At 44.7% G+C, this 240,597-nt stretch overlaps 5 protein-coding genes and 2 long non-coding RNA genes across 16 annotated transcripts; 3 read left to right on the forward strand and 4 right to left on the reverse strand.

Moving 5' to 3' along the window:
• The first annotated feature begins 20,777 nt into the window (after positions 1-20,777).
• On the forward strand, positions 20,778-31,227 carry CACNG5 (calcium voltage-gated channel auxiliary subunit gamma 5). Its single transcript, XM_054221771.1, has 6 exons — positions 20,778-20,908; positions 27,814-28,046; positions 28,808-28,894; positions 29,657-29,797; positions 30,442-30,587; positions 30,970-31,227. The coding sequence occupies exons 2-6, from the start codon at positions 27,839-27,841 to the stop codon at positions 31,225-31,227; spliced, it is 840 nt and encodes a 279-aa protein (XP_054077746.1). The 5' UTR covers positions 20,778-20,908; positions 27,814-27,838.
• A 35,129-nt stretch (positions 31,228-66,356) lies between these two features.
• Positions 66,357-109,747, forward strand: CACNG4 (calcium voltage-gated channel auxiliary subunit gamma 4). Its single transcript, XM_054221194.1, has 4 exons — positions 66,357-66,611; positions 99,847-99,930; positions 105,427-105,567; positions 106,392-109,747. Exons 1-4 carry the CDS (start codon positions 66,389-66,391, stop codon positions 106,928-106,930), a joined length of 987 nt encoding a protein of 328 aa, XP_054077169.1. The 5' UTR covers positions 66,357-66,388; the 3' UTR covers positions 106,931-109,747.
• Positions 76,136-94,755, reverse strand: LOC128917764 (uncharacterized). Of its 2 annotated transcripts, XR_008469353.1 has the most exons (5): positions 94,243-94,755; positions 84,087-85,430; positions 78,896-79,133; positions 77,409-77,754; positions 76,136-76,960 (listed from the first exon to the last, which is right to left on the reverse strand). It is a non-coding gene; the product is annotated as an uncharacterized LOC128917764 (long non-coding RNA). The 2 variants fall into 2 exon arrangements; XR_008469352.1 differs by having other exon boundaries at positions 77,409-79,133.
• Positions 106,830-116,273, reverse strand: LOC128917765 (uncharacterized). 3 transcript variants are annotated; one of them, XR_008469354.1, is made up of 6 exons: positions 116,132-116,273; positions 114,577-114,682; positions 112,119-113,882; positions 109,673-109,916; positions 107,457-107,603; positions 106,830-106,964 (listed from the first exon to the last, which is right to left on the reverse strand). It is a non-coding gene; the product is annotated as an uncharacterized LOC128917765 (long non-coding RNA). The 3 variants fall into 3 exon arrangements; XR_008469355.1 differs by lacking the exon at positions 106,830-106,964 and adding an exon at positions 107,058-107,193; XR_008469356.1 differs by lacking the exons at positions 106,830-106,964; positions 116,132-116,273 and adding exons at positions 107,058-107,193; positions 115,615-115,745.
• CACNG1 (calcium voltage-gated channel auxiliary subunit gamma 1) lies at positions 115,728-126,128 on the forward strand. The gene is made up of 4 exons (XM_054221195.1): positions 115,728-116,115; positions 122,102-122,176; positions 124,257-124,394; positions 125,131-126,128. Exons 1-4 carry the CDS (start codon positions 115,875-115,877, stop codon positions 125,355-125,357), a joined length of 681 nt encoding a protein of 226 aa, XP_054077170.1. The 5' UTR covers positions 115,728-115,874; the 3' UTR covers positions 125,358-126,128.
• A 7,607-nt stretch (positions 126,129-133,735) lies between these two features.
• HELZ (helicase with zinc finger) lies at positions 133,736-223,896 on the reverse strand. 5 transcript variants are annotated; one of them, XM_054221184.1, is made up of 31 exons: positions 223,554-223,896; positions 206,118-206,345; positions 204,161-204,197; positions 200,678-200,802; positions 198,091-198,147; positions 197,211-197,259; positions 196,719-196,794; positions 193,583-193,781; positions 192,380-192,487; positions 191,754-192,051; positions 187,425-187,692; positions 182,300-182,633; positions 176,851-176,981; positions 174,220-174,399; positions 173,582-173,683; positions 167,222-167,400; positions 165,478-165,596; positions 163,573-163,718; positions 160,952-161,099; positions 158,267-158,450; positions 157,101-157,329; positions 152,853-153,057; positions 148,732-148,783; positions 147,707-147,900; positions 145,084-145,294; positions 144,528-144,604; positions 143,813-144,380; positions 143,203-143,443; positions 141,551-142,064; positions 138,468-138,720; positions 133,736-135,482 (listed from the first exon to the last, which is right to left on the reverse strand). In XM_054221184.1, exons 2-31 carry the CDS (start codon positions 206,325-206,327, stop codon positions 135,151-135,153), a joined length of 5,826 nt encoding a protein of 1,941 aa, XP_054077159.1. In that variant the 5' UTR covers positions 206,328-206,345; positions 223,554-223,896; the 3' UTR covers positions 133,736-135,150. The 5 variants fall into 5 exon arrangements, with proteins under 5 accessions (XP_054077159.1, XP_054077158.1, XP_054077161.1 ...); XM_054221183.1 differs by having other exon boundaries at positions 173,582-173,686; XM_054221186.1 differs by lacking the exon at positions 206,118-206,345 and having other exon boundaries at positions 173,582-173,686.
• Positions 223,897-230,666: 6,770 nt separating this feature from the next.
• Positions 230,667-240,023, reverse strand: PSMD12 (proteasome 26S subunit, non-ATPase 12). Of its 3 annotated transcripts, none has more exons than XM_054221188.1 (11): positions 239,846-240,023; positions 238,017-238,076; positions 237,644-237,772; positions 236,164-236,271; positions 235,147-235,251; positions 234,543-234,692; positions 234,244-234,378; positions 233,575-233,687; positions 233,014-233,188; positions 232,352-232,498; positions 230,667-231,111 (listed from the first exon to the last, which is right to left on the reverse strand). In XM_054221188.1, the coding sequence occupies exons 1-11, from the start codon at positions 239,951-239,953 to the stop codon at positions 230,902-230,904; spliced, it is 1,440 nt and encodes a 479-aa protein (XP_054077163.1). In that variant the 5' UTR covers positions 239,954-240,023; the 3' UTR covers positions 230,667-230,901. The 3 variants fall into 3 exon arrangements, with proteins under 3 accessions (XP_054077163.1, XP_054077164.1, XP_054077165.1); XM_054221189.1 differs by having other exon boundaries at positions 232,421-232,498; positions 239,846-240,021; XM_054221190.1 differs by lacking the exon at positions 230,667-231,111 and having other exon boundaries at positions 232,428-232,553; positions 239,846-240,022.
• Positions 240,024-240,597: the final 574 nt, after the last annotated feature.

The following is a 240,597-nucleotide window of genomic DNA, read 5'->3' on the forward strand; positions in this document are numbered from 1 at the left end:
TTAATGGCTTAGGGTATAATCTCTTTTTTTTAAAGTAGATCTACTTTTAAACGATAATTGCTACCTGCAGGTTTTATACGAGGTTCAATTAGGCTTTCGTTTCACGTCTGCTTATTACTTACAGATAAGGAAATAGACTTTATTTGCAATGATGAACACTGTAATTAATGCAATCTTCTCCTCTCCTATCACTTAGATAAAAAATTTTGATATTTCCTCTTATGACTTACCGGAAGATACTAATTCAAATATCAGTAAATATTTTTTGTGCATATTTTGGTTTTGTTACAGCATGTAAAATAGTAGGCAGTGCATTTTCCTTTTTTTTTCCCTTCTGCCTTGTTAATGTTAGCAGCCGTAGGCACTTTTGTCTGTCAGATGTGCATGACGACGCCAGGAGCATGATGTCTCTGTTGCTGCATGCAGACTGATTACAATTTTTCCAGCATGTAAACATACTCAAAAAGTAAGATATTTGCCATAAAAGACTTAAATTTATACTAGAATATGTAACTGGGGGGGGGGAGGGGAATTTACTTTCTAACCATCTTTTATGACAATAAAACATGGAACCTGTGCCAAAGATTCTGATAGAAGGATGCAGTCCTGCCGATGGGTACCGGGGGGTGCGTTTGACTGTCGGGGGTGACCCATCGGAGCGGGACAGTTTTTGGGTGAAACGCGGTGGGATATGAACGGCCACTGTGTCGTCTGTCTGCGCCCGTGGAGCCCTCCGCGGACGTATTTTTAGGACGCACAGTTTGTGCCACTCCAGGAGTTTGGCTTCTGCCCGGTGGTGGTCCTTCGGCAGCCCCAGTTCGGAGCCAGGAGCATCTCCCCGGGCGAGGGTGAGCCGGCATTAATTGGCGAACCCGGCGGTGCGGGGGCATGGGGAAACACCCGGCTAACGAGGGGCATTGACCAACTGACAGGAACTCAGACTGTTGCCTAAATACACAGAACTCAAAATTTATAAACCATTTTAGGAGTAAAATTTGCAAACCATTCTGTGTCAAATATGTTCTCAACCAACTCTGGGAGTTCATTTTCTTGTTTGTGTATTATGTACTTTAAAAATTACGGTATTCACCATAAAGCATGTGGACTAGTGCAGCATTCATGACTATTTCTGGTTTTCTGACTATTATTAGCCTGCCGTAGTTAAGGAGAATCTGGGTATCATGCTGTAGAAGGTAATAGATTCAACTGATTACTGAGGCTCGGATTTTTGATAAATAAGGGGCTCTCAAGTAAGTAAATCTGCAGAGAGGCGGCGTTACGTGTGTTTTAAGAATGTAAAGTAAAAAAGAGACTTTTGAAAAAGGAAAATGCAGAGAGAAATTCCAGCGCCCAGGTTTTTTCAGGAGGAAAGGCGGTGCAGGGGCAGAACCGAGCCAGGGGCAGGCAGGAGATCCCACGGGCAGACATCCCAAACGGTTCTAGTTTTCCTGACGAAGTACGAATTGTGCAGGGAGGTCCTGTTGCGGGCAGTTGTCGCTGGCACGGCTGTGTCGGCCGGTGCTGGTCGCACCAGAACACGGCGTTAAAGGGCTGCTCCAACACCTGGGCAGAGCTGCTCGTTTTCTTGCTGCTTTTCATAACCAGTTTCTCAGGCCCTTGCATTTGTTCCCCAGATTTTCTGATGTAGAAGCAGAAATTCCTCTTTAACGTTGTTACCTCAAGTCCCTCGGCTTGCGACATCTCACGTCGTCTTCTGCAGGTGTCTGTGCCGCTTACGAAAAGGTACCGTGAACTCCTGGATCCTGCAGGAACAAGACAGGGGTGTATCAGGCAGGGACTGTGTTACTCTGCCTAATGCAGTGTGTGATGCCGGATGCGTGTGAACGCTCACGCTTGGGCCAGCCCGTTAATGAGAACTCCAGGTGGCTTGCTTATCACCAGAAATGTATAATGGCGAGTAAGACCTTGAGCATCCAGCAAGCATTTTCATATCTTTTTAAATACAGATGTTATTTATATATTTTTCACAAGATGTGGGTTTCTAGAGAAAACAGCGGGAGAGGCACTGGAACTGCGTTTCTTTCCCTGGTGTTCAGCAGCAGCCGTAATCCGAACACCCACGTCATCCCAAAGATTTCTAGAAGTCAAATTGAAAGTCACAATATGCTGGAGCTGGGGTGGAAGCTTTGGGAGCCGTGTTTCCCTCCCACGTGCGCTCAAATCCCGAGGGGCTCCGGAGCAGCCCCGTTCCCGCTGGCACAGGTCTGCACGTAAAACTTCCAACCTGTTTCAGGGCTTAGATGGGACATAACTGTCTCCTCGGCAAATTTCTTTGTTAGGTGGGCATCCAGGTGTTTGTATCCACCTTCGAGTCACTTGGGCGGGGTGGTGGGTTCCCAGGACAGCCACTTCGCCGCCGGCCAGTCCTGGGGCTCTTAGAGGATTGCACGTACGTGAGAAGGAGAGAGCACAGTCCCATAACAAAATAGCCCCCTCCATCCAATTTAGAAGAGAAATGCAATTTAGTTTTCTGATCCTTCATTCTTTCCAGAAATACAATTGAATTTCCTTTTACAAGCTGAAGGAAGTTCTTCTGGAAATCAGCTGTTAGTTTAAAAGAAACTCAGCGTATCTAAATGCTGTTGGCCTTTGAAATCTGTCCTGTCTTTCGGGGTGAATTCAGTTGAATAATGCTGGTCTCCTGTAAAATTAATAAGGTCAAGTGAGAGAGGAACTTGTCTTCTAGCCGGAAAGATGACGTGTCCAAGGGCCAGGATTGGGTGGTACCACTTGCAAACTCTGTTTTCTCAGTCGGTGCATCCGGATGCAATCCCAGTTGCGTGCCATGGGAGACGCATGCCATTAGCGGAGGGGGAAGATCCTCCTCGTTAAGCAAAACACGCCATTGGAAATAATAATTTTCCAATACTAAAGCTTTGATATTGAGTAGAAAGCGTATTTACAGTATTGAGTTTACAGTGGGCTTTCGGACCTGCCACGAGACTTCTGGAAACATTTAATGTGATTTTTGGTACTTTTAGTCATAAATTCTTGTACGTAGGTTTTGTCTCTTTGCTAACGTGTCAGCTCTAGGCGACGTGTTCCTTGTGCTGTTCTGTAGGGAAGCGCTCAGCTGCCAAGCAGTAAAAACACAGAGAAGCTAAAGCACTTTTTTCTTCAGCTCTACACTCTTAGATGGGATCTGAAATAGTTCAGTTGAAGAATTAAAGAAGAATTGACTCCATAAACATGTATGATTCCATACCGACCGGTATCCGTGCCAGTAGCGCTTGGTAATTAAATAGCCTTATAATGAATAATCGTCATGCACTACAGCCCTCCTGTTCCTAGGAAACCCTTGAGAGAGAGGGCAAGTTATGGACCTCTCTGCCTCAGTTACCTCATCTGTAAAATGGGGGTAATAATACTTACTTACCTCACAGGGAGGTGTGAGGACTTCTTAGGTAATGTTTCTATTACACTTTTAACCTGAAAAGAGTTGTGTAAGTATTATTATAATTTTTAATATTAAATCAGGTTATTTGAGTCACATGGTATTGCTGGATATACTGTGCTATTTCTACTTTTTTATAGAACTTTAGTAATTCTGCTGAAACCGTTTAAAGAGAAATAAAATCAGATCTGATATGTTTCTTACAGGATCTGGAGTGCGGCTTTTGTTAACTGGAGTCAGGGTGCGGTGGGGAGTGCTGTTGCTGATTGTGTAGGTCAGCTGCACTTACCCCTTTTCCACTTCCTGAGATTTCTATGTGCAATTTAAAAATTCCATGTAAATGGAAGTCTGAGCAGAACTGGTTATTGTAGGGTGGGATTTCCTATGGGTAAATAAAGTCAGCACAGCTGTTTTCTAGTAACGTTTATACTGACTCCTGCTGAAGGAGAAGCAATGTTCTTTCTGCAGCTGGTCCATCCATGGCTGGTTTATTCCGTTGGTATTTAATGTATTCCTGTGCCGTATATCTCCATGCTTTTCTTTTCCTTGCGTGTGACGCCATAGTTCAAATTTAAAAGAAAATTGCCCTAGAAGCTGTGATTTTTCTTCCATTGATATCAGTTGACCAAAAAAAAAAAAAATAATCAGCAGTCTATTAATAATTTTAAATAGTGACATGCAGGAAGGGTAGCAAGAGCACTGATAACTGGCCCCAGCCTGCTTCCATTGGAGCTCGTGTCTCACTACGGGATCCATTGGGAAATTTACGGCTGATCTTACATTTGTTTTGTAATCGTTAAGTTGGTGACAGGAGTATTTTAATAGAAAGCAAAATTCTGTTTCTGATTTTGATAAACCTTTTCCTAAGAACTATTTGAATTGTATTTTCCCTCTGTTTGAACCCTGGGGGGTGACGCTGCCGGTGGCTCCGTCCTTCCAGAGGTTCCTGTGCTCCTCTCTCGGCCTTCCGAGGCCTCCAGCGGAGCCGCTCCGTGTTGGACCTCGCTGTGTGCTTGGTGCTTTTTCGGGGCTGAGTGGGCGGCACCTGGCGCCTGGCAGCACGGAGGGCGGCGCGGAGCCTCTCGGCCTCCCTTCACCCAAAAGGAACCAAGCGCCCGCTGGCGTTGAGCAGAGCGTGGGCGTTGGGCTCACCGTGGAGCAGCGCAGCTCCGCATCCCGGAGAAGGCGGCAGGGCTTGCACACGCGGATGCCTTGCTGACCTGGGGCAGAAAGAAAATGCTCTTGCGGTGATAACGCAAATTTAATCGGTGGCTCGTTCCCCACAAAGCCTTCCATTTATTCCCTAATGTGCTATTAAAACGAACGTAAGGAAAATAATTTCAACAAAACGAAACTCATTGCCTCTTTTAAAAATGTGCGGTTCCCAACACGTGTATGATTTTGCATGACAATAAAGAGCACACCTGAAACTTTTAAAATGCATGTTATTTTATTGTTATCTTTTTTTAAACAAGGAGTAATCCCACCTTGAATTCATTCATATTTTTTGATATTATTTTAAGACCCAAATTTTGTATTTATAAAGAGGAGAACATTATTTATTTTCTTATCATTTATCTGCAAGATGCTACCAGAAAATTTGGAGAGGCCATTCATTTTCAAAAAAAAAAAAAACCCCAAAAAAAATCATTGGAAGTATAGTGGGCAAGACTGATGTATAAACTACAGCATCTTTTTTTTCTTCATTCGCAATATCTTCAATCTTTGTTTGCATGAAATGCTTTTGTTAAATATTAATTGTAGTTTCAAAGCAAGTGTGTATGAATAAAAATACTGATCATTACTTTTGTGAGAGTTTGGTCTGCCTTTATGAAATTTCATTTCAAAATTCCCTCGGCCAAGGTAACGCCAGGACATTGCTCCCCCGGCCCGGAGGCTGCAGAGGTTACGCGTGATCAGACGCAGAGTTCGCCCCGATCCGGACCTTGGTTCTCCATTCACGCATGGAATTTTAACCTGGGCCCTTTTTTAATTCCCGTTAATAAATCAAGAGAAAAAGAGGCTTAGCTGGGAAAAAGGTGTGTCTGTAAGAGGATTGGTGCGTGCTGGGAGGTGAGCTGGCGGCTCTTGGAGCCCATGGGTCCTTGGCCAACCTGCGAGATCTCCGGTTGGAGGGTCTGATCCAAACCTTGATGTGAGACATGCTGGTGGGGGGATGTGCCCTCTTTCTTAGCAGTTAGACCCCAAGAAAACTCAAGCTTTTTGACATCCCTCTGTGTGTGAGCCGTGGGTCGTTCATTCCACCCTCTGCCAGGTCTTCTTGGGAAGGAGTGTTTGACGGTGATTCGTGACCCTCAGGGGCCCACCTTTGCCATGAAATACTTGCTTTAGCCCTCCCGGACGAGAGGACACAACCTCCCTGTCCCACCAGCCACGCTCACCCCGAGTCCAAGCACTTGCCTTGTTTAGGCTGACATCGTTTTATTCTCAAACTTTAAAGCGATGTACAAATACTGTGACAACTTGACAACTTCTTTTTCTGCTTGCTCTCAAATGTATTGAATCTCATGCTAATTCAATAATTGGGTTAATTTGCAGAAAAGTCTGGCTGAGTTTGCCCAAAGGAATGGATGAAATTCATTTTTTTTTCATAGCGACAGTGTTTCCAGGGTGTTATGTGCTGCTCAGCCTCCATCTAATGTGCACGGCTTCTCCTGAAGCCCATGGACACGTCTCTTCTCTGGCCTTGACAGCTTTCTACGGAGCAGAAGAGGGATTTAGGGGAGACATCGTTGCCCTGAGCTGCTGCACGTGCAGAGTCGGTGCAAGAGGAAAGGGGTCCCCAGAGCTCAGCGGTGCCAGACCTGCATCTCCCACCACCTTGGCTGTTTAGACAGGGGCTGGATGGGTTTTCATTCCCAGGCATGGCCTTCAGGGTTGTCCACTCCTCCAGGAGTCGTCCCTGCTGTGGGGGGAACACTCAGCTCCCCAGAAATACAACATTGCGATGGTTGGACCTGTCAAGGCTCCTAATACCCCAAATTATCATTATCAGCCAATACAAACAATGCAGCCTTTAAACCTCTCAGAAATATTGTCCCAGAGGTAAACAAAGTTTGCAGTCTCAATAGCAGATTCCCAAGTAACGGATGATAGGGCGAGAGGAAATGGCCTCGAGTTGTGCCAGGGGAGGTTTAGATTGGTTATTAGGAGAAATTTCTTCACCAAAAGGGTTACCAAGCATTGGGACAGGCTGCCCAGGGCAGTGGTGGAGTCGCCGTCCCTGGAGGTATTTAAACGACATGAAGACGTGGTGCTGAGGGACGTGGTTTAGTGGTAACTTGGCAGTGCTGGGTTAACGGTTGGACTTGATGAGCTTAAAGGTCTCCTCCAACCGAAACGATTCTATGATTCTCTAAGGAAATTGCAGAATTTCATAGCTCATCTGCTCGCCTTGCCACCTCTCCGGCTGTGGTTTAACCAAACCACTGGCGCTACAGCAGCCGTTCACAGGGTCATTGGCGTTTCGGGTGAGACAGAGCTCATTAGAGAAGAGTCTCTAACACCCTCCAGACTCGTCCCTGGGGAAAGGCAGGTCTGGCGGAGGGGTGTGTGGGTGGAAAATTACTCCAGCCGGACACGAGTATCGGTAACAGGCGTTGAGGAGCTGGAGCTTTCAGAACAAACTGTCTGGAGGTGGTCCTGCTCCTCCGCTGCCCCGGCCCGGGGTGGAGATGGACACCTGGGTGGAAGAAAGGAAATGTGTACAAACTACATTATTGTTTGACTTTTGCTAAGCAAGCAAGATTAGGCTGGTGGTCCTTGGGAAGATTAAGAGTTAAAGGCTTCTGCAGGAGAGGCTGAACCTCTCCATGCCGGCTACATCCCATACACGAGGGCATCTCCGTCGGGAATGCTTCCCGCACTCGATAAATCACAGCAATTACTCCTGGCCGCCACCCCCAGCCGAAGGCACGACCTCCCTCTCCCAGCCCCAGCTTCCCTTTAGAGATTTGGGTATTTGACTTAGAAATCTCAGAACATTTTTACAGACCTCGTACGCGAGTTGCAAATTTAACCATCTCCTCTGAGAGCTGCTAGGGTAGCTAAAATGATGACTGCATTAATTACCACCAGGTAATTATAATCCCACTTGCATTGGCAAAGGCAACCTTCGGCGCCTGGCTGAAAACCCCCTGCGTAAGCCCCGTGGTAAAGGAGAGACAAATCAATGAGGGCCCAGATCAGGAAAGCTCGTGCCACATGTGGATGGGTGGTCCTCAAAGGGGTGTTTTCCCCAGCTGCGTCACTTGTCACCTTCCCAAAGTGATGCTAAACCCAAAGAAATGGGGATCTGACCAGGAGAACAGTCGGTGGCAAGTCTGGACCCACAGAGTTACCTGCAAGGGTTTCTTTTTTTGCCTTTTTTTTTTCCTGCTTTCCTCCAAGGAGGAGCATGAAATAAGGCAGATCTCACGGGGAATGAGTCAACGCTGTCTCCTTCTCAAGGGACTTGGCGCATTCGCTGCCAGGGTGACAGTGTCAGACACCAGCTGCCGCTTCCAGCGTACATTACTGGTCCCTGAGTCAGCGCCCGACATCGCACCTTGGGAGATGTTCTTGCACAATCTGATGAAGGAGGGGAAAAAATTCCAAAACCAATTTAAAGCGCAATACCGGAGTGAGAAAAAAAAAAAACAAAAAAACAAAAAAAACCCACAAACCCAAAACAACCCCGCAATGGAAGTTTGCTTGGAAGTGTTTTAAATCTTATTCTCGCCCAACAAGGCTGGCAAAAATCACCCATCTCTGCCTGAGCAGAGCCTGTGATTCACACGCTGGGGATGAATTTCCCAGCCCTCGGAGGGCTCCGACCCCTCCCCATAGCACAAGAGGAGCAAAAATTCCGCTGCTCCTCAAAGGCAATGGCAGCGTGGCCGCTTGCTGGGCCAGTGGGGGGGCTGTCAATGCCATCTCAAGTATTTGGCCCATGTGGCTGGGTGCTGGAGCAGACGCGATGGGGCCTGACGCTGCCTCCCAGGAGCACGGGATGCACGTGCTTTAACTACTGGTGAGTATTTGGATTACTGCAAACTTCCCGTTAAAACTACTTTTGAAAAGAGCTGGGTTTTGGAAGGCTGTGTACAGGTCCCGGTGTTTCCTGAATTGGTTTAATGAAAACGAATTCACTGCTGCTGCCCTGCAGCGAGGCTGAGCCAGAGCCGCCCGGGGGGGTCTGTCTGCAATGCCCAGGGGGTTTGCAATGTCCAGGGGTTTGCAATGCCCAGGGGGTTTGCAATGCCCAGGGGGCGTCTGTCTGCAATGCCCAGGGGGGGTCTGTCTGCAATGCCCAGGGGGTTTGCAATGCCCAGGGGGGTTGTTTGCAATGCTCCTCATTCCCACAAGACCGACAGCTTTGTCCTCATTCCCGTTAGATTTTTCCAGCCCTGCCATCCCGCTCATCCCAGCTGCAGGTGTCCGTGTGTGTTACAAAGCTGCCCCAGACGCAGGCGAGTGGGGATGCTCGGGGCGCTCAGGTGTTCGCAGCAGCGTTTCGGCCGCCGGCTTTGCCCAGTAACGTCTGGTTTTTGGGGACTGGCCTTTCAGCAGCCCCGGGTTTATTCCTTACTTGCCACTCGCGTATGGCTCCGGGACGTGCCGGTGCCTGGGCAGCCGGGACACAAACCAGTTGTTTCTCAGGTTACAAACCAATGTGTGATCCACATCTGTGTTATTTTTCTTTCAGCCCTGGAGACTCGACCCGTCTCCCCGTATCTCACTCCTCTATTCAGAGCACTTAATAAAACTCAGCGCTCGTAAGAGGGAGACTTCCGAATCCACATAAAACACTGCAACAATCTACATAAAACTTCATTAAAGCTTCAACATTTTCAGTGACACCTCCAGAAACACGCTTCTTTTAACAGGATTCATTTGCTTCTCCTACAAGCGTAACCATGTCTGAGACGCTGATTAGGTGTAATTTCAGGAAAAACCCATCAGAAATGGTTATAAAAGCAACCAGCCATGAGTGCAAGGGCAGAAGGAGGGAAAGAGCGCAGGCCAGCAGTGAGAGCATCCCAGAACTCGTTGGATCAGTCCTTGGTCCTTTTGGGTTAAGTCATTTAGCATTCCTGTGCCTGATTGACCCTAACATCATTAAAAGATTGGTAACGAATTTCAGTGCTATATAAATCATATGGAAAACTATTAGCCTTAATACAAGCGTTACGAGGATTTAATAATTAATGTCATCTAAACTGCTTTCCAAAACATGACCTTTTAAATCTGATTGCTGTGGCCAGAGCCATCCCTCATCCTACAAGCCTGTTTTCCAGCCAGCCCGGGTGGCTCCGGTGGGATTGTGCTGGGGAAGCCGGACGGGCCCCAGCCGTGAAAGGGGGTGTATTTCTGGGACTTCCACTCCTTTTGCAGAGGGTTAAAAGGAAACGCCAGCAGCGAGAGCAAACTTACTGCCAGCATCTCTTCTAGCTTTCCTCGCTGAAGGGCACGGTGAAGCGGGGTACGTGGGCACTTCATGCCCTTTCCAACCTCCTTCCCCCTGGCGCGGGGACCACAGGAGCCAGGCAGGCTGGGCCAGCGGTGCCTGCTGGCCACGGGCCACCGCAGGGGCTGAAGGATGCCGAGCTGACGGGGCAAAGCTCCCGAACTGGCACATCCTCAGCTTTTATTAGCTCGATTTAGACCCATATGATTACAGAAGGTATTTTATTTTAAATAAAGTATATAACTTCTGTTCACACGTGCGCCTTTGTTACTGCGTGCGTCAGAGCCTCCCGGGGAGGCTGGCCGCGAAAGGCTCTGCGCTGCTTTTTTTTTTTCTTCAGCTTTTGCACAGCATGTGGGTGCGGAGATAAAAATAATGTTGCACCTCTCCTTGCGCTTCCTCCCGAGCAGCGGCTCCAGGCGGAGGGATGTGCAGGAGCAACAGCAAATGGAGCTTCAGCTCCAGCAGCCCACGGGAGTTAATGCCTTTCATTTAGTCGTGGCACAGGCGGGATGTGAAAACCCTCCCCGGAGAGGGGAGAGCGGCTGGTGGTTGGTGCCATGAGTTCGCCACCTTTTCCTAATTTCAGTGTTTGAAAGCTGCAAAAATATTAAAGTTGCCGATGGGGTAAGAAGCAGGCGTTACACCAGCGTGTGCTGACTCCTGCCACGTAACAGGACCCGGCTGGAGCGGCCCCGTCCCAAGGTCACATCCCGGTTGCACAGGAGCCGCGGGTGCTGCGGCTCTGGATCCCAAACCCAGGCTGCTGACGCCAGTTTTGCCACCCAGAGCCACATCCCTCCTGCGAACACCCTCTCACGGAAAGAGAAAATCTCAAAAGTCTCTCTAGCAAGTGGTTCCCAACCTTTGGAAGCTGCACAGGGATGGCAGTGGGTTCCCCCAGGGCTGTGCTGGGGCTTCTGCGCATCTCCTCCGTGCTCCGGCGTCTCCCCAGGCCTCCCCCCGGCCATCCTGCCCGCCAAACGGCAAAAAATAGCAAGTGCCGAGGCAGCTGGCATGGAGCATCCGTCACCTCCCACACAAGTCACAGCAGCTTCGGCATCGTGTCGCCAGTTCGTTGCATCTACCTGCTCTCTCTCCCCTTTCCTCGGGCGAGCACTGCAGTTTCTGGCTGGTGCAGACTTTCTCTTCCTGCGCCCAAAATGCTTCTCACAGCCCGGTGTACAATTCAAGTTGGTTGATAGCTGCGGTCTGACTCCGGACCAGAGCCACGCATGGACTCGAGGGGTGGCTGCCCATGGTACGGCTCGTCCCCGGCCGTTTGCTGGGCAGATTTGCTGTCTGAATAATTAAGTGTAGAGCAAATTAGAGGGAGTGGGAGGGGAGGCAAACCTGAGGCTGTCAGTTCGTGGCCCAAGTCGACAGGACCAGGCCTTTTATTGTATAATGTCCTGAGTGACTTCAAGGTGACTTCTGCTGGAAGAGAAAAGACGAGGGAGAAGTTCCCTGCAGATGTCACCTGCAGGAATTAAACACTTGTAGCTAAAAGGAGAGGGGCCCCCAGCACCCTGCCGCATCGCTGACGGCCCAGGGAGAGCTGCGGTAAGAATTGCTGTAAAGAATTCATTAATGGTCTGGGCCATTAATGAAGCTTAAATCCCTCCTCACTAATAAGATTTGACCTTGGGTGCATCCTAAAAGCTGCCTGCTCAGGTGTCCATGGAGCTTCATGCTTCCGTGCTGGTTTTGGAGGTGGTGTGAAAGGCTGCTCCACCAGCATGGGGGTCAGCAGAGCTGAGTCAGGCTCCAGCCCTGAAAGACGGGCACAGCTGAATAACATCCTGCAACGTGCAAAATCCCACCTGGCTCCACTCACCCCACATGTGGCTGCGGTGGAGGATCCTCCCTCTGGGGGAGGAGAGAGCTTGGCAGTAAAGAGTGAACAGTGGGGGGGCCAAAGTGATGCTGCTCTGGGAATGCTGAGGTGGTACTGGGTGGTGTTACAGCAAACAGCAAAACAACTGTTGCAGGATTTGGCAAAGTCCTGTCCCACATTTTGGAGGATGCTGAGAAGATACAAAGTGCCAGTTGTCCTGCCTGGGACTGCCACGCTGAGATCCTGGCCGGGAGAAGGGGTTTCCGCTTCATCTTCACCGTCTTTTGCCATCAGTGGGGAGATAGGTGTTACGGGGAAGGACTTACGGAGGGCAGCTGACGAGGTAGGGGAGCCTGGCTGGGCTTCTGGGGCTGCGCGGGGCTCTGGGGAGGTGTTGCCGGTGCCTTCTCCCCACGTGCCGGTGGGAAGTGCTCCTGGTGGGAGTGCTGGCACGGTGCGTGTGCTTTCCCACAGCAGAAGGTGCTGTATGAGACAAGCAGCCATGGAAAATCCATCCGAGTGTTTTAGCCTAAGCACTATTTGTATAGCAGCAGAAGGGGGGGGAAGAGACTGAAGCCCAAAATGTGTATCTCTAATTGATTATATGCATGGCTGCTGGGGGCCTCTTACACTGTAATGGTTAATTATGTCACTGGCTGTGTGTGCTGCAGCCTTTATTCATGTTGTAGTCAAACAGTGCTGCACGGTGCCCAGGCGGCTGATAGAGCAGATTGCCTCTCTGGAGAAAAATGAACGTCTGCTTTGGTTTTGGTGGGTTTTTTTAACAATATAGTGAAAAGAAAAATGATGAACAGCCAATTGCTGTATTAAAATAATGTACCCTGACAGAACATGATGAACATCCAGGCCTAACCTCCCTCTTGTAGCTTTTTGACTTGTTGGTAATTACCTGCTGATTAGCTCCATCCCAGGAAAGCCGCCCCCTCCCTGGGGCTGGGGGTCTGGGAGGGCATTGCCTCTTCGACCGCCTTTTTCCAGTGCAGAATCCGTTTTGCTGCATTAATCCCTGCTCCCTCCTTGCTGTCCATCCCCCGATGGATTTGCTGCCTTCAATTCTTCCTCAAATGCGAATGAGAGGTGTTTGAGAGGTACTAAATCTTCTGGGGGGGTGTTCTGAGAGCTCCAGCTGCAAGGAAGGATGCACTGAAAGGTGCGTTTTTGCAACGGCAGCCAGCTGTTCCTTACGGGCCTGAGAGATGAGCCCAGGAAAGCATGCGGAATCCTCTGTAATTTACGTAGCTCTGTAATTTTGTGTGAAAGAACCCATGTGGAGGTGCACTCCCGCACAAATAACCAGTATGCTCTGGCTGCCAGCTGGGGCCCTACTGGGAGGCAGGTTTCCACCAGCCTGGACCTCGCTGGGGCTCTGCTGTTCTAGGCTCCACCATGTTCTGGTTGGAGAAATCAAAGCTTAAACACCTGCATTGGCTTTGATTATTTCTATAAATCAAAACAGAGCTCAACAAACTAGAGCGCGTGGCTCCATTGACTTCAAACAAGCCACCTAACCAACACCTCCTCCACATCTCATATCTCACTTTATTTTGAATTATTCTATTTAAGATAGTCAACGTTTTTGCTAACTGAGGATGTATCAGGCAGAGGTGCGGCACATTTTAGCCAGAGCACTAGGAATTGGTGACCCAATATTTATTAGAGGCTGAATTTATTAGACTTGTAATTCACAAAATGCTTTTGTTGCTTCCCTGCTGGGAGACCTCAGCGGTGCCTTCCCTGGGAGCCACCCTGTCGTCCTGCGCCGCTGCTGCGGGGACCCGGCTGGAGGGGCGACCCTCTCCTCCGCAAAGCCCTTGCACAGAATAAGCTCTTGCTGCAGGAACTGCCGTACGAAGCCCAGCTTCAGGCGCTGCGGTGGTGGCCACGAGCTGCCCTCGGCCCTGCTGCCTGGGCTGGCAGCTCACGTAGCCGGAGTCACCTGCATGGTGTGTGACCCCCTTCTTGTCCTTCCCGCTGTATCCAAGGAAGTGTCCCATTGCTGGACACCCTGATGGAGCTGTGTCCTTATTCTTGGCTCTGCCACTAATTTTCTGTGTGTTTTGGCTGAATCGCTCAGTCCGGCGGTTGTTTCCACAGCATCTGCCCCTGTGTCCCTCTCTCCTTTAGCCCTGGCTTTCTCCCTGCCCTGATCCAAGCCCTGCCAAGCTGGCTTTCTCCAGCACGCTGGCTTGCTGCCCTCCAATCCTCTCCGTTGTCTGCTGCGTCCTTAGATGTGGATTTGTTTGACAGGGGTGGCCGGAGACAGTTTTCCCTTCCCTGGCTCCCAAACGAGCATCCCAGGGAGTGCAGCTCACCCAGCACTGCCAGTCTCAGCCCAGGGGGGGCTGTTCTTTCCAGGTGGGGGGTGCATGGAAGGGTGGATGCACAGAGGGGCAGGGGCAATGCTGGCTCCCACCCCTGCCCCGGTGGCGAACTGGAGCCACCAGCCCCAGCTGAAGGACTAGGGGACAGATGGAGGGACATGGGGAGAAAGGAAAGGAGGGGACCAGAGGAAAAGAGGGCGGAATAGAGGGGAAATGGGGGAATAAAGGGAAGGGTGAAAGGGGAGGGAAGAATGGGGAAAGGAGGAATAGAGGGAAGTGAAAGGGGGAGCGAGGAAGGAGGGATGGATGGAGGGGGGGAGGGAAGGGGGAGGGAAGAAGGGGAGGATGGAGAAAGGGAAGGAGGGATGAAGGGAGGGAGGGAAAGGGGGTATGGAGGGAGGGGGAGGTGGGCTGTCCCCGCCGGCGCCATGTGATGCCCTCTCCTCTCCGGGCCCTCCCCGGCGCGGAGCGGAGCATCCCCGAGGCCGACGGCCGCGTCCCGCCGCCGGAGCCGCGCCCGCGGGGCCCGTGAGTGCCGGGGACCGGGGGGGTGGACCGGAGCTGGGGGGGGGAAAGGCTGGGGACCCTTCCCGTGTCCGGGGCAGGCTGCCCCCGGGGAGGGGGGAACACAGTCCTGAAGGTGGCTTCGTGGGGGGGTTCCCGCTTTGCATGTGGAAACGTGAAAGTTTAAAGCCCGACCGGGGCTGGGGGGGGGGGGGGGGGGCTGTGGAGCGGCAGGGTTTAGGGTGTATATTTCTATATTTTCCATATCCCCATTGCAGTCGGGGCCGGCCGTGCCCTCGGCAGCTCCCCCGGGGGAGGGCCGTGTGTGGGGCGGGGGGGGGCACCGGCAGCGGGGGGGGCACCGCCCCGGGCAGCGCCGGGGCTACCGGTGGCCGGAGCCGCTCCATTAACGTCCCCAAGGCCCAGCCGAGCGCCCGGCAGGGGCGGCTGGAGACGGGTGACCCTGCCCGTGTCGCCGGCCCCGAGCGGTTTGCGATACCCCCCCCCCCCCGGGTTTGCGATACGCCCCCCCCCCGGTTTGCGATACCCACCCCCGGTTTGCGATACCCGCCCCGGCGGCACCGGCCCCGCTCCAGCGGCAGCGCGCTGCGATGGGAGCTGGGGTTTGCCGGAGCCCCGGCTGGACCTCGGCCCACGGGGAGCTGATCCCGGCTCTTCATCCCAGGGCTTTTCCGCCACCAGCCTGCTCCGAGGCACAAAGCCGTCTCTCGGGCACCGTGAGCATCCCTGGCTTCCCCCGCGACTTTCCGAACGTTGGGCTGAGGAAAGGAAAGTGTATTTTTCACAGGGAATATAAAATCCGCTGCCAGTGGTTTTCAGCGTAGTAAATCCCTTGGAGAGGGGAGTGGGAATTCAAGCGAAGCTATCTGGGAAAAACCTGACCTGGTTGTTGAGTGAAGTAAAGTAGAAAGAAAAAAAAAAAAAAAAATGCTGGATCGTGTGTTACCATATGAACAGGCGAAAGGGGACATGGAGCCTGCCTTCACTGCTCCGTGCGCTACTTATTCACATCCCGGGAAAGGTGGTGAAACGTGAAATGTGGTGCTTCGGCCACCACAGCAGCGAGCAGGGCGGGTTTCTGACACCCCGTTCGGCTGTTGATTAATTGCTTGGCATTTTGTAAAACTTCGTCAGCCCCTGATGAATGATGCTTCTTGCAGCTTTTAGGGCTGGGTCTTCCAGGCACGAAGCAGCAGGAGGTTCCTTGGTGGCGTCCGGAGAGCGGGTCTGACCTGCAGCACTGCTGTCCCCACTGCGTCCCCACCGTGTCCCTCGCGCCCCCTGAACCTCCGTGGGGGAGAGGAGAACGAGGAGGCCTCGCCGGAGCTGGTAGGTGGCCTGCATGGAGCAGGTGAGGTTTGGGAAAGGCAGCAAGGGTGTTGCGTTCACTGAAAATAGCCCTACTTCAGCAAGAATGCTGAAAAGGAGTATTTCAGCTAAAAAGGTGTATTTCCACTGAGTTTTGTGCAGTAGCAGCGGGTGCCAGTGGCGTGACCTGGGCGGGCAGCTTTGGTGGAGGAGCATTCCCACGTTTCCATCGCTGCTGCCCTTCGGTTTCACAGGCGCTGTGCGTTCGGGCTGCCTTCGGAGGCTCATCCGCTGCCGGATTTTAGGGACACCCTTTCGGTCTGTCACATCGTGACCCACGTAAAACGCCAAAGGGCAGGAGGCTGGCTCTCAGCAGCCCGTCCCGCTCCCATTGCGCCTCCTGCTCAGCCGCCATGCGGCTGCTCCACGTGGCGTCCAGGGGACAGAAATGCTTCTGTGTCTTTATTTCTCCAGTCCCTTGCTGTATTATTGTAGCTGTTGAATATATTCATTGAGCTGAACGAATCCCCACCCGGCAGCATCCATACCGCAGCATTTGCAGCTTCAGCTTCATTTATGGAGAGGGAAGGGAATATAAAATACAAAAGAGAAATAATGCACAAGCCCACAGAGGTTTCAACGGTATCGGCAAGCTGTGAGCTGCGCAAGTGCACGGCTGGAGTGAGCGCCGGGAGCTTTTCATAAGCCAGCTGGGAAGATTTCAAGCCTTGGTTTTAAGGTGGCGTTTTTAAAATAACTAGATGATGGAGTCTGGGACAAAAGTTTTCTGGGAGTCTTACTCTCACTGAAATTAAAAGGGTTTTGGGTTCTAGGTGCGCTCTAGAAAGTGGATTTGGAATCAAAGTCACACCGATTTTATCGCTGTGTAGCCACAGACTGATGATGTTTATAGTCAAATATTTACTGGGAAAATGGAATTTGTCAAAGGACCACACTGATGGATCATCAGGCTCGGAAAATGGGCTGCCACAGATGAGTGGGGTTTGTGTCTGGTGCCTTTGGAAGACGGACTTGTGGCTTTTCCTTTAGTACGAGGGAGGTATTGCTCATTGCTCATGGGTGAAAAACCTCATTAGAGCCGTGCTCACAGCTGCACTGGGGGGGGGATTATTTGAGCAGCGCAGCAGATGGCATCCACTGACCCAAGACAACCTGCGGATAATTCTTCTTCCCACTCGGTGCCCGTGCAGCGCTGGGTGACGTCCCCGTCCGCAGGGAGCAGAGGGTCAGCTCTGCCAGGGCAGGACCTCGCTCGGCCTCGAAGCCCTGCAAGTGGGCAACCCACGGCCCTGGCTTCTTCTTGAGAGACGTTGGGCACTGGGTTACAATAGATGACCCTCTTCTGTGTGGCAGCTCCGGCTGGGAGCAGCTCTGCTCGCTCGGAGAGGTGTGGCGGGTCCTGTTTGGCAGAGGTGGCTCGAGCACGGGCTTGCAGAGGGGTCCCTGGGTGCCACGTCCCACACAAAGGCTGAGCCACCTCTTTTGTAAGGTTTAGCACTTCAGGGACTGAGATACAATACATCACAGAAGAAAAAAAATTTAACTCTTTGGGAAATACCTAACTGAGGTGATGCTCAATTCGGACACGGCAGACTGTACCGGAGGCCGGTGAGAGGCACGGATGTGGGGACACACGGCAGGTGCTGGCACAAGGAGGGATGGGAAATCCTGGAGCATCCTCCATCGGCTCACATGGAGGGACGGCCCATGAACACCCGGCTCGCCTCACAGCTGAAAGTGTGACACAAAGAACATTATGGGAGAGCCCTTCCCAGGACTGCGGCAGGGTCTGGGTGAAGCCACGATGGGACCGACGGCTGCTCTGCCTTCGTCTCCTGCTGCCATGCCTTTCACCCGCGTGAGGGTGGGTGCCATCGCTTTGTACAGGAACAGAAAGCTTTGCCTTCGGCATTGCCAAAATACCTCACCCAAGCTGGAGCTCTGCTTTCTTTTCTTGCCATCCCCAGCTTCCCTCATGTCACATTTGCTCTGGTTCCTGTTGCCGTGATGGCTCTTCGGGGGATGCTCAGAGCTGCACTGACTTTATATTCGATAGCAAATGGTCCTCTCCTGGATGCTGTTGGGAGACCCTGGAAGCGGCAGATGGCGAGAAGCAACACAGCAAACCCAACCTAGAAAACTGTGTGATTGGGAAAGTTGTGTTAAATCCTTCTGACGCTGGAGCTGCTGCTTGGGAAGCAGCGCCCCTCTCCTGAAGCACAGGAACGGTGAGCTACGGGCAGGAATGAAACTGGGACAAAACTGCCCTTTTCTGTACCAGGAGTGAAGGCAGGTGAGGACGGATGAAGACAAGGCAATAGCCATGTCACGTATGTCAACTGTTGTTACTGTAAAATGTCTTACAGACCACATGGCGAAGCAAATAGCAGGTCGTGGCAGGAGAGGTGCTGCTGGGTGGGTGCCACGGGAACAAGTACGTGGTGACACAAAGGGACAGTGTGACTAGGACGGGGTGTAGGTAAGAACCAGCTACACGCAGACCGAGCTCCGCCTGGTAATAGGCGCTGGCCTGGGGGAAGGATGGAGAAAGAGACTGAGCCTGTTCCCGCAGACTTTCCCAGGACGCGGATGCACTTCCCGGTGCTGAGCAGGGCAGGCAGCGGATGCCCTCCCGAGGCCGCGCTGGGCTTGGTGCTGAGCCGTGCTCCTCTGGCTGGGCCACACTGCCTGTGCTTGCTCTCAGTCCTGCACGGTCTTTCCCACCCTGTCTGCTGGGACATCTACCATTAAATCCTGGAAATGGCAGTGAATCTTGCTAAAATCTGGGTGGTAGAAAGTTTAGTATCTCCAATACAAATGCTTGTTATGTACTTTAATATTCCTGACTGTTAAACCCAACAAGCTGCACAAAGCAAAGACCTTTCCTACGTGAAGATGGGACCAAACTTCTGCAGCAGCTCAGTGTCAGACCCGGAGAGCTTGTGCACGGAGACACCACCACCGGCATCCGAGGAGCCGTGTCCCAAACTGCTTACGCAAAGCTGGACGGGGCAGCCGTTGTCTTTGGTAACTGGGTTTGATGGCAGCCGTGAATGGCACTCGCGTTATGAAGGCGTTTGCCTGAGGTGTGGATGATACAGCCCTTCTCCGCTTTCTTCATGCTATTGTTTCAGTACTCGGAGGCTTTGCGGTAAAGCTGGTTTCTAAAAGCAGGGAATGCAATCTCCTGGATAACAAGGTGTCTGCTTCGTGCTAGCAATCATGTTTAATCACACCGAGGGGACGGAGGTCTCGGTGGCCGTGGCCGGCACGTGCAGCCTGCCCAACGTGCCACTTGCCTGCAGCCTTCAGCGTGCAGAGACGCCAACGGCACCCGGGGGATTTCTTGCTTTCTCTCATTTATCACATTGAAAGTGTTCATAAAAACACTCCAGCTGCCAGCGCTGGCGAGAAGAGCTGCGGTGGCGGGGGAAGGGCTGCGTGCCTCCATGGCACAGGTACCCTCAGCTCCCCTCTCCCCGCCACCGACGCGGGGGAGGCAGAAGGGTTTTAATTAGCTCTTGATGCTACTTTTTACCTCCCAGCGCTGCTTAATTTAGCTCAAGCTGTCGTGCGCTGATCATTAAGGGGAAAAGAAGGAAGCGGGGGGCGTTGGCCCCTCTCTGCCGAGCAGCCTCATCTCCTGAAAGCCAGGCTGGTGGCTGGGGCTTGTTCCTAGACCCCCTGCAGCAGCAAAACTTTGTAGCCCAGGGAAATTTCATGCGCTGCTGTTCGTAATCCACGGCTCCTGCGGGGCTTACCCTGCATTTGTGGGTTCTGTTTGTACCCACTTCAGGTTAAAACAACATATCTTATGTTTTCCATAAGTACCTGAGATCTTCAGTCACCCTGTGACCTGCCTTGCTGCTGGAAGGACATGGAGACCTTGAAAAGCTGTCGTTGGGCAGGGAATTTAATACACAAGGCCATTGCAGGACTTTGTCCCATCTTAAATGACGCGTGGAAGTGAACAAGAACCAACTGCTAAAGATGTAATATTCCCCTAGACCGTCCCAGCCTTGGTCCCGGTGGGAGGTGGGGGCTCCTCCAGCCACGGCGTACGCAGCGGGGTACGTTGCCTTCGCTTGTCCTCGATGCTGGGTTTGCCTGGGCTCCCTCTGCGCCAGCCAAGGTGAGCGGAGGGACGCACCCCGCCGAAGCCAGAAGAGGGTCACTGGATCGTCGGGTTACTGGAGTTTATGTAGTTGGGATAGAAATACAACCTGTAATTTACAGTGCGCAGAGGTTAATGGGTAAGCACCGCTCCGCACAGCCCATGGCAACGAGATTTCTGCTGCTCTTCTAGCAGAGCCCCCAGCCGGTTTGCTTTGCAGCACTAGGTATTTCCCCTTTTATTCTGCTTTTGTAGCTCTTTGTAGGGATTGAAACCAGGGGTTTGACTCAGGTCCCTGACTGCGAGCTCTCTGACGCACTGCAAGTAGGTGAATATCGTGTGTCAGCTTCCAAGTGCAGAGGGTGAGAGGGCATTGGGAAGGGCTCTGGAAAAGAAAGGGCTCAGCTATTGTTAGTGATGTAAACTTTGAATATATATATATATATATATATATAGTTTAAGCCTGGAGACCTGGACTTGCGTGGGCAATATTGCAAGCTCAGACCTTTAGCTCCTGTTTCCGTCTTGGGAAATGCACTTTGTGTAACGCTTTCCTACAAACCCACAGGGTAGGAGCTGCTGGCGCGCGGATGCGGACCCGTGCCTGCCATCCGCCTGTCCCTGTGTCCGAGCCCCGTGCATCCCTCGTGTGACTCAGTCGGAGGCAGAGAGCCAAGGCTGTGCCCTCTCCTGCAGTCCAGGAGCTCTCCCGTGCCCGCTGCTGAAGCCGCCCCATTCCCAGCTCCTCCCAGAGCCGCCCAGCAGCTGGAGCATCCATCGGGGACCCTCCTCGCTGGAACCTGGGCTTCCCACCTTCACAGCCGACGTCGCAGGTGTTCCACTTGCCAGAGCATCGCTCCAGCTGGGGTTAAAAGAGGTAAGAGCCTTAAACAGCAAGGGGAAAGGAGACACGCGGGCGGGATGTGCTCTATAACAGGTTTTGAGGGGGGGTATTTGTGGATCCAGAAAGCCCATGTGAATGAGCAGTAGCTGTACGCACACGGGCTGTGCCGGCAGTGTGTGAGCCGGGACTGTGGGGGCTGTTCGGTCGATGATTTTATTTGTTGAAAGTTACTGGCATCATCCAAAGCCATTAGTGTGGATTGGCTGGAGCCGAGCCATCGCCCCAGTGAGTGCGGCGGCATGGCAGAGGCGGCCCGTTTGGGAGAGTGTCTGGTTTGAGGGCTGGCGTGGGGAAATAGATTCTCAGTTGCTGCTCCTTTGACCTTGGGAATATCATTGGAGCTCCTTGTATTTGGTGCTGGAGCTAAAGGTGGGCTCCATTCACCAGTAACAACCTTGCAAACCTGACCCAGGCAAAAAGGGCAGGTTTTGAGCGATCTCTAGCCAAAAGGGCAGGTTTTGAAGGGCACGGTAAAGAAGGAGAGGGAAGAGCAGCCGTGGGTCAGCCTTGGATGTTCGTTAAAGCAGGCTGTGGGGTCAGCAGAAAAATATGGTACTATATGCGTTTCTATACAGCATTATGGTACTATACAGCATTTCCTTCACTCTCGCACTGCCATGAAAGGATTTTTGATCAAGCTTAAGAAAAATAACTTGGACAAGAAATAAAGCATGGGAAGTGCTAGGGAAAAGGGGAATTTCTCAGGAAAATTATGGAAGTCAAGCTTAAGAGAAAGATCCCAAGTAATCCCCCCCATAAAATCAGCCAGTGGTGAGCGTTACAGTGTGCGGCAGTCACACGTTGTTTCTTACGATTATTTTTCAGGTGTTCCTTGTGTCTGCTGAGAAGCAAAAAATTAATAGGTTTATGATTGCTGTGGCTCAATCTAGGTTTAAATAACTCATAACCAGCCTCTTTTTTTTTTTTTTTTTTTAAACCCTCCCTGGAGAGCCCGTGAGCCCAGTGCGCTCGATTGATGGGATGCTCTGTCTCTATCCGGCTGTGATGGCAGTGCCGCGCGTGGGGCTGGCCGTGCCGCACCGCTTTTCGCAGCCGAGGGGAAGCTTTCAAGCCCAGTATTGATCCGTTTGAAGTTTATGGCTGCTCGTAGCCGCACTTACTAGCGCTTGTTCAAACTGCCATGAGATGGACTGTTTCATTTCTTAATATCAGGCTAAACCTCTTCCACATCAAAAAGATTTATTTCTGTACTTATTTTTTCCAATACATAATTCCTCTCTCGGAAATGGAGCTGACATTTTTATATGACACTAATGCAGCTCTGTAAAGCTGCCTTGCGTATCTCTGTCTTCCCATGAACCACGTGAGGTGCCGGGTGCCGGCAGCCCAGGACAGGGCTCCTGGGAACCCTGCGGACCAGCTCCAACCCGCATCCCCTTCGGCCGTTCCCTCCCAGCGCACCGGCCCAGGAGATACTGCTTTTCTCTGCAGCCGTCCCTGCTCTCCTTCAGCTATTTTATGGAAGCAGAGTGGTCTCGTGTTTCTCTCCTGCCTGCAGTACACTTTTTCCAAGCTTCAAGGAGGGACCGTTGCTTCCCAAGTGGAAATTCCCAAACACCCGGTTTTCCAGGTGAGGTTTGTGGAGCTGCTTCTCCTGGGTGCCCAGGAGGGCACTGCCCACACCATCTCCTCCTCTTCCCCTCCTCTGCGGAGCTGCACACGCCCGGCTGTGGCTAAAGTCGTCTCGCCGTGTGCTCCTCCCGTGGAGAAAACCCTCTCTGCAAACCGATGGAGCGTCAGTTGGAGCCGGCTGGACACAGGCTGCATCCTGCACACGCTGGTTTAGGAGCGGAACATTTGCACCCTTCGGGTGCTCCGTAAGCGCAGTGGGAGCTGCCGTGCCATTTTGCGACCGCCTTCCTGTTCCATTGTGGTTATTAATCACCAAATTAAGCTTTTCTGGATTTGCTCACAAGGGAGCCAGGGTGACATCGTGCTGCCCGAAGGAGGGTGGCGATGCAGCGGTGGCCTTGCTCGCCCCCCCGGCACGGCCCTTCCTGCCCGGGCACTGCCGCCTCTGAAAAGTTTACTTCTGAAGGAGCCGCTCTCCTTGACCTATTTATTTTTGCCCACGTTTGTGGCCTGCGTTGTGTCCTGAGGAAGGGATCGTGCTGCTTGAAGGCCCTTTATTTTTAGCCAGCCCAATTTTCTTGTCGGAGCTTAGTGGGAGCTGGCCCTTTCAGTTCAGCTCCATCGCAGCTCACGCTCTCCTGCGTTTGCCGGCTCTTACCCAGGTCCCTGATGTTCTTTGTACATCGATCGCTCACTCAGTGGGTTTCCTACCCCCACGTCCACCAAACTTCATTCCTTCTCCTTTATGTTCTGCTCAGCCTCTTCCACTGCTGCAGGTCCATCATTTAACCCCTGATTTCCCTTGCTTGCAGCGGGGACCCGGCTTTCACAACCGCAGAGGCGGGCTGCCAGGCTTGTCCTAGATCCCAGCACCCCTCCACACACAAAACCTTCCCTCCTGTCTGCTCCGATAACCTTGGCTGTGCTTCCCCTCCTCGCAAATGTCAGAAAATTGGCAATGATGCTCTAGCCACATAAAAATCAATAGCTGCCTCTTTGGCCTGGCTCTTGGCTCTGCTGTTTCTGCCTTTACCCAGGGCAGGAAGGAGCGTTGTTTTCTGCTCAACTCGGAGCAGTGATTTATTGATACGACCCATCCTGTCCAGGCAGTTCACCGGCGATATATTTATTTGTCTCAGCCCATCTACATAGCCCAGCGTGGTGGCTTGTGCTCGGCGTTAGGTTACAGACTGGTGGGCTCAGAAATCTGGACCAGGATAATATTTTCTTTGCGTCACCGTGGAGCAACAGGTGAGGACTTCAACTCACTCCTAGATCTGGGTGAACCTCATTAGGAACTACACCAATATTCATTTCATTTTCTGAGGGGGTCGGTCCCAGCGAGGGCCATATGCAGTTCCCATCAGAAACTATGGCTCTGAGACAAAACGAAATTCATTATGAGGACCGCAGATTACTTTTCAGACTGCCCTTATTATTCCTTGGACTACTACCAGAAGGCACAGTGTGATTGAAGGAGCAGGAACAGTTCTAAGGTCCCAGTTCTTGGAAATCTTTGGGGCTATATTCATTTAATTTAAAATACAGCTACTCTTGGAAACCAAACAGCATCCCCTGGTCAGCTGTAGGAAGCAAAACACGATTGGTAAAGGTTACTGGGGACTAAATCCTTGCTGAAAATCAAGCCAGCTCCTGATAGCGTCCTCGAAAAATCTTTCTTTTGGGAGCCCTGCTGATTCTCCAGGCGCTGGATATGGAGGAAGGTTTGTTCCGAGCAGCTGCTCTGCACCATCCCTGACTCCCGTCCCCCACCCCGTCGGCTCGATTTTATGTGCCGGCAAGACAGTAATAGGGATCATTCTCTAATGCATCCGTGATTACATGGAAATTGAAGTGTGAGAGAGAAAAGAAATGAGGCAATTGAGAGGCGTGACTCTGACGCCCGACCCCTCTCCCTGCTGCCAGCGTCACCCCAGTGACCAATATAAATGATGCCAAATGGGTATATGTTCCAGTGCCTGGTGTTGATGGACAACAAATCATTGGAAATACTTAGCTATTTCCTTCTGAATGGCTTTATCTGGACTTTCACGTACTCCCTACTTTGATTTTTGGCCCCTTATTAGCAAAAAATGTGCAGGGAGGATTTTTGTTGATGATACATGAGCCAAGAATACATTCCAGCTCCTTTTACCATTTTGGCACCAAAATGCCAAGAAGGATGAGACACCCTGTAGTACACACTGTTCATTTTGAGGCAGCAACTAGAAAATATGTCTCCGAGTGAGTTAGGGAAAAGAACAGATGAGCCAGAGGATCTGTGCTTTGCGTGGTCACATTGCTGGATCAAATGGGATCTATAAAGAGATGGGAAACGGCATATTCCCTGGGAAATGGCATATTCCCATCCAGTGAAGGGATAAACTCGTGTCCTAACATCTACAGCTTTGTGCCGATCTCTCCCTTTGACAGTACCCCAAGGTGCAGGGCTACCTTTGCAGGACGTGCGTCTCTGCCCCACGGCTACCAGTTTCTTCTTTAGCTGCTGCCTCTGAATTCTTCAGGGAAAAAAAAAAAATCTGGGCGTCTCCTCCGGCCCTCTCACTCCTCACACCCCGAGCAGGGAGGTGTCCCTCCTGGGAACACGTCCTGCTTTTCTTGAGCTGAGGGAAACATTAAATTAGAACACCAAAAATGAGGCTCGTTAGCAAAGCCAAAGGTGGAGCGCTTGCGGTAGCGCGAGCATTTCCTTGGGCTGGCTGTCGGTGACAGCACTCCCCTGCCCGTAGGTCGGTACCTTCTGGGAAACGGCTCAGTGTGAACGTAGGAAGAGCCAAATCCTGAATTTCACATGGAAGGGAATTGTCAGAGCTGTTGCAGCGCTGGAGGGTGCAAGTACATCTGCTCATCTTCTTCCTACCAAGATGTACTTGGCTGCTTTGGACTCAGGGTAGGATGCGATAATAAAAGTCTCTCTCTCCCTTTCTCTCAAGAATTCGCGACTCTTCCGGGAGCGTTCCCTGCTCTTGTCTCTTAGACTGCCCAGAGCAGCAAGCTGGAGGTGCAGACAGGCCTTGGGTGTGTTGGATCTCTTCGGTAAATGCAGTTATTTGGACTCCACAGTAACTACAAGTTTCCTTCACGTCAGTCTGGGATGAAACTTGCTGCAGGAGCGGGCCGTGGGGGAGGCTGGTGCCTCGGTGCTGCAGGTGTGCCGGGGTCGGGCGCTGCAGGAGCGCGGAGCTGCCCAGCCAGCCCGCCTCCAGGCGTCCGGCAGCAAGGAACAACCGTCAGCATCCTCGGCTTCTACTAGTCATGAGGGAGCTGTGGCAGAACATTATCTTTGGAGGCTTTCAAGTGTAAAAGTGCAAGCCGAGAGGACTCTTGGCATCTCTGAGAGTCACTGTAAGCAAGTAAGTATTAATATATTTACATCAGAGGTGCAAGAAATAAAGCCCTCCTCCAGCCCGCTGGGACGTGTCAGAACAGCGAGCCGTCATCTCCTGGCCCAGGCAGGAGCCGTATCTCCCGATTTAATCGCTAAATCCCTCCGGCTTTGCCGCAGCGATAACAGCATCGAGACTTCTCTTCCAAAGAGCCCGTTATCCAACGCATGCCACGATGCCTGTTATCCATGGATATCCATGGATAATAGCACGATGGAGCTATTCCTGTGTCGGTTCAAAAGCTGACACCCAGGGAGACGGACAACATACGCATCCCAGGGCTATTGTTTACCCGTCATTATCCGGGGAACCGGTGTTTCAAACAAAATGTGGGTTTAGGAGGGCTCTGCTCTCCTTCCCAGGCCTGGGACACAGCAGGGAAATGCCGTGCTCTGCCCCCAGCTCTCTCCCATTTGTTGTCCCTTGAAACTTCACGCGGTGCAAAAGAGCCTTGTGCAATTTTAAAGGGAGCCTAAGGAAAACGCGTCCCGCTCCTGCTGTGTTAAATTCGGTAGCTTTTGTTGTCTAGCTGGATTTTTTTTCTTTTCCTTATTGTCCGCCGTGCTGAACAATGGCAAAATGTGCCTTGGAAAATATACATGACGCGACACTTATCTGTGATTCATGCTGCCTTTATAAAAGCAGTCAATAGCGTTATCTGCCTCATTCCTACTCCAAGAGAAGACCATCTCTTGTGTGTGTCTTTTCCTTCTTGCTCTTATTCCTCTAATCCTTTGTTTCTGTGGGTTTTTCCCCCCCATATTAACGGCATTTTTTCTCTCCTGCGTCAAAAACTCTGATTTCTCATGACATTTTATCAGTCTGCAGGGCACCGTGAGAACTGCCAAATTCCACAAATTAGCAAAAATTAAAAAAAAGCCAAATTTTCCATCCACAAGTGACATGGAGGATGCAGGAAGTTTTTTCCCCTCCTTCTGTAATGTTTCCCGGGGCCTGACGGCGTCTCTCTGCCTGCCCCTGAAGCACAGGCCCAGTTTGGGCCAGTTCACTCTCTGCGTTCAGCTGACACCGGCGCTTGCGGCCCTCATCCAGCAAGCACAATAAAAAGCAGAAAAAGGCAGGCTATTGCGTCACGCTGCTCTGCTTCGAGGCATTTGGTGATGTCATTCAGTGGGCATAAATGTAGTGCGGTTTTTGCAAAATCAGGATCTTGATGGTAACTCCAGACATTCAAGGCCAGGCTGGATGAGGCTCTGAGCGACCCGATCGAGTTGCAGATGTCCCTGCTGACTGCAGGGGGTTGGACTAGGTGGCCTTGAGAGGTCCCTTCCAGCCCAACCCAGTCTATGATTCTATGAATTCTACCCTGGAAGAGGAAAAATGGCGATATTGTGGGCAGTGGGGTGGTGACCGGAGCTGCTCAGGAGCAGGTTTTGTTCTGGCAGCCGAAAGTATGTTTGTTGATCCGTTGTGGCGGTGGCCGTGAGCCTCACCCAGCTCCTGTGCCGAGGAGACGCGGCTGGCGCTGCCGCCCTTAGATAAGGCTCTGAGGATGGCAGATGCTGCGGTTTGGCTACACCCCTGGGGAGATGAGCGCCGGGTTCGGCCGGAGCAGCAGGAATTCACCTCCAGCAGATAAAATGGGAGCCAACGAGCTGATCCTGGCCATCCCGCATTGCTCCCGCCCCAGCGCTGGCACCCGGCGTTAGGCACATCCACGAGGCGTGGGGCAGCGGTCGGGTGGGATTTGGTTCAAAGTCTCCATCTGTCGGGGCGCGCCGTGATTGTTTTAACGGCCGATTTCAGCTCGACCCAAATAAGGGCAGTTAAGGGCAGAGGGCGAAGCTTTGGCACATCCATTCCCCCAAAAAGCGGTAGACGGCTCCGTGCTGATGGCCGTGTCCCCTCTCCCGGCAGCCGTCCCCGCCGCCTCGGCCCCCCCATGCTTTTGGGAATGAGTGCCTGTGGCAGGAAGGCGCTGACCCTGCTCAGCAGCGTGTTCGCCGTCTGCGGCCTCGGCCTCCTGGGCATCTCCGTCAGCACCGACTACTGGCTCTACCTGGAGGAGGGCATCGTCCAGCCCCAGAACCAGTCGGCCGAAATCAAACTGTCGCTGCACTCGGGGCTCTGGAGGGTCTGCTTCCTGGCAGGTATGGCCTCCCTCCCAAAAACATCCCTCATAAGGTGACGTTTGCTGCGTGTCAGTGTTGTTCCGGGGGAAAGGGCTGGGGAAAATAGGGTTTTTAGAGGCTGTGCCCATCTTTGCTTCCAAATTTAGGCGCAACCTGAGTAATGCCATCCCTCCGGCTTTAACAGCCAGGTGGATAACTGTGCCTTTGCACATAGGTTTTGGGTGAGTTTGCTGCCGCCGTGCCAGACCCTGCTACCCCCCACCCCGCTCCGTCCCAGCGCTGCAGCCACAGCGCCTTGGGCAGCAGCTCACGACTTTCCTTTTTGTCCCTGCAACATTTAGATTCAGGTCAGCTGGACCGTCCCCTCCATCCGCGCCAGGTTTGATGCAGCGATTTGGCTGCGGGGACGGAGTTGAACAAAACCCAAGGGAACAGGAATCTCAAAGTGACCCATCTGAAATGTCACAAAGTTTCAACTGATGCTTTGAAAAAGTCAGAGTGAGGAGCTCTGATACTGTCCCCGGGGCCCCCTTAGGTCCTCTGCCTTCACGGTTCACATTTTTGCATACAAGAGAATCCTTTTGCACAGGGGAGATGGTAGTTATGAGATGTCTGTCTTCAGCCCCAAACACCGAGACCCGAGATGGAAGCGGCAGTAAAAAGCAAGCTCGTTTTTATGCTTGCATCGAAATTGATTTTAAAGCCACTCTCCCCCCCTCTCCCCCAAAAACAAGCAGCCAAACACACGGCAGGCGTGACTTGGTCTCTGTTTGCTGCAGGGGAAGAGCGCGGCCGGTGCTTCACTATCGAGTACGTCATGCCCATGAACATCCAGCTGACATCTGAATCCACAGTCAACGTCCTGAGTAAGTGGTTCGGTGGGGTCTTACCCTTTGCATCCTGCAAAGCACCAAAGGGTCGCTGGGGATCCCCCCAAGAAATCCACTTTGAGCCCTTGCTGGAGAAGCTCCTGGTTCCCTGGTAGTGCTACCGTGCAAGGAGGAACTACATTTTTTACTGTGTGAGTCATCCAACGTGCTCCTAAGTCTTTGGGGACATCCCTTTCTAATGGCAGGGTGCTCACAGAGGCTCTGAGCTCTACAATTTCCTTTCACTGGCTATTGAGCGCTGATGTTTGTCGAAGTGTTTGGCTTTATAGTCTCCTCTCTGTAATTTGCAGCTGTATTTATTCTGTAGCAATCAATTTTACACTTTACATAGTGGGATGAATTAAGGATGGAGTGTCACAGCTCTCATGATGAATTCTGCAGTCATTTTTGATTTAATAAATCAAAGTGTTCAGCAAACAGTTTTGCAGCGAAGCCAGAGAAAAATGCAGGTTCTGATGGTTTTTTTTCCCCATGTAGCACTTCCCATAAAAACTCCTGGAAATAGAAACATTAACAGACGTTTCTACAGCCAGGCAGAGTCCCCTCGTCACTCACCCTGTTAGCAGAGACACATAAGGGAGGGGAGCCCCTGCCAGGGCCTGGGGAGCAGCGCGGGGGCACCCACGTTAACCAGCCGCGAGGAAGGAGCCGACCTGGTCAGGAGCCACCTCACCCGTTTCTTGTGCTCTGTGGGGAGGATTGACCTGTTCTCGCTTTCCTCTGCCCCTCTCCCCCCAGAGATGATCCGCTCTGCCACCCCCTTCCCTCTGGTCAGCCTCTTCTTCATGTTCATCGGCTTCATCCTGAGCAACATCGGCCACATTCGGCCTCACAGGACCATCCTCGCCTTCGTCTCAGGGATATTCTTCATCCTGTCGGGTGAGTTCTGCTAGCCAGCTTTTCTCCTGAAAATCCTTGAGCATGGAGCACGTTGGCTTTTGTAGCTGCTGGTGCTCTCCTAACCCTCTGTGGTGGCTCCTCTTTGGAGTCATCCATCACCCGTGGGGGCTCCCAGCTCAGCCCCGCAGCCTGCTCGGGCTTTGCAGGATGAAAAATCACCACGTGCAAGACTTGTTTGTGGCAGCGGCGAGGAGACGTGGGGGAAAAGCACCCCCACCCGTGCAGGAGCGGGTGCTGGGGGCAGGACGCCTCTCACGGCACGTCGGTCGCAGGAGAGATCTGAAACTTCAAACTGCTCAGCCGGGATGTCTCTGCATGAGACAAGTGAATGTTTTATTCACGGTGTTGTGCCAGTGTTAAACAAATAGCTGTGACAGCCGAGCTCTGAAGCCAGCCCCTGCCCGCTGCATACGGACTTGCTCGAGCAGGTAACGGCTTGAGTGAAACGAGAGGAGTGCCCTGGGTTAGCTCAACAGGAAAGCACCTTCTTTCCCCCGTTATTTCAAGCACATTTCCCCCATTTTACACTTTCACCCGTAAGTCAGGTCCTAAAGGAAGGTGCTTCTTCAGCAGCTTCATCCCTGAAGCGTTTCCCACCCTCTTTCTCCTTGGTTTCTCCCCAGGTCTGTCCCTGGTGGTGGGGCTGGTCCTCTACATATCCAGCATTAACGACGAGATGCTGAACCGGACCAAGGACTCGGAAACGTTCTTCAATTACAAATATGGGTGGTCATTTGCCTTCTCTGCCATCTCGTTCCTTCTCACAGAGGTACCCGGGAGCTCTCACATCCCTGTAATGAGTGTATCCCGTTCTCAAGGGCTGGGGGGGCACCGGGGCTGTGACCAAAAGGAGGACTGAGATGGGGTTTAAGGATAGGCTATGGGGGCTGATATATAGTATGGTGGGAGACACACACAGTGGGGACAGGCCCCAGGCCTGGAGCACCGATGGGGCGTTTGATCACCATTTGGATGCAGAGATGTTATTTACCGCAGGAACCCGGTGCAGTGAAGTCACTCTCCTCGGGACCCCTTGTGCATCGTCAGCAGAGGGAAAAAAAAGCCATTTACATTTTTGTTCTGTTTTGGTGGTGGTGGAGAAGGCAGCCGTTAGCAGGGTGAGTGTCAGGCCACGTCTCTCTCCCCTGCAGAGCGCCGGGGTGATGTCCGTTTACCTGTTCATGAAGCGATACACGGCCGAGGACATCTACCGACCTCACCCCGGCTTCTACCGTCCCCGGCTGAGCAACTGCTCCGACTACTCGGGGCAGTTCTTGCACCCGGACGCGTGGGTGCGGGGACGCAGCCCTTCGGATATCTCCAGCGAGGCGTCGCTGCAGATGAACAGTAACTACCCGGCTCTGCTCAAGTGCCCCGACTACGACCAGATGTCCTCGTCCCCGTGCTGAGCCCCGCCACCCCCTGCGCCCACTCCTGCCCGAGCACCAACGGTCGCCACGTCCTGACTCCCTTTGTCATTTATTTTTTAGGCCGCTCTTTTGGGGCAAATGTCTATTTATAGGAGCGTAAATATAACCCAGGAGATTGGTTACATAACCAACAATGTAACCTAGAGAATTGGGATATTTCCCTTTCTTTGGTTTGTTTTTTTTTTTTTATTCTTCCCTGCATAACTAAAAATCTCTCCAAAGTCCTCTCCTTTCAGCTCATCCCGCTGAGCAAACAGCAGTTCTGGCTGGGGGATAAATCCAGGGCTGGACTCGAGAGCAGAAAAAAGAAAATAGAGTAGAACTCAGAGAAAAACCTGTGTTTTTCGGTTTAGGTAGACTGCAAAAGTTTGTGCATTTGGCTGTATCATTTAATTATAGATTTACCGGCCTAAGTGTCAGCAGGCGTAAAAGATTTGTGTAAATTTGCAAGAAATAGCCATCATTAGGAAAATATAAATTTTGTCTTGACTCAGCATTTACTGATTGATCTCTCCTGTTGCTGAATACCACTTTTAAGCAGGCTGTAATGGGAAATAGCCATCTTTCTTGACTATACCTCAGCAGGCTTGGGCACAAGCAGGTGGTTGTTTCTCTGTGGCCACTTGCAAACTGTTGCTTAAATATCCGTGTTGTTTGGCTGGAGGCTCTGCGGCCCTGGGGTGTCCGGGCTCTTGGGTGGCTCAGGCACCCACTTTCCCTCCGACATCCCATAGGCCGGGGGTCTGAAGAGCGACTGGGAGTATTTCAGCACTGAGTGGAAAACTAGCTAAAACATTCCCGTCGGAAACATTAGGTGCAGGATTTAGGGGGGAATTATGGCCAGAAGTGCAAGTTATTTTGGTGACAGGCGAGATCCCAAACCGGCATAAAGGGATGTAGCTGAAATCAATGGCAATAGTCCAGCGTAGGAAAGTAGTTAGCATATATTTAATTTTGGCAAGAATATGGTATTTTAGCTGCTTTTTTTTTGTGTCTGTATAGACCTTATTTTGAGGTTTTAAGTTTTAAAATTTCATATGACGCTTTGGCATTCCGGTCTTAGACAGCTGCCAGGGGGAGAGCATCGCTCTGATTGAAAACGAAGGGCAGGGAAGGAAAAGGCTGGCTCCCGCCTGCGCAAGCCGCGAGCTGTCACCTTGCAGGAGAAAGAGCTTTCTCCAAACTTTATTTCCGTCCTTGTTATTTTAAACCTTTCTGAACATTTCCTTTCTGCGGAACAAAACCCTCCAGGGATTCTTGGTATATTTGAGCTTGTTTTGTCTTACTGTAATTAAAACAAATAGAATACACGCACTTTTAACCTCATTTGTAGCATACCTGTAATGAATGTTGCACCTTTTTGTTATTATTTGTTATTTAATATTTAATCCTTATTATTTATTATTTACTATTTATTATTTATAAACTACTCCAAAGTAGGGTCCAAGTCCTGGCGCAGCACCAGGCTTTGCATGGACTCTGGCGCCCGCCCCGTGGGACGTCGCTGCAGGTGCGTATCCAGCCCGCTCTTGGACAGGATCGTTTCCTCTCCAGTTCCTTCAGACAAGCAAGTAACGTATATCTGGTGTATATCTAGTGTCACTGACTCCTATTTACTGAGTTTTATAACCATGGCATCTTTTTGTAGACACCACTGTATTTACCCTTAGATTTTGTATTGCCCTCAAGCATCTGCCCTCTCCTTCTGAAACCCAGTTTGTAAGTGCTACGTGACAGAGTCAGTGCTGGGAAGGTTCAAGCATTAAAGCACACCCAGCCCCACCATCCAGTGACAAAACTTGCTGGTCCTCATCCAGGACCAGATAAACCATCAGTTTTCCACTGGGATCCACAGGCTCCAAGAACACGCGGGAGTTCACAAGCGATGATCTTACATTCCCCAGAGCCCGATCGAGTTTGCTGGGCTTGGCGTTAGGGCTTTCTGGTGGCTCAAAACCAGTTGCCTTTGCATCTTCCCCTTGAGGGATCCTTTATATTCTGAGTCTTTCCTGGGAGGGAGACCTTCGGGCTCACCAAAATCGCTGATGCTCGGAGGAGTGAGGGCTGTCCCACACGGGTGTGTTGTTTAGTGTGGTTAACTCTGTACAGCATCATGAGACGTCCCTGTCCCCGAGCGGAATTTTCCTTTGTACTGATTGAATACAGAATTATTCAGTTTATAAATTAAAATGTCTGCCTATGTAAGCAGAAGACGTGAAAAAAAACTTCGCGCCTCCCTCAAGGCCCCAGCAGGTTTAGCAGAGTCTAGGGGCGAATTAGAAAAGTAATTATTTTAATTCATTGGGGAGATTGTCATCTTGTGGCTGCATTTGTGAGCCTGGGAGTTCGCATGTTCACCCAGTGAGCATAAGCCCTTCGTAAGTGCGGGACTGCCAAAAGAAATCTGTCAAAAGATGTGCTTGCGGTTGGTTCAGTAAACGCTGGTTTGGGGCAGGAAAACGCGGCGCTTGGTGAAGCACGGGCAACGGTGGTTGTGCCACCGGGTGGTGTTGCTGCCCCTCTAACAGCGCCCGGAGTGGCAGCAGCTCTCGGCATGGATGGCTACAGCCTCGAGGTGCAAGTATCACACCTTCACTGGCTGGGAGAAACTTCTCCAGAGCCTCTGCGGCACGGAGACATGAGCGTGGTGGGGCAAGCTGCGGAGCCCAGCCACCCTGCGAGGTCCTTCTCCCCATAGCATCACCCACGGCTGATGTTCTCCACAGCAATAAATGCTCAGTAAATACATGTAGTACCCCCTTAGGACACTTACTCAGCATTTAAACACCTCTCCTAGTCATCTGGCGTGGTTTCACCCCACCTTAATCTCTGTTACACCACATCCTTCCCTCCTCGGATAGCACCGCTGGTGCCTCCTTCGGTCTTTCCCCCACCTCTATTTCGGTGCTGGCCTCCCGCTGTGCTCTTTCCGCATCTGTTGCTTGGATTGCAATAAATTAAAAGTGGAATTTGAGGATAAACTAGCAATTAAATTAGAGGTTTAACCCCTATGAGACTAAAGTCCTTAAACTTACCTGACGGTCGAGTCAAGCCACTCACGGGCCCATAGGAAGGTAATTGCTTGTCTGACACTTTGCAGAAAATTGTTTGCACTTAGAAGCGTAAAAAAAAAAAAATCTCTCGTTTTGCATGAATGACTAATTGGTGTCAGACTCTCTGTGCACGCGGCTGTGTCTGCTTGAACTACAGTGTTAGAGCAAATTACTAGGATTAAGGGTTAAATAAACACCCGGCGCTGCCTGATCCACGCACAGTTCGCTGCTCCCGGCTGCTGCTCAGGACTGCAGCGGGCTGACGCTTTTTCTGTCCCTGCCACAGCCTCCCATGCGGAACACATCCCTCCCAGCAGCCTGGGTGCCGTATGGAGTTCACGGCTCCGGGAGGGATGGGTGGTAACTGCAGAAACCGCATGTGGGAGGCGAGCGAGCCCCCCAACCTGCGCAGCTCAGGGAAGGCTGGTCAGGAAGCCGGGCGCCCTGAGACCTTCTTGGGGAAGTCCTGGGAGCCACCCTTCCCCTGTGTGTTTGGGGTTAAATCAAATAGCCCCCCTGTAAGCCCAGGGAGGGGTTGTCTGGCCTGTATCTCCCAGGACATGAAAGCCCCTCTCTGCCAGCACCCCCCCTCCCGCCCTTAGGACACGCTCTCCTCCTTGCGCCCTCCCACCACGTCGTTCCTGTGGCCCTAGGTGAGACGGGGCCCCAGTGCGAACAAGCTCCATTTGCCCATTAGTTAGGAGCGTCCTGAAAACCCTTGTTGAATCATGAGGTACAGCTGCAAGAGGTTCGTTAGAGACCAATTGTGGGCAGTAATTAAGTAGCTAGGAATAACGAGGCTGTGCTGGGTCGTGTTTTCCCTCACTCAGTTGCTGCTAGAGCAACTTGTGGCTCCAGAGCTTGCTCTTGCCCAGTGGAAAAAAATATCTTTGTATATATAAATCTACATATAGGCACAGCTGAGATGTCCTCCAGTGCTGGTCCCCCTGCACCCATGTTGCTAGTGGACACAAGGAGCCACCGGGAAGGTTAAGGTAAGGCAAGAGCCCTCGCTGGGCAGTAACCCCCTCCCAGCAGGGACCAAGAGCACCACTGAGCTCTCTTGGCTGCTGGTGAAGCTGCTGCTGTGCTGAGGTGAGGTTTGGGCAGGTGTTTTGTGGCAACCTGGTCCTGTCGTGCCCAGGAGGATGGCACGGAGCTGCTGCTTGGGTGGGCTGGGGGAGACTAAATCCCGACGGCTGGGGAAAACCCAGATGGACCTTGCTGTTGCCTCCTCTGGACACAGGACTGAAGACCTGTGCCCTTTCATCGGCTTCGAGCAGACAAGCCCCAAAGGTGTTGTGTGAGGGTGGGTTTCAGCCAAGTATCACCGTGGTGGGGTAAAGACCTGACTCAGGTGCCACGTACGGGATTCGGGGGTTTCTAGCACACAGCACTCTGCTCGCAAGTCTTTGTGTTGCATAATTCATGCTATTTGTTAGAGTTTTGTCTTCGTTTAGCCAAATGTGAGTTAGCCCCATGGGCTATTCAAGGTGTGCTAAGAAATTAAATAGTCTTATTGGTCCCTGCTGACGGCTTGTTAGCTGTGCAGAACTGGCGCGTCCGTGGTGGGGATGCTGTGTGAACAGGCAAAACGCTCACCCAAGTAAATACCCCTCCACTAATGAGAAGTAGCTGAGAGACATTTATTTTCTTTTTCTTTCTTCTTCTTCTTCCTTCCTTATGAGATTTATTTATTTACTCCTAATTTTGTTTTTTCCCACCACAAAAGATTGACATACACGTCTGGCTAGAAAAAAACCCTAGGATTTTCCTCCTCGCTTTTCCCGTCCAGTTTTAGGCCCCCCTGGTGGGGTGTCCTTCTCCCTGCTGCAGCATCCCTTGCTGCACGGGCCGGGTTGCTCCACCATCCCTCCTCCCCTGAGAACCACCTCAGCTCTTTAACTGTTCTTTCTGCAAACCGGCAGCACCACAGCCGTGCTGTGTGTGTTAAAGGGGTGGCTGCTGGGGCAGGGAGCGGGATGTCCCCAACACCCCGGCTGCTCCACGGGTGCCACCCCACGTGCCCCGCCATGGCTGGGGTGCTCCACTGACCTTTTCTCCATCCACCACGGGGTTTCTGCCTATCGCTGTTGTGTAGATAGCAAATTGCAACTGTTCCCATGGATACAGTAGATTATAGAAAGGGAAGAGCTGCCTCTTTGCTCTGTCTTTGTGTATGGTTTTGTATACCTTAGATTTTGGATGGTGGTGACCTCAGCGGGCAGCGGTTATAATGGGCAGGTGATGGCTGCAGCAATTACCCTGTGTATCTTTAATTGCAAACCAGCCCCTGGGTGTAACCCAGGAGAGGAGAGGTGGTTCTGGATGGCATGGGACCCTCCCCGTGGCTGCAAAATATGTGTCCAGATCACATTGATTTTTGGTGAAGGGCACTGCAGTGCTGAGTACGCTGATAAACTGTGCCCACCGTGTCCCTGTGGGTGGCGGAAGGGCCTTTGGCCGGTCAGTCACGCCGGCTTGTGTCACAAATGAATCCAGTGAAAAGAGGGGTGGATGAAGAGGAGATGGCGCTGTCAGCGTTGCCCTGGTGCCCACCTGTCACCCTGGTGCCCCCGCCGCGGCAGCTGTGGTCGGTGTGTAGCATCACCGTGCCAACGTCCTGTCACACCACTTCATCTCTGAGTCTCTGGCCAATTCACTCTTCAGTAGGGGAAAAACTGGGGGGTTTTATTATTACAATTCGCAACGTGGGAAAGCAGTATTTCAACCAGAAGATCAGCCCCACTCGACTGTGTTGCCAGACTCCTCTCCCAAGGGCTGTATTTGAGGAATACATTGGCTCTAACTGGATATTTCCAAGCCCTGAGCAGTTTGTACCACGCTGTTCTGCAGGCGCTGTCTGGCATTTTTAATCAAACCACCTCAGAAATCCCAAGCCTCCCCCTCCCTCTCCGTTTCCAGTGAAAGGAGAAGTATTCACACCCAAATTGTGATTAATATGCCTTGAAAATCTGCAGCACCAGCATTCAAGGTTATTCCCCAATAAGCCATCAGTTTTGTCATCGGCTCCCAGTAAATCTTCTGGCTGTGATGAGATGCAGCTGCTCTTAGTCTTTAACGTTAGGGCAGTGTGAATTCATTTTTCTGAGAGGCAGTCCCGGTGTGAGTGGGGTGCAGAGAAGGTGTTTGGTGGTTTGGACTCATTCGGGTCTGCAGCTGCTTAAACTGCGGCTGCTGGAAGGGCTGCGGCAGCCGGTGCCTTTGGGTTCGGTTTAAATCACTCATTTTGGAACAAAGTCCATATTTGCCCCAACAAGTCCCCGCTACCACCAAGCACCTGTAAATCCGCATGTAGACAAATCCCCAGACCTGGGCTTCAGCTCTCTGTCCCTAATCAGCAAAGCGCGTAGGCACGGGTTGAAACCCCTTGGACTCCAGCAGGATCCATATCAGAGCAAAAATTAAGCCCAAGCGAAGCTCTGCTGAACAGGATCTGTCTGCGTCGGCATGTTTAAAAGCCCCTGGTAGTGGGCTTCTGTGATAGAGGAGCTGGAAGGCACAAAAGAGGAGATAGTAGAGAGGCATGGCCATACGTTTCTCATTTTCCCATAGTGATAACGTCTTTAATGAGGTGCGTGTTGACGAGAATAGACCCCTGAGGGCCTCGCATCTGCCTGGCGTCTTGACACACGCCAGCTTCCCGCTGCAACTTCAGGGGGAAAACCTGCCCAGAAAGCTGAAAGGTGTTATTTAATTAATAACAGCTAATTTGAATAAGTACTGGAATGTCGCTCAGCCTGTCTGGAGGTGAGCTTGGTGAGTTCGCCTCCACGGGGAAACGGGACGTTTCGGAAGCCAGGGGACACCATCGGTGTCACGCACAGGAGCAAGGAGCAGCGGTGTCTCAGCGTGCTGTCGTGTCAGCGCAGGCCAGATCCTGCTCGTTTCTTTGTATGTACTAAGTAAATCTATGATACTTAGATTTAGCATAACTGAGTGCTGTGTGGGCCCCAATGCTGGTTTAATCTGTCTGCGGCTCGGCTCACCAAAGGCTGCGGAGAGTGAGGGGATAAGCGAGGCATCCCGTGGCACTTACGGGGCTGTGTCGTGCCCAGACAACATCTTACGCTGAAATAATACGGCTTTGAAAGCTGCCTTGCGTCAGTGCTGGACAAGTTCAAACATCTGAGTGAAAGCTCTTATTTATCCTTGAAAAGCAAATTGTGTTTTACTTTAGCGGGAATTCCAGGGTCTGTTTCCCGAGAGAGCATCCCCAGTTCCTGCTGTGGCTAACGAACTTCGGAATGACCGTTGTTTGTCCAGGACAATAGGTTTATATATTATTTAGTATTATTATTCATAATTTAGATAAACAGAGAAGGTCTCTCTAGCAGTGCAGAACATGTACATGTAAAATCCCCGTCAAATTATTTATTTCCATATAAATTATGTACTGTCAAAACTGCTCTACTGATCTGAAGGTTAAAGGCTTCATCACAGAAATGTAGCAGCTCCCCGTCATTTCAATCAGAATGTGGTTATATACAGAAAAAAGCAGCCCGGCGGTTGTGGATTTCCTATTGATCTGCTTCAGCAGCTCTGCCTGGCTTAGAACAGTTAAAATAAATGAAATAAAAATACAAACCTACGGTTGTTTTATCTTTCCATAAAAAGTAGGTCATATCCCCAACTGAGCTGTATTTTATTCATACAAATACATTTTTACAATTAAAAATGCAACAAAAAACTACGTTCGTGTCAACAGAGCTGAGCCTCCTGGGTTGGGGCCGATTCCTGGGATTCCCAGGACACGGCCCTGCCACTGGACAGGGGGGTCCCCGCTCCTCTGCCCGGCACCCGGGGCCCAAACCACCGGTCCAGGAGCAGGAAAACCGAGCGAGGCAGGAGAGGAGAGAAAGCGCTTAAAGCTCTTCAGATTGAGCTCTGTACAGGAATAATTACGGCTGCTATTTTAAGAAGTTGTTTAATAACGTTAAACCGATGACAGCCTGAGATTATAACACTGCCACCTCCACACTCCTGGGGGCTTTTTCTTTTCTTCCCCCCCCCCCCCCCCCATCCTCCCCTCTATCAGCTCTGGTATATTTGCATTTTTCCAAGCTTGTGTTACCAATTAACGTTCTCAAAAGGCTCTTGGGCAAGCTGGGAATGGCTTTGCGCGAGGGGAGAAGACGAGGCGTTGAAGTTCGACAGCAAAGCTGTCAGCCCCGCTCCTGGTGTGTGCCTAGAGAGGCCGTGAGTGTGTTCATGAGCAATATCTGCAGCTTCATTTGGTCAAGTAAAATATTTTGGGGCAGATCAGAGCTGCTTCCCATGGGGCTGAGAGGTTGCCCCACAGATGCCACGGCGCGCGTGGGGCTGCCGGAGGGCGGAGAGGAGCTGCATCCCCTGGGAAAACACACCTCTGAGCTAAACCATGGTTTGGCTCTCTCATTTTCCCTATTTATAAAACAGAAACTGTATTATTGATTGGCATCTTGGTGCTTTGGGAACTTTGGATGAAACGTGTTGCCCTTAGTATGCATACAGGTAATTAATAATGTTTTTCTGGAGGTTTAATGGATGGTGATTAGCACTGAGCTCCTCTTGGCAGGGTGCTCCCACCCCAGTGCGGGGCTATTACCACTGCAACAGAAATTGGAGCTGCTTGTACAAACTGCCGTAAGAGGGATGTCAGGGCTGTCCTGGGGACTTGCACCGCTAGAAGAATGAGGAGCCTGAAACAGGGACAGAAAGAATAATGAGCTAGAGAGAATGGGGCTTTCTACCACATTTTCCTGGTTTTATGGTGCTCCATTTGTAATAAGAGGGAAAAAAAATAAAATTAAAAATAGGGTTAGGTCCAGCTGGCCTTGGTTTGGGAAGGTGACGCCCTGCAGCTCCCAGCGGGGGGTGCGAGGAGGGTTCCCAGCCCCAAACCCAGCCCGAGCTGCACCAAGGCTCTGACCGGCGCCTCCTCTGCAAGCAGGTCACTGACGAGGGGTAGTAAACTCTGTTTCCTCTCTCTGACCAGCTCTGTCCCTTCCCAGGTGATGACACTGAGATTCTGTGTACTGGGGTTTGGTTTGGTGGGTTATTTCCTTTTGTTGTTGGGGGTAGAATTGTCCTTTCCATGCACAACACCATTTTCCAGCCAGCGAGGAACGGCTGTCTTCCTTCTCCATGCTGGAGCTCTAAAGGACAAGAGGCTGGGAAGGTTAAAATGAAATTTAAAGTACCGTGAAAATAGCTCTGTCAACCTGTCCTATTTGCTTGAGGGTCTTTGGGTTTTGTTTGGTTGGGTTTTTTAGGATGTCAGGAAAGATGCTTGAAAATAAAGTAGGTTTCGTTTAGCTCAGAGTAACAATTAAAACTTGGAATGGTCAGGGCCTGTTTAGGCAAATCAATTAAAAGATTGGCACATAAATGATGTGTACCTTTGTCTTTCACTGTCCTAGTCAGGCTGGGAAACCTTCAGACTGGGACGTTTGAAGGTGAGTCCGTTAATCCAACACATATTTCCATCAGCCAACCCTATAACTGTCCTTTATGACCTTCTGGCTGGTCTCTAACCTGTGATATTGTGGGCTTCTCCCTGAGGAGGTTTTCTCCATCACTGCCTCTTCCAGCCTATTTCATTTAAAGCAATTTCATTCTGCGTCTCCAAACTCATCCCCAGGAGTTTGAAGGAGCAGGCACATCTCTCCGTCTGCTGACAGCACTCCTACGCGCTGAAGGCATCTGCCCATCCCACCCCAGGGGCAACGGCTTTCCATCAGTGGGGTAACCCATGGGAAGGGTGGAAGGGTAAGAAACCCTTAGGAAGTACAGTCCCTGCTTCATACGCCCTCAGTGACGGAGCTAACATTTGTCACAATTCACAGTGAAACTGAGACAAAGCACCAGCTATTTACAACATCAGAGAGAAGCTGGGGAAACCATGGGTCACAGCAGAGAAGACATCGGACACAAAAGGACCCCTCAGTCCAGCGGACAAAGACACTACCAGGCTGGAGGAGGCTGGAATGGGACAAAATTCAACCAAAACTTACAGCTGTTAAAGAGAAGCTCCTGGTGTCAGCTTTGGCCCTGCAGCAGTGCTGGCGTTACGGCTCTCAGGCTGCTCACCATGTCCTGGGCATGCAGCAGGCGCGGGAAGACCAGTGGCTTCTGCGGCATCCCAGCTGCAGCGCTCATCGCATCAAATATTCATGATCCAAATGGATGCAGAGAGCTCCTCCAGCCCGCCGTCCGCCTCGCCAGCAGGTTGAGCTCCTGACAGCCGGCATCAGACCTGCACTGTGAGCACTTGTCAGGAGGGACTTGAGGGACCTTCATCAACAAGGCTGAGGGAAGCCCCACAGATTGCAATATTTAAGAGGAGCCAGGACGGCTCCCCAGTAACTACCCCAAGGAGACCAGCCGGCACTGGTGGCTCTGTATGTGCTCGCGTCTGCAGCTGCAGGAGCACAGTCTCCTAAAAGCAGCTCAGCAGCTCCAAACGGCGATGGGAAATGCTTGTTCAACTGTTTGCGGCGCGGGTACCAGACAGGTCTGTGTGACAGCACCCGGCATCACCGAACCACTGCCCCTGGGGCCTCCCTCCCTTAGCACCCAAAAGGATTTCTTGCTCCAGATAGGCAAAACCTGGGATAAAACCTACTTCTCCACCGGTTTCAGGGCACAATGTCTCCTTCCTGCCCCTGCCCAGTGCATCTTGCTGCCCATGGGCTCACCAGCGGCTGGGCTGCATGGACAGAAGAGGGTGCCACCATGATCCCTGTGCTCCCTGCCCGGGTTATGCTGCTTTTCAGCACTAAAAATTCATGACATTTGTTTTTCCCTTACAAACTGCACCGGGTACCCAAATACCAAGTGCCCAGCGCGGAGGTGCTGTCACTGCGGGGACAAGGGGGAAGGCACGTCGCCAGCCTGACGGGGCCCTTCTGCCCAACACCGGTATGATAACGCTTCTGCCGGCTCCAGCGCTCGCGTTTGGCCCGGGCAGGGATTGATAATTAAATATCAGGCACAGGAGAATCCTCACCCCTTTTTCCTTCATGTTGTTGTAAAGTTCATCTTTAATCCCAGAGACAGAAAAGCTGAAAAGCAGAGGATTTAAAATGTAGTTTTATGAACGCTTTCATCTTTTCTTTTTTTTTTTTCTTTTTGCTTTTAGTTAAAAATAATTGCAGAATGAGTGTGTGGAGCAGTTGGCACCCTGGACCGCGCATCACTGGGATGCTGAAAGGCTTTGCTACAGCGAGAGCTTTTAACCTTTCCCCCCCGTTAGGAGAGAACGGCAGTTCCTGGGCCGGGGCTGTGCCGGGGGGTCCCGCTCCCCGCAGCATCCCGCAGCCCCCGCCGCTTGTTTCGCAGCTCCCTCTCCTGCTGCTGCGGAGAAACAGCACCCGCTGCCCCGCTTCGAGCCACACGGCATCAACTTCTCTCGCAGTGACCGTACTTTTCAGTAAGGTCTCTTCTAAGGCTAGGGGAAACCGCATGTTTAGAAGACTCTGGGGTCTGAATTTGTGAAAATATTTACTTCAGAGCCAGCAATGGGATGCGGGTTTTTGTGAAAATACTTACTTTAGAGCCAGCAATGGGATGCGGGTTTCAAGGTCTCGATGTTCTCCTCTAGCCAGGGATGAGGAGGAGCGAGACCTGGGCGCTTGACCCAAGCTGGGCAACAGGATTATTTCATGCCACGAACGTCACATTCAATATAAATTAGAAGGTTTGCTGAGGAGTTTCGGTTCTCTTCTATGACGGCTGCCACCCTGAGCACTCCTCGCCCCGGTGCCAGAGCCCTGAGCCCTTCCCTTCCTCCCGAAGCCGCAGCGCTCGGTGTCCCACACCGGCCGTCCCTGCGGGGAGCGCACGGCTCCTGTGATAGAATGGGCTGAGTATAACCCTCGTATGTTTTATATTGGCATCCGGATCAACACTGGCAGCTGAAACTCCTTCTGGAGCAGCAGCGGTGGTGCTGCCCTCTAGAAACTCTGCTCCTTCTGCAGAAAGGAGTTTGTTCAAGTAGTAAAAGCGGAGTTCAAAGTTGTCACTCGGATGTAACTCCCACAGTCGGTTGGGATTTTGACAGAGAAAAAGAAATTTTTTTAAAAAACCTAAAGACTGGGGCAGGCTCAGCTAAAAAATATGTATCTATAATACTGTTTAAGACCAGAAAGGAATTAACCCATTTAACGTCAGGGAAACCTGCTCCCATAGCGGCACACGAGCGTGTGGCTGGAGCAATTAACACAGGCAAAGAAGTGTGAAGTCGCTCAGCCTGTGACGACAAATGTTGCTCTGGGACAAAGCAGTGACCAAAGAGGAAGTAAATCACACCATCACCATCCCTGCGGTGCAGCCGCTTTGGTCCTGCGCGGTCACGGTGCAACCTCTCACGAATGCTCTCGCTCGGATCAAAACCAGCCACACCGCGGAATCGGCAGAAAACCTGGGGCTACTGGAGGGAGGTGAAAAAATTTTTTAGGGAAACTAATACTTTCATAAGCAGTGAAATAATGGCCTGAGCCTGCTTTCTGATGGACCTGTGACTTGTGGTGGATTCTCTGATGTCTGGTGGAGATACATTCCCACAGCAATCCTTCCCCCAGCAGGGGCACGAGCACCCTCACCTTCTTTCACCCAGGTTTTGCAGTGACTTCGCAGCACTCTGGTGGTGTTCCAGCTCGCATCCTGCATCGAAGTGAAGCAGCTCAAAGGTTCAAAAGGTGTGGAGGGAGACAGACAGGTCGACGGTCAAGCGAAGTTACAGACAGACAAACACGCAGACAGCTGGCATTGCAGACTGACCACACAAACCACATTTTCTTAGGAAGGAAGGGTAAAAAAAAAAAAAAAGCTGAAAGTTTTCTGAATTCTTAGCAGACAGGGAAAATGCTGTGAATGGGAATATGATGTGAAAGGGCTTCAGGGCCGAATGAAGGACCTCTAAAGTGCCACTCAAGTAGTATGGTGACAGGGGAAACGCAGCACCTTTGAACAAAGGCCAAACGAGAGCGTGGGTTTGGAAAAAGGACACGGAAAGTGCAGAAGCAAAGGAGCCACTTAAACCAGCATGGAGGGGAGAACAGCCAGTCCTGCGCTGGAGGTGGCAGAGAAGAGGAATCGGGAACTTTCTGGAAAAGAGAGGCAAAAACATAGCTGCAAATATCCAGGTAAAAGCTTTCCTGCCGGCCTGGGAACCCACTGCGTGGCTGGTCTCACCAACTCCAGCGTGTCCCCCCACCCCTCCTGCCCCACACACCATGGAGGGCGTCTTGGAGCTGAATAATTGATTTTGTTCTGTGTTTTCCACTCGTCGGTGGCTCTGGGACTGGGTCTGGCAGGAAACGCACCGACTGCAGGTGTCAGGCTCCAGTTGCCAGATGCTGTCACGTGCGATTACTGAAGAGTTCAGCGTGCCCGGACTTTCTGCTCGGTAGAAATGCCGCTTTCATGACATTCAAGAAAAAGGTATCACTCTCCTGCCTTTGCTCAGACATTGAGGATACTCAGTGTTTGCACTGTTGGATATGGGAGGGCAGCATGGGAGCCAGTGCCCCAAAGGAGAAAGAGCCTGCCGTGGGGAGTATCCTGGCCTTCTCTGGGCCCGTAGCTCCAGGACAGGAACTTTATCATACGATAATGGAGCAGTTTTTATTCTGGCAAAAGAGATGTGTCAATAAACACCTCTTTGGTGCGATTCCTGGCAGCTGAACTTTGATTTGCATGGCCTCTGCCGCTACCTCGGGGATACAGCTACACACAACGCATGGATTTTTGCTGATAAGAATTGAATGCCTCGGTGTGGCCAGAATTGACCCGTTAGTACATAATGCCCTAATAAAAGCTGCCTTGCGTCAGCCAGGCCGCAGCACTGCGCAGCTGAAGGTGGGCTGCTCCCGCTTAGATATAGCCAGCCTGGGACAGGGGGACGGAGGGTCAGCTGGCAACTGCTGGAGGAGGGGAGACGGGACAGAAAATGTCCATCACGGACAAGAGCCGGGTGAGCGTGTCCTCCCGCGTCCCACAGCGGCTCCCTGAGGACCAGAGCGCGGCAGGAGGAGAGAGCTCAAAACTTCCCTTGTACACTCAGGATGTGCCGAGACCAAGAATCCCCCTGAGTCTTCCTGTTATTATTTTGAACAGAAAGCAAATGAAAATGTTTTTTATTATTAAAAGACCCTATCTCAGGAAGCTGAAGACCTCCTCAATATCCGTTTGCATTATTAAAGGGAATGAATCATTAAATGGACCTTGAGATGCAGTCATAGGTATCAGGACAAATCAATCCCCAGGAAAGGGAGGCATCAGCTGAGGGTGTTATTTGCAGCTCCTCTTCCGAGCAATTTCGAGGTGTGCAGGCCCCTCATCCAGAAGGGCACCTGCTTCCTTTAATATCAATAACCGCCACGCAGCGCTTAGCAGCGCACGGACCTCGGGCTATGGGGAAAGCTGCTGTTGTCTGGTCAGAAACCATCGTCCACGGAGGAGCCCGGGGCTGGGTTTGGGAGAAACCCAGCGCTCTCTCTTTGTGACGGCGCTAAAGGTAAAAACCAAGCACCAGCTCTCGGCAATAAGACGCATTAGCATGACAGATGGCTTGCAGAAAACGAAAAACTATCTCGGGTTTTGAGATTTGTGCTGACGGCCTGCGCCACAGAAAGGAACTATTCCAATTAGCATTTGTACAGACTAATTGAGGAGCACTGAGAGTATCAACCCAATTTGCTGCCATTGTCAAGCAGTCATTGTTCTGGATTATTTTTCTCAATTATCCCTTCAGTCACAAGTCTGGGGACAGAAAATGCCACTTTGGTTTTTGCCTTCCTGTGCCTGTAGCCGCTCTCCCGGCAGGGCACGTGGAGCCGTGACAAGCAGCTTTCTGGGATGCAGCTCGCATCCCATCGGCAAAGGTAACGCAGCTTTCCTGGGTACCCAAGGTTATTCCTGCCTGGTTAAGCAAGTCCATCATGAAGCAAACATCATGATTCATCAATATGGCTAAAGGCAACCGAGTTTTTAGCCGTATGGCCATGTGCAGCTGTCATTTCGCATTGCTGTAATGCAAACCCAGCCCAGGCTTTCTCTGGAAGGAAATTCCTACCACCATCGAATGTACCTGGGGGGGAATGCCCCTCGGCACGTGTGCTGGAAGACGCAGCCCTGGCACCCATCATTTTCCTGTCTCCTTCTGTTTGTAAATTAGCCCTGAGATGGAAGTGCTTTTTCTCCTTGCCGTGTTTATGTGCTGTGGCTGTGCCCCAGGCTCCGGCTCAGGGCAGGCAGGAGCCAAAAATCAGCCCCTAACTGCAAAAACGCCTCTCGCCGAGCCTTACCTGCCAGACCTGCCCAAAGAAAAATGGGAAAATACTCTGCCGTGGGAGTTATATCCTTTCAGGAACAGAAGGTGGCAGACGAGTTTGCTGTGAGTGCCTGGCAGAAGTAGCTGTGATATTACTCAAAAGTTGAGAAGCGTTGGATTTCTCGGGGCACGGCGTGGCGGCGGTGCCCACAGCCCCAGCCCGGGGCAGCAGCCCCCCAGCCAGCGGTGAGCTCGGCACCGGCTCTGGCTGGCAACGCTGGGAAGACGCGGCCTTTCCCATGGATGGGCTGACCTTGGAAACAGGGCTGTGGTTGCTAAAGTCTGTGAATTTCTACCCTAAAAATATATATATGTATTTGTTAGCTTTTAGTGTTTAAGCTACAGGCACAGCAAAGAACTGGGCAAATCAGGACATAGTAAAACCTCTTGATTTACGTCATTTTTCAATTTATGTCATTTTTCTCAATCTGTGGGACTTTTTTGTAAGGGGCTCATGTAGACAGCACCTAATACACATCTGAGAAGAGTGTGGTGGAGCTAATCCTGAACATGGCCCATGCAGTGAGTCTCGTTAGAAAGGGCAAAGCGAAGGCAGCCACAGGCAGGTGGGGGCTCAGCCTGCTGCCGCCTCCCAGACCCGCTCCACGCTCCGAGCCCATCTGCGATCCACGCTCCGGGCTGGCAGCCCCGGCTCCTGCGGTCCGTGGGCAGCTGGCCTGGCATTCAGGCTCCCGTGGGCCTTGGCCCCTTTAACTGGTGCCGAAGAGGTGGGAGGTGATGGGGCTGTAAAAGGTCTGCAGTGAGCAGCGAAGCTCCTGGGGGGTTCTGCTCTGGCCGGGCAGCGCTGCAGCCGTCCTGCCTTGCTGGGAGGAGGAGGAGGAGGAGGAGGAGGAGGGGGGCAATAGCTCAAGTAAGAGTTCTATCTGCTCCAGCATCACTGCTTTTCAACCGAAATGTATCTCATCTTATACTTAAACATGATTTTCTCAGGAGCCCCTGTGGGTATCAGCAGAGGTCTCTCGCCGTGCCCGCTGGAGAACCTGCTGGGGCTGCAGCTTGAGCCTCCCCAGGTGAGCCGCTTGCCTAGAAAATTAAGGTTAAGCTGGGGCTCGGAAACCCTGTGTCTTGTGCTGTGAGCTGCGGGGGGGTCCAGGCTCGTTCAGGCAGCTGGGGACCTCTCTGTGCTGGACTGTGGCGTGGGCCCAAGGGGAGGGAAGGGGGTTTGTTGACGTGAAGGGCTTCAAGTGAAAAGAAAGCTGCTATTTGTTAGCTTTAAAAGCCACATTTTTATGGTCCTCTCTTCACCAAAAAAAAAAAAAAGCTCTCCTGCTACGTATATATAGACCATGCGCAGGTGAAAACAGGAGATGTTGCCCCCTAAGCAGGAGCAGGGTAGGGGAGATGAGCCAGAGAAAATAATTACGGTCCTGGTGAGGAATACTTTGATTAAAAATATGAATGAGTTCCTCCAATTCTCAACCAGAGAATACTGTAATTATGTGGTAAACTCCTGAGAGGATAAACCACACTGCTAATTCCTCTCTCCATCTTCCACCGCAGCGAAGCTCCTGCTACAGCTGGGATTTTCAGTTTTCACCTAATCATCAGGCTGCAGCTTGACGTTGCTCATCACCCACTAATAGTAGCTTTAGCAAGAAAAGATGGTAAAAAAAAAAAAAAATTGATGTCTTTACATCTGGAGGGAGCTGTTTCTTCACCTCTGCTCTCTGACAGGGCTAAACTCTCGGTCATTCACTGAAAAATCATATCTGGGGACAAATCCAATTTTCAGGAAGGTTTGGCTCCAGCTGCTGTTTCCCAGAACAGGGAATTCCGTGTGTTCAGGTGATGATGGAAAACTCTGGTTGTGCATTCTTTCTATGCCAGGATGCTTCTTTTTTCCTTTTGTTTATCTACAGCTTTGGGCGAATTCAGATGAAAGCCTTGAGCCTAGGACAGAGCTGGATCCTTTGAGATCCCTGCTGGAGCTTTTTGACCAAAACCCTCAGTTCTTCAACGCTTGATCTTAATAACAGGCATTGACGTTATGAACAAATAAAGGTAAGTAACAAGCCTTTCCTACCCAAGTTAGATTAAATATTGGTAGTTCAAAGCTATAAATGGAAAATAACTTTCCTACCCTGTATCTTCGGAAAACTGGTAGGCCCCGCTCCCCCTAGGACAAACAGGAGAGCAGTAGGGGTGTGTCTTCTACTCTGTTCCTGCTAATAGCCAATTTATAAGGAGCACCTTTAGCTGGGAATTGTTTTCAACTGAAGTGTGTGGGTACCGGCAAAATGAGCTGTATTGCATTAATGTTCTCTTAAAGATTCAAAAATGTTACGCAACAAAAAATTGCCAATTCACGCCACTTCTTTAATAGACTTTCTAATGTATACTTTAAAAAAAAAAAAAGAAAAAGCCTGGATTGTGGAGTTTTCTTTTCGAGCTGTCTAGGCTTGCTGTCAGGAGCAGCTTCAAAGCCATTTTTCTTTTCATATGCTTGTCTGGTGTGTCTAACTGAGCGTGATTACTTTTTCCTAAATGAATAGATAATTTTGCCTTATTTATAAGTAGAACACCAGGACTTTTTGTCTTTGACACTATTGGGCTGAATCTCAGGATGGCTCAGTGTAGCGTGTTCATTATTTAATGAAATTTGTTTTGTGGGCTTTTTTTCCTTCTACCTGAATTTGTTCTCAAGTGATGTATTTTTGCCATAGTGCATTCAAACACACTTGAAATATTAATGAGGCAAGTAATGGCCCATTTCAATTGAAGTCTGCCATAATATGCAAGTAATCCTTCACAGGTCTCCGTTTTAGTAACAATGACGATGGAAATGTCTAATTTTCTCCCCAGCCAAGTATTCCGGTTGTGTTTCAGCGTGTGACAGCCATTAGCTGCGCAGTGGCTGAACTCATTACAGCAACTGCTGGGAAAAGGGCTCTCGCTGGTGCGCGAGTTCCTGACGCAGAACCGCTTTTCAGGCCACACCCCCACTTTTGGTCAAATTTCCAAGGCCCTTGTTAAATAGGCCAGCTGCCAGAAAAGCCAGGCTGACTCTTACGATGGTGACATGCTTTCAGGGCCATAATGATTTCTGGTCCATACCCGGAGGTTTTGCCACCCCAACTTGCGCAGATCTCTCTGGGCTTTTCCCAGGACCAGCGAGGAGCCGGGCGTTGGATGGGAGATGAGGCTTTGACTTGACGTGCCAAAGGGGTGCTGGGGGATGTGCCCGTCCCCCCATCTCCCCGTGCGTTGCCTAGTCCAGCTGCTGCCAGCTTGCCGTTATCACTGGAAGGCCCCTGAGATGAAGTAGCCCTTGGAGGACTTGCCTGAAGGGTCAAGATGGAAAAACCAGAGCACAAAAGCTGCCTGTGGAGTTCAGCGTCACCAGCGGGGACGGCTCTTTGCTGCAGTGGCCAGCTCAGAAACGAGGGCAAGTGCCTGAAAGGAAGATGAATGCACTACAGAGAGCTCAGTCTCCTGGTTTTACAAGCTGTTTGTGGCAGGACCTTTGCTAATGTCACGGCTTTCTTGGAGTCTCAAAGCTGCCTTCCAGGAAACGGAGCCTCCTTTGTGACCCCCAGAGGGGAAAATAGGTTTTGAAGACGTTAAGAAGCTCAGCAGCTTTGGAGTGAATCTGAGAGAGCTTTGCATCACCTACAAACCCATTTTCCTTAGATCACTGACTTCTTTCAGGACTGTCAGGCTGTTTTGTGCTCAAGCTTTATTCAGCCCTTGCAATGAGAGATCCCCGTGTCCAGGTGTGTTGCTGTGGACTTGGAGCAAAAGCCGTTTGCGCTGGGCTGGGCTGGCGATGCCAACATGAGCCCTTTTCTGCAGCCCTGCCCCCAGATTTGGTCTGGCGAGGGCAACAGCGAGGGGCGTCCCAGCCAACGCTGGGTTATCCGTTGGCGCGGCTGAATGAGAAGTAAATCAGATTGACTGTAGGCGGCAAATAAAAATGCCAACAGCCTGGGCCGTTTGGGCTGCTTGAATTAGAGATCAAAGTCATTCTGCATTTTGTGTATCTCTTGTGAAGGCAGCAGCCCCTCTGGGAGGAAGGCGTGCGGTTACGGGGGCGCTGCTCTTCTCTACCTGACGCCCAGCCCCTTCCCCTGCGCTCGGCTGGAAAGCGAAGAGGAGGAAAAGCAAGGCATGGGTATCCCTGCTCCGTCAGGGAAACTGGCTCTGAAAGTAAACAGCTACCCCAGGGAGGCAGGAATAAGTCCAAATCCTGGAAAGACAAATCACTCTGCAGCAAGTGCTTATCTAAGGAGCACGTGAGCCCTGCTGGGGGGAGGCAGGCACCTCTTCTAACTCCCGGCTCTGCTGCTGGTCCGCAGTGGGAGCGTCAGCCTCAAGAAGGTACTCGGAGAGGCACATTTATGGGAGAAGGCCCGGAGCTGAGGGGTCTGCAGGGGACGTGGAAACCTCATACCCTTACACCAGCGACCAGCAGCCATCCTTCCTTCTCCCCAGAGCCAGCAGCCTCTGGGCCAAGAGAGCTGCCACATTTCTTGCTTCTGTTCTCTTTTTTTTTTATTTTCCATTTGTCACTGCTGGCTGGCTATTATGGAAATGGTCACGGTCCTGTTAGTACCCGGGAAGCATGGCACATGCGCCGCTGGGCTTGCGGAATTACCACCGGGATGAGCTGGCAAGTCACTAGGGTGTTTGTCATCTGGTGATGCGGCTCCAGAATTGTTGCCGTTTCTTAAGCTACCGTATAAAAGAGGGTCTGAATGTCCTCACGGCAGATCTGCTGCAAACACCCCACCTCCTTTCTCAGAATACCCTACACACGGACCTGGTGAGGGGTTGATTCTATATTTTTCTTATACAAAGCTGGCTTCATCTTTCTGCTGGTGGGCACGGGTCTTATTCTGGTCTCATTTACACTGCTCTCAACTGGAAGTAACCCCTCTGAAGCCAGAATGTAAAATGGAGCTCCTTGCCGCGTTTACATATTCTGCTCCTTACAGCATAATTTGTCCTAGTTTTGAAGTATTGAATGCCTTCGTAAGAATTTCATTACAGAGTGCAAGTTTTGTCAAGTGCGTTCTGCTAGCTTTGCTGGGGGCTGCTAAGCGTAGTCTATTTTTTCTGAACCCTTTGTACTGATATTTGCCTATGCCACACACAAAAAAATAATAAAAATACAGCATGTAGGAAAATACAGTTCTGTGTCAAATTCCTGGAAAAAAGACAGGTTGTTCTTGTAGGGGAAGGGCTTTCTGTACCAGGAAAACTATCTCCAGTGGCTCTTTGGGATGCAAATATGGACAATCCGAGGGTAATTTGGAGGATCTCAAACTTCTTGCCCAATGGTACAGCAGGCAGTGCTGATAATTGATTTCAACTCATCTGCGAGATGAACACCTGCTGTGCAATATGGCTCTGCTACGATTATTTCTCCCTGCATAGCTGGAATAAAATCTCCATTGACCACAAGATTGGGGGCATGTTTGCTAAAACCTGAACAGCATCCTAGTGCAAAATTAGCAGTTCTGTTGCAGCCTGTTTTGAATACATTGCCGTAACACTTATGCATTTTTGTGGATTTTAATGGGCTGCTTTCTTTCTAAGCAAATGTAATTCCATTACTAAATAATGCATTTGGCCTCCAACCTGACTTGTGCTAATTACTCACGTGCTGAATGGGTTTTAAATCTTGTTTGGAAACACTATACAGTTTATTGTCTTATTAAAAGCACCTAATGTGAGCTTTTCTTTTTTTTTTTTTTTAAGTCTGCAATTGGTCTCTAGTGAAACCAAACAGCGAACGCAATAATTTTTCACTAAACTAATTATCAGAGTGGAAGACGCTAATGTGTTTTGCCAACTGTGTCTCGTGTCTCCTCGGCTAACGTGCAGCGTGGTCACAGCTATTCAGCAAGACTTCACGTCTCCGGAAGCAGGAAAAGGAGGCTGAATTAAGCTCACCCCTTGCTCTCCTTTGCAGCCATGTGAACGTGTTCCAGCTGCACTGCCTCTGCCTGCACTTGCAGTTAATCAAACATTAATTAACATTAATCAAATGTTTTTCTTCCACAGAGGACTTGCAGGGACTTCATTTACCGGGGTTCCGAAGAGTATTGGATATGTGGGTTTCCTGCTTGCGAAGGTCCCAAGTACCCGATCTTCAAAATCTACGCTGCTTCAGCTGTGTTGGAAACTGAGGTACCCAAAGCCAACGACCACTTTTGAAAACATTCATGAAATGTTTCTTCAAACGTTAAAATAGGTGTCTGTGCGCAAAGATGTATGATCCTGACCGTTCATACGGTGTGCTGACATACATCACCAAGAATGACGTCTCATTCTCAACTAACCGTGGCGTGCAATAAGGGTGAGCTTTAAAAACTGACGAGACAAACTAAGAGTCTACAGAAATCGTGCCCCCGGATGTGCAAAGCCTGCAAACAGCGCTGAGTGCTAAGAAAAATGTCCCGTTCCTGGAAAAGAAAAAAAATTAAGAGTGAAAGGAGAAAAGTGAGGTTCCACCTGGAGCAAATGCAGCGCGTGCTTCTGTAGCTCTCCTCGGAGCAGGCTACATTTGGAACCAGAACTGCAGCTTTGGTAAGGACGGGGATTGGCCTGCCTGATGGCTGTTACTTCCCAAAACAGATAAACAAAACGCTGCTGTCTTTGAACGTTATCCAGGCTAATGTGTGGGACTGGCACTGGGGAGTAAAGAGAGTAGAGGAGACCAGGCTAAAACCATTAACTGGTAATGGAGTCTGTGTATTTGTCAACAAGACACTCAGCTTGGAGAGCGGAACAAAAGGAAAGCAAGCTGCAGAAAAACAAATGCATACTAAGCCTTGTCACTGATATTTATCTAACAGCCCGTCACAAGCAGAAAATGTGGATCAAAGGTAGGAAAGGCAAGGAAGGAGCAGCTTGAGTCCAAGGCATCCGCTCCGCGTTGCGTCAGGGTTCACTCCTGGACCAGGGTCCGCTCTGCCACATCGCGTTACACCAGGCGAGTTGCGAAATGATGGAGCCTAAAGCAGAGTGAGCCTTGGGAATGGGAAGTAAAACAACAGCCCGTTGTTTTCTTATTCGTTACTCGCCATGGGTTTGGGGGTTATCCAAGAACAGAGACGCTGTTTTACGTGAGGCGGGGAGTTATTTTGCCAGACTGTGCTTGATAAGAGAGCACTGAAAGTTGCTTATGGGATTTGATGTTGTCCTGCCCTGCCTCCAGAACCGATCACGCTGGTGGGGGTTTGGGTTTTCCTTTTTTAATCATAAAAACAACCTTTACAAAAACACCCTTTACTCTAAATATTTTTTTTTTTATAATTGTATTTTTCCTACATTCTCTTTTTTTAGTCTCAGATAATTCTACCAGGCCGCACCTTCCCTTTATTCAGCTACAGATTGTTCCTGCCCCCTCGGTGTGAACGCCCAGGGTAAGGCTCATTGATTTTGGTGATGGAGATTCCTGCATGTGGCTTGTCCTCCGGGGATGCTGCTGGAGAGATGCACGTTGCCCCTTTGGCTGCTGGAGCAGAGGTGACCGCTGGCCCCAGAGGACCTGCAGCGGCAACTGCCCTCGGATGGGTCTTCTGCCAAGCAATCTGAAAATAAAGCTTAACTGGATAAGGAGAAGAGATGGAAAAAGATGGTGGGGGTAAGAACTGAGGGTGTGGAAGGAGACAAAATGCCAGTTGAAAAATAAGCATTGTTCATTTTGATAAGAACAAAATGAGCTTGAAATTCAACTAATAATTTTCATGTCTTTGCATCAGAAAATTATTTGGGAGGGGAATCGAATTAAATTATTGGAGTTCTTGTCAGAAACAGTAATGGCAAACGCTCCTCTCTCTTCCCAGCCAACCCCAGTGCTAGGAAGACAAATGATCAGTTAGAGAAACTGCAGCAAATAATGGAAACAACTGATTTATGATATTTCTTATTGTACCCTGTGAAACAAAAACACTTTGTGTACTGAGCATCTTCTGAGTATTGTTCCTTAAATTTAGCTCATCTGCATCCGCGGAAGATGCCTGTGTGGGTCTGCGTCTGGCAGCAACGAGCTGGCTTGGTGACTTTCCGCTTCCATCCTCAGCGCCGGTGGAAGCGCTGGCCACCTTTACCACTGAAGTGGGGTTATTAATCATGTCCTGCATCTCCTGGCCGTGCTCGTATGCAGGAGACATCACCTCCAGGATTAATCGGTATTGATGAACTCGCTTAGCAACCACATGCCGACTGGTACTGATCCCTGGGGATGCGCGGCCTCCCCATCCTCGGCCCAAAAGGCCAACCCGGTGGCAGATCAGCGCTCGGGCACAAGAGGCAAATGGGGATGGGCTTGTGCCAGCTCCCCCATGGCTACCCCTGCACACACGAGCCCTCTTTACCCGCCATCTGAGCCTAGACTGGCAGCTCTAACACCCAGCTCTTGGCTAACCAGAGCCAGCACCTTTGGGTTCAAAAATGTTCCTCGTGTTTCATTAAACTGATGGCTCTGGATAGGAGTCGCAGCAGTAGCGTAATCCACGTGTTGACAGTGCCCCTGGAGACTCGGGCTGGGGATAACCACATCGTTCTTATACTGCTAATAATTAACTATTGAAACAATTTACTAATGGATGTAGTGGCTTCTTTAAATGATGAATTGATATGATTTAGCACAGCTATGAGATATGGGCTTGATGAAAATATTACTGAGTGCAAAGCCAGCCTGCATTATAGCCTGTTGAGGTCAGAATCTATTAGCCATAATTCCTCTTAGCCTAAATTCTCTTCATCTATGGAACAAGTTTTTCCCCTACAGAAATTATTCTAAATCCTTCGAAACAGAGCTGCATGTGCTCTACCGTACGGCAACGGCTGGTCTCATTCACTAAGTGGAGGAGAGGGATGTTTATATAAGATCCAGCAAAAAAAATATAGTGGTATTAACAAGCATAGAAAGTTTCTCAGATATTTGAGTTAAAAATGGATGGACTTTGTGTGCACGAATAGATGCAATTATATTTACTGGCATGAATTGAATGGGTCTGATCAGAATAATGGGTGTAACATCTATTAATTGAATATGGAAACTAGCTTTACCTGACACTTTATTTTAATAGTTTGCCAGTATTTACACAACAGAAGTGTCTCAGAAAGTTTAATTAGATATCTGAGATATCCCAGATCTTGTCAAATTAATTTCTGAACTCTTGACATTTCTGCGACAATACTGTCCTAATTCTTCTTGTAGCATTTTCTTAAGACTCTAATAACTAACAGTCATGTCTGACAAAATAAAGATAAGCTGTTATTTCTCTCGAAGAGATGACAGTTCCATTTTTCAATAGTTGCTCGCTGTTCTACTTCCTGCAGCAGCAAAATTTTCAGGCGTGGGACCGGCAAAACAAAGAGGTACTTGCTGTAGGTAAAGGGTTTTTTCTTTGCATCCAACCATTGCGCTTGGATGGAAAGGTCAGGTGTGTCAGCGATGGTTAAGGCTTTGAAGAAGACAGATGTGTGTATGCAGAAAGAACATAAAGGGGATTGGAATAGCTTAAAGGAATAAGCAGAATTGGAAAGATCTGGGCTTTAAACTTCATTCTGCTATTGAAGTCATTGTTAGCACTCTCCCCCACTGAGGAAAAAATGTCTTGGGGGAGAAAAAAGGCAGAAAAAAATGAAATATTAAATATATCTTTCTGGCTATCTCATCTGCTGGAATTACAACAGTGCAAATTACTCCAAGCTTTTAGCAACTGAGTAGAATCCACTTCATTTTTCTTTCCTCCTCTGAAGCAGGATGCTGTTTCTTCTCCAGCCCTGGGCTGGGACTGTGAGAACGAGCGCTGGCCGCGCTACAGAAGCGGGGGGAAAACTGGTACCCTGCAGGCTCCAAGCCCAGAGAAGGTAGGAGTACGTGCGCGCAGCCTGGACCTGGCTGTTCTCTTATTCTCAGCAGGGCAGCTTTCTGTACGATAATTATGCTGGTTTTGCTTAGGCATTTAGTAACCACGATCTCCTGTCCTTAGCCCCCTGCTCACCTGAGGTCTGAGGGAGCCCCTGTGGTCCCCCCAACCTGTCCCCACACGTTGTGGCACCAGGATGCTCTTGCAGGATGGCAAAAGCCGGTGTGTCCCCAGTCTTTTGTGTGCGCGGTATTTTCAGTGGCCTTTAAGGCATCATCTTGGGCCAATGATGTTGGACCGCCCCGTCTAGCCCATGACCAAAACCCAAGAGGTCTGCACGGTATTTCCTGCATTTACAGCCCTCTCACAAGGTGGGCATTGCCCAGTGCTCTCCCGCATCTCGCAGCACCGCGGCTGCCCTCCAGGGAGCCCATGCCCCCTCTCCCACCTCCACGGGGCTGCGTAAGTGCGAAGAACAGTAAATAAAACAGCACCATTTGTCTAAACAGGAAGAAAACCCCCGACACGTAATTAGTTTATTCCGAACGGGAATGGCTTCTGGCACTTTCTTTTGCAAAGCTGCAGTTTGGGGTGTCTGCGGGTGTCTCACATCAGCCAATACTCATTAAATAATCCTTTCCGCCCATGCTGCCCCGTTTGGTTTGTCTGCCTCGGTGATGTTCCATGAGGGACTGATTTTGGAGATTGAAGAGCTTCTGCATCTTCTCATTACCCCCACGATGTCCCCTCTGAGAGGGGATTTGAATTTCTGGTCCCCCGCATGTAATCTTTGGCGTGCCATATTCACCACTTCTATTTATTTTCCATTTTAACGCTTGTAAGACTGGAACGTTCCTTTTTATAGAGGCATTACAGTTATGGGTAAGAAGTCAACACCTGCCAGCTTTTTCAGTAGAGATGCTGTGGGGATTTTTTTCCTTGCTACCTAGAAACCGTTGTATTAATAGAGATCTTATTGGAATGCTTGCCTGTGGAAATTGTAAAAATTCCAGTTAAAAGGCAAAAACATTTTTGCTAGACATATTCACCTAAATAATGCAAAAAAAAAAAAAAAAAAAAATGGGACCTGAAGAAGGATGGGGTGGGGAAGGATCAGATGTTCATATTTTGCATTCCCAAGTTCTCTGTAAGAACATGAACAAATTTCAAGAAAAGCAGGCATTTTCTGCCAAAAAAAAAAAAATCAACAGGACAGTTTTAATGAGCCTAATGAAGAAGTCTGACAGTAGATGTTGACCTTGTAATGGGTCTCTGCTATGAGAAAAGAGGTTATTTACAACTAGAAAAGCTGTTGTTATTTTTCACTCGACTAAGTAAACTACAGTAGAACTACTCATGAGATACCATTGTCGTGGGGAGCTCAGTGGAAAGCTAATTCATTTTGGTTGTTTTTTGGGGTTTTTTTCATGGGGTTGTTTTTTTTTTTAATACCTCAGCCTCATTCTTTAATGGTTTCGTCATAGATAGCTTAAAAAAATAAATTCAGCTGGATCAACATACCTAAACAGATGAACCTAAAACAGAGAACTAGAACCTAAAACAGAGAACTGGAGAATTATCTATTGAATCTCCTAGGCATATATTTACCGGATACATCACAAAATAGCACATTACTTATTTGTTAATTGAGTCGAATAATTATTCAATTGAGTCTATTATGAGAGGAAAATTTTTTCTCCATTAGCAGAGCTAAAAGCACGTGGAAAACCTGTAGGTGTGTTCCAGCCCTTCTCTGCATAGATCCCTCACAAAATAGTGTCTTTTTAATAGTAGTGGCAGTAACTGTCTAATAACCTGAATTAGGAAGGCTCTAGCAATTGGCAAGTGTTCTCTTTTTCTCCGAGTTAAATATTTTGTCAAGGCTTTTCACAACTCTGGCTGCTGCAATTTCTCGTCTTTCTCCAAAAGCCATTTTTCTATCCAGCGGATGAGACTTGAGCTCTCTTGGGCAAAACCTCCTGTTTCCTGAATGCTCTTTAACAGCCCTCGAGAGCAGCCTAGTGCCAGCGCGGCACCGACCTGGTATCGTGGCTTTGATGGGTACAGCCTGGCACTGGCCTTGCGCACATCTGGGAAGGGGAAACTAAAGCAGGAGCTCCAGGGCTGGAAGCACGTGGTTTTGCGTGCTCCACCCCACGGATGCTCGAACCATCCCCATGGACGGGTCTCCGCTGTGCTCTGGCTCCTCAGATAACCCCTAGCTACTCCTGCACTTCCCAAATTGATGACAAGTCGTCAGCCCCTGAGATAAGTGAAGCATTTGGCTGGGTCCTGCCCAGCCCCGGCACACGCCATCCACCGTGGCAGGGATGCTGCTGGCACCAGTGCTGCCCACCTCGGCAGGACCACTGAAGGACTGCGGAGTCCCACCAGACTGTCCAGGATACTGCTCATCTCCTCCGTGTTCTTCTAATCATCCTCCTGAGAAGAGTTTCTAGGTGGGTGAACAGAGAAGGTTGGTTTGTGATCTTATTCTTTCAAGGTGTTTCTGACTTATTTTTTGAGAAGTACAAGGGAGGTTGAGGTTTATCTTTTGCGTTGCTTTTGATTTGGTTCATATTTGCGGGAGACTGGCTGCTCTAGCAAAAGCCCTCTTAGAAATTTTTCAACATTTACAGTTTACTGCTAAATGTCTATTGTAGAGCTATTTGCCCCCCCAAAAAAACGCACGCCACCATGGGAAAAACCTGCAGGTGTTAGCAGCTAGATGTACTTAAGCACCAGGTTGAGTGTAGAAAGTTCAGTTTAAACCGTACCAAGTTCAAACAATTTTATCCATGGCATTAATGGGATGTAAAGCATTACTGGTCCTGCCAGCATTTCCCTCAGAGCTCTGTGTTACACCAGGGTCACCACTGGGTCTCTTTGGAAAAAGAAGGGGGGGAAGGAGAAAAACCTTGGAACCTTACACTGATTAAAGATACTGTCTTTGTCCCGAAGAGTTTACGGTTTAGCTGCGGAATGGGTGTTTGCTGAATAAGTGTGCTGTGACCCGGCCTTGAGCAGACAGGCAGCATTTGAGGTGTGAAGAGAGATAAAAATCAATAAATACACCATTTGCCATTTACTCAGCCCAAACAAAATACTTCATCGAGGCACTGGTGTAGCTTTAAAAAGTGATAGCACAAATTACAGTTCCACTGCAACGTGTATGGCAAGGTTTTATGGCACTCTGCTGGCCGTATTTACAGCTCATTTAAAACACTATGTCAGGGTGTTCTGTTAGTATTGCTTTTCTTCCTCTCCTTCTCACTGCTGCTGTCACATAATAGTCTGTGGAGCGGGGTTTCACGTACACGGTTGCTAAACGGGAAGAGGTGCGTGGGCTCTTCCAGCATTTAGTCCGCCGCGGTCAGCTCGTGCATTGGGAGAGGGCTTAAAGTTCTGCTCCTCTTCTTGTTGAGACAACGGCAAAACTCCCCCTTGGGTTTCCCTGTTTCTCACCTGCCGTCCCCCCTCGCTCGCTGGTCTCTCTATCTGAAAAACTAATGGTATTGAAGGTGGTGAAGAGCAGTGACACGAGAAATCCGTGACAGAGGCTTAAAGCCTCTCAGTTTAGGTAAGCTCAGCCCAGCGGAGCTAGGAGTCCTGCAGTAAAGCTTTGTCTGGCTCAGTATCCATCTCCCAGGTGCAATTCCATAGAAAAAGGGCTCTCTGGACCTGTAAGTGTTACTAGCATCTGATCAAGATCATTTTTTGGGTAACGTGTCCTCAGCACCAGCGACTGCAGCTCCAACTGTTGCAGCAGGCCGATCTAAGAGGATTTCCCAGTCTCTTGTGTAGAAATAAATGAACTGGAGCACAGGGGAGATCAGATAAACCTTGTTTTGGATGCTTGGTCTCTCACTGACCTCTCAGAAGTAATGGCTAGCTTTAATTTTACCTTCCAATTTCCTTTCTTAGTAGACTGAGCGTTTATAAAACTTTTCCAAGTGAGCTGCCAGGGTGTGCTCCTGAAAGACCATCTCTCTGGTGAATAATCGGCTGAAATTCTAATGAGAAAATCCTTTCACTGGGCAACAGCCTTCCTACTCGAATGCTGCGTTGTCAGCTCAAAATTATTCGGACAGATCTGAGGAATTTACTTTAGGCAGCTTAGGAGATAAATTCAGTGCCGCAAGTTATCACGATTGATTTAAGTATTTAAGACTTATCCTAAAAACCTGTTTTGCTCAATCTGCCTCCTAACACGTTCCCACTGAAGCCCTTCTTTTCAGGTTAAAATGCAATCTGCGTGCAGCGAGCAATTTCCCTTTCTCTGGCCGGGGTAAGTCTCCTCCATCCTCTGGGTGTGGGGATGATGTGGTGTTTCAGAGGCAACAAGCTCCCCCACAGATCGTCTCATTTTACACTCCGTGCGACTTCAGCGAGCCCCGCCGTGCCGCTCCGCTACAGCACCTTCTCCCTTAGGTCTGAGAAAGGAGCATTTGCTTGAAAGAGGAGATTTTTTTATTTTTTTTTTAAATGACATTAAAGAGACTAATGTTTCTTTGTGGAGCGATTAGGAGTTGGTGCTGAGGAGTCCTGGCAGCGCGCAGCAGGATGCGCAGGCGCCAGCTTGGAGAGGACCCTCAGAAGCACGATCCGTCACGGTGACACCCGACTCCCCGATTCATCTTTTAGTCTGTCTGAAGCTCGCGTGCGGTTGTGTGGAGTAGCTGCGTGTGCGTGTGTTTGTGTAGCACAAATAGCCTGTTGCTGGGCTGCTTACAGGTGCGTAATTACTCCTTAGGACTGGCTGATGACACGACATGACAAAACCTCACAGACATTTTTTTTTTTCCTTTTTTTCCCCCCTCCCTCATGGCACGGTATTCCCAACGAGAATTTGTATTTCCCTCTGGACGCTGCCCTGAGAACAAACGCAGCTCGTTCCAGTAGTGCCTTGTCTGGATGAACCCTCGGTCGCGCATCTGCTTCTCCCCCGTCAAAAAGATAATGAGTTTTTTCACTCCACTTCCAGCAGGTCTCTTGTGCTCAAACTTCCCGTGGCGTCTCATCAGGATACTGCCTCTCTGAAGCCTTTGAACCGTGATGCAAAATCAAGGCTCCAGTCCCATTAACCCCTTGTTCTTTCTCCTATTCCCTTTTTAACACCATAAACTCGTGCGTAACCCCCGCTCGCACTTTCAACTCATGCTCCAGATAATCTTTGATGTGGCATTTACCAGCGCAATGAATTTCCCAGCTCTTAGGACATGGACAAGAGGTAGGACTTGAGGGATGAGATCGCATGACAGGTAACGGGCACGGTGAACTTTAGATCTGTGAGATGTGCGCAATATTAGTTCATTCTGTAGCTGAATGTGAACGTTATTGATATTTAATATCTTACCAGGAGGGATGAGTATTTGAAGGACAAGCATTCATAATTTGCTTTGACATTTGACATGATCAAGCAGGCAAAGGAATAATATTCCGTTTCTCCATTGTGAAAAAGATAATGAGTTTCATACCTATCGGTATGATGAGAAAAATACAGCCTATGTAGTGTAAAATGCGTGAGAGCTGCTATATATTCTTCTATAAATCGCGTATATCGTGTTGTTTTGATGACCTGTTCAAACACAGCATGCCTATCCTTTTTAATTTTCTGGTTTGCTGTGCAAGTCTCTAGCAAAAGAGACTTTTTTGAGATGAAAAAATGTTTTCTTCAAATCATTTATAGAAAGAGCAGCGCTATCATCGAGTCTGTCTCATCGTATCATTCTTGGGTATCAGTTTCTAGGCTCAGATGACAAACCACAGCAGCTACTTTTCCAATAGCAGCATCTGGCTTCCCGGCAAACCCGAAATGCAGTTATCTGGAATGCTTCAGAATTGCTTCTGAGCACATTTTATTTATTAGAAAGCAGTTGTGTTGCTTTGCTTCCCGTGACTAAGCCAAAGAATATTTAATATATTAAAAGGAATAATAGAATCGAGGCCAAGCTGTTGTCCCTCAAGTGGCGAGAGAATGACGATATTTTTCCTTTAGACGAGCATTTCTTCAGCTCTGGAGGACAATCTGAAACTACTCATGCTGCCTTCAGATGATCTTTTCTAGGACTAAAAAACGAATTCAGTCTTATAACTCCCCAAACAAAATTGAAGTTCACCTTTTTCTAGACTCAGCTCCCTGAAAGGTGATGGTGGCTCCTCTGCCAGCCTGCCCTCGCTGGAGGAAGCAGACCCTCGACGCAGAGTGGGGTGCTTGGAGGTGCCACTACGTCCTTGCAATATACGACGAACGGTAACAGAAGGAACAGGTGGGCCGGTGGGTCAGGTGCTGTACCAATCCTCAGAGGAAGTGAATTCAGCCTTTGTTTTGCTACGGAATTGATGAGCTTGGCAAGTCATTTGGATCCAGCTCCGCAAAGGTCTCCAAATGCACTTCAGTAGGTAGCAGGCTAATCTGCAAGGTCTGATCCAAGGTATATGAAAACAGAGTTCCATGAGCAACTTTAACATTATTCCTTCTCAAATATACCTGTGATAGAACTGATACCTTCTGCCATGTCCTGTGTTCTGCAAGGTTCTTTGCTCGGGCTGGAGGTCTTTGCGAAGCCCTGCTGCTAATCTGGTGAGTTGAATCGAATCCCACCGCTGCCCTGTGTATAAAAGGAGATTATCTGACACGGTACAAAACATCTGAGGCGTTTCTCCAGTTCTTCCTACCTAGCGTAATCTGGAGGAAATTATTAAGGATTATTTTTTCCCTAATATCAGCATCAAATTAGATAGGAGAGATATCGAGACCCACAGGAGATGACAATAGTCAATTATATAGATGTCCTTACAGCTTTAGGACATTCCTAGATGCTAAAATTTATTCTCACGTGCATAGAGATAAAAGCTGAGAAAGGACAAGGGAGGATGAACTCTCTGTCTGTTCCAGGCTTTGATGATGGTTGGACTGTATCTACATCAAAAGCTTTATTTAATTGAAGTGATCGTTTTCATTCTGAGAAAGAACTCTCTTGAGTTTTTCTTGAGCAATTTCCAAAAGTTTCTTTTAGTGAAATTCTACTGTTATTTTTCTAAGGGATAGATTTTATTTTTTTTTAAAAGCCTAATCTACTAAAGTCAACGATTTGACACTTAGCAGCAGAAGCAGTAATGCTACATGGTAACATCTTGCAGTTTTCTTCTGATACCGGTGGTGTCTCTGGGGCAGGATTCTCTTAGTGACAGTTCTCACTAAATTCAGTTAAAGCTGAAGGTTCATCTCCAAAGTAACTGTTACTCAGTTTAGAAATAAAATGATCAGGCACAGGGTTTCATTTAAAGCTTTGAATATCATCATCCACGAATCAAAACAATTCTGTCTCGAGCTTCCGTTTCTCCAGTGTAAAAAATGGGTTTGGGCACTCGCCCTTGCACGGTGCCGTCTGGGGCAGGGGGCTGAACCGCAGGGAGAAGCCGTGGGGCTTTCTCTTCTCTTTGCCCAGAGCTTCTGTCTCTGCTCTGCGCTTGGAACAATGGGCTCTTAATTCCGACTGAGGACGGAGGATGCTGCTGCAGCGCAGAACACCCTGCCAAGGCTGCTTTACACGGCAGGACGATAGGGCTGTGTCGCAGGCAAAGTCTGCACATCAAAGGTTACACGATGGGCAACCTCCGCTACATACAGCGGGTCGGATAGCTTTCACGTTTAAGAAAAGACTACATGCTTTTTCGCTATTGAGGAGCGTAAGCACTTTTGCCTGCCTTCCGCCACGAATGGAGATTATTCAATGGTTGGATTTAATGAATTCAAAATCCTTAGAAAATCACTAGAGCCAGACATCAATGTAAAATACTCCACCAGCTTTCAGTAGTGGAATATAATATTAGCTCTCCCACAATCTACTTCATGCATGCCAAAAGAATAGAGAACATTTTTAAACTAAAGAAGATAGCTTGGGCAGAAAATGATTCTCTGCCTTGGATGCTTCTCCGTAACCCTTTAGGAGCCCGAGTTGTTTTTCACAGGGCAGTAGAAACGGCTGTTTTCTTTGCAAAAATGTGGGGGGAGGAAGAGGAGCGAGAGATTTTATTACTAAATTCCGTTAACGTAGTGTTACCTCGCGCAATCAATGGGACGGGAGGGTTGCCGCAGGGCTGGTGGCTCCCGGCCCACGGAAAACCCTGCAGTTGTGTGTCCCCTTTCTGCTGGTGGAGGCTGCTGAGAACCCACCGAACCCACCGCGACTCACGCTGTCTCGTTGCACGTCTGTGCTGGGAGCACTGGGATATTTCTGTGCCGAGTGGGAACCCGGCCCCGGCTGCCGCCCGTTCAGCCCTTGCCCTGCTCCTCGCCGTGGAGAGCCAGCCATGAGCAGCTCTCACAGGCAATACCGTAATACAAATAAATAATATTAATTAAGGCTCGATAGGTTTAAAAAGCTATGGAAATAGCTTCTCTCCTGGTGTTTCAGTATCTCATTTCCCCACTCTGTCCAAACCCCCAAAGCCCAGAGGTACAAACATATATTTTAAATGAGAAGTTTGTTGAACCTCATTAAACTTAAATGCCTGATCCAGTTTTTCTGAACGAGGCTTCACTCTGCTTTTGAGTTTACCTGACTTCATTCATCCCTGCCCGATGGAGACACTCATTTAGGCGGTGATTTTGGAAAGGCGCTGGTAGAGCCACAAACTACAACTGAAAAGAAAAACATAATTTACGCGCTTGAGCCCAAGCATCTCACTTTGGAGCCCTTCTGTGTTTACAGGCTTCAGTCTGAGCAATTTGCCGAGATCTCTGTGAAATAAAGACCAGCTTTTAACTTGTATTTGTTTTTTGCTTTCCCAGTTGCCACGAAAAGGACGAGCAGCTGAACAGCATCCCTGCGCCGGTATGTGGAGCGGTGGAGTCACACAGGCACCTGCAGCCATCCACGCACCGCTCGGGAAGAGCGCTGTAACTCTCCAGGTTTGTAGCTCTTGTCCTCCCACTCCCTAATTCATGTACATAAAACTGGTGCGCTGCCACGTTCCCTCCACACGGATGCATTAGCTGATCAGGGAGGCTTCCCATTCATCCGGCTTGTCACTCGGATGAGGTGAAGGCAGGACTGACTTGTCAACTCGCAGTGATGAGAGCCAGGGGTGGAAGCCAGGGTAACACGATAATAAATGGTGTAGATAGTTCTCCCCTTGGTTTTCCAAAGGAAAATATTTTCAAGTGCTTGATTCTCTCCATCCCCTTCCAAACAGGAGAAAACCAGCAACCCCAATGGTTGCCCGCAACCTCCTTGCCTAACTGATGGCGGGGTGAGCTGCAGGAGGAAATCGCGGCCGAACCCCCGCGTTGGCTGCGCGGTGGCTCCCTGGCCACGCACGCTCCCCTGGGGGTTGCAGGACTTTGGCCCCACTGCGTTTGGCACCGTTTCTGGGCTGATTTCCAGAGCAGCAGGAGGAAGGTGTGGGCACCCCACCCCGGAGACAGCAGTGGCGGTGCAGAGCTTTGTACCCAGCAGGTGGGCGACACCCTCCCCATCTCCCGACAAATTCTGGCCGGGCTCCGCTCACACCTTCACACCCCCCCGGCAAGTTGCCGCTTCGGACGCGGCCATCGCCCCTCCCGCCGCCGGCACCCAGCGCCAACGAACAAAGCGATGCGGGGGCTGCCGGCGCGTCGGGGGGCGCCCCGCTCCGCGTGTCCCCCCCTCACGGGGGTCCGCCCCGCCCTCCCGCGGCCGGGGCGGTGCGGCGGGGCGCGGCTGGCGGCGGAGCCCGGCCCCGCGGCGGCGGCAGGCGGCTCCCCCCCGCTTCCCGAACCCCCCCCCCCCGGCCGCCGCGCCCCCGCCGCCGCCTCCGCCCCCCGCCCCGTGACTCGGCTGCCTCCCGCGGGCGGCGGCGGCTGCCGGGCGGTGTCGTGCGGCCCCCCGCGCCCGTGCGGGGGACTATGAAGCACCATGGTGTGGTGTGACCGTGGCGTCCAGATGCTGCTGACCACGGTGGGCGCCTTCGCCGCCTTCAGCCTCATGGCCATCGCCATCGGCACCGACTACTGGCTCTACTCCAGCGCCCACATCTGCAACGGCACCAACATCACGGCGGACGAGGCGCAGGGGCCGCCGCGGCGGGCGCGGGGCGATCTCACGCACTCGGGGCTCTGGAGGATCTGCTGCCTCGAAGGTACCGGGGGCGGGGGCGGGGGAAGCAACTTCCCGGGGGAAACCGGCTGCGCGCCCGGAGCCGCCGGGCAGAGCCCAGCCGGAGCCGGAGCCGCGCCGCTGCCTCGGACACGGCCGAGGAGGAGGATGGCGTTACCGTGGCAACCGGCATCTCCGAGATTGCCATGGGAACCGGGCGGCGGGATGCGGAGCTCTGCCCGGGGGAGCTCTGCCCAGGGGGGCGACCTCGCTCCGCGGTGTCCTCCCCCCCGCCCCCGGTGCTTCAGGGCTCTGGGGGCTCCTGGTGGGTTCGGGGCTTTTCGAGGCGCATCCGAGTCCACCAGCGTTGGGGGCTGGGGACCCCCCGGGGCTGTGGCCTCAGGGGCTTTGGGGCTCAGCCGCAGCTCTCGGGCAGGACAGCAGAAACCCACGTTCCTCCCTGTCTACCCTCGGACAGAGACACCGGGAACCTGGTTGAAGATGTTGCCACTGTTCAAGTGCTTCAGTGTGGACTCAGAGTTACTTAATGCAGCCCAAGGGTCGGGCGGAATAATATTAACAATAAAAAGATAGGTGCTTTAGTGGCCGGGATGGGTAGCAGGACACCCCGTTCCGCACGGAGGCCAAACATGTGGCTTCCTCTCTGAAAATGGAGTTGTAGAGAAGGCGCGGCGGGTAACTACCAGGACAAAGAAACACATGGGTGTTTAGAGGATTTGGTATAGCAGATCGGAAAGCCCAGATGGGAAACAACATCTGTCAGCCGAGTGCGCGGAGCTCTGACCGTGGGAAATCAGCACATCGCCAGGAAAGGGACACACACCACGGGCAGGCGCTGGCAGCGGGGGCTGGGGCCATGGGGCTCTGAACCCCCTCACCATGCAGACAGCCAACAGAGCCTCAGCGATGCTGGGTAAAAGGGAGAGCGTAGAGGAAAGCTGTTGACTTTTGCTGAGCTGCTTTGTGGCTCGTGGGGGTACGCTGGAGCACCGTAACGCACTTCGCGTATCGGCTTCAGTGTGCCTAATTCCATCCACACAACTTAGCACACATGGACTTTACAAATCTGGTTTCCTGGTTTATTCTAACTGACAGATAGCTCAGCCCGGACGAGCCCAGCTATAGTTCAGAGGCTAGCAGCTGTATTCGGAGGGGTCTTTTCTCCCCAGGAAAGACTATGGCATGGTAGAAGCACCTCATCCTCACCTCTGTTCGCAGCTTCTGCTAACAATTTAAGGCTCCAGTGTAACATCATTTTTCTCTTGAAATATTGGATTTGCTACCTAGTAGTAGTATATGTACATGGAATAGCTGTAGGACAAGAAAATATTTTTAGGCAATAAAGAGAGAAAGAATTACTGAGATGTGGAGGTTTACGGGTAATAATAATGCTTGGCATTATAACTCCTAAAGGAAATCTAATTCTCGGTACGGGCTTTTATGACACCTGGAAAATGAGGGCTTGCGTCTGAGAGCTCCTGAGTTTGCTTGAGAGATGCTGAGCATCCTCCACTTGGACCGAATCTTGTGATCTTCGCTGAGCTTGTTCTAGTGTCTCCAGTCTCCATTTTCCATGGAAAATAAGTTTGTTTGCGTCTTGCGGGAGTTGCTGAGCTTTCTCTGCTAGACTGGGCCTGTCTAGGAGAAATTCTCCAGGGGAAATCCCTGATTTTCCCCACATCAGGATTTCCGTATGGTCTTCCAGGAATCTCATTGATAGAAATGAAGTGCAGCTTTGACTGAAACTGGTGGAATTTCCCCCTTGATTTAAACTGAGCCTAAGTAAGAACTTTGTTTAAAAAACCGAGAAGTCGGTGAAGTCGTGAGGCACGGGCAGTGTTGCAGACAGTGCCCAGGGATGCGGCTGCTCTCCGCTCTCGTTGCATCACCGGGGCAGCGCCTGTGCCTTCCTGAGCACCTTTTGTTTGCAAAGGTTTTGCTGAGACATTGCACCCCGCAGTTGTGTGCAAGTGAACCTTGAATCCACATCAATTCAGGGGACTAAAAAGCATTTCGTGTGACCCATCTGTCCAACGGCAATTGAGCTGTTCTGCTCAAAATTCAAATGCTCATAATCAAATTACAAAGTTACAAAATGTAAAGTTGTCAAATGTGTGCTAAGAATGGACAAATTGAGAAAGCTGTCATCTGTTCACAGATACGAGGAACAGAGACTACATTCTCTCCTACATTTTCAGTATGTTCTGTCTTTGTAAAATAAAATCTATAGATACATTAAATTATTCATGTTTTAAACCATATCCTCCTGGGACTTTGATTTCAACGTGGAAAGGTTCCTTTGTTTCATAAAATAATAAAACCATTTCTAGAAGCTGATTTAAAACAACACCCCCTTGATTGTTTCAGGGCATCGCTCATTCGGAGTGGATGGGTCTTTTAGTAAAATCAACATAACAGTTGCAGATCTGAGGAGATCACAGAGCAAGAAAATAATTTCAGTTATAGGTCTTTATAGGTGATTAAATATTCTGGCTCAAACCTATTTTTATATCTCTTTTTATGTTTTGGACCAATAATTATAAAAGCCGACTTCATTTATTTTAATGGTCTTAAGCACCATTTCACTCTTATCTCAAAAAGGCAAATCTAAGACATAACTGTGCAAAAGCTAAAAATGCCTCGAACAGCCTCTTAAATTGCTTTTGACACCAATAAAGCATTTTGCAGAGTAAATTTCAGGTCAGTTGACATTTTACATGAAAATGTTTCTCAACCGTATCCATAAAGCAACCTGTGTGCTGGATTTTGAACAGTAACCTGTTCCGTCTCCTCAGTTCCAAGATGTCAAACAAAATTGTTGAAACAGAATGGAAAACCAAATTATTAGGGGTTCCTCAATGTTCTCTTGTTTTTCTTCTTCGGGACAACATTTTACAACAAATTAGCACGGTAACGATAACGGGAGTGACACAGTTTAGGGAGGCAGCATATTATCTTTGTTCGGAGCTGCAGTTGTCTCGGGGATGAAATCATGTTTCAGTTCTAGTAGTCGACACTACTATGGAGCTTAGTCACTCAAGAAGTGGTGTTAATGATACATCAGTCAAACCCTTGCCTGTACAATCCCAATTCTGTTCTTTTAGCATGTTTGTCGAAGGTGGAGGTAGGAGGCTCGTTGAGTGGATTTTAGACAATAGCAGTAGTTCTGTGTGGATTTTTAAAACTTATATCCAAGGTAATTGCCTTCGGTAGGAAACTGTTTAAAATGATTCTCGGTATGAATGTGCGTGTGGCAGAAGCGGATGCTATTCGACTGAGCCTCTGCAGTAAAACGGCCCAGGGGCTCCCTGGCAAAGCTGGTTTTTGGTTTTCCAGGGCCACAGCACCGACGATAACTGCAGCTTTGACAGCTAAAGTTAAACTACCACTGGAGTAACAAGTTTCTGATGACGTCCCCACGCAGCCACCCTGGCCACCCCTGAGATCTGCACCCCAACCCGCAAATTAATAGTAAGAGCAAATCAGCCCCATTTCGAGGGACTGTGTTACGTCCCGCGTCCGCACTTGAGCTACAGCAGTTGTCACAAGCCGTGGGTCCCTGTCAAGACGGTGCAGACCAGAGTCTTGCAAACACAGCAAATGCTGTGTCCTACGTAAAATCCTTTCGTGGAGCTAACCTGAGAGAGAGAGAGATTCAACCACCATCATTTTCCAGCAGCCCCTATTCCTATGGTAAATGTGCAGCACAAGTATGCAAGCGTTGCACTGTCTTAGTCACAAGGAGGATGTGCTATAAAAAAATCGCCTAGAAGAAAAAAAAAAAGGTTTTAAAAACACCACTTCATCCACTGAAACTGCTTATCTTGGTGAACAATCGTGCTGAAGTTAATAGAACGTCTCACAATAGAGAGCTCTACGGGCCCTGTGACATCAAGATATGAAATCAAGTAATGTACTTGTAATTTAAATTTATTCAAAGAGTATTTTATTAAACACTTCAGCATATGAACGTCTTTGAACCCATTGTGTCTACTGCTTTCAGTATTCCCTGTTTGCCGTTTACTTTTCAAGTGGTGCGATTGGTTATTTAATTCACATGGAACCACGTGTCCTTCCTGACTGGGCGGCCGGAACATTTATAATTGGGAGGAAGGATCGAGTAAATCATTTATGACTTGAAAACTTGCACAAATGCACATTTGCACAATTATTTGCAAGTCTTCCGGCTTGGATGAATGCGCACAAACACGGGAACTGCAACAGGCGCATGCGCTGCTTCCATGGAGACTCTTGAAAACAAAATAAAAATGCTTATACAAATGTTTGAGGCAAGCAAATAAAGGAAGGCTGCCATCCATCACTACTGCAAATCCATGGCTCATCCAGAAAGAATGAATATTCCTTAGTATTCTCAAAGCAGTGCGATGAAGTCCTAGCACCACCACTATTTGTAATGAACTAAACACAATGCAGACTTCATATTCAAATGCTATTGCCAAAGTTTTATTTGTCGAAGAGCAAATGTTCTATCACTTCAGTATCAGACATGACCTGCCCTGGAGGTTATATCCCCCGGCACATGAAGAGCTGGCCGGTTTTTACAGGCGTGTGAGCCTATCTGTGGAAGAAGGTGGCTGCAAATGGAGAATCCACAAACGGGTGTCTCGGCTATGAAAAACTTGCTTGTGTATGCCATGCCCCATTTCTTGTGCAATATACACATATTTGTGTGTGCATTCTAGGTCCTGAAGAGTGAACTTGCATCCGTGAATCTTTCAAACGAGATGTGAACGCGTTAGAGAAGGACTTTTCTGAGATTCAGCCCATGGTTTCATTCTGTCTTTCCATACATCCTGCTCATACCATCGCCGTTCCCTTGGTGAAACACGTGCTGTTGAGAGAGCGCCCGTGCTGCACTCATTGTTTTTAAAAGCAATTCTTAGAGCTCTAACATCATCTTTGCAACAGTGTTTGAAGCACTGTGGTTTTGTCAGCAATTGATGGAGTGATTTTTGACAGCCTTTTTAAGTTAATTTTTTTCAAGAGCATTCCATTTGCTAGAGAGAGTGTCTGAATTTGCAGCAGTCTTTAGGGATGCAGAGTTCAATCTCTCCGAAATATTGTCCACAGTACAACCTGTTTTAAAACACTGAGAAATGTTGTGCGGGGGGAACTCTCAGCAGAAGATGGGTTGAGGTGTTATCTTCTCAAATTAAAAAAAAAAGCACAGATCTCCTAAATGCGCCCCTTTGAACGTTTGTAACAGAGGCTCTCGAATGACGGTATTGATGTAACAAAACATCCATTCTTCCGGAGATGCTCTATGAAACAGGGATCTGAAGCTAATTGACTGAATATATGTTGCTTTAATGAATTAATTTGCTTTCTTGAACTCGATCTACTCTATAGCCAGTAGGGAGCTGTCAGGCCACATGAGGGTTTTAGTTTTTCCTCTGTGGCTCCCAGCATGTCAGATAGCCCAACGCAAAACTTAGAGCCCAAAGACTTGCTGTGCATTCGCAATCCTCCCCGAAGGCTCTAAACCAAGGCAAGCACATCTGTAACCCAGCTGTAAAGCTTCTCCGCCTGCACAGGATGTAATCTGGATAATGTTACTCTTACCCAGGTTTCAGAGGTGTTTTGTGAACAGAGTCCAGGCTGCGTTGGGTTATACGAATAGGATACCTGTGGCTGTGTTGTGCGGTGGTTACTTTTTTTATTCTGTATATAATTATACTGCACGTCGTAGGTGGTTGACAGATGGCATTTGTGGTAGTATCTGTTGGAGGCACAGTAAGCCATGTTGGGGTTCGTGGGAACCTTTGCAATGTAATGTAATGTAGTCTTTGGGCTTCTTCCAGCTGCCGTTGCCTTTAACTGACCCTCTGCCGTGGGCTTTTATTACTCTTTTTAGATACTGGCGGGAGCTCGTAGCTGCTGCATCTCGGCAGCGCTTGCCCTGCCTTCTGGCAGCTCTACTAACCCTCGCCACTGCAAACTGGTAAGGCAGGCAAATATGGCGATGTATTTTTTTTTTGTTCCTGTAAGATTTCAACACAGTAATTATTTCTCCAGTGGATCCCGTCCCGTTCGCTGCGTCACTCTGCGCCACTCCTGCCCAAATCCTGCTGTCGAACCCGTAGCTTCGCTCAGAGTCTTGCCAGGTGCGAAACACATGAAACCTCCTTAAACAGCTGGGGGGAAGGGGTGTGTATCTGTATCTCCGTGCTGTAGCCATGTGTATCTTTGCAGAAACAGAGAAAACAAGAAGGTCTGTAGGAGGGGAGGCTAGTGCTTTCATCTCCTTTTTTTAATTCTTCTGAGGCAGTAGGAGTACTTAGGTACTGAGGGTAATTTGGAGCCTGTTATTGATACCTCTCAGCACCCAGAGGCTTAGTTGGCGTCGGTGTGGTTTGTGTGCCAAAGAGCTGAGCGGTAATTTCTGCATCCCCAGACTGGAAGCGGAGAGGGAGGAGGAGGAGGGTGGATGGGCTTGTGGGTCTGGGCTTCGCTAGGTTTCCTGCCGGATTTGGGGCCAGTTTTTTTATATTTCTGCGCCTGACTGGGGCTGTAACTGTGCTTCCTTCCCACCCACTTTCCTCTCGTACTAATAATAAAAGGGAAAAGAGGATGTGGAGAAACTGGGACACGGCGAAAGGGCTGCCCAGCTCAGAGAAGGTGTGTGAACACTACTTTAACTGGGTTTGGAGTATTTTGCTTGCAACTTATGTTTTATACATGCAATATTTTGTGTTTAAGCATGTCTTCCTCGAGGGACAGGATTAAGTGTGATTCTCCACCTACGTAGATTTAACTGCTTTCTAGGAAGGCGGTGGAATTATGCCAATATGAAGCCAATATAAGAGAAGGCATCGTAGATCTGTCCCTTCAATTGGACCTTTTCCTGCTGGTCCCTGTTTTCTGAGCCAAGACTCATCTCGGGAAATAAATCATACTATCAAACCAAAAAACCAGTCCTGCTTCCAAACACTACTTTGTGCTTATCTTCATTTTAGATTTCTGTTTACTGGTATTTATTATGTCGCAGACTTATGGTTCGGCATCCAAATTCTTACCAACAGATGGCAAGGCAGGATGCACAGGAGTAGTAAAATAAACAGGATAAATGCACAACTGCCCATATGTCTGAGAGGCTGATACACATTTCTGCCTTCAGAACAAAAGATGTTTTCAGTAGAGAGCTCCAGTGCTGTGCAGGGCTTCTCGCTATTTTCTGCCTGTCCTAAAGCCTCTCACTTCTTCAGCATATTTTGATCAGTTAAATTACAATATATTTTGTCCTCTCTCTTCTATTCCCAGGTAGTTGTTGCCTTTAGTTATTTGTCTCCACTCCCAAAGTACATCAGTTCATTTTACCTTCAAAATTTTAGAGTGGAAGGTGGCTCTTTCCTGGGCTTCAGCTTGTATTTTTTTCTTCCAGAGTGGTTGTTTTGGCTGTTTTGAGCGGCACACGGAGGTGCTGGGGACCACGGCACCATTTGAGATGGTGACTTTCTCTATATTGAGATTTATTATAATATTAATGATATGTGGCCTCTCTAATCTCTCAAAATAGCAAGCCCCAGGGCGAGCTGCCTGCAGGATGGATGGCCCAGCCCAGGCAGGCGTTAGCTAGATTTCCCTTCGAATCTGGGGGCGTTTTTGCCAGTTGTTGCATGCTGTGGGTCAAATGCAGTGAAAGCGTTGAAGCAGCTCTTGATTCAGCCTGGCAGATAGCCCGGCCCCTCTTTCTCCTCCTTCTTGTGGCATCCTGTCGTCTGAACATCTTTGTTCTCATTCTCTTTTTGCCTCTCCTTGCTGAAATGTTGTAACTTTCCTTCTGATAAAAAGGTGCCTTCTAAATTAGCTTTCCAATGTCAGTGCAAGAGTCTTTCTTTAGAAAACTGCTAGGTACTGACCCAGGTAGAAATTTAGGATTTTTAATTTCCCTCCTTAACTCTTGAGCATCTCTGTGCCCTCCTGCCAAGGGAAAATGTATAACCATATACTTGTCAAAAGGTATGAGGTTTGGGTTCTCTTTTCTCTGCCTGTTTACTTACGTTGTTTCCCATCTGTTTGTCCAGGCTCCTGCTTACCGTACAAATAGCACTGTAAGTTCTTCTTCCATAAATTGAGGCATTTTTTGTCCAGTGTTATATGTGAAGGAATGCTAGGTTATAAACGTGCGGTCGTGGTACGGAGAGGCGGATGAAGGGAGAGTGCGTTGTGGAATGACAGTATTTCCTGTGCAGATTGCCAGACCCTGATACGAATTAACCTCTTTTATTGTTCTTTTTCAAGCATTCCGCCTTTTAATTGCTGTTTTGGAATTGTGCCACTTAGTTATGCCCTTTGAATGCTGCTCACTTAGCCAGTGCCGTTAGCTTGATAATGCCAAATATTTCAAAGATATTCAGAAGCAACAAGCATCCCGTGTCCGAGCGGGAGAGGTACCCAGTTCAGTGAGGAATTGCCGCCCTCGTTTAGCTGCCAGGGCTTTTTTCAGATTCAGTTAATAACCATTTTTAAGTCACTGCCAATTCTCTACCGGAGGTTTCAGATCAGTTTTCTCCCATTTATACATTTTAAATAACGCAATTTTGTGTAGAATATGGATGGCTGAATATTTTCTCCTCTCCAAATATATAGCACTCGGTAACGTTAGGATTGTTATTGTGTCTTACTTGCATCCCAGAGGCATAGTTTATCTATTGTTGCTGCAAGGCATTAAAAAGGAACCATGACATGTCGCAATTATGACTTGAAATAGGATCTTGCCAGAGGTACATTGCCTAAATATAATCAAACCTAAAATACAACTTATTGCATCTACCTCTCTTAGAGCTGTGCATACCTATCTCATGGCTCACGGACTGCCAGCGATGGCTGTTAGCGAGACGATGGATAATTTTGTTGTAAGGATTGCCGTGCTGTTGGGCTTTTCTAAAGCTCAGCCCCCAGCAGTCAGCTGCCCGTGGGCGAACGGAATAGCAAACTCTTAACACTGGAAGACCTTGTGACTATTCCGACTGAGTTTGTCAAAGGTGGCCAGATAAGAAAGTTAGTGATATTCCTTTGTGTATGACTCACTCATGGGCTTTAATCATCTTTGTCCAGTGGATCTTCTGAACTCAGGTAAACCATAGCAATGCTCCTGTACGTGCTTGCATACATTTTAAGGCAAAATCGGCTAGAGTTGGTTTCTTTGTGTGTCAGTTTGTTTTTAGCAAGCTGATGAAACAGCGAGTTGCATTATGTCGCATCACATTTTTATCCACATGGATCATGAACAGGGTTGAAGCCCTCGGATTCACTGAACAGAGCTGTTACTTGAGACAGTGGAGTAAATAGCCCAAAATAGATTGTTACTCTCCAGATACGCCGCTGCTGGTGGTGGGGAGGTTATTTGTTGGCATCTGTGAGCTGCCAAAGCTTCAGGAACTTGGATTCTAGCGCAGGTTGCAGAGGGAGTCCCAGACTCTTCATCTTTTTCCTCCCAAATTTAACCTCCCCTGGCCCCACCCGGCCACCTGACACACACCCGGCTGACAGCGGTTTATTCTGTGCAATTAGAGCACGGCAACGTTATTAACAATTCCAACTGGGCTTTATTAGGGAACTGTTGGAAAACGTCAGTACCAAGCAGAGCTATCCCTGACATGATAAAATACCAATTAGTACATCAGGGAGCTGAGGAACAGTTTGGAAATGGCTTCTTACAACTGGAGTTGCTAACCCTAACCAGTTGGGTGCTTATCCCCATCCTCCTGCCAGGAGAGCATCGTTATTTGCCATTACAGCAGTTTTGGGTTCACCAGCGTGCTCTTTGCAGCCCCGTCTCTTCCAGATGGACTGGTAGGACGCAGACAGCCCCGACCCAGAAGCCCCTCTGCGGTTGTGCTCGTGCTGAGCCCAAGCCAATAGACCTGGCAAGAGGCGGAGTTTCTTGGCTCAGGCTCCGTGCTGCTGGGGTCTGCCCCCCCTGCATCTGGATCAGAGCCCGTCCGCGTCCCCCCAGCTCTGCCCACTGCGAAAACACATTTTTGTCTGTCGACAGAAGATGCCCGGAGCTGACGAACAGTCTTTTCAAAGACTGCAGCTTATGAACTCTAACGATATTTCCAGTGAAGGTTTGTCTTCGAAGCTTACGTCGCCTTGGGAGTCAACAGGATTGCCTTTTTCAGGTTACTTAGGTGTTTCCAAAAATACCTATCCAAGACTATGCTACTATCTGCTAATCACGAGATTCAATATCCTGGGGTTCTCCCCAGTAGGCTGAAGGTTTCTTTCAGAGGTTGGTAAGCGTTTCTCTTTTGCTCGGCACATTTTGCTGCGCTCCTGTCCTTGCCTTTGGCGCTGGCAAGTGCAGACCATATTGGAAGTGCTTTGGGATCCTTAAAGATGCAAGACCTGAAATAAAACATGTAGAATTTAGGAACAATGCTAGGGCTGTGTTCACAGTATCACTTCTAATTATAGCTATTTGAACAATTCATTTGCCATGTCCCGCTATGGTAGTGCTTATTAAAATAGAATCCTCTTTATAGTTTGGTAGCAAATTAAGAGGGGAAAACATAGCTATCCCATTCCATCTGATGTCTTTGAAAGAGGTTTTCCCTCATAACTTGCTTTCTAGGGATATTCCCCTTATTTTCACTTGTACTCCTGGTCTGATTGTTAATGACTTACTTTGTGTCTCTCGGTAGCCAATTCCCAGTGACCTTTTTCCTCACTTTATTTTAATTTCCGTATGTAAATGGCAGCGTTCTAGCTGGAGCCAGTCTTTGGACACAGCAGCAAAACCCCATAGAGAAGGAAAAACAGGCCAGAAATTTTCCACCTGAATTCTAAGTCTTACCCAGGGCTTGGGCCGCGCAGGGAGCCAAGGCGCTCGCCTCTGCGGGATCAGAGGGGTGCTCAGACGCAGAAGCTGGACGAAGGGCAAGTGGTTCGGGATCGGGGCCAGACCTGGGCAGCCAGGACCTCGCTGTCGGCATCTCCAGGCGTCGGCGCAGGATGCGGCTGCTCCCCCAGGTTATCCCTTTTTTCTGGCACGCCTGCTCTGCCCCGGGAGGGCTGAGCAAGTGGTTGCAGCTGGCCAGAATATGGGTAGGCAGTTCCTAATGCTGATTTTACAGCATTAATGTGCACCTGTTTTGGTGGCCAACTGGCACCATGTTCAGCCTAAAATGTGTGTGTAAGCCCTGTATTAAAAGAGGCATAAGAATTAGCATGTATCAAACATGTCATTAGACACGTGCCTGGTAGACATAATGTAGGATAATGAATATGATCACAGGAATAAATTAATAACTGAAAATATTTTTTATACGTATGCACACTTAAAACAGGATAAGAACTAAGTGACACTTGTGTCACCAGTTTATAATTAAAATGCAGTGCTTGAATGAAAATGTAAGCTTCAATTAGCCAGCGCGACCCTGCTTCCGGCTTTACTTCCCACTGAAAAGCAACGATAACAAGCTCACATTTATTATCAGAGTTTTTCCTGGAGCTGTGCACTGAAACATGCTCACATCTGAGCCCTTTCACTGAAGACATTTTTTCGCTTCAGCAGTTTGGCATGCCATACAAAGGCTCTCTGATTTTTGGTGATGTTCACCTCCTCTTACATAAAAATGTTTTCTGTGCATATTATTTGGTTTTAGTTAAAGTCCAGGTGCACGGGTTACTGAAGAACCAAAAGGATGGCTCATCACATAGCACAATGGGTAATTATTGCTGAGCTTTGCTGTATTGCACAGACAAATCCTTTCTTGGAGCTCAGCATTGTAGCTCTGAGAGAGAGGAAATACCTACGATCTAGCCCAAAGTGCTACCGGGGTAAGAATAGATCCTCCGGTGTCTGCTTTGCCCCTTTAATTTTTAACTATTTCGAGGGATAGAGCTTCACAATTTTGTTTAGAGATACTATTTTTCATTTTAATTTCACCAGTGGGAAGTTAATACGTGTATAAATTATGAGGTCTCATGTGTTCCCATTTTCATCCCAAGAGTGTTTCTAGTTGGGCTTTCTGTAAAATGGTTAAATAATTCTCTGGGTTTGGCCCCCATTTAAGCTAAGATTTGTCTTGATTTATGCACCATCCAGACAAAGTCTGGTGCTGCATTGCCTAAGAATTGAGCTCCTGACTTCTGCAAGACGGGGCAGGGTCCTTGGCTGGACAGCTGAGCTCCCTGCGTAGGCGAGGAGAAAACTCAGGTGCCTTCAAAGAGCAATTCTGGAAATGTGTGTGCTGGGGGGGGGACCTGCTTCTGGCAGCTCGCAGGAGGGTTAACGCTGTGCTGCCCCTTGGTTCTTGCCCATCTGTGCGATTTGGGTACCTGGCTCAGCGCTCCACGCAAGGGGCAAGGCCATCCATCCACTTGGGATCCACATCCTTGAGGTGCCTTTTGAGAGCGGCTGACAGCAATGACGTCTTCTCAGGCGCTGATCTTGCCAATGCCAGAAGAAAATAGGAACCTTTCAGTCACGGGCTTATTCAGCCCGTCTTGAGGACATGAAGTAGGTGCTTGGTTGGGCATTTTTGCGCCCTTCAAATTGGTCCATGTGCAGAGAAGGCTACAGGAGTCAAAAAGTCCAAAATAAGAAGGATAGGGAATGCCCTTCTCAACCAGTGCTTAGGACAACTGGTGAAAGGGGTACAAACCCTAACAAGCCCCAAAATGTCAGCATCGAGCAGTTAAGCCTCAGAAAGTGTACTGAGGGAATATGTCTTCTCTGACGGAGATGGGACCAAATGTCCACACGGATATCCTTCGCAATGCCCCCTCCAATATTGTAAGCAATTTCTACGAGCAGAATTCTTGTACTGTAGGAGTGGATGTCAAGCCAGGATATCTCAACTCAGAATAGATCTGTGCTCTTAGCTTTGGGTCAGGCAGTGATGTGTGGTGTAGTTAGAGCCCCCAGGGACTCTTCAAGTTGGAAAAACTACAAACCTCCTGGTTTTTCACTGGTGCTATTCACATGGGACAGCGTGACCTCTCCAGAAAGCCTTTCCAAAGGCTTTCTGCAGCAATCTCTCAATAGCATTTAATAACTACCCATGGAGAAAATTACACTCTATTTAAAAGGCCAGAAAAATCATCTTCAGTTTAACTCTGCTGACTTTGGTAGAATTACACCAAAAATGAGTTTTGTCTGATATCCTTTCCCATACTAATGTTCAGTAGCTGGGCTGAAAAAGCCTTTCGAAGGCAAATTAAACAAGTTCGAATGGTGAAATATTCTTTTAATTTTCCTTCGCACACGTTATTTTAGGTGTAGCTTGGAACGCTGCCCTTACAAGAGGCATCCCTTTAAATATTTATACAGCATCAATATGTAGCCACCTTCATACGTTTTTAATGATATGTTCCTTTCCAAATTAACCATTAGGTAACCCTGTTCTGTAGTGTTCCAGATTTTGCACTGCCTTTACACTACCCTTGGATTTTTATTTCTTTATTTTGCTGTGGAACAATGAAGATGTCAAGGCGAGGCCCAGGGGCACGGTGGAAATCGAATTCTTGGAGCACCACCGCTGTTGCCATGGTGGACACACACTCAATAGCACACTGTGCTGCTCTGCAAGCCAAGGGGATTAAAACCCCGGCTCCGCTGCTGGGCCATGTCAGTTCACCGCTGTTACAGTGGAGGCTCTTCGTTTCCGTAATTGTAGTTCCCAGGATCGGGAGGAAAAAAAAATACCGAAGCAAACCCCAAGCAAAGAGGTGAAGGCGCTGTGAAGGGGCAGGAAGCGGCATCTCCTTTCTGAGGTTCTCCCTGGGAGCCGCAGTTGTGTCTGGCAGGTTTCTGGATTTTCCAGAGGCTTTTCTCTTTCGTCTTCTCATTTTGTGTTAGTTAGTAAGATGCTACGGAGCACTGAGGTAAATGGGACAAAGCCCGACCCCGTCAAATGCGTCAAAGATCTTCACTATTTTGTCAGCCCCGATTCAGGCTAAAAACCCACAGATGAATGAAAGTGTTGGCACAAGCCAGGGGTTTTTATAAATGTGGGATTTTTTTTAAGTCCTGTTTAATCATACCACGTTATCATAGCAAAATGATTTCTGCAGAAGCTGCTGGTGGCTGGTTTCCATCCTGGTTTCCCTCTCTCCACCAGAGATGGCTGCAGATGGCTGCACCCATAGGTCACGGCCACGTGACCCAAAACTTAGCGAAGCCTCGGCAGACTGACACATGGCACGGCCACCCAGGTTTGGTAGGGAGATTGTTCCCCTGACACAAAAAAAACCCCAAAAAACCAGAGAGACATCAGAGCTTGTCCTGTGCCCTGAAAGCAAGAGCAAAATATTCCTGCACGCTACTTCCTAAAGAAGAGTTGCACCCTTCAGAGATGAAACCCAGCCTCTCCTCTTGCCTGCTGCAGGGGCCTTATCCTGCACTCGTTTTGTAAGTAAGAGCTTCAGTTAAGTCAGTAAAGATTTTGTCTGAGGATAATGGGCTCAACGAAATACTGAAATGCAATTTCCCCGAGTTGCAGTGTGCTGAAGGAAGAGATTGGGTCGCAGCAATCCCCTTCCAGCGACGGAGCGCGGCTCCCGCTGTACACATCGCTGAATCAGGCCGAGCGAGGACGTCGCCCTCTCTACTGCTGCCATATAAGATACCTTATAAAAAGCAGCGGGGTATTTTCGTATCTTCCCTCCTATGAACCGAATCTGGTACGTTTTGGCTCCCGCGGTGATTCGGTGTGCTCGGTTTTTAAACGTACTGGTAAAGGGATAGCGTTTGCTCCAAACAAAAGCCGTCTGGGCATGGTGTTCCCGACGTGTGCCTCAGTGTAAGGAGCCAGGCAGCAGCCAAAATACAGGGAACCGCTCTCTTCCACCATGGGAAGGGCAAGGTATGGCCAAGCTTAAATTGTGCCATTATTTGAGGCTCTTCTTTGGGTTGCAGAGGCAATTTTTTCTCAGTGTTTGCTGCAAATATGTTTAAATTCGCTCTGTTTTGGAGGCAAGTAGTCAATGCATCTGAAGTGCATACTTGACATATGTTTCTTTTCACATGCTGTCCTCCATTCGTTTCATGTAGCAGATGCTCAGTTTACGACTTTAAATGTATTCTTATTTACTAGAAATTATTTTAGAAAATAGCTGTTTAGAACTAAACATTCCCAGCCCTTCTTCTGGGTGCGGGGAGCTCCTTTTTGCAGCTGTCCTGTGTGGCTGCATGCAGATGTTGACAGGTTCATTTGCATTTGAAGAGCTGGATGCAGTGAGCTAAGCAAGGGGTTTTTCTTCCCTGTCTCTGAAGGCAGTCGCTTAAACACTCCTTGCCAAATTTAGCCCTGATGCCACTCTTCTTAATTAACTCCAGCAACATCCAAGCAGAGTTTGGCCCATTGTTAGCCGCCCCTTTATTCCAGGGTTGAATTGAGCCCCCTGACCATGGACAAGAAAGGCTCTGATCCTGGACGTGGATTGTACGACAGCGAGATGCGAGGGCAGTCCTGGCTCCCAGCGAGGGGCTATGTACGCGCTGCTTTATCTGACAGCCGCTATATTGTCCCATTCCCTGGAACTGCAGGTCCAAACCTTCCAGCTGAGGGCTCTGGTTTACCCGGCTGCTGCATACTACTGAACTCAAATCTTTTAGTAGAAAGGAAATCCTGCTAGCAAGAAAAAAAGTGCAGCTTGCGCTGCTTGATCCCCCTTCCTGGAGAGTACTCTTCTTTTTTTTTTTATTGTTGCGTGGGTTTTTTTCCCCTTAAAATAAGATTGCGTAAAGAATTTCAGCAGAAAGACCCAAATTTAGACTTCAGTCCATCCCATCGATAAAGGAGAAGGCAGAAGTCTTGGTCCGCAGCCATGCTGTCAGCCGCTAGAAACCGTTGCTCCAGGTCTTTCATGTGCATGATCCATCCACATGGACCCAAAGCACGGTTTAGCAGCGACCAAAAACTTTGATGCTGTGGCAGGGAGAAAAGGTAACATTCAAAGAGCTGGAGCCCTCTCACGATCAAGGCCTGTAGACTTTGCTTCCTCTTCATTTTCTTTTCATTCCTTTAGATGTTACAAAACCGCCAAGGAAAGCTACATCCAGCGGGTATTAGAGCACCCAACTGACCCTGCAGAAGCATGGGAAGGCGTAATTAAGGATGTCCTTTTTTTGCCCTTCATTTCACTGCAATTCTGGGCTTCCCTGCCATGTCCCTGCCACGTCCCTGCCGTGGGCAGATGCTGGTCTTACTTCTCCCCCCTAATCTGGGGGATTTCCGCAATTTTCCGGTTTCCTCGTGCTGGTCTAACACAAATTGCAGCTGCAGCTGAGTTTGCTGCACATCCCTGCGTCAAGGCTGCCGTGAGGACAAAGTTACGCATCTGAACTTCGGCAGTTTTGGTGTCGACACGTAGGCATTAAAATGAACATTAACAACACCTTGGGCTCGGTCTGCATTTTGGAGCATTCGTGGCAAAATTCTTACTGGTGGCAGTCAAGGACAAGCTGATGAATCACCCCAGCAGTGCATGGGTGCACAGTGCGCGTTCTTAAAGAAAAAAGTGTTTACTCCAGTCCGTCATCCGCGTCACGCATGAAGCTTTTCTTGTAGGTACCTTTTTTTATCTGTGTAAAACCTTAAGGGGAGGGGATAGGGCTGGAGAATGTCGCTGTTAGACAGGCACGATTGAGGTACCCATGGCGACATGCGATCGCTCCGCATTGTCGCCAACACAAGAAGATTACCTTACACAAGAATAACTAAGAACAGAATTTTTGACCTTCAAGATTTTCTTATCTGTGAACATTATAACCAGATAGCAGTGCAACCCAACTTGTCAACAGCAAGAAATAAAAGGAAAATAAAACTAATTTAAAAGCCGACAGTGGCAGTGGGATAAATTCTTACATTTATCATTTCAGAGGTTCCCATCGCTCCTGCCTCTTTTCCTGCAAGGTTTAAATTATTAGATTTATTTTTTTTTACATTACGTTTACTCTCCTAAGAATAGAATACAATTTACAGAAGCTCATATGGACGAAAAAGCATTTTCCTTTTGTGCTGTTGCTCACACAAATTAACAGACACAAACCTGCACCTCCCAGCTTTCCAAAAACCTCGACTCATACTGTCAGATAAATTAATTCAATATTTGGAAATTTATTTTGAAATCCTTAAAAGAAGAAGCTTTATTACTTGAACTTTCACTTAAAAAATACAATGTATTTCAGATTCTGGTGCAAGACTTTATCTGGTCCAGTTAAAGGGGTGGATTCTTCACAACACTTACATGTGCGGCTGGTCCTGCCAGTGCTAGAATTGGAGAAATTTGCATGAGAAAAGATCCTTAAAGTGAAGAAATGCAATTTGAGGATCTAAGCTTGCCATAACAGCTGGAAAGAACCCAGTAAAATGGAATTCAATATCTGCTATTGTAGATCTCCCAGGTTTCAAGCTTCCGAGGCAGAGAATGATTTTTAAGCAGTATTTTAACTTGCCCGTGCATGAATTATTTCTAGTGACTTGCTCAAAAATAGCAATTTGAGCCTGACTCGCAGTGTACTTACACCGGACTGGAGCGCGGCCGGGCAGCCTGCCCGCACCGGGGAACACCAACCTTTCTGCGCACACCTGAACCAAACACCCGCCCTGGGTCTGGTGCCGCGGGCTGGGGACGCGCTCGCCCTGTCCCTTGTCCCTCCCCTGGCACGGGTCAGCCGGGAATGGCCAGAGTTCGGGGTCCAGACATCTCGCTAAGGTCCGAGCCAGCGAGGGAGAGCCGAAGTTCGTTGCCAGCAGGGGCTGAGGGCGAAGTGCTGTCCCCCGGGAGCAGGGGAGCATCACGCTGCGTGACTCAGAGGCGCAGCTGAGTCACAGCCTCCCGTGGCTTCCCCTGTGATGGGAACGGGTTAGACACCGCATTCAGGATTGTGCTTGAAGTCACGATCCAAATCATTGTGTTCAGGCTCCTCGTTTGCCTCACAAGGAGAAAGCATGTTGCACTTTTTGGAGAAGAGAAAGGAGTCTGTGGTGCGGGAAAACCAGCTCCTGGATTTCCACTCATGAGAGTGCTGCTAAGGAAAAAAAAATAATCCAGCAAGACCCACCTTTAAAGCACAAGGGGATGACAGTACCTCTGCTGGAGCCCCTCAGAAGTCCATGAAGGTACGCCTGGCAGATCAAGTAGCCGCTGGTTAGCAGGACACATCAGCTCAGGTCGCCTGAGGCGCGTGGCGCTGTTGCGGAAAAGCACTGACATCTCATGAGGGTACGGCTCTCCTACTCGAGAGCATTCAGGAGCAGATCTGCAGAGGGGTTTAGGTGTTGCTGTGTCTAAAACGTAGAAACTCAGCCGACAAACCCCAGGGCTCTGGACAATAAATGACACCAAAGAGCAAAGCTCAGGAGCCGGACCCTAATCGTGAGCGGGCTGGCATCAGGCTCAGCTGTGCAAACCCACGGGGCTGGTGTTTCGGGCTGTGCTCATCCTGGGGGATGGACACCACATTTAGGAGTCATCTGGATGGAGTCATGGCAGAGCAGGCGTCAGGGCATCCCCTCTGGGATGCTGGCGCTTCCCTCGCAGCACCGTTAGAGTTAAATGACACTCGGTTAAAAGATCCTCGCTCCCCAGGGGGTACTTGCTGGCACATAACCCGGTGAATCCAGTCTCTGGAGCATGAGCCATCTAGAGCCACTATGAAAACTTTCTCAAGAGCTTATTTAGGAGAGAAAGACCTGATGCGTCAGTAGCGCTGTGTGCAGGAGAGCTGCTGGAGCCGGTTGATATTTCGACACGACCGAGTATTTTTAGAGCCATCCTATGGTGCAGGAGTTTTAACTTCCATTTCACAGCCCTTGAAGCCGGGCAAACTTTCATTAACATTTGATGCCTTGAAGTCATGCAAGGTCTGGGGGAAAAGGGAGGGGAAGGAGGAAAAAGAAATACACCTTTTTGGAGCCTATAGTTTGCGAAGTTGCTGTGAAGCTTAGAAAAAGCTTCCAATCCCTCCTCTTTGTACCAAGTGCTTTTAAAGTACCCAGACCATTCAGAGAGCATAGCTAGAATCCAAACCATGGCTGTGTGGGAGAGTCTTGCTTAATTAAAAGTTAAGTTAACATGTCAAATACCTGGAGTCTCTCTGGCCCCTGGGGACGTTCAAGCACTTTTTAAACAGAGCTTCCCACCTCAGAAGGGTTATACCTCTTTTCTTCACCCCGATTGGGCAACTTTGCTAATATAGGGCTCTTTGACCCGTAAATCCCCAAACTATTTATAAGCCATCACGACTCCACCCTAGAGAGGAGAAAGAGGGACTCAGAGCAGTTAGATTTGCTCCCAGTTCCCACTGCACACAAAGCCATTTCTGCTCAGTTCAAAGTGAGACTTTTCTACCCAAATTTATACACGGGAAAACAGTGCTTCCCTGGCTACAAGGCAGGGTTTCAACTGGAAAATAAATTAACAGAAACTCTATTTTTCCCCCCGAATACACACACGTATACATACACACACACACACACAGAGTCTCTTTGCACACAACTGAGATTTTTTCATAGGCTGGGGGAATAGGAAGAAGAGACGTATTTTTGTCTCCTTGGCAAAAATAAATTGGCAGCATATCACTGAGTTGTAAAGATTGAGCGAGTACCAGAGCGCGGCCCCGTTAAGAGGAGCGGGTTCTGGAAAGCTGCCCTTTGGCTGCCTGCTCCCGTCTGCCAGGACTGTCGCAGGGGTGCTGTCCCGGGGGGGGCTCAGTGTGGGGGACCCCAAACAGCCCGTACGGGCTCCTGTGGAGGAAGAGGAGTTTGCAAGACCTGGAAACGAGGAGCTGTCAGCTCTGCATCGCTCCAGATGAAGTGTCTGAAGGGGAGAGGAGCTGTAAATCTCCCCCTGTGCATGGCAGCGTTCCCGGGCGGTTGGAGTCGCTGCCTGCCTCCCGAGCTGCGCACCCCTCGGGAGGGCTCGCCAAGGTGGTGACAAACTGGTCCTCTCCTGCTTTCAGAGCTCAGCAGGAAATATGGTCCCCGAGATGCTGTTACTCAAGGGCAGGGAGAGAGATGAAGGACTGATGAGGGAGGGCTGTGAGGGAGTCAACGGCACAACAGCCTGCGGCGCTGAGCATGGGGGCACCTGCCTTGTGTCCAGTCTTCCCAGCAAAAGGAAAACTTCTTGGCTTTCTCCTCCCAGCTATGGAGGGAGGAGAACCTCTGGAACCTCCCCAGACGCTTCCATGCCATCCAGGGACAGCAAAAAGCAATAGGCATTGCTGGTTACAAGGGGAGATATGCCTGATGCCGATAAGGGCTGGGACTCTCAGATACATTATTTAAATCCAAGTCTGAGATCCCAGGTCGACTTGCCCAAAGCTACCACCACCATTATCCTTCCCCAGTGCAGGTAGAGACATCGCGTAGTAAAATGCAATTCTGAAATACTGAAAGTAAACTCAGAAATCTCGGCAATAAAATATTTATGCATCTGTGCTTTAGTGCATTGTAATTTTGCATGATATGCTTTACTTTTCAAGACTGACTAGATTGAAGCACTTCTGATTCATTAAACACATTTTCCCAAATGCTGTTTCTACAAATATTGTTGGGCCATTGTGTTTAGTTGTATTTATTAGCTGGTGTAACAAGGAAGTTACATCTTCCATAACCCTGAGAGGAACCCACTTAAATGTGTTGCTCTGAATCTCAGCAGAGAAGAAAACAGTTCTAATGAATAATTAAAGCTTAAAGAGGTCATGCTGCTTTTGCAGTCTCATTTTTATTTGTCACTGCTTAGTTTGCATTAGGAAATAGAAGGTTTCAGGTGCAGGAGCCAAATGTGTTCATTTAAACAGATCTATTTGGTAGCCCTCTCCATTTTTATGTATTAGGTCATTTGTTAACTGTGATAATTTAAATCGGTCCTGGGAATTGTAAGTTTCAGGCTCTTAATTTTCATCAGGCAGCAGCTTTGTGCATCCCCTCACCTTCTGTCAGCAGCACGGGCACTGGCTCGGGGGCCGGGCGGCGCACGCACCGAGCTGGGCAGGGCTGTGGATGCAGGCAGAGCTGCTCAGGGAGGACCCAGGTCGCCATCTGGTCCCCGGCTCCACAGGCGCCACCGATCTGCCAAGCTCCTGCTCTCCTCCTGGGCCCTCTCCTTGCCTCCGGCCACCCACCGTCTCCGCCTCCTCCTCAGCTCTCTCTCCCTCCCGCTTTCTTCCACGCTTCCTTTCCTCCTTCCCTGCGAACCACCTCCCGTTCCTCCCCACTCTGCCCCAAAGTGCTCCTTTTCCTCCACCCTTCCTACATTGCTCTCAGCCGTCCTCCCGCAGGCCCTTATTCCCCCACGGCTGCTCATCATTTTCCTCCCCTTCTCAAAGACCAGCCTGCCCCATCTCCCGCAGGATGCTGCCCACAGCCTTTCTCCTCCCAGCTATGAACCTCCCCAGACGCTTCCATGCCATCCCAGGACAACAAAAAGCAAGAGGCATTGCTGGTTGCAATGGAAGATATGCCTGATGCCGATAAGGGCTGGGACTCTCAGATACATTATTTAAATCCAAGTCTGAGATCCCAGACTGGCTTGCCCTGGGACACGCCGGGGACACACACACACACCCCCTCCACCACCGAATACCCGAGAGCACCTGGCCTCCATGAGGGTATGGCACGTTATGGGCTGCACATACTGCTGGGAATCGGGACTAACCACATCAGCAATAACTCTAATTCAAGCTAAAGTCCTTCATATTTCCGTTCTGTTTTCTTCCAGGATATATTACTGTTGCAAAACATTTTTGTGCCTTTTGTTTCTTCACACTGGAACCTCGTGTTTCTAACCAGCAGCTCTGTTATTTGTTCCCAAGGTATGAGTTCCCAAGCCATGAGTATTCAACTAGACAGCACGGTCTCTTGGATGCACCACACTAATCTCTCTGAGTGGAGTGTCTTTTCCAGTAATACATCATGCAGATGATTTTTGAAACCTTTGCCTTGCGTGTCCCAAATCCAGCCATCAGCAGGGTTTGGCAGTTAGACCCCTTTCTCCTAACCTTTAGATTCCCCGTTGTCATCTGCCTTGTTTCAGTCCCGCATCGCTGATTGTGCATGATCAATCTCTAGAGGTTTAGTTTCTATGTATAACTCAACAAGCTGGCATAGAAATGAGGAAGACATGCTCCAAAATGAATGCAGATCCAACTCAAGGTCACTGCATTATGAAGACAGACATATTGCAAGCATTCCCTTCAATTAAGATGATTTATGGAGTGAAATTTCCCTATTGCTTCTTCAATATCCAACTATTTTTCTAAATGCCATCGTCTTATAATGAATCACCATGGGCTGAAGAGACATGGAAGAATTACAGGATTCCAGGAGTGTCCAAATATCCTGCACGTTCCTAATCAGTTAATTAGTGAGCTCCTATATCACTGCTTTCCAATGTAACCCTTGCTTTTTTTCATGAAAAAAACTTTCTGTTGCATGAATGAGCCAAAAGAAGGTTTGTAAAGAAAGAGTTCAGTTCTAGATGTCGGCTTACAGACATTCCCTGCTATTAGAGTAGACAACAATTCGTTTTATGCAGCAAGGTAATTACGTGATGCCTTGTAAGCTTCTGCTACACCAAGAGGTCTCACAAGGAGTATCAATAACATGAACCATTTTTCTACCGACTAGATGTGGAGGGTTTTTCCATTGCAGAAGCATCCTGTGCATGCTACCCCAAACATCCCCGAGGATTATCCAGGTTCTCATTCTGAAGAGGTGGTTCTATAATTTTAGACTGCTGTATGACAACTGCAAACCTTACCTGTGCTCAAATGAGGCTGTTTCAGGAACCTGAAAAAACAGTAATTTAAGAGGGTCTAGAAGTAGAAATTGAGAATGAGAAGGCAGCAAGTGTATGAAAGTTGAAGTGACAGAAGACACAGGGGACAAAGCATCACACACTGTACTGGGTATGTCTCATCTAGTTCAAGAACAGTGTTCGTTCCCCAGATGTGACCATGACTGTGTCTCAAATTATAAACTCAGTGGGGACTTTGAAGAGACATGAATGTCCGTTTCCTTAAATTTCCCCCCCCAGGTAGTGACGAGCCATGCTACAGGCTTTATAGACATGCTGCGATCATGAGAGGTGAAACCATCAGGCATTGGTTGATCACCATGTTAATGAGGGAGAACTGATGACTTACTGAAGTAAGAGAAACCAGATGGATAAAACCCAAACTATCCCTTAAGGGAAACTTGATTCCAATTGTGCCAACACAGGAAAAAAGCACAGTTTGACAATGCGAAAATAAACACGATTTGTCATTTTGCAGCATATGAACGCTTCATCAGACAAAATGACTATCTGTTCTCAAAATTGCATCCGGTAAAATTCGGCATTTCGGCCCTCTCATAATGATTGATGGACTGGCAGCAATCTGCCTGAATGAGCAGTCTTTGTACCAGTGAATGTATGTCAGGGTCAAGAACATTGCGGGGGAAAAAAAGTGGATTTTGGTCCAAATGAAGATATATCTGAACCCTCGCTAGCATACAGGCCACCACAGCTTATTTCCCACTGCTCTCTGAGGTGTGGCCTGTGATGGGCACTGTGCAGTTACAGTTGTGAATAACAAGTCAGACTCCGACACATTTTCCCAAAAGTACTGTTGGTTACCAAGTACCTCTTCAAATTAAGGCATTTTGGACCAAAATGTAAGTGAGAGCTGAGAACTCGTTGGCGAATGGCTTTCAGTTCAAAGCTGTGTTGGGTGAAGATGCTCACCTAAGAACCCAACAGCAACTCAAGTGTTAGACCAATTGTAGCTAAGGTGGAAAAGCTGACTACAAAACTCAAATGGAGGTTTCTATCCAAGCTCCAAATTCATTTTAAAAGGGAGAGAACAACTATATCGGCCACCCAGAAACAGCTTTGGCAAAGCAGCAGCAGAGCAAAGTATGGAAATGAGTGGTGAGACAAACTTCTGGGCTGCCGGGATAAAGGACTGTGGCACGAGATGCAGGCCGAGACGAGGTGTGAAGGCAGAACACATAAGCGTGGGCCGTGGTGGTAGTTAGAAAAGCAGGCACAGAAAAGTGAGTTAACAACCCTGTGGCAACCAGAAATGTCGACAGTCCCTTGGGACTGAGCCGAGCATGGGAACGCTCGCTGTGGCGGGGCTAACTTAGCACTGACTTGAAGAAGTTCCTCAAGCAGCATCACCAACGTGGCCCACAAAAAATCGTGTCATACCCAGCCTGAAGAATTGCCCCTCTTTTGCTGTGCAGGTGATTTAGAAAGTGCAAATGGAACATCAGGGCTGGAAGGATGTCAGCGTTTCTTCCTAGAAAACGGAGTCATTCCTTCTATAAGCTCCACAAAAAGGAGCAACAAAAAAGGACTAAGATAAGCCACAGAACCCCCTGGATTTTCCCCCGCTTTGCCAACCAAGAAGCAGCAGAAGAGGACATGGATAATAAGGAGCAAATTGCAAGTGGTAGTAGGAAGACCATCAGCCATGCACAGAGGGGCTCCTGGGGATGCCCGAGCAGCGGTGGTGGAATGACGCCTCATGCTCTTTTGTCTGCTGTTTGGCTGAGGAAAAGCGGCTGGGAAAGGGATAGGAGCATTGCTGAATGACCTCCATCACAACTTCTGCGGCCAGGATGCTGGTTTATGAGAGGAACATTCAAAGAAAATGGAAATGAGGTAGCTCAAAACAACATGTAACATACAATCAACTCTTACGCGCTTTGCTGCTGCCCTACATTTCCCTGGTGCTGTTGGTATTCACTGCTGTAGCACAAGGACACTTAGTACTTTTGGCAGCGGTTTTGTAATGACTGAAGAGGATTCAAAGGACAGCAGCCAGACACTGTGATGTGTTTTATGAGCTCCCAGATGTGCAGGTGAGGTGAATCTTCGGGAAATGAGTTTCGCTGCCACGGATTTTCTAACATCACTCAGGGTCTCAAATAAAATCTTATAATGGAACAAAAGGCTGTCATAGAATTTTAAAGTCGTCTTTGGCAAAGCATCTTTTCCGCACCTGTTCATTTCTTGCACAAGTGCACAACATCTTTGATGGTATTTGCCCAGCTGAACACAGAAGGTCGGCTGCTGAGGCCGTATGTGCCCACCTGAGTTAAAACTGACTGAGCCTCTGTAGGCACCTCCCTGGATGCCTTCTGGTGCAGGCAGTCCAGAATCTGGAGGTGCTTTACCAGGCTGTACAAAATAGCGTTCAGGTGTTACGTTGTGAGTTGCAGCATACTAAAATAATATTGCTCAAAGAGTAACATTTTTCGAGCCACAACTAGAAGCCACCACTCAACAGCAGACTTCTTCACCACCCGAGCGAGATGCGTCTTCTCCTGTGTGGCTACCTTCTTCGGGCAGCGGTGAGCATCCGCAGATCAGCTAAGGCACCGCGCCTGCGCCTCGGGAAACTCAAGAGTGTTAGAAGAGAAAAGGGTGGTCATGACATTAATGTCACACTGCCCGAGCGGGAACCTTGCTGGTCACTATTTATGGCTGTGAAATTGGCACTCAGCTCAGTGGAGATGGCTCTTCAGAAATGTGGAGCATGAGCTCCACTACAGTTTGAGACCACTGGAGAAAAAAACAATGCGAGGAGTAGAGCAACACAACCTTTTTTCTGCGGGGAGACGGCGGGAGGAGCAGCTGTGAGCTGCCTCCAGCTCCAACAGAGAGGGCTTTGGATAGGCTTTGTAGAGGAGCACGGAGGAGAGGCTGCAGACAGCAAAAGGCAACTGGATCAGACACTGCCACAGGGCAGACAAGTCGGTGAAAGGGGATTATAGTATCCTGGAGTAAATACTTGAAAGTATTTACTCGTAGAAAGCGTGTGATAAATACAGGGGGGAGCATTAGCTACAACACGAAGGTAAGAGAAGTGGGGTGAGGTCAATGGTGGGACTGAGCACATCAATGAGAAGATAAACTGAGACCTGTTCCTAGAGAAAACGTGCTTTTGCCAGAGTTCAGGGGAATGGCAAGCGCTAAGAATAAAGGCCGGGGTGAGAGCAAGCACGGTCCCCTGCCAGCATCAGCTCATTTCCAAGCACGTGGGCAGAAGCAGCTGCGAGCTGCTCGGTGCACATCTCCTCCAGCGCCGCCGCCAGGGTGGTCCGAGCCCTCGCGAGGTGTGAAACACACCAGGAAGGTGTTTTGGGTTTGAAAACCTTAAAGAGGAGCGAGATGGAGCAGGCAGCAAAAGCAACCGGCAGTTATTCACGTGGCAGTGAGGGGATGGATGAAAAGCTCTGAGCAGCGGAGGGTCTGTATGCAGCGGAGGGGGAGGACTGGAAAAGGGGGAAATTCATGTCACAGCAGAAGATAAGAAAATAAGAGACTCAAGGAGGAGTTTTGCTTTGCCCACCAGACAATTGAAAATAGATCAAAAGAAGAACCCAAAGGGTTTGTTAGAGCTGACAGCTCCTAAGGAAGAAAGTGGGGCAAATTTCATACATTTGAACATTTTTAAATCATTTTCTTTTTGCCCGGGAAGTAGAGGGGGAGCAAGCAAAGGAGAAGACCAGATTCTGATATCGCTGTTGCTGGATGAGACAGGTTTGAGTCCACTGCACTGAAATCAGAATCTGGCGCCTAAGTGGGCAGTTCAGCTCCATTCAATGAGAAAAAAGTGAATCCTGAGTTATGGGATGAAAGAGAAGGAAAGGACCAGCTGGGCAGGATGCTGGGCCATCTTGTCTAGACCATGCTTTTGCCAAGACAGGCTGGATCTTTGAGGTCCCTTCCAACCTGGTATTCTATGATTTTAGGAGGAAAAATAGAAAATTATGTTTTCACCGTCTCAACATCTGTAGAGAAACATGGTTAACATTCAGGATAATTTCCTGAGTTGTAGACTCAGCTGAGATGAATTTCCTCTGGCCTGACCATGACACGCGCAGACAGCTCGTGCTGCTCAGCTGGTTTATGGTACCGTGCTACCCGCATTTATGGGAATGGACTGCTAATCTTTTTAGATCCTAAGCATCTTCTGAAAACAAGACCTCCCTTGGCAAAAGTATGACAATAAGCCCAGGTACTAGCAGTGCTCTTCATCAAATTCACCTTCAGGATGAAACAAAAATACAAACTGTCATATGGACAAGTATTTCCTGGACTGTCAGGACTCAAGAGGGTGTCAGACAGCATCTGTCTCAAAAACAACCTCTGCTTTGAAGTTTCCAGATTTGCGAGGCTGTCACAACAGCCAAACTTTTCTCAAAGGCAGACACCCAATAAACGGGCATTTAACCTCCCGAGGCTTTTTTCTCTGCTGGCTCCATCCTCAGTGGAGCTGAAGGCGGCATTACAGCAGCAAATTCATATGGGGTGTGTTTTGCACACAACCTGCATCAATACTTCATGATTTCTTTTATAATGACAGCATTAAACATCCTCTGGCAGAGGCTCACAGGATCTGTGCTCATTCAAGTAACTTAAGGACAGGCCTGTGAAATTCTCGGCAAACAGCAGGAGACAAATAATCGAACTCGGGACAATTTAACATGGAAAGTGCCAAGTTACAGAAAAATAGCTAATGCTGTTCCTTGTGGCCTGAGTGGAGAGCTAAGGACCGTAATGGTCCCTGTTTGAGCGTCAGCACCACAAAGCGCGTTTTGAAAGTAAAAGGAGGAGCAGCACCCATTCCTCTTTTCAAGGGTTATTTTATGAGAGGGATGAAGAGAAAGGAAAGTTACCTCGGCAGCTGCATTCGCTGTTGTGTGTCGATCCAGTGAAGCAGGGGGGTTGTACTGGTGGATAATCAAAGAAATGAACACAGGGCACAGACAGATGCCACGCTTTAAATTTTGCGGAGAGGAACATTTTTTGGCATGTCTGCTCTTCTTTGCTCACTATTGCTCAAATCACGCTGCAGAGGGATTCAGAACTTGTCAGCAGAGAAGTCTTCCTAAGGAAAAAAATATAGAACTGTTTCTTTTCTCCCCTGGCAGAGTCCAGCGCTGACACGCTCTCACTCACTATAAATAGAGGTTCTCCACTGTTGTCCAAGGGAAGCGCAAAGCCATGCCGATAAGGAAACCCAGTCCCACATGGCACGCTCAGATGGACACTGTGTTCAGGCAACTTCTGTTACAACAGCCCCGCTCTGCCTGTCACGCTTTTCTTGTTGTCAGTGATGTTATCTGTCAGTCAGCCTTCTCTGTGCTGATATATTCAGAAAACTTGTCATTTAAAGATTCAGATATTCAAGCGTTGCAGGAAATCAGGCTAACGGTTGGCTCTGGAACTGAAGCACAGCATTTAATCACAGAATAGATGCAACAAGCAGAACCACCGGGCCAAATTTCCCATGGCTCCTTACTAATTGCCTTATTTTTAATACACAGTCAGCTCCTTGCAACTTTTATTCCCTGTATCTGCAAGCACTTGCTGTCAAATGATCTTGAAAATCATTTCCTTCCACATCTTCAAACCATCCCAGAAGACCCACATTTGCCAGAAAGAACTCAGCTGGTAAGTGGGATTTTAGGCCGGACAATTACGGGGTGTATTTACCCGCCCGCAGGTAATTGCCGCAGCCATGCGACCCCTTCTGCAGCTGACATTCACAGCGCTCATTCCATCAGTATAACCCCCTGCAGGAGAAACCCTGCTTAATTCTATTAATAGTGTGCACGTGTGCGCACTCAGTATCTTTAGCTGCTCGAGAGCTACAAGAATGTGGCGTGTTGGCAGCAGAGAGCTCAATCCAAGGAGGTCGCAAATGTCTGGTGTCCCATGGGAATGCCAGAAAAGCTGCCTAATCAAGTCCCAAACCCGACGTTTTACTGCATGCTCTCACCAGCGAGAGCAGTCGAGAGGGCTGGAAGATGAAATAGTTAATTGAGCAATAGTTCTGCAGAAGCTGTTGATGGAGAAGGAGGCAGCGGCTCAACCCGTCTATCCTCATGTGTCTCCCACTGCTATCAGATATCGCCTCCCGTAAGCTTGTGCTCAGAGCAAGGAGACAAAAATTGCTATTGACAGAAGTACCCCGCAGACAGGGTCCTCTGCTGCAAAGCTGCTAGCGTCTTGCATGGTGGAAACCTATTTTAAATGACAACAGAACACTAATGTTATGGAAAAATCTTGGTTTATATAGTTTTCAGGATTAGGGGGGAGAAGAAAACAAAAGTACAGTTTGTCTTGACAAATACTGTCAGACATGCAAGTGCTCTGTCTTCCAGCGCTGATTTGTGCAAATGCTTCCAGGGCATCGGGGAATGTTGTCATTGATAAAATACTAACCACGGGAAATGGCCGTTCCAAAGACACGACTGAGGGAACGGCCAACAACGTGATCATGTAATGCATGGCCACAAACAAAGTTAATTAGCATTTGCATCATACAGCATTAACCAGCGCTCTCAGTCATCAAAAAATAAAACCCCAGTGACCAGTTCTGCAGTGGTACAGGCAGGATTATTAAAGCATTATTGGAGAAAGAGCAAGGAGAAGGTAGTACGTCATCAGAATTCGGGATCACGACTTTGATTTACTGTTGAAAACTCCATGTACTTTGAGATCTCAAACCCCAAAACAAAGCTTAATCTTCACTTAGGAACTACAATTCCCTCCCTTATCACATTATCTGAGTACCTCACACTCTGATTATAGTTATCTGAACAACACTTAGAGAGATTGGGAAGAACTAACCTTGTCAGAGAAGCCCTTGAACACAGAGTAAAACCGAGTCACAAACAATTTTTAGTTTTTGAATGCCAGCTAAGTACACTGCAACCAGTGGAAAAAAAATGTTCTTGCACCATCAGCAACACTTCAGAAAATTTGCCTCTTCGTTATCATTAACCCAGATCCTGAAGTCCTGGCTCAAAATTCAGAACAAAGTTATTATTATGAGGAGAAAATGCATTATAATATTTGTATTTCTAAAAGCATCATTTAAAACGTATCAGTAATCATTCAAAGAAAGGAGTAATACTTACAGCATCTCAGTGGGATATTATAGCTTACTCTCAAGAGGTATCCAGAAGTGCTGCTCAATATTTTAGTATCTGTGAGGCAGTGATTGCAGTTTATTTATCTCTCTCTGGTGGGTACAGCAGTAGAAGTTAAATATTCCATCTTCCTCTCCAAAGGATATAAGGGACTGTCTCCACATACTCAAGCAAAGACGAAAATCTCTCTTCCACGTCACATCCTGGCGTGGGAAAGGGCCCCCGTGTGACTTCACTGAGCGTGGACCAGGGGCCACCTTTGTCTACACATTTCTTCAGAGCATCCTCTGTGAAGCCTTTGAGAGGAGCCTCGGGGAGTTCAGACCTGGTGCAGGTGCTGCGGAGTGGTTGTTCCTGAATTTAACTGAGGCGTTTCCTTTTCTGCCACATCTTCCATTTCATAGCTTTCATTCTTTTGCATTGCTTTAAATGCAGTGCACAGAGCTGGGTATTTCATCAGCTCTCAGTTGTGCTGTGTATTTGTTTTCTGTGTTTCAGTACAAGTCAGACTCTGCTGTTGTGCTTTTAAAGCTGACCACTGCTAGAATAGCTGCCACCCAGCTAGTTTTCATTTTTCCCAAATCTGAGTTTCAAAGTCCATCATTGTGAAAAAAAGGTATTGTTACATTTCCTAGCAAGACTTTGTTTCTGATACTTGGTGGATTAGAAGAGGCCTCGGTACCCTGTAGATCGCCAGGGTTCTTGATAGCGACTTCAAGCCTCACTGAGAGTTTAATGAGCTGCTGCTGAGTTATGTGACACCTGTTACGTTTATGGAAAAAATTTATCCAGTCTGCTGCTGTTATTAGCTATCCGGTACCACAGACACTGGAGAGGGCCCTGGACCAATAGCTGTGATCGGAACTACAGCAAAAATATCGGGAAGAATGTTTTGGGTTCCCAGGCGTTGATACAGGTCCAAAATTCACAGTCACTTGCTATGTCTATAAAATTTGTCCAGAATGACCGATCTCAGTACTCGTAAGAACTGGAAATAGAATGGAACTCTCAAGCACATCTAGAATTTTCTGTTTGGGGCTAATTAGCCTCTTTTTTTTCACCTCTGCTAGACTTGCTAATACTCTTTCATGTGAAAGGCTCCAGATATAAGCAGCAGGAAATGAAGGTCTCCAACCATACAAGAGGAAAAGCCCAGACGCTGCCAATACCAGCCCATCCCGCCCTGCTGAGGGGCTTCAGTCCTGCGGTGGAAGGGGTGGCTTCCTGTAAGAGAAACTTCTGCTGAGGGGCCCATTTCATTCAGAAGTTTAATAACATAAGGCCGTTTTACAGAGGCCAAATCCCTCCATCAGTCCATCAGTGCTGCAAACACAAGAGGCTTGGGAAGCAATTCAGTCTTGCAGACTTCTTGTCTCTTAACTGAGTTTCTGGAAGTGGAACATTTATTTGGGCTGGTGCCCAGGTCCATGCTCTGTGAATGCGCGAGTTCACAAGGCAGCCTTCGGTAGACAGAGCTCTCTCCTTCATGCCTCTGCCTCTTCGCAGGAAGTTGTGCGAGCTTGGTTACCTGTGATACTTCCACTTTTATATCAGCTCTGGATAAATTCAACCAACTTACCTTAGAAGGTACTGGAGAAGTACGTAACGGACTGAGAGATGGCCCCACCTCTGTACACACAAGAGCAGAGTTATTGAAACACCTATTTCATAGGAAATTAAGGTGAGAAGATTATTTAGATTTTTCTTCCTTAATTAATAGGAGAGGATAAAAATCAGACTCTGAATGTGTTTCTTCTAAATTGGCACACCATAACGAAGAGGCTCAAAGAAATGACCATCCAGCCTCAGAGGCCCTGTTATGCTGGGAGTGATTTAGTTTCATTGCATGAACTGCTGTAAAAATAAGCACTGGGATCTTTAAAATCTGGATTTTGGATTGCCTTGCTGGAGAGCCATCAGGAGCAACAAGCCAGCTGATGGCAAACAGAGGCATGCATGGGCAAACACGCTTCGCAGGAGCAAGTCCCAGCTGAAGTGCCCTCCTCCGCCTGGCAGGTAGGATGGGTTTGTCACTTCCAGATGTGACGTGAGCCACTTACTTCTTGTTCACAGCCTTTGAAGTGCTGCGCAGAGAAAGCCTGAGCCATTACCGCCATTGGAGTAGATACGTCATTTACTGGAAGAATTAAGTGCGCTGTAGTAGCAAACCTGCAGTTGACACTCACAGGGTGCAATTGAAATCCTCCGGATTAGTAATTCTTTTGAGATCTTTGTAATCATTGGTAATAGGTAGTGAAATAAATCCACATTTATATCCTACAGACTGCAGCTGTGCTTCTGTCAAAGTGGTATTAAGTGATGGTTTTTAAATCCTTCTGCCAGCTCAAGCCGTAAGCACCGAAACTCCTGTGCAGAGGATAACTCAGCCTGCGTGATGTATGCTCCCGAGCACGAAAGGCTGGTTAATGAATAATGAAAGCACCAAGGCAGAATCGCACCTCGGGGCTTGGCTCCCGCAGTAGCTCTCTGGGGAGAGGTCCCTGCGCAGCGGCAGCCCCGGCTACTGCAGCTGGGACGGGATGTGGCTGTGGACAACCGGCACAGAAAATAATGCAAAACGCTAACGTAAAGCTTTACCCAGATGGACAAAGTGCTGAACCTCGTCTTGTTCAGTCGAGCGAAGGGTTCATCTGGACGACGCTGGCGTTGTTCCTTCAGGTATCAGGAGTGCGCGCTCGCGCCCTGACTGGCTGCACCGGCTCCCAGTTAACTAAACAAATACGCCGTTAAAAGCTGAACCAACCTTGGGGGGGACATATGGGTTTCAATTGCAGCAGGCAAAGATTTATGGACTTGTTTTCCGAGCCTAGAGAGTAATTGAAGAGGCGTCAGACAGTTCAGCTCTGATACGGGGAGCCAGCGCTTCCCCGGGGACGAGGCAGGGGGGGTGACGGGTGCTGGGTCGGCACTCGGCTTTGCTGCGGAGCCCCAGCCACGGAGCAGGGACCCAGAGTGACACTCGCTCTAGGAACAAAAAGGGGCTTTGCAAACTCAGTGAGCTTGTAAGATAAGCACGGCGCTGATAAAGCAAAGCACAGAGAGATTAAAAAAACTCAGGAGAGCGATATTAGTGGCAGACTGAAGAAAAGAGCCCAGGCATCCTGGCTCTCCCTTCCTTCAGCTAGGACTCAGCTCAATCTGCCCAAAATTCTTGACCTTAGAGACGGTTTCTTGATGGCATTAAAAAAATCGGTGATCAACGCTACAGGAGAATAATTTACTTGTACAGCCTGGGAGGAAAAGGAAATAAAACAGAGCTGGCAGAAGTGCCTTTAACTGGTTCTATTCCTTATGTTTTACGTTTGCTTTGTTTTCATTTAGGAATCTACAAAGGACATTGCTTCCGAATCAACCACTTCCCTGAAGACAACGACTACGACCATGACAGCTCAGAATACCTTCTCCGTAAGTGGAAAGTAACACCTGGTACACAGGGTTAACAGACGTGGCCAGAGAGGCGTCCCTGGGTTTCTCTTCTGTAGAGTCCGAGTCTTACTCATTGCAAGACACTGGCCCAAACCTGGTCGCACAGAGCAGCGGGGACATGTGTCCAGTTCACGCTGCAGCTGCCACAACCGTGACCCTCGGGGACCCCCCATTTCAAGGGTTTCCTTCACCCAGGGGAACGCACGTGATTGTGGGGCCCATTCTCTAAACATTATATGGAAATTGTTCAAATGAAAACGACAGCTGTCATTCCCAAATTGGCAAGGGTATTTTACAGAGGGAGTATTTCTCTGATTAGTGTATCAAAAGAGGTGTGAGGAGTGGGTTTCAGCTCATGCGAAAGCTTTTGCTAATGCTTAAACCCAACCCCTGTGCAAGCCTGGTCCTTTGCAGCTGCTGAGCGACCTCCCCCTGCAGTGAAATTACTGCATTGTAGGAAGGAAGCTGAAATTTCTGCAGCTAAAAGCGCAATCTTGGCATGAACACAGGCTGTGGGTCCCCTGCATGGACAGCCAGCCATTGCCATTGCCGCTCCGTGCTGGGGCGTAATCCCACACAGAAGTAATTTCATCTGCCAGCCTGGTGCTTGAAATACGGGAAATTGTTTCATCCCTTCGGACGACCGTTTGCTCAGCTGATGGTCTTGGAACCTGAGTGTGAAACTTCATGAATCCTGCAAAGTCGGCGTTAGACTCCCCCCTCCCCCGAGGACGCCTTGCCTGGTTTTCCTTTGGAACAAAAGAGCTGACCCGCCAGGCTGGGGGCGATGCCCTTTACCAGAGGAAGGGGCTGCAGTTCACAAGGTGTTGGGAGAGCTTCAGGGAGCGGTGAGTGACGCTGCTGCCTGATACACCCGGCAAGGCAAAACACCCCTCGATTATATGCTATTAATTACCTGAAACTCCACTTGGAGAGCCACCCTGCCCTTCTGCTCGCCCGTGGGAAACACTTTCTGGTTGCTAAGACAAGAAGAAAAAATAAAAATCTCCGAAAAGTACACTTTACCAGAAAACCCAGATTTTTTTTCATCTTGACTCTTGCCAACTTAGATCAGTCGTGGCGCTTGGGTGACATGATTTCGGCACTCAGGCGAAGGCAGACTATCACTGTGAGCACGGCCGCATTTATCTTTCATACAAAGCTTTGGAACTAATGTTAAATTGATGCAAAGTCAGCTTTAAGGAAAGAAACATCACTAGTAAAAGGACTGTAAAGGAAAGAAGAATTAAGTAGCATCTTGATGAAAATGTACGATGCCTTCATTATTTGGAGAAAAGCTAGAACTGGGAAAAACAGTCTACAGCTCCGCTGTAAGACATGAGATTAGTGAATTGTTTGTAAGTTTACTTGTGACGGGTGTTCCCTAAAAGCTGTTTTCCAAAGTGACTAAGTACAGACCTTAAAAACAAGTCAGTCCAAGCCTTTACGCCTTCTCCAAGATCGGGCCTCAGCTGCTCCCCGGAGCTCGTCCTCGCGTGCTGCGCGCAGGTCACAGGGCTCCTCTGCTTCAACTTTTACGAGAAAAACTGCAGCTCCACTTAAAATGCGTGTGGTTGATTTAGAGATTACTGAAAGGTTATGTAGCTAAATCCAGAAGCAATGAGCTCATACGTATATGTAATAGGGATCAAGTCATTGTCTAACTAGACACAGACGAGGGGATCTTTGCATCCTGTTTCAAAGGAGACGCGAGAGCTTCCGTCCCGTGTTTGCCCTCTGTGAAACACCTTTGCAATCTGCTGTCTCCGTATCATTCACTGTGCTTCGTAGCCGTTTCTTGGCAGAAGTCTCCTGGAGGGCCACGTTGGGGGTAACCCTTATTTCTCCAGTCTGGCTTAGACGAAGGTACCAACGCCGTGTGCATCTTGTGTGCGTGAGGGGTCTCAGCCTGCTCCATGGTGAACAATATAATATAGAATCACAGACTGGTTCGGGTGGGAAGGGACCTTAAAGCCCCCCCAGTGGCACCCCCTGCCCTGGGCAGGGACACCTCCCACCAGCCCAGGTTGCTCCAAGCCCCGGCCAACCTGGCCTTGAACCCCTCCAGGGATGGGGCAGCCACAGCTTCTCTGGGCAACCTGGGCCAGGGGCTCACCCCCCTCACAGTGGAAAATTTCTTCCTGAGATCTAGTCTAAATCCGCCCTCTTTCAGTTTAAAACCATCGCCCCTTGTCCTGTGGCTCCCCTCCCTGATAGAGTCCCTCCCCGGCTTTCCTGGAGCCCCCTTTATAGGTTTGAGATGAATGTAAACATTATGGTTGTAGCAGAATTGTGGCCTGGTCCAAAACCCTATTGAAATCAGTGAAAAAATGACTGATTTTAGGAGACTTTCATCCTGGGTGTGGGTAGGAGCAGGAGTTTGGATTTTGCCCTTCGGCATTCAGGCTGCTCGCTGCAAAAGCAAGTGAACGACAGCCCCAGTGACAACTGACACGTGCACAGGAGCTCAGACAAGACCCCTCCTGTTCAGCCTTCCCTATGACAACACATGCCAGCCTGTCTGCTTAAATAAAAAAAAAAAAGAAAAATCCCCTTCACATGTCTGTGCAGAGCTCCAGCAAGTGGCAGAGGCATCGCTGCCACGCACAGAGAGCCCGAGCGGTCCCCGGGGCTGCTGCGAGCATCCCCCAACCACACACGTGTGCTCCGGCTTCCCTCCTCTCCTGCGTTTCCACAGGCACACGGAAACCAACCTGCTCCCTCCCAGCGCCGCAGGAAGCACCCGCACCTCTCCCTTCGCAGAAGAGGGGGTTTCGGCCATGCTCACCGTCCCCACACGCGTGAAGACACCAGAGCTCTGCGGCCGTGAGGAGGGGGACTGAGGACCCTGCACCAGGGGCATGTCTACGCTTTCACACACTTCTTCCCTGCGTGCTATAGCATCCGCGCTGTATATCCATTCTCTGCATGCTGTAGCATCCCCACTTTATATCCGTTCCCTGCATGCCACAGCATCCCCGCTGCATACCCATTCCCTGCATGCTATAGCACCCATGCATCGCATCCCAATTTTAAAGCCGGTTGCTTGGCTCCTGCCTTTGGGAGCAGAATAAAAGCGCTCCACCGAAGGAGGTGTCACAACACATAGCGGTGAAGAACAGCCGATGCAAACAGACAGGACAGTAAACAAGGAAAAGGAAAAAAAAAAAAAGCAGGGGAGAAAGCAGAAACCAGATTGCCTTAATGTTTTTGGATGTGCTGTCATTTTATTACCCGTATTGGGAGATATATGTAAAATCTGCATGCTACCTATGAGCATTCCTTTAAATTTCAGAGCTAAAAGTACTCGTTGTAGGAAAAAATATTCTGTAGGGCTTTACAGGAAGAAGAACACTGTTTGTTTAGTTTCTCTTCACATTAATTACCTAATATAGAAAAATTATCTCTGGAGATTATTGCTACAAGTAGAACAACCCACCCCCTACATTTGGCATGTCTGGCAAGTTCCTTCTGAGGATGTCACTGAACCATTTTAGGAAAGCTCTTTGATTTAATTGAAATCATTATAAACAGCATGACCATGAAATACAGGAAACAACGACCAGAAAGGGTGGGCCACAGTAGATTTTAAGCCTGTGCTGCCTTTTGCCAAGACAAAACCAGACAGACAGTGATTTGGGGCACCTTCATCTCCTGCAGCAGAGACTGACATTGAATCTTCTTCTAATAACTGACTCTGAAAACTGACCCAAAAGTCGAAGTGCTGTTCCTTCGTATCACACACGTGGGGATACACCCGGGACAACGGAGCGGGCTCTCGGCACTCAACAGGCTTTGATTGGAGACCTTACACCCTCCTTACTTGGATTTGCCAATTATTGCAAGGCACTGTCTGAATAGTAATGCATCCGACTGAACTGGGCTTAGAGCCGGTTAGAAAATAGCCCGTCTGTAAAGGACGCGCGCAGTGGCACTGCTGGTTCTGGTAGGAGACGGACCTTCCTCGCTGTTGTGAGGCATAAGGCGTTGCGATCGATACAGGCATAAGCTTCCCAGGCAGGGACTGTCTTTTTCATTTGATGTTTGCACCACCCTAACGAGGGCTGGGCCCGTAGCTGGGGCTCCTGGGGGCTTTGCGGCGCGCACAAAAGCAATGCTGTTATTAAATGCCCGGCCCTGTCCCTCTTGCAGTCAGCGGGAGTTTTGCCACCAGTTACCAGGGGAATCATTAGGAAGCAATTCACGGAATTGGGAACGCCACGGCCATCAAAAGTAAAATGAGAAAGCATCAGCTGTAACATCTGGCCGTTTCTCCTCGGGAAACGGGCGCCGCTCGCTGTGCGTGTCAGCCAGGAAGATGGCACCCGGGAGAGCCACGTCGCTAACGGCACCGCATCAGCAGAGCGGTCCAGATGGCGGCTTTATCCTCTCCGCGCGCGCAGCCCCGGGGGTCCCCATGTCCTCCCGGTGCGCTGTGGGGCTTCCACCCCTCCGTGACAGCAGCCTCTGACCCCCCAGCCACCGTGGGCATCCCCACACCCCGGTACCTGCCGGGACTCCCCGTGCGCCTTTGCCTTTCCACAGTCCCCACCTTTGGGATGATCCTGTTTTCCACAGCAGTATTCAGCATCTTAACTCCCCTTCTTGCAAAAAATCCTCTCTCTGTAACAACAGAACTCACTCTGCCTTCCAGGAACGCCTACCGGGTTCTGCCCCTTTGGTTTTTACAGTACAGACTTCTCTCTTCTTGTGCCTGTTTATTCTTTCTCATCCCTTTTGTTCCCTGCCTGCCGCTTCCTTTTCAATTGCTGCTTAGTCTTGTAGTGACACGACTTTGAAAGCTGGCTTGTTTTTAATTTTTTTCAGGGACTTTATAGCCCATCCCGGTGAATGGACTGAAGCATATAGAATTTTAAATTACTCTACTTAGCTGTCAGGAAACTAAACACAAACATCTGAGACACACTTGTTAAAGTATCTTCCTTAGAAATCGGAAAGGTTTCAATGTCCTTAATGCTCAACAAAAGAAAAAGGGGCTATTAGCTGTGCTCGCTGGTAACGCGAATGCTGCAGACTTCGAGAGCTGTAATTTTCTCACCTTCTGCGTGTACCAAGGAACAGATCCTGCTCAAGCCATCCCCAAACCTTGTAGGTTCGTAGCCAGCTCATGAATCTTCCAGTGCCGCTCGCTGCGTGGTGCCGGCTCTTACTGTCACTTACCTCGTGCTTTGTCACAAGTGTTCTGTACATGGTGGCATCAGGTAATGGCCATAACGCTGGACTTCCTAGGGGAAAGCTCAGAAGATTTAAGCTACTCAGTTGAGAGTGTCTGTGACACGTTGGCCACCTACCCGTGGCCTCAGCTCCCAAAAAACATGCCCAGAAATGCAGCATCAATGATAATTCCAGCAAAAGCCGGGGGGGGTTGAGACTTTGTAATCTCCACACTCGCACCCGAGGCGGCGTCTGAAATGATTCCTGCCTGTCTTGGCTTTCTACCTGTCTCCCCTCCAGGCATCGTCCGTGCCTCCAGTGTGTTCCCCATCCTCAGCACAATACTGCTGCTGCTGGGAGGACTCTGTGTCGGAGCAGGAAGGATTTACAACAGCAAAAACAACATTATCCTCAGCGCTGGGATTCTCTTTGTTGCAGCAGGTATGTTCTCCTTAAATTGAGTCCTTAAGAAGTGCTGCCTTTTAAAACTGAAAACGACTGTTGGCAGTTGGCAGCTCTCTCCCTGTACCCTTTTCCTGGATCGAGGACACTGGGCCCATTTCTTAAGACAAAAATATGTTTTTGAAGCTCTGCAATAAATATATTCCAGAAAAGCTTTTCGTTTTCCTGGAAAAGGAGGCTGAAGTCAGTAACAAGCAGGTTCTACACTATTTAAAATGTATTAAACGTTAGATGAATCAGGTACCTCTTACATCCAGGGCCTTTTTCTTTTTTTTCTTTTATATGATGGCAGAAAATTTTCACCTGTGAGGGGTGAGACCGTTTTTCAAACTAGAAACATCTGAGAGAGTCAGGCACATTGTTAATAGCTTCCCCTGAAGCTCGGATTAAGCATGCTGCATTTAGATGAAAATTCAGCAAGGTGGAAGAGAACTTATCTTGATCAAGGTGAACAGATGCAGCCCTGAGCTCAAAATGCATTTTTATTATTATTCCGAATGTTAGAATCCCACTAACAATATTAGCGAGCTCCCATAAGCTCCTTCTTTCCCACCGTGACAATGAAGAGATGGGGACAAATCCTGCTGAATATTTTGGGATCCATGCAAGCATATGTGACCCAGATGTGGGTCTCCTCTTTGTTTTTCAAGAACAAATGAAATCTTGAGATAAATGAAAGAGTAAATAAATGTAATAAAATTTCCTGCTCATAATCCTTTAACTGTACAGGTCCCGAAAGTAACGTGGCTTGAATTTTCTCTTCCCAGCCACATAACAGCTGATTTATGTTTTTCTCTCTCTAGGACTAAGTAATATCATAGGGATCATTGTCTACATATCAAGCAATGCGGGTGACCCAAGCGACAAGCGAGATGAGGACAAAAAGAACCATTACAACTATGGTTGGTCTTTTTATTTTGGAGCCTTGTCTTTTATTGTGGCCGAAACCATAGGTGTTCTGGCTGTGAACATTTATATTGAGAAGAACAAAGAGCTGAGGTTTAAGACCAAGAGGGAATTCCTTAAGACTTCTTCCAGTTCTCCTTATGCCAGGATGCCCAGTTATAGGTACAGGAGGCGGAGGTCCAGATCCAGTTCTCGATCTACAGAGCCTTCTCCATCTAGAGACATTTCTCCAGTTGGCATGAAGATAGCAAGCACCATTCCCATGAACGAAATTTCCATGTACACTCTTTCCAGAGAGCCTTTGAAGGTTACAACGGCTGCCAGCTACAACGCAGACCAAGAAGCCAGTTTTCTGCAGGTTCACAACTTCCTTCAGAAGGAGTTTAAGGAAGGACTCCATGTCAACATGGTCAACAGGAGAACAACGCCTGTTTGAAGTACCTTCCTTCCTCGCGCTTTTTGAAGAAATACTGAAACAGAATGGATACTGTCATGAACGAGAAGGAGCGATGTTAAAATACCCTCTCACCTCTTTAATTGTGGCGTGTGTGGAGATCTTCTGGACCAACATAAAGATATTACATGCTCGTAGCTTTTTCTGAAGCTATTTGAAGTTTGTTTCTTTCAGTTCTTGGTGTCATGAGATGAAGGCGGTTCATGTTCCTGCACTTTTGTAGTGTGTACAAAGCCTTGGAGAAACTGCAAAGGAGTTGCCACTGGTGTGTTTTAAAGGATTACAGAAAAAATTGTTGTATGACTTTTTTTTCTCTAAAATTGAGATCCCTTAATACAAACTTGCAAATATAATTTATAACCAAGCCCAAGGATGAATACGAACTACTCTTCAAGTGAGACACTTTCCTTTGACACAGCATAAGCTTTGCCTCTTTCAAAAAAAAAAAAAAAAGAAAAGAAAAAAAAGAAAAAAAGAAAATATTTTTGAAGGCAACACTGAAACTGACCTGTGCTACTGAAACCGTAGAGCACCCACGGACTGAGCATTGCAGACTCCCCGATGGGGTGGTAAGGGGGTCTCCCATCTCTGGGTGTAAGGCGTCCCTCCGGGCAGCGCAGGTCGGGGAGAAGAGGGTGGGTGCATCTTGAAACACCTAGAAAGGGAAGGATTAAAATAGGTGGGACTTGAGCATATTTGCAAATATCATTTCTTGCCTAACATTTAGAAAACTTGAATTCTCATTTCGACTAGCCCTAGTGCCTGATCCGGCGAGGTGCTGAGTGCTGTCTGTCAGGAGCCCCTGTAGACAGAGCAGGAGCGAGAAGCAGAGCTGAGCCGGGGTGGCCCGGGCAGGCGAAGCCGCCGGTTCCCTGCGACTGCATTCCTGTTTTCCTTACTGCTTCACAAGTGCAACACTAACGCTACTGGAAACTAAGATATCTAAGCAATGTGCGTAAGAAAACGAGAAGCTAATACGTTCGGACTAGCAAAACTTCCTGCAGCAATGGGAACTGAGTGTTAACAGAACGGATGACAACTTTGTATTTTTTAAAATAGAACAAAAATAATCACTGTTTATGAGATATTTATTAAACTCTTTTTATTATGAATAAGTAAGTGCCGCATGGTGCAAGGTATAGTTGCTTTTAGATGGAAATGATGGTTCGACCTAATTTAATTTATTTTGTAATGATGAATCTACTTGCGTGCAGAGAGCCCACAGAAAACTCTATGCATCACCTAAGGGGGGAACTAGTTTGTACCCTTTGCTTCTGTATGTTTCTAAAAAAGCCTGAATTATTTTTTTTCTTTTAAATTCCTGCTTTCATTTTTTACTCTTAGGCTTGGAATCTCAACGCTCGAGGGCCTGACTCAAAGGTAGTTTAATTTAATTGTACTCATGTTGATTTTAGCGACCGCTCGACCAAGCCATATGAGAATGAGGTACCCGGTTGCCCTTGGATGAATTAGGTGCAGTGAGAGAGGAGCATCTAATTCGTGTAGGTTCCTTTGAGTATACCTGTCGTCTTTGTCCAGAAAATCTCTGCTACCAGAAGACTAGAGAAGCGGTGAGAAGAAAAAAAAAAATCGTGATTTGGAAATCTTGGCTCACTGGTGGTGGGAGATCTCAACCAAACTGTTAAAACCTCTTTAAGTCTTAATTTATCTTGTGACGGCCACAGCATTGGTGGCTCAGTGGTGGTTTGGACACGAGGCTTTCAGCTAGTGGAACCAAGTTCTCCAGGATAACCCTGGAGGAGCTGCCTTAACATCCCAAAAAGCAAGTTGAACCCCCTCTCCCCCCCCAAGTAGACCCCGCCTACGCCTCTCTCCTTGCAAGAACCAAGACACAATTCTCATTTTTAAGCTAAAGTCTTCCCCTAGTCGCTGTTGAGCTCTGCTTAGCACTCAGCCTGGCAGAGCGACATCGTTATTTTGGCAGAGGTGGGTTGGAGCCTTCATCCCTGCTTATTAAGAGTTTCCATTCAGGTTAAAACTCTGCTGGGATCCTTTTTCAATCTTCTGAACTCTGAGAGCTAAAGCAGGTGGAGTGATGGGAACGCTTTAAAAGTAGAAAATGTTGTGCTACTTTCTGTATCAACACACTATGGAGAAAGATATTACACAAGCTTTTTAAAAAAAAATCAGAGGCAGACAAGAAAACTTTTTTTACCTACTTTTCGGCTAGGACAACATAAAAGTTCTAAAATTATTAAAGTTCTTGATGAAAGCTTTTTTTTACAAGAATCTTTATGCTTTCAAACAATAAATTATTTCCTACTTTTTGAGACTTCGTAATATTAAAATACTTTGATTAGCTATGATAGAAGTAGAAGTTTGCAATGAAAAAAAACCAACCTTCTGTCTCATTAGTGTGTCATACTAAGTGCTAATTAATTTACATCTAATTATAGTCGATGTATTTTTCAAGTGCAATTTCCCAGAACTATTTGTTTCCCACTGTGTTAATAAACTAATAGTTAGAAATAAGTCCTCATCCATGTTTACTGTAATTAAGAATAAAACCGTTCCCTTTAAAACCAGGCGTTAGATATAGGCTGTTTTTCTAAACTCATGTACATTGAACTGGAAGTCGACAGTGTGAGGTTTGCTTCGCGCGTTGGTTTTGTTCTTTTAATCGTGCTTCTCCAGTGAATGTGTTTAAAACCAACCATCTGGTTCCAGCCAAAGTCCAAAGCTTTCCTAGAGCCCAGCTCATACCTGCAGAAGCACGTGCAGTCTTTTTACACCACGTCGGCAAAAAAAAAAAGTCTTGCCAAGCGTTTCGAGATGTTCCTCTTGGCCAGAGCCTCCTCCCCCGGTGCAGGGCTGGGTTCAGCAGCTCTCCGAGCGCGATGCCCTGCTTCGGCCCGAGCCAGAGCATCTGCTCCTTCTCCAGCAGGCACCTCGGGAACGCGGGCCTGCGGCAGGGAAGTATTCACGGGATGCTCACGGGATACGGGGTCTGGACAGGGAACAAAGATACAGGGAGATAAGAGAGACCAGAGCTTTCGTCCTGTAGGAGAATGGGGGCTGTGATTTAACATTCACGCTCTACGTCGAATTTCAGTGGAATCATTTGTTCAACCAAAGCAGGAAAAATGTGGTTTCTTTTGAAAATTTCAGTTTAAAATATCCTCCAAAGATCAGTCATTTCCTGTGAAAAACTTTGATTCTGACAAAACTGAAAAATTCGCGGCATTCCTGCCCATGAACAGTGTCTTGCTCCGTGGCTGATCTATCTGAACAGAATTAGATTGTGCTCGGACTTTGAAACCACTCAGTAATAGCTCAAAAAATAAATAATAAATCATTTGTTCTTCCACATCACCATGGTTTCCCTGGACAGCACTGAACACAAATTAGCCCCCATTTCTCAATAAGGCCTGCAGATATCATCATCATATCATTAACAATAATCGGTCTTTTGGTATTATCCTATAACATACTGTAACAGCAGACCTAAAATAAAAAGGCTATTGGATCAGATTCGATTTTCCGAGAAACAAAGTTTCAGGTATATCGTCAGCACTCTCTTCCTAGTTTCTCATACACAATAGGAGGAAAACGAGAAGTCACTTCATATGTCTGTACATCTAACAATAAACTATTTTTTATATTTCCTTTTTCCTTTCTGTATGGATCACATATCCACAAGGGCTAATATATCATGTCCCTTGAGGTTACATTTCTGTCTGCAGTTCTAAAGTGTTATTTCCACTGTGCTTCAGTTCTACTGGTATAATCACAACCATGTATAATGTACTTAATCCTTACTTTTTAAATAAACGGTTTTAAATGTATTCACTTTTGTGTGGAGAAAGGTATATGGATTTTTAACTTCCCGATTCTCTGAGCTGAGATTTCTGTGTTTTATTTTTACGCATTTCTACCTATTTTGATTGCAGCCGGGGGTGTTACTGGAAGCCAGTACATGAGAGAAAAAAAATATTCTTGTGGCCCTGCAGACCGCGAAATCTCCAAGATAAGCTACCTTCATACCTTCACAACATTTCCAGGCATTTGGGCAGGAAACTAAGAAAAACCTTCTTATCTCCAGCTTGAACTTGGCCCGTATGAGCCACACTCTGGTTTAGGTGCCCGTTTTGAGGCCGGTGTGTTGGCCAGGGGCGCTGCAAATCACCATCAACACAAATAAGCCGGTGTCTTCTGAAGTCCTAGCCCCAAGCCCGTGCTTTGCCTCCACCTTTTGAGGTTTCGTGTGAATGCGCTCCCGAGCATCCTCCTCTCCCTGCTCTTGTCAGTTTTGCCTGAAGAAAGCTTGACCCCGCGTGCCGAAGCTCCACGGAAGCCTTGCGCTGATCACCACCGAGAAACCCCAGCAGCAGGAGCGGCACCGACTGCTCAGCAGCCTCTCGCCGCTCCCAGACGTCCCAAACCATCCCTGGATCAAAGACAATATTCCTCCTTCAAATGCCTCCTTTAACTTTACCTTCCCTTGCCTCCAGATTGTCTGTAAAGATGAAGACTGCCAGCGTATCTCTACCCGCCTGCCTCTCCCCGTACGTACGATCAATTGGCCCGTCCGGAGGGAGGCAGGAGATTCATCTTTTGAAATGCCTCCGACACCCGGCAGCGAAGCCATTTGAAGTTCAAGCCCAAAGCCGGTTCCCTTGAACTAAAATAAATAAAGGCTCTTCCCGCATAGCCGAGCAATTCTGTGGGTAAATAGCCGCAGTGTGTGGCTGCCCTGCTGTGAACAGGGATGTATCAAGAAGTGATGTTGTTTGAGGGGGAAGCAAAGACAGAGTCTTTAAGGCTTTGGAATGTGGGAAAAGAGTCCAGTGAGGAGGGTGTGGCATTTCCTTGGAATGAGAAAGCTCACGAACATGGGAGGTGCCGAAAATAAAAGGAATGAGGAGTGTTCTGCACCTGTCTGCGAAACGGCTCGTCTTACAGCCACCACCGCCTTTCTTCAACGGAGCTGGAGGGATCGCTTACCAAAACGGCACACCCGGTCGGTATTTTAAGAGACCAGAGCCACGGCTCAGACGTGCGGGCAGCGGGGGACGGCCGGCCCCACTGTGCTGCGAGGGCTGCACAGAGGCTGGGCTGTGTCTGGCGGTGCGGGGTCACATCTCCTGCTTCATGCCCATGGGAGTCTATTTAAAAAAAAAATTAAAAAAAACAACCAAAACACACGCACATTTTAGCTCTTGCCTTCAGTGATGGCAGGATTTCAGCCCCAAAGTTATGGAGTTTTTGGAGGGTGCCGTTGGCGGCACTGCCGGGTACCAGCTATGCAGAGCCGGCCGTGCCCCGAGGTCTCACCGCACGGGGCAATGCAGGCTCAGGAGCTCCGGTGGTGTTGCTGAGGGGCTCCCGTTTGAAGAAAGCCGTTTGCTTGGAGCTGGGAGCAGACCAGGCGCCATCTCCTCCGCCCTGGGTTGTTCTCCCCTGGGAAAGGTCTTCTGCAGAACGTCGCTCTGCAAGGAGGGAACTGCAGAATTTGGTTAATCTGGTTGCGGCAAATTCTGAGGCTGGTCTGGAAGAAATACAGAAAAGTGCAAGTGCTGGGGAGCGGAGCCGAGCCAACACCTCAACACCTCTGCTGGGGAACAAGTAAGGCAATAGTTGGTCTTGAGACACCTCCTTTAGCATTTTCTCCAGTAGAGAAACATAATTGTGTCTCTCACTCACTGCTGCTAAAGTGCAACTAATTACAGCCCTCCCTGCTTCCCTACAGGTCCTCATTAATAGTCTGTTTATATTTCATGTGATATTGATTTTTAAATGTGAATTCTTGCCAGCTGACACAGGGACACTGCAGGAACCATTCCTAGAGGATTAGGCATCGTGGTCTTCTGGATGTGCAGAATATTTTGGGGGTTTCCCTTAGCCCATTGCTCCTCCACAAATCAGTTTTTCTTCCGCATGTCAGATGCCCACCTGGCCCACGGAGCCCACCCCCCCCAGGGAGGGCAACGTCTCATCCATGCTGGGACAGGAGTTCCAGGTTGGGGACAGAGGCTCAGCCCATGGGCAGAGGAGCCTTTTGGCTCTCACCAGGGTGGTGGCAGGGGCTGCAAGTGGAGATCAAGGGACTGACCTGGCCAGCAGGTCGAGGGAAGTGATTCTACCCCTCTACTCTGCTCTGGTGAGACGCCCCCTGCAGTACTGCGTCCAGCTCTGGAGCCCTCAGCACAAGAAGGACATGGAGCTGCTGGAGCAGGGCCAGCGGAGACCATGAAGATGGTCAAAGGGCTGGAGCCCCTCTCCTGTGAAGACAGGCTGAGAGAGCTGGGGTCGTTCAGCCTGGAGAAAAGGCTCCGGGGAGACCTTCGAGCCCCTAAAGGGGGCCTACAGGAAAGCTGGGGAGGGGCTCTGGATCAGGGAGTGTAATGATAGGACAAGGGGTAATGGTTTTAAACTGAAGGAGAGGAGATCTAGATTAGATATTAGGAAGAAATTGTTTGCTGTGAGGGCGGTGAGCCCCTGGCCCAGGTTGCCCAGAGAAGCTGTGGCTGCCCCATCCCTGGAGGGGTTCAAGGCCAGGTTGGACGGGGCTTGGAGCAACCTGGGCTGGTGGGAGGTGTCCCTGCCCAGGGCAGGGGGTGCCACTGGGGGGGCTTTAAGGTCCCTTCCCACCCAAACCATTCCGTGAATCTATGATCACTGAATCACTGCCGACAGTCCCCAGACACACACCGAGGCCATGCTGGGAGAAGCAGGCAGCAGTGCCCATGGGATGCACCTACATCATCTCACACGGCAAACCCACAGGGCCCATGGGGAGCAACAACTCCACAAAACAGCTTCTTTCCCAGGGACCGGTGGCTCTAGGTCACTTTTTTTGGGCTGGGGACAACATTTCACCTCAACGGCAGTAATGTGAGCGTTCAGTCTCCGGGGAAGCCGCTGCCACTCACGTTGAAGCTCATCGGAGCTCGTTCACATGCCCAGCTCCGCTCTGCAGGGGAGGGGAGGGAAGGATGAATATTTCGCTTCTGATTTCACTTTGGTTGTTTCCTGGGTATTATTAGGAAACTCCAAACAAAACCAAACCCTGAGGAACCCAGATCAGAGGACCTACATGAGAATAAACAGCGTGTTTCTTGCCAATACTGGAAGAGACACAAAGACCAACACCAACAAAAAAATTAATGAGTTTTCCCACCCCTGCAGTCCTTGTAGGTTGCAATTAGTCTAAAGCATGATCATTAGCACTTGCTTCCTCAGCAACCAGAACCTCGCTTTGTGCCCACATTTGCAAACACATTCACTTTCTTACACAACTTGCGGAGGACCCGTGGAGTTTGTAGCATCAGGGAAGCAAAGTCAGGATGCAGTTCCTAAGATCGACTGATGTCTAGTGAAATTTAACAAGAGGCTACTTCAAAAGAAAAGGCATTACATTTTTAATGCCTTCCTTTTCTGGTTTAAGGTCTGTTCCCTTTAGGCTTTTCCACTTTCATGAGAACTCTGGGTTCTGGTTTAAATTTAAGCCTCTGATATTTCTCCCAGCCCCAACCTGGCACATCGCAGTCCTATGCGGGGCTGTGAGCATCTTCCTACAGACGTGCCCGCGGTCCCTGGTCCCTGCCTTGCCCCACATCCCCAGGGCCCTCTCCCGTCCCCTTCCCCTCTGATTTTGCACCACGTACCTTGGCTCCTTCCCACAGCTCCCACCTCCCCGGCAGGACCGGGGCACCAGAGGCCGTACCGGGTTCAGACATGTCACCCTGCTTCCCGGAGGTGCGTAAGCCAGCCCTGTAGCACATCAAGCAAAGCAATGTTAACACCTTTAAGTCATATTTCAATTGCAGTTATTTAGGGTCAATATTTTTTAACTTATTCTTCATTTTCTCTCCCTTTCCCACAGTCCCGTTTAACCTTAACTCCTTGCTCCAGACTGTCATCATTAATTTAAGCTGAACCCTCTGCACCTTTCTTTTGACATCAAATTTGGGTGTCCATAAAACAGGCCTGGAGTATCTTTGACATTATCTCGACATGATAACAGGATATTTGCAGCTTTCCGCTGGCATTTTTTTAACCATTCTTCTGACATTCAGGTGCTATCACCCTCCTCAGTTTGGCATTGCAATTGTAATGTCACCTCCGTAGTGGCCTCTGCATTGACATTATCATCAAATTAGCTTTACGATCAGCTGAAATACCAAAGGGAACGAGAGAGGTTGCCGCCAGCCCTGGCAATCTGGGTTCAGGGCGACAGAAGTCACTTCCGAAGGAAGGAAAGGACGTGCTGGGCGGCCGCTGGAGTTACCACACACAACAGGGAAAACCTGGGCGATGGGAAAGCGAGCAAGCACTTGAGAGGTTTTGTATTAGAAAAAAGATTACTCAGAATACGTCAGGCTAGTTAAAAATAATTATAATAAAAATAAACAATGTCTGCTCCTTTGCCACTTCCTTTACGCCACAGCGCTCGCTCCGGAGGGAAGCCCAGGTCGGGACTCCTTGCAGAAGCTGCCGCCAGCTGAAGGCGTAGGCGTGCAGGCTCCGGGGCCATTAAACTGTGTAGGATAACGCTGAACTCAGGCCCAACGCTATTATAAACACAGATGTTTTTATAACCTCGCTGAAAAGTTAATCGTCCTATTAATGCCTATTTCTGGGCATGCCGCAAGTCAAGAGATTACAACCCTCGGACGGCGGCCGTAGTGGCTCTGAGCGCCCACCCGCCCGGTCGGCTCGTGGGAATCCAAAACAAACCCGGCGGGACGGGGCGGAAAGCTGAGCTCCTCCGGGCGCTGCTCTTGTTACGTGCATTAATAGCCTCCTCGCTGCGCCGGCTGACACAGCCCAGCAGCTGTCTCGGCCGCCCCGCTCTCCCGGGCAGCGCGGGGCTGACATTTCCAAACGCTCAGATGCGCCAGGATTCCGGGAGACCTCGCGAATCACCCGCCGCGCTCCGCCAGGAGCACTGGGCCGGAGCAGGATGGACGAGAACAAACCCCTGAAGGTCCGGCTGACGTTCTCCGTGATCCTGGTTGGCGTCTCCCTCCTGTTTGCTGCCGTAGTGACTGACCACTGGGCCGTGCTGAGCCCCAAAGTGGAGGAATATAACGCCACCTGCGAAGCGGCTCATTTCGGGCTATGGCGACTCTGTACAAAGCGGATTTTTATGCAGGAGCAAGGTCCCAAAGAGAAGGGCTGTGGGCCGATTACCCTGCCAGGAGGTAGGTGACCACTCACCAACTCATGGGAGGAAGCACCAGGCGGTCGTGCCGGGCTTTGCTTATGAGGTTGCAGGATGTGGCAGAACGAAAATTGGGTCCGTGTTCCCGTGGCACTTAATTCGGCATGGGGCTGCGTGGGGCTGGCTTCATGTTGGTCTGCAAACACACCCCGTTCTCATCCCTCTCGCCGTCAGCGCACGCTCTGCTGCCTTGCCCGTCGGTTTGTGACCATATTTGAGTCTCCTGTGCAGCAACGGCAGCGGCGGGGAGAAGGGGAGGAGGATCGGGCAACGGTGGAAACCACCGAGGGGAATTGGGATGGAGGAAATTTTGCTGATATCAGCCAAGGGTCCCACAGCACCCAGGCACACTGACGGCGGCAGGCAAGAAAGGGGATTTATGGGTCCACCATACGTAGCTGGATCTTTAGGATTTCCAGATCCATACGGCTACAAAGGAACAGCCTTTTCGCGGCTGGCATTAGGTTATCTCCAAGCTATTTCCCTAAGAACAGTTCCTCAGGGCAAGGAGGAACAGGGACCTGCAGTATGTTTTGCCAGCTTCCAAAAACAAGTCATAAACCGAGTTCGAAGCAATTCCTCAACGACTTACTGACCCTCCTCACCTCTCGGCGGAGGCAGCCTGGTCCCACACACGCCTCCATCACAGGCTCCTCCGGCACGATGGATAGGGAGGGCAGCGGGTGAGCGGGCACGGCTGCTTTCCGGGAAGAACGTTACATTCCCATGGTAAAAGGAGCTCATTATGTTTTTGCTGATTGCAAAGTCAGCAACATTCGCGCTGCATGCACTAATACACTCCATCCGTGACCGAGCTACACTGCTTTTTTAGACGGCTCACGGGGTACTGGATGCTTTCCAGAACAGAAATAACAGGATTGCCTTCATGTTAGACTCGCCGCTTGAAATGAAATATATATGTTAGCACATCTTTGAAAATTTCCTGTGAAAAATCTTGCTGCCTGGGCTTACTGTGTACTCCCTGTATTACTGCAATTCTTTATCTCTTTGGCCAAATTGCATGTGCTGAGGAGAGGAGCTCAGCCTCGGCGTTCAGATCTGCCTCTAACCAAATTTGGGAGTGTGTCATCCATATGCTTAATGTCTCTCGCGAAGGTACTTACGTGCCTAGAAACATATTCCTCACTGTACGCGTTTCCTCGCATGCGGAGGAAAACTCCCACAAAAGGAAAAAACAATAGAAATTGGTGCATAAACACCAAAATTGCACAACTGCGGGGTAAATATAAAACTCATAAATATCCAGCTGTCTGCAAAAAGCAGATTCGCAGGCGGCGCAGCACGAAAGCAACTACTGTCTTTGACAGACATCAGCATGTGCTTGCCCGGGCAGTGAATCACGTCCCAGCGCTGCCGTCCCGCCGGGCACAGCGAACGACCCGGCGACGACGGAGGGGCTGAGCCACCCGCCTCACTCCGGAGGCGGTTTTCCAGTTTTTTGAAGATATTTGGGAATTTGGATGACATCCTGTGCCGTAATCAGCATCCGAGGTTTCAAAGGGCGAAATCGGCACCTCAATTATAATATAAATATTTTAATCCCCGCTTTACCGACAGCAGGAAGACAGCTAGGGGAGGAGGGGGAAAGCGCAGCCCCCGCGGCTCTGGGCTGCTAAACGATGCTGCGCCCGCATGGCTCGCGTTAGATTGATTTCACACTTCTGGGAAGAGATGTCGGCAGGGAAACACCGGGGTTGTGAAACCTGCAGCCGTCAGGAAGCCGTGAATGAACAGACGTGCAGTAAAAGAGCAGGTGTGGGCACCGGTTTTCCTGAAAATCACGAGACGTAACCAGACGTTACTGCCAGGACTGGAAAAGAAACATAAGAATTTATCACTGCATTAATAACCATTTACCAGTCACTCCCTGAGGAGGAAATGGATGGCACGATTAACATTATTTATTGGGTTTTGAGCTCAGCACGGTGCAAAATGGGGAGGATGGCTTGGCTTGCGTTCCACAAAGCAGGGCTGTGATCTAGGCAGAGCTTTAAAATTTCACAGCGCTCTTCCGAGGATGCTGACAAATTGGAAGGGGTTCAGCATCCTGCTGTAAGAAATAGAGAGATCAGGGAGATGGCTGTTAAAACCGGGCAAATTCAGATTAATACTGAGACATTTTTAATGGTGGGGAGTGGGCAGCGGGCAGCGGGGGGATTATACCGGCTGTAAACTGAGTTCACCCCCCCTGCCAGTAACCGCAGGGCAGGTGCTGCCCTACAGGGTGGGCTCTCGTGTGCCTGCACGCGGGGCAGCGAGGGTGCTCTGCCGCCTGCCTGTCCGGCCAGCAGCTTAAATAGGTCCTTGTAAGTATGGGAACCCGAGTTCAGGCAACTGGAGAGGAAAAGTGCTGGAGCGAATGGGTTATCAGCAGGGCTGTCTCCTTCCCTGGGTCTACCTGAGAGACTCGCTCTGCAAGACCGGTATTGAAATTAATGAATTTAAACTATTTGGATTTACCATCTCCAAAACTCAGTGTGTGCCGAAGGCCTTCCCCTGGCTTGTCGGCCCAAGGCCTGGCCCCCTCCACTGCTCAGTCCTCACCTTAACACCTCCCCTAATCACAGCAGCAGGACCTGTCCCCCAAACCCGACACAAGCAGAAGCCTCAGATTAAAATCAAAATTTTTCAAACCATCCAGCCTGACACAAACCCCCACATGCTGGTGTCTGTCTCAGGTTCAAGAGCAAGGTGGGCTCCAGCCCCTTCCCACTCCAATGCTCATGGGTGACAGCTGCCACCCGAAACTCCGCGTGTCCCAAACACCTTGTGGCCTCTCTGCCCTTTCTTCCCCCATGAGGTCTCCATATTGCAGACCCCCAAGTTTTATCCACAGTTCAATGCGATTGCATTTTGACCGCGTCCCACGGCTGTGGTAGCTGCCACCCAGCCCCGTGGCGACGAGCAGCAGGAGAGGTTGGTTCTACACGAGCAGAGGAAAGATGAACTGGCCCATTTGCCCCTGCACAGCTGTCACCCAGGAATGGTGGATCGGAGGGGAAGGGCCCAGGAGGGCAGTAAGGGTGGGTGACCTGGAAGGGGAGGACACTGGGTGATAAACCGCACGGTAGAACCCTGAACTTCAGGCGAGCCTTAATGTCCACAGAGCCCCTGGGTTGTTCCCGTCAGCAAACTGAGGTGACCTCACGGCAGAGATAATGCAATTAGGGTGGAGAGAGACAAAGATTGCCACACAGTTTTCATCCATTATAAAACCCATTTTAAATCCTATCCATTATGTAAATGTGGCGTGACACAAATGGGCTTTTCTCTTATTCATGGTGGCACCAGAGAGGCATTGAAGTGCCTCAGTTGTCTCCAATAACAGGGAGCCCTGTTGAAACAGATACTCCCAGCTCAGCAGAGCACCGAAACATCTTTAAACTGAAAGCTATATATTATTTCACCAAAAGCAATCTAGTTATATTTCCTCACAATAAATACATTTTCCAAAAACACCTCCCCTAGAGCTAACCCGCTTCTGCCATAACCTCATTCATCGCACCTTGGCAGAGCTTTGCTGTAAGCCACAAGACGCGGAGGCGGCTCCTTTTCCTGCGGACAAGTCCATCTCTAAAACAAGGTTTTGTGTGCTCCCCCTCTGCGGAGCCTTCACGGACTGGAGGGTGGACCGGGCTGGTTTGGTTCACCTGCAACGGACACAGAGCTGTGCCGTGTCCTCCATCACACCACATCTGGGTGGCTTCACCTTGGGCTTTGCACAGTCAGCACGCCTGGGGACTCCTTCCAGTTCAGCCTTGGAGAATTAATTAAAAGCCAAACCAAACAACCTAAGATGAAGTGTTCCACTTCCATCCCACCTCCCTCCCCTTTAGCACAGGAGCCAAAGTATCCCCAGACTGGACACTCAGCCTCAGCCACCACTCGGTGCCTGGCAGAGGCACACAACCTCCGCTCTGGGGCTACAAATTTGCAATTTCAGTCATAGAGGTCTGAGTTCAAATATGTTTCCTCCAGTCGTTTGCAGGGATAATAAAGAACGGGTCAGGAGATGCCAGAGCTGAACGTTAACCTAGTCTCCAGCAAGGAGAAGCTGCAGATGAAATAAAAGTCAGCTTATAAAATTAAGTAGATAAGAGCGTCTCGAAGGAATCTTCCACTAATGGACCCAAAAATGCTGCTTTACAGTTGCCTATCTCCTGGGAGAGAGAACATAAATCCTCCTTGAATCAGTAACTCCAAAATCTGCCATTCACATGACAGAAAAAACAAGAAGCAGCAACAGGTAACATACAGTACGCTGGTGCCTTCTTGCCACTAGAAATTAATGCTGTAAATAACTGCCTAAATGCAGTATGTGCTCCCGTGTCCTGCACCTGGCCCTGGCTCAGGCTCTGCCCCATGGCCGTGGTCTGTGCTGGAGCAGCCTGTCCCAGCCTGGGTGTCAGAGAGGACCAGAATGTCCTCCCAGACCCTCTCCCAGCATCTCCTGGAAACTGATGCTAACAAGAGCTGCTGGTGTTACGCAAGTGGCCCCTCACTGCAGGCGCTGTCTGTGTTTCATGCCACCTTGGCCCCATTTCCTGGCCCGATGGGATCCCATCCCGGGGCACAGGAGGGGCGATGGGGCAGGCACGGAGCGGGTCCTCTCCAGCAGCTCAGCAGAATAGTGCAATCAGAGCTGGCGCCGCTCAGCGCATCTCCACGATTGCACCCTTCCAGCCAAATTCCTGGCGACCAACTGTTCTCCCGGCTCCGCGCCCCTGCAAACCTTCAATTAAGTCAGTTATAAATAGCGAGAACAGCCTCCACCCTAACCCTGCTGCTGCCAAAGCTTCGAGTCAGCAGGTCCTCACCAGACCCTTCCCCATCCCGCTGGGGCTGAAAGGCCTGGGTGTCCATCGACACCTCTTCGCTGGCTGGCTCTCGCCAGGCTGAGCATGAAGCAATATCGTGGCCACTGAGAGACGCAGCTGCCAACTTCCCTCCTCCCAGTTCACTCCATAACCCCTCTATAAATACCCCACGTACCTGGCAGCGTGCTCGCGTCAAGTCCAGCTAGAGGAACTCCATAAAGTTCCCGTTATCTAACTCTGCTGTCTTATCAAATTAGCTTAGTAGACCGCTCTGATGGCAGTGAGCTTCGGCAAAGCCAGGTGGCACAGGAGCCTCTGTGCCCTCAGCTCGCAGGGCTTTGATCAGCCTTCCCTTCCCTGGACAACCGCTTGCGGCCTCAGACAGCTTTTGTCTTTTTACTGGCGGCCAAAACAAAAGCCCGTAGTGTCCCTGTTGTAGTAAAGCACCGTGTGCTTTGCTGCATTGTACCAGCCTCATCTCTGGGACCCCCATAGTGCGGTGACCCCCCCTGCCATGCAGCAACCCCCCCTGGGCTGCTCCCCCCTGCCAGCTGCTGCGGCGCGGGGGTCTGCACAGGGAAGGAGGGATGAGCCGGGAGGGAGAAGGTGGATGAGGACACTCCATCCTGCCTTTTTGGAGTCCAGGCTCACCACAGGAGCGGTGACCCTCCTACAGCCGATGGGGTGATGCCACTACGGAGCGGGTTGGCCGCGGGAAGGTGAGCCGAGATGCCAGCTCAGCTGCGGGCACAGCAGGTCCCATCACCAGGAAACGCAGCTACACAGAGAGGCGGGAGCATGGGGTGGCCAAAGACAGAATGAGAAAAATTATTTGTAATTCACTTTTTAAATAGATGAGCAATCAGTGTGAAAAGCTCTGGGAGGGAGCCACCGACAAAAGGTATCGGGGGGGCTTCAGCCTTGTCCACGCTGGAGCCGGTGGCCTGGCGTGTGTGTGCCACCCATCTGCTCCCAGATAAAACAGAGCCAACTCCAGGTTCTCTGGGCCACCAAGGATGGGGTACCTTAAAAACATTGCAAGTCTGATACATCAATAAAAAGCAAATTCAGTTTTACTACATATTACCAGAGATTTCCAAGCACACTGTATTTCCTTCCCTCTTTCAGAACACAACTGCTCCTACTTCAAGCACTTCACACCAGGGCAGAGCTCGGAGATATTTGAAGTAACCACCCAGAAAGGTAAGAATTACCCTGAAAAACATTTTCCTAACTGAGGTGAACGCAAGGACTAAAGTAAAGGGGTTCCCAAAATGAGGAGGGTTCAGTCCTGGTTCCGCTGAAAGGAGTACAGGAATTTCTATCAGATACCACCAGCTGAGAAAAATGTAAAGAAAAAATGCTTTGAACAAGGTCAAATGCCAACTTCCTGGGAAGAATAATTTTTACATATGATCACACCCATAAGTGTGATTTTATTCAAAGTTGTCCCACAAATATATAACAATGCCAATACATAAGAAAACTGCAAAAATTCTTTTCAGCATAAAAATGACTTTACAACGTTGGCACTATCTGTGACACTCCGAGCCTTTGCCGTCGAAGGGAGAAGGCATTAATAAAATCTAAATGAATAAATCATACCCCAAGCAGAGTCTTGACCCTGAAAAGAAGTACAGAGACTCTGTGAAGACCATTAGGAATTTTTATGCTTCATATTGATTTTATATGAAATCATGCAAAAAACAGAGCGATCAATGGAAGGAAGGAACAGAGACCCTACAAAGACACCACAGTCAGTGTTTACAGAGCATGGATTTTGTAAACAGTCTCTCGGAGACAAATTTCACATTTCTAATAAGTCCCTGATAAAGCCAAATATTTTTAGCACTCGTCTATTGTGCTCCTCTCCCTTTCTCGCCCTCTCATTAAGGACAAATTCCTTTCTTGCTTGCCACGCGACATATTTTGCTGTGGAGTAAATGAGTTGCTGATTACATTACACATATTAAACAATCTGCTTTGCTTCCAGTGGAAACGATAACGGTGGAAAACCCTGCAGACAGGTTTTCTAAAAAAGCAGTTTCCTAAGAGGGGAAAGGCTGGGAAATTCAAGTGGATAGAAGAGCGTGTCTGTGAGCTACCTGCTTCTGCTCATCCAGCCATCTAATCTTAAAAATGCGCCCGATGCCGCCTTAGTCATTTCGGAAAAAAAATCAGGAAGAACTTTTCTTTGAAGCAAAAGAAAAAGCTTAAGTCCCAGCAAAAAATTTTACATTGAAACAAACTCTTTCAGGCGGTTCCAGCACATAGTAAAGAGAAACATTAAGGAAATTATAATAAAAGAGTGGTGTGAAAAGCAGTGAGAACAAAGAGGGATCCGCTGCTCCCGTTTGCAGAAATAGCTATGATTTGATGGGAGCTAATTAGGAACAGGCAAAAAAAAATTCTTTGTGATTTTGCCTGGGAGATATTTTTTTTTAAATGGCTTGAAAGGCAAATATCATCAGGCACTGTGATGTTCACGCATGGCTACACGTGTTAAATATTAAACTAATCTGAAAACGAATGCAATATGTAAATGAAGGCCTGAATTATTCAATTAGCAATTCTTCCCCTCCATTCGGGCACTGACGTGTGCCTCGGCGGGGGGAAGCGTCCGGCGCACGTCTTGGCTGGCTTAGCGAAAACCAGGACATTTTATGGAGGGTTTAATTCTTTGCCCCAAAGAAGCTGGGTTTTCACGGAGCTGGAAATCATTGTCTTAACAGGGGAAAAAGGGGAAAAAAAAAAAAGGTGCTATGCAAACACTTCACCTCTGGCCTCCTGCCCGCCCGGATTTTGAGGCCTACGGAGCCCAGAGCCGCATTTCTGCGTCAGTACAACACCGGCACCACGCGCGGGGGCCTTGCCGGGGCTCTGCAATACAGACAGGGAATAAAAATAGCCTCGAGCTGTCTATTTACCGTGAGAGCGGAGCGTGGGCCCAGGAAGGCTTCAACAACAACGTCTGTGCAGCAGAGCTAAACCAGCTCCAGCCCAGACCTTCATCAGACCAGCACCGGTGCCACTTGCTCTTTCAGAAGGTGTTTCCCCCTTTTGCTCTGTTTTTATACCCTTCTCATTCAAAAGGTACATGGCCAATACCCGCCCCTGCTTTTCTTTGGGGGAAACACTCAATTCACCAGAGCCACCTCTCCACAGCAGCAGGAGGATACGTGTTTCTCGGACTGACCTACTGCAAAGTCACCAGAGCTGATGGGAGCGTGCTCAAAATTTGCATACATTTGCATTTTTTTGGTGTTTTGTTTTGCTTTGGCAGAGTACAGCATTTCAGCTGCAGCCATTGCCATCTTCAGCGTTGGCTTTGCAATCATCGGAACAATCTGCGTCCTCTTATCCTTCAGGAAGAAGAGGGATTATCTGCTGAAGCCAGCATCCATGTTCTACACCTTCGCAGGTAGGAGGCTCGGTGCTCACGTACCTGCACGCAGTTCACAGTACAACGCAGAGAATCTTAGATAGATCCCGGGAGGATGGAGACACTTCTAAAAATGCCCTGAAAGTGGCATTTTCTTCCTTAACAGTCAGGCTACAAGTCCCCATGTGGTGCTCCAGCTGAGGAGCTCTGAAAATGTCCCCAGCAGCTTCGCTGTATTTTCTCTAACTACCTTTCGAAGGGGCATTTCTAGCATATTCAGTGCTGGCCACAGTGTAAACCAAGGCTATAGACTATTACATCTCATTTGTTACGACTCAAACCAAGGAAACAGCTGATCCAGGCCCAAAATACACAGCTGTCTCCCAAAACCACGAAGACTGCATTTTTACGTGAGCTAATAATACCTTGGCGTGCCACAATGACTGAAAGACAAAGGTGCAAATTCTTACCTCAATAAAAAACTGACTCAACCTTTGGAAGAGCTCCCTAGGGAATGCAATTATTCCTCCACCGCTTTGAGTTTCCCATCCAAGCCTGCCTAAGAGATCACACAAGTCACCGACTGGCTTGGATGGCCTGGGTTATAGCAGAGCTCTCGGCAGTTGTGAGCATTGGTTCCTTCAACGCTTGAAGTCAATGACTCACCTGTGAATCTCACTGCAATGCCGGTACACAAAAAGACAGATGAGGTGGTTAATTAAGGATGAAAAATTGACAGCTGGTTATTCAACCCACTGCTCCTATCTTCCTTCAGGTCTCTGCATCATCATCTCTGTTGAAGTCATGAGACAATCGGTGAAAAGGATGATCGACAGCAAGGAGACGGTCTGGATGGAGTACAGCTACTCCTGGTCCTTCGCCTGTGCCTGCTCCTCCTTCGTCCTGCTCTTCATCTGCGGCATCGCCCTCCTCCTGATTGCGCTGCCTCGCTTCCCCCAGAACCCCTGGGAGACCTGCATGGATGCAGAACCGGAGCACTGATGTTCCCAGCACCCATGACAAAAAAAGCCAGAAAAGTGTTTTGAAATGATTTGTATTTTTTAAAATGTCTGGGTCTCACTATACAATGTGCACTCCATTAACTGAGGCCTTACTGAACCAAGGCATGCTCAATTGTAATTCTTGCTTTGTTTCTTCTTTATTTTTTCTTTTTTCCTTTTTTTTTTTTTAAAAGAAAGCAGAAAGAGCGTTCAGCACCAGCGAGGGCCGCGGGTGAATGTCACCGTTCTGTGCCAGCCTGGGGACGCCTTGGGCTGATGCAGCTGGGGGAAACCCGGGTGTGAGACAGCTCGTGCCTCAGAGAAGACAGCTTTCTTAGGGAGAAGACATTTGGTGTCGCTAGGGCTAAAGAGCAGATCCACGAGGGATATCGGGCTTTTACACCTCACCTGGTCAGAGAGAGACAGTGAGAAATTCAAGTGCGTCTCCCATCCGTGCCGTACTCCTCTACCTCCCCAAGAAGGGCTAGTTCACCCCTCTGAAATAAGCTGGAGATCCTTACGTTATTCTATTAAACTGTTAAAATTTGTCAGGAAAAAAAAAAACAACTCAAAACCCTAAACCCAACTTTGTCTAGCATTGGGATAAAACTTTCTCCTACAAATTTATACTCTGCAGCTCCATTCTTTTTGAATTAAGCACAAAACCCCTGCAAAATAGTTTTTGTTCTGCTTGAACTTTGATAGCAAATCCAAGAAGTGCTGAACATTAAGAGTGCCATTTTCCTTTAATAAAAAGCATAATCTTCCAGTAGCATGATTTTCTGGAAAACGATTTTGATGGATGAATCACTTGGCCCATCAAATTCTGCTGGATCCAGAATGACAGTGTAATTCTGGATGGTATTTACCGCACGGAGCTCTCGTTTGTTCCTCGCGAATGGGCTTTTTAAGAACGCCGTGCTTTGCTCACTGCATGCATATCTAAAACTACGTTTTAGGAAAAATCCTTCAAGGCAGCTGCAAAGAAGAGGAGGATTTGGACTGAAACACCCAGGAGATTCAGGCCCGAAAACACTACAAAAGCGCATCGCTGTTTACGTGTGCTTGAAGAACCGTGCACCCGCGGCACGGCTGATGGGGATGCTGCAGAGGCTGCTTGCATTGCAGACCCCCCCAGTGCCCCACCGCCTGCAGCACTGGGGGACACTGGGGCCCCCCAGCCCCTCCAGCCAAGCCCTTTGCACCGCCACGGTCCCCCAGCGCCAAGAGGTGGGTGGGTTTTTTGCTTGGGTCGGTTGGTTTTTTGTTTTGCTTTTTAGTTTTGGGGGTTTTTTTACAGTTCAATTTTCAGAATCTGCTCAGCATTTCCCCCCCGCCAAGTACAAAAAAGTATGTGTTTCACATTGCTGTTTTTTCACCCGATAATTTAAAAAGCAGGAGAAAAGGAAACTGAAGTGCCCTTCCCTCCACACTTACCTGTCCACAATTCTAAAAAAAAAAAAAACAAACAAACAACAGACAGAACTCGGAACAGAAGATTTTGGACCATTTTGAGGAAGTCAGGACCTGTTCAGTCCTTTAAAGAAATTCCCCAGCAATTTCATGCTGGTGCGAGGGGCTGCCCATGGCCCCGGCCCGGGAGCACCGAGCCCCAGCAGCCCCCAGCCCGACCCCGGCATCTCTCCATTTCCCCATCAGTAGAGTGGCAGCGACAACAGAAGCATTTGTGAAGTTGCATTAGTATTTCTCAAGCTCTTTGAAGTTGAAAAGCAGTACAAATAACACATATATTATAAAGTTTTGGGATAAAGCATTCATTGGAGCTCAGATCGAGTATGAGCTGGGAGCTCTGCCTGTCTCTCATCACGAGAGACAACTGCAAGTCTTCGAGTTGTCACCAAACCACTGTGAAATGCGAAATGGTTTTGAAATCTTATTTTAGGGTACGGAGCTGACATTCTTAATTTGCATTTGCATTCTTTGGGAAAACAGAGGCTAGTTTCTAGGGAGATCCTTTACATGCGACAACAGAAAGGGAAGTAGTTGGTGTGACCCCGACGGTGGCTGGCCCCGGGGTGGGACACCCAAACACCCGCAACACACGTTATTCCAAGCAAAGCAGCTGGCAGGCACAAAGGCATTCCCATCATCATCAAAATGACCTCACCTTGGACGTGCCGTGGGGTGGGATAAGCGAGGTTTGGGGACGTGGGACTAAGACCGTCACCCCGTGAGGACCAATGGCACGTGCCGTGCCCCCGGGCAGCCCTTCGTCCCCACGAAGTGCCATCCCCCTCTTGCAACGCTTCTACGGGGACAAAGTGATTTCTAGGTGGCTTCTTATCCTGATGGGCCAGCCCGTTGCCCAGCCAAGGAGCTGCTTGCTCCCCTTCGCGATATTCTCGAGCAGTGACGTGCGTATTTTGGAAGGTCTCGCCTGTCTCATGCATGCTCCCGCTCCTGCCAGGGCTGAACCGCTTCGCCCGAGCCCCAGTGAGGGCAATGGAAAGATTCCCCGCGAGTGCTGGGGTCTGGCCCGGATCAGAGGTTTTACAGCCTCGCTGGGATCACTTTGCTCATGGGGCAGAGAAAACACACAGCTCACGGCAGCGAGACCCAAACCCCCAGGCAGCAGCTCAGACGCCTCCTAAAGCTCTTCAACTCGTTAAGCTTGATTCCCTCTCTGCCCTAAGATGAGGTTTTTTCATCGTTCACTACTTCGTACGGTCCCTGCAAGACTGAGAAGCACGTGGATGACTTCATTTTCCAGATATTAAGAAATGCTGACGAGGGACTCGTGCATTAAATTGGCCATTGGTATTCACAGTGGGGCGGGCGCTGCTCCTACAGCAGGTTTGTTCAGCTCTATCTAAATCTCTCTGCCAGGGAGCTGATAGTGTGTTTTGAGAGAGTTAATAAAAATGATTGGCCTTCATAAAGGAAAAAGAATATAATGTTGCAGGGGGAGCTGTAACCAGTTGAGTTTTCATTCTCTCAGCTGAGCAAATAGCAGGGAATTGCCACCAAAATTTCAGGAACGTAGCAAGAAAACGTGAATGAAACGTCCTTGCTGGCAGGGAGCCATCAGAGCGAAACAGGGATGGGAACCCAGCTGCTGCGCGGCCAAGAGGAACACAGGTGGGTTTGGGTGATGGCCTGAGAACCGAGTGGGAAACACGCACCAGGGAGAGGAAGGGCAAATCGATCCGCGGAACATGTAACTACCACCAGCCACCCTGAAATCTTGAGCGTTGGTCCTGCCATTACCAGACCCGTGGACACCTTCGGTCACGGGTCTCTTGGGCACATGCCGTTGCCACGCTGTAAACCAACATCACTGCCCATCACCGAGGTGCCCCGGGGCATCGCACGTGGCATGGCACTGCGAGATTTCGGTTGCTGAGGCCTGCCCGCCGCACCGCAAAGCCCAAGTGTTAAATCACAGAGTCGACACAACAGGCGACGCGAAGCTTTTGGTTTATGTAAGAGTACGATTTGCTGTTAGGCAAAAGGCGTGGAGAGAATCTGCTTCCCTTATTTTTAAATGCTGTGTTGTGAGAATTTAATGTGCAGAAAAGGTGCCAGACTAACAACCCTGAAGAACAAAACTGCCTGTTTAGCACGCAGCTGAGCGCTCGGCACAGCCTTCATCTGCAGAGGCACCGCAGCTCCAACAAGCGGCCCCCGGCGCGCCGGGGGGAAGCGCTCACCCCGAGCTCGCCGGTCACACGGTGTAGAGCGTGCGAGGGTGCAGAGATGGGTGCGTGCAGCAAAGGAAAGGCACATTCAGAAATCTTGGTACAAACCCCTACTTTTCCCTCAGTCCGTGTCTGAAAAGAGCCAGCAGATGCCCGAAGCTCAGGTGTTTGACCACCCTGGCATGTAATTTATACAGACACAGGTACGCTTACTTGATTCTTTTTTTCACTGCTCTCTTTCCACTCAGTTGCTTCCTTGTGGCCCATCACCTCTTTTTTCTCCCTGCGTTGACAGCTGTGGAAATTATTTCTAGAAGGTCCGAAAGATTTGAGAGTTTTTGCTCCCCCACAACAATGTCCTTGGCCCCGCTGCAGAGGGGCGCTTTCTCTCCTGGGCTTGAAGCTCTTGAGGAACACACCTGATGCAAGAGGTGACCAACACCAAGAGGCGGCTGTTCATAGTGTTACATCCTGCCAGCCCCAGGGAGGGCCTTGGGGATCAACACCGAGCCCTTGGGCTCCATCCAGCGCGCTCCGAGTCGGGCATCTGCATGCCAGGAACCCGGCCAATGCGCAGAAACGGTTTATAGCATAAACTTCATTTTCAACGTCGCTTAAAATAAGCTTCTGCTTTCACGGTGGGGCAGTGGCTCTTTGAATGCCGTATTACTTTTATAACTTAAATATTAGGCTGTATAACTTAAGTATTAGGCTGCTCTGTACCACAGATTACACCCACAGCAACAGGATCTGTTTTCAAGGCACCTATTTGATTTTTTTTTCCCTTTCCATTATCACCAAGAGGGCAAGAAAAGAGCGTCACGTCTTTGTTTTGACTGAAGTAGAGGATGAGATTGTTCTTGCTTTGTCATACTTGATCGATGTTCTGGCTCCGGTGAAGCTACTGAACGTAAATCCAAGCCATACAGCCATCACGTATGCACGCCCCGCATCCACGCAGACAGTGAGCTGCTCTTCTGCTTTCGAAAAGAAATGCAGAGAAGGGAATAAATTCAGATTTCTGGCCTACTTTCTTTTTAGCAGAACCAGCAGCTCAAGTCTGTTTTGGCAGGGCTGAGCCCCAGGGTTCAGCTTCGTGCCCAGTGCCACTGGTCTCGCTGGGAACACCCTGATGGCTCTGCAGAGGTCTCCTGTGAAAGCACCTGCCCCTCAGGAAGGAGCAAGTCTTACGGAAATCAGACTGACAACATCTTCTAACTAGTCTTGGATCGTTCAGATGACAGAGCATTTTCTGTTAATTTATCAGCAGCATATATTAATCCTTATGAGGTAAAACCTTCTCAACGTTTCTCAACTAAAGCTGAAGTTGCCAAAATCCCCCACACCAAACTGACACTTCCATCGCGTTTGCTGTAAATCCTTTTACTGTTCTTGAATGAAAGAAAAGAACTTGGAATGAGTCAATCCTTGCTCCCTGACACAGCTCTCAAAAAGATACTGGCGCGAGTATTGCTGTACCAACAGAAATAACCCATATTTCATGTCAAGGAACATGACGTGCACATTTTTCCAGGCACCATACATCACCACCATCCGTCTTGACAAGTTAATTGTCTGCGGTGTTTCTAGGAAAACTAGAAACTTAAACTAACAAAACAAATGAAATGAGTTGAACGATGACACGGGCAGAGCAGGACGCGCCATGGGCTTATCGCTCGGGCAACACGCGGGCTCCGACATGCCTGAGTTCACTCTCAAAAGAAAACGTAGAGTGGTCAAACACGCCGCTCCCAGTGCTATTTAGAGCAGAGATATTACATACGTAGCAGAAGAATTGCTTATAGAGCATGATCTCTGCTAAAAAAAAACCAGCTGAACTTGACAAATCTGGGAACAAAACGTTAATTAATCAAAGCAGGGAATGGTACTCACAGGCCTGTAAAGTCAACGGAAGCATTCGCACGCTGCTAAGGGTCAGTAACGCCACAGCCCATACAATTAAGTAAAACAGTGCAAACTCTACTAGATGACAGCTTCCAGGAGAAAATATGGATGCAAGGGCTTTGGTGCTAATTAAGCAGCTTTTATGCATAACGCTACTTATTGGCTGTACTGTGGAAACACTTCAGGCTGCCATCTGAAGAGCAGCTGAGCACTGCGGCGGGTGAGGATTTACGCTGGACGGGGGGGAGGGGAACCGTCCCTGTGACACCTCTCGGTTACGGGGAGCTCAGCGCTGCGGGCAGACCCCGGAAGGTGTCCCCAGGTGGGTCCCCTGCAGTGTCCTAGGGAGAGGGGAGCCGGGCACGCTGCCGTGGGGCACACAGCAGCTGGGAAAGTAAGGAAGGGAGAGGGGAGCGCCAGGAGGGCTCTGCCCGACGCCGGCAGCAGCAGAGCTCTCGCCAGAACCAGGCTGGCGCCCGCCGGCAGCACCAAACCAGGCAAGCACCTTCACACCCCACGCCGTAACAAAGCTCACCCGGGATGCCAAAGGGACGCGCCACGCTGCCAAAAGGTGTAGGTGTGATCTCAGAACCCATTGGCACGTAACCTCTGTGCTCAGGGAAGCGAGCAGCATCGCCTCCCGACCCTTTGTCTGGCTCAGTACGGCCATGTCTAAAGCTTGGAGTTTCGTGAGAATTCAGTCTCCAGACACGCGCAGGGAAACCTTCCGGCTGCGTTCAGTAAGTAGCTATTGAAGGGTAGAAGCTCTATTTGGAAAAAAAAAAAAAAAAATTTATAGTCCAAATACCTTTTAAAAAATCTTTCTCTCAATTCTTTATTAGTTCTTAACACCACACTGACAACCTCCCATGCGATATCCTGATTTTTCTCAAGAAAAATTAGAATTAAAGAGAATAAAACCAGAACTTACTCCCAGTATTAAATACAAGCTTTCTAAATTCAGATTGGGATGACCCTGTCATTTACGTTTTCCCCAGACAACAAGAGGGGTTTATTCCTGGACAAGGGGCACGGGATTTGGCACTAATCGTACTTGCAAGTGTGATGTTTTAGCCAGAAAAAAAAAGTCAAAGAGCCAAATCCTCAGTTGGTGAATACGCCCAGGCCTCCATTCATTTCCTCTGAGTTGAGACAATTTACACAAACCAAGAATCTAAACTCATAATTTTGAATTTTGACCATAACTGCAACAGTTCACATTTACTGTGCAGCCTGAGCCAGTGCCCACTGAGCCACCTGCGAGGCTTAATTTGATTTTAATAAGAGTTCGATTAAAGCCCTAGAAGGGTTTACAATACAGTTTGGGGTTTTTTTTAAACAGCTATGACTTCAATAAACATTGGATAATGCGCTCTAAAAACAAAAGATCTCGCTCAGGGCCATATCCATGACATATGAACGCTAGACAAGACATTTCAAAATAAATAATCTTTTGGGGAAAAAAAATTAACTCTAAGAAATGCAACTGATTCATGCTCATCATCTCCAAAGCCGACAGAAGGTCCCCACTATACCATCCCCGAACTCCTGGCTGAGAGCACTCCGGAGAATTCAGAAGCAAAGCCAGCAGATTTTCATAAAGCTACAGAATTGAAATCGTAAGTCAGGGAGCAAATGCTCCTTTACCCATAATATTTTCAGTGCAGATAAAATGCCAGCGTAAACCAGAATAAAACGTGGTGAGATGCGACCATCTCCCCCTTAACTAAGTGACAGATAGCGGTAAATTAACAAGTGATGTTTATTAGTTTAATATTCAAATATGGTGAACAGAATCAAAAGACTGCTCCATATAAATGAGTGATTTTGAAACCCCTGAAATTACAATGCCGACTCGGCGAAGTGAAGTGCATTTGAACCCTACCTCTCCTCTGCCATGGCCTCGCGCATCCCAGCCAGAACGAACTCTTCCCCGGCTGCAACGCCCAGGCACACGCGTTTCCCTCCTCTCCCTGCGGCGCCAGGCGCTCCGGTGAGGAGAACTGGCCCAGCTCCACTGGAATAAAAAGCCTGAGGATAATTTACACTGAGCACACGGCCGGCCCTTCCAAACGAATTTCCCCTGGAACCTGTTTCTGCAACCGTCAGCTCAGCAAAATCCCATTTCACAGTAGTTTTGCTTGATTCAAGGTTGCAGAATTTGGCCTGTCCTCGGTTTTGGGTCCTCTTGATTTGATGCCATATGCTGAAGTGCTAAGCAGGACTTGGCAGGGGCTCTCCCCTCCCCCAGCATCTTTTGTTTGGTATAGACATTAGGAAATAAATTAACGAGTTACGCGTGCTTTTCTTTACAGCAAAAAAGAAGGAAAAAAGTTTTCCAGTTAAGTTTCTGAATCATGAACCAGCAAAGATTTATAATGAAAAATGTATATGCAAACCTCTGCAGCGTACTGCGTTTAAGTCAACCCCGTTATATAAAGACCCTTGCCTTAAAAGATGAAGCCAAACGCAAAAAAACCCCTGATGGTAACCAGAGCAAAAATCGGACTGAATAAAGCAGCGGCCACTGCTCATTACTAAGGTGTCCCACGGACAGCTGTGAAAATCTGAAATCGCCCCCCCACGGCTCTAAAATTTTAATTCTTGTATGTAGCAAATGGAGGAATACCCCAAATACAGCCAGCTCAGCCCCTGCGAAATATTTCCCGGATTTAAAGTTATTTCTTCAAGTGTAAAAGAAGATCTACTCGATCTGGAGAAACTCTACACCCCCTCCCCACTCCATCCCCCCGCTGCAGAAGCACGAACAGCCTGCGAGACCAGAAATCTTTACCGACAAAGTTTATCTTCTGAGTTTTCAGTCACACTTTTTACTTTAATTTTTAAATATCCCATAACCATATTTTTTTTTCAGTTTGTATTCCTGAAGGGCCAGGTTTGTGAAGAACTTAGAGCAGAACTCATATAGATAAATAACCTGGAAACCATTCTTGTCCCCCAAAGATTTAGATTAATTTGGATACAGCTTTGACAAACATTAAATCTCTTCTTTAATGATGTTCCTCAAACAAAACAGTTAGCAAAATATCTGAATTTCCTTGTATAATGTCACATTTTAATGTAAACATCAAATAATGTACCAAAAGTTTTACCGGAAAAAAAAAAAATTAAAGCGGCACAATTCTTTATACCACTGGAGAAGGGGGGAGGAAAAAGCCAGATTACAAACATTTACACATGCATAGTGGAAAAAAAAATTAAACAAACAAACAAAAAAGTATTTTACTAAATTCACGCATTTTTTTTTAAAATAGTTATTAAATCTACTAAGCACCAACATACCTAAAAATTTATTTTCAGCTTCATGATTCATTTAAAAAACCTATCAAATTAACTTTTCAAACAAGCTTATATTACTAGCTTGTCCAAAAATAAAATGTAGAGGTTTTTTTGTGGGTTTTTTTTTTGTTTGTTTTTTTTTTTTTCTTTTTTATTGTTGTGGGTTTTTTTGGTTTTTTTTGGTTTTTTGTTGTTTTTTTTTTTTTTTTTTTTTAAAGTATACCAATACTTTTTATCTGAATGTTTCCAAACAATGGCATAGGTGTCTGCAAAGAATGCCTTTACTTTACCCTACAGTGGATGGAAAATACAATACCACATCATACAGAATCTAAAACTATAAAAGTCTGAGAATGCAGCATCCCTTCACAAAAAAGCTGATAAAACTGAAAGTATTTAGAAGATGCTGCACCTTTATTTAAAAAAAAAAAATTAAATGAATTTAAGCAGAAATAACATACATTTTTACATTAACTGGCCATTTCTGGTACAGAAACCCAGCATAGTATGCTAATGTTATTGAATAAATGTAAATGCTACTTACAATCTTCTTAAATACAATTTAGACAAACTTTTTTTTTTCTTTTTTTCATTTTTTCTTTTTTTTTTTTCCTTTTTTTAAAGTTGTACAGGTAACCTCTCAGCTGCTAGTTTAACGCAACATATCATTAACATTACACAAATTAAAAAATAATGTGTGTGTGTTTTCCTACAGAAAAGCTTCCAAAAGAACCGACCCACATCAAAAAAATGCAAAATAATGGAATATAATTAAAAAATTAGTTGCAAGTCTAGCAGCAAAGCAATTAAGTGAGGATATATTTACTAATATAAACAAAGGGAATATTTGCAACTACAGGTGAAGCCCCAACTACCTTAGATCTACTGACACAAATAAAAATTAAATTCTCTCTAAAAAAAATAATCTGGTTATTTAAAATAGGAGTAAAAGCCATTGCTACCTGATGAACTACCTAGGCTAAGTTCCTGAAACAAAGACAAAGGGTCGCTATTCTTTTTTGTCTGCTCAGGAGGAGGTTTGGGCTTTGGCGGAGCCCGCAGAGCACTTGCGTAGGACATGACGGGCTTGTTCCCCCCCGCGTTCTGCTGGCTGGTGCTGTTGGACTCCACGATCTGCTTGTTGGGCATGAGAGGTGGGAACTGGCCCAGGTGTTGGAGCACGCTGTAGTTGAAGGAATTGGAGAGCTGGATGTTTTCGGCCTTCAGGTGTTCCTCTGGGGGCTTGACCGTCTTCGGAGGAGCTGCGAAAGGAGGAACCAGACTTTGTCTAAATGAAGAGCTCCGACTAAGGAAATCTATTACAGCAACCCCAAACAAGTACCGAGGGGCACTGAAACCACCTCTCCTGGTAGCCACCACCACCAATTTTCCGTATTTAGTCACTCTGGGTCCTAGGAGATTTCTTATTATTCTACCTAGCTTCACTCCCAGCCATTGGATCTTGCATTACCCTCGTCCGCAATGCCGAGCAGCCTGACATTATTAAACGTCTTCTCCACGTCCGCCTGCCTACAGAGTTCCTAACACCGAACCTGCGATCCTGCCCAGCCGGCTGTAGCGGAGCGCTGAAGGTAAACTGCTTCAGAACGGGATATACTCTAAACACTTTATCCACTGAGACAGCACAAACAGTATTTCACTCTTCTTGCTTTATAGCTTAATAGGCTAAAATTAAAATTTACAGCACCGTATGTAATTCACTCTCAAACAGCAATTCAGAGTCCTGAATGCCAACCAACTCATTATCGATATTTTAGTCTGAATGCATTCCTGCTAATTGATATGTTCTTGCTCCACATTTAACAACTCCTGTAACTGTCAGAAAAAATGGTGCTTTAAACCATGGGTATAAAACTGCTTTCAAGTGAATTTCCTGAATCCTAATGAGGCATCTTACTTTTGGCTGCAGAATTCTGCTCTTACACAGCTAGAGAAACTCGACACTGAAATGCAGGTATACGTTCTATCTAAAATAGCCTAGGACCTGGGCAACAGAAAAATGGAAAGAACATAAGCAAAACAGTTTTGCTAGGGTTGCTACGATTAAAAAAAGAAAACCAGAACACAAGCAAAAAAACGTCCCCAAAATAACCACAGCACTCAACAGAAGGCAAGTAATGACAAGCAGGGCCACAGGTGAAAGCTACATGTGGCAGAAGCGTCTAACAGAAGAAAAAATATGAAATAAACATCTTGAATACGAACTTAAATCGTTTTCTTTCTATCAACATAAAAAGCAATGCAAATCAAGCTCTCAAATTGGAATTTTGGAAAGTGCCTGCATATAACAAGACAATTCACAGCAGCTCTCCCTGCACTCCATAAATCCACGTGGATTTAACCCAATCCTTGTGCCGCAGCCGTTTCTGTACTGGAAACACAAGCCCTTGAACGGTCTGGAGTCGTGATCGCTCACTCTCAGGCAACGAATACACAGGACTAGTTCACAGCATCTCATTCTCATGGGGTTTTATTTCATGGATAAAAATCAATAGTAACCAGAAACGCTGAAGTTACTGGTCATTAACCCTTAGCACTATAAAACACATTTGGGTTTTAAATACGATCATCATGGCCAGCGAGCTGTAAACGCGGAAAAGCACAGCGCCCATAAAGATGGGGATTTGTTTGCACGAACTATTAGATGCAGGGTAACGTTGCATATACATTTATTTACAAAACAGAAACCATGCTTAACTACAATAACAAATATTTTCATAGCAAGTGCAGATACTAGTCAAAACTTGCCCCTTCCGTTTGGGAGTTATTATTTGACAGCAGATGTGTGGATATGGTACTTTTCACACACACACCTTTCCTCTGAGGATTTTACTCACAAAGGTGCTCTCAACCTTTACAATAATGTAAGGAAATGTGGTACCAGCTGATCCCACCGTCGTCTCGCCAGGGTGCTGAGCTCCCGGCAGGTAACGCCCGAGCCCAGAGAGCCACCGCAGAGACGGGTGCCACTCCTGATGACACACTGTCCTGCACTCAGCTCCTTCATTTTCAGTCAAAATATAAAAAGATTGAAGGAGGTGCCCTGAACTCGAAGCTTTGAACTAAGTACAAAAGATGCTGCCATAAATATGGTTTTGTAAAATAACATTTTCACACTTTGGAAATGAAAATGCACATTAGGAACTTAACTCTTGAGCGCTGTCACTGATACAAACAGCTTTTCTTGTATTCAGTCTACACTGCATGTTTCTACTTCACAATCACTATACTATGAAATTACAAGATGTTTTAAGTTTATAAATTTGACCAAAAGCAATTAGATCTTTTAAGGGCAATAAAACCAACTTATAAATATGTTTTCACATTATTAAGTGTTTTTAATACACTGGAAGAGTTTTCATATGTTTATTAATTCTATTTTTAATTATCATTGAAGCCTTTCAAGCAAAATCATGGAGAAGAAACTGTACTATCTCGGTAATTTTAGTTTTTTACAAACATTAAAAATATGGAGAACATAAGAATAGCTGCACTGCTCCAACCCTCTACTTGCAGCTTTTTCTAATCACTGAAAAGCTAATTGAGTTTCTCTCTGCTAAACCAATCAGCACTGCTGCTACCACCAGGGACGCCAGGGTCCAGTGTGATTCCTCCACAGCGAGAGTTTAAACTTCATCATTACTTTGATGAAGTACCAGAATTTACAAGGAAATACACTGAAATTAGTAATTCAAGTTTGTGTCATTCCTCATCCAGACTGTAATATCAACAAGAAACATCACTGACTCTGGAAACAGATAATCTATCTTGCAAATAAATCCCGTTAGTAACCTTAGCTCCTTCTGGCACAAACTCAGTTGCACTTGAAACCACCGTAAGAGTATGCGTGGGTTTACTAGAATTTTTGTGACAAGACTAAGAAGCAGTATTGCTTTTTGTAGATGGAGAATACTCAACAGTTTCTTCTTTAGACATCAGCAATGTTCTGGGATGTTAAAAAGATTGCAAATGAAAATAGGATTACTCTAAGAAAACCTTTAACTACTAAAACAATGAACACTTCAAAAATCTTTGCTTAAATTAGTTGGGATTTGAAGAGATGGCAGGAAACATCTGTGAAAAAAAAAAGAAAAGAAAAAAAAAAAACACAAACAAAAAATGAAAAACCAACCAATCCTTTCATTCAGACTTGCTCACTCCAGCCTAAATAGTCTACTTACCGGAGCAGAGAGAAGCAGAGAAGCAAAGATCAAGTCTGTACGTACCTAACAGCTCCCGGGGTGGAACTGCTCTGGTGGCTCCGTTGCATGGAATGTTTGGGTACGGGGCAGATGAGGAGGAGTTTACCCACAACTCAGGTGATGAATAGTTGAAAGATGACTGGTTACTGTGGTCCTGAAGCTCTTTACACTGACCAAGACTGTCTTGAGGAGTGCTTAATTCTTCAGAACAAGCCTGGACTGAACTAGAGGAAATTCGTCTTTGGTACAACGGCCTGCCTGGTCCTCTTGGTTCATACTGTGAACAGCAAAACAAAACAAAAAAAAGGCCTTTTGCTCCTTTTATTCAACTACATGTATCAAATATCATTTTTCCAGCCAACTTCTTTCCCTGCAATGTCTTACGGAAAAAAAAGAAAAAAATTCCCTTGTATTTAGAAAAAAGATCTAATACATTTCAAGTTATATGTTGTATATTGCAGTCACTGATAATGTATTTTAATCGCACAAAACAGACACAGAATTTTAAAGGAAGTGCAAAGAGCATCAACTGAGATTCCTTAATTCTTATCAGCCTTTACATATCTCACTCCTATGTGGGAGACATATCAAACAGCGAGGAGGAAGATACCCAGCATTTACAAAGGAAGCAAAGGAGGCACAGCACCATAAAAGAGCAAGAGAAAATGTTCAATCACAATAAAGAGAGGAAAAAATGCCTCTCAGTTTCCAAAGGAAAAATGAGTGCCTTGTATTGCAGGACTTGGGGAAGCACGATCCAGTTGTATACTGGATTTTGTGTACGTATGAGGAGTGTGTGCCCTCAGGAGAAATAGTGCACAGAATTTTATCTGAAGCCACAGAAATTACTTGCTTCCATAAACCCTGTAGATCATGCAGATGAAGACGGCAGGAGCTCCATTAATGAACCTGTTGGCTTCAAGAGTTCAGATTTAAGGACTCTCTAAACTTTCTTAAGATTCGAAGCAAGTCTGTTGCGTTACAGTTTATTTTTATAAATCAACACAGTATTGGCTCCCTTCTGCACTGCACTGACTAACAAGAGCACAAATAACAGAAAAGTCATAGATGTAAATCTGTACTTGTTAAAGGGAAAAAGTAAACATCCTAGTGAAATGTCACAAAAATATAGCTAAATAAACATCAAATAACTTGCTTGCAATGCCCCAATATCATTATTATATCATCCACAAAAAACAGACAGGGAAAAAAAGCGCATGAAAGAAAACTGTAATATCTCATTACAGCCGCCACACTACTATGATATATCAAGGGAACAGCACTTAGATATCCTGTCACCCTACTCTCTTGAGGATATTCTTCTGTAACAAAAAAAAACCAAATTCGGAAGTTACTGCCTGAATCACACCCAACAAGTATACTTTATTGAGTTTAACAGGCAATTTGGTATGTAATGAGGAAGTTATCAAAGTTCTGGACACTTGCAAGTACAGGACCAGACAGAAGAACCTACGTATTCCCTTTGATATGCAGTTCAAACCTGGTTTGACTAAACACATGCAAAAGCTTTCAAGTATCAAGTCAATCAACAGTTCTCTAAATATCGATTGAGAAAACAGTTCAGTAAGGATACCAGAAGTCATGACATCCCCCCCGATATCTGTCTTATATGAGGGATCTCTGTTAAAAATACACATAAAAATGAATTTTTATTTCTTTGTGTATTCAGTCCTACCTATCAGCTGAACTAGCAGTCTTGGAAACTTTACAAGCAAGTCTCTGTCTTGTAACACTTCTACTGCATTTGGCATTTCTGTCACACATTTCGAAAGGAAGAAGAAATAAGAACTAAAACGAATTTGCACTAATTACATAAAGGCTCACTCTATTTGTCTTCAGATAGCAGGAGCTGTCACAAACTCTATAGGATTATTTATTAGTTTATTAATGCTGAAAAGTCATTGTTCCTATGTCCCGCTGTACTGACCGCATTAACTGTTGTCACGAAGCGTTAGACTTTATACAAGGTGGTATGTCCTAATGGACCGAGACGTAGAATTTCTAAACGTCTATAAAACCTTACTACAGCTCTAGCTGGGCCTGAGGACGCCATTAACCTCTCTGGATCCGTGTAAGACAGAAATTTGTAAAATGCACTGGAATGCCATTTTAGTTATTGTGCTCGGGCACATAATCAAAATATTTTGAGAAGTCAAAAGACAAAGTATGTATTACGTGGGATAGTGACGAGCAGGGACACCCCCACAGCTTCTGTAAAAACCTTGACAAAAATGCATCCCAGAACGAGCCATTTAAGTACAAATATTGGATTACATGCAGTCAGTGCAAGATTATCCAAGAATATTAAGTCTGACATTCCTGGAATACAACCTGGCTCCAGCATACTCCGCGTCTACGTATCATACACTCCTTAGCGCTCCGGATTCCAACAGGGATTAAAAACTCCTGTTCAGAACGTGACCTGTCCTGGCAGTATGAGCTTGCATAGTCTGCAGCCCATCACTCACCCCTTGGAGCCCAGAACAAAAAGAGATCAAGAGGGACAGAGCCAGCTCTGGGGTGGCAGGGTTTGTGCTGGAGCCAGATCCACAAAGCACAGCTGGACACCTCTGCACTGACTTCCCCCCAAAATACTCAGCATGGCTTTTACACAGAACCAGCTCAGGTCAGGTGGGATTTATTAAATCAGGTTTTGTACCACGTTGAAACAACTGCACTGCTACGGTCTCCAGTTCATATGAAAAGTAACTCAACCGTGTTCACGGTTTAAGACTGAGCCAACTGGCTGGCTGATTCAAGATGACTTTCCAGAGAGACATTTCAAGAGTTTTCACCTGGGGTAGGTAAATGACACGCAGATAACAGAGCAACGATTGCAAAAAAACTATGAGTAACATTCAAATAGCCAAGACCTCCAGTTTAGTAGAGAAAATGTCATACCTGCAGTGATGATACCCACGAATACGCACAGGGCGAACAGAGAAGACGTAGAGAAAATTTCTACCTCACAGAAATTCCCAGTGTGAGCTTTTGATATATGAGGTATTTTTCATTCATTACCACTTTTGAATATAATTTGATATTAAAATGACAGGACAATTGCATACGCAGAGAAAAATGCCTACCTCTTCTAAGCTGTGGAGCGAAGAAGCAGATACTGCTCGAGATGCGAGTGGATGAAATGGCTCCTGACCGACTGCATGCTGATGATTCGGTATTTGTATAAAAGGGTTTTGTTGCGACCTATGGGGCAATGGAGGTATACCGTAATGAAAGCCCTGCCCCATAAGGTGATTCTGCTGTAGGTTAGCATAAGTCCACGATCCATCAGGCTGCAGGTATTTCAAGGGAGATGGGGTTATATGTTCAGATGGCATCGAGAAAGGGGGATTGTATATTTGGGGTAAATGCTGCTGAAATGCTGGGTTACTGGGTATTTCAATGTCTCTGTTGTTTTCAGCGAAGTTAGGAAAGTGACCGCTGTGGTTAGAGTTGCAGGAAGGAGAAGGGAGTGCTGGTGGGCTTCTGGGCTGAACTTGTCTGTATTGCAACAGTCTTGACTGAGGGGGTGGCATTTCAGCTAAGTCCCGACTTTCGCTTTGATCACGGTGTGACAGTTCTCTCAGCAAATCCTGGAACCTGTATTGACAGAACAAATATATCAAGAAAAAGAAAAAATGTTTTGCTGAAATCCCACTCTTTTTGAGGTGGAGAAAACTCAAAGCGCAAAACACTGAATTTAAATATACTCATCTTCGCGCTTACTGACCCTAACTTCAAAGGATATGACTGTGAGCAATCAGAAATCAGGCACAAGAGGATTAACTGGATGAAATACCTACCTGAATTATCTCAAAGTTTTAATAACTCTTGAGATTTCCTTTTCAGTCAAAGAATCAATTTTTTGTTATCTCTTAAGAGACAACTAAGGCAAGGATTTCCTGCTTTATTATACAAAGTAGTTAAAGAAATTTTAACCCCTTAAAAAGCAAAAAACCCAGAACAACCAGGGATTCCCCTCACTTGCACAATATACTTCCAAACTTCTTCAAAAGGTCAAGAACATTCAATTCAGCACTTCCCAGAGTCAGATAAGAGGGCATTTGGATGCTTTACTATGGCTATAACAAACCAGATGGAAAATAAAGCATAGTGGGAGATGACAGTAAACAGAGGCAATTTAAAAATCCAGCCTTTACAATATACATGATTAAAGCTGATGACCGCTGGAACCATTTTTCAGTTTATGTTCAACAGCTTCCTTTCTTGCCCCCTAATGCTCCATCTTAAATATAAGCATTTTTTTTAATCTGCTTTTAAAAGCAAAGGCTTTTTGAAACGGAAGAAAAGTTTAGGTTTTACTGGGGAGCAGTGCTTGGGGAGGGGGTTGGTTTGTTTCTTTTCAAGCACATAAATTTGAGACTGCCAATTCAATTTGAAGAATTTACAACTTAAATAGGCCTTAACTACACTCGGACACCTCTTTTATAAACCCAAGGTTGTTACTCTCTATCCGTTCCTTATTCCGTAAACACAGCACTGAAAAGCTCCATAAAAGTATTTTTTCCACTGCAGCTTTACTACCCAATATACTAACAGAAGAAAGCATAACACATAATAAAAGCATAGTTGTAAGTCAGCCTGCCAACTATTTCACCCTTCATAATAACAGCAGCGAAAAGCAATACCTTAAGTGTCTTGCACTTGATCACCGTGTTACAGACAGGTGCCCACTGCTCAGTTTTATACAAGCTCTGATGACTCAGTAAACAAATACCTTGAATATGTTGCCTCTGTTTCATCTTCTGTATTACTGGCAAGTTTCCAGTTTGCCCTAACTTGCTGCTGCTGATGCAATCCAATTGGTTGCTGAGGAAGATGTGGTAGATGAGGATGGTGATGGTGTTGATATGGAATAGTGCCTTGACTGAGATAGGCATTATGTTCATTCCATTGCTGTAACCTGGCTTGTTGTTGCTGCCTTATTGTTTCCAAAGCTACATTTCCATGCATGCGATCTATAAAAATAGTTTTAAGAAAAAATTTTATCTAATGCCCCTTTTTAAAGATCTTTACGTCAGAAAAAAAAGAATACTTTTTATACAGTATATTCCAGGCCCTATTATACACTAACTGCATTGCAGTGTATAACCTGGTTATTTAAATCATATGGAAAATCATATAAACATGAATCTTCTAATAAAGTGCTGAATATTCAAACATGCCTCAAGCAGCAAATTATGCTCAATGACATTACTTATGGAAACTAACCCAGCAATGACCCAATTCAGAGCAATATGCCTGAAAAGGTAAATACCTCCCTTCATTTTCACTTCAATGTAGTTATAATTGCACACTCTGAATTTAAATGAAGGAAAGTCACCTACCTAAAGTGTCCCCTAAGGGCATTCCTGATGGATTCTCTTCAATGAAGTTGTTCAAGTGGGTTGGCAGAACAGGGTTGTGCTGTGCAATAGGCCTCAAAGGATTATTGACTTCTTGTAACATAGGTGGGGGGTGTTGTTCTGAAATCACAGCATCTACAGCAGGAGAATGCGGTCGGTGGGGAATTGGATTATTAAAAAAAGACTGGCTGGGGCCTGCCGGGTAAGCAGGGGAAAGCTGCGAAGGTGGTGGAGGCTGCTGATTCAAATGGTTATGCTGCTGAACTACCTGGCTTTGCTGGGGTGGCATTTGGTTTTGTTGTTCAGGCAAATGATTTTGTTGTTGACTTAAAAGGTTTTGCTGCTGTTGCAGAGGATATGGCTGCCTTGGTAGCTGTGACAGGTGCTGGAAGTGGCGGTTGGGAACTGCGTACTGGGAGTGGGGTGGGGTGAGATGGAGATTCAGCTGCCTGGGGTTAAGATTATCTTTGCGATGAAATTTAGCGTTAGGATAACCAACGCCGGAACGTGACTCTGGGCTTCTATTCTGAGAATGTGCTTCTAAGTCAACCTAGAAAAAGAAAATGAAAAACTCTGAAAAATCACATAAAAAAACCTACACAAAAAACATGTCAGTAACGAATAAATTCATTAAAAGAGAGAATATTAAAAAACAAACAAAAAAACCCACCCACACACCCAAACAAGACAAACCCACCTGCTTGGATTCCAGAGGTTTCTTCTCAGGTGTTCGAATTTTACTGATTTCAGGTCCAGCAGTGTTTTCACTTTTACCTAAAAGAGGTAATAAGTTTCAATAGAAAAATTATTATTTATTGGGGTTTTTTCCCCCCAAGACGCAGAAAATTTAGACTTAATAGTATAGCACTTACAGCATCATAGACATTTAATATAATTTACCCAGATAACACTTCTCCTTTAAACTCTGCACTTTGTTCATCAATCATCACTAAGTAGTTCTTCCAACTTAATTGCAAATAACATCGGCAGTAGTTACCACTGGATTGCAGAACAGAGACAGACCAATTTTACAACACACACACATCCCAACTTTGTTTACTTTCTCCTCTGAATCTCTCAATATCGTACTTATTCTATCTGTAATGGCAAATGACAGGTTATTTCCCCAGCTCTGTAGATCCCTTGATGTCGCTTAAAAGAGACACAGAAGAAAATTCTTTCCGCAATACCCTATTTAAAGTACACACTCCCTCAAAACAAAATTAATCTGCAATGCAATTTCAACAACTAACCATTTCGACTTTGTTCATGTTGCTCCTTGTCCTGATGCTGAAGCTGCTGCTGCTGTCCTAGGCTAACTGGCGAGTGATGTCCCAGGCCATAAGGAATAGGAGACCCACGCCCATGTGCCTGTAACAGGTTCATATTATATGCCATAGCTGCTTGATGAGTAATGATTCGAGGGTCAACTGCAAACCTACCCTGATACCCCGTCCATGGTACCTACATAATTTAAGAAAAAAAAAAAAAAGGGAAAAAGATGCAATCACATTAAAGGAAGTACAGTAACGAGCACACTGATATTCGGTCAGTAACAAGCAGTTTTCCACGCGTTGGATGACCTGACACGCTAACACACAACTGCCAGTGGTGCTGGGAAGGGAGAGCAATACGGGCAGGCTCAGCAGCAAGGGGCAGAGAGCAGAGATTTTGAAGGACTACCCTGGGGAAAAAAAAAAATTGTATCAAAACCAGTTCTTCTCTCAGTGGTTTAAAAATTCGGAGAGAAAAGACTGATTGACAAAACGTATTTTAATAAACTTTATATTAATCTCTTCTCTAAATAATAGAAGTGGGTGAAGTTCAAGAAAATAAAAAGCCCTTTCTCTTGGTAGTTAAAAGAGGCATTAGGCTACGTCTTAACGGGGAAACAGAGAGAGAACCCTCTAACCTGAGGAATTCGGTATGGTCCTTTTACCACCTAGCATTGTGATCTCGTCACACAGAAGGAGCGGGCACACCGCACCTCTGCACCACAAGACGCTTAGTGAAGTAAGAGGACTACTGGCGGAATCAAGAGACTATCGATATGTTAAGAATGACAGGGCCACTCCAAAGTGTCTATGCTACATGACGCATGCATTGCAGATCATCTTCCTAAATATTGGCAGTAAAATCCACCTCCTGAAAGCGTGTAAAGGAGTCAGGAATTTTTACGTTTTAAATTTTATTCCTAAAAGGAATGCAAAGGAAGACAGCTCTGTATCAAATTAGTTCAATCTCATCCCGTAGGGAATTTATTAAAAAGAGGAAAATGTATGAATAAGAGGAGAGTGCAGGGAAAGTAACCATCAACACTCAGGCTGACAAAGCATCCTTTACTGATGACAGCAGACAACCTCCTCGTGTTTTTACCTTGGATATGGAAACTACCTTAAACAAAGCAAAGAGATCATTTTATCTTACATGAACATAAACACGTTTCACTGCAGTCCCTACTTGTTTTAAGTGTAACAACTTCCATGTAATTCTTTTTTTAAATTAGTATTTGCCCTTGAAATGTGCACTTTGAACTTTAGCTTTCGGCTACTATCGCATCTGTACAATCTCAAATCATCTCCAACAAGCTTCTTTGCAAATGCAGCAGTATCGTTAGTACCTCAGTCTTCCCACTTAATTATTTTTAAAAATCCATCCTCAGGGAAGGTGCACTCAAAATACTTACTTTTAATATGTTTGTTTTGATTGGAAATACATAAAAATATATTAACCTTGAAACAATAAGACAGAGCTTTTTAAATTATCTTGGTTTGATATTAATATAATGTGAGCAAGCATGACAAAGATACAGCTGCTGGCCTTCTCATTGCATTTAAATTTATCCATCAAACGCAGATTTCTGGTGAGCTAGGAAAAAGGAAAATTCCTTGACTTCGCAAAGCAAACCAATCTATAGCTGCCAGCTGATCCAACACCTACAACTGAAACTAGAGTCTCTACGGCAAGTCCCCTATAGAGCATCCATTACCTAAACTACAACAGAGGACTTATATAATTATTAAAACCCAAATGAACTACATGCCAATGTTTAGCATTACGAATGGAGTCAAACACATCTGCACGTGTGGGTTCCTTGTCCTTCACGTCTTCAGGAGTTGTGTACAACACATACGTGTTAATCCACAACATCACTTCTGCTGCCTTGGTTCTTCCCGCCCTATTCTCCTGCTGGAATATCGGACTGTGGAGGTTAAAAATAAAGTAGCGACTGCTCCTTTAGTTTGTGTAAGTTTTGGTGAGAGAGTTTTATTTGTAATGCAAAATTCCAAACTTAAATGTTGCCTAAAAGACCCGATTAGGGATCTTCATTGTGTTCTTAAATGTCATTAAGGAAAAGGATTGGAGAGGAAACTGGTTTGCTATGAGGTTCTGGAAGGGGAAAACATCCCATTATGCTTATTTTTCTTATCACTTCACTTCAGACACCTTGCACTGCAGACATCCAAAGCTGGTAATTTAAACTGTATGAAGCCAATAAAGAGAAACAAGCTCTGTCTGAATCACCTATGTCTCTCCAATGATTAAGAACTGGACTAGGCAATTAATTCAGATGCAGGTATCTCAAGTCAGATGAGACAGATCCCACTGGTGTGCTTAAACCTAGAGCTGAGAAAATACACCAAATTACACGAACATGAAATTGCTTTTAGGCTGCCTGGAGGTATTTGCGGGAGCAGTGTTAAGTCCTCATTTTCTGGTGGTCCTCTGCACAGCCACTCCTAGAGCCAGCTAAGCCTGCGTATTTGAAGCAAAGTGCTGAAAAAGCCCGCAAAATATTTACTGATTTTGGCGTTCATTTTTGTACATACAATAATTGGGGAGGGAGGGGGGTCTAAACAGAAAATGATTTCTTACAGGCAAAGGCACAGACATGACCATATTTCCTCCATAGACAGCAGGTACATAGAGAATACTTGTCCCAGTGTGTGGATCTATCCTTTGAACAGGACTCGGAGATTTCCCCAGATTGGGGTGAGGTCCCAGAGGAGGAGGGGGAGGAGTATATGCTCGGATAGGATTTCCAATTAAAACAGAAGGATTGGGCTGAACTGAAAAAAAAGAAAAAAAAAGATATATACAGACAAATAAAAGAAGTTACATACACAAAAAGAATATGAATACTATCTATTTCTTTCTTTTTCCATCTTAATAGCATCTATCTTTACAAAGCATGTGTGCAACTCTCTAACAGCATAGGTCTGCCACACCGAGAGAAAGCATTAATCAAATCCCATATCCTATTTCAAAAATCTGAAGAGGCAGAAAATACGAGTTGAGATATAGAGAAACAGATAGCTGGTAACTGCATTAATGAAAGAATGTCCCAAACCAATTAAATATGCTGACAGTCAGAGCAGCTGTTAAACACTGCATCAAAAACTAGAATCATGCTTCTTTCTCTAGCAGGGAAGACAGGCTTTAAATTAGTGATTTTTCAAATTAATAACAAAATTATTACGCTGTTGCATGCTACCTTGCAAAAGTAGGATCAGTAGTATCTGGATATATGACAGCACAACATAAGTTCAAAGTACATCATAAAACAGTGCCCATGCAATATATGTCCTAACTCATAGTGCAAATACACTGGTAGAGTATTTTACATCATGAATTTCAAACACTGCCATTTTTATAAGGCCAACAACAATGTTATGTTAAGGCTCTAACATCAATGTGCGCAACACCTATAAAGGGACAGCCTTGGAAAAACCTCATCTCCTCAGTCTATAACCTGTTTCCCAAACGCACACGAGAAGTAAATGGCTTTCAAACGGAGAACAGACCAGACAGTAACTTCACGTAAATTGAGTATCAACTTCGCTGAAGCCAAATCGGCGCGAGCTCAGAGGAATTCCTTCATTAACAGCAGAGATACTTACCAATTCCATCAGGTGGGAAATGGTCGTTCTGGTTATGATGATGGACCTTGCCCTTTAAAAGGAAAAACAATCACAATAATGCTTTGTATTCTTATGTAAGCGAGAGTTTTTTATTTCAAGGAACATTATAATTAAATATAAAATAGACTTTGAAAGAAGTTAGTCCAACATTTCATTCTTACACATTCAACCATCCAGTTCTATCACCTGACTATGAATTAATGAAGTTGGACATTAAATACCACTAATTCAATTAATCCCTAGGTCGTTACCAGTCCCTCTGGGGATACTCCCTCCCAAGGCCTGTGTTAGATGCAAGGAGAGTTACAGCCAGCTAACTTTCAGTTTCTTTTCTCACTATTTTGTAATTTACCACTGTCTCACTTCTTTTAGGAGCAGCACCTGGTACTAACGTAACTCTCCATATTCCTCTTCCATGGCAGCTCTTAGTGGCAGAATGATCCATTTTCTTTTCCAGGTTTCAATTCAAGAACCTTGGAGACAAGTAGCTGCCACCAGTTTTACTCCATTGCTCACCCAGCCTCATTAGATTTTGTCTCCCCACCCCATCCCATGTATCTGCTTCTGGACTTTGGCCCCTTAGTGACTGCTCCTCCAAAAGTCCAATAGAGTAGAGCCAAGAACAAGAGTACGCTGGAGAAACTGTTTTTCCTTCGTGAATTGTACATTAGAAAAGGATGTTAACAGAACTGAGTTATCCCTCCTACATGCTCATGAGTTTACAGCATCAACTAATTAGTTAATATTCACAAACTGTGAGCACACATTCAAATGCCAGTATGCTCTTAAGTCTTTTGCAGGATAGGAATACCTTACTTAATCTGGACCTAAGTACATTCACAAGTTTAAAATAAATCTTAAAAGTCTTTCATGCTGCAAAACTTTTCTTGCCCAGGAGATAAGTCTGGGCATTTTTCCAGCGGTCTGAGTAAATTAGTCAGGGTACAAAGACAGGTTGTTTGACAATGTTGACTCATGCATAAACCAGATGAAAGAACCAGTCTCTGAATTTTCTTCTCGTTTTCAAAATGAATTATTGAAAAATAAAACAATAATTGCTTTTCATTGTAGTACTTAAACAAAAGAAACCTGTTTATTCACTAAACAGAGCAAGATTCAGTCTAAAAATGTAGAGGAGCTACATGCCTTAATCACTCGTGGTTAGTACAAGGCATTTCTGTATCTGTTATGCTGTCAGTTAACATCAAGCTGTATGTGCAGACGTCTAACGAATCTCTGTTCTACCTACCATACTTGTATGTCATAGGGGCCACATTTTTAAAACCGAAATAGCAAATAATTACATAAATTCATAAGAACAGCTGTCCTGTTGAACCAGAGCTTCAGCACGTAACGATATCGCATTGGTAACTGTAAGTCAACTGGGGCCATTTGTAAGTTGGGGAAGGGAGGTGTTGGCTTTCTTTTGTCTTTTTCTTTCAATAGCTTTGGTGGCTTAATGACTTCATTATAGTCTATTAATGACTAAACCATTATCGTTTCTCAAAGACTTCCAGACCAAGGTTCACTTCCCTACCCATCTACAGAACACCTAAACCTACTCTTTAACTGATGGTGACTGAGAGCACTGGAGCACAGATACATTCAGTTTCCTCTAAAAACCTGCTCCGACTTCAGAGTACAAAAATCCTCGTTACATAAAGGCACTTAGAGGAAACTCAGACCAAGATTTAGGTGACTTCAGGCAGTTAACAGCCGCATCGCTCCTAGGATCCCCCTTTAGAGAACAGACAGGAGAAGAGAGTGTTCTTCAGAGAATTAATCAGGCCTGCGGTCCTCACTGACTGTATAAAGTATCTGGGATGACAATGGATCCCGACAAAGTGCCTGAACCCCGGCCGCAAAGCTGGAGCAGAGGCAGTGAGCGGGAGATGGGCAGAGTTGTAAGATTCAGAGCCTAATTTACTATACGCTATCGACCCTGCAGGAAGCTCCGAGTTCTGAAAAACTTTCATCACCGTTAATTGAGGCTGTGCCTCTCCATCTCTGCTGTCCCTCCCGCAGTTCCACCGTCCCCGGCCAGGCCACACCAGGCAGGCGCAGGCAGGTGCCCCCCCAGACATGGCTGCCATGAGGCACAGCAGGCCACAGCCAGCCAGCTCCATGTTAGCTGTTCGCTTCTCAGAGACAGGACTGACTTCTTTAAAAAATAAACAGCAAAGAGGTTTTTTGTGTCCCTGCATAAATCCAAGAGCAATGTGGCTGAATAAGAAGATGCCGTTTTTACAAAATCACTTTTCACCACATGTGAAAAACAAGGCCTGAACTGCACGGCTGTCCACAAACTCACCACAAAACACTGCGTCAGAGGCTGTTCTCATTTTTTCACTACACAATACACCAGTGCTAGGTTCTTAATCGTTCATCTTTTAATGTTAACTATTGTAGTTAAGAGGTCTAACATAGGCAAAGCTAACCATCTGCTTTTAACACTTGAGCAAAGGGACGTGTATCGCTTATCCCAGACGTTTTCTGAGTGTGTTTGTGTATTACCTGCTCGCTTCACTGCTGCTACTGCACATGCTAGCTGTCAATTGCATTCAGAGGGAAGAGGTTTCATTTTAATTATGATATAGGTGGTTAAAACACTTCAGATCTTAAACTGCAAACACAGTGCTGGCAGTTTGAAAGTGTCTCTCTTGATTTCTCCAGCACAAGTGCCTAGTTTACTAACAAACTGGAAGAAAAATAAACACAACAGTCTTTTCACAAGGCTCTCACTTCCCCCACCCACTCCCTTTTTAGTTTGTTTTTGATTTTTTTTTTTTAAATGTACTATATCTGCATTTTCAAATACTTTTCTTTCATTTTAGGAAACAAAAAATATTAATAGTGATGTTCTATTATTAAAGAAAATGCATCCAAGGCTGAAGCCCTCATGAAAAATGAGAGCGCAGCAATGACTTTTTAAAGCCAATAATTTTTTAATTCAGGGTTTTCTGTAAGCCTAGTGTTTTGACACATGACTAGATGCTTTAGAAATCTGGTGTTTGTTTCAGAGAGTAATGCATCTTGATGAAGAAACCAAATGTTCTCACTTACAAACACTCTTTTGGGAAGGACTGCCAAAGGCAAGGCTTTCCTTTTTGTACTGTTAAAGTTAAAAAGCCTGTCGTAAAAATTTCATTTAAATGATGCAGCCTGCAACAAAAATCCAAAGCTATGGAAAATATGTACATTTCTTCCTTCTCGTACAACAGAATTCATCACAAAGCTGACAACCTGCATTTTAGTTGCATCTCTAAACACAATTTAATTAAATTATAACTCAAATGATTTTGAAATAAACTACAAAGAACTATTAAAATGGAATTGATTACAAATATCTCACCCCCCAAAAAAGCTCCAAAATTTAGTTTTATTCTTTATCATCCTAAAGAACATATGTATTTTCATCACTTTTTTATCTGCTTTTATAAAAACCGATGATAAAATTACCACTGAGTGGTAATTTCATCTCTCTGCCCTCTTGATGCTAATGAAATTTGGCCTTCTGAAGGACATTATCAGTGAGCTAATCTATGCAATATACTGTTTTACAACATATTTTTAATTAAATCAAACAATTATCTTGCATAAGTCCTTGAATTTCAAATGTGATTTTTAGATCAAACCAAATCACATTTGGCTATCATTTTGTGGTTTCCTTACGCTCCCTGCCACTGTCTACATCAACCCGCTGTTTCTCAGGGTACAGTCCGAGCACAAGCTGCTCGGCACAGGGATCGCCTCTGTTCGCCTTATCTGAATGCTGAGGCCACAATCCACGGCTGAAGTTCGTCAAGGTTATTGCAACACAGGCAACAAACATACCACAGTGACCCAAGATATACATTTTAGTGTGGACACAAGGCCTGGACAACCCCAAGCTATATTGCCAAATCCCGTATTACCATACAAGCCTACAGCTTTCACTTGAAAATGCCGAGGATCCCTCTGGAATTTGCTTTCATATCTGATCACATTGATGCCATTTTAAAATAACAGCTCGTTCCATAAACCTTTTATATCATTTCTCAACAGGCATTTCTACATTCACTTTCACTTTCTGACAAAATTCACAATTGGTAAAACTTTACCTTTGGTGGTGACTGCTGTTGTTTGGTGGTATTTGCTGAATGTTGATGCCGAAGAGCTCGGGGGATAAACTCAGGGGCCAGTGGGTTCAACACATAAGTTTTCTTTAACTCCAAAGCTTCCAACTGAGCTTTGATCTGTTCAAATGTGATACCGTGGAGACTTTCATTCTCATGACATAGGGCAATAAACCTTTCCCAAAATTTCCTATGGAAATAATTTTTAGAAACGATAAAAAGGAGTAAGACTCGATAGCTGTTGTTAAAATTAAAACAGATTTAACACAACTGTGTGGCGTGTTTATTTTTCCTGTATGCTCATTTTACACACCAAGCCATCCATCCTGCAACCTGATCCACACATCTGAACCCCACAGCATAATGCAAAGCACCTCTGTCACTTAAAATGGACGTACTGGTCTGTCCGTGTGTATCAGATCACAGCACTGGGTGTATGTCACATTTAACAGTAATGTCATGGACAGGTCTAACTTGGATTTTTTTCCTAGAAGACCAAACACAATGCTTAAAATTATGGAAAGCATGTGATTTATGGAATTTATTAAAGCTCAAAGAGTCACAGGGATTATCCCAGAAGATGCCAAAAAGATTCTATGAATTTAGACAGATCATTCAATTCCAGTGTCACAAATATCAAAGTTGAGATATACCCTCAAAACTACTCTTGTGAAACACCCAAGAGTCACGTGAAGACTAACACGTCAGGAGTAGCTGGAGATCTTTGAGATCCTCCGGTGGAAAACAAATACAACCATAGATTTTATTGCATGTCAGATATGTCAGATAAAGCATAAAAGAAATTTCAAGCCAGAAAGACAACCATCAGACGACACGTGACCTTCTCTCTGAAAATTCCGTATCCAACTTTTTGGAGGGTGGAGGGGTTATTTAAACCATGTCAGAAAAGAATACTCCCACCTGTCTTCTGCTTTGTCATGACATGTCTTTCTGTTGCTTATAAAAAATGTCTTTACGTTTTTAATATCCACAGCAGGATCTATACAAAAGTTTTTACACTTATGATGATTTTATTTACGTTTTTACCCTCAAAGGAACTTTTGGTGGTGAAGTTACTTGAGCTTAAGAGATATTTAAATAAGATCTGAAGGTGTCACTTTAAAAAAAACTGATTGAGCTGTTCTCTTTCAAAAAAACCAAGAGTAATGAAAGTTACTGTAAAGGTGTTCTTGACTACGGCTCATTCTAGTTCACCCTTCATTAATAAGGGCTGGCCGATAAGCAAGTTATTTCAGTGTTGTCTCCCCAAAACCTGTAAAATGAGAGATCGCTGCATGCTAATTTTAAGAGCAGCATCACATTTTGCTGAGTAGCTGACCTTTGTGGAAAAGCATACATGTCTTTCTTGCAAGAATACTGTAATGTTACTGATGTATTTAAGAATTCAAAATAGTTTTCTCTAAACCCCCGTCTTCTGTTGTGCTTTTGTAGAGGCAAGACATGCTCTTTTAAAATTCAGGATGCAAGATGGCCCTTTTTCTGCATTTCGCTGTAAGGCAAATATGTCTTGCAAGGTTTTAAGTGAGGATTAAAAACCAAAATGAAATACTTCACTGGGGTGCTTTAATGATGGAACTCCCTCTGATTAATCAATTCAGTCACCAAACCTACTGCCAAGTACCACAAATCCACTGAGACCCATCCACTTTTGCTTAAAATGCCCCAAGCAGTCTCTCTACACATGGAACACTTGTACTGGGGTGTAAGAACAGAGAATAAAATACTGCTGTCTCTGTCTTACAGTGTGCTCTGCAGTTTAAAGGGAGTGTCTGCCAAAACAGCCCTGTCTAGTCCGATTGTAACACACAGAAATGTAATGATTACCCTGGGCATACTTCACAAAGCTCTCTACAACTATCATTACAGAGTCTTGACTCATTTTGACAGGTATTAGAATATTTATAAAATTCAAGTACTCTCTAAACTTTTTTGAGGTCTGTTTTTCCTAACGAAATGTCACTTCTTTCAGACTTCTATGCTCCTGTTGTACTAAAAAAGAACCATCTTTCCAGCAGCATGCCTGAGCCCCTCCAGCACTATTTTCAAAGAGTGAATGCTCAATTATTCAGTGAAACAAGACAATGGTGTATTAAAGAGAAAGCTTGAGATACATCTTAATAAAGCTCCAGTGCTCCTTGTTTCTTAATTATCTTTTTGTTTTATAATTTTGAACAGCTATACATTATATAAACAGCTGCTGGTCTTTGAAAGGCAAATTCAATCCCTTACTGCCAAGACTGTAACTTACGTACCATACTGATAGCCTATGCTTGTATTTTAGTAAGTTTTTGCATGCCCTATTTCAGATATCTTGAAGGAGTCATACTTGGAGAAACTGCTGAGCCCCCACATTTGACAATTAGGTCCCCTTTCGGTATCTACTTTAAAACCTCAACACTCAGGCTTACGTGAAAATTCAAGAGATTATCTTCCCCACTAGGATGTAGAGAGAATAAGAGATACGGTCATTCTCCAACAAAACCTGTATTTAGACAGGTGGTGAGAGGACCAGTAACAGTCTAGGTGCTGGCTGGGCTAACTAGGGACTAACTAACTCTCTGACTTAGTTAATGTTCACTGCACATCCTGAAACCCAATAGTAGGGAAGAGAGGCAAAATTTATCAACTAAGAGTAATTTCTGAACAAGCGGTAAGAGAAATCTCTGTCAGCACAGCACGGCAGCCTCTACAGCTAAAAGTCATGTGTCTCTGCAGCGTAAGTGGAGAACCAGAGACTGCCCCAGACGACAGGAACAGACACCCATCAGCTGTGGATCGAGGGCTCGGGAGGCACAGAGCTCCTGCTCACCAGGCAGCTACGTAAACCAGACCACGTCTAAAAAAACCAAGCAGTTAATGGGGAAAGTGAAATAAACCCACAAGCATTATTTCTCTTTTAGTAAGATGTTATGAGCAGTTCAGAGCAGATCACTGTATTAATGTATGGATACTCCAGACGTGTCCCCAGCAGGTAAGTGGTTAAATTCAGGTTACGTTTCGTAAATGCAGTAAACAAAGGTTGGGTTTCCATTTGGGTTTTTCAATTCTTATCTTTGAAAAGCACATCCATTTTCAATGCAGTAGAAGAATACTGCTCAGGAAAGTAGAATACGACGTAGATGTAACAACTGACTAATACGTATTTTTAGCTGTATTATAATAATGTAGTCAGTGCAATGTTTCCTCTCTTCGAGAAATAAGCCTCAGGGTTTATCTCTGATCACCTCAACATTTCAGCTCCTCCATCAAAAAAAGAAACCTTTGAAGAACAAGAACTTGGTATCCTTAACAACAGTGTTCACATCTCTCAGCATTTTCCACATTTCTTCATTTAAGTCTATAAAAAGTAAATTCACTCAAATCTTAATGAGTTTTTTCCTAGTGTCGTGAAGAGATACAAAAACATAAATAATGGTTTTCAAGTCTTCTGCCTTCTGCCTTTATATGCCATAATATTCAACTTTAAAATACATTATATCACAATCTTTAACTCCAAATTATGTATTACTTTTATTTATATATAAAATTGTAATAGGTATACAAAAAAAACCCCACCACTAGAAAATAAAATGAAGCATCTTCAATTGTTACTGTCAAGTAAAAATTAGAGCAACTATAAATATATCAAACAACAGTTTATCAATGACCAGTTGGCAGGTATCTCACACTTTTTCTCTAGAGGTTGATATAGATGGTGACACTGTGACCCCTTGATAAAAGGTAAAACCAGAATGAAACAAAAGAAAAAAAAAAAACCACACCAAAAAACCCAAAAACCTCCAGAAAAAAAAAGCAAGACTGATGAGGGGACAGAGCGGCCCTTGCACAACTGGACACTTCCAGCTCCAGAGAGCCTCGGGAGATGGCAGGGCAGGCATTCCCGACACTGCCCGGGCTGCGCAGGGCTGCAGCTGCCCGCTCTGCCCGAGGCTCAGCTTCGGCAGCGCGCTGTGCCCCAGCTGAAATCCCGCCTGCGCTCGAGCCTCTGCCAGAGTTGGGAACCAACTAATGCTTTACCGTCTTCATGGTTTCTATGGATATAAGCGTGAAGAATTTCAATTTCATTACACAGTTATTTTAAGGGTTTAAATATATTGTGTCTCATTTGGCACCTAAAAGAACATCCATCATTTTACTGACTCCATCAGTCATAGATAAACACATTTCCTACTAACCTCAGCTCCGATTAACTAAGGAACATATATAAAGTACCTGCATCTTCCAATGGAACATAAAGCAATAGGATCTCCCACCACAGCTACCAAGGACTGTGCTCTTGTAATGGCAGTGTTGAGAAGTTTGTAATTAGACAGAAAACCATAATCCAAGTCTTCTGTTGAATCCTCCAGTAACTGCTCTTTCCGTTTAATTGGCGTTTGCTTATGTTTGCATGTATGCCGTGTTCGTACTGTGCTGAGAAACAAAACTCTAAACTGTTTTCCTAAAATGAAACAAAAAACAAACATCTGAGATAACAGTAGCTATTTCTGAGAGCAACACAATCAGACCGTTGCACACGTCAGCCAGATTTCACACCTAGATACTCCGAAGAACTGAGAGCTACCCTTCACATGAAGAGCTTTATGCAAGAATAATAAGATTTAAAAATTTCAAGAGATGCACTATAAATAGCACATGCTATTACAGGAATATTTCCTCTTTAAAAACCTTATTTTTCATCTTGATATTAATCACTCCAGAACTTTCTGAAATGCTAATTATCTTTACAATGTTGCCAATCAGCCAATAACAAATCTCAAATTTATTTATTCTGCCTTTAAAAAGTTCTGGACGTTCTTGTTTCATATTGAAAAATTTCTCACACATACAAATATCTACCCTGAAAAAACAGAACACACCACTCACTGTCACTCAGTTACTCTATCATCTTCCTTTGTTTAGTACTGACTAAAAGTGCAACCTAGCAACAGGCTATGCCTACACCAAATTCCTGTTATCAATGTGATCCCAAGAACAAGTACCTAAATTAGTGGACCCCTTTGTACAGTCTATTCCACAAACACAAAAAAATCAGTAAAACACTTTGAGGCTAAAGCCTTGTTACCTTTTCATTTGGAACTCTGGTTTTCCCCTTACAATAAAAATCCATCCGTTTGCACGTTTTTCACTCAATCAATTTATTTTTTAAGTAAGCTTGAACTTAATTTTGATTTTATGGCTTTGGTATTTAATGTTGGAATAACATCCAATCAGCGTACTTGCCAGTTTCGTTTTGATATATTAGTTTTTATGGGCTATATCACAGCTCTCCTTTTGTTCTGATCGTTTCAAGATTATTTTAGTAAGTCTTACTTAACTTCACCAGTCACATTTTTTACTTCCTTAGCATATCTTTGAGACACATAACTATTACTTACCCTGAACATTTAGCACTCTCTCTACACTGACATCAGACAGTCTTTTTTTCCGAAGTTCAGCCCGAATTCTGAACACTTGATCAGCGTAAGGCGTTACGACACCTATACTGCCGTCATCCAACTTGCCCCAGGCAACAGGCCATTTTCTTCTTAATTCTTCAACACGCTCTACTACTTCAAACACCTTAAAAGAAAGTCAGAATTCTTAAAAGTATACGCCACTGAAGATCATTCTTTGATATGGAGAGAGAATTTGAATGTTAAAGCCCTAAAACATTTACATGTGACAGCACTACAGAGCCTTACTGAACAAGCAATAATACTGTTGTATTCTATAGTGATACTCTAAAATATCATGTATTAAACCAATGCCATTACTATACGCCACCTTTTCATAATCTTGAAAAAAACGTTTGCCCGCAAAAATGTCACCTTTAAAGTATAAGATGGGAAATTATATAATAATCTTAATTTTCATGCTTATGTTCTTACAAAAACGTCAAGTGGAGTAGGACCTTTCTTATCATACTTTAACTAGTTTCCATAAGTAAATATACCGCCTAAATAGGGATTATTTTATTTTTATTCTAGATTTTATACATGTCATAGTAGAGTTTGAGAACTCTAGAAAAAGAATATGCATACCAGAGTACAATCACTTCCCATTCCAAAGGATACCATCAGGACTTTCGGATTATTCATCAACTGCTAGTTCATCTCTGTGAAATATGATTAAGTGTGCTACCTGAAAAGACTAATGAGTAATAAAAACTGGAAATCTCCTCCTGGGAGGAGACAGGCTCAAAAATGTTAAGTGGGACTTCTAGGGACTTTTATGGACATTTCAAGAACATGAAAAGTGATATAAATCACAACGGGTATGTACAATAGTATAAAGCACAGCAGTTCCTAACTGTTGAAAATCTGTTGTTTCACACTGACTTCTTACCATCTGAGATCTGATTATATGACACACAGACTCATTTAAGTAGATTTTTTTTTTTAAGAATTAATCTAAACTGGAACAGTTTATGGAAAAACTCGGGAATTTTTAAAAAAATCAGGCAGAAACTAGTACGGCAAAAAAATCTCTTAATCCTTAAAAAGTCACAAACAGTTTATTTTTTAAAATTTCAGATTTTCAGAGGGCAGTGAAAATATGTGGCTGGTTTTGAGCAAGTCCTGAATATAACTTTTTGCAACAAAAATTCTTGTATTTAAAAGCTAGTTCTACTGACAAAGGCTATTAGAATAAACTTTGATATCTATTAGAACTGTAGCACAGATATGATGATCTTTTGCAGGTATTTTGGTACGCTTTTGTGAAAGCATATAGCTTCTGGATATGTAGTTAGAATTAACACCATATAGGGAGATTTTAGAATTAAGACCAAAAAGGAAAAGCGCATTTTCCCCAATGAATATTTAATATAGGTACCAATGAACCATAACATGCCCCAGTGCAAACGTCCACTAAGGGTCAAACAGAAAAAAATCTCCCTCATCATCTGAATTTCAGTTTTTCATGTTGGTGTTTGAGCAGCTGTTGTCCTTCATTTCTGCCTGTAGCTATGAATGACTCACAATTTTCAGACAGTTATTTGGCCACTGAAGATATTTTTAGGTTTTTTACAACTTTTTTTAAATGGCAAAGCAATCCAAGTAGATTAATCAAAGCAGTCAGGTGCCTTCGGTTTTCTTTGGCAGTAATGTGTCCAGAAGTCATTGGAGCTTCTTATTTAAGTAGATATTTTAATACCTCAAAGAATGCATAACAAGTGCAGCATAGCAACAACAAAAAGGTTGAAAACTGGGCATCAGACGAACTGCACCACTATCAACAAGGGGAAACACAGACAGCTCTCCAGTGCTTCACTGCTGTAGAACGGCAACCTAACGTCAGTTAAAATTCCTCATAAGTTTAAGAAAATTAGGGATATTTCTTTGGTTTTCTTTAAACATCAAGGGCATTTCTTAAGACATATTTTTGGTGGGGAAAAAAAAAAAAAGGAATTGGGTCAACCCCTCCCTAACTTGAGGTGACTGGAAAAAGGCATCTTCCACCATGGAAAGCATTACCAAGTTGGGGGGAAGAGGGGAGCGTGCGTGGGATTTGTTTGGTTTTCTGTTTTGTTTTGTTTTTTTTTTTTTAACTCAAAGGAATGAGAATGAAAGTAACCTTTGAAGAATGCAAATAAATCTATGTGAAACAAACATATTAAGTTCTCACTGAAAAAAATCTCATCTGCACATGACTAGTTAGAGACTGATCCTAAACATATTAAAGGAAATATGAAATGTTACTCCAGAGGACTCTTATCTGAGTGGGAACATTTCTACAACAGTCAAAGAAATCTAAGTTTTACTTCAAATTGCAGTTACTCTCAGTTGCTAAGATACATCCATCAGAATGTCACAAAAACTATCAGGAAAGACATCCTGAAGAATGAGCCTGAGAGAACCATATGCAGCTCGCAATTGCAAAGAAAAAAAGAGAAGATAAATTACCGGAAATGTTTGCTACAATTGCAATGTTCACTACTTCATGTTCAGCAAACTCCACGTTCCCTTCTCTTAGTAGAGGACAATTTATGTCTTCTACCTACACTGAGCATAAACCAATAAATTTGGGGGGAGCTTTAAGAAAAAAAAAATAAATCAAGAATAAGGCCAAAGAAGAGTTACCTCTGCATTATTGTAAAAAGCTGTACTATTTTTTTCTTGCACATCTTCTCCCCGTGCTGTGAAGAAAGTCAAAGGGTAGAAATCTTTGTGTGCTGGCTGCTTTCCACTTGCCATCAATTTGCCTTCATAGAAAAGTTCGGATGTATAACTGTAACGAGGCAAAACAATAGAATGTGGAGTCTACATATGAGCTCACTGATAAAATATGCAAATCTCACTGATAAAATATGCAATCACAAAATACTTCACAAGAAAAACAGAACCACTGATTACTACGCAGCATCTTCAAGTGATTTCTCTGAACTGATATTTCCATACTACAAATGGAGCAGAAGGCACTAAAAATATGCTTTTCCAACACTTTCTCTACAAAGGCAGTATTTTCTTCTAATCTAAAGCACGACAAAGTTACTAACGTTGTCACTAATGTTTCACTCAGAAGTTCTAGTGGCTTGAAACTGGGCCAAAGGAACGCTGGCTGTCTGGGACTGGTTGTACCCCAGGCCGGCTGGACAACGAGCCTGCTTACACCGGTTAGGAGTCGTTGAACTTGGAAGATAAATTTACTAAAGATTTCACGTGCACTAAGCACAATTCAGGCCAAGTGTTTGGCTTTCAAGGAAGCTCTTCCTCTGCGACCTCTACTCCAGACCAATCTGTGTTGCTAGTCATCAGAAACACAACCAGAACTTAGTTCCTCTGCTGGCAGCAGGCATTACTGAAAAAGAAATGAGGCCAGCACTACCTTCATGGTGAAAAGCAGGAGGCAAGAAGCCAAACTGAACGGAACCAGACAAAAAGCCAGCAAGAGACTGCAGAGCACTACTGCATGCACAACAGAGCTAAACTGATGTACTGACTGTCATCAATTAGTGAATTCTGGTATACTCTAACTTCTGAATGCTCAGCCTCCAACCTTAATGCTCTTCAGATACAGCTCTGTGGACGCAGTAACACGAAAACAGCCTGACATGAAGACAACAGAAGCAGGGGACGGTGCAGTCAGTGGGCCCATCGAGTTCTTCCAGCCTTCCCATTATTGTAGCGTAAGATGTAAATAACTGGCCGTGGAAAAGCTGAAGAAACGATCCTGCTGCCAAACAACATCAGACAGCTGCAGCCCACTGCTGCCCAGAACGGGTTTACATGGGACAATCCTGAAGAATATGCAACTCTTCTGTGGATCGAGCTGCAGCAGTCCACTGCTGCCAACAAGCAAAACTAACAATTTCTTCTGCAAATTATTTCTTAGTAATGAGTTCTTATTAAACAATAAAACACCCTTTCCACAAGGACTGTTTTTTCCAATTACAGCTCCAAAGTCAGGCTGAACTAATGGCTGCTTCTTTCCGTAGTTTCTTTTGGTTTCCTTACTTCAGTTAGGTCGGTATGATTAATGAGCCCACTCTGAGCCATCCTTCTACACTTACTTCTGTCTTAAATGCCACGGTGCCATTCGTCAGGGGAAATTCCACATTATAACAAAAGTAGACTTGAGACAATCTCCAAATGGGCCACCGTCAGAGCACTTAGCAGGTTTCAGTTCACACGGCAATACTTTCTAGTGGAAACAGGCAGACTGGACTTCCACTAGACAGCCGAGCAGCCCCAGCGGTATTTCTGCAACCCTCACCTCGGTGGCCAACACAGTGGACCCTTCTAGGAGCTCACTGTCTGAACTCCAACTGCTGAAGTGAATTTTCACGATCTGAGGCACAGTTCATGGAAGTGATCTCTAACCAAAAGCTGAACTGATCCCTTCCTTTTCAGATTCTCTCTTATTTTGAACTTCCAACTCCAAGAAATGTATAAGAAACTTAGCATCACTCAGTCTATAATTGCAAAGTCCACAAAATCAAGACAGATCAAGCAGTGTAACAAAATCTGTTACATTCTCACTTTTGATTCCCCAGAGCACTTAAATATTTCTGCTTCTGCTTTGAACACAGTGATAACCTAATTAGCGTGACTGGATACCAACATAATATTCCTCAGTACATATTTGAGCCAGGATTTAAACTTTAGCATTTTTCCCCATGATTGCACTTATTCTTTCTAGGACAGCTCATGGATGAGCTCATTACACTGGCAGCCATTAGTTTACCATAGCATAAAAATGCAAACCCACTGATTAATGTCTCTTGAAAGAAGTGATAAAAAAAGACAACAGGAAAGAAACATGCCCAGAAAAAAATAGGTCAAGTTTTGTTCATGGTTGAATACCCATACGTTCCTTACGTTGCAGACAGCTTACCATTCCAAGATAATCCACCCCAGTAATTCTAAAATTCTGAAACAGTCCAAAGAAACGCAGACTCTATGTAATATACTGCACAAAAGTTAAAAAGGGAAAGTTAGCTCTTCTTGGCTTAGGTGCAAAGCCAAAAGCATCCCCACCTGAATGACGGGTCTGTAACGCAGCTGCCTAACTGAACCGCTGGCACCTGTGCTAGGAGACCGAATTTCAACCCAGTAACAAAGAATTACTCTACTAATTAACTTTGAAAACTATGATTTTGTTACAGAAAGACATAATGCTTCTCTCTTCGTTCAGTTGTGCTAGGCTCTTTGCTCCCTCACACCAAAGAAAAGCATGATACAGTGAAAAAGTTCACACCTACTTGATGATAGCTTCATGGGAGCGATAGTTCTCACACAGCAAGATCCTGCATGGAAATTCTGCAGGGTAGTGCTCATAGAGCCGATCAAGCAATGAAACATGAAGGTTTCTTTCCCTGGCAAATTCACTGTAGACAAAAGGACTGAGCTGTAATAGACACACACACACAAAGAAAATGTAACTAAATAGGTGGACTTGGAATTTCATGCTCCCAACATATGTATTTTGCATCAAAACAAAAAGAAAACCTTACTCTTACTGTACATTCATAGTTGGAAGACATATACCATGGCAGTTCCATAGAAGTGCCCATTCCTACTGTAACAGGGACAAAAGACCAGCATGCTCTTAAAAGGAACAATAAAACATTCAGTTACTATGTAAAGAGGACAGAAGAATCCTTGTATCTACGGGTTTCCTTTGGCAGTTTGCAGAGATGAATAACTCAAAGCAGAGAGCTGTTTGACCAAAAAAACCCTCCAAAAGCATGTTTTGAATGACATGACACAATTACTCTGACAAGCACTTTACTGTTAAGTTACTACCACAAATAGTACAGATCAGAAAACATAGAAATTTGTAACACAATTTTAAAAAGTTAAGTGGGAAGTCATGGGAAAAACTAAAACCCAAGTAGCCTAGTTACTATTCCACTAAATTACTACTGGGCTTGTTTAAGAATAAAAACATCCGCTACTACAGCAGGAAAAATAGAAACAAAGTTGATGAAAAAAGATTTTTAAAATAAAATTTTAAAACGCAGAAATTAAGCCAATCTATTTTGACTGAATGCATATGACTCAGATTCTGAGTTTGAGTTTCACTTCAGATAATCCTGGATACCTCATAGAGCAGCTTCTGTAAGAACCTGAGCTATACATCAGCTCTTGACGTACGTAGCCTGAGCCACACAGGCCACATCCAGACTCTGACCATCCGGCTGGGCCGATGCAATCCAGCCTTAAGTGGGAGGAATTCTAATCTCTTAAAGAGGACTTTAGAGATCTGTATTTAAAAAGCACTTCCGAGCCCTTGGCATTACTATGATCGTGACTTGAAATGATCCACTAGTATTAAATCACAGGTGGCAACACTACTTTATTACTATAGCAAAGCAAACATCCACTCTAATCCTATTGTGAAGTGTCAGGAGAATTAAAGGCAAATCTATAAAAACAAATAAATCTGGCCTAAATCAACAAAGCAAGTAAGGTTGACTTTTCCAAGCATACTTTCTCATGCCTTCGGGCTACAAAGTGACATGCATAATCAGTGTTTTAAACTCTTCTAAACTCTGAATGAAGCAATTCCTAGGCACATTGCATAAAGGCAGTGGTTAGTTTCAGCTTCCTATTTCTTACTTGTTCAAATCCTTACCAGATTATGGTAAAACAAATCTTATAAAATAAAATAATAAAAAAAAAAGTTGTCTAAATCATAATACTCATTCTTCATATTCTTCAATTCTTTCAGAAATCACCAGAGAATACGAGTCATAAAAAGTAGGAGAAACTCCTACCCTGACTGTAACAATAACTATCCCTGACCTCACGCAGATAAAATCCCTTGAATTTTCCTTGGCTTCCCCATCTATTATATGACCAGTAAAATTTATGCATCGCCCTCTTTAAAACGAAATTTTACTTGCATATAGTTCAGTGGTTGACGAGCCCAAGTCTGTTCTACAACAGATTTCCTACGTAACTCACACGCTTTGTGCCTCAATTCCCTCGCTGTAAAACGGAGACAGCAGCGTAGTCTCGCTCAGCAGAAATACTGGGAGTCTACCTGAGACATTACGAAGTATCCACATACCACAGAAATTTGGAGCAGATAAATACCTTAATTGTATAAATACAAATATTATATATACGCACTTTACATTCAAAAACTCTATAGCTCTTACCTGCATATGGTCTCCAGCCAAGACAATTCTTGTGTTTTTATTAGCTAATGCCAGAGGCATAATAGTTTCGCACTCCATAGCCTGCGCAGCTTCATCTAACAGAATGTGTGTAAAAAAACCTGTAAAACAGATATCAGCAAATAAATGAAACCTACAATATGATAAAATAAACAGCGATACCAATACAGGAAAATGTATGAAAAGTTCTGTATTCCGATAGTAACCAAAACTAGAAAAAAAATTCAGAATGGCTTACACAAATGAATTTCTAGCAACTACTAGAAACCACACAAACAATTTTCAAACCCATCGAATGACCAAGAGCGGTCAACTGACTGCCAGCGACATTAGCAGTAGCCCACAGATCTGCCTTTTTCTTCTGATATACGTGAAGTTAAACTTTTATCTGAGCTCTCCTTATACTGAGAGGAAACGCCTCTTGGCAAACCTCCCTCAGCAGGTTTCTCAAATCTTAAAATCTTTTCATCATCATGAGGCTTGAAGAGCTTTGGACAATGACAATGAAGAGGACTTCCTCATGTACTTCAGTCCTATTAACTATTTTATATACTAAATTTCCCATTAAAATTGCACACATACCTGAGCACTTTGCTGGTTATGGGCTTTAAGGAATGTCGGGGGGAAAAAAGGAGCAGAAAGTGAAGGAAAATTGAAATTCAATCTTATGATAATGTTGGACCAAAAAGGTTTGTTGGGGAGGGGTGGAGGGAATGGAAATCCATGCACTGGATAACACACACTTGAAAAAAAACGGGCCACAGTAGGTTCATATTTTATGAAATGTAAATTCAGGATAGGTATGGAAGAGAAGTGGTTTTATATATACACCAAGAGATATTAAGGTTTAAAACAAACTATCAGAGGACTTAGTTTGCCATCCAATTAAGATTATATACATAAAAATGTAACAATTTTCTTTGGAAAACATGGATTTCATAAAGCTGCGCACACATTACTATGGTCTGACTGTACGCAGCTCATTGCCAAGCAAAGCAGTTACTTCCATCTGAAGTCCTGAAAGACTAAAGGCCCTAAAGACCTGCAAATATTTACCATGAATTCCGTATTACTTTTCTCTATTGCAACAAATGCCTAAATGTAGCCATAAAAAATTAACCGTAACAACTTCAGTAAAGAAATTCCACGTTCTCCAAAAAGCAGATGGATTTCATTGGGAGACCAAGGAAACAATAAACCCTAAGCAGCCTCTGCCCCCAAGAAATCAGTCTAATATATCGCAGTTTAGAAAACAACCCGAGAAGTATCACGTTAACACAGCACGGGTTTGTATATGTGGGAGTTGTTTGCAAAGCTAAACAATTCACAAAACAAAAACAAAAAAAAGCTCTCTGTGTGTATTTATGCTTACATGCTCCACTGAGTAATGACCATAATGAGCATAATACTCAAAGTCAGAATCTCAAACAGAATTTTCCCTCTTGAATCTCAGAAACACCAGATCATACAGTACTGCTTCTTTATTTAGGTTTTTTTTTTAAACAAGGAAAAAACAGAATAAGCAAAAGGTTAATTTAAATGCCAGCAGTTTATAGCTTTGTAATAAACATTTATTCATTTAAAAAAAAAAAAAAAAAGAGAAGACCATTTTAAGATTATCATTGTTTATTTTTTAACAGTTCAAAAAACTAAGTAAAGAAGTGACACTGATAAAAGGAAGATAATTTTCAAAGCACGGACACTTCTGGTTTAGAAATTATTTTACCTGGTTCAAGATCCAGTTGACACAGATACTGTGATGTATTTAAAGTAACAACTACTACTCGTTGCTTAAGAATGTCTTCTTTCTGTGGCATCTGAAAGGTGGAATGTGTGCTCGAAATCAAACAGTACTGATGCACAACTGGGTGGACAGTCTTTACCCAGCGATTTCTGAAATATACCCTAAAAAAGAAAGAGGGGGCTTATTTTCTATACAGCTTGAACACTGTGACAGCCTAATATTTCAAAGGCTAATATTCTGGTTTCTGATAAATAAAAGTTATCTTCAGAAAGCAAAACATCACAACTGTGCAGAATTACATGCTAAAATGTCTTGGATTTCCCTTCCGTTATTTGCTGCAGTGCAATACTACATACACAAAACGGTTACCAAGGATTCATTCACATGTGAAAATCTGTACATTCTTCATACGTTTCAGTTCTGCGACCCTCAAATCAACGTCTATTTCCTTTTAAACTATCAGTAAACTCATGTAGAAGAAACATTTCCTCAGATGAAATATAAATATAGCCCACAGTCTTGGAAGTGACCGAGCTGCAGTGGTCTGCACATTTCAACTGCAGCCAAAGGATCTTTAAAAAAATAAAAAAATAAAAATAAAAAGCCATTAATAAAATCCTGTACTTCTTACACACACGCTGCATGTCTCAGTTATAACAACCAAGCAGGAAGTATATTCACTTTTTTCTCACGCAGGGCCATAATTACACTACACCGTATAAAAGCACACGCCAGCAGTGCCGAAAAGGACGGCTAGACTCTCAAATACCAGGACATTGCCAGCAGAGCACGGGACTTCAATCATCGTATCATGAGATCGACGACGAATTTTTTTTTAAAAAGTGATGAAATGTTACGACCAGTCTAATGGAAGAGGAACAGGGAAGACACAAAGACTATGCCCCAGAAAACAGCGTATAACTAACCCCACCGATGGCTACAGAAATACACCAAAGCACATCAGCTGCGGATCTGGATAACGACGTCAAGGGCTGCTGTACGGGGTGTTCCGCACAAACAGGATCTGTATCGAGTACAAACTGTGGATCTAAAGTGGAAGCTTTAAACCACAGGAGACTATTGTACAGATTTTAATATTTAGAATTAAAGCTACTTTAATTTATTCCAAAGAAAATTAAGATTATTTCAACAAATTTCAGTTCTAAATATGGGATTTAACGCTGTTCGGTTTATCTATTCATCATTTATTTTCTTCTGATTAAGTTCTCCTGCGTCCATATTACAAATCCCACATCATTAATGAAGTATTTAGAAAAGTGTAATCAGGCACCTAAGTGCAAAACATGTTTGCAGTGGCCGGACTGTGGATATCACGTGTCCAACCACGTCTGAAAATTACAGCTCAGTTCCGTATAACGTGAGAGAAACAATTATTTGGGCCCAGCCCGGGAGCACACGATACACTCCGGCACCATTCTCACAACATGAACCTTCTAATGTTACCCCAGTATATTTGTTTCTTATCAGCCATCAAACTGACAATCTGTATTTGATAAAGCGTTATGACATCAACGTAACAACACGCAGCCACGGCCCGATGGCTGGAGGCAGGTAGCCGGAGAAGCCCTGCTCTCTTCACCCCAGCCATTCAGGCAGCTTTTACACGATTTAGTTTCTCACTCTTAACTGCAGGTAACACTCACCTACCGCCCCACAGGAGTGCTGTGAGGATTAATGAGTTTATCGGGAGTTTATGTTTGTAAAGCACTTTGAGATTCTTGGATGAAAGGTGCTATTGAAATGCAAAATATTATGGTTATTAGACATTATTATACCATGCACTGTCTTTTAGTACAAAAATTCAGCTATGTGTGACTCACAGATTGGCTGACAGCGTTTCAAACTGCATTGCTGCTTACCCATTCATTTCTTTTATTTTGATGTGAGATCAAAAAGGTATCCCAGAGCTATTATACGCCATTGGCATAAAAACACCTGCCAGATGTGACTACTTGGAAAATGTCATGATGCAAGTAAGCCACACTGAACAAGCGATTTCTTTCTCAGGTGCGATTTGGGCTAATAAAATCTCCTGTAATTTCATTATTAGGGTTTTTTTCCTGAAAGCTAGAGGAACCCATTACAAAAACGGGTTTTACCAGCTTAACATGAATCATAACATTTCCCCCTGCAACACACCCTTAACTTCGGATTAAAGCAGGCACTCACCTTCTCATCTCAACACCTGCCTACGCAGAGTACCCGAACGCCAGCGGCGTCGGGCAGTCACTAATCAAACATTCATCAGTACCTGCGTTCTATTGGTGTGCAGCTATAGGTACAAAGATGAGCAAAAACTGCAGCTACAAAACCAAAACCCAGCTACAGCTCACATAAGAGTGTCTTTCCTCACATCAAGACTTTAATTCTGGAGAAATTAAAACCTTGAAGGCTCAGGTTTACCCAAACCACAGGCAGTGAAATTACCAGTGAACAGAGAGAGAACCACATTAAAATGGAAATCCCAGAAGACTACAGACGAGGGACTCAGTCTTCTGCAAACAAAAGCACTGAATGTACCCACTGTAGTTACTAATGCTGAGTTAACATGCACAGCATCTGCATTTCACGTGGAAAGTCATACCACTTTTATCTCTAAATGTGGCATCTGGGTATCTACGAAAGCCTTAATTTCTGTGGAATTCTAGCCAATGAGGCAAAGAATGGAACGAGCTGCCAGCTAACCTGTCTATGTTTCCATCAACTTTCCAGCCATTATGTCAAAAAAGAAATTTGCCCAAGTATTTCTATAAAATGCTAGTTAAATTGAGTATTTTCTAATTTTCTGTGGTTTGCTTCCATTGATAAAGTTCCATCAAAGTATCAATTTGTACAGTAGACTATTTGCAAAAGCAGTGAATTTAACTCGGTAATTAAGATTCACAATCATTTCCTTGTTCATGTTTCAGGCTGGGATTGCTCTTAAATCACTTAAAATACATTTCTAAAAGTGAATAAAGTGGGAGTCGAGAGTCAGAACCTCCGAGGGAGGCTAAACAGAGGTTCATTTGCACCCCTGTCCTGCAAGTGACTCCTCGTGGCTCCCTACGACAGAGTGAATGGGGACTAAATTTACGTTTTTCAAAACTTCTTTTCCCTGTTATGAACTGGAAAACACTAATTCCTCCCAGCTCTTGATAAAAAGGCCGGGATTCTCCCTTCAGGCTGGGCTCCAAAGAAATCTTCTTGGATAAACTCCAATCCCAGCTCCTCAGATTTTGTGCAGTCAAAAGATCTTTGTTTCAGATCACCTGCAATCCCTCAAGCAAAAAGAACACAGAATCTAGCAGTCTCGTTTCATGCCTCTGCTAAAAAACCATAAAAAATTTAAAAAAAAAAAAATCTAAGTAGTCCCAAGAAGCCTAAAGAAAACTTTAAAAGCACCTGATTTCCCTCTTCCATCTCTTTTCATCCACCTCCAAGGGGAGGCTCATTCTCAGGAACAAGTACGCTCCTCGGGATGCAGAAAACACGTGAAAGAGCTGTCTTACAGCCTGACAGTTAACTTTTTAAATCAATCTTCCTTTGAGGATAGGCATAAGATAGAAGCGAGAGTTTCAAGAAAAAGAAAGTAATTGGCTAAAGAGGCATTTATTTTACAAACTAGCATTTGATAAGATAAATTAGTACCGTTTTCAGTATGAGAACTTTACTCCAGGCAAACTGGAAAACAGGGCAGTGGTCCTTTAAAACCTGTCGGCGTTTTGGTTTGGGTTTTGGGGTTTTTTTTTAATTCAAATTCTGATCTGCTTCGATTGATTAATTTTTATAGTCTGGGTATTTCCTGATGCTAGCGGCCACGTACTGGAGTTACCTAGTTTCAGGCCACGTGCGGTACTTACACACCTACGTTATGATCAAAGTATTTACAAAAATGACCCAAAGAGATTTCAGCTGAGATCTTTTAAACAGAATCAACTTACAGTCTGTCATTGCTGAACTGATAGTTAGCAATAACATATTTAGGAAAAAATAAAGATAAAAATATTAAAAATGCAGATAAGAGCAACGTCACCCTTCTTCATTTTCCCCTAGTATTACATACAAAACTAGCGTATGGATACAACTAACTTTCATTTTTAAATTTAATTAAATTTTATTTAGGTACAGAACTTAGACTCGACATGAATTCTCGGTGTTCATTCTGACTTTGCATTTTCCAAAGGGCACAGCAAGTTATTTTGTTAGGAAAAAATATTAATTTATAACATGATATTTAAACAGAAACCCCCAAACTCTAGGCTTCGAATTGTTGTGTCGTATCACCGGCAGGATAATTTATTTAGTGTGTACGTCTTACCCATCGAAATTTACAGAAATATCTACAGCTTTCAGAACTCAACGGTAAATAATTAAGCTGTCCTTCTTTAAAAACAACATAAATATTATGGTGTTGTGCACTAAGCTATGCAAACATCTTTAGCACGGATTCTATTCACCCAACTCATCACTTGTAGAGTAAATGAGGAACAAAACCTAAAGCAAACTCTTCAGCCACTTAAACCACATCAAACTCTGCAAGCAGCACATCCAGCGTTCATAATTAACTCTTTCTACTCCATGTTTCCTTTAAAATATTGCAGGAGGCTCAGAGCAGCCTCTTTAAACTAGCGATAACGAATTTAATTTGAAAACGTATCTTGACAGCAGCCAGTAAGAAAGGTAAGAGATCCATAATTAATTTTATGCCAGGAGGCTCACGTAGCTCTAGCTTTCAATTCAGATAAATTGACCCTTTAACTCCCGCCAGACCAGGCCGCCATGGAGTCAGCTTTCAAACAACGTATGCTTCTCAATTAGACGTAATATTTTTTATTTGAAAACACACATGCGTGTGGATCCACAAATAAATGTGTATATATATTTACACAATTCCAGAGGTGCCTCCATTTTCTAAAACTGCAACTTTTCCTAGAGGCATCGTGACTATTTGAACAACATCATGCAATCTCCAGCACCATTTTCTGAAGCTTCATAACAAATACTATGGCAATTATACTTAAATTCAAACATTCGGTGACTTTTAAATTATGTGCTGTAATTTTCTCGGCAAATACGTATTTATATTTTAACCATAAGAAAAATCCCACTTTTGTTTACGTATGGTTTTCATAAGTATTTCTGAGATTGGACTATATAGTTGAATACAGAACATAAAAGAAGGTAGCAAAAACCTGGCAACAACAATAAAACTGTATTTAACTTTAACTCCTGGCGCTGTTAAATCACACTGTGATATTCCCAAAAGTGTTAATTATACGCATTTTTACCCACCACAAAAATCAAGACAACACACAATGCTTTTCATCACAAAGTGCTTTAAGAATCACCTTAAGACAATCTGTGTTAAAATACAACCAGATCAAAGGTAACTTCAAAAATAAGCTGCCGCCTTTGCCTTGGTCAGATCCTCGGCGTCTGTAAAATGTCACACGGCAACTAACGCCAGCAAATCTAAGAGAATTTACACCTGTTGTAAATCTAGCCCTTTCACATAACTTCATCGGCTTTACTGACACCGCATAAAATATAAGTCCAGGATGGCTTTTAATAGCTAACAAGTAAACATACAGACTCGTTTTCTTAATAATATAATAAACTCACATACTGGCACTCAGAAAATGATGCCCATAATTTAAAAAACATATACCAAGCTAGCAGTACACATTATATATTGTGATTACTGTGCAAAATATTTCCTGGGGCAGGTTTCTGCCCATAAGTAAACCCTCCTTAACTATCTCTATGCAAGTTGACCCTCCTCGCTCTTAAAGCTTCCACCTCTTCTTCAATTTTTTCCTTACCTGATTTCCCCCAAACACCCACGGTAAGTACATTTAACCACATATACAATGGCTTCAAACTGACTTATCAGAAGAGGCCAAACTACTTGCACGTGATTCTCTAAATATGTACCCTACGACACCAACATTTTTCTTCAAAAAGCCAGGTGGGTAGCCCCGCTTTCCAAATGATCATTACAAGTGTAAGTCAAAATTTTCTGGAATTAAAATACAATTAAAGTCCATTTTATTTTACCATAGTAGCTTTTAGAGGAGCACATCAAAAGTTTGCTCATTAGGAAAGACACATTTATCAATAGAATAATAAAAGCTTAAAAAAGGATGTCTTTATTTTTATTTAACAAATGACCCAAAATTACGTTGACAATGTTTCACATTCTTTTTAGTCTATGTTTTTAAAAGCACTGCTGGTAACGCCAATATGCTTTTATGTTTTAGAAGTTCTTTAACCTTTTTTATAGACACCTTTTCTTAAGAATAGTATTTTATAGATACATAGTAAGCCTTAAAAAAATACCTGAGAGGTCTTGCCTGGGGGTTGCCTGCTTCTACATATGGATGTAAATAATCCTTTATGTAGAGATCAGCAGCACTATTAGAATGGGTGCAAATGAGAATCCTGCTGGAATAAATGGTGCAAATAAAAAAGCAATGAAGAAACAGAAAACAATTCAAAGCAGTAGAATACAAAAAAAAGGAGACAGTGGCCATCTTCCTGCACATTTTTCTCTTAATGGAACTAGTCACTAACCTACCATAGTTGGCATGATTCAGCCCTTTAACTCAAATCCTTCAGCTATGAAAAGATTTAAAATTCAAACAGTTTTTCAATAATTATTTTATGATTATTAATCTAGACTTGATTTTAAGTAAGGAACAGCTTTTCTATCTAGCATTCTGCAAAACTTTCCATATCGAGCAAATCACAGTCTTTCTACATATCGTTAATTTTATTTAGTTTTGTTCTGAAGGGAAAATACAGGCTAAGACAATAAAATTACCTCATCATTCAAAACAATGACAGATGGCTTGGGGTTTTGTTTGTTTTTAAGCTGGATGGAAATTCTCTATTTCTACCTTTCACTTGAATTTAAGCAAAGAATTACATCTTCTCTGCCACTCAAGTACTGCGGTGTATTCAGTGCCCCATCTCACCTAGTATCCTGTTGTTGGAGTATGTGCTTGACTGCCTGAGCCAGAGTGAAGGTTTTTCCTGTCCCATAGGGACCGATGATAAGAACAGGAGGCAGTTGTATGGACAGTGGAGTAGTGATAGCCAGAACAGCCTCCTTCTGCTTAGCGTTTAGTCGAGGGTCCAACTGCTCATCCCATTGTCTGCACACAAGGAGACAACAGAGGTTAAAACCAGAAGCTAGGAGACTCCGCTGTTGGTCAGAAATAAACGAGGTAAGATTTTAAAAGCTTTAAAGAAATAAAAGAGCCCACACGCTACTGTATTGATTGCGTCATTCTCAGGCACCTCGAAACAGATCAACAAGTCTAGCAAAACAATCACATGCTTTAATCGCAATACTTTGACAATATTTGCAATCAATCAGCTGTGGTTTTTTCTTCAAAAGGAATCTAATTACTTCTCAATTTACATTATCTCACCTCACAATAATTAACCCGAAGAGTGCACATTTTAGAAAACATATATGCTGCACCATCACCCGAGCACAAAAGCAAGGAGACGTACAGTAATTTTCTCCCATTGCTATGCAAAACGTACTATTAGTTATGTTCCTTCCCTGCATTATTTACATTGCCAACTTTAAAAGTCAATAGTTACACAACCCCAGGGCTTGGTAAAAACTATCTACCATGAAATTCAAAAACAATTAAAAAACCAATGGCTACCAATTAACTACAAACTTCTCTTTTGTTTTTTCTTGAGATCATTAAGGCACATACCTCTAATGAGAAAGCAGTCTAGAAGAAGAAAAAAAAAAGGCTTTTTGCTGTAACCAGCTAGCAATACCAGCATTAAGTGGAAGATGCTTTCAGAAAATTCCAACGAGCAGAAGAGGTTAAAGATTTGTAGACACGGTTTTTAATGTTCCCACTGACAGATTTAAAAGTAGACACGCACAGTAAAACCCACCTGTCACTGTGGCACATGTGGCCATACTTCAGTAACGTGATCTGCTCTGGGACAAGCCTCTTACACGCTGGGAAAGGTTCTATTTGGTAGTAGTTAGCAACAGGGAGTAGAATCAAGAGGGAACTGACTGAATTCCTAACTTTTAAGACAGCTATGAACAACAAGCTGGCAGGAAAGTCTAGGAAACACTGAAAAGTAACAGGCACGCAGAACAAAAATAGAAGAAAAACAGAGGGACAGAGAGTCTGGAGTCAGACAGAAGTACTGAATCTTAAGGTGGGGTAAACCAAGCCACCGGATGGAAAAAAAAAAACATGCTTATTACATTCACTTAAGCTGAACTACAATCATTACATGTATCACTTTTTATAGATATATACACAAATATTAAAAGATTATACAAATAAATTGTATCAACTGCAACAGGTGTGTAAATTTCTGTAAATAGAAATTTCCTGACATAAATCGAGGGGACAAAGTTCTAGCTTACTTGACTTACCTTCTTTTTATTGAAATCACTGCTTACTTCCAAACCATTCCTAAACGCTATTTCCTTGTAAGATTCACTCAAAACTTAACTAAGTGAAAAGATTGTCATTGACCTCCATAAGCTTTGTAGCGTAACTATGCAAAACCCATTCCCTTCTTTCTGCCTTTACTGTCAAAGCTTTGATGGATGCAGCATCCTCACCCAGAACACTGCACCCACCCTGCCATCGTCTCTGTCCCTCCTGCACTTCCAAAGACAAACTAAATTTTTTCCAGTAATGTTTGCCTTACATTATCTCACTGTCTCAGGTTTCTGGCCAGATCACTTTCCTTTTAATCCTTGAGCTATCTTCTGATTTGTACTGCATCACAATCACGCTCTTAATTCTCACCTTCGAGACCCCACACAACTCATCGCATGCTGTACAGGCGATCGGTTCCACATACCGCTCGTTTCCCTGGTTTCGAAGTACAGAAACCTCGTGCCTCTTTTATCCTTCCCTCCGCAGCAAGAATACTGACCATATTCCCTGAGCAACACAGCCCCACGTGCCTCTTCCCTAATTTTCCTCTTTGAGATAAACTCTTTTCACTGCATCAGCCTTAAGTTTCCTTAAAAGTATTTCTATAACAGAGGGGTTTACATTTCATAAAGGAAGCTGTATGGCATGTATACAAAGAATCTCAGGACTGCTTGCAAGTGCAATGCCGGTCCTTCCAAGAATCACTCCCACACCTTTCTTAGTCATCCCGCTCAGTGATATATCCCAATTTGGGCTCGTTACATCAAACTCAGAAGGCACTAACGGATCGCTCCTTGCACACAGAAGTTCCTGCCCAGCAAGCTCCTCGTAACTGGTATTTCCATTCCTAGAAGTACCGCGCACGTTTTGAGTGAAGACCAGCACAACAGTAAACAACAGCAGCACATTTGTTTCCTACAGCTACAGCTGCAATGCCTATAAACCCACGGCTGACCCGCAGGGAAAACCAATCACAGACTCCAGTCCTCAGAGGATCAGTTTGCTTGGTTTGGGTAGAACGGTTTCGCTCCCTTCTCTGAACCATCCTCACCCTTAATGAAGAGCAAGGCACGTTTCTTGTTCCAGGGCAGATTTCAGCCATCTGTTATGAGAAATTCAGTACTGCATTACCATACAATCTTTGATATTAAAGCGTTTGTATTCTTGTACCTGTTGGGACTCCAGGGTATGGTGGGAGTCATGCTGACATCTGGAAACAAAATACTGTTGTCCTTAATCCTGTCCAAGGCATAATGCATTTCACAGAGGGGTAAGCGATTTAACTGAAACTGGAGTTCAACCTGCAGCACAAAATGAATGAATAAATGAACAGGTGAACCAAAACCGATAAACTTAGGAAACACTCGTTAGACTTTGCTGCATATGAGACATTTTTATCTTCCTGTAAACTACCGACTCTCAGAAGAAAACAGCAAACATCATTCAATCAAAAGATCTGCAATAAAATTAACTTGCTCCTTTTTTTTTTTAAGCAAAGATAAACACAGCATTTGCTGTAATGTAATTTTGTGGTTTGACTTTTAAGGTTAGATTCCACTGTACTTTCACAAAAAGGGAAAACATTCTTGAAGTTATTTTTGGAATACAAAAAATACTTCCAGAAAATATTATTGTCCTAAAACATTGTTTTTAAAGATATAAGCTTTCATCCCTTTTTGTAAGAACAACCTTGAAACAGTGACAGGCGAGAAATTTTTACAGATCACCAGATGACATAAATCGGATGTGTGACCAGCAGAGATAAAACCCAAACGTTATTTATTTCTAGTCAAACACTCTGGTACAATATAACTCACCATTTATGTTCAACTGTTAGAACTCTCCAAAAGTTAATTTCTAACAATTAGTTGCTTATCAATACATTCATTTTTTTTGTTCTCTCAATTACTTATATTTTAATATTAGTAAATAAAAGATAATCCCAACAAAATCCTGGTACAAAGCCAGAAACAACAAGCAGAGCACGGTAACATCCCTGAGTAAATTCAGAACTGAACGACGGATAGTGAAGTTAGTTTGTATATTACACACACACTAAAAGAGCAAAGAGAAAAATACATGCTAAGTCTGAACACTGGATAAAAGCAGCTCCTGGGGAAGCAACTCATAGAAACAGCTCGCTCAGATTACCATTCACATGTATTTAAATTTGCAATTATTAATCTCTCCAAAATCAAATTAATCTGATCAGAGCACTGTGTCAAAGAACTAAATGTTAACAACACAGAAGCCTTTATACAAAATGTGACACAGATTTGCACTAATATAAAACAGCACAAAAACACCCAAAGCTGCTGAAGAACTGCAAGTGACTGACACACATTTTTAGGTTTTTTTCAAAGCAATGCTATCTATTGCTAAGTGCTTGGGTAATTACTGTGCTAGAACTCTAATGAGCATTTTGTGATTAAATACGAGTAAATAAGTACCTTTCTGAGATTTACAATGAATTGTGCGCATGCTGACGAACAGCCAGCCAAATTACCGCAGCCCGTCTGGAAAAGCACCCATACAAAGCAGACCCCTAATATTTAAAATTTCTACGGTCATCTTTACTGATAGCTTGCATACCCACTTTAGAGAAGCTGGTTCTGTACTACCAATTAAGAGAGGAGAAAAATCGGAACAGACGAGCTGCAGCTGGTACCTGGGCACCGTCCCTGAGGAGAGGGGGCGAAGGTGCAGACGGACACCCCCTGCCCTCCCAGGGAAACGCCACGGCGGCGACACGTCATTCTAAATGTACCCCCCGTGCCCAAAGCAAAAACCTGGTCTCAGATCTATTCATTTTCTCCTCTAGCATGCACCAATTCTCTCTTAATCAGTCCATCATTACTTAATCATGCTTTAATCTCACGATAATTATTGCTACCGACCAGAAAGTTCAACAAACACAAAGCAATACTAGAATATATTTTTGTAATTATCTTTTCTAACAACTTATATAAAGACTTTAAAAAGTCCTTGTCAACTAAAATAAGTTTCCCGTATACATTACAAACAAAACCCAATATGTTGTACTAAAGATACCTGTGGTTATCAAAATAAGACAGCAAACTTGGGAAAAATGGGGGGGGGGCGAGCGGGAAAAAGAGTTGGAAAAGCAGACAGTCATGTCTCTAAACACGACATGCCCCACCCAGAGCCATACAAACTTCTCCTATGGAGGGGAATTGCTCCTATGGAGGAATAATTTAGCCTTCTAGATTTAACAGGTTGTTGGGCCTGACGCTCCGTTATCTGCCCAGAAGTCACTTCCTACCACGGGGATCGCAGCTGTAAAAACCCTCTTGTGCACCAGCAATGTTTCCTACTTGAAGATCATCTCCTTCAAAAGGATTTGCAAAACGCAGCTCGTAGCATTTCCTTTTTCTAGCATATTTAAATATTACACCGTTCATACTATTATATAGCATGTAAACTCAACACTAGCTTTGCTGTAGATTAACAATGTTTGCTTGTATCGCTGCAGAATGTAGCCAGTAACTTCCCATCTCTGGCAGATAGAAAGACATTAGATTTTCACCTTTATCACGTTTTACAGCAAGATGTATAGCCATAACTCTGAAGAAAGGGCGGTAACAACATGGAGTTCACTGAAGTGATCGTAACTGCTAGGAAAACTTTTTTTAAGTAGGACACACGAGCGTTTAAGAATCTTTTTTCCCCACTGTTCCACCATGTATTTCACGGCTACTTTAGTAAATACCCTGGTCTTCAAAAGCAGCGTGGTTTGGCACTCATCGAGAACGACAGGGCCAGCTCGTCCTGCCGAGGGGGCCCTCGGGCCTCCTTCCGAAGCTCCGTCCTACCCAGCTCCACCCGGCGCCCCTCTGTCCACCCAACAACGTCCCCCAGATGTTTGGAAAAAGGCTTCCACACAAATGCAATGGTCCCAACCTCACAGTTTGATCTATACAGGAAAAAGATCTTTCCTCAGACAGATCCAGGGCTAACAAAAGACCATCCAATATAACAATGATAATTTAAATGCAGAAAATCTGTGATGCTCATCTGAACAACGGTGTAACAGCCCCTCCTGGGAGTCCGAGCAAGGTGCCTAGCATTAAATACCTCTTATTATCTATCTGCATTCACCACTGTTTTTAACAGCTTGTGATTTGTTTTGGTTTTAATGCAGTTTGGATTGAAACAAATAGTTATATTTGCTGTTGCAGAGTACCAAATGAGGCCATCTGTGAAGGAGAGGCATGTAACCTGCTTTAATACACATTCCACAATAAGAAAACAGTGGGAAAGGAAGTTAATCCATTGCCAGTTCCACAGAAGAGGACACAGAACAGAGTAACCACTCCAAAAATAAAACAGTCGCATGTTAGTTTGGTCACCAAAAAGAGCAGCAGCCAAGGGGGTTTAAAGCACCCGTTCTCTCTGCCCCACCTCCGTGAACGGCACTTGATAAAGGCAGAATTGTCTATTCATTACAGCTAAGCCAGAACTGCCAAACAAGCCATCAGGAAGTTTCCAAGATTAATTATTAGAAGGGAAAAGGAAGCAAACCACCTAACTTACCCAAAACACACAGAAATAAAAGCTATTTTGTCAATGTTTAAGAATCGCATAGGGAACACTACCTGCACTGAAGGCAACAGCAAAATTTCCAGCATCTTTAATAAAAATGCTATATATCCAAATTATATCCTCAGCTCTAACCTGAGGATCCCTTTCCAAATTTTTAGTCAATACTTAATCACAAAAGATTTCCTCACAATTAGAATTCATTGAAATATAGGTAATACTTTAAGGATTTGACTACCAGTTCACCGATACATGTATGAAGCACTACATGGTTTTACAACAACTTCAGAACCCAATTTTTAATGCAGAATAGATGTGCTGTCTCAGGCGAAGTTTTGTAAGACGCTCAAAGGAAAATAAGCCAGTTACTGAAGCCGCAGCTCATTTTGCATTCCAGTGGAGGTTCTGATAGAATCAATTAGTAAGTTTAATTATTGTTTCAAGAAAACAAACACAAAGCCAAGAGCCCAGAACAACATAAGTCTTCCCAGACCAATTATCCACGTTAAATTAAGACATTAGGATTCTTGCATATGTTTCCCCAAAACAAAATGAATGGGAGGAGACAATAGTTTGGTGAAAATGCATTCATGTCAAGAAACTCCAGTGACCTTAATTTGAGGTTATTTCTGTTTGGTAACAAGATCGATCCCAAGGTCTACAGCGGACGCACACCGGGGATGGGTGAGGAGTTTAAGCTTTTAACCTAACTACAGCTTTGTCTTGTCTTCCCTTACATGCATTTACATCTAATGCACTATCTTGTTTGCAAAGTACACTATTTATTTTTCTTAAATGTATCCTCACCCATTTCCTGTTAACTGCAAAGTAAACAAAAGCCTGATCTTACTGCTAACACAATTTTCTCCAGCAAAAGTGTTATAACTCCTCATTTTGTGACTGAATGCCTCCAAGACAGACAAACATCTGCCTCGGATATAAGTGTCAGCAGAGCGAGAGTCATGGAGGCAAGTGTTATCATTCTGAAACACAGGATATAGATATAAAATAAAAGTATTTATTCACCTTCCTCACGCCTCCATCTACCAACCTTCATCATCTTCATCAGGGAAATACTTTAAGTTAAAGACTTTTCCATGGAAGGACAACATTCCTTTTGTTCTGCCATGGGCGCAGAAAGCAGCACAAACACCATTCATAACCTCAACAGACCTTATTAAAAATTAATCTCACCTCAGGCCTAGGAACAAATAGTGGAATCCACAATAACAGAAACAAAAAGAATAAGATTTAAAAAGAATGAGAAGATACAAAAATAAGGAGTCAAAGATGCAAGTTATCAAAGACCGAGTTCTAGCTGGCTATGCCAAGAGCAGCAAAGATATTTTTTTTTTAGAGGGAAAAAAATAAAAGCCAGGAATAGAAAACTCCTTCCTTTGACTTTGTTAAGAAAAGGCTCCCGAGGTCTCCGGTGAGAAGAGCTATGATGGACAGAACGATGGAAGCCACATCAGAGAGCCTACGCTGGCAAAAGTCCAGGCAGCAGAGGGAAGCAATATATCGAGTGGGTTTAGAGTGAGGGGGTGGGTAGGTGTGGTGGAAGAAAGCCTATGAACTACCCAAACACCTACCTGCAGGAAACCAAAAATAAGACATAGATTGCCTTTGGAGGTCCATAGAGAGGGCTTCGTATTTGAACCAGACATGCAAAAATAATGTCCAAGACAACTTTCAAATCACACTCTCAGAACCATGGGATATACGAGCAAAAATCTGCAAGCTATGCCTAATCACCTCAGAAGAATTTTGCCAGAAATTAAATCCATTAAAATGTTTTTTTACTCTAACACTTCTAAAATATTATTTTATTTTCCAAATGCTAACTCATCTATACACACAACACACCCATATAAATACATGTATATTTACGTATAAGAAGATTTCACCTATCTGAAATTCTCATCTGGGCTCTGCTTCCTGTGTTTGACGATGAATAACAGAATTCCTTTGCATGTCTTCAAGCAATTATTTCGGGTGGAGCCAAGACAGACACAATGCAAACCGTTCCCATATTAAAACCACTTCCACTCAGACTCACCTGCATTTCACAATCTGCCCGAAGATTAAGTTCTTCGCAGCATTCCCTGGATACCCTCAAGAAGATATAATCCTTTGTTTTCTCCTCAATAGCTGCTTCATAAACCTTCTCTTTGGTTCCTTGGGTCTGTGCTGACTTCTCTTTAGTGACAGGCAATAAATAAACAGCATTGACTTTGGTCATCACCAGCCGTCCAGCCAAAGTGTCTTCCGAAAGTGTTTCAGTGAGCTTAAAGCGGCCAAAAAGTTGTCCATTTTGGGCGTACTTTGCACCTCCAGAAACCCCGGTGAGCATGAAGCTTGCTACAATCTGCAATTGCACTTTTATGTTGAACCTGAGCGAGAAAGCATCAAGTCAGTGCAGAAAAACGCTCACAGGTACAGAAACTTCATGCATTCAGACTGAAGGTTCACCACCTGACATTTTGACTGGGTAACTTTTAAACATAAACAAGTACACAATTACAAATAGCCAAACTGGACCTTTGCAAGTATGTGGCTGTTGAATGTTTACACATTTTCCTTTTGACTATAGCCTATAAAACATATATTCAAAAGAATCAACATCTATGAAGCTTAAAAAAAAGAACCCTCACAAGAGAAAACCAAATACTAGATTTTCTGAGACCAAAATAATTTAAGAGTGAATCAGAGTTGCTGTGTATGTCCCAAAGCAGTAAAAACTTCTTACAATTTAAATAATTTGTAAGCTTATGTTAGGTATTCAAGGAGAGACGTGCAGGCAAAGAACAGAGTAAGATTCCTATTTATGTATCTCTTCCAGGCTGCACACCAAGGATGGTGATCTACATCTTAAAAGGTAAATGGTATTATACCTATAATTCAGAGGAACTGATTAAAATGCCTCGAAAAAAAATCAGGATGTAGGCATTAAAATGAGATAATGTTATTTGAAATGAGGGACTGGCATCGCAGGCTCAGCCACAGAAGCCATCTATCCACGGAATTCCTATTAGCAGCAAGTTCCTCCTGTAATCGGAGACGTAGGACATTCGTTCTTTGTAGTTACCATTTTCTAGAAGTCACATGCATAACACATTAAAGTGACTTATTAGCACGCTTCTTTGACCTCTCCCCAATACATAGTAATCTGCTCCTAGAGTCTTGGGGTTTTTTTTAAACAGATTGCTTCAACCTGGTTTTAAAAAGGACAAAAGGGGGAAAAAGTCTGTCACACTAACAATATTCTGTTCTCTTCTCATCAGCAACTTTTTCCAGAATTTGCAACAAAAGTAAAACACAAAGGTTTTCACAAATGAAATAAAATCTCTTGGAAAAAAAATTCATTTTCTTTTAATACTTTTCATTTCATATTGGTTTTATTTGATCCGTTCTTCTTATAATTTCTATTTTAACCTAATAAACTGGTAATTTATCGTTTAAGCCCTGCAGTGTCAATAATCATAAGCCTGTAACAATAAAATCCAACATTTTAGCTCACCTGGTAATTAATCATCTACCAAACCAATCAAATACAGTTTTTCTTATGTGGCAAATTGTCAGTCTTGCACACAAATTGCGAGTTTGCCCCCTTGTGGTAATAGTTGCCTCTTTACATAATACGGCCATTAAGTCACTTTCAAATTTCACACTCCACTCCCAAAAAGCAGGAGATGAAGACGGATTTGTTTAGTTCATCAGTAACGGCCGATTACTGCAGAAGCTACAGTTAAAGCAATCACTCAAAAGCACGTACTTCAGGGAGCACACTAGAGTTAAGTGCAATCCTTCCAGTTTCCACCTGTGCTAAAAAAAAAAACCCAAAACAAAACCAAAAAAACCAAGCTTTCTTCTATCCAAGCACTGCACTATTCAAAGGCGCTATCAGCAAGTTAACAACGTCTCAAACTGCTCATATCTCATTCAGGTGACTGTTAAAATACTACATAAAGCATGTAACACAGTAACCAAGAGCTCGGCATTATTACTAAGATACAATCACTTGCTATTGTGAATTTCTTTTGTTAAAACTTTCCTAAGTTGAATCCCTATGCTACTGAATATGCATCAGCTCATTCTCAAACGTGGATTTGTAAAAACGCGCCAGGAAACAGTAATACGGCCATTCTGAGACAAGGCACCAGTTAAGGTCTTGAGAAGGGACTAGACTGGATCTGCTGTGGTAAAGGGAAGGAGAGTTTAGAGATTATCGAGCAATTTCTATTGAGTAAAACGACACCTTCTGGCAAACTGTTAAACTGCAAAATCCTCTAAGGATTAGATTTAAAAAAAATCAGAAGTTGCGTCTTTCATCCGTTCCTCACCCTTGCTTTCCAGATTCATACAAAATAAGGTTTTCAGTCAGGCTTATAGAAATCAAACAAAAACTTACATTTCCTCCTAAGCACTGCAAAATCCCAGCCTAACTGCAGTGTTAATGAAACTAGCTAAAAAAAAAAAAAAAAAAAGCCTCTCGTTCATATTTAAAAATACAGAAATTAAAGAAAGACTTCATAAATCATTAATCACTCCAGTACCAATACAAACAATAAATTCCCAAAAGGCAAATAAACCCATTCTGAACAAACCCCATATAACACCTCCTTATTGTATACGTTTCCTCTTACATTTATATACGTGGAGTTCAGACAGGTGTGCAGTGTGACACCTACCTACATATCAATAAATTTAAGACATAGTAATGAGAACAGCAAATTTATTTTCCAAAGTCAGCATTTTAAGTTTTCACAGCTGTGAAGATACAGATACATCTGCTCTGTAATTCTGGTAGCAGCCAGCGTGCTGCATGGAAGGAGCTACGTGTCACCTCATGCACAATTTAATGTTCGTACAAGAAAATACACGGTAATTTCTAGCCACTCCAACAATTTTACGCTGTTTTTCTTTTGAACATGCAAGGCAGAAAGGGAAGAGTTTTAAAGACATCAACAGATGCATGTAGGCAAAACTTTACAAAACTAAACTAGTATCAGGACGAGAACATCGTTTAGCTTTTTCTTACAGACTATGCTTGCATTTGGAAATTGGGCAGCAGCAGCTCCTTTATTCTAACCTTTATTACTCTATTTTGTGATGTACTCATGTGGAGTGACTTTTACAAATGCCTCTTGAAATATTAGAATAAACATCTTTTAAAAGTAAAGCTCTCTGAGGCTATCCAGAATGAACTCCCTTACAACTGAGTTCAAGACTTTTTAAAGCCACCGCAACCTTCATCCAGCGCTTTTCAGCAGCTCTGCTCAGGTGATTCCACAGAAAGTCTGAAACTGTTTTCCTAGAAAGTGAGAAACCATCAACATTCTTAAAACCCAACAACACACTCCAATCTAAACTGCAGACACTGGTGTTATTGCAGTCGTGTCATAAGAGACCGTGTTGACATCCCTACCAGTTTTACGATATGGATACACAAACCCATTAGAGAGTAGCAGCTCATCAACGTTTTCACTCACGGCACCACTTCAGAGGTATCACAGCCCACTTGCGTCTGTGTTTCTGGGCCCATTTCAAGGCTTGCAACCCTGACACTGCACTAGAGAACAGCAAGTGTGTGATCTCAGCCGCAGAGGATCAGAAAAGTGTGCTAGTTTGAGCCTTGTTGCAATAAAGTGGGTCAGCTACAAGATCAAAAGAATATTTCTGTCATCAGCACTATCAAAACAGATGATTTCAAGAACATTATTAAAACTTCCTTTTATTCATCTACTAGATAGAAAAAGAAGAGCAATAACTTATCGCTGCACCAAATTGTCCAAAGGGGAAGCATTACACACAGAAGTCACTTATTACTCTCTCACTTCCACGGGCACGCTGCTCTTTGGTTTCCTATGAGGCATGAGAGCATAATTCTCATCGCGAAAATTCACTCAGTAAAAATATTGTTTACTTTTATATCATATTTCATAATGTTTACTTTAAACCCACTTTTGTTTTAAAAGCCCTTAGAAAAGTCAACCTGATTATAAATAGGTATGATGGAGAATATTTCTGTATGCTGAAAACAGTGTTCAAGCACAATTCCTCCCTATGCCAGATTCCAGCTCAAGAGCAGACAGCAGCAGCGATGAAAGATATGAAAATAGTCCAATAAACTGCCCTGCATCTGAGATACAAAAGAGAAATGGAACCATTTTTCTGCTTTAAAAGCATCAGAAAGACAACTACTCATAGTATTTTCTTCCTGAATTCCAGAGGGGTGAGTCAGCTGAACCTCTGGAGCTCCAGGAGTGGTTCATCTTAAAAAGACACTGCTGGTTTGGAACTCAAGTAATTGATAGAACTAAATTTGCTACCAAATTAAGTTAAAGGGAAGTTAATCCTTTTTGACTTTCCATTCTGAGTAGTGTAACACTTTAAAACTCTTTCGTACCACAGGAGCGCAGGCAAAATTTTAACCACAAATACCAATCTACAGGAAAAAAAGGCCCCATGAGAGTCTATGCATGGGAAGTTCACATCTTTTTCCTAACTCTGTATTTGTTCATGCAGCTAATCCAGTTGGGTAATATGTACATGATACCTAAAGATATTACATAATAAAACAAACAAAAAACTTATACTATATGCCTTTTATTAGGAACTTCTATTCAGAAGCAGCTTTTCAGACTATTTAGAGAATAAATATAATAAAGGCAGCTGCCACATCATTGCAAGATCAGAGCTTGATCCCCCCACAATTCAACTTTTTTCTTAAAAAAAAGAAAGAAAAATATTTTACACTCCCCCAAGGCCTTTTACACAAAGATTTCACATATTACTTTGCTGTAACCTACTTTCACCACGGAACAAAAAGTATTACTCCTCTTATTAGTATCTTTTTGTATGGAGCGCCAAAAAACTATGAACAAAAATAATTATTATCCAGACATTAACAAAACATTGTACAATAGCTGTTTTGCGCCTCCCATCACGAGCACAGACCGAAACATACAATTTGTTTTAAATGAGTATCAGTAACTTATATTTGTTAAGTGCTAGTGACCTTTATCACAAGTTACTATTTCCAGGCTCATACTCAACTTCATTTCCAAGCGCCAGGAAGACTTAGTATCTTAAACAATCACGTAGGTTTAACGGAAACAGTTGCCATTCTAACAGGACAGCGAGAAATATCTAAGAAGTATTTTTATGAAGGTATCACTTACTTGCTAACTTCCTTATACTGTGCTATTTCCTCAATGTACAGGAGGTCATGTAGCCGTGACTGATAGTTGCTCTTGGTCAATGATTTGTCCAGCACAGATTGTGTAAATAGCTGGTCAGCAGACAGAGGGATTTGGTATCTGGTAAGAAGGCTCTTCTCCAATTCAGTAGTTTCATTAGGCTCAAATTCTACAATAGTCTTAGAAGTGGAATCCCAACGCTTAGCTGTGGTTAGTAGCTGTTGCCGTGCATGCATCAGGTATTCAAGATCTGGATGTAAATACATAACAGGGAAAGGAAATAAGTTCAAACTCTGTATGTGTTTGGGTTTTATTAAAAAAACAAAACAAAACCAAAAACCCAATCAAGACAACAAAAAAACCACAAAAACCCCCCACTACTAAAAATACTCCCATTAGAGATAACGAACTAAACATAGGTAAGAATCTCCTCTGCCTACAACAGCTTTAGTAAGTTCACTGCTAGTAATTACCACCTCTATTTTTCAGGTGTACACAGAGAGCAAGCAGGCTCTCAAACAGTATCAGAAAATAAAATATTCTACAGATAGAAAATAAAATAAATACAGACAAACAAGGAAAGCACTTTAATAATTGCAAGCAACTTTGACGGACTTGGCATCACGACATGCTTTCAAAGCCTAACTGCAACATCATCTCATTTCAAAGATATCAAGTAGTGAAGAACCTTGCAATATGCACTATAAAATTTAGACAGTAATAAAAACAAGTTGATAAACTGCCTGGTAAGAAATCATTACATTTGCAACATTGTGAAAACCTTTAAAAAAATTCTACAGTGCCATAATGTGTGTATTCTGCAGACAGTTGCAGTATATAGATAAAGTTTGCTAGGAAAAACTTTGGAAATGTCACCTAACATGATATACACTTCGAAAATTAAGAGGAAATTAATTTTTCAGTATACCCTAATTTCAAGGAGCACATAGCTTAAATGAGAAACAGAAGACCAAGCACTGTCTACAGCCACCCAAAATATATCCATTAACGCCACAAAACCATTATGACAACAGCGCATCAGTTCACAGAATGAGAGTGAAATTGCAAAGCTGAAAATATCTGGCATTTATAGTGAAGCTATGGTATCGTAATGTATTATCTCCGGGTAAGATTTAAGATAGGTATCCAGGATATCACACCAACGCTGAAAGAATGTGGAAAAAAAAAAGACATTTTCAAATTCAAATTAAATACCGAACATCATCTTGACTGTCTTCATTCTAAATGGAAGGAAAACAGCTTTTTAGCAAAAGAAATCTCAGTTCAGCTTGACTATGACTATAGGAACGTAGCTTATCTTACTGGCTAACTGCATAAGTATGTGTTCACTAAGAAGTCACATTTAAATATCTACCTCGAGCCTGAACCATGTTAGTAGCTACGACTGCATGGCAAGAAAAAGTCCATGTTCGTGTGGTTTCTGTGTTTGAAACATCTCACCATAAATGAGGCGCTCTCTGGTAGTAACAATACCTCAGATCACAAAAAGCTTAGTAATTATGCTGGGGCTGAGTTCTCGTTTGCTAGAAAGACAGCCGTTTCATTCCCACCACTGGAGAGGCTTCCACTGGAAGCCTGACATAAACAGTTCCTGGCACAGACTGCGCATACGGTGACCCTTTTGTAAAGAGCATTTTGTACATTCATAGTGCACAGAAAACTTCTCTTAGTTCTCTTTTTCCATAGCAAATAAAGATTTCAAAATGCACAACGGAGGCTCCACCACTAAAATATTTTAATGTTGACCTTTCTTTCCTGCCTAGGTACCTACACAGGGCCCTGAATTACACGCAAATGTAGAGGCCTCAGGCAGCTTGCTGTTTGAGAAGCGTCTCCATGAGATCCCTATCCATATATACCCAAAGTAAAAGAAACAATGGAAAAAGACCCGCATCCAACATAGGTTTTAAACTGAAAGAGGGCGGATTCAGACTAGATCTCAGGAAGAAATTTTCCACTGTGAGGGCGGTGAGCCCCTGGCCCAGGTTGCCCAGAGAAGCTGTGGCTGCCCCATCCCTGGAGGGGTTCAAGGCCAGGTTGGACGGGGCTTGGAGCAACCTGGGCTGGTGGGAGGTGTCCCTGCCCAGGGCAGGAGGTGGCACTGGGTGGCCTTTAAGGTCCCTTCCAACCCAAACCAGCCTGTGATTCTGTGGGAAAGTAACGGAAGGCTGGTGAGGAGGACTATAAACATGCTCAAGTGACTCGCTGCTGGAGTGCCAGACAACACATATATCCCACTAATCGTTCAGTCGTATGTGCTCGCAAGTAGAACATCCGCACTTAGATAACCTAAGTCTGTAATGGACTCAGGGACACCTTCAGGGACACCTTATCTAACACGCCTGAGATTCCTGCCCTGCTGTTGAAGAAGATCAAAGCACAGTGGAAAACCACACCTGCTTGAAGCCTCGAAATACAGGTGAGAACAGCAAGTCTGAGCTCTCGCTCTCTCGCTAACAAGGACTCTCTTGCTCTGCGGTGCCTGTGTCCTCGGCTTGCGTGCCTCTGCCCGGGTGTTGCTTTGGAGATTCCCTGATCCGCAAGGTATCAAGATTACATTTGTTCTTTGCCTTTCATCCCTGCTTTTGCTGTTGTTCCTGCGTCCTGTCTGTGTTGGCTCAACAGACTCTGTGATAGTTGTCCCTTTCACTTGCCTGCTTACACACTTCTTAGATTACCTTAGGAAAAAGCCCAGGATTTTGTACTTACGCTTACCCGAAAAGCGCCTAGCGCTCTTTTCATTTGAATTAAATATTAGTAACAACCTGCTTGAAGACTTCAGTATCCATTTGCTGACAGACAAGCAACATGTGAAAAGGAAGTATCAGTAACTAAAGCTAGAAAGTGCTATCTCAGCTTCATCCGTCACCTCCACGTGGACTTGGAACAGGCTGCTCCTTGTATTGCTCTGGTTAGGAGTTAGCTCACACCAACAAGGGCCAAGACCATGGACTGGTTTGACAGTAACTCCGACTTTGCAAATAAGTAATGGTTTGGTTTTCTTGATCTTAAGCAGGTTTACAATAAAAGGACACCTGTTCTCCACAAACTCCATGTCTCAGGAAGGCTGTCAGCGGTGATTACCCATACTGTTACATGGAGACCATGTAATAGTTCCTGAAAAGACCACAGCCTTGCTTCTAAGTATAGTTTCTCATTCGCAATGCAATATTCTCTGCTTCCAGAGACGTTACAACTTGTACAGTCTTTCTGCTCTTGGCTACAGCTACTTGGGTCATCTGGAAAGATCAGTTCATGATCTTTGGTATTTGCTATTTACAGTTTCTTTTTGTTAGTATTGCAAATGTTAACCTGTTAATATGAAAACAAAGGCCAGGAACAGAGAACTGCTGTTTTCTTAATTGAATCTTTTTTCTTTCTTTTTCCTTCTTCTTCTTCTTCGTGCTTACATCCCAGTGTTACAATTCTGCTTCTTTGGTGGTTGTATGTCTCCAATTTTAATAAAAAATTACCACACTCTATCCCACCCCCTTGCTTGCTGCCAAGCGACATAGTGACCTATATTTAGCTCTCTTATCTTTTACCATAAATCAAAGTGCTTCCTTCTTTCTTGCACTTCTTCGAACATCTTTCAATTTGTTGACGTCTTTCTGATAACGGAGTTACTTCAGGTTTGAACTGAGAGGCGCAGATCAATTTCATAAACAGAACACAACCCTTACAGTAACACGTAGTTAATTTTTCTTTTGACTTGAACACACACAAAAATATAGTTACACTTCCTTTACATTTTCAAAATTCATGTCAACAGCAATTCATTGAATTACAAGCCTATACTTTGCCCCTTGCCTTTGACAACACTAGTTAGATAGTGCAAGGGGAAAAAAAATAAAAAACTCAACTTCTCAAATAGTCTGCTGGATGAATTACCAGGTGTATTCTTATACAGAAACACTTCCTCTCTCTACTGACCTTCTTCTATGCGTTTAACGTTTCCATCGATACAAGAACGATTATAAAAACTTAAACATACTTTAACTTCCAGTGCTTCCTTCAGACACATACCAAGCTAGAAATTCCCACCATTCTGGCAAGACTTAGGAGCTTTATCCCAACACAGAGTAATAGTGATACTCCAGTTATCTGCCTTATTTACACCCTCTGAAGCTTTTGTCCACTATTTATATTCACACATATGATGAACCTAACATACAGTAAAAGACATTCACTAGCTGTTGATACAGATGCTGTTCTGCCCAGAAACGTAAAAAGAAAAGAGATGGCATGAAAGATTTCCACTATTAAAAAGAAAAAAAATTAATACATTACCTTCAGTTGAAGCAGCATCAATCATTACTCGTTGCATGAGGACTGGTTCTAATCCAAAATCAAACACAACAGTTTGGCGAAAAGTTCCAAAGATTTCTGTGTTGAAGGCTATACTGACTTTGTATATATAATGATCTATTCCATTCTGGACCATCTTTCCTCCTATCCATTCCTGACAGTTTTCTGGAACTTCTTGTGATACCTGGGTAGTGCTGTCTCCAGCAGATATTGCAACGATACTAAAATGTGGACGATGGGCATCATAAAGCAATGCCACTCGATACAGCATTCTTGCAGGCTATAAAAAAAAATGCAAAGGTTGAAATGACAGTACACTGGAAAACTGACATTATTTCAGGAATATCTTAATTTGCAATCAGATAATGAGAGCTTATATGAACTCTCAACTTCTTAGAGCAGGTTCAAGTCCTGCCTGCTTTCCAGAAAGCTGGGCAGTCGGTACATAATCACCAGAGCTGCTGGGAAAGGAGAGAGAGAAGGGACGGTGCTAGGAAGTTTCTCTTTTTTAAAAAGAATTACACAACTGAAATCTTAATTGCAAAAGGCAGGCTATGGGCTGCATTCTAGTTATTATTGACTCACTTTCGAAAGATAAGTAGTCCTACCTTACAAGTGAGAGCAAACGTCCATGTCTGATGAGACTTTTTGGTGGTGACAGTTACCGATAGCTCAGGATTATGTTCTACTCTCACTCCTTCTACACTTTCACTAAGCTAGATTAAAAGAAAAAGAAGATAACATTAAACTTCTACAGACAGAATCAAAATAAAAACATTCAGGAAAAGGTAGTATTTTTTAATAGAAAAGGTAGCATCTTTTAACAGAAAGCAGAAAGAATGGTTTCCTAGATTGTGCAGGATTGATGCAAGGCCTGCACAGGAATTAATGAAAATATGTGCTAATTCAGAGAGACACGCAAGCCAAAGCTACTAGATCATACCATGTAAGCAAAGAATTGCCCATTTAAGGGCAATTAACCACAGCACTCGATTTTTAAAAGCCAACTTAATCGTAAATGTTTGAAGTCGAACAGGATTCCATTTTGAAAGAAGGACGTGATACAATGAGGCCCAAAGATTGCATTTCCAGAAGACCCCAGATCTCACTGACATCAACGAGACACCAGGAAACTAGAATCAGGCTTTCTGCTCATTAATGCATTTTGCATAAAGCCCACTCTTCCCAGATTTAATCAACAATAGATGGACCGAAAACTCCTTAGGGTCAGTGGTAAGTAGAGCTGGTCGAATGCCACAGAAACGTTCTTTGGAATTCCAAACAGCTGCTAAGTTTGATCACATCCATACCCCGCACTCTTCAGTATTCTAACTTTTTTGAACATTTGGGGAATTGGCTGTTCTTCATACAAGTGCCTGCAGCTGCAGGAGGAGCCACGCACAAACAAGAGTATTCTCCACTAAGTCAGAAAGCTTCGCCATTTACTTTTCTCCAGTTTAAAGAGTTCTCTGCCATCTAGACAAGGAACAGGAACAATACCACGAGACTTGGCCAACCCATCCTGCACTGGGAATAGTAAATATGCAAAATGAACAAGCTGCGATTAAACCATAAGCTGTAATTCACAAACTCTACTGAATTTCTGAAAAGAATGAGTACATTTGAAGACATCAACTTAAGTCTCCGGTATCTTTGCAAGAAGACATAGGGCAGGATGGAAAGAGGAGCAAATCGGTTGGAGAATTTCTTGGTAAGGAGTAATTCGACCAGCTCTGATAGTAAGGGCCAAAAACAGGCTCATCTGTTAGTTTTAAATATGAGCACATAGGGAAGTAGTATATTTTCCTTACCACTTTCTCAGGAGATAACGAATTCATCCATTTCTCAATCAAGGTTTCCATATAACTGCCCGAACATTGTTTGTTTTCCTTCTGCTGTTTTAATCTGATCAAGCGGGAAGCATATCGTTTTTGCCATTCTGTTAGCTCTTCCTGGGAATGTGCTGAAGTACACTGTGCACCGTACCTGCAGATCCCTTGCTCTAAAAATCTACATAAAATAGGAAAAACGATTATGCCTTGAACTTTTCGGTCTCCAATTAAAAAAAGAAATTTATCAAAATTTTACTTTTGAAGCCAGAAGGACATTCTTTAAGTCTCTCACAGAACTAAAGGCAGTTTGGTCCATGTGACCTAATTTGGAAATACATACATCTATGCAGCGTTTCGTAAGAGAGACAGCAGCCTCTCTTACTGCAAAGTCCAGAAAAGTATACCAAATTTCTTTGAAACACAGGGGGACACAAGTCTTCTTACGAATTTTCCAGCTTCAAAGAAGGAAGAATCAAGTGTTTGTACAGCAATTAACACAATGAGATCACGGACCATCCCTGAAATGACTAGGCACTGTATTAATACGAATAAAACACTGTTAATCAGGGGCAAAGGGAAGATATAGCAAATTTCCTCCAACAATTACATTATTAGGTGATAAATACTCATTCAGCAGCTTTTCCTGGAGCAACAGTGACATCACATGGTCCTTTCTACTAAATACACCTACGCAGAAATCGTCTCTCAAGGAAAAGGGTTAATCCTCTTCTTTGTAAAGCGTGGATCAGTCTAAAAGGATCTATTTTTGCAGAGGTTAAGGATTTGTTAAAGTACATTTTTCATTTAATGGCATGTGCTGATGCATCAAAATTAATGATATTCCAAAGCCTGTATGCAATTTAATCGTTCGAGCTCCCAGAATTCATTGCAAGTGTGGGCAAACACCTGTATAACTTGGGAACTATTTTTATAATTAAACCTTGTATTAAAATTATAAAACACAAGACAGTAGCATTATTTTTCAAACTGAAGCACTTCAAAAAATGTATGACAAAATTAAGAATAAAATGGAGGGGGGGGATGTATATTCTGAAGGTACTAAGAAAGTACTGGATACCCAGAACACACACCAGGCCAGGAGGCCGGTTGGTTGGTTTGTTTTGCATAAGGAGACTATGAAGAGTTAATGTAAGCATCACATTTATTACAAATAAAGCCAAGCAGGCTGATCTCTGCCACGATATTAAGTTTATAGAAACTCTGTAAACATAACTGTATTTGAATTTCAGGTGGGGTATCTATGCATATACTTAAACAAAGAATCTCTTCCTGCAGCGATGAGCTACTGTAAAAAAGAAAGGACGCACCAAGACTAAATTAATACAGGGAGTCAGGACCCCACACCACTGATGAAGACAGCGGAAGGGGATCAGTGGCTGAGTAACCTTCCCATAGCACATGTACTATGTAACGTAAGATGAATCAGAATATCAACTTTGAACTATGTGACAAAAACAAACAACACCCAAAGGCACCTGGATATCTAGGCCACACTTTTATCAGTGGTTACAATTTGATTTAGCATACACTTTTTCCTTTAAGAAAAGTGTAAGTATTTAAAGGTTTGCATGCCCAGAATATAAATAAAATAAGCATGATACATATCACGATGTTACTAAAGGCATTCTCAAGCTATGTTCCTTAATATATTTTGAACTAAAATATTTTTCCTGGCAGTCAATTTCAGTGTTTTTATTGTAAATTTTCCAATTCATCATTGCATTAGAATGCTAAAGTACAATTACGATTTTCATGGCCCAAAGTAAACGGAATGGAAGCATATGGTGATCTGTTCTTATTAGCTACACAGCAGATTTAAAATCAAGTGGGTTTCCTTTTCATTATTTAACAGGAAAATATATTACTTTAAAATTTGTCATCATTATGCAATTTTTCCAAGTTCTTATTGTTCATATTTTTAACACTGTTTTTTCTCATTTTTAGTTTCTTATTTAATACCTCCTGCAATTCCATAGCTTCATTATCTAGAATAAATATGCTGTGCTCCTACTGCTTTATGGCACACGGGAAAAATAAACCACAGCTTGAAAAATTCATATTCAGTACCTGCAACTGCCTCGTCCTAAGGAACTAAAATCTTTAGTCCGTGGTCAGAACGACACTGCTCATACGGATTTGCTGAGTAAGGCACATCCTTCTCACTGTAAGGGTTAACAGCGTGCATAAAGCTCATTACAGCTTCAGTGGGAAAACTGTTTCAGAGCAATGGGTGGAAACATGGTATAGATGCCACTCAACAGAAAATCATCACAAGCTAAAAACTGCTGAATAGGCACCAGATACGATAAAAGTCAACAAGCGTTGCTAAGATTTAGCATCTCTATAAAATCACGCCAGAAGTAACCCAAATTCAGCAATTCAGTCATGTCATTTTAAAAGCAGGTCAGATTCCTGCTCGCATTTGTAAAACAATTTATTTGCATCAGTTAAATATATGGCAGAATCAAGTGCATCATGATGGTTCCTTCCCATATATATTAACACAGCTTTAGGTAAGGAATGAAGATTAACAACACAAACTACAGGCAATATTGACTAGTAAACTGAAAAAGACAAGGAGGAGAAACTCCAATACAAGCCATTGGGTCTTCAGCACGGCAGTTCACCTCTGTGCACTGCAGCTTACGCAAAATGGGAATAATGAGATCCAGAGGGAAATTCTACAAACTTTTTTTTTCTCCAAAGACAAAGCCCATTTATCTGAAGGCATGCGCCCTATCTGCTGTCAAAGCACACGTCACTGAGCTTCAGTTTGTTAACACCGTTGGCTGTGGGAACTTTACACATCTCTGAAAACGATACAAATTAGAAAAGGTGGAGGAAAAAGATAGGTGCTGACCTGTCACTAGAAAAATGGTCCTCGAACCAAAAAAATTGAGCTAGTGATTCCACGTATAAACTGAGGTGCTTCCATGTAAACTGACCCTTCCAAAAATCTGTGAATGGATCAACTCCTGTTTTAACAAGTACTTTCATTTTCCTGACCTCTTAACCACTCTGTCAGCAGCTAAATAAAAGAGGTATTATGATCCCTTGGAAAATGTTGGTATAAAGCAACGACTTACGACGTTACCTTTTACATAGTGTATATTCTTCACTGCTTGTGACTCCCCGGGGTGGAGGGCGGAACTGCCAGCCATCCCGGGACCCTGCAGAGTAGGCAAAACTTCAGTCACTTTTTTAATTGGCAAGTATTTCTGAGTCAGATAGTAACTGTCCAGGGAGCCATATCTCTAAACAGCAACCCAAAGTCTATTTGTACACAAGCTAAATTATCCACCAAGAATTTTCAATCCTTAACAAATTGAGGTACAAAGGCTGTGAAGGCAAGTTTCAAACAATTTGCAGAACGGGGCAGGTTCTGATACAGCACTTTGACCAATAAATAGAAACTTCTGCCTCCAAATTCAGTCAATGATGAGATAATTCTACCTCAGTCCCCAGAGCTCATCACGACGGTCAAGCCCCCTTCTTTGCTTTTTGATTGCTACGCAGTGCTGAGCACTCAACAGAATCCAAGTCTTCCCATTACAAAATGAAGCAGCTTTAGAATTGAGTTACTTACCTTCTTCTAAATCTTCTACAAGATATCCTGATGGTACTTTACCAGCTGCCTACAATCATATAAAAAAACCCCACAGTTATAAAGGAACACAAAACAATTTCATTAACAAGCACTGCTGTGGCTTCTTTGCTGTCAAAACATATTTTAGAACAACCAATACAAGAATATTAATCAGAAGTCTGAAATCACTTCCAGTCACAACCATGAATTTCATATTAACCGAACAAGTGGACTGAAGTCATTGATAAAAGGAAATCTGACATGAACGCTGAGTCCACTCATTGTTAGAAGAAAATTTTAGAGATTTTTACAAGACCAAATTCCACCCTGTGACTGTTTTAATGTGGACTGCAGTAAAGTCTTTAAAAGGCCAAAAGTCTAAACTGTACTGAGATGTATTTCGGCTTTGAATCTACATTAAAAATAAAGCCCAAATCAACAACAAAGCATAGGAAAAAAAAAGAAAAAAAGAAAAAAGAGGGAAGTGGCAATTCAACCAATAGACATGACAGATTAACCTCTAATACAAAAAAAGGTGACTGAGAGGACATTTATATTTGTTAACCAATTTCTTAAGTCATGTTTATTACTTCAGAATCATTTCCAACAGGGAAAAATACAATAAATAAACTCTTTCTACTCGCTACTTGAAGGCAATCAACAATCTATTAGCATCTTTCTCTACTTTCTCATACGTCATGCAAGATTGCGATGAAAGGCTCCTGAATTGGTAGGTGGTAAAGAAACAGACCAGGGGAAACAAAAACGTTTCCACTGGTACGTTCATAGTGGGCCCAGATCTCCTGGGATACATGAAAACAAGCCTTTCAGCTGCTTCAGGTACTGCTCATTGTTTGCCCAATAATATGCTCATTATTACCTCTGTTTCAGCAAGAAGTGTTTTCAGTCGTGTCAGATCTTTAGTTACCATCCCGTTCTGGGGGAAGAAAGAATATTAATACCTCAAACACATAAACCTTCACATCCATTACACCACAGCAACAAAGCGCATCCCTCCGGCACCACCTCCAAGAGGAAGGGCAAGAAGGAAAAATGAGTTTGACTTACGATGCACAATTTGAAATGATGTAGTACATAACACTGAGCAAACGCTGCAGTAAAAAACGGAATTTTGCACTAGCCAAAAATTGCACCAGACTTTGAGCAAGTATCAGTCCAGGACAATGCAGGACAGCAGCATATGTAGAACAACTTGGGGAAAAATTATTTCTTGTGAAGTTTAGCTGCCACTCAAGACAAATATTAATAGCTACAATACTTATTGATTGCTATCCTCCAGAGCAGAACTCCAGGCGCACAGCAGCCCTGGGGGCAGCACAGCCCAATGGACAAGGGCTCAGGAGATCTATGCGCTGCTGTAGCTTGGTGGCTGGGTGACCTTCGGCAAGTCACTTCACCTCCCCATGCCTCAGTCTCCTGTCTGCAAAACGGGGACAGTGATACTGACTGCCTTCACCAAGCACTTCGTAGGCTGCTGGTGAGAAGCACTCCGCATGAGCCACACGCGGTATCCACTGAATGAAACACTTCAGCTCCAAAGGAATCAACATAAGAAACTGTCACTGCTGCTGCAGTGATGGATTAATTTCTTCTTAAGGATCTACTTTACAGATTACCAATTTCTACAGTTTCATAACTCTCTCTGCTCTGATGTAGACTATGTAACTTTTGGAGTTTTCACTAAAGAGCAAAGATTAGCCACGTAACTAAAAATAACTGCATACTCAAGTACACCTGAAGTAAAAATCTTTCAAAATTGAATTTATCTGAAATACATAGCTAAGTGTAACAATTTCACACTCATGTAAGTCAAAACTTTGATTAAAGGAACACAGACCTGTGGGTTTTATTTCAATAATCTCTTGCAGAAATTTAATTAAGTGCTACTACATTTATTGGACTTCTCCACATTTTGACTGTGCTACTGAGCAGCAGAAATTACTCTGCTGAAAACTTACACACCCAACAATTCTCACACTTCGGCTTTTTTCAAAATGATTTTTGACTTCTTCAGCAGAAATGCTGCAAATTGAACCTGTTGAGCTTAAACGTATTAGAGCATAAAAATTAACAAGTTTTTAAAAAAAAAAGTTACCAACAATCATTCTCTTAAGTCACTGGGGAGGAAACTGGATGGATCCCAACTCTTCAATAAATTCATTCCCAAACTTTGTTTCCTTTCTTCTCTCAGACAATGGCACAAGTCAGTAAATCAGCTGTTGATTTCAATATTCCTACTGAAAACAACTGTGTCTAACAACCTAAAGCTTGTAAAAACCTCTCAAATCCTGCTGTGGGACGACACTCTGGAATTATATATGAAGCCACCTTTATTTGTACAATAGCTCAAAACAAGGGCACTGCACATTTCCTGTGACAAAGAGCTTTTGGCTATTTGACTACTTTTTTCTGAAGGCAAGTTTCCTTCGACCTCACCAGGAATTTCTCAAAACATTTTTTCATTAGAAAACACCAGCTAAACAAAGAAAATATCCCCGTTCTTTATGTAACAATAGCCAACAGCCAGGCGGGGAGGGGGAAGGCAGGATATATACCAGACAGACAAACAGAACTCCCTCTTAAAAACAACCTACTGGTTAACTTCAGTACTAAGATATGGGAGACGTGATCCAATTTCAAGGTAACAGGCTCTCCCACAACACCTTCTGATGTCCTTTACACGTTCCCGGAGGTCTGACCAGAGCTGCTCTCGTCTGTGCTATGACCACGGTTCTGGGTTTAGCATCACCAGCAGTTCATGGTGATGAACTGCACGCTATTTAATCTAGATTACAGAAATAAAAAGAACACTATCCTTTGGAGACTTATATAAATGTCCGTAATTTTCCCCATATGAGTAGTCACATAAGAGTCAGTTACTTACATGGATGGGGTTAAAAGCATCTTTACGAGTTTTGACAGTTCAAGGATAACATGGAAGCTCTGAAGTCAAACCCTTATCTTTGTCTCGAAATGGAAGGCTTTTTTTATTTCCTGAAAAGCTTTTCATGCTGTCTTAAAACTTATCATGGGGCAGTTACTTAAAAGTCGTATCGATAATTTTCCTGCTGTGATGGCTAATCGTCCTGCAGTGCGTACAAAACAGTGTCAGGTGTAATTTAAGAAAACTAAACAAAAGTTTGAGACTCGCATAATTCCATTAAATTGCACCAAGTGTCCAAATTATTTTGTATTCCCTGAGGATTCAGAGCCAACAACAAAAAAACTTTTCAAAATCATAACAAGTCTGAAACACTGGTAATGCAACAACCCAGGTATCCCGATTACATATGCCTACCCATATACTTTGTCTTTTTCGTACAAATCATTTTTCTTGCAACCTGCCAGTCAAACATATGTTCAGAAGTTCGTTATTAAACACGTTTTTAAAAAAGGAAATACAAAACTGCTTTTTAAATTATGTAGATTGCGGCAAACCCACTTACCAGTGATTCACCCATCAGTGATTTGGAAAGAACATTAGACACAATTTGCAGCTTCCCTTTAAGATGCATGCAGCAGAGCACTGCACGGAAAGATCCATCGCCCTTGGCCAGCCCCTCTCCCAGCACTGCAACACAAACCAGCAGCTATTAGCTTCAGCACAGGATACATTCAAATAAACTATACACAGTTTCCCTTCACCTTTAACATGAAAACGATGTCTGAAACTTGGGTTGAATCCATGGCTTCTTGGAAAGACAAGTCTTGGATGTGAAGGAAGTATTACTTGCTCTTGTCTAATATTAAATTGAAACTTGTCTCTCACCAGCTAAGAAATGCTGTACATGAGCTCAAAAAAGGTTGTAATGTTTACAGGCTAAAATAGGCAAAAATTGAATGTGGGAAGGGTAAATTCAAATATCTGACACAGACACAAAGGACCTCCTCTTCACAGAAAGGGGAAAAAAAAAATAGCAACCAACAACCTCTCAGCAACACAAACATGCTCAGGAAGATCCATTCATGCTCACAAAAAGCATGCCCTGTCGTTTCCAAATATAGCTAACCTCCTCGTGGTCAATTCCTGCTACTTTAAAAGGGCTTTTATTCACTTACGCTGTAAAGTGCAGGATATAGGAACGATTGTTTGAGTCCAGAAATTTACAGGCTCCATGTAACAGAAAACTTTCCTAATGCTTTCTAGCACTGGATCGGATAGCCAGCCAGACAGACGCTTTCATTGACACTTCCAATAGTGAAAGGATTCATTTCACGATATAGACGTGCTTCAGACAAGCAGGAGTAACACTTAACCATATATATTACCTGTCCAGAAAACGAAATGCCAGAGCGACTAAAAAGCTAGTAAGCTAAGTATGTGAGTTGAAAAGAAGGCTGGACAGTTGTTTAAAATTACGGAATTGTAATATATATTACTGTTATTGCAGGCAACATCAACATCTGTGTTTATACTGCTCCCCATGCAGATGCAAACAGCTCCTGTTAGTGCTAACAGGAATTTTACGTTCACCACAATTTCAGGATTACATTTTAGAATAATAAATCAAAACTCCTCACTCAACAGACGTTGACATCATTAACAGAAATCGCATGAAAGACTAAAGAAAAATCAGTCCCACAAAACATTTACATAAAAACCACTAGACATCTCTTCAAAATGAAATGGTAACTAAATCCTGTTTAAAGTGCCCCAAAGATTAGGCTGAATTTACCACTCTGATGTTACTGACCACATTTCCAAAAATAGCGCTTACTTCCCAAATCAGAAGCAGCAGTGCCAGAAATAGCTTTAACATGTCTGACAGTTTGCTATTTTAACCTCAAAGATTAAATGTCCAATTATGATATTCCATATCATTAACTGCATAGTATCGACCAAGCTAAAACATACAGTTGCTCATAAAAAGTTACAACACATTAAGCAGTATCTTTTGGTAAAGATTTGTGTAATAATTTAACAGACTGTAAATCATTATCATTCCTTGCAACAGTGCAAGCAGCATACTGTAAAAAACATACATTTCTCTAGCTATTCCAAAACGTACTTATCATTCAGGTTAAAATAAAACACTGTCATAGGTATGCAACGTGTCAAGTCTCGTAAAAAGACAGAACAGCAGCTTGAATAAAGCTTTGTCTACCAAAAAAATTGTGAGTATCAAGAAGCGTGAGTATAAGGTAGGCCGTACTAAGGTTGTTTCTTCCCAAGGATATTTCAAACATAAAACTAAAACCAAGACCTTTCAGGACCATAAACACAGATACTCTAAACTGTCAGATGCTGGGCTACAACTGACAACAGCACAACAGGGAACCACAACCAAATGGTTCATTCATATATTTATAAAAATATGGGGGGGGTGTATACAAATACACACACACCATTTTTATATACATGCATAAATATGGCATTAAGAAGTTGAAAAATGTCCTCAGTTTTAGTTCTGGAAAAAATATTTGCAGAACATGTTGGCATGAATTAAGGAAATTAACATTAAACTGGACGCTGTTTCTTTGTTACTAATATACATTTGAAAGCTGTTTCCTCTACTTAATTAAAGAAGGGAAAAAAAAAAAAAAGCAGATATCAGTGCTCCTATTCCACCCACTTCTATACCCGTCCACTGAGAGAAGAAAAATAGTTAAAATTACAGTTCCTTTGAGATACTGATAAGTGACACATATGCCAAGAAAAGGTTTCACAGATGAACGTCACCCATTTACCCCTACGACAAACCCATCAGATCTCATCAATGAGAATACTATTCATTAAACAGCATTCTCCCTCCTACCTCCTTTAACCGTCATTCATCTTTCCACATGTGTCTCTTGCTTTTACTTGCCACCATGAAAGACAACTGTGAGGTTAGTCAGAATATCACACCCTTGGCATACATCAACCATTAAAAGAAGCAGCTTTAAAAAAAAATCCAACTATTTTAAGAATGGTACTGACGAAGCAGTGTTCAGCCTTTTTAAATTTATTAAACTTCAATTTTACACCTACAGAAAGCAAGTTTACTTTTCTTAGTTATGTTTTATGGACACTCACGAGCAGGCTGCAGAGCCCCACAAATTCCCCAGACTACGACTTGAGTATCAGTGAAGACAAATGCATTAAAAAAAAAAAAAACAACAAATAAAAAAACCCTACCCCCCAAAGAAAACCACCACTAAACCAGAAAGGAACGATATAAAGGTTGTCATTGCTAGTAGAGGAATGTCAGAACAGCGTACCACACAGTCTTTGTTACAAAACTGTGTTTGAGGAAGCTTCCTTTAACATTCAAGAGTAGTTAAGGAACTAAAAACTGAAAGGTGGGATCTACTCACCTTTTCTTTCCAAATCTAACTGACAAATCCTGTTCTAACACTTACCAAACTCAGCAAAGACTTCTCAGAGAGTTCTGAATCACTTGCATTGTATATGAATAACAGAACATTAGAAGGATGGTTAATTCCTTTAAAAGTACCCCAACTGAATAAGGCAGTGAAACGTGAAAGGCTCAGCTTCCATGTGACATGCACATTTGGAAGCTTTAACAAATAGGAATAAATGTAAGTACATCATCTTGATTTTCTCTGAATCAAGTCTCAAAATGTAAACCAAAATATCGACCATGCCCCTAGGAAAAGAGACGGAACAATCAGCTGTCTTTATCCTCACAAGAATCCTACCACCATCGATTCATCCTACATTTGCATACTAAAATTTCTACTAGCCAAATAGCACCCCTGTGGCAAAGACATGCATTTCAGTTCTGGTACTTGAAAACGAGTTACAAAACAGTGAGGTCTAAACAAAACCGGGAAAAAAAAACTAGAAAAAAAGCAGATACATAATTTTAACTCATGGGAAAAAAAAAACATCATTAGCAAACTAACAAATCTGGGCATCAGTTTCATAAATTCAGACAACTGACTGCAATTTATAACACTATGTAATAAAAAAGAAATAAGCATACCATGCCTACAGTCTTCATCTGCTTGCCCATACTTTTTCTGAAAGGTAAAACATGAAAAGTTTAAAAATGGCAGTTATTCCAGTTAGCATAAACAACTACATTGTTTGAATTACAAGTTTCTTAAATTTTTTTAGAATCCATTACTTCATCTTTTCCTGGATGGAACATGTAAAGAACTTCAGGCACATGTCAAATATAATTTAATTAATTCTTAGAATGCTGACCTTTTTTTCAAATTCTCAGCAAATGAACATTGTAAAAGAGAAATATGAATGGGCAAATGTATATGTTTTACATGTGTTTGCAGGTGGTCACAACACCTAGGAAAAAATACAAAAACTTAACTTTCTTTTCTAGCTACTGTAATTTTTTTTTAAAACTTGCACTAACATGGTGCTGCTGAAATTTGTAAGGTACGTATTTTATTTTACTCTGTCTTGTCAGCGGTGATTTTAAAAATTATTTCATTTAGTAAAACAAGAAGGAAAATGTGGAGGGTTTTTTCTTTTTTTTTTTCTTTTCTTTTTACTTATAAGCCTTCAAATATCTATATAATTCAAGTCTTCAATAGGAAGGTTTTGATTACAAGTATTTTTTCAAAGTCCCTGAAGACTTACTGCAATAATTTCACCACGATGAACACCCAGATAGGTGCCTCACAGGATTCCCCAAGACATCCAGGTCAGAAACGTGTGAAATCCTGCTAAGCACCTACCTGCATATCGGCCTACATAAATAATTCTCAGAAGCCAAGTCTGCAGCAACACAACTTCCATTAAAGAAAAAAACAATAATAACCTTAGTTATTTCTGAACCTCTTCCCCTGAGGAGCCATAAGATATGTCACATCTTATTTTAAGAAGTTTCCCAATTCTTGTTTTGCACACCGAATAGTCCAATTCGGCTATCTATTTAAAGAATGCTTTAAAATGCTCCCTAATCAGACGGGCAAGATTTGTTTTAAAGCTGCCCAGCAACGTCTTACAACTTGGCCAAACTTTTTCCAGTAGGGATGAAACTGTCCATTCCCAATACATGAAGATTTGGGGTGGACAAGGCCCCTGTAAATCTGTAATAACATTTCCAAAACAGAAAGGTAAGGAAAAATGTAGGTGCATTGAACAAGTTGTATGTTTATTCTTAAACCCTGTAATGTCCTTTCCTTTCAGGAAGTGAAGGTCTCTGATGCTTTAAAGGAAGGGCACGGATTGGGCACTGGCATCACCTGTCGCTCAGGGTTGTGACTCGCCTTGCATTTACAAACCTTTCCAAAGACCGCCGTTTTCACAGTTCCACTGAAACTCTGCCAGAGTCTAAAAGTTGCATCTTTCACCAGATGTGCTCTAGCCTAGCCGTGGAAAACTAGTGTATGATCAAGTATTAAAAGACTAACGTTAGGCCTGTGCAAATGGAGCTACGTTAGGTATGAACTGGCTACCTGAATTCTGGCATTTCTTAACTTTGGTATTTGAGTGTTCAGATTTACAACTTTAATTTCATGCTCTTTAAAGATACGGTAATTTGGTACATAATTCAGCAAAACTGTACAAACATAATACCCTAAAACCAGACATTTTGCCTTCCTGGAATATATTTGTGAATGTGGTTTGGTTTTTTGGGTTGTTTTTTGGGTTTTTTTGGGGGTTTTTTTTGGGGGGGGGGGTGGAAACAGGGTTGGTTGTTTTTGGGTTTTGGGGGTTTTTTTAAGTATTTTTCCTCATTCTTTTACAGAACTGTGATTCAGACTCAAACTACTTAGAGGTCCCAATCCTGAAAAATAAACAGATCAGCGAAAATTACAAGACAGAAGCCTCATATATGCTTCGGCAGGTGGGATTCTGTGGCAAACCACCATGCCAATCACAGGAAAACGCTGAATTTTATTTAAATCTTGACAGTACGAGATATTTGATTGCTCTTTCCAGTTCACTAGATACTTGTAAAGAGTCACACTCACAAGTTGTAAAAAGGAAGCAATTCTATACAGAAGAGTCTCGATTTTGATGCGGTCGATTTGTGCCTGGCATGGCTCCGGGAGGTGAGCTGGGGGGTACTGGCTGAGGGAAAGGAGAGCCTCTGTGCAATGCTTCACTGCCACTTCATAATCCTGCTGCTTAAGAGATTCACATGCTTGTTCACATGCCTTCTCTGGTCTTCTGTCTGCCATGACTCAGGGACAGAAATCCTAGAGTGGGGGCAGAGGGGATGACAAAATGTTGGTTAGCTGTATAATGGCAGTGACAACTTGCCAACCAACTTCCGTTCCCATCTCAAGGTGCTGTGTCACATCCCTTTCGTTTGATGCCAGTCACATTTCCTATCCCAAGCTTTCTCATTGACTAACTTCTTCCCAGTCTTTCTTCCATCGCTCCCAGCTTTCAGTTTTGATTCTAATTCAAGAAGGTATTTAAGCCCGTGACTGATTTTAAGAATATAAGTAGTGGTTTCAAATTCTAAAGTCAGCACTTTCCTACATAGAGGCTTTGGGGTCTTCACTGACAACACAACCTTTGCTTTAGAAGTAATACAACTCATCCACCAGCTGCTCTTTCTCCAAGCCTGCAGCGACTTACTCCATGACACCTTTCCCTTCCAAGCGTTCTCACCTACTCTCAGGGGAAGGAGCCGCTCTCTCCGGCTGGGTGAAGCCCAACGGGGATGGGCAAGGACGAACAAGAAAGAACTGGAGGTCAACAGGAAATCTCTTGTCTCTTCCTTCTCTTGGTTTATTTCCATGTACGTCTGCGAAAGCCTAGATACCCCTGCCACACCAACACCTTTGTGCACAACTTCTAAAATAATTTTAAAGTCAATATTTTTAGGGGCAAAAAAAATTGAAACAGTTTTGATAAAAACCTGTACACAAGACAGACAACATTATCTGCCAATAAACTGAGACAAATGGTTATCCACAACCTAAACCACCAGTAGAATCATGGAATGGTTTAGGTTGGAAGAGACCTTAAAGACCATCTCATTCCCACCCCCTGCCCCGGGCACGGACACCTCCCGCTAGACCAGGTTGCTCAAAGCCCCGTCCAACCTGGCAGAAAAAAAAAAAGCAAAGTATTTCTATAATCCCTGTCTACATTCTCCCTTCATTGACATAATATTTAAATACATGATACATATCCCTAGAGACATTATACTTCAAAGCTGACTTCACAAAAACGTGTTCTGATAACTGAAAGAGGAAAAAAGGTAAGTTCCCATTTTCATTTTTAGCAAGCAGCATACTATCAATAGTTGTGATTATATATCAACTATTATGATTGCCTCGAACAATTATCTTTAGCCAACTTCAGAAATTCACTGCTAAAAAACTTCCTTTATACTTTGTAGTTTTAGGTTTTTAACCAAACTAAGGTAAAGTAACTTCAAGAAGTTAATCTGAAGGTCAAATAAATGCATTTTCCTTACATGAGAAATAACTCACTATCCCACTTCCCTCATTAACACAAGCCTAAGCCAATATACAGTAGAAATGTAAACAAGACTTTTCACATATTATACAACAGTGTTCTATGTGTTCCCTTCCGTTCTTAAAATTTTATTTTTAGTATGAATACAGAAACATAAAGCAACATTGATTTTTCAAGACAATTTTGACTTAAACCACCTTCCCTTTTACATTTATAAACAAATTTCTTATGTACAACAATGTATCTTCCCAAAAACGAAGGAACACAAGCATGAATATTTTGCAGTTATCCTGACACACATCTGTGACATATGCCTCTTTCTTAACAATGACCTTTCAAAATATTACCTCATTCATCCAGATATTTCTTTTTCTGCTAAAAAAAAGTCCCCATTTTCAATGAGACTATGAACAGGCAAGTAGGTTTTGCATTTCCATACATATGAGTCAATTCATTCATAGAGTAATTCTACTGACATTAAAGATACTCAGCTGGACCACCTAAGCACTTATTTCAGTGATATGAATGTTAGGTGTTCTTAAGTGTTTATGCAAGGATCCTTTCTAGATACAATCAAAAATGACACTGATTTCCATTTCACTAACATTTTAGGCCACACTTAATCTTAGAAGTCTAGGATTTGCTTAATAGTAATACAATAGTTAATTGATGTTTTTCTCGTGTACATTTTGTTTTCCTCCTAAGGGACTGAAAAGAGAGGATTTCATGAACTCCGCTGTACTTTTGATTTCCTCACTTCCTGGCTGACATACAACCAAAATTCCTTTGACCAAAAGTCTCAGCAGAGCTTCTGTGTGTTTATTCCCCAAGAACTGTTTATACACAGACCCCATCCCAACCGACCCGGCCAGCAGAGCGGACAGGCATTTCAAAGCCACATTACCCTGCCCTTCTCTCCAACATGGCACCATCCAAAAGAACATTTTTATTTATCAGTTGCCTTATGCCGGCTGTTTTGATAAATATTGAACTAGCCTGTCTGAGGAGAAGAGGGATTTTACAAGACCAGCAGTGGCCTACGATACTGCAAAGGCCACACAATTTCTTTGGCCAACCTGAAGGCTTAGGGGAGCACTTCAGAGGACATCACGGACTCTAAGCAAAAACCCTTGGATTAAGTTAAGTGGAGTTAAGAGAAGTCAGGACCAGGCTGTCTGGATAACTGGGCTAAACTGAGTCACACTATCAGTATTTCAGAGTGTAATTAAAAAACCCACTGAAGTCACAGTGCACAGGACACAGTGACAGATAAGGAGCCGCTGCAGTGGAATTTGTTTCTTAAAAAAAAAATCTAACCGTAACAAAGAAAAACAGTATGTGGACAACATATGGAAAACAATACACTGAGGCTCTCAGATTTCATTTCCATCCCATTTGCAGACACAAACACACACATTTATTGGGTATTTGCACCATCTACTTCTGACTCCAGTCCATGTGCTGTGAACTGTTCCTTGGAGTCACTCAACTCTTCCTGCTGGGTCTTTAAAAACCCATGCTCCTAGTTTTGGTGCTCTGAGCTGCACCCAAATTAGCAATCGAGATGTGAATGTGAATTGCAACCATGCTCTCTTAAAACCTAGACTATTGTAGTACCTGACCTACCCATGTTTAAAATTACTTCAGAACAGTTAATATTTTAACAGCAAAGGAATGGAAACACTTGTCAAAGGAAATTTATTTTGAGTTCCATAAATGTTTATTTTCAAAAATTTCAAACTGGAATTTCTACAGTAACTCCAAGAGTAGAAATTATTACAGATTAGAACTGAAAGCTAAAGCGTCACAAAGTCTGCGCTGTATTCCCAACTCTCTTTGCAAAACCGAGCAAATAGCTTATGCTCTTCACTTTTTCTGTCTGTAAAATTGAGACTAAAATACTAAGCATGTAACAAAACAAATGTCAGGATTGTTAATTTTCTCAAAAGCGCCTGGAGAACTGCATGGCAGAAGAATTCTAAATTCAAATTTGGGAAACAATTTATTCTAATGGCAAAGCTTAATGCATCTTCAGAATTTTGAAGAAACAGCAAACAGGCATATTCCCACTATCTAAAATTACACACCCAAAACAGGCGAACCTACCTTAGAAATACAGGCACAATATCTTATCAACAGAGCCTTTATCATCAGGGGTCAACTGAAAGCATTTCTTAGCTTTGAATCACCTCACAGCAGCATCACTGCCCACAGAAAGGCTCCCAATTTATGTACTTGAGTAAAATATTTAAACACAGTGCCTGTGAATTCCACCTGATCTGACCATAAGCATCACGTTGACGGGAGCACATACAGAAGTTTACACAGCTCCTCCTCACTGGCTAATCCAGAGGTCTAAATCCTGGCTTTATACTTCAAAAACAGTGCAGTAGAAGAAAGCTTACTGATCTTAATTTCTTTGAAGGCCAAGTCGTGCTCAGCTTAACTTACACAAAGTATCATTTAAAAGATCTGGCTAATTCCAACTGGTGTGACTTAAACCTTGGTGTTTGTTTCAATGAACTGGGAGGGATTTTTCTTTTCTTTTTTCCCCTACAAGCAATGATTTTCAGGCTTACTAATCCTAATGAGTATGTCTCCTTCTTTCCAAACGGATTTTGTAAGCAAACATGAAAAGAGTAACTAAAATCTAACCCCCAAATAAAACCGCGCATTTCCCCTCCAGAACCGCAGAGGGGGCTGGGAAGGGCAGAAGGGACAGTTTGAGGAAGACGAGTGATAAACAACGTGATCTACACCGTCATTTATTTCCAAGTAAACACTACTCCTGCCTGGTGCGCAGGACGCTTTTGAAGAATTATTCCACAGTCTGATGAGTCCAACTTCAAACTAAAAATCAATGTAGGAGGAGAGAACGCCGTGAACTAAAATTTTAGTGTTTCATAGCAGTTTAACTCATGACTGTGCACTTTCACGCTTCACAGCTTACTGATGTATTTTGTGGAATCAAAGGGTCCATACATTAAGATAATGATAAGTTAAAGCATGTGACAGTTCCTAAAAAATTTCCAACAGATGCTTTTTCAATCCACTGTAAAGCATCTAGCCAGATAACTCTCGCTGTACTTCATAAACAAACAGATTAGAGGGCACAATGCTGTTCCTATTAATGTTACTGGCAAAATTCCCAATGTCTGCCAAGACAGAAGGATCAGATCCAAGGTCTCACATGCCAAACTGACAAACAGTAGACAAGTCAGTAAATATTTGCATATTTTAACCAGACATTAACATCTCTTGTAAAGATTTATGCTAAAGCAATGATGTTCAACTTGCAGTCTTACAGCGAGACTGGTAGGGATTTACCGTCAATTAAATATACTTCAAGAGCCACATCCTGGGATTCACAAACTGAAGCAAATGAATGAGACCCATTGCCATGGGGAACATGCAGGGGGAAGAGCCTCTCCAGCTGCCTCCCATTACAATCCATAACCCTTCAAACAGTTCTGCTGTGAGAAATAAGCACCCAAAGAAATAAGCAGCCAAAGCTATTCAGCTGTGTCCTCCAGTTAAGAGCCCGCTGTATTGCAGGAAAGGAGTGGAGAAGAAGGGTTTGCCGTTCCATTGCCTATTGCGGTCAAGCTGGCACGGGCTCCGAGAAAGCAGGGCAGGAATTCAACTCATCCTGTCGCTCTCCAAGGAAATGCGTGCAGTGACCATGCTGCGTGTCCCAACCCTTTGTGATTTTTGAGCCCTTCTCACAAATTGGAAAGGCTGGCCACCAAACCAGACAGAAGTTTTAAACATGTAATAAATTCAGGTAACACGTCGAGAAGAGATAGCTGTTATATCGTAACTTCCCAGCAATTCCTTTCAAAGGGCAAGAAGAGATCTACTAGATTTATTTTTGAGGTCGGTTTCTCTGTCCTTCCCCTGTAACTTTTCAAGTTCAAGTCAATTTGAACTGAATTTCACAGAATTCTGTGAAAAGAGTCACAAAAACGCTGCAGGTTTTATGAAAAATGTGTAATGAGACAGACAACAGAGACCCAGCTTTTTAAGTCCACCCAGGGAAAGAAGTTATAATTCAGCCTCTTATTGATACCAAGAGGTTAGTCACCCCATCAGTTACTGCCATGTGATGCCATTTACCCAGCCAGAGAGACAGCACTGTACCAAAACATCACTCACCAGCAGGAGAAAAACCCTACTTGCTTTTCTTGCCCACAATGATAAAAGCCATAAACTGCATTCATTAGCTTAACTGCTCAAGGATCCATCCAGTATTTTCCAGGTTTCACTAAAGTAGCATTTCCAAACTTTTTAAACTACAGACACTAGCAGTACACACACACCGCAGAGCTTTCTGAAATTTGCTACTGCTAAAACTGAGCTGTAAGCAATTCACATATGAAGGCCTCAAAAATTTGTTGTTTCCATAATGCAGAAAAGTAGTATCTGGGAAGTCAGAAAGTTGGCATGGACACAATCTCTGTTACTGAGGAGTCTTCTAGTTCCCTCTCCCTCAAAATTATCAGGAAAAGACTAACAAGACACATTAATTTACACAGGTATGGAAAGATCTGGGTTCATTTAATAATCTGGATTAATTACAATACATTGAGTACCCTACACAATAAAAATGTTAGCTACTGTGAACATGCCAACATTACAGTTAAAAATGATGGGCCACTGAAATTCATCTCTCTAGACTTTGCAAACCAACTGCATTTGTCAGTACACATACCGAACAAGGGACCAATACATCTCTCTGCTGTTAAATCATAATACACAGTTGCTCTGGCATCTCCAGTGATCCCACTTTAAGGCATGCTTGCACCTCTAGATAGTGTTATCTAATTGTTTTTGTAGTACTGCAAAATTCCACTCAAATACCTTTAGATTAGTAAAATAAAATTAAGTATCTATTTATTTTCCCTACCTATAGCGATAAAAAAAAAAAATCTTATCTTTGCCTTAAGACAAAAGAGTATTTTATTGAAGCCTCCAGGAAGGAATAAAATGCAGTTGCACACAACACAGAAGCCACTTAAAGACACATACACAGAAAAAAATGCACTTTTCTAGTGTCATGACGTATATATCGTGAATAATCCCACACTCAGAAATCATTTAATAAAATGAGAGTAGATAATGACAGTGCACTGCACCAATGTGAAAGACTTAACAGAGAGAAAAAGGATGGCACATCTTTCATGTGCAGGGTGCAGAAAAGAATGATACAAAAGGTGCTTTTGCTTTTTTTATTTTAAGAAAAATACAATAGCAGAAATATTATACACTCATTTATTGCAGTTATGGCTGAAGTCAGTAATATTAGTTATACACAGTACTCAGAAATGTACTGCATACCTTACAGAACAAATACAAAAGTCTCCACCCTTGAGAGAGGACAATCTAATCAGTTTTCTGAAATAACTGAATTACTCTGGTTAACGTTGTACAACTCCAGGCAAAATGACCCTACTTTAAATTCCAAAAATGATGTTAAATCTGAAATGGAGCATACAGAATGAGGAAAGCTTATTTCAAGGTTTTATTATATAGCGTAACAGCAGTGAGAACTTCTGCTATGTGGCCTCTAAGGAACACGATATGCTTGATTTCGGGAAGGGGGGGAAAAAGGAATTAAGAGGTTCATGATGCCCCCTACCATTAAATACTCTGATTATCCTTCCACATTGAAAAACCAAAGAGGGCACCATAAATTAGGAGGATAACTGATCTCTGGCCACATAAATGAAGCCTTGAGTCTGATCCTGTAAACTTAGTATAGGATAAACACATACACATTTACTGAAAAAGGAAGAGGTGCCTGTGGGTGGTTTACCATTCACACAACAATAGTTACACAAATATAGCAGCAATTGAGATTAAGAGCAAATGCCTTCCGCGTCTGGATCCTCTGTGTTCTTTAAATCGCTCTTCATACATCACTGTGTGCCAGTTACGATTTCGGTACAGCCACTTTAGTTATTATTTACACTTTATTACCTTTACTAATCTCTTTTGGTTTTATTTTGGAAATAGCAGCAGAAAGGGCAATCTATACAGCCAACAGCAGCAACATCTACACGGGGACAAACTGGCTATCTTTGGCTGAAAATCTGAATAACTCATGGCCTCAGCACTCGTAACCACCTCATCCACCACAAAAGTATCCCTAATATCTTCACCTCCTGCCTTTTAAATGATCCTTTTTCCCCACAGCTGTCTGAAAACACTACCTATCTTGATGAAACGAAGCAAAATACATGGCAAGTCAAAGCCCAACATCTATGTGGCGTCTGCTTGCTTTGTCTGAAAGCCACCCATAACTGACAGACACAAGATTCCTAGTTGCACAAAGCAAATATATATACATACTGCAGTCATTAAAATTACAGTACAAATACTAGGTTGTTAAGTTCAATACTCAAAGGCTGTGTAATGACGAAAATATCTGTACAAGCTCTTGTTGGCCCTCCTGTGTGTCTGCATTACAATACAGCCTTTAACTGTATTAGTCACATACTGCGTTTTCCAAGGGCTACCTGGCAGAACGAGCAGGCAGAGCAGAGGCCCGCTGCTAACGGGCATAGATCTATAGATAAATACTTCAGCGCAGGGCCTAAGGCCTTATGTACTGCATGCTACTCAAATCTGGTTCTCAAGACTGCATTTTAATGTTTTCATTAACTTCTCAATAATGCTTATAAACACTGTGACCGAGCACTTCACAAGTATTAAGAAAATATTTTTATCCTTCTGACATTATTCCCATTTTACAAAGAATTAAGACATTAGAACACATTAAAACCAAAAGTTTCTATAAACTTCTTATATTCAGATTAAGACAACTAAAAGGGATTTTTCCCCCCATTACGCTCTGCCCTGTACTATATAGTCCTTTACACAATCAAAGCGGAACATGCAGTGACTGCAGAGTGACTTAGGAGTATTCAGCATTTCTCTACACCACAACATGGGAGCATTCATTAGAAATACAAAAATTAAGTGTAGCAAAGACAGACTTAAGCATGATTTGCATTTTTTTTTGCTATTGCCTACTCCACTTCAGAAACGCTTTCTAATTCATGCAAGTAGTGAAACTTTAGTGCAACAAACAACTGTATTAGCATTATAAAATAAATTATATGTACCCACACAGAATAGCTTCCTTTCTATTTCTTTCTTTCTAACACTAATATTTTTCAATCTAAACCTCCTTGTTCAGCTACCCCCATCTCCACATTTATTCTACATATTCTGTGAAATTCAGTCACTGCTTCCTCTGTGCTGCACGAAGGTAGAGCTTGTAGGGAAGTGGGAGTTGGTATCAGGAGTACAGAATGGGAATTCTCTGTGCTCTCATTTTTGCCCAAAAATCATAGCAGGGAGGAATGCAAAAGCCCTAGCCTTCAAATTGTACAGAAATCTCAGGCTGAAGTAAATTCACTGCAGGGATAATCTTTTAGATTTGTACTAAATGCTAATTTGACCAACGCTGAGCAAATTTTCACAGGGTTGACAACAAGTATATCCTTGGCAGAAACATCATACTATACCACATCTCAACTTTTTACAAAGCAGCAGTATAGGACATTATAGAGTTTATTTATTTTACTGTGAACATAAGTTTTGCCCAACAGGTTTTGGGCAAAAACATAGGTTTTACCCAATTTCTAGAAAAGACGAAATCATGTTGGCAGAAGCCTTCACTCCCTCCACAGCACCTAAAAAGTCAGCCTGCGATAGACACCTACCATGGGAAATTTGAACCCAAATAATTAGAATCTGGCAAGTAATAACCAACTGAAATGAAGAGTGTGTCATAGTAAGCATCAGGTAACATAATAATAGGTGGTGCTTCTGCCCCACCTAAAGTTCTTTTGGCTCCTTCATAGAAAATCTTCATGTAAACAATCTTTCATAATAACCGGGTAACAGCAGCAGTTTGTATTCCATATACCTGTATGTTCTTTCTGCTTTCCGAGAGGAGAGTTTCTCACACTTATCCAAGATGAGGGCATTTTAATTGAAATATTGTCCCATGGTTACCATTTTATCCCCATAACAACATCACCAATTACTTACTTTAAAAAAAATGCATTAGAAAAGTAATTTAATCTTTGCTTCTCCTAATGAAATTTGCCAGAGAAAAACAAAGGGAAAAATCAGCACTGCATGACCAGCCAGCACTCCGTGGAGCAGGACCGACCTGCAAGTGTCAAACTCAAACACACTGTGCAGAGAAATACAGTATTTGTATTCCAAAAGCTGTTTTAAACACCACAATCCACAACTTTTAAAACTGTAACCTACTTGTGGCAGAACCTCTCTTATAAACACGTGAATAACAGAACAGGGCCTTGTTCCCGAGTCTCTCTGCACATTTCACAATATGTTTAGTAATAGTTTTGACCAAAAAAAGTGAACACCATTAATCTTAAGGACTGACACAGTCATGCAATTACCACTATTCTTCTCTGCTGAGTCATAAGATATTGCCAAAAGTCCTTTTTGAGAAATGTCTGCTGTATGATATATAGGTACATCTGTGTATATGCGACTAAGCACCTGTCACCTAATTTTAAGAATGTCGAGCAAGTACAAAACTGTGTTCCCAAGGAATGCAAATGGGAGTCAAAGAAGATTCCCAAGCACTTCAACACAAAACAATTATCAGCATATTTACAAATGTTTTTCAGAAGTTTAAATGCAAACACGTGTTACAAAGTTTTCCACGATGCTCAATGAACTTGCCACTCACACAGCGCTGTCTTCAGAGGGAGCACTTGACCACAGTTCGTTTGCCAACGTTCACCAATTTAGTCACTCTCAGAGACAGAATCGAAATTACTAGTTCCTAACTTTCAGTCTTTTGTTCAATTCGCAGCTTCCTCTAATACAGCTGTATTTGGATTTCAGCAATAAAAGTATTTTTAAAATTAGGATATTATTTATCACAGCATATTCCCTTTTGGAAAGCCCCAAACTCTTCCCCCCCACCCCAACAGCTAAGCAGCTTCAAAGTTCAGTGGTTCGATCCAAGTTTTCTCCTCTTAGCAGGGATATTGTAGAGATGTTGAAACAGTCTTTCCTCAAATGTCAAACTTTCATTTTCATACAAGAACCTTCTCCACTCTTGACACGTCCCAGTATTGCAAAGCAGCACACCCCTATCACTAGGGATCCACCTCCAGAACACAGCTTTGATCACTAGGGCAAATGCAGATGCTACAGGTATAAATCAGTTTTACAGTTGGACAGGGGAAAAAAAAAAAAGCCCGAAGTTTGTTTTCTGTGTGAGACGAAAAATACAAATCACTCTTTCAATCCAGTCAAGAGGCAAAAAAATGCATAAATCTTCATGCTGACTATCAGTTACAGTGCACAGTTCACAAACTGAACACAGAAATAAGCCAGAAAGTTCTGACACAAAACAGGAAAGTTTTCTCTCAATATACCTCAGTCTTCATTGTAGCGTTATAAGGAACCTAAACTTATTATAGTAGTGAATAATACTGTGACTGAGCTTTTTGTTACACATTTATAAGTGCTCAGCACAAAAGGGTCCTACCATACCAGATTTAATAACACAACGATGCCACCCACAGACACTCCAAACGCATCTCTCCCAAAACCATACCTATTATGTAACTGCGTATATTTTTGTGTGCTGTTTTGAAAGTTCAAAGCAATAACTAACCTCCACCACTAAAAATTGCTATCTTTATTGTAAATAACCTTTGAAATTCATTTTTACATGACTGTGCTTCAAATAATTTGGCATAATATAGCTAAGTCTGCTTTGGGGAGTTGTCTTGTAACTCCGTATTTTAACGATATTAACCCTTCTGCATCCAGATAAAGCTTTTATAACATCCCTGCTTCCTCTCCTCAAATGCACAAACATGATACTACCAACAGGTTCAATTTTTAGACGTCTCCTGAGAATAGAATATGAATTCCCAAGTTCTCCTCACACAGCAAACCCTATGGGCAACGCCATAACTTGTATCCAAAAGACAAGTTTCCCAGCGGCGTTCACCCTACTCATTCCTTTTGAAATGAACATTAGAGGTCACGTATTTTAAACCCCACTCAAAGAACAGACATCAGCAGGAATGAGTAACGATCCTACTGTGGTTAATGGCATAACTCTCACAAAACTTCGGAAGAAGAAAAGCGTTGTGTAGCCCAGCCAAACAAATATAAACAAAACTGCAGCCAACTAATATCAGTCAGTTCAAACGACAAAACAAATGTCCTGCACCATTCCAAACGTGTGAGTGTCTTCAGATAGGGCCAGAGTACAGTTACCTCAAAACCATTAGCACAAACAACTGTAATCAAAACCATCACTTCAATAAAATACCCACAGCACTCGGCTACAACATTGCATTGCGTGAGCGCAGATTCAGAAGTATGCTAAAAAACATTCCCCTTAACGACCTCCCCATGTAGACAATGAGAAAAGCCCAACAAATTCTGGCTCCCGAGATGGCAGCGGCTCAGATGCAAGGCAGCTCTCGTGCCCGGTCAACAGCATTCGGGAATACCAGCTAGTTGATGGGGAATTCAGCTAAGAGGAGCGAAGGAACATTACTCGGGAACAGAAGCACACCGCCTGTCCCCATCCCCCCAAAATTACCCCAGAAGAAAACAAAATTTTCGCTTACAAAAATACAGATTATCTTACATTGAGTGAAAAGGTATATAAGGAAGAAGCATTATTTTATATGCTGCCAAAACCACTATGCTTTTCATTTGTGGCATTCTGCATTTATTATGTCCACAAAGATTTGCTACTTTCTTGGTTTGCTGAACCACTAAATATTTTCCAGCAAATTAAACACTCGTGCCGCACTACTAACATCCAAGATTCTCAAAAACAGCTCTAGTTGTGTTATGTATTTCTCTCTTGCCATGGGGTCTGGAGGGCTCTGAAAGACCTTCTAAGCATATTTTAGCAGTGTAATTTTTACTGTTTTGATGAATACAGTATTTTGCTATATATAACTACAAAAAAAAAACCCACCCTGTGAAATTCACAGACTGAAAGATCATTGCTAAATAACACTTACCCTAACTACCATAAAACCAGCTCCGATGAATCCACACATTGCTCACATTTCTACCCTTCACTTCCTGCCACTCCAACAGTCAAAATTCTGTACCTAACATAATTCTACTCATCTTTTTCTTCCAATTTTTAGTCAATACAGCTCTGAGAATCATTAGCCTTCCTGCTGCTTACGAAGTGGAGAGATCATGAAATGTATTTCCTCAGACGACACATAGGCCAAAGATTCAAAACCTCAGTCACATCATTCTTCATGCAAGTAGTACTTCCTGAGACTAACAGAAACAAATCGCACAACAGTTTACAGTAACATCTTCAAAACATCTTTTACAAAAAACTCTTGCTACCAACCCAGCAGCACTGTGTGTGTGCTGCTTCCTGGAAAAGCTGTACAGGTCAGCGTGGCTAATTCTAAACTACCTTTTTGCTACAGTAGAAATCTTCTGACATCTGACAAAGACTCCATGCCACTTAGAAAATTTGATAGTTTGTACTCTTTCAGAAGTAGGATGGGACCACAGTAGCCACTCAAACTTTTTAGTCATGAAATGGAACCTCTCAGTGTAGTAAAATTACATTTAAGAAGAAAAAAAGATTGAAATCTATGATTTCTTATCTTGCTTTCCTGCAATAAGTCTGCAATTTGTTATTTTGAGAGAAGACTGGATAAATAACTAGTGCGTTTCTATTGAATTTATGACAATGAATTTGCATATAAAATTATAGAGAAATAGTTGTATATTATGTTATGGCCACATCAAGTATGCTTTAACTTCAAGTAGCAGTGCAATGGAAACGCAACAGAAAAACAAATTCTCATCCATGGGTAATTACAATCTCCCTGCTTAAATTTCTAAGCACTTCCTTTCCTACAGTAATATTCACTTTTCTATGTTTCTCAGACATGAGTGATTGCTTCTGGTTGAAGCCTCATGTTGTAAACATTTGTGCAAAGAGAAGATGAAAGCTCAGTAAGCGAGACTGTTTTTGAATAAGGAACTTGAGTTACATATCAATACCACCATAATAAGATCACCAGAAGCTGGCCTGTCTCCGTAGAGCGGTCTGACCTTGCAGGCTCCCAATTTCACTATCTATAAAGTTTAGTTATTTTCTTCCCCCATCAAAAAACAAATACTAGAAGAAACCAAGCATTTACTTTCCTAGTCAAAATCTCCAGAAGACCAAGCACTCCTTCATCCTAGCACTGTGTGCAGACTTTTGGAAAGAAGTCACTTTTTTAATATTCTCTCTCTTTTATTCCTTGATGAAAAAAGAATGACAATCACAGAGGTCTACCAAAGGGAGCAAGAAATTAAACACATGAAATACGATGTCTTTAAATGTATGACATTAATATATATACATAAACCCAAGTGCTGACTACTGCCAAAGGCCACAGAAGAAATAGCAAGACGGACAAGAACAAAAAAAGGAAGGTTTTGTTTTTTCTGATAATCTAACCCATAATACTCCCATTTAAAGGGGAGAAATACATATACCATGTGCTGGTAATGGGAACTCGCCTTAGGGCCTCAACAAAAGAAGTGAGAAATGATCAAACAGCTATGATAGGCCAGCAGGAGAGAAGATCAGGAACACAAAATTTGCTATTTTCTCCCCCACGATGAGCCACTTGCAACCTTGCAGAAAGAGGAACGCTGGGGATCCACTTCCAGGAAGAAGCCTTTAACAACGCTAGGAAAAAAGGACAGGATTCACGTTTACTGGGATTCTTGGCCTACTGATGCCCAAGGCAAGGGGAATGCCAGCTGCCCAACAACTCTATCCCTAAGGTAGAGCAGAGTGACGCCATCCTTCCTTCTCATTCTCCAAGCCAGCTCCCATGGCTTTCCCTAGTTATTCAGGCTGTACACAGGGGACGGGATCCAAATTATTACAAAAGACTCTTCTAATTTAGATTTCACTCCTGCTACCAGGCCTATCTGTGTACCACTGACCTCACGAAGGAATGCCAGTGAGGTGAAAGATTCAAGGGCTTTCAAATAATAATCTGAATTGCTCCAGCAATTGCTTCTGCCATTACTAAAATGAAAACACCTAGAATAAAGTGCAGTAGCAAATGTAAGATGGCAGTAAACAATGAATAAAAAGGAAAAAAACACGCTGAAAGTCAAAAAGAACATCCAACTATAATTGCAAAGGGGATTTTAGTAACAAAAATAATTGCCAACGTTGGAGAAAATATTTCATCAGACTACTAAATTAACAGAGTTGGAAAACATTAGTAATAATATTACCTAGCTCTTACATAGCCTCTTTCATCCACAGGCGTCAAGACTCTTCCCAAGTTGCTAAGATTCACTATTCCTATTTTAAATTCCTTCAAAAGGAAGCATAAGCAGGTGAAGCGATTTGCATCAGGCTGTCCAGATCTCTTAAGCACTAGGCCTGTACCCTGTCCCCTTGGAAACATTACCTCTTCAAACCTTCTAGACACTGTTACTTACATTTTTTGAGATGGGAATGTCTCCACGAATCTAACCTTTGAGCAGAAGTTCTCTCTAGACTACAGCCGTTCTCCCGCAACCAGATCTACTAATCCCAAATCCCAGGAGAAACTTCTCTAAAATCAATGAGAATTCACAAAGGGAAAGGATCCCCCATGAGAGATCAAGAAGCAAAACTGGGACAAATCACAGATCAAGGTGCTACTTCCACATCTCCCTTTAATTTTTAGTCTGCTGTGGAGAAACAAAAACATCACACCACCACTACCCCCCCCCCAAAAAAAAAACAAACCCAAAACAAAATAAACCCCCCAAACCCCAACAAAACCAGCTATTACAACCTTTCAAGTCCTCGGGCTGTCCCTTTAATAAGCCTCTGTCATAGAAAAGTTCATCTGGCTCACTTAAAAAGGCACAGTGTCCATATGAATTAAAGGACAGGAGATACATGCCGTGCATTTGGTAAGTCAAAAAAAATCATGGAGGTGAGGAGTGATAAAAGAAATGTGATTTCATCGAGGGAAAATAAAATTTCCGCTTTCATAACAAATTACAAAGAGAACCCAATTTTATCAGTAATAACACACAAGATGTTCCTTCACTTACCAATAAACTGTTCTGCTAATTAAAGTTCAACACAAAAAAAAGCTTAACTCGGCTCTCCCCACTCACAATTTCTGCACTGTAAAAGCCAATCCTACCAAAGTCTGATTCACCTCAGAGCGAATCCCTCGGTTTGCATCCCGAGGAGGGGGAGGGAACGCGGTGGTCACTTTCACGCTCTCCCCTCATCTAAGTTTCAGCTGCATGTTCAAAATCAGCTCCTCGCTACCAAGGCCCAGCAAGCTGCCCACCCTCCCTGGACTGCCCCAATTAAAGAAGCTTTGCCATTTAAAAAACCCCAGAGTTTTCATTCATAATCTGCTATGACTCAAAAGTACTGAAACAACTGAATTTAAAACATATTATTTTAAAACCTCCCTGTTCTACCAGGCACTCTTGGGAAATAATACAAACGTGCCAAGTATCACTTCATTTAATATGGAGGGGCTTTTTTCATTTTTACAAAGGAATGTGTCTTTCCTTAAAATAAATAAAAGGGGGTATTTTATCCTTTGCCTTGTTTCAATTACACTATGCACTAAGAACATTAGAAGACCCCAACAATCCAAACCATCCCAACAAGACCAGCCGTGATGCATTCAATCTATCAATGGGGAACTTCATTTTTAGGACATTTTTGTGTCTTAGAAGAATTCAGTTGTATTTCTTCAACGAAAAGCAAAATACATTATGTTACTTTAAAACTTCATCTCAAGCTTGCTGTACCTCTGATAATGCAAAAATCCTATTATCTTGTTATCTCTTACTCATTTTGTCATTAATTGGAAAGCATCCTTGCAACCGTTTCCCTGCAGTTATTTCTTAATTTCCATCAATGATATGTTTAATCAGGTTATTATAATCAAACAACAACAGTTTGATTAACAACGCATGGAAGCCAAACAACTTCACTCAACTGGAAACTAATAAAAGGACACGATCCACCCCAGGAGGGCTAACATATATGCTTCTCCTACTTGGGGATTTGTCCTAAAAATATATATATATATGTACAGTCTCCATCGGGAGGACTGCATGGCAACCTGCAGTATAAACTCTCCTATTTTCAGTTTCACAACAGTTGCATTGTATTAAAGGTGATCTCAGGATCTCTGTCAGACCTCTCAACTTCCAGCCACTCGGCCCTGACAAAGCCTTCCTGCAGAAAACAAAAATATCAGCTTATCTGCCAAGCCTTCATTGCTCCGAGGGTTAATTTTACAACAGCTGTTAAATTCTTCCAATTTATTTTTCCATCCTTCAACAAACCCTACCTAAACCGTTTTTGTTTGTTTTGCTTTTTTTTTTTGGTTTTTTTTTTTTTTTTTTTTACTTCTATTTTATTATTGTTATTTCCTGGCTGTCGCTGGCCGTCCCCTCCCGCCCCGCCCGGTACAAAAACAAAGCTGACTCCCACCCTCGGCACCCCCCCACCGCCCTCCCCGCCGGAGCACCCCCGGAGCCGGGGGGAGCCGGGGTTCCGCACGGCACCTCCGGCTCTCCAGGCTGCCCCCTCCGCCTGCCCCCGCCGCGCCGGGCCCGGGGCCGCTCCGGCCCGCCCGCCGCCGGCTGCGGGCCGCCGGGAGAGCGCGGCAGCCCCCGGGGCTCCGGCCCAGCCCGCCCCTAAACAGCCCCGGGGCGGCTGCCGCTGCAGGCCCCTCCGCAGACACAGGGCCCTCTCCAGCCGGCACCGCTCAGCCTCCGGCCCGGCCGGCAGCCCCCGCTCGGCCGCTAGGCCGGCTGCAGGGCACCGAGGATCCCCCGAGGCCTCCCCGGAGCCCTCTCCGGCCGGGCCCGGCCGCCCTCGGCCCCCGCGGGGGGCGAACGGGGAAGTCCTGACTTACCTGTCATTACTTTCTACGCCATCTTGGATCCACTTGTCAACGTCCCCACAAAGCATTGTGGGAAAGCCCTCCCCCGCCCTCCTCCCGGCCCGGCGGCGGAAGGCGGAGGGGACGGGACGGGGACCGGGACCCGGGGCAGTGTGAAGGGAGGCGGCGGCAGGCGGGGGCAGCCACGGCCCGCAGCTCTCCCCTCACGTGAGGGCGCACAGCCGCGCCGCTTGCGCTGGAAACCGGCAACCTCTGGGGGCGGGGGGGGTTCCTTCTTTTCTTCCCCCCCCCTCTTTTTTCGCCCCCTCCCCTTTCCCGGGGAGGGTGTCGGCGCCTCTCCAGGCGCGCAGCCGCTGCCCAGCCCGGGGGGCGCCGGCCGGAGCGCTGCCCGCCGCGGGGAGCCGCGCTGCGCGCCCGCGGAGCCGCCGCCGTAACGCGGGGTGAGCTGCGCACACGCGGAGAGGAGGTCCCGGCCGGTAAGCTGGGAGACGAAGTGCTGAAAATACAGGGTTTTACCCTCGCCGTTACTCTGCACCTGTGTTTTTTGGTTTTGTGGGGTTTTTTGTTTTTATTTGTTTGTTTTTTGTTTTTAATATATAAAAAAAAGTTACTTCCCGTAAAGAAACTCGCAGGAACGTGGGTCCGTGCACGAAGGCCGCGGGCAGGTGATGGACGAGCTGACACCGCACATGGATGTTGGGACAACCCCATCTGCTCTTGCCCAAGGACTGTTGGTAACGCGTGTCTGGCTGCCCGTGAATCCCCGAAACTGCTTTGCCTAACAGTTTTATTTTCAGGGAGTAATCTTCCCTCTTAGCCGTGTTTTCAAAATGTTTGGCAATCAATTCTTAACACCGGCGCTGTTTTGCAAACCGGCTTTTTGAAGGCGATGCCGGCTCAGCTGCCACGGATGGGTTCCCCTCACGCTGCGTCGGCCCTCTTGGGCAAAGTGGACCAGAAATTGGGGAAAGCAGCTTAATTCAGCATCTTAATCAAGTTTATCAACAAGACAGGATTCTGATGTTTCTAACAACTTTTCCTTCTACTTTAATTAAAATAATTATAAGATCCAGATCATTTTAGTATTGGATTTTCCTAAATACATTTATATTTAAATTTACATTTAACGCCTCCTAACTCTTTGAAGAATAACCACCAGCCAAGCCTCTGATGCATTGCCACTGCAAGAAGATACTTGTGCCCAAAGAGTATTTTCAATATTCATCAGTGATGTGTTTATAAAGAGAGAGCGCCTTGCAAAAATGTAAATGCAGACGGAAATAAATTTAAAGAAATCCTTTGCATGTGCAGCCTCAGACTGAAGTCAGTCCACTTTTCAATTCAACTTCAGAAATAGGGTTGGGAGCGTAGTGGACTCTTCCATTGCCTTACCAGCGGCCGTGCCGGAGGGGAGCGGGGTTAGTCCCAGCCCCAACCCAGGAGACACCATTTCAGGAGGCCCCCGGCCGCCTGCAGGGGACACGGTCCCCAGCGAGCCTGGAGGGCATGCTGTGACACTCGGGTGTTTCCCGTGGGCACCGTGCAAGGTGAAGCAGATAAAGGCGAAACCATGTTTAGGATCTAACTGACTTTGCGTATCATTCAGTTGGGGTTGTCGAGGTGGAATTAGTACTTTTCTTTTGGAGCTGAGTTGTGCTTGGGTCTTGGTGAGCTTTTGTATTACCGATACATTTTTCTGTTACAAAATGCAAGGAAGGTTTTCTTTAAAATAAACTATAATTTTTAAAAAATGAATAATTTTTAAAAAACTGAACTCTTGAGTGAGTTTTGTACGTGTATGTATATATCTAAAAATATGCATATATCCTCTGGAGTTCAGTTCAGGGTGAGACAAATTTACTGGGTTTATTTTTCACATAAGCTGTCGTTAACTTCTGAGACCATTTGTTCTGACAGTATTTCTTTAGGAAATGCACTAGGAAAAAAATTGTGTGGCTACTGACTGAGCTATAGGGGGAAGGACTGGTTCAAGGACAGACACCATTTTTCCTGCTTTTTCCTATCTGTCTCTGCTGTTTTAAAGTTCTTAGGCTAAAAGTACTGAAAGGCGACGACTGCTGTAAAAATACGGCAGCTCGGCATTGTAGGAACAGCCCAGAAAGGAGCCGGGAAAGCCTGTGGCAGCAGGGGAATCCCCAGTCTCAGAAGAAGTGCTGTATATAAAACACAATATGGAGACCGTGCCCTTACACCCACTGGGTTTTATTATCTTGTTACTTAATTTAAACCCCTTAGCCCCCATATGGAGTAGGTTTTACCGTATTTTGTAGATGGGTTAATTGTATTGCAGAAAGCCCAAGTGGACATGCCAGAGGGCACCGAGGGAGCCAGCAGCTCTGGGCTGGGGTTGGCTGCCAAGCACTGTTTTGTTCGAGTCCTGCCACGGAGCCTGCGGTACTGGAATAACTGTATTGTTTCCATGTGGTGCCCCCTCCAAGCTCATTCATAGTCTGTCTTACCAGATAGAAAGATGAGGACTGTTGGTACAAAACAAATTTGGGCTCCAAGCACTCATTAACTGTGGAAATTCTGCTCAAAGTGCAAATCATGTAGCAACCGGCCTAAGGGATGAGATCCCAAATCCAAAGGGCCTTAATATAATTGAACTTTAGTTTTAGAGCCATTTCTGTTATGACAGCACAGAAAGCAGAGCCTGCCGCTGGCAACCAGTTATACGCTACATGGGAAGAGAGAGACTTGTGGCTTTTATTGACACGTTTCCATACAGTATTAGAGGGTAATTTAAGGAAATAAGCTTATAATATTAGCTGCTACTGTGGGAGGGACTCCATGAGATATGTTTCTCTCTCTCCTTGATGTGTATTGCCCCACTGGAAGCTGCAATTTTGGTTTCCAACCTCTGCAATCAAACACATCACTCAACTCTCCAGGCTGAGTTGACAAGCCAGGTCTTCGCTCAGCGTGGGCTGGCCACAGAAACAGATGTGTTATGTGCTGACTACTGGCTTGCGTTTCCAGAATTGTCCAGACTTCTTAAGTTCCCGGAATCCCCATGTGCTATGCTCATTAATGGGATTTCACGACAAGAGGCGAGCTCACAGTGCTGGGCTTCTGCTGAGGAACGGGGGGGTTGCACTGATGGCAGCACACTCACTCTTCTGCCCAAGGAGACCAGGAGCAGCCGGTCACACGGAGGCTGGGAGCAGAAGGAAAGCACGAGTATACGTTGCGAATGCAAGAAATGCCAGAGGCACAATGGGGAGGCACGAGGTAGGAACAAAACCAATGGATCTCTGCTCAGCATCGTGAGACTTGACAGGACTCAATCCTCAAAAGCCTAACAGTGATATTTCTAGGGACTTGTTATAATGGAAAGAGGAAAAACAAAACAAAACAAAAACTGCAACAAATGCAGGCATACCAAATTAAATCCCACTTTTACATTTTTTTTTTAAGATTTCAAAACCTTTCAGATCTGAAAATTGCAATTCCCTGCTGGAAGTGTAGAAAGCCCAACCTCCCCGGGATCGTAACTGCAAGGAAGCCCTGTACAGAAGGCACCGCCACATCCCGTCTCCCTGCCCTTAAGTCAGGATTCTTGAAATCATGACTGTTCACAGGGCTTCTCCCTGCTCTGTGAGGTGAAGAGCCGTGCCCAGGTCCTCGGAGGATCTAGGCTCCCTGCCAAAAAGCAGGAGTTTGAAAACCTGGGGCCACTCCGGGCTGCTAGGCTCCCTGCCACGACGCTCAAATCTGAGCAGAGCTCTGAAAGGTGTGGCACAGATTCTGGAAGAGTTGGGAACTCAGAAACCCTCGCTTGCTTCGGGGCTAATACAGAGCTGGTAGCCAAAAAGCCCTAGGGTCCTGGCTTGCCCACGAGCTGCACACTTGGAATCAACAGCTATGGCTTGGTTTCTCCATTTTCAAAACAAAACTATTTTCATTATTTCAAACTGACGCCACTGCTTTTTCTCCTTTCTCCTTGGACTTTTGCTTTCACAGGAAATTCAGAAAACCAGTTTTATTATCTATGATAAAGTTCACTCCTGTTTCTGGGAAGTGGCGTTTCCTGAATTCCAATACAGAAAGCCCGATTTCAATCAGCTCCGCTCCTGATGTCTAACTTCAGAATACAGGAAAAACCATTGCAATTAACACATAAAAGTAATAAGCACATAATAGAATACATTCAGCACCAAATTGCCTCCCTGACCCTGCAGCCTAAGGTCCCAGCAGGCATCTCGAGCAGTTTTCATCTCTGAGAAACAAAACAGGAGGCCTTTCTCAATAGAAGTTCCAGACTGATTGCAGTAATAGAAGCAATGTTTTTATTGTCTTAGCACACTGGACCTTTACAAATTTTTGAACTCCCTCAGAAGCAGCAATCATGGGAAACTAACAGAAATTAAGTGGTTTACCCTCTGCCACAAACAAGTCAGTGGCAGACCTGAGGTTAGATAGCAACAGTAATTCTTAGTCTTACTAAACAATAAAGCAAACTGTTTCTAGGCATCCGTTACTGTCTGATTATTAGGCTGAAGAGAAGCAAGTTTTGATTTTCCACAGCATGAAAATTCCCCTGGAATTACTCCAGAGTCCTCTAATGAACAGATGATCTCAACTTTAATCTTACTTCATAATTATCCAAGGATAACATTTCTTCAATGCAGACTCTTCAAACATACACAATTTCTAGAGCAAGTAATATTCAAACTAATTCATTTTTCCTTTGATCCACAAAATGAGAGTGTTGAGAAGCAAACAGCAAGAAGGGATGCTGAGGGTACCTTGAGGAGATAGGAACTACACAGTTCAGATTAATGCAATGGTTTGATCCCATATTGTCAAGATCAAAGATCTTCAATTTCAGTGCAATTTTTAAAAGCAGCTGGCATGCCTTTATGGTGACCTTTAAATTGCTCATGGAGGAGTTCCATCTGACATAAATCTGTATTCTTGAGATGAACTAGCACCAAAACTTTACAGCTTGTCGTTTTTCCTAGCAACCTGGATGTGGCAACCTTTTCCAGAGAGGCTCCAGCTACACTCCTTTCATTTTCATTAATAGTCGTCTGCCAACAAAATGAAACAAAACAAAAAAAACCAAACTCCAGGCTAAATGAACAGATTCTTTTCCATTCACTCGGACTTACCCTACAGGCTAATAATTCTACAACTTTGTTTTAAAATTCCTGTTCTGATGTTGCGATGCATGGGGAGGGAAGCCCCGAGGGACTCTTGCTCGTGGCAGGGGGTTCTAGGTGCACAACAGATCTACCTTGCTCTGAGGACAGAGTTCAGAAGGGAGTTTGCCTTGGGCAGTATGTCGTCAAACCAAGACGAAGGTGCTGTAAGTGAACTCAGCGAGGACAAAAATCTATTTTGGACCAAAAGGCAAAAAGCTTGATCATTGTGGATCTTTGGTATGAAAACAGACCGTGAGAGCGAACCTTCATAATCCTTCTGAATTGAGTTTTAAGATACCTGGGCTCTTGAAAGAGGAGAGTGCTTCCGTGTTCTTTCCACTGCTGACAGCAAAAGGTAGTTGGCAGGGGGGAGAAACCACCTCCTCTCTCCACCGAACTCATGCTCTAAGCGCAAACAAAGGCAGCAGAGGGGGATGTAGCTACACCAGAAAGGGAGCAGGATCCGCAAGAACCCCAGAAAGTAGGGCCAGGGAACCGGTGAACCATTCTACCGTAGGATGAGGAGGAAAAGAGGGTTTGCTGGGCAAACAGGTCCAGTATCTCTCATCTGGTCTAAGTCACAGAGTCCATAAGCTTGGGGGTTGGGGTTGTAGATTCCAGAACAGATTTGCAAACGGAAGAAAAACGTTTATGATTCTAAGAACAGGGAGAGGTAAGTTCCCACTTCACCTGATGACCCACTGTTCCCTTTCTGATATCTCTGGCCTCCGTTTCCAGAAGATTTAATTTTGCTGCTAACGAGGTCAAAACAGAAGTTACTTTGCTCATTATCCTAGCTGCTGCTTGGTTTGCTGTTTTGCTTACGCTACTAAGGCTAGCCTTGCCAAGAGCAGCACATCCCCTCCTCAGACATGACTATGACAAGATCTTATAGAACTCGTAAAATTTGGTTATAATACAACGTAAGAAGTTAGACGGCAAGCATTCTATGCATTCTAAAGAGTCTGCTCCTCTTTCTCCCTTCACTCGCTGGTAGTTCAGCTGCTTTTTTGTTGCTTAAATGCAGCGAGCTGGATTGATATGGCTCAATAAAGTTAAAAGCCTCCGAAATGACATTCCCGAGTTTCCCTTAAGCTATGTCTAAAGTCTACATTTCAAATGCAAATCACTCCTTAGAAGCTTCCATCTTTTCCTGGCCCTTCCAGACTTCTCTCGCTCAAAATCACTGTCTAAAGTTCCCTGACTTACTGCGTATTCATATGGTAATTACCTGTGCTAAGAGCGTTGAGTCTGAATGAAGTTCAGTGTGCTTTGAAAGAGACAATACACCATTTGCAATTATAATCTCTACCTAATCAGTTATGAACAGAATAGTTAGTTATGGCTAGCATTAAAAATTAGTAAAAACTAGAGCAAATTCAACAAAAGTCCCATTGACTCTTACTATACTATTCGTGCTATTTTTAATTTCTTAAAAGAACAGGGAGACATGGGGACAGCTTCCCTCCATTACAAGTAGGTTAAAGCAAATAATAGGATGTTATCTTGTGTGAATATAACACGCTCAATTATGAGAAGCAGCAGCTTTGAAGTACTGTCTTCGTTAATTGCATAATTGCTATTGTAGCCATTACAAACTGGAACTTACAAAACAGTGAAAATTCGTGAGTTGCAGCAAGCAGACAAGATTCAGGTAGATTTCTCAGTCAGCTCAGAATTAATTAGTAAAGCCTATCTGTGCTCCCAAACCACAAGAAGTAGCATTGTTCTTAAGTATGCACGTGCAGAATTTTGTTCAAACACTCTCTTGACAAAACATTATAATATTATCATTGTAAGTTACCTCAGTGCCTGCTACTGTAAAACCCTAGGATTTTATTATTTACAGAATATCATCTCAATCACAGTCTCAAATGTAGTCCTGTAATGCAACAACCACAGAATTACGTGTTGGATAGATAAAAGTACACATGGAAAAGAAATCACAAGACTACTATTATACAGGCAATATAGTTTTATTATGTTCTTTCACCAACTGTAGCAAAAACATTTAACAACTGAATGAATAATCAAGGGAACATAAGTGTCAACAGGAATTTCAGAATTATGTTCTACATTTTAGACCAGGAAGGCTTGACAGGGAGAAAACAAACCATATACACACTGTAATAATAGTCTCTATTATGAAGATTTAATGCCTTCTTTAAAAGCACTGCAATTATTGAGGCACCTTACTGCAGGTTATGTATCATCTCCTCTTTGGCAATGAGATGTGTGGTTTTGTTAACTAGGGCCATTAGTGAGTTGAGCTTGTGAGACCAGTCATTGAGGATATTGTTGGGGTCCTTAGGCCTCTGGAAATTGATAATTCCTGCCAGCCTGTCTACTTTAGCAAAGATGGTCTTATTCACTACCAGGTTAGACAGGAACTCCTCCGACTCCTGCAAAGACAAACAGCACTAAGTCAAGAAAATAGCATTTATATCTCCAAAACATCAGAATTCCTCCCAAACAGCATTAAAGCACAGGGAACAAGATTTTCTTTATACGTAACAGAAATACAGCTGTAGTAATATTGTACTTAAAAAAATGCACAATACTTGAATGTTACACGTGTTCGCACTGCAAGGTGTTAGCACAATCTATTAAAAAACTTTTTTTTTTTCCCCATTTGACCTGTATCTGGTCATGTTAATCATGTTTAATATACTACATCAACAGACTTTTATACTTTGGAGTACTTGGCTACACCGATATTAGAACAAGCCATCTGACAAGCAAGGCAGAGGAAAATCCGTGTGAATTACTGACCGCTGTCAAAAAAGGTTTATTCCGAGTTTGTGGAAAAGAGCAGATTTGATTAAAAGACAGCAGGGTAAACCTTTTCATTTGCAGTTGAAACACCAATCTGCCATAATGCATGAATCTCTTTGGAAAGCTCTTGAAAACACAAAGGGGGATGACAGGAAGACAACCCCACCCCAGTTCCCAAAGCGCAACCATCTACAAACAGGGGCATTTAAAGGTGAGAAACCTTGTATCTTCAGTCAGTTTTAATCCCACTGACAAGAGCTTTTTAACACCGAAACACAAGACAAGCAGCTCTAGCATTTCAGTAAGACCTTGAATATAAATGAATTTTTAAGAGCAGCTTTTGCCATGGGCACATCCGTCAAGACATTGAGTTCTGCCTGGGTTAAAAAACAGTTTTCTAACTCCCAGAAAGGCATGAAAATACACTCAAATCTTTGTATTGCCTAGTAAAGTGTCAAATATTTGGATTAATACTATTAGTCCCAACAGCATTTTATGCTACTTCTCATAAAAGAACACAACCAACCAAGTTCTCTTAATGCTCCCTGTCTATCTGGCCTCCTGCTAAGAGCTGGTAACAGGAAGAGGGGAATTAATACTAAGGATGAAGGTAGGGGAGCTGCAAGGATAACACAAAGACAGATATACAGAGATAAAATAACAAAAGGTATATCCAGGAACACTCATAAACACACAAGCATAAACCCTAAGAATTTTGTACCAAGCAGTGTATTTCTGCAATGCTATGTCTTTGTGCACTGTCTGTAAAACAATGCAATGATGATCTATCAGACCACTTAGACCTTCTTAAGCTAAAGAGAACTCAAATTCATATTAAAAGAGAACGTCACTCTGCTGAATACTTACATTTTTGCCACAAACGCATGCACACATACACTTCGTGCCGTTTATAAGGATAAGCAAAGGAACACTTACATCAACGGACAGATCCAGCAGCTGTGCCATTCTCTTCATTGTAATTCTGGTATAATATTTAGCCATTATTCTAATATTCTGGAATAAAAGTGTTCAGAGTAGAGGGTTATGTGCAAAATATAATTGAAGCAGGCTGCAAAAATATAAAAGTCAATGTTAAAAGCAGATTAGGAGCTATAGTGCTCTAACGCAGTCCAGCATAAGGCTAACGAGGGAGTTGTGAAAGTTCTTTCGCTTGTAAAATGTATAAAAGTCTCTACATGACAAATCATTAAGTAATTAAGTCAACTGATTATGAACTTAATACAAAGCAAGACTTTCAAGTTTCTGCTCTATTGAAATGAGAATGCTAAATCTCACAATTTGAGTGCAATATGCTCTTTTTTCTGGCAACTATGCCAAATGCCTATCTATAATAAAGATATATTTTCAACATTTTATTTGCTCATATAACACCGCGGGAAAGGCAAGTTGTCTGCTGCCTTTCTACATACACTTTTTGTTTCTCTTTGTAACTAAAATATGGCAAGCGCAAAGCATTTTTAGTTGAGGCACTGAATGCATAGCTAATGCTTAAAGACAGCCATACTCACATGTTCTACAACTCTATTCTTTAAATCTTTCCATCTCCTTTCACCCTCCTCCGTACAGCCAAAAACATCTGTTGCAGGACTGTCGAGGGATCCTTCTCTCAATTCTTTCCCATATTCTTCAACTAGGGCAGTCCATCGCATCAATTCCATGGTGGTAAACAGTTTTAGGAGGTCTCTAAATGGTTTAATAAACTTGATTTACAATCCTGTATTAATAAGGCTCATTTCATACTTAAATAGATCAAAGAAATAATTTTACATGTTTTAATTTTATTACCATTAATATTCATTGTTCTTCATGAATACACTCTGTAATACATCACACAATCAGGGAGCAGCTGAAGTCAGACCGTGTTTCTAATCAAGATCTTTCTCTTACAAAGAGACATTTATTTTAATGTAGAACTTGCACAATCATGAAAATTTTGCAGTATTTTTCACACACCATTAAATTCTGAGATGCTTACACCAGGCTCGGTGTCAACAGATTTCACTTGCAGAGCTAGTTTCAAAGACACTTTTTCTTTTACCTAAGAATTGTTTATTAGAAAGAATACTTACTTATACTTCGGGATTTCCTCTAGCTTTTTGTCACTACTAATTCTGTGCACCAAATCAGACTGCTCATTGTCGTAAGGTGAAAGAATAACATAAAGAACAACGCTCTTCAGTGCCTGTTTAAGAGGAAAGAGTGTGAGGTTTCTTCCATAATTAGAGGAATTGAAAACACTGCTCCGAGAGCTTAGAGTTTAATATCTAAAAGGCTTAAGCCCAGCATATTAAGAAGTTAAGGTGAAACTGATGTCACCTTGCAGAAACAAACCCCCATTCACAGTGATACATTTAAATTGACTCAGCTTAACTAAAATTGTAGTATTTAAAATACATACATGAAAAAAAAAATCTTTTCAAACGTGTAACATCTGTACTGCATACACAACAGTATCATTTAGACCACACTTGCACAGCTGTTTCTAATTTCTGCACTTCTATAAAACAGACATTCTCAAGATTTCAAAGACAATAAAACGATGATGTAAGTTATAAATGTTCATTTGAAATCAACTTTATTGTATCTGTTTTCAACTAACCAATTTGTTAATACAGCCATTAAAAAAACCTCCGCACAACAGACTGATGAGCTATTTAATCTGCTGTAAATTGATCTGGTAACGAAATGGGTATTTGCCACATGAAAATACAGACATTTGGGATGTGATGTTTTTTTACCTGCTGCCACTTTTCACTTTCAGCCTGGATACAGGGAGTATCATAAATGGCTCTATAGTGCTTACAGATGGAGAGGTAGGAGCCTTCATGTTGATCCAGCTGGATCATTAAGTTGTAGTATTTCAACTTTAGTTTCTGAAAGAGTATCAAACAGTAAAATTAATACAGCTCCATGAACCACGTAAATTAAATCCAACTGGACACCACAAAACAGAGGGATTCAAATACACTTGAACCTGAAGAGAAGCACGTCAGACTAAAATTGGGATGGGGAGAGGAAGAATCCTCCAATGACTTACTTCTGTGTTTTCTTCTTGAAAAAATTTTGTATTAATTTTTTTGCTGATAATTTGAGTCCGAATGTAGTCTTTTACAGCTAGACAGAGTCTCATCTGCTCCAAGATAAATTCTACACGTTCTTTCTTTTCCATTGAACCATAGGTTTCCACCTAAAATGAAGATGTAACTATTTAACACTGTCAAAGTCAAATCAAATGAAGTCTTAACTGTGCAAGAAGAGTGGAAGGTTGTCAGGGTGGGGAAAACAAAAAAAGCCCACCAAAACACCAGAAAAAAACAGCTATTCCACAGCAAGTGAAAATGGAGAAAAGGTTATTCAATTTGAAATTATAGCCCCCACTTACACCGGAAGAATCCACTAACACTAAACTCAGTGCACTACCTAGAGAGTTGAAATCTCTTTTCCAAATGAGAAACACTCTATGTAACCTAACCCCAATACTAACAAAAGCAGTTAAAACTGAATTACACTTCCACTAATAAGAGTTTATCTCGTTCCAGGCATTTCTGCAGACGTACCTGATTAAGTTCTAAACAATAAACTAAGAGCGGTCAGGATTAAGTTTTATGGCTGACGCAATTTTGAGTTCTGTGGTGTGTTACCTGCAATTCTTGCAGAATAGAGGCAGCTTCTTTCACTTCACCATTCTGTTCTTTTATTGTTGCAAGTGTCTTTGTCAGGCGAGCACGTTCAATTTCCACATATATCTGAAACCAGAAGTAGTATTTTAAACATTGGAATTTTCTACGGAGTGCAAACTCTAAGACCACAACCCCCCTAAGACTTATATTGGATGTTTTCATACAACTAATTAATTCCTTGTGTATGCCTATACGATACTGATACTATCCACAACATACACAGATAAAATATGATGGACAGTTGACACACTGGAAGTATTTGGACCAAATTAATCTAAAAAACAATGTCTAAATTCATCTACCATTGTTTAAGCAAACACAAAAGGAATGAAGTATTAGATATTTCGTCTGCTAAAATATATTGAAACAGGTATGAAGTTAATACCAATGGTTCACGCATACTAAGTACTATTGTTGTCATTATTTCACTCACTCCTAACCATCCATAAATCAGCAATACTTGATTAGTAACAATTTAGACTTTGAACTGGCAAAGGCCACAACAGTAATACAAATTTGCCTTAACGCAGAATTGTTTATTTTCTTTAAGTAAAAAGAATACTATGTAAGTAATTAACTTGGTATAATGCTTTGATATCACCTTCTGGTTACCGTTACCGTAACTGTATGTAACGCCTTGCTAAGCCCAGGAGAAATTAAACTAAACTGCTCGTTTCTCTAACAACTTCAAATACATAACATTTTAAAAAGTTAAAATCAAACGACATTTTAGAACTCTGAAATATCTACGTCATGGAAATATGACCAGTGTTTCAGCAAATTATTTAAATGTGAAATCTGGAAAGTATTTGCAGTCTTTTGGAAAGAAATGCACTACTTGACTTCTTGGGTTAATTTAAAAATATACTTTTCCTCTTTTTTGAACAAGCTTAGAAAATAATATTAAGCTATGCTTTTAAAGAAGGTGAACATTTTTATTCTACCTTTTAGACATTCAGTCTTAAAACAAAATCTTACTTTTCCTTCTGTAACCATACGCAACGTGTCAATTAAGCGCAGTTTGACTGGTAAGTCTGTGATGTCTTCAACGTAAGTGCAGCACTGCTGGACCATTTTAGCAACTGCCTAGTACAGTAACAGAAGAGAAAAACATACTGTGTTTTTAGATTTCTCAAACACATTCAAACTATAACACTCAGAGATAAGTACTAAATAATTGCATACCAAACTAAAGAGACTCATCTCAACAAAAAGCACGCAACATACATCTAATCACTCTGATTCATAAAAATGTGTAAAATTATGCCAGCAACTGATGCTAGAAGTTAATAAATGCTGTCCTCTCATTTCTTTCTTCTCAGTTTTTCCAGTGATACTCAATTCATCCCATGTGGTTCTCTCTTGAAAAGTAGTACCCCTCTTCTGCCAAATCCACACAGCTCTCACATGGACGGACAAAACTTATCTGTTTGCCCCAATCCCTGCACGGCTAAAGGGAAGGTACATCTTCTCTGCAGTGTGTGCACTAGCCTTTTGCTTTAGGACACCTGTAGATTTTTCGGGAAGGGAAGGAAGAGGGGTAATTATTTCTGACTGATGCTTTTCCATCTCCGCATATTCCCAAGTAGGCACTAATAAGCTAGCATCCTTCAGTGGCAAGCACAGGTAATGGAATATGTTCTTCTGGTAACAATGCTGACAAAACTATTACAATTATTACTAAATAACCTACTTCTAAAAAAAAAAAAAACAGAATGGAACTTCTAGGAACTTCTTCCTCAAGAAGCAAATTCAGCTGAAATGATACAAGTCTTCAGCCACAGTTTGTGCAAGTAAGAGAACTAAACTGTATTCCCCTTTTATACAAACTCCTAATGTTTCTGCACATTAAAAAGTAGGTAACCTTTTTCTTCCTAAAGCAATGATGCCATTAACATTACCTGTTGCTAACTTCTAATTAAGTCAAACTAAACACACAGCGCAATAAACTTTGTACCTTCTTAAATGCCTGTGCCTTCAGCTATTCTGACAGCCAATTTCTTAGACAGAACTGAATTCCAGAGTACGACAGTTTCAAAAGCAAGCATGTAAAGCATACCCCTTACTTGATCACAATAAATTGCAATGACTCTGTTCAATATACACCTCATGTGAACATGAAAAATTAAAGATATGTCTACAATACAGACTGCAGAAGAGTGTAAAGATGAACTGCCGTCTAAAAGCACTTGAATGCACTGAAAGAAGAAAGGTCAGAGCTGTGTTGCCAACAATGGCAAGCTGGACCACACAGAGATCAGGCACAAGGGGAAGACAGACTAATTCCAGACATCGGTTTCATTATTGGTTTTCATCATGGCTACCGAAAAATGTCAACAGATGCTAATTCTGGGAGGTGCTACAAAGTCAGGAAAGTCCCTACGCACGAGGTGGAATCAGATACATAATACAGCTCCAAATATAATTTTATTTTTTTGTTTCAAAGGATTAAATTCACCTGTTTTAACTGACTTCTTCTCTTCGATAGAAGAATAATATTTTCATTAAGAGCATCCCAGTCTTTAGCTTCATAACACATTTTCACTATAGCAACTAAGATACGGGATGTGGAGACCATATCAGATGCCTGTAACAAAGAATCAGCATATTAGTGATGGGTTAAACAACCTGCAGACCTCTATCGCTTGCACTTCTATTGTACAAAGGGAAAAAATACTGATTATATCTAGCCTCATTGATTTTCTTTTTAAAGAAAAGAACAACAGAAGAGAAAGACTGATACTCCATTTCCCTTCATGACTTTAAGGCAATGGAACAAGGGGGTGTGTAGGACAACCCAGAATAAATGTTGCACACCATATGCTACTTACCGTTCGTGTTTGTTTTTCCAAGGAGAGAAGGTTTTCGATTACTTCTTGCAATCTTCCTTCCTAATGTCATAAGCAAAGAATTACCACCATAAGTGAAGAAACAACTTAGTTTAAATTGATTGCAGCTCTAATTCTCACATAAGAAAAAAAACGTAAGACTAGCCTGTACGCTCATTTTTAAGTATTTTATTCCTTAAAAAAAGAAACAGACATAGCACTAATTTTAAATATATGGTTCTACACATAGATTAAACTGGAAAGGTACTAGTTCCATTTTTGCCTAATACATGCTATAAGTTGTCTGTCTCGAGCGAGAAACCTAGCAAGTTTCAGACAGGTTTGGTTAGCTCACATTCACTGAGCCAGATGGAAGACTGATTTCTTTCCTAGCCAAAACAAAGCTTTAAGTGAGAACAGATATGCAATTGGATGCCTTGGCCAAAAAATTGTTTTACTATGACTTTCATCCACATTCATCGTATCTTAATTACAGCATATTATAGAAAGCATAAACTATATGCTTTACAGTCTAAGCCTGAAAGTATAATAGTCCTGCTTTTTGGGTTTTGACAACTATATCTGCCTTTTTTTGGAGGAGTTAAAGATACCACAACGTACTTTTAGTCCCAAGTTGTAATTCCTAGCAAATATCTTGTAAAAAACATTAATATGAGAGAATTTGTAACAGCCCATGACACCTGCGAGGCTGCAAAAAAAGGTTAGCAAATAGAAAATCAGTAACAAAAAAGAAAAAATTAAATTTGTTTCTAAAACATATCTAACCTACTGAAATCTTTTAAACCATGCACAATGGTTGTTCAAGGATGTGCTCTTACTGCCACAAAATTTACATGTTATGCAGCAATGAAACATGGTCACAGTGTCCATACCTACGCAGAGCTGTGCCTGTGTGATAAAACACCTGTGCCTACTCTCCATACAATACAGTCTTAAGATAGCGTAAGATGCAATTTTCTTCTCTTAAGGCTACTACCTTCAGAATCCTACAATGTGCTACGTAGTACAACATGTCTATCACAAGGAGGCACGTGGATCAAGCAAGAGTATCTGCAGCATGTAAAGAATCCAATGCCATCCTATTGGGACAGAACATAACAGCAAACCCAATCTGTCTGAGGTCTGAGATGCATAAAAATCTCTGCTACAGAACAAGTCCATAAAAGAAACCTTATGATACACCATATGCACGATTACCTCTACAATCCAAATAAACTAGACATTCTGTGGCCATCTATGGCTGGGCACACATTCACGTTTGCTCAGCAGATGCCAGACACCCTATCAGCCTGCCATGGCTCTGGCCCTCCATTCCAGTCTTTTGGGGCACGTACAAAAGCGAGTCAGAAGCATACAAAGCGCTGCCTCTCTAACCTGACACAGGACCAATGACACGAAGGCAGCTTTGGCGCACAGCAGTCCTAGGATGAACAACCACCTACATGTCTACCCAGCCGCGCTGCCCATGGAAAGCGGCAGCAGGGAAAAGCCACGTCCCCTCTGGTGGACTCGGGCCTTCCTGTCCCCTTACCCGCGCGGCTGCACTCTGACATCTCCTCTCGCCTCCCTCACCACCCTGCTGCCCGCCCGGCCGCACACTGCCCGCGGAACGGCAGAGCAGCCCCTTCTTCCGCCCTTCCCCAATAAGGGCCCGAGCCCCGGACCCCTCAGCACCCCATCGGGTGACAGGAGGCGGCTGCACGTCGCGCCGCGCGTCCCCCCGCCACCGGGCCGCCTCCCGAACGCGGCCTAGCGCGCCCCACGCCATGACTCAGCCCATTCGCACCGCCGGGCTCTCCCCTTCCCCTCACCTGCGCCAGCCGCTCGCACTCGGGCAGCCGCTGGTCCACCGTCGCGCTGTAATCCACCTCCATTTTCACGATGCGGCCGTCGGCCCGCTCCGCGCCACCCTCCGCCATCTCCCCGGCTCCGCTCCGCGTCCCCCTGCGAACACACACCGGAAGCAGCCAAGCTCTGCGCGCAGGCGCGGCCGGGACAGCCCCGTGGAAAGCCCCCGCGCCGCGCCACACAGGCGCTGACGGAGCCACCTCCGGCCGCCTCAGGACCCGGGGCGGGCCGGGGCTCAGGGGGCGCGCCATGTCTGAGGGGGTCGGCCCCTTCCGCGGCTTTCGGCCGCCCCGCCGCCGCTGAGCGCTGGCTTGGCTCGCGTGGAGCCGTGCCCCGGGCTGGGGGGACCCCCGGGAAGGGGCAGCTGGTGCCAGATGTGGGGCAGTGACTTCCCCATGGAGGCCAGTCACGGCCCTCAGCTTGCCCTGCGGCCTTCTGCCTCAGCAGGGGCGTAGGTTCTCGGCACAGTCACCACAGCCAAGGTGTTGCTCCTACCTTGTGTGTCAAGGGCTTGAGACCTTGATACGGTCCCAGGGCGGTGAGCCAGTAGGATCGTGTTTTTATGCCGTTTCCCCACATTTTGAGAGAACCATGCCATGTTGCCGTGGCAGGCCGCACCGCAGTACGGCCTCAGTGGAGGACTGGACTTGTGGTAGCTGGTGATTTCTCTGTGGTGATTTCAATGTAGCTCATGTCCCAGCCAAAAGTCTCTTAA

Source organism: Rissa tridactyla, chromosome 15 (assembly GCF_028500815.1).
Source record: "Rissa tridactyla isolate bRisTri1 chromosome 15, bRisTri1.patW.cur.20221130, whole genome shotgun sequence".
In the NCBI taxonomy this organism is placed as follows: Eukaryota; Metazoa; Chordata; class Aves; order Charadriiformes; family Laridae; genus Rissa; species Rissa tridactyla.

Coding starts and splice junctions, on each gene's coding strand:
- CACNG5 (XM_054221771.1), top strand. CDS start 27,839: ATGCTTTTGGGAATGAGTGCCTGTGGCAGGAAGGCGCTGACCCTGCTC. Junction 28,047..28,807: donor GAGGGTCTGCTTCCTGGCAG/GTATGGCCTCCC, acceptor TGTTTGCTGCAG/GGGAAGAGCGCGGCCGGTGC. Junction 28,895..29,656: donor ATCCACAGTCAACGTCCTGA/GTAAGTGGTTCG, acceptor CTCTCCCCCCAG/AGATGATCCGCTCTGCCACC.
- CACNG4 (XM_054221194.1), top strand. CDS start 66,389: ATGGTGTGGTGTGACCGTGGCGTCCAGATGCTGCTGACCACGGTGGGC. Junction 66,612..99,846: donor GAGGATCTGCTGCCTCGAAG/GTACCGGGGGCG, acceptor GTTTTCATTTAG/GAATCTACAAAGGACATTGC. Junction 99,931..105,426: donor CAGCTCAGAATACCTTCTCC/GTAAGTGGAAAG, acceptor TCTCCCCTCCAG/GCATCGTCCGTGCCTCCAGT.
- CACNG1 (XM_054221195.1), top strand. CDS start 115,875: ATGGACGAGAACAAACCCCTGAAGGTCCGGCTGACGTTCTCCGTGATC. Junction 122,177..124,256: donor TGAAGTAACCACCCAGAAAG/GTAAGAATTACC, acceptor TTGCTTTGGCAG/AGTACAGCATTTCAGCTGCA. Junction 124,395..125,130: donor CATGTTCTACACCTTCGCAG/GTAGGAGGCTCG, acceptor ATCTTCCTTCAG/GTCTCTGCATCATCATCTCT.
- HELZ (XM_054221183.1), bottom strand. CDS start 206,327: ATGGCAGACAGAAGACCAGAGAAGGCATGTGAACAAGCATGTGAATCT. Junction 165,597..167,221: donor TCAACTGGATCTTGAACCAG/GTAAAATAATTT, acceptor TCTGTTTTACAG/GTTTTTTTACACACATTCTG. Junction 157,330..158,266: donor GAGAGTGCTAAATGTTCAGG/GTAAGTAATAGT, acceptor GTTTCATTTTAG/GAAAACAGTTTAGAGTTTTG.
- PSMD12 (XM_054221188.1), bottom strand. CDS start 239,953: ATGGCGGAGGGTGGCGCGGAGCGGGCCGACGGCCGCATCGTGAAAATG. Junction 236,272..237,643: donor GAAGAAGTCAGTTAAAACAG/GTGAATTTAATC, acceptor TTACTGTACTAG/GCAGTTGCTAAAATGGTCCA. Junction 233,688..234,243: donor AAAGTGAAAAGTGGCAGCAG/GTAAAAAAACAT, acceptor CCTCTTAAACAG/GCACTGAAGAGCGTTGTTCT.